This window comes from Arctopsyche grandis, chromosome 3 (assembly GCF_051622035.1).
Source record: "Arctopsyche grandis isolate Sample6627 chromosome 3, ASM5162203v2, whole genome shotgun sequence".
Lineage (NCBI taxonomy): Eukaryota > Metazoa > Arthropoda > Insecta > Trichoptera > Hydropsychidae > Arctopsyche > Arctopsyche grandis.
This window is the reverse complement of record NC_135357.1, coordinates 29,366,670-29,655,027: the sequence shown is the minus strand read 5'-3', so window position 1 is coordinate 29,655,027 and position 288,358 is coordinate 29,366,670. Positions and strand designations below refer to the sequence as shown.

The 288,358-nt window shown below is 34.1% G+C and overlaps 7 protein-coding genes and 1 pseudogene across 7 annotated transcripts; all 8 read left to right on the top strand.

Annotated features, from left to right (window-relative positions):
- Positions 1–22,961: 22,961 nt before the first annotated feature.
- LOC143910107 (U2 spliceosomal RNA) lies at positions 22,962–23,144 on the top strand (annotated as a pseudogene).
- A 116,685-nt stretch (positions 23,145–139,829) lies between these two features.
- On the top strand, positions 139,830–174,598 carry LOC143909192 (uncharacterized). Its single transcript, XM_077427094.1, has 9 exons — positions 139,830–139,869; positions 141,662–141,801; positions 165,474–165,603; positions 165,675–165,779; positions 165,847–166,038; positions 168,100–168,215; positions 173,091–173,298; positions 173,942–174,117; positions 174,191–174,598. Exons 1-9 carry the CDS (start codon positions 139,830–139,832, stop codon positions 174,473–174,475), a joined length of 1,392 nt encoding a protein of 463 aa, XP_077283220.1. The 3' UTR covers positions 174,476–174,598.
- A 3,005-nt stretch (positions 174,599–177,603) lies between these two features.
- Positions 177,604–226,014, top strand: Gmap (Golgi microtubule-associated protein). The gene is made up of 8 exons (XM_077427596.1): positions 177,604–177,946; positions 187,341–187,406; positions 217,550–220,645; positions 220,720–220,904; positions 220,988–221,151; positions 221,227–221,430; positions 224,409–224,795; positions 224,876–226,014. Exons 1-8 carry the CDS (start codon positions 177,620–177,622, stop codon positions 225,223–225,225), a joined length of 4,779 nt encoding a protein of 1,592 aa, XP_077283722.1. The 5' UTR covers positions 177,604–177,619; the 3' UTR covers positions 225,226–226,014.
- A 3,906-nt stretch (positions 226,015–229,920) lies between these two features.
- LOC143909552 (uncharacterized) lies at positions 229,921–237,007 on the top strand. Its single transcript, XM_077427595.1, has 4 exons — positions 229,921–230,404; positions 230,480–233,073; positions 235,357–236,571; positions 236,639–237,007. Exons 1-4 carry the CDS (start codon positions 230,380–230,382, stop codon positions 236,960–236,962), a joined length of 4,158 nt encoding a protein of 1,385 aa, XP_077283721.1. The 5' UTR covers positions 229,921–230,379; the 3' UTR covers positions 236,963–237,007.
- Positions 237,008–238,937: 1,930 nt separating this feature from the next.
- On the top strand, positions 238,938–249,629 carry LOC143909551 (uncharacterized). The gene is made up of 4 exons (XM_077427594.1): positions 238,938–239,116; positions 239,192–241,785; positions 248,005–249,219; positions 249,287–249,629. Exons 1-4 carry the CDS (start codon positions 239,092–239,094, stop codon positions 249,596–249,598), a joined length of 4,146 nt encoding a protein of 1,381 aa, XP_077283720.1. The 5' UTR covers positions 238,938–239,091; the 3' UTR covers positions 249,599–249,629.
- Positions 249,630–253,438: 3,809 nt separating this feature from the next.
- LOC143909857 (uncharacterized) lies at positions 253,439–258,589 on the top strand. Its single transcript, XM_077428094.1, has 4 exons — positions 253,439–253,783; positions 253,852–256,445; positions 256,946–258,172; positions 258,239–258,589. Exons 1-4 carry the CDS (start codon positions 253,696–253,698, stop codon positions 258,548–258,550), a joined length of 4,221 nt encoding a protein of 1,406 aa, XP_077284220.1. The 5' UTR covers positions 253,439–253,695; the 3' UTR covers positions 258,551–258,589.
- A 7,084-nt stretch (positions 258,590–265,673) lies between these two features.
- On the top strand, positions 265,674–278,631 carry LOC143909191 (uncharacterized). The gene is made up of 8 exons (XM_077427093.1): positions 265,674–265,862; positions 265,943–268,545; positions 268,629–269,834; positions 269,909–270,170; positions 273,526–273,585; positions 273,686–276,267; positions 276,380–277,612; positions 277,683–278,631. Exons 1-8 carry the CDS (start codon positions 265,742–265,744, stop codon positions 277,989–277,991), a joined length of 8,376 nt encoding a protein of 2,791 aa, XP_077283219.1. The 5' UTR covers positions 265,674–265,741; the 3' UTR covers positions 277,992–278,631.
- A 1,390-nt stretch (positions 278,632–280,021) lies between these two features.
- LOC143923134 (uncharacterized) lies at positions 280,022–285,352 on the top strand. Its single transcript, XM_077446659.1, has 4 exons — positions 280,022–280,081; positions 280,165–282,764; positions 283,228–284,448; positions 284,530–285,352. The coding sequence occupies exons 1-4, from the start codon at positions 280,063–280,065 to the stop codon at positions 284,830–284,832; spliced, it is 4,143 nt and encodes a 1,380-aa protein (XP_077302785.1). The 5' UTR covers positions 280,022–280,062; the 3' UTR covers positions 284,833–285,352.
- Positions 285,353–288,358: the final 3,006 nt, after the last annotated feature.

Below are 288,358 nucleotides of genomic sequence, written 5' to 3'. Positions count from 1 at the left end.
CCACAAGAGCTTGCCAGCAGCGTATTCGGCCGGAACTTTAACCCACGACCTCTCTCTACTGGTATGCAATAGCTCTAACAGTGCACTGCGCTGCATGTACATACATACATATGTATATATGAATATTTTTATTTTAGATATTTGAATCCCTGCATAAAAAATGATGACACGTTATGTATATTTAGACCCAACCATGTAAATCTAATCCATTTTGGTCAAAAAGTATACCTACATAGCACTTTTTGAACCGTAATTGTTAAGATGATGTCAACAAATTAATAGAATATAATAGTCAATAAAGCAGTTTTCATGCTTTCTTGAAATAGAAAAGAATATAATTTTGTATTTACGAGGGTAATAAGTAAGAATTACGATGTGTATTTGTATTCGTAATTTTATATTCGTCTAAGATATTGCTTATTTTCTATCTATATTTATATCCAATAAAAATCAATATTATGAGGGAGAAAATTTATCTAATTTACGATGAGATTTAATTTGGAATTTTTCGTTGTGATGTATGTAAATCTTTTTCGTTCAACGTCAATCTTTATATGCAAGAATCTCGCGAGAGCTTTTATGTTTGCTTAATATCGTTACGTTACAGTCTTACGAATAAATTTAACCAAAAATTCTAAGAAATCACCAGAGAGGGGCTTCCGCCGTAATTGGCGTATGCTAATTATGGGAAAATTCAATTTTCTTTTGTTGTTTTCGGGCCAGAATCTTGGTGTGCGAGATCTATATTTCACGCGCTTTTCTGTTTTGAACGAAAATAGAATGTTAAAAAAATCGTAAGAAAAGTATAAAGGAAGGCATAAGGTCAAAATTGTTTACGAAATACGCCGCTTCAAGGATGCGATGCGAAAATAAATAACAATTACAAAAGCGGGAGGATAATAATAATATGAAGGATAATTTTCTCCGGGCTGAAAAGTGGACGTTTTGTTTGTAATGGCCGGTGCGAGAATAAATTCCGATGATTTATTCACGACCCCTCCCAGCGTGAAAGTCGGGAGCGATTTCCCGTTTAATTGGAAAATATGACCCTTCGGCTTCTAGAGAAAGGGATCACAATCATCGGAAGAGCAGAGAGAGGATTCTGTGTGAACAACTTAATTCGAAAGATCACATTTGACAGCTGGAGAAACGCGAACAACGGACTTTATACATAAACATATGTACATACGAGAAAATAGCTCTGTTTTTAGTCTAAATCATCGTGGAATCCTTAATCGTTTCCGGGAATTATTTGTTCGATTTGAACAGAATGGAATATGCATTTTGCGGAAAATCCGATCAACGGTGTCGGATTTTCCGAACTGATGGAAAAACGGATAAACGAAAAAACGGAACGATAAAGCTACAACGTCATGACACAATGTCATGTGCTTTGTACTCGCCTAAAAACTACACGTTGATTACTTTTTCGATCAAATGTTTCGATACAGGTAAATAAAAAACAAATATAGCAAATGCATTGGAAATGATTTCAAAAGCCTATTTTAAAATTTTACGCTATTGTTCCATAGATTTTGTCATGCGACTATATGTATATATGTATATACATATGTATATATATATATATATATATATATATATATATATACATATAATGTCTGAAGACATTTGGATTTTATCCATATCTGTTCCCTAGTGCCTTTGTCTTGGGATCTTTGGGTTTCAACTCCCTGGCAAAGAGAAGAGATTTATTTCTTGGGAAACATTTCGTAAAATTACTTAGAGGAGAGATTCACAATCCCGCTATCCTGGAGAGACTAAAATTCTGGGCCCCGGAAAATCATAGAGTTTTACGAAAACTTGATATATTTTTGCCAATTAGGGCTAAATCAAACGTGCTCATGAACTCCGCCCTCTCGAGAGCTGTTCGACTCCTTAACTTACTGGCACATCACTTGGACCTCTTCGATGCCAGTTATGTTGAGTTGGTGGAACACATCCTAAATAGCACGATATAAGTTTTCAATCTTATTTGTATTATAATCACATTGACGCTTTGGGGCAACCTGTCAAGTCTCTGTGGTATTGATTTTTTAAAAATAAAATAAAAATAAAAATATACATATACTAGTGGTTTTACCCGGCTTCGCTCGGTATTTGTAATATAAACCGCTTAAACATGACTAATCTAAAAGTAAAGATCTTATTAAATTTATTTGAATAGTTTTATTTTTCATAAATTTATTTGAATACTAATTTGTTTTTTTTATTAAATTGACTGTCACGAACAAACAAACATATAAAGCCAGCAGCATAGCTCGGACGTTAAGCTTCTGCTTACCGTCAAGAAGGTGCCGGGTTCTATCCCTGAATGAAAATGAATTTTTCAGAGTATGCTGTTGGTCAGACCTGGATTTGTGACTCCAGGTTGATCGTTTCCTATCAGAGTTTGCCAATTTTCTCTGATTTCATTGTTGAAACGGTTCACGGAAAAAAAATTGGCTAAAAATCCTTCCTACAAAAAAATTGGCTAAAATTTGATTGATGTACAATAAAAATTTATGTACAATTCATAGATGTCTCGTTAATTTGCGAGTTTTTTCAGTGTCTCGCAATTCAACGACTTATAATAAAAATGCTGTATTTGTATTTGTAATTGGCCAGGAAGGCGCATTGGGATTTACCTGTAAGGCCTTCCTGGTATATATGTAAAATAATAAAAATAATAAATAATATATAGTATCTTTCGTAAGTATATGTATACCAGAATCCGGCAATCCCCCCAGCGTGTTCGCCCCCGGGGACTAATAAAAAAAAATAGAATCGGACCTATGTATTGAAAAAAAAATCTTATGTATCGTCTACGAACCAACGAACTGTGGTTACATACATACATATATACTTACAAAGTCTCTTTCGAAATTATATTATATATTAGATTAAAATAATTCTGCGGTATGCTCGAAAGGCGCCCACAACTCTCACCTCATTTGGAAAATATGCTTTTATAATTTTCCTGTAACTAATTACTGACATATACGCCTATTCACAAATCTATATCAATGTATCAATAACCTAATACATATTAGTTGATTGACTGGTTTTGATATTCAGACAATGTATGTGCTATCAGTTCAGATGTAATATTATTACCCGGAAGACAATTTGGTCTAATAATATATTGTATTACCTTTGAGGTAGTGACCGATCGGCTCGAACACACGTCAGTCTGAGCTATCGTCAGCTCCGAAGCGTTAAGTATAAATACATATAAAAAGTATTAGGAGTGGCATTACTTGAGTAAGTTGCGTCGATTCTTGGAGCAGCGAGAAACGTAACCAATTTGTTAGTCCAAATCCGGGCAATTTGGCTGCAAAGCCCCATCAGGCTCCGCTGAGCCGAGCCCCCAAGCCCGGAAAAATTACATTTTTACCCCCGAAAGCGCCAATGCTGTGGAAAATTTCCAAACAGACCTTGAAGCCGTCCAGGCGAGGCTCTCGACCTCGGAAAATCTATTGCTTCCGGTTTCTTGTCTTGTTTTTTTTGTTTTTGTTTTTTCGTCTTCGCACAATTTCCTAGGCGATAAATCATCCGCGAGAGACGCAAATTAAAATTCAACGCGAAACGGAATCAACCCTGCTTTAGCTCACGTGCAAAATTGAACCGAAACTCTGGTGTACTTGCGGATTAATTTACAGTTGACGCAGTCACACAATTTTCCCGAGATTTTTTTGTCAATTCGAGTAAAAAGGCGGCTTATGATAATTAAATTGTAGCCCGTTCTGACCTGAGACATTTCATTTCATTTATTTATTATACAATATTCTAACAAATTTTGAGCTAAGCTCCATATCCAATAAACTAACGTCTCCTTCCCTCTGTCAGTTTCTCACAAATTAAAATTTCTAGCATCTCAAAACTTTTGTTTAGTATTAATTTCTCACAAATTCGCTGTGTATCAAATTTGTGGATGCGGAGCATCCGCTCTAAAATCGCCAGACAAATTGAACGACAGATTAACGGACGGCTGCTTTAAATGCAATTCTCGTCTTCTCGAATGATAGATTGCACATCAGATGACGGGTTACCTTTCGATGTGCACAGATGCAGTTATTAAAATGGTAATTATTAAAATTGAGTTGGATCTTTCAGGCGAGTTTAATAATGCAAGATTCAATACGTTCCGAATCTTGCCTTATTAAACTCGCCAGAAAGATCCAACTCAATTTTAATAATTGCATCTGTGCACATTGAAAGGTTACTCGTCATCTGATGTGCAATCTATCATTCGAGAAAACAAGAATTACGTTTAAAGCTGCCGTTCTGTTAATCTGGCGATTTTGGAGCGGATGCACCAAGCCCCAAATTTGTTGGTTATTGATTATCCCAGTTCGTCCATAAATGACTCTATTGTATAGTTGTGCTTACAGTTGTTAGTGCTTACATACCAAAAGCACTATTTTGACCACACTTTCAAAATTTAAATTTAACCCCATATCAAATAAATCAGCGTCTCCCTCCCCCCCCTTTCAGTTTTTCGCAAATTGGAATTTCTATCAAATCAAAACTGTTGATTATTTTAAATATGCTACCTACATACTCTGTTAAATGTGTTCTCACAAATTCACTGTATATCGAATTTATTGGTTGTTGATTATCCCACTTCGTCCGATGTGTAGTAATTTTATCTATTGTATAGTAATTTTTTTAATTGTTAATACTTATATACCGAAATCTGACTATTCTTTCAAAATTTGAGTTAGGCCCATATCCAATAAATTATAAATTTGCTACCTACATACTCTGTTCAAATTAATTCAATATTTTGATTTTATTTATTACAATTTTGCCATGGTGACATTACAGAGTAGATAGTTCCAAGTGATTGTATAAGTACAAAAATCTGACCATTTTATCAAAATTTTAATCAAACCCTTTATTCAATAAATTTTCGTCCCCCTCCCCTCTTCAGTTTCTCGCAAGTTTCTGGAATCTTGAAATTGTTGATTTTTATAAATCTACTACCAACATTCTCTGTACAATGTATTTTTACAAATTCGCTCTATATGTACATATGTAGGTTTTATATCGAATTTGTTATCGGATTGTTGATTTTACCTGTTTATCCATAGATATTGTATTGTGATGCTTAGAATTGTGAGTACTTAAGTACAAAAATCTGACCATAAGTGTCGCCTTGGGCCAAGTTGTCATAGAACTTATGGTAGAAATAAAATAAAAATAAAGCTACTTAATCGTTAGCAAAAGTAAACAGAAGAGCAACTGAATTTTTGGTCAGTGAAATAAGAAACCAACTTTATTGATAAACTGCTCTACACACATACATATATAAAACAATGACTAATCGATATACTGAAGTGTATTTATTGCGTTATTTTAGTTACCGACCACGTATTATAATTAGTAGTCACTTATTAAAACACCCAACAAAACAATTTAAAGTTACTGATCAATTAAATACATACATAAGTCATGTTGGATAAATGGTATATGTTCAGGTACTTAATTACCATATGCATTAATAAGCATTTAGTCTTTTCTCTATAAAAGTGCATATGTATTGATTTTCCAATAATCTATGGAAGAAAAGTGCGTCTTTATAAAATTATGTAACTTAAATTGTGTTTTATACAGTTATTTATATATCTTTCTAAATGAAAAGTATAAGTAAAGTAATCTACTACAAAACCTTTTATAATGAAGCATATAAAGGGAAAATTTCCGGGAAAATCGGATCGCATCTTAATCCTGTATTATGTAGATTTTGCTTATTACAATATTGTAATTATTAAGCTTTGCTAAAACCTAGAAGTCATGTATTTGAAAGGCATCTTTCATTAACCCCTTTTGTATAATAGTAATTACATATATTACATAATATGTCTACAATATCAACACCTGCCTAGCTTTGCCCGGGTCCAATGAAATTGATGGTAGCGAAGTATAATCAAAAAATTAATTAAATATCTGATTATTTAGAAGCACGAATGGTTTGAAAGAAAAGATTGTGATAAAATTAAACGGCTTCCATTGTGATTGTTGATCTTTCTTTTTCGAAAGCAAACAATGTCATTAACGTTGCGAATTATTTCTTTCAGCGGATTACGGACTTAGGGGCGACCTTGCAGGCCGCCAGTTTCCTACCCCTGGACGAAAATTCTTCTTTCTAACCTCCCGTTTCCTCACCCTGTACTTCCGCCTATCTTCGTTTCGTTTCAAAGAAAATTTAAGTAGAAAGAAGGGGTATTTACTTCGCGCGCCGTTCGTTCGAGACAAATAAGTTAATCCTTTAAAGCGGATTAAAAGGACCATATTTCCGAGAGAGTGAGACGAATTAATTCTCGCAAAATTCAAAATCCTACTACCTCTTTCATTCCCCCTCACCACCTCTGCTTGTCTGAAATGCCTTCACTTTCATTTTTCGACACTCTTTCTGACGGCTATATTTGCTGATGTAAATTATACTGGTACAAGGATAGGTATATTATCTGTATTAAAATGTATGTATATAATGAATGAGTGGGTTGAGCGAGCTCGGTGCGGACGTGTGTTTGTGTGTTGTCCCGATAAGTATGTAGAATTTTGTGTTAAATTGGAGCTAAAGAGGAGGTGCTGGGATGAGTATTTAGCTCTTCTGGCGCCTCGCAAGTTAGTACATATTCAGAATCATTACCTATGCTTGATTTCATATTTTTTTTTAAATGGAATTTAAATTTATAATATTTTCATATTTACATAATTACCCACATAATTTCGATCACATTTCTTTTGATAATAATTTATTATTAACGTCAATTGATTTATCAATGATAGTATTGATAATGTTTAACGTTGAATTATTTCATATTTAATATTGAGTGTTGAATGGATTATATTTCAATGTTGAATTATTTCATAATTGATTATTTAATATTGAGTGTGAATTTTATTTAATGTTGATAATTTAATATATTGGATACTTGTACTCAACGTAAACGTCATTGTTTGGTACTAATTTCATAAATATTATGATTGTGAATAAAATGTCAATATATGTAAATATATCATAAATGGAAACACACGTCCGTCCGCACGGAGTAATTACTAAGCTCAGAGCAGAGCTCCATGCAACCGCTCAGGTCCCCAAGTTGCAAATAGGGGAACGACTCTTGTAGTCAACTACCATGGCGACATGGTGGTCCTGGACAAGGAGCGCTGAGATAAGAGTGGTGATGAGTGAATCCGTGGTAAGTTTCACTCTATGAAATGTCACACAACACTATGACGGTCTCAGGTCAGCGGCGAGTAAGTGCCGCCGCTTAACAAAAGCACAACCCGGTTTTGAAAGGTACCGTAACACCTTTCATAGAGAAGGAAACTCCATAAAAAAAAATTCCCTGGCAGTGGGCAGCAGCTCTGTCAGTACCATCCACGGCGGAAGTATATGCAATATACTAAAACGGCAAAAGATGGAAGATTCAAAGCGACGTGGCAGCCACTCAATCGGTTTGAATTCTGCGGAGCAGAAGGTTTGGGGAAAACTACTGTGCTCTCATATCCCTAGTATAACCACCATGAAGAGAAAACCTAAAACCACGGCCCCGAGTCTCCGGCGTCCCTTCAATGGGACAGGGGTGCTAAGAATCCCCGGACTCAAAGTGGTGAACATACGAAAAATTGGTACATGGAACGTTAGGACCATGTATCAAGCAGGTAAAATTGAAAATCTGCAAATAGAAATGAAAAAAAACCAAATACAGATGCTCGGCATAAGCGAAGCTAGATGGCCTGGAGCAGGAAAAACGATGCATTGCAATGGATATACGACTTACTACTCGGGATCGCTTGACGGCACTCATAAGAATGGTGTTGCTGTGATTCTGGAAGACGACATCAGTAAAAGTGTGAGAAACTTTATTCCGTTATCTGAACGAGTCATGATGATACAATTAGCAGGAAAACCTATAAATGTTAACATAATACAAGTGTATGCCCCCACTTTTGATAAAGAAGAAAATGAGATTGAAGAATTTTATCAACAAATCAAAGAATTGATGACATATACGAAAAAACATGATGTTAACATTATAATGGGAGATTTCAACGCCAAAGTTGGAGACGAAGAAACAATGGGTATAACTGGTCGCTTCGGACTTGGAGAAAGAAATGAGAGAGGAGACAGACTAGTTCAGTTTTGCCAGGAAGAGCAGTATGTTATCTTGAATACTTTCTTTAAGCTATGTACCTAAAAGAAGATTATACACATGGAAATCCCCAATGGACTGTCCTGATAATATTGTGCGAAACCAAATTGACTTTATTTTGATAAACAGTAGATTTAAAAATAGTATAAAATCGGTGAAAACCTACCCTGGTGCAGACGTGGCATCCGATCATAATCTACTTTGTGGGAAATTGAAGATAAGACTGAAAAAGATTTTAAGAGCATCAAAACCTAAACCAAGATTGGATTTAGAGCTGCTTAAAAATCTTACGATCCACGAACAATTTACAAAAGATCTCAATAAAAATTTTAAACAAAAATGTATTGAAGAAAATAGTAATGTAAACTTAAAGTGGGAAGGTATGAAATCAGCAATGACCCAATCTGGGAAAAAGTTTCTTGAAACAAATCAAATAATTAATAAAAAACAACCTTGGATGACGGATGAAATTATACATTTAATGGAAGAACGTAGAAAACACAAACATAATAATCCAACACAATATAAAAATATTCACCGCCAAATTCAAAGGAAAATTAAAGAAATCAAAGAAAAATGGATGGAAAATAAATGTAACGAAATTGAAAAATTACAAGAAAAACACGATGAATTTAACGTACATAAAAAACTAAAAGAAGCAACAGGATCATTCAGAAAAAAAGATTTCATACTCCTTAGGAATAAAGATGGAAAAATCATTTTAAATATGGATGAGAAGAAATCAGAATGGACCGAGTACACAAAATTGCTCTTTAAAGACAATAGAGAAACCGGAGGGCATATTGAAGATCCAGAAACGGGACCATATATATTGAAATCCGAAGTGGAACATGCTATAAAACTAGCAAAGAGTCGGAAAGCTACTGGACCGGATCTGATTCCTGCCGAATTTCTCAAGTTATTGGACGACGATAACATAGAAAATCTAACAAAACTCTATAATAAAATATATTTATCAGGCGAAGTACCTAGCGATTGGTTACAATCCATATTTATCCCGTTGCCCAAAAAGAGTAACGCGAGGACGTGTAGCGACTTCAGAATAATTAGCCTAATGAGTCACACATTGAAGATCCTACTAAAGATAATACAGGGCAGAATTTACTCACGGTGTGAAGAGGCGATTAGCAGAGAGCAGTTTGGGTTCAGACAAGGCTTGGGTACCCGAGAGGCCCTTTTCTGTATGAAAACACTACTCCAAAGATGCAGAGAAGTCCGTAAACCTGTGTACATCTGCTTTATAGACTTTGAAAAGGCCTTTGACCGTGTCCAACACGCTCGCCTGATGGAAACATTAAAATATATTGGCCTGGATGACAGAGATGTCAGATTGCTACGAAATATTTATTGGAATCAGACTGCAGTAGTACGTGTCGATGATCAATTCACTGATGAGATTCCTATAGAACGGGGCGTCAGGCAAGGATGCATCCTATCACCTACTCTTTTTAACACCTACACCGAATCCATCTTCCACGATGCTCTCCAAGAGGCGGAGGGCATCAAGGTGGGCGGCGAGACGATCACCAATATAAGATATGCTGATGACACGGCACTAGTCGCTGAAAATTTAGCAGACCTGCAAAGATCTCTAGACCGTGTACATCAAGAAAGCAATCGAAGAGGTCTGCGCATAAATCTAAAGAAAACAAAATTTATGATAGTAGATAGAATGCAAACAGACACCGGGAATCTAACCTTGGATGGAGAGGTGATAGAAAGAGTAAAAAGATTCAAATACCTGGGTACCTGGCTGAATGAAGAGATGGACCCAGATGAAGATCTAAAAATCCGCATCGAGATGGCTAGAACAGCATTTGTAAAAATGAAGGCGGCCCTTACAAACAAGCATCTCAATCTTCATTCGCGGTTGAGATTCGCGAAGAGCTACGTCTGGACAGTATTACTACACGGATGTGAGACGTGGACTCTGAAAACCAAGATGATCAGCCGCATTGAAGCTTTTGAGATGTGGGTCTATAGGCGTATGCTGAAGATTCCGTGGACCAAAAAGATATCAAACGAAGCTGTCCTCGGCATGATGGGGAGAGGCAGGGAACTTGTTTCTGTCATCAAGCGGAGAAAGATGGAGTACCTCGGACACATGATACGGGGTCCAAAATACGAATTTCTCCGTTTGATAACCATGGGGAAAATAGAAGGAAAAAAATGGATTGGCAGGAAAAAGTTATCTTGGCTTCGAAACATGCGCATGTGGACCGATATGAGCGCCGAAGAGCTGTTCCGAGCCGCTGAAGACCGATGCGGATATATTCAAATAATCGACGAGGTGGTCGCCAACGTCCGGATGCGGACAAGGCATTAACAAGAAGAAGAATATAATGAATGAATCATAAGAAACTTAGATATTTCTTGCATTTAATAGTTTATTGATTTAAAATTCAGCACATTTCCAATTAACCCTTTTAAACGGAAAAAATAATGTGGCTAGAACACTATCCCAATAAATATGTTTCAACAGAAAAATCTCAATATAAAATAGTATTAACAGGGGGAAAAAATCCCAAGTGAAAATACGTACTTTTGACTTTTGATTTGAACTGAACCACTCCTTAGAGAGATTTGAAATCTGAAAAGTACTACAAATGAAAGATAAAATACCCGACTATAGATTCCAATATTCATTTTGAACAGGAAATTGACAGATTTTGAGACATCGACCGAACAACACCAAAATATAGAAAAATCGCGCGATTTTAAAAACACATATGTATGTATGTATATCTCCGTATCTCAAGCCAATCAACATTTTTAATTAACAGATTCGTGTTTACTGGGCATAGATCTATAAGAAAAGTCATATCTCGTCTCCGAACCAAAAAAAAAAGTCGTCATTTGTCGAACAGTGCTATTATCTATATACCTACAATATACTCGTATAGTACACTATAATCACTGAATTTTCGTAATTTACTGACCGTTTATCAAAAAATGCTGATCATATACATATAATTTGGTCTAATGAAAAGTACATGGGTATTTTTTTTATTTACTTTTATGATTTTTTTGTATTATATAAAAGATAATTTATAAAATGTAATGATTTAAAACAGCATTATACTTTTATTATTATTATTTTAATTTTCTGAATTGCTTTTGAACATTGCAAACATCAACATAAACTAGCAAAAATTACATATGTGCATACTAAGATGTATCGCAATTAAAATATATAATTTCTGAGATAGTTGTTCCATTATTTATGGCTCACCCTCACCGAAACAAAGTCATCCTCATTTCACTCACAGATATGTGATCAAATGTGTCGTATTATAAGTCCCACCCGCGTCTTACCCCCTCACAGGTGGGCGGTTGACTTAAACAGGTGAATTATGTATGAATTACTTCCCACTGGAACTTCATCCTCGAGATCCGATACAATAGAGACGTTCAACTCGTCCAAATTATATTATCGTATTTAACATCTAAGCTGGCGGGATTAACCGCGTCGAGCTTGAAACGAACTTTACCGTGCGTATCATTTGGATGCGGATGACTCCGTCTGCAGGTGAGGCGAGAATGGTAATGGCATTTTAAGATGCACGTTTACCGAGAAATGTGGAGAATACTTAGGGGTTGGTTAATTTTGAACCGGTATTGTTTGATTTAACCGTATTCGAAAGGTGTGCCGTGCTTTGCATATACAATTGTACATATGTACATATACCTAAACACAAACAAATGTATCTACCTATACTTGAACTCTGTGATTTGTCTTGCTTAATGAGTCTACAGGAGGCGCAAATTTCACTAATGATTGCCGTATTCATGAGACTATAATGCACTATTATACATATAAGCCTAGATTAACTATGCTAAACTTTTGTTATATGAGCCGTTATATTTTAAAGTGGCGGAAGTCCAATTTTTAGTACCAAGAACACTATTTCTGTTTGACTTAATTCACAAATTGTTATCACTTCTATAAATTCTATATATTTATTTTATTTTTACATACATACATATATGCCAGGAAGGCTCGACTGGAAGACCCCAATGCGCCTTCCTGGACAATGAATTACAAACAACAGCGTTTTATTATTACATAAATCACTGTATTTCCAGAAGCTGAAGAACACTAAATAACAATGAATGAATGAATTAATTACAGAATTAATACATTGAGACATCTATGGATTTAGATTTTGTACATAATTTTTACAAATTATTATTAAAATCTTCTGTATTTATTTTTACAATAAATACAGAAGATTTGTGACAACAGAAAAGATGACTTTTTGCCAATTTTGAGGAACCGTTTCAACAATGATGAGAAACGGTCGATTTAGAGTCACAAATACCCCCAAATCTAACCAGCAGTATGGCGGATTGAACCCACTGATCACTTGGTGCTAAAAATATACGCTACCACTGAGCCATACTGCTGGCTATATGTGTAGAATCTCGGAAAAGCAGAATAAACGTATTACAGTCCACCAGTTTTTTTTAAAGTTCGTTTAAATATAGTTGGCGAATCTAATTCAGTCTAGATTAGTTTTACTTTTTTTTTTTACTTAAGGATATTGAATATGCATTGTATATGCAGATATATTTTTTTATTATAATTTAATAATTCCTGTCTATGTATTTTATGGGGTAGTATTAAAAAAACATATTTTCCTTTTCTACGATAGCTACCGTATTCTGATGCATAAAACATGAGCTCAAATGGAGCTTTGTATTGACTTATTAAACGCGACAAACTTGTGGCATATGGTGTTCTATTTTCCCACACTTTTCATATAATATAGGTAACTATATTTAAAATATATAATTAATTCTTTATGTAACATTTTAAAAGTCCACTTTTCATCATTTTTTCGAGAAATATCTCGCAAAACAATAAATATTATGTTTTGCGTTTAACAATATTTTAAAATACTGGTGGTCTGTAATACGTTTATTCTGACTCTCCATGATTCTGGACATATCGAATTAAAAGTCGTGATAACAATTTGCGAATTAATTCAAACGGAAATACATATCTATTGCATATGGAACTGAACATTTATTGTAGAGTTACTGTCTCGTCATTATTCAAATTGACAATAGTTAATTTGAATGATGCCAAAATTCAAATTAACAATAGTTTAAATGGTTAATAGGTCACATTAATAATAGTTAGATGCATTCAAATTAATTTGAATGCAAATAGCAAAATAGCAAATAATTTGAATGATGCCATGACAGTTAATTGTCCGACTATTAAATTAAATTGTGACTTTCATTTGCTTCATTAAGTTTTTGTTTACACTATAAATCTACTACTATTATAGTTTTTATGACAGTTCAATATTACAATATGACAATTTCGAGACTCTTTCAACCAAACTTGAATCTACGTATTCAGACATTCAAAATTTGATCAGTTTGGATTTAATTGAATATTGAATAGTGTTGTATGTATTACACATTATACGTACTGTGTATAGGTATATTCACATTATTGATATGACTATATCGAGGGTAGATGTGTGGATGTATGTGTGTGTTTATAATAAGTTTTCGGTTGTTGTACCGTTGCTATTGACACATGTCAAATGACTTGGCCCGGGGAAAACTTGCACACAAGTTGTCCCCGGGAACAACTTGTGCGAAACACTTCAACTATAACAAATTGAGGCGAGAAACCTTCTGCACGATCAACTTTTTATTGATCATCCATCCCCCATGTATCCAGCTTCCGCCCCTCTATCCTCCCCGATGTATCCGACGGGTTAGTTTCTTGTAAAAACAAAAGGGAAACCGTCTCGGGAGTTGGACTATCATCCGCGGGAAAACTCGCGCGCATTTTCCGAAACCGGGAATCCGATTATTCCACCTGTTCAATAAATAAAGCCCCACTTAAAATCGCGTGCACACTTCTGCCTATCCAGAATTTTATTTCAGTTGGAAAATTTAAATAAAAAAAAGTAGCCAAACCCTCTATTCCCCACCAGTGTTGGAAAACCAAGAAATATGTTTGTTTTAATGCGTCGAGCCTCTTGTTCCTTTTCCCCGATAGATAAAAGAGATTTGCCACGTTGAAATATTCATAAAATCATACTCGAAATCCTCTTCTGCCTCGTATTTCGGGTTCTGCTTGTCTGTTTTTCTTCGTTTTCTATGTGTATCCTTTTTTTTCTCTTTTCGTTCCATCGTTTTTCGCTCTCTTTGTTTGAATAAAGAAATTGACATTTCGTCGCGCACGCGAAATACAAGATGTCCCTTTCGACGCACCCCTGCTGTTTCGATTGCGATTACGATATATGTATGTATATGCATATATACCTTCATATCTTAACATATAAAAGTACATACATATGAGCTTGTATGTACTTTTGTATGTGAGCTTGATATATTCAAAAAAAATCATGCCAAAATATGTTAACATTACATGACATATTCATAAATCTACATAAAAGAAATGAATCCGAATATTGGATAAATAAACATATGTATTCAAAATAATGAAATCTTTTTCATAAACACGTCTCGTAAGAATATGGATATTTGATTTTAATCTTCATACTGAATTTATGTGGAATATTTATATGTATAGGTATAATGTATGCGTGAAATGATTAGCTTTTTGTTAATGGAAAAACTTGTGAACTTCTTCTTTATATATTCAAATCATCACCAACTTTAAATTTACTTCTTCGATGTTCAAATTAAAGTTCTTATATATAATATAATACATACATATACTAACATAGATTAGTTGTATCTATTTTAGAATAGCTTTTAGATGCAAATTTGCAATTTAAAAACAAATATGAAACGTACGAGACCAAATCTTTTTATGATAAATTATTTATTAGTTTATAAAAAAGTTACAACTAGAATAAAAGAAAAATAATCCAATATGATAAAAGTTTAATATTAAAAAAAAAATAATAGAAAAGCTCTGAAAAAATTAGTATCATTTTGACCTTTAAATTACAATAATGTTAAAAATTTGAAATTCGTTTTTATCTCATTCATAAATATGTATGTACATACATATGTACATATGAAATGCAAAAAAATATATAATATCATGCAAAATATATACTCATCGGGCCAAAATTAATAAACATATTCGATATGTTCTCTGTTTTGAATAAAACTGAATTGTTTAATCGGAGTTCAAAGTAAAAAATGTATTTAATTACAATATTATAACCACAGCGTAGCTCACTGATTAAGCCCTTGTTTACCAGTAGAGAAATTGAGGGTCCTGACCGGAATTGAGTAATTATTCGATTTACATATATACGCCGCTAGCAAGATCTGGATGGTTAATAAATCCAGCTTAACCGTCTCCTGCCAGAGTTGGCCGTTTTATCTAACTCAATTGTTGTGACGGATTCAATAAAATCAACATCCTTTTCCATTTCTCGAAAATTTGTGGCAAAACTGAATTTGCTGATTGTTAAATATACCTACATTGTAGAATCTTCTAAGTATTTGTGTACAACTTTGACCATAGGTGTCACTTTGGAGCAACCTGTCATGGCACCTATGGTAATAAAAACGATATAAAGTCGATTAAACAATTTTCATTCTACCTTGAAAAAAATGTAAATTTGAATATGCGATAAATTGAGTCGATCTAAATATTTATTAAAATGATGGTTGCCAATTTTTCCGTAGAATTAAACATTTTTAAATACAAGTTCTATTTGATATTAAAGAAAGTTAATTGAATTTCAGTTATTATTTAAACCATTTTAAAGGTCGAGGAAGTCAACTTATAAAACCCTCAACATGAGGCCACCACTCTCCCTCCCCTAAAAGATTACAGTCTAAACCAGGGCTTTCCAATTACTTTCATGTCATGACCCCCTAAATTTGAAATAATTAATTCCCGGCCCCTACAAAAATTTTTTTTCTAGTTAAAAGGTTTGTTGCGTAGGGGTGGGTGGAGGATCCAAGTAAAAGGCCAACAGTCGTTTCACAGCATTTATTGATGATTAAGGAGATACACGCACTGGCAGTGCTCAGTCCAGAATGACATGATATCGCCTAAGTATCGCCTAATAAGGAATAGATCTCTCAGGACATCTTCGACGTCTAATTTGTTTACCTTTTGTTATGGTCACGTACGGATATGTCTTCCCACGACATTCGCTCCCACGGTACAGGTCAGTTCTGAGAAAGGAACAATACCAACCAACTCGGTCGCCATTTTTTAGCCTACATGCACTTAGCCTGTCGCTAATCCTTAAAACCACTTACACCGGTCACACGGTCTCTCAGGACGCTACCCGGTCTAATCCAATCGCAATTACTCGGCAGCTTTTTTTAGTATACGTAACAGGTTTATTTGGCAGTAATTATTACAATTATAATATACATATTTATTTTCAGTACAAAATTATAGGAACTTGCTTTAAAACATTTTTTTTAAATAAAAACTACATATACACACATGAAACAATTTAATGCGATAGATGAGGTCACATGTTTTTACATAACAAATCGATATCGGGTTCAATGTCAGAAATGCTAACTCGCAAAGCATCTTCCAAAGTCTCCGTGGAAAGGCATGACCTTTGCTTATTTTTTAATATAAGTAATGACGAAAATGCTGTTTCGCATAGATACGTAGTCGCGAAAGGAATAAGAGTTACCGGGGCTTCTTTTCCAATAGTAGGATATTCTTGCTGTCGCCTTAACCAAAACTCTGAAATACATTTTTCATTAAATTCCACTTCAAGTAAATTATCTGATCTGATATCGATCAACTCTTCTTGGGCTGTCCACGTATTATGATCATATTTTAAGGACTTGGCAAATGGTGTTCTTATCCAATTGTTCCTTTCATCCTCATTCGAATTTGGGAAATATTTCCTTAAATATATACATTCCCTAAATGTGGAAAAATATCCATAAATGAATATTTGTACTTTCTATTGAATATTTTCGCGGCACCCACGAGAAATCCTACGGCCCCCCAGGTGGTCGCGACCCCCAATTTGGGAAGCACTGGTCTAAAAGACCCTTTCGTCGGAGAACAAGACGTTTGTCAAGCTAGATTGCACCAGATCAACTGTACATACATCATAGTTATATTTTTAAAAAATCACAATATACCTTTTAATGATAATTTAATTCATTTTCATTTTAAATAAAATTTAATAAATTGAATGAAATTTCAATTTAAAGTTTTCAATTCAAAATCAAAAAATTTTATGTGTTTCAGTTTCACTTTCGATTTTCTGAAAAATATATATATATATGTATATATATATATTTTATTTTTTAAATTGTCATTCTAAGCTGTGACACCGGAGAATTCGACTAGTTTTCATCTTTAATTTTAACATTATTTCTAAAATTAATGCTAAAATAACAAACAAAAGTGAAATTTGCATTAAATTTATAAAATTAATAAACAATTTAGAAGGGTCTTCCTATCCCTTTGCCCATTTATTATGTGAAGAAATTTAGGGGATAAAACAGAGCTTGCAGTTTACCATAGACGGTGTTTTTCCTGTCGAAACCAAACGACTGCTTTTGTCTACTACTGTAAACAAAAGAAGACAGTTGGAGCTGTGTATCCAAAAGGCTGCTCAAAAAATCGTCTAGTTTTAAAACTAGACTAGCACTCAAGACTAAATGAGACAAATCTATTCCTCCAAACATTGAGTAAACTATTCAATCCATCTGTGGCAGGTATGAAATCTAATATCAATGTTAAAGAAACAGTTTTGTTTTATAGAAACCTGCCATTGTTTAATGTATTAACGATCATAACACATTGAATATGTACACGGGTTCTAGTCCGATCACCGAAGTTAAGCAGCATTGGGCGCGGTCAGTATTTGGATGGGTGACCACTTGGGACACCGCGTGCCGTTGGCCTTTAATAAATTAATTTAATTCATTTGTACTGTAATATGACATACATTTACGTAAATACATAAATATAATAAAATACATAAATGGATTTATTTAGATTTTATACAAAAATGTGATAAAATTTTGTGAGATGGAGTCCCACATAGATGTCGTTAAGAGCATTTGCTTTATACTTGCTGACAGTGAAAAAATAAGTGACAGTGACAGTGAAAAACCCACATCCAAGATGGACAGTGAGCGTAGTTCCAGTGAAGTAGCCGCCAACACGCACACTGACGCTATCCCTGATGGTAGGTATGCAAGCCTCATGAAAGAACTTCTGACTCTAAGGGAAGAAAATGCAACCCTTAGAGATGTCCTTAAGCTGCAAACAGCGAGTCACGAAGCAGAGCGAGCAACTGCCCAAGAAGCCTTCGCCGTCAAATTGATGAAACTTACAAAATCGACCACATCTTCTCAGAAAACCACCCGCAAAACAACGAAACGTAAAAAGGTAAGTCCACCAAATCCACCTAAACCACAGTCGCCCAATGCCAACAGATTCGCGCCACTCTTGAACTTAGCCCTCCCCGAAACTTCCGATTCCGACTCAAATGACATCGAGCCAATGGAGGTCACCGTCAAATCCCCACCAGGAACCACACCACAAATCCACTCAAGTCAACCACAACCGAAAGAGAATCCCCGCCCCGTGGGCATCCGTAACTGGAAAAATTTCCGACAATCTCCACTTAATAACTCCCCCACAAGCACACACACGAGACAACCGTCCCAAAAAACGGCCCCCAGCACCCCGTCGGCTGACAAGCCTCATCAAACCCTTCACACATCTCAACCCCTCACCCCATTGGCAACTCGTGCCACCGCCTCAGCAACACAAAACACACGCCCAGCCCACCAGTCCACGAACTCGGGCTCAAATGCTCCCCCAACAACTGGCCCTAAGCCAAAAGTGGCCCCAATTTTCCTCAAGAACCCATCGGATTACAATGTAGTATACAGAAAACTTGGTTACAAGAATCACAAGTTTACATCCGTATATTCCGAGAATAAGGTGAAAATTTCACCTCTCACCATTACCGACTACCGTAACATCACCAAACTGCTCGTAACTGAGAAGTTTGAATTCTACGCTCATCCCCTAACGGAGGATAAGCCATTAAAAATTGTCATAAGGGGCATTAACCCAAACTTTTCCGAAAATGAAGTCCTCGTTGAACTGAACCGTCTTGGCTACAAAGCCACAAAAGCAACGATAATGAAGTCACGACGCAACTCCCAAAAAATGCCCATGTTCACTATTGAGACCACACGCGATGAAGAGGGGAAGAAACTCTTCAACCTCCCAAGCATCTTCGGTCAAATCGTACGCACAGAATCACTTCGCCGCGGTGACACTGTACCACAGTGCCACCGCTGCCAGGGCTTTGGACATGGCTCTTACAACTGCCATGTCGCCCCCATGTGCATCAAATGCACAGGTCCTCATCTGACCACCCAGTGTGACGTAAAAAACCCCACTCCAACTTGTACCAGCTGCAGAGGCCCTCACGTCTCCAGCTACAGAGGCTGCCTTGCAAACCCCAACAACAAAACCAAGAAAAACGCCCGTCAACCCCGAAACCCCACGCTCCCCCCACCTCCAAAACCACAGCAACCACATTACTCATACTCCAAATCCAACTTCCCACCTCTAACTCCCACCACCCTAGACACCCCGCCTAAAATAGTCACCCCCCCTAAACAAATCAACACAACACAGAACCAAAACTCAACCCCCTGGACGACTGAAAGCTTCAATCAAATGCAGTTTATGATGGCGTCCATCCTAGCCCAACTTACACAACTACAAAAATGACTCGATACCTCAAGATCGTTTACTGGAACGCCTGCAGTATACTCTGCAAGCGTGTCGAATTCGAGCAATTTTTGCTCCAACACTCCATTGATATCGCGCTAGTAAACGAAACTTGGCTCAAACCTGGTAACCGATTACACTTCTCAAACTACACTACGTACAGAAACGACAGAATAGGCAAAGCCGCCGGCGGCACAGCCATATTCATCAAACACACAATCCAACATAACTTGGCCCCGCGGCCGATCACCACAGGAATAGAACTGACGTCGGTAGAAGTTTGGACTAACACAGGCACCCCACTCATCCTCCATGCAGTCTACAACCCACCAAAACAACACTTACTCACCGCAGACTTGGACAACATTTTTAACACCAACAAACCCACCATTGCCGCAGGTGACCTTAACGCCAAACACCCCAGATGGAACAGCCGAACCACAAATAAAAATGGGAAAACTCTTTTAAGTTACTCCCAACTCTCAAACCCAAAACTCTCCGTCACGGCCCCAGACGAACCCACAAGAATCCCTACTAACCTCAAGGGCAGACCCGATATTCTAGACATCGTTCTAACCCAAAATTTTCCAGGCGCGCAGTCCTTGACTGTAATAAACGATCTCTCTTCCGACCATCATCCGGTCATACTAGAACTCACCAACACCCCCGTCACTATAAATCCCACCCTCCGCAGCACCATATCTTGGGAAAAATTCTCAACTCTTCTTCATCAAACCGTATCTTACCCCCACTCGATTCACACCACCCAAGACATAGACTCCGCCATTAATACCATCACCGATGAAATACAATCAGCCTTGGACGCCAGTACCACTACCACTCCTCACTCCCCTCTGCACCCGCAAGCTTTACCCCCAGATATTCGCGATCTCATTCGCCTCAAGAACAGAGCCAGGAAGGCATTCCAAAGGAACAAAGACCCTATCCTTAAACAGCGAATGAATAGACTTCAGCAAGACGTTAAAAACGCCCTGTGGCAACTACGTAACGACAACTGGGATACTAAACTCAGAGCGCTAGAAGACGGACATAACGGTTTCTGGAAACTGTCTAAAATATTCAGAAGCAACGGCAATAGAATCGATAGGATCAAAGTTGGTGACAACTTCGTCTACTCCACCACCGAAAAAGCAGAAGCCCTAGCAGACAGTCTCCGGGAACAGTTTTCTCTCTCAAACTCCAACCTACATAGCGACTTTTGCCAAAAGGTGGAAAGCTCCGTCAATAGCTACCTTGAAAATCCAGCCCCCGTACCCATTGTCGCCACTTCGCCGCTTGAAGTCCTAAAAATCATTAAAACTATCTCTGCTAAAAAGGCCCCTGGCCCGGATGGAATCTCCAACAAAGCTCTAAAAGAACTCCCTCAAAAAGCCATCGCTGCACTCACAGCAATACTAAACGCCACCAACAGAATCTGCTATTTTCCAAGTCAATGGAAACTTGCCAACATCATCCTAATCAGAAAACCCTTTTCGAACCCCTCCCTCGCAACAAGCTACAGACCCATCAGCTTGCTCTCCTCACTGAGTAAAATCCTGGAACGGATTTTAATCTCAAACCTCAACAACGAGATCGCTAAAATTGACCTCCTTCCCAAAACACAATTTGGCTTTAGACCTCAACACTCTGCAGTTCACCAGATACACAGAGTCGTTGAAACCGTAATAGACGGCTTCGACCGAAACATGTCCACTGGAGCAATCTTCCTAGATATTTCCAAAGCCTTCGATAAAGTTTGGCACGCAGGCCTCCTTTATAAAATGATTGCCGCTAACATCACCCCCCACTCAATTCGATCCATTGCATCCTTCCTAAGAGAACGGAAATTTCAGGTCAAATTGAAAGACCAAATGTCAACCCAGCGGGACATCTCCGCCGGAGTTCCCCAAGGCTCTATCCTCGGCCCCACACTATTCAACCTATACACACACGACATACCCACTCCCACCCATAGATACACAAACATCGCGCAATACGCCGACGACACTGCCATCTTAGCAAGCTCCATTAGCCCCAAGGGAGTCTCGCTTGCCCTCCAGAAGTACTCGGACCAACTTGTAGCGTGGTACGATAAATGGCTGATGAAAATCAACCCGGATAAAAGTCAGGCAATATTCTTCTCCAGACGTAAAAAACGGCGTAAACCAGGTAAGCCAGTAATCATAAATGACAAACCAGTCAACTGGACCAAGTCTACCCGCTACCTGGGGGTAATAATCGACCAGAAACTAACCTGGAAACCTCACATCACCAATGCGGTGCGTAGAGCTAGGGCAGTTACGTCAAAGCTTTACCCACTATGTAAACACAACAGCAAACTCTCGCTTAAAAACAAGTGTTTGCTGTACAAATCCATCATCCGCCCACAAATCACATATGCGAGCCCCGTCTGGGCTCACACAGCCATCTCCAACAAATCAATACTCAAATTACAGACTGTCCAAAACAAATTCTTGCGTGCCGCGGGAAACTATGACTGGTACACAAGAAACACTATTATTCACAGCGACCTAAACACTGACTACCTTGACAAACACGTACACAAACTTGCCGTGAACTACTTCAAGTCTCTCGGCAAGATAGACAACCCCCTGATCAACTCCCTCAGTGAGACCAAACTCACGTTTAATCAAAGGCCCATCGACATTTTGAAGACGGGCATAGGCTAAAACTAGCATTCAGTTAAATTAAACAAATCACCACCGAACGGTCCCAAACCAGCTAACCACCCACTAACACACTAACCCCGACAATATCCCACAGATGATGCACTAATTTTGCTTAGTGTTCTAGCCTGACAAACGATCAACAAGCGAGCAGCCGCCAGCCCGCACTGCAATATCAACGAGAGATCGATCTTATATAAAACGTTCGATAGATAGGTCAAGGGAGTGTCACTACCCGAGAAAACTATCGTTAAAATGTAGCCACAAAGAAGTTCGAATTATCGCAGAGATCGATCTGATATAATACGATAGATAGATAGGTCAACGGAGTGTCACTACCCGAGAAAACTATCGATAAAACGCAGTCACAATCATCGAATTGTCACTTCTCGGCCTGTTGGCTAAGATCAAAGTGTAGTATCAGCTTAATATCTGATAGTTCCCGCATCGCGGGACCAGTATATTAAACTGATTTTTGGAAAGTGACGGGATGATCGGGGCTTGCTCCACTCCTGTCGCGGGTTGGCCCGGCATTGCAGTGCCGCCGGGATCGGCCCACATTAACTATTCATATGACCTTCTCTTCTTACTGATTGGGAACCACAGCGCCTTCTGATGTTGTTGATTAGACTTAGGCCAAGGATATTTATATAATGCAATATGATTGTTCCATTAGTGATAGTTTTAACAATAGTCCCCTTTTGTGACATTGCACCAATGTCCTTCGGCTTTGGTTGGGTACTCGTCAAATAACAATATACCACTCCATTATAATCTAATATATAATTTGGAAAGAGACTTTGTATATATGTATGTAACCTTCGTTCGTTGGTTCGTAGACGATACATTCGATTTAATTTTTTTTCGATTCATATGCGTCGATTCAAACGATTCGAAATCCCCGGGTGCGAAGCCCTAGGGAACGAAGCCTCCGGGGGATGCCAGATTCTGGTATACATATAATTTCGAAAGAGACTTGGTAACCAAACCACGCAAAATGGCAAAGTTTCAAAACGATCGGAAGAATGTAGGATATCAAATCCAAATGTTGTCATAGAAGAGGCTTGTAAAAAAATCGTAATGTCCAAAAAGACCATCGTATTTTATATATATATATATATATATATATATATATATATATATATATATATATATATATATATATATATATATATATATATATATATATATATATATATATATATCAGCGCGTGCCGACAGGTCCTAATATATATACATATATATATATATATATATATATATATATATATATATATATATATATATATATATATATATATATGTATATGTATATATATATATATATATATATATATATATATATATATATATATATATATCATCATCATCATTTACAGCCATTCGCCATCCACTGCTGGATGAAGGCCTCTCCAACACGCTTCCACTCGTCTCTGTTTTGCGCAACACTCATCCATCTCATTCCGCACATTTTCCTAATTTCGTTCACCCATCTTCCTTGCGGTCTTCCTTTTACTCTTTTGCCTTCTCTCGGGTACCATTCAAGCACTTCTTTTGTCCACCTTTCGTCCATCCTCCTAGCTACGTGACCCGCCCATTGCCATTTCAATCTCTTCACTCTATCCACTATGTCCACTACCCTTGTCATATTTCTCACCCACGTGTTCCGCTTCCTGTCTTTCCTCGTTATGCCAAGCATACAGCGTTCCATACTTCTTTGAGTGCATTGGATTTTATTTTGCATCTTGGCGTTCAGTGTCCAAGTTTCACATCCATACGTCATCACTGGCAAAACGCATTGATCAAAGATCCTTTTCTTCAGGCAGAGTGGCATTTTTGATTTAAAAACAGCATTCATCCGTCCAAATGCACTCCATCCTAATTTCATACGTCTCTTTATCTCTTCATTTTTACTACCAGACATGTCAATTATTTGACCTAAATATAAATAATTATTTACTACTTCTACTGGTTTATCATCTAAGGAGATGCTATCAGGCATGCAATAACTATTGAACATTAGTTTAGTCTTATCTACGTTAATTTTTAATCCTACTTTTCTACTCTCCCTGTCCAGCTGTGTTAGTCTGATAAGTAGGTCAGCTGAATCACGAGCTACTAAAACTATATCGTCTGCGAACCGAAGGTGACTCAAAAAGCGACCATTGATGCTTACTCCGGCTGTATCCCAATCCAAGTTCCTGAAAACTCCCTCAAGCACCGCATTGAATAACTTGGGCGAGATTGTATCTCCTTGTCTTACTCCTTTTCCTATGCTAAATCTATCTGTACCTGAAAAAATTTTAACCGAAGCTGTGGCATTCTTATATATTGCAGCTAACAGTCCCACATAGGGTTCCGGCACTCCCTGTGTTTGTAGAGCGTTAAGTACTGCATTATGACTAACTGTATCGAAGGCTTTCTCATAATCGACGAAACCTAGGCACAATGGCCGTTGATATTCGTTGGCGCGCTCGATTAGTTCGCCAACTACTTGGAGGTGGTCCATTGTGCTGAAATTTGCCCTAAACCCTGCCTGCTCTATAGGTTGGTTCTCGTCGAGGATATTCTTCAGCCTTTCTGTAATAACCTTCGTGAAGAGCTTGTAGACCGCTGAAAGTAAACTAATGGGTCGGTAGTTCTTGATATCGCTTTTGTCGCCTTTTTTGTGTATTAAAATGATAGTTGCGTTATTCCATCCTTCTGGTATAGCTTGGTTCTGGATGCATTTGCTGAAAAGCCTAGCTAAGATATTAATTAGGGGGGGGCCGCCACATTTTAGTAAGTCAATGGGAATATTATCTTCCCCTGGGGTTTTACCGTTCTTTGCAGTTTTTAGCGCGGCCTCTACTTCGCTAGGCAATACTGCAGGAACCCTTTGGCCGTGTGTCGATTCCGGAGCGGGAAATTGACCGTTGTTGTTCTCGTAAAGTTTTGCATAGAACGTATAAACTCTGTCTATGATCTCTTCTCTATTCCTAATTATTACTCCGCTCTCTGATCTGATTGCGATCATTTGGTTTTTGCCTAAGAAAAGATCTTGTTTGCACTTTTTCAGGCTACGGTTATTCTTAATGGTATTTTCTATTAGCTTGCTGTTAAAATCCCTGACATCCCTGACTATTCTCTTCTTAATTTCCTTATTTACTAGATTGTATTCTTGCTTATTATTATCCCTATCTAACTTCCTTTTATGCTTAATTAGATTTTTGGTTTCCTCTGAAATTTTGCTTAGCTTAATCTGTTTTCTGAGTCCAACTAATTTCTTACCTGTTGAGGTTAGAACCGAACTAATTACAGTGTTCAATTCCTCGATGTCTGCTTCTGGGTTTAATTTCCCGTATCGATTTCTAAGTTCGAGTTCAAATTCCTTTTTCCTAGACCTTAGTTGAGCGAAATCTGGAGAGTTACTGCATCCTTTTATTAATTTCCTACGTTCGCAATTTATATTAATGGCCATCCTGGCACGGACTAATCTGTGATCGCTACCTATATCTACTTTACTTAAAACACTAACGTCTTTAACGGAGTGCAGGGCATTTGTTAGGATGAAATCAATTTCGTTTCTGTCTCCTTTAGGACTCTCCCAAGTCCACTTATTGTTGGTGTTTTTCCTGAAAAATGAATTAGTGATAAAGAGCCTGTTGTGTTCTGCGAATTTGACTCAATCCTTGAATGGAATTCTCTCTCAAGTACCGCCTTTTTCTCAAAACATCTTGGATAAATGCGAGAAAAATAATATCCAAACCTCCAACAAGGTAAGAGTGACGATGGATGATAGCTTAGCTAATAGAAATCTGTATGTAGCTACATACAATGTAAGAACGTTATCGAGTGAAGGAAGTGTGCTTGCATTAGAGAATGAATTAGAAAATATCAATTGGGATATAGTAGGACTTAGTGAAGTAAGACGAAAGCAGCAAAGCCAAATAATCCTAAAAAGTGGTAACTGTCTCTACTGGAGAGGGCTACCAAATGGTAGAATAGGAGGAGTAGGGTTTCTTATCAATAAGAGAATAGAAAGAAATATTATAGAAATAAGCGACATATCGGAACGTATATGCTATATAGTATTAAGAATCTCGAGCAGGTACACTTGTCAAATCTTCCAAGTGTACGCCCCCACATCTAGCCACCCAGACGAGGAAATAGAAGACTTCTACGAAAAACTACAGGGCGCATACGATAATAGCCGCCACCACTTTAAAATAATCATGGGCGACTTTAACGCAAAAATAGGACAAAAGGCAAACACAGAAAGAGCAGTAGGCAATTTTGGTACCGGCCAAAGAAACGACAGAGGCGATCGCCTCATAGAATTCGCAGAACACAACAGGCTCTTTATCACTAATTCATTTTTCAGGAAAAACGCAAACAATAAGTGGACTTGGGAGAGTCCTAAAGGAGACAGAAACGAAATCGATTTCATCCTTACAAATGCCCGAACTATGAACACCACGCTATTCGCCTTAACACCACGATATTTAACATTCATTATGTACATACATATATAACCTACAAGTGAAGTAAAAAGATAAAGAAAGCCTATAATGCAAATTTTATAAAATATAGAGTGAAAAAATAAAAAGTTACATATAGGCGTTCAAACAATTAAAATCTGACATAACGAAAATGTAAAAAACGATCAGAACAGTGTGGATAAATACGGCAAATTGACGTCACCGAGAATGATAATAGAGTATTTTTAAACGTGTCTATTACAATTACTTTTCACCATCGTAATGGCGGATTTGATTTCCACATATATTGAAGACCAAACCGAGCAAGATGGCAAAGTTTGAAAACGATCGGAAGAGTGTGGAAAAGAAACCAAATTTCGTCAGACGAAAAAATCAAAAGCGAAGTAAGAAGAGGCTAGTTAAAAAAATGAAATAAATCATACATATATTTCTCCTACATATAATATTGTATCAGAAATGATAGCATTTGACTTTCATCCATATTTAGACAATCAACGTCTCGTTACACGGCGCCAAAACAATTAATTGAAACAATCAGTATTTGCCGGGAAACCACTTTGGAGCTGAGCTCGTCGTCGTTGCGAAGTTTTCATTGTGGGGTGGTGGCTACCCACTTTTGCGGCCTCAACCAACTTCTAAATAGAAATGTTTGTTCACGGTTCGGTTTTGCCAGCGGTCAACTTTGACTCTAACAACTAGCGAATCTACCTGGAGCTCTGCGAAAATTACGCAAGAAATAAATATCAAGCGAACCCTGCTAGTCTTCGGTGTGTTGTAAATGGGCGGTCGAGGTCTAAAACACCCGCTCGTTTAAGCGTTACTGTGTTATGCTCAATGTAGTACATTGACGTAGAATTGCGTACACTTGTGAGGGTACCCATTAGCCGTAGCCGCGACACAAATAAATGTCGCCTTTAAAATTGCTATATTTGTATGTAGTATGTACATTCGGGATTATTATAATAGGAAGATTTATAATAGGCCTGTTGACTAAGTCAATCCGCAGTGTTGCGTCAAACTTATGCTAAAAATGTTTTATATTGTTAGAGTAAATTAGTCTAGTTCTTGGAGGTACATATTATAACATAAGTGATCCAACATCATTATAAGAATACAGTGGTTCTTAACCTTTTCAGTGAGCCGCACCCCTTTGAATCTGAAAATATGTTGCCGCACCCCCTTGAAAAATGAGTTTTGGAATTTTTAATTTAGAAAAATACACAGATATGCCACTTGATAGGACACTTTTAACAATGGCTTTTTAATTGTTGCGCCACATAATTTTATGATTGTACCACTGGCATCAAATCATCCCTTCTTTGACTTCAATATGTTCAGACTATGACCTGCACCTTCACTACCATGCACATTTTTGAAATTTTCTAACAACTTGAAGACACGTGTCGTACAATTTCGGTTAATTGGGTGTGCCACAAATCAATGGTTCTACTTATTAATTTACGTCTGTCATACATCAATGGGTTAGTTGTGAAATTAGGTGTGTCACAAATCAATGGTGTGTCTTATTCCTACTGGTTAGTCAACTAAATTGAAAAGCGAGGTATGTAACACTGGGTTGGGTTAAGTCCGGAACTCCTGTCATTGATAAGGAAGGTACATCACAGGGAGTTCAAATATAAATTCGAACGCCTTGAATACTAACCTTTCCAAGCTCCAAGTAATACAAAATAAATCCCTAAAATAATTTATAATACACCCATAAATACTAACCTGAAAAAACTGCATGCCATATATAATATTCCGTTTGTTACAGACATTACTAACAAACTAACCAGTAGATTCTATGACAGAATCACTAATAACCATACTAACACAATTGTGAAGAGTCTCGGTGATTACAACAAAATGTCTATACCCTTCAGGTATAAACACAGATTACCTAATCACAATCTGCTTTAGGTCATCAACTTTAGAGAGTCTTTAATTAATATTATGTATTAGATGTATTATGAACATTTATAAGGATTGTATATAGGTTTTTGAGCTCTTTTTCCTATAATGCTTTAGATTAACATTAGAATAATATAATACTGTGATTAATAACCAAATTAAATTAAATTGTAAAATAGAAAATGATCAGTAGATCAGTAGCTATTATAATAGATATAAGATGTATTGTGAACATAATTTCGTAATAATAAAAAGCATTTAAAAATCAAAAAAAATATATAAATTCACTGAAACTAAAGTGTTCACTATAATATACTCATACAATGTTTATACCTATAAAATAAAAACCTTGTAATGACCGAGGCTAAAATAATACACGATAGGTGGACAACATAAGTGATAGAATGACACCTGACAGAATGTAACAGTGTGAAAGGAAGGCCACAAGGAAGATGGGTAGACGAAAATAGAGAAACGTGTGAAGTGAGATTTGCGAAATAAACAAAACTATAGACAGTTCTAATGATTTTATTCAATTATATAAGACTAAGAAATATGTATATATAGGTATGTATGTATATTAAATTAATTGTGGTATTTTCATCTTGGCTAGAAAGTATTTTTGAGTGCTCAATGTTGCTGTACTGGATTCGTAATTCGTTGTCGCTTAAGAGTTTCGCTAGTGAAATTTTGCCACTAAAATAAATACAGAGATAATCCATTAGTCGTCGGTCGATTTAGAATTCGGACGTATTGTGTCTGCTGTGAGTTCGCCTCAATTATCCATTCATTTGCGTTTGCTGGCGAAGAGTTTCATCTCTAGTCCTGGACCACCCTCTCAATTACGAGTGCCACTTTGGCACTGAAAGCCGTTCTACTGAAAAACTGCAACCGCTCTCGCTAATGTTGTAGAAGTGTTTTAGTCCGTGACTTTATGATCGCCGTACAGTTTATGTAGTAAAAATAACAATTATTCATTTAATATAATTATGTACAATGCATGTAAGTTTTTACATTGTTTATATAATAAAATAAACAATGTAAAATTACATGGAGGTTTCACGAATGTCATTTTTTTTTTTCAACATTTACATTCAGTGTTTTTCCATACATACGAAAATAAATGAAGATTCTTCAAATAATGTATCAATATATGTATGTATTTAAAGATTCTTATTTATTTTATTTTACGTACATATTTTTACATACATATATACAAATATACCAGGAAGGCTTAACAGGTAAACCCCAAATGCGCCTTCTTGGTCCACATAATTATTACATAGATACATGTAAATCTAAACAATATCTGTCATCTATGGTCAGATATTACAAACATCGTATTAATACGATAAATAATGATGAATAACTTTCATGTAACAATACGAATTTTATATTCGATAAACAACCACAGAGACATCTATGGTGAGCAATATGGCGAAACCTAAGATAAAACAATAACTAAAGGTTCGCAACAGAAAATTGGGAAGGAAACGCCAATTTTACAGGAATCGTTTCAATGAAAATCAGAAAAATTGGCAAATTCTGATAATAAACGATCGACCTTGACAAACGAAGGTCTGGCCAATAGCGAGACTTAGCGGGAATCGAACTCGTAACATCAAGTACGAGATAATTCAACATTCACCACTAGACCACGCTACTGGTTAATAATAATATAACTTATATATTACATATATAGTACGTATTGCACAAAATAAACGGAATTCTTTCCCTCACTTTATTATATTATTTTATTAAAAAGCGTTTTTATTAAATTAATATATTTTTAATTTCAAATTGAAAACATTTTCATTTGAAAAAATAAATAAATGTATTTTGTTTTTTTTTTTCACTTCACGACGAAAAAATTTAATCACACTTGATACGGCTTATAAACGGGTTTTAAGCGAAGTAAGAGTTCATCATTGATATTAAAATTAATCAAAGCTGTATTATTTATTGCTTTTACATTATTTTTCAAAAGTTTGTCAGACTTAATTGAAAAATTATCGTAGGATTGCATAAGTTCATTCCCGATTTTCATATATTTTTAAACAGTAAATAGACACGAACTCATGAAACATCTAATTTTAGAATTTGTCTACATATTTGTAAATGCATACAGTATTATTAAACATTTTTATACAATTAAATAATTATTTATAATCTTTATTCTGCTTTATTTCATATACAAATTAAACACATTAAATAATTAGTACATACGTAATTGTCAATACAAATTCAATGCGAACGTTTTGTTTACACGTTCCATAAATCATCACTATTCAATATATTAAAGTCACGTCACATTCGAAATACACCTACTCAAATAATAGTATTGAATTATCATTAAAACAAATGTAATGATTAATTGGCATTGCTACGCGTTTACAGCATTACGTTTAAGCTGAGGGACGCCTCTTTGGTAAATATATATTTTTACTGTATGTATTATAATCGATGAACCTATTGAACAGCTTTTGTCGGATCAAGGAAACGTTAAATAAATAAAAAATCATTGATTTTTGTCCTGTGACAACAACCAATCGATTTATCTCGACAAAAATTTCTAAAAAAGTAAGTTTTTTTCATATGTCTCTTTTTGAGAGTAGTTTAAATATTAAAAAAAATTATAAATACTCTATATTCACATATTAAAGTTTGTATGGGTCCAATATGATAAGTTTTGATTGATAAACGAGAATTCAAAGTCTCCGTTTCGCTCGAAAGTCCCCATACGAAGCGATGGGTGTTTGTATGCGGGAAGCGTTATTTTCAAAAAAACGTATTTTTTTCATATTCTCGTAATTATTTTAAAAATAAAAGTCGTTAAAAGCTTTCTTGGGAATAAAACCTTTGATTTGAATACAAAAAAATGAGAATTTTATGAAATATAAGGATGCCGAAATGACCTGTTTTGACAGAAGATATGAAATTTTGCGTCGAAATAGGTCATTTCATTTAACGTTTCCTTTAATTTAACGAAAGTTTTCCACTGGGTAAATCGATAAAAATCAAAAATTCACGTTTTTCGCTCCAGCCTTATGTATGCACGTACATATATACGTATAAATAATAGATGAAGTGTTGTGATCATGTAAACATTCGACGTTGAGATTTTGATTGATTTGAACTCAGAATCGGTCACTGATCGTGTTTTCATGGTTTCATTTATTATTATTTTTAATATTTTGTACACGGTATGCGTTTACATACATATATAATTTCAATTTACCGTCGACGCATTCTATCAACCGAATTTCGCCGGCCGACTCTCAATAAGACAGGAATTCGAATTAAATTCGTACCCCATCATTCAAAAGGAGTTTTTCTCTTAATTGGTCGGTTCGAGTGAATTCGGGCTATGCGCGCGTTTCTTTGTGACATTTCTCTTCCCGTTCACTTTCATTTACGGAACAGTCATTTCATCTTCGAGCCGTGACAAATTTTCGCTTTGTATCATTTCCACTGTCAACTTATAAACAGAAATGTTTAAAAAAAAAAGGGAGCATTCGTAACTGCTCGCATTTCACATGTTGCCCTTTGTGCGCTCGGCTCTCTCTATTCTCTGACAAATTTCCGGCTGAAATTATATTATATTACTTTGTAGAATATTTTCGGTCCACATTTTACTCACTCGTATACGCGTCTCTTGAAAATTAACTTTGATTTAATGTTGGCATATTTTTTCATGCTGATATTAACTTTTCCAAGCAAATATCCCCTGTTAGTGCATTGTTCCAATATACAATGTACATGTAATGCAGCGTACAACTAATGCAACTGCCAATATGAAACATTCGTTTACAATTGTTCAAAGGGCTTGAAATTCACAAAATATTCCTTTAAATTGGGATCGTATTTCGTGTCTCAACTCGCATACAATATATGTACTTTTATATATATAATATTATATGTGCATATGAACCGTTATATTTGAAAGAGGTGGAAATCCAATTTTCAGTTCCAAAAACACTATTTCTGTTTCACAAATTGTTATCACTTCTATTAATTCGATATGTCCAGAATTTTGGAAAAGCAGAATAAACGTATTATGGACGGCCAGTATTTTTAAATATCGTTAAACGCAAAACATTATATTTAATGTTTTGCGAAATATTTCTGGAAATGAAGAAAAGTGGACTTATGCCACTTTCAAATATGAGTTTATTCGAGCAGTGTTGATTCCAGTAAGTATGGGAGCGTTTTGGAGAGGTCTTCATCCAGCAGTGGATTGCGAATGGCTGAATGATAATGATGATGATAAAATACATACATACATATATGAACGTTCAGTGAAAATTCTCAATGCAATGGAATGATTCACATGTATGTACACATATGATATTAAAAAAAACCTGTAAACATCCATTTGTTGCTTATTTTATAAATAACTAACTGTATTACCCGGCTTCGCTCGGTATTTGTAATATAAACCGCTTAAACATGACTAATCTAATGGTAAATATTTTATTAAATTTATTTGAATACTCATTTGTTTTTTTTATTAAATTGACTGTCACTAACAAACAAACATATGTATATAGTAAGTCTCTTATAAAAAAAAATTATGTACGCCCCCGGCGTCTGCACCCCCCAGGGGCTCCACCCTCGGCATCTACGCCCCCTAGGGCTTCGCCCTCGGTGCTCCCAAGGGCTCCGACTCCAACGTCTGCGCCCCCTAGGGCTTCGCCCTCGGTGCCTACGCCCCCGGGAACTTCAAATTATTTGTTCGATGACGTCACGAATTTCTACGAACGAAGGTTACATACATACATACATATGTACATATATACAAAGTCTCTTTCCAAATTATATATTAGATATATTTCAAACTCAATTCAGATCCAATGTGTCATTAAATTACAAAATTAGCAAACTTGTTATATATCTATCTTAGGTTCCATTACTTATTTTTTTGTTTTGAAATCAAATAATATTTTTAAAGTTGCAGTCTGTTTTCAACATATTACTTGCATGCGTTGATTCCATTAGTATATATATATACATAGTAGGTACATATGTATGTTTATGCTTCATCTCAGCTTATATGCATATGATATGCTACACTATTACGTTTTGAACTACAAGATTTGAACTTCTTTGAACCCAACTATCTCCAGTAAATTGGATTCATGTGAATTCACATATGGCTTGTGATCTCATCGACCTTTCGTGCAGTTCCGTGTACGTTCATATGTACATACATATGTATGTATGTATGTAGTTCGAGAACTTCAATACTTTGCGCTCTTTAAATCGCATTTACGTACACAAAATCGTATTTGCAAGAGTACGTCCAATTTCGAATGTATAAAATTTGCATGAAATTGTGTTAAAAATACAAACAAAATAGAGTAACGGATGTTACATACATACATACATATATCGCACGCGGACACACTCGAGATAGCTCGGATGTAACTGGATCCATTCTCGTCACGTTCCCTGTAACCGGTCGAGGTATCAATTTGTAGTGAGAGGCATCCAGAGGCACTTGGAAGGTCGGAAGACCAAATCTCATCCCGTGACAGGCTTTTAGCGTTTTCCCGCACTTAGCGACGGGCAAACAATCCGCACTTACGAGGCGACCCTCGCGCTCGTATATCATCTTTCGTGTACCGCGAGATAGTCAGGCGCTTATTAACGTGGCAAAATGCGAATGTATCGCATATTTATTATACACACGTATGTCCTGATATTTGTGTATATACATACATATATACATATATTGATTTAGGAGTCGCATCTCGGAGCTCGGAGCAAACACGCGCCACTGCACAAAGTTGCTAATTTTGAATGATCATTACGAGATGGATAAATGGATGAATGCTTTGAATGTGCATACATATGTATGTATGTACATATGTATGATTGGAGTGGTCTGAAGGCGGTTTTCAAAATGTGTATGCGAGAGTTCTTGAGAGGCTTTCGTGTGTGGACTTTGTTCGCGAGTTTTCTTAGATCATTTTAAGTTTACTTTGGCCTGGTTCGAATGTTGGAACCACATATCCTTGTCGTGTGTATCGAAGTTAAAACTCAATAGATTTATTGCGATAGTTCATATCAAAGAGTTTATTGTAGATGTAGTACAGTATTTTTATTTTTAATGCAGGTTTACCCGTTTTTAGTACCATTATATTTATATACGTATCGATGGCTTGGTGCACTGATATTGTATGTCTATTTTTGAATTTGTATTGAATTCAAATTTAAAAGTTTGTACTGAATTTTAAGATTGTATGTAGATGCTGGAATAATTTAGATTTTTCTTTCAAGGAAATTTTTGTGCAATACATACATAAATTTCCTTGAAAGGAAAAGCCCGAATTTTTTCAGCATCTACAAACTTAAAATTAAAAAATAGACATACATTATCTGTACACTAGTCCATCGGTATGTAAAATATCATAGAGACGTATGTATATATATATATATATATATATATATATATATATATATATATATATATATATATATATATATATATATATATATATATATATATATATATATATATATATATATATATATATATATATATATATATATATATGTATATGGACAAATTCAATATACGGCAAATTTCGCGACAGAAAAAAAAATATTATTATCTTTTAAATTTGATAATTTACTAATTTTTATACTAAATTCATTTTCTTGTTTCATCATCTACAGGCATTCACCATCCACTGCTGAATGAAAGCCTATCTCACACGCTTCCACTCGTATCTGTTTTGCGCAACCCTCATCCATCTCACCCCACACATTTTCTTAATTTTGTCTAACCATCTTCCCTACGGTCTTCCTTTTACCCTTTTGCATTCTCTCATGGGGACTATTCTAGCACTTATTTTGTTCACCTTATTTTGCCACGTGGCTCGCCCATTGCCATCTCAATATCTTTACTTTATCCACTATATCCACTACCCTTGTCATACTTCTTACCCACATATTCCGTTTCCTGTTTTTCCTCGTTATGTCAAGCATACAACGCTCCATACTTCTTTGAGCTCACTGTACTTTGTGTAGCAACTTGGCGCTCAATGTCCAAGTTTCACATCAATGCGTCATCACTGGCAAAATAAATTGATCGAAGATCTTTTTTTTTCAGGCAAAGTGGCATTTTTGATTTAAAAACTGCATTCATTCGTTCTAAATGCACTCCATCCTAATTTCATACATTTCTTCTTCTTAACTACCAGACATGTCTATTATTTGACCTAAAGCAACTACATAATAAGATATACATATTTAGTGAAATATTTTCAGCAAATATTTACCAGCAAAACACATTGATCGAAGATCTCTTTCTTAAGGCACTATCTTGTTTGTTAGAGATAAAATCAGATGGCAATACCTGGACCGTCGCTTGTGAGTTTGCTGATTTTATTGTCTGATTCAGCCGTCATACAAAATTTATCTGTTCCAAATAAAAATTGGCACCGCCAAATATCCAATCCATTCACAATTTAACCGTCCCACTTTGCATTCTGTCTTTTACAGAACGCAATGGGAAATAACTGGTGGAAAATTTAACCCAAGCCAAACATGAAAATTTTAAAAATCGAGTTGAAAATTAGGAAAATATTGAAATTTTTAAATTTAAATAAAATAGCACTCATTGGTCAGTTAAGAGGGCTGGATACCCGAAACCTTAATTTTGTTGCCGTTCCTTTCTTCGATATATATATATATATATATATATATATATATATATATATATATATATATATATATATATATATATATATATATATATATATATATATATATATATATATATATATATATATATATATATATATATATATATATTAATCAATTAAGCAAAATTCCCAGGATGATCTTTTGATATCTGCTACGGAATTAACAATCGCATACAAAACTATTAAGCATCATCAGACATTCAATTCATTAGATTGTACATCGAAGCTTAATTCCGTTATGTATCACGATTCCAAAATTGCGAGGAAACAATCTGTAGCAAGAACGAAAGCAACTGCCCTCATAAAAAACATACTGCATCTCATACTGTGCTAAATTATCAAACAAGATATGCTAAAAATTCCATTTTATGGAATTTCTACAGATTCTAGCAATCACAAGCAAAAAAGGTATGATTGGGCAACAAAGAGCAACGAAGATCAAGTTCAAGAAGTTGGGGAAGAGTGAAGACAAGAGATAATGAGTAAAATTAAATTAAATTAAACATGATTCAATTACAATCTGTTAATATTATAATTAAACATTATTCATTTTATTATAATTAAACTATCAAAAAATATAATAAATTATTTTTATTGGGGGGGGGGGGGTGTCCCCGTCTATGGTCCGACAATTATGGCAACCCTACTCTAGTGCCATAATTGAGGAAGGGAGTAGTGAAATACGTTTGTATGGACAAGGCGCTGGTGTCCAGCCATCTTAATGCAGATTCATATGTAACGTTTAAATAGTAGAAAATTCGCCACAATATAATTTATCTCGCGTAAATAATAACGTAATCCAAAGCTAACGGCCGCGCCTGACGACGGTTGATACGCGAAAATGGCCCATTCGCGTAATGCGCGCTTATTACTTCAACCGTCAAAATGCGCGGCGCGATATACGAGTGCGGATTTTTTTTTACATTTCACTTTTTACTTTATTTAGGATTTATATTTTACGCTCGCAGCTTCCTCTCAACCTCATCTCCGTCTCGCGGCAGTCGATTCTGAATGTGACGTCAAAGAGCGAGGGAGTTCTCAACGAGTTGTGCGACGAAGTTATTCGAGATGTCGAGTGGGGAACCAAGTGCGCCATAGTAGGTAGAGCACCTAAGGACGAAGTTCGCAAAGCACTCTCGTTCGTGGAGATTCGCCCTTCGCGGATGACGCACTCGCGTGCGAGCGACCTGCCAAGTTATGCCGGTTCAACTTTGATCGAGTGCTCGCCTCTCGAACGGCGTACTTAAAAATTATGTATACGTACATTTTTTTCGCCTTCGTATTCGAGTGTGCAGTAGTTGTGGATGAGGTTTTTGTGTTGCACACGACTTGTGTTGTTTGGACTAAATCGGATTTAATGTAAAGAGTTGGATGTTGAGGATGAAATATTCTGGTATTACTATGATTTATGTGGGTTTGCTACAAATCGCTGCAAACGACGCTCATTTCGATTTCAGTGTGTGACATCTCGACGAAATTCGCGACTGTTTGAATTTAAGCATGTACGAAAGACGAAATATTCATTGGGTCGTGCAGGTGACATTTCGATGTGCATTGATGATTGGCAATTATCAAAATTGAGTTGCATTTTTCTGGCATGTTTAAAAAGGTAAAAGTCGAAACAAAAGTATCAGGATCACAAGACGAGTGGAGAGGTATATTGGGAATCTGATATAGAGTTCGCATAAGTGCGAGCAGTACTCGCAGAGACACCCATACGTTCGACATCGATACAAGTTCGAGTGAACATGCGGTCAAACAGTTGCGAATTTCGTTGAGACGAAAAATACCGAAATCGAAATGAACATGCAGCCACGTGTTTTGCAGCGATTTGTAGCGGAGCGAGATTTGCCTAGTTTATAAGCAACGGGCTCTAATATTTCATGGATTGTTGATGTTTTGGCCTATTTCATGTCATATCATGACAATTTTTTTAAACAAAATTATTTTTTAACACATAGTATTCAGTTATTTGTACGTACATATAATATAGTATTTTTTCCAACAAAATTACACTGATGTTATTAAAATCATGACTGATAAAATAAAACACGATGTGCTATGTTGTAATACCAAAAGATGTTCATTATTACAAGGTTTTTACTAGTTTCACTTTGTCGGTTAGTCTAAAAAACTTCCTAAACTTTTCCGATTGTTTTGAAACTTTGCCATTTTGCGAGGTTTGGCCGCCGATAGTGATTTAATTGGGTCCGCTAAATCAATGGTGAGATATTACCGCAATAAACAAGTTTAAGAATCCAAAATTTTTGGAGTAGGTGACAGATCACCCACTGCCAATAGCCTTGTTTGTTTGACTTTCCACCCCCCCCCCCCCCCCACTCGTTTTTTCAAATTTTAATTATTTAAACGCCTATAACTTTATCATTTTCACACTACATCTTATACAATTTGCATTGTCTCACATATACATATATATGTACATATTTTTACTTTATTAATGCAGGTCATACATATAATGAATGATAAAATATGTTTATATAAAATGATATGGCCCTTTGCAGTGTTCGTTCTTTGGCCAAGGCGTTCTCTCTTTTCGATCTTTCTTTGTTTCAACTCTCTGATTTCGATTGATTTCGGATTGTCTTGATTTTGGATTGCCTCTTCAGAACTGTGATATTTTATGAACTTTTTATCATACTAGATTTTACAGACCATTTTCATCACACAGTCGAAGGTTACAGCTGTCAAAACTTTTTTGTTGAAATAGAAAATAGAAAGTGCATCCTCACATTTTATAATAAAACTTACAAGGTATGTACAAAAAAATGATATCCGAACCTGGCCCACATATTGATTTTAGTATCGTGTCATAGATTTCGTTTGACAGTCATGAGCGAATACAAACATAACATCAAATTTGTTAATCGACTTGTTTCTATGGTTTCTAATTGCTTTGATCAATTTCAATTTTCTCCAGCATATTTACATGCTATCTATGTATATACATACATACATATATACTGTATACAAGCTGCATTAATTATACCTACATAAAGTAGTGGAAAGGATTGGAGAGGTTTGCATTCGGATGAGTGGTGAAAGGTTGATGATTTTTTTTTGTGGTTTACATAAATGGATATAATATGTGTGTGTTTGTGTGCGGAGAAGGGTTGTAAGTCTTGCGTGAAATTATGTAGTGTGATTTAGTGGTGAAATTACTACACCGTCGATAGAGAGAAACGGTGTACCTAAGTCGACATAATGGCATAACAACCCTCCAGCCTAATCTTCACCCTTCGCGACTAATCTCTGCCGCAAATTAATACCGGCAAAATAGGTCAAACGAACGCCGTATAGGCTCTACACACTGCTCCTATTCAAATATTTGAATTGTACTATTGTGGGTGGTATTCAGTGAAAATTTAAGTATTGCAGTCAAAATTATTGAGTTGATTTGAATAGTGGCATAATAGGAAATTCAAACACCACCTATGTACATAAGTACATACATATGTGTTTTAAGTACGCCTTTTGTATGAAATATTGAATGTGTCATTTTGTCAAACTTTTTGAAAGCTTGGTTGAAAAGCTGACGGTTATTATACACAGGCTTAAAATATTTTATACATTACGTATTTTGAATGTCGCGTTGAAATTTTCAAATTTGTTTCTTTTTTTTTATTGCTTGTCGATGAGAAATATTCTGTGAATTATATTTTTCTTGGAAATCGTTTTTTGGAAAGTGTGTTTTAGACGTCGTACAATTAAATTTCCAAGAATATATACTAATTATATATACATACATATGTACATACATATATGATAAGAGAAGCTTTAATAAAAATATTTTCATATTAATTTTGAAAGTATCTACTTGAATCAACATTTGAATTTCTATTTTTAAAGAGGAATTTATCTACAGGTGGAGGAGTACATTCGTTGAAAATTTTAATTGTTTACCGAAAATCTAGTGGGTGTTTAATTATATTAAGTGTATTATACTTTACTATTTGATATATATATATATATATATATTTCTGTTTACATCACAGCGTCAATAGTTATGTTAGTCTCGCGCGATGATTTATTTAATCAAATATAAATTGACTTCCCATTAAAATCATCAATGAGCTAAACGGACGGAATATTGACAGAATTTCGCGTACAATGTGTAAGCCAAATCTCATCACAGATTCATAATGGAATAGAGAGCATATCTCATGTATATTTCTACTTCACTACCAGGTTATATAATAAAAGATAAAAATCATCTGGCTTTAATTGCTTAAGCGCCTATAACTATTTATTTCTTTCACTCTATATTTTTGTGTTAAACTAGATGTTTGTATACTGACATGTGTGTTTTTTATTTGATTTCAGGCATAGCGGAAGCTGTGACGAAGAGCTTAGACCTGCCAACGCCTACTATTGCACAACGCAATTTTCCCGAACCAAGAGAAAAAGGAAAAAGTAAAGTGTCGCGAGCGGCCACCCATCCGAATCTAGATACGTCCACAACAGAATCTTATGATTTTATTAGTAAAAACGAAATAATAAAAACGGTAGCGAGACAGGACTCGGTAACGAACCTAGGTGTAATAAAACAACTAAAAAACAGTGTAGATATAACGGTAAATAATAGAAACGACGACGCTTTCGCAACACCGGAAGTCGAACGCGACAACAACAATGGCGACTTGCGTCGCGGCACCACCACGACGAAATCTCAAGGGGACACTTTCATCGACAGCATTTCCGGAAACGGAAGCGTCTCGCAGTCCACCTTCGCGGTCCTGGCCGACAGCGACGTGGAGATTCTGCAGACGGACGACGGCAAGGCGTTGGTCATCATGAGCGAGGACTTCCCGCCCGGGGTCATGATCAACGATTCCTCTCCCTTCTCGGTCAATTCATCGCGAGGTCATCTCGAAGATGATGATCTGTCGGATTACCAGTCGGATTCTGGATTCGAGCGTCTGCCCCCGCTGGAGATAGTGTCGAACGAGGTGCTGTCCGAGCTGAACGTGAAGCAGGTGCTCGAGTGTAACATACCCACCAACGCTACCTACAGTCACTGGTCCAAAAATGGAAAGGTAATTGTAATTAGTATTGCTTTATCAATTTTCATCATTATGTATGTATATATATACTAGTGTCATGCCCGCTGACTTCAACGGGTGATTTCGGAAAGGAATGGATACACGAACTAAAATAAAGTTATATTATTGTATTATATATGTACATATATAAAGACGCTATTCTATATGTGTGTGTGTGTGTGTGTGTGTATCCTAGCGCTATCCGAACATGATGAATCGATAAAAAGTCTAAGCTTGGTATTAATTCATTTCGTCGAGACCCCGTGTCGAACTCGCGACCAAATATCTTCTCATGTATAGCTTACGTACGGGTCTACGTGACGAGCCAGAAAGTTAAATTACAGAAAACACAAATATCGGAAGGCAAAGATCGAAAATCGAAAGATCTTAAGTCGAAAGATCAAAAAAAAGGGTGCATGGTAAACGGTACATACTCACGTACATACTCACCTAATTTGCGCGAGCAGGATACAACAGGAACAAGAGGAACAGGCTTTTCCTCCCGTATTCTGCGCGCGCATATTAATACGGGAGGAAAAGCCTCCTTGTTCCTCTTGTTCCTGTTGTATCCTGCTCGCGCAAATTAAGTGAGTGTGTAACGTTTACCATGCACCCTTTTTTTATCTTTCGACTTAAGATCTTTTGATTTTCGATTTTGCCTTCCGATATTTGCGTTTTCGGTAATTTCACATTCCGGCCCGTCACGGAGACCGCTTACGTACACATGTATGTCGAATCTAAACGACTATCATAGTACGGCGAGTGCGTTATCTCAGACAGACAGACACACATACACACCGAATAGCGTTATTATAATCAAATTATATGTATATAAAGAAGCTATTTTGTGTGTGTGTGTGTCTGTTTTAACGCTAGCCGAACATAATGAATCGATAAAAAGCCTGTATTAATTCATTTCGTCGAGACCGCGTGTCGTACCCGCGACCAAATATCCTCTTATATTACGTACACATGTACATATGTCGAATCTAAACAACTATTAGGGCGAATTCACACAGCGTGGGATATGGGGACGTGTTTTTCTTTAGACAGTTTTAAACGTATAGAAAAATGTGGTGTGCATGGTACCATACATGGTATCATGTCTTTTCACAACGAAATATTCAAGCTGTCTCGTTGAAATTCTATAGTAGTGTTTATCCTTGCTTGACAGTGATCGATAACAGCGAATCCCATATTTGAAGAACTTTTCGATACATCGTTATCAATCACTGTCAAGCAAGGATAAAATTTTACCGAAAATGATCCAAAGGGTCGTTTTGGTATATATCACTAATATAGAATTTCAGCGAAACAGCTCGAATGTTTCGTTTTGAAAAGACGGTACCATGTATGGTACCATGTACACCACCTTTTTCTATATGTTTAAAACTATCCCACGTCCCACATCTCACGTTGTGTGATTTCGCTCTTATAGTATTATCTCGGACAAACAGACACACAGACACACCGAATAGCGATATTATATATATAATATGATATATGATGTGTTACGCCGAATCCGTGAAATTGCCTATTACGTGTAAACTAAGTTAAACATCCTTATTTGACTGTCACTGTGTTAGTCGGATATAATAAAACACTCTGCCGAGTACACGCATTCGACAAAGAATTTGCCGAATGCATGAAATCGGCAACGGGCTTGCATTTTTCACGCTTTTGGCAATTCTCTTGCCGATTACACGTGATAGGCAATTTCACGTATTTGGCGTAACATACAATGTATGTATCATTAGTTAGATTCATCTGAGTGAGTGTTGTCACTGTAAAGGCGCAGACAAACAGAATATTACGGCTCGGTATGCCTAGGAAGACTCCAGCTGTGAATCAGCGTGTCTTCATGTTATTGTTAATTCGTACGATCTTATTATTTTGACAGGTTTATCCTAAATTTCTTCAAATTTGAGAATCACCGCCATCGATCACTGTCAAACCTATGTCAATACAAGGGTAAAATATATCACTGAAAACTCACTTCATGGGGTGAGTTTTGGCCTGGCGTAAATCAAGCATGTTAGCGTTTTTTTACACGTGCAAACCTATAAAAAAAACTTATGCTGCGTACCACACTGTGTGTCTGCGCCTTCAGCCGTATCAGCAGATCTGTGGGATGATTAGTTGGGAAATATGTCGCTGTGATATACATTATATACGTATGGTAAACTTGGTGATAAGTAAATTTTTCAAGAACGCGAAATTTAATTGAAAAAACTTATTACAATCGTTTTTGAATGTGATACAGAGTAAAAACTTTTTCATACTCGAAACAAAAGTTCGTTTTGCGTATCGTTTAGCTATTCGAGATAAATCGGCAGAGCGAGTGAGACAGCACGAGACATGGTGTGCGCTCTGGTTGGATTGTAGCACGAGGCGTGCGCACGGTCGGACGTGTTTTGCGTACTGCTACAAACTATAAGCACCAATTGTCGTTCACCGTGTAACCAGTATATTATGTATGTATGAAATTCGAAATAGCTCATATATTTTTTTATAATTCTTTCTTATAATTTATTTATTTATTTATTATTTATTTGGAAAATTTACAGTTTATTATGTTACATAGATTGATAGTAAAAAAAATATAATTATTTTAAGTAAACCATTAATAATTTTCGCATATAGGTAAAAAAAGACATTTAAAGACTTAAACATTTAAAATAAGAAACAAAAATGATAATAGAGTAAGATAATTAGAGAAAACAATAGAGTAAGATAATTAGAGAAAATAATAGAAATCGTATGACTTTTTATCGGGAAAAAATGTAAAACGTTTTTTTATGTAACGTACAAATGATTAATATAATTAGTATAAATAATTAAAAATGATTTCCAGATAATGCGAACTAAATATGAATACGATATTTAAAGAAAAACAATGTTTTAAAAATCTTACATATAAAACACCAAAGTTTGTTTGTATGTATGTACCTACGTATTTTTCGTCAACAGTGTATTGTTCTGACGTCACCGACCAATTAATTCGCTTTTTTCCGATTCGAAGGATTCGATGTTCCCGGGGGCGTAGGCACCGCGGGCGAAGCCCTATGGGGTTCAGACCCCGGTGGTGTACATATAATTTTTTATAAGAGACTTACTATATATGTTTGTTTGTTCATGACAGTCAATTTAATGAAAAAAACAAATGAGTATTCAAATAAATTTATATAAAATAAAACTATTCAAATAAATTTATATAAAATAAAACTATTCAAATAAATTTATATAAAATAAAACTATTCAAATAAATTTATATAAAATAAAACTATTCAAATAAATTTATATAAAATAAAACTATTCAAATAAATTAAATTAAATGTTTACTATTAGATTAGTCATGTTTAAGCGGTTTAAATTACAAATACCGAGCGAAGCCGGGTAATAAAGCTAGTATTTTATAAAAGAGTTGGTAGTTTTTTGTCGACTTTGAACACTTCAATCTTGCCTGGTATATGTATGTGAAATGCATCGACAAAATTTTAATTATAATTTCCGGCGGTAGAAGTGTTAAATTTCAGCGCCTTCAAACTCGTCTTAAACCGGAACGATTCTCGTGCAGGTGCTTGCAAACAAAGGACCGCAGTCCGACCACCGTTCACGTACATTTTACGCATTTATTATCATTACCCCCTCCCCCCCTTTCCATACGTCCCAGCTTTTGTTAACACATTGAGCGCGCACGCACCCCCTCCCGCTTCAGCCTCCCTCGCTCTTCTCCGATAACTTTTCGCGCGTTTGCGAAATTTAATCAAAACTCTAAAATTCAAGAAGTACCGCCGAACGCGCGTTTACTACCCTAGTTAAGGTCCCGAAACATAAAGTAGGATATGTGCGTGAAATTGGGTAACAGTAGAGAAGGGGGTGTGGGGTGCTCTAGAACTTCATCAGGCTTCGTATTCCGCAAACTCGCTATTAAATTGAATGAAGGATTACTTTAAAACGTTCTAAATTAACGTGCGACTTTGCTTTACACGCCGACAATTAAAGCTCTCGCATAATTTGCGCGGAACGACTCGTAATATTCGCGGAAACTTTTTTTAATGCAAATGTACTGTTAAATTTGACTTTTATTATTCGGATGAATTAAATAAGTTGTTGGAAAGGATTTCAAAGTTCCATGAAAAAAGTGTCACTTTTTTTTCCTAGTTCATTTAAGTTTTCACGAACGATTCACTATTCAACACCTTGCGTTATAAAGCATCCAGGAAAATGTTATCAAAAGTTTTATACCGTCTTTGGTAATGTACAGAAAGTAAATAAAAAAAAAAGGTTTAGACGAGTTTGTTAGTAAAGAGAACATAAAACTTTTGAATTGAAATATCAAAAGTTAAAATACATTATTTTTTATTTTAAAATTATTATCATTATTAATTAATTATTTTTACAGTAATTACAAAATTTATAAACAAAACAAAAAGATAGACCAATTCGTACAGCGAGATGTCAGTCATAAGCTCAAATGTCACAATGACAGTTGAGCTAGAGGTATATGGCCATAACAAGCATATCGAATCACCATTATAATATAAACATTTTAACATTCAATATATAACCTATGAGTGAAGTAAAAATAGATATGAGAGATAATGATAACCTATGTATAATGCAAATTTTATAAGATATAGTTTGAAATAGAAAAGGTTATAGGCGTTTAAACAATTAAAATCTGACAAAACGAGTGGAAGGTGGAAAGTCAAACATATGTATAAGCGTAATATGTAGCTATTAAACGTCACCGATTTCAAAAATTTCGCAAATTTAGAAGTGATTGTTACGATTGTTTTTCACCATCGAACTATAAAAATCGATTGAAATTTCTATCATTTGATCAATGCAACCATGCAAAATGGCAAAGTTTTCAAACGATCGGAAACTTAGACTAGGAAACTTAGCTCAATCGTTTGCGAAGTCAAACGTAGAAAAGCCTTGTGATGTACAAATGTACATATGTATATACATATACGTAAAAATAAAAATGTGATGTACATATGTATATTTTTTAAATATATTATATAAATAGTATAATTATCGCTGCAATTTCAACATACTGACCCAAATAATAAATAAATCAAAATTAATCCGGGGTTGGTATCCACTCGGCGTGTTTATTCAAAATATTAAACAATATTCATAATAAACGTGTATGCATATATGTATGTATGTAAATGAGGTTTCATTCATCGGCGCACAATCGCCGGATTAAAACTGTCTAACGAACGGCAATGGCGAACTGTCACAGCTATGGCGAAATGAAAGCGCTCGTTATGTGAGTTAAAAGCGATATCTCAAATCCGCGGAAACAAAGCGTGACGGGCCCGGCATTAAAGGGTTATTAAAGCTCGCATGCGGTGTGCACGTGACGCTACACTGCATAATCGAAATATTATATTTATGTATATGTAGGTTTAATGTTGTGGTTAAATTTTTTTTGTTTATTTCCGTGAGCGTATTGTTGTTCGATATATCGCCAGCGATTTTTATTTTTATTATTTAACTCCTTTGAAGTTCGCGAGAGCATATCGAGTTGCGTCGATAAACATCAAAGGGCTTCTTTTGACCAATTGCAAAAGTTTCGACTGTGCTCGAACGATATCGAATTATTTTCCAATAAAGTGCATGCTGTTTGATGGTGATATCCAATTTTGAACTTTGCGCTGTTTTGTTGGGAAGTTAAAATTCTATAGAAGTTTTCGTTTTCATTAGCAGAGAGTCAACATCTAAAAAGTTGATACGTTTATATGGATTCTTCAAATATTTAAACCTCCATATATGAAAATTTTCATACAGTCTTACAAGCGTCTTATTACTAGCCTCTTCTTACTTCGCTTTCGATTTTTTCGTTTGACGAAATTTGAGTTCTTATCCGATCGTTGTCAAACTTTGCCATTTTCCTCGGTTTGGTCATCAATATGTGTGAAAATCAAATCCGCCATTACGATGGTGGAAAATAATCGTAATAGACACGTTTGAAAATACTTCATTATCGTTCTCGGTGATGTCTATTTGCCGTATTTATCCACGTTGTCAGATTTGTCCACACTGTTCCAATCGTTTGTTTTTCCATTTCCGCTACTCTCACGCTATGTCAGATTGAGGACTTTGCCATACTCATGATCAAAGTTTACGGAGAGAATTGGTTGGGTTTGGTGCATCCGCTCTAAAATCGCCAGATTAACAGAACGGCAGCTTTAAGCGTAATTCTCGTTTTCTCGAATGATAGATTTTACATCAGATGACGAGTAACCTTTCGATGTGCACAGATGCAATTATTAAAATTGAGTTGGATCTTTCTGGTGAGTTTAATAAGGCAAGATTCGGAACTTATCGAATCTTCCCTTATTAAACTCGCCTGAAAGATCCAACTCAATTTTAATAAATACCATTTTAATAATTGTATCTGTGAACATCGAAAGGTTACCCATCATCTGATGTGCAATCTATCATTCGAGAAGACGAGAATTGCATTTAAAGCAGCCGTCCGTTAATCTGTTGTTCAATTTGTCTGGCGATTTTAGAGCGGATGCACCGCATCCCCTACTGTCACGTTCCAGGTGTTTTTTATATTGTTGTGTATATTGTGTGGTTCAGGATCCAAATGAAAGCCAAAGTCGCTTCACAGCATTTATTCAAAGATTCAGGAGGTCCACACGTAACCACTGTTCACTCCAGAATACTTGATCTACCGTATGTATGTACCTCCTTATAAAGGGCAAGTTGCCCAGCATAGCATCCCCGTTCCGTTGCGTGTCTATTGTCTGGGTACGTTGGTCTGCCTGCACTCGCCCCGTTCTGTGAGAACCCCGGCGTATCTTAGTCCCGTTGGCCTGATTCGGGGTCTCTATTGTTCACTCGCGAATGCACTAAAGCAGTGGATACTCTCTCCCATATTCCCACGTTACATTATCTTACCTACATATGTATGGGGGTCAGCTAATGTTGAAGTCAGCTAACGTCTCCGACGTGAAGCTAGATGAGTTTAATCATTCAAACGAATTCATTCAAATTTACATCGGTATCTTATGTTTAATCGAAACGATGTCAGCTAGCTATTTTATTTTTATTTTATTTTATTAATTGAAAAATCAACAGACAGGATGTACAGAGATAGGTATAAAAAAAACAAAAAGTAAATAAATAATATATGTAACATCCGAGTCCAATAATAGATTTTTACAAAAATGAAAAAGATAAATATAAGGAAAACAAATTAAAAAGTAAAGAATAAAGGCATGACAAAATATGTAGTACATTGCATAATTAAACTATAGTATTAAAATATTTGGAAAAGGTTATAAGATAGAATATAAGAAGAAATTGAAATTTACAAATATAAAAAACAAATGAAAAAGGTAAATACAAAATAAACAAATGAAAAGGAAAAGAATGAAAGCTATAATATGATTAAATAGCACATTACATAACTAAACTAAAGTATAAAAATAATGGAAATATTGGAAAAATAGAATAGGAGAAAAAATGAATCAATCGGTCAAGATTCTCTTGATGTTAGACCTGAATTGATGTAGGGAAATACCAAACAGATCAACTTCATTCAGCTCTCCGTTAAACATACGATAAACGCGCTGCAGATAAAAATATTTTTGGGAATTAGTATTGAAAGGATCAAGTGAAAAGAGTGCAACGCGTCTAGAGTATCGAACTGGGATTCTGAAATTAACCTTATTCAGTAAATCAGAACAATCAAGGAAACCATTTATGAGCTTAAAGAAGAATATAGCATCAGAATGTCGTCGCCTAACAGAAAGATTGTTTAAAGAAAGGATTTTTAAAATGTCGGAAACAGTAGAATGGGTATAGGTAGGAAAAATGTAGCGTAAGGATTTAATAAATTTAAGTTGAACTTTCTCAATACAATTAATATGGGATAAATAAAAAGGTGACCAGATAATTGGATAATTGATAATCCATACTCAACTTTATATCACCCATTTGTAACTCATTTAAACAGTGGTAAAACTACTTTTTCCACTCTCATTTACTGTCATTTTATATGAACTTAATATTACAAAGCGTTATACTTTCTCATATACTATTTTTAATTTATCGGTAGATTATTTCAGTTATCCTGATCTAATTTTTTACTACAATATATGATTTTTTGTATATATTTATACGATTATGGCTAAAATTAGCCTGGTTGCATCCTAATCCTGAACAATGGCAGAACGGGAGCTAAACCCTTCCGCTAAAATGTATTCATTTAGTTTGTTTTTTTTTTTACATAATATCTTAGTTTATAGTTTGGTTTAAATATAATTAAAATTTAAATGACGGTTTACTCATTTAAATAAATCTTTAATAAAATCATAATGTTTCAATTTCGCATTCCATGCTTATAAAAGACAACCGATTTCTGTGTTTAAGTTTATTATTTCCGATAATAAGAAAAAAAAACATTCTTCGTTGATAAGAGGTTAATAAAGTTATTATATTATAATATATATCATATCTTTTTCATATATCGTGTGCTATCGTTGTGTCTGGACGTGTTAAATCGTTCGCATTCTACCATGGAGGATATTGTTACTATAAGCCAGAGAATACTCGCGGACCTTTCAAAAAAAGGATCTGGTGCCAATGTCCTTACCAAGGACAGGGTGCGATACATCAGCGACGAAATTAAAAATATAGTATCCATCGCACGCGTCGCTTTTAATAACCTGGCCTCGCTAAAAATCGCTGTGGAGTCCCTCCAGACTATCCACACTGATGTCGGTGAAATAAAGAGGATGATGTGTCGTCCCTTTCCAGCAGCTCTGGCTCCAGCTGTTTTTGTTGAACCTACAACTCTGCAATCGGGCGAGGTAACATTACGAGAACTCTCCACACTGTCAACTGAATGTAACAATACTACAGTACATAAACAAACACCTGTCAGATGCCCGTATGACGTTATAGCGGCATCCTCTACCGTTTCACCTCCGCCTTATTCAGCTTCAACTTCACTCGCGTCTGCTTTAGCTTCAGCATCTACTCCTGGGTGTGCTACTGTTTCTGCTTCTACTGTTTCTGTTTCTGCTTCTCCTCCTTCTCCTATAAAACCTGCGAAATCTTACAGTCAGGTCGCAGCGCTATCTTCTACTGCTTCACCTCTGCCATCTTCATCTTCAGCTACACTTACATCAGCTTCTGCTTCAACATCTGATTATGTTCCTGTCTCTTGTGCTCCTGCTTCTGCTTCTACTGTAGATCCTTCAAATTCGTTCAGTCAGGTCGCTGGGACTTCTTCTGGGAGACTGCCATACACTTGTGGATCTGGAGCACCTGATAAAACTTTACAGGTGGCCACTATTCCGAAATTGAAGAATGTACACGTTTTTAATTTGGCAAATAACTGCACTTGTGATACTGTGAAACAGTTCATATTAAATAAAATTAAAAATAAAAGAATCAACGTTTCTCAGGTTGCTAAAACTGACATGTGCTCGTCATTTAAAATTAGTGTAGATACTGAAACTTTTAATATAATTATCAATCCTGAATTTTGGCCTATGGGTACTGGCATAAGAGAATGGTTATTTCTCAAAAAAATCTCTTCGAAACCGATTGCCCAAACCCGTGACCCGTAACATTAAACTTTATTATCAAAATGTGCGGGGTTTAAAAACAAAACTCAAGGAATTCTACAACAACGCCGCTTCTAGATCTATTGACGTCCTTGCTATTACTGAAACATGGCTAAACTCATCTGTACATGATGCCGAAGTACTTGACAGCAGTTTCAATATATATCGCCATGATAGATCTGCCAGAGGTGGTGGTGTTCTTCTAGCAGTTAAAAATACAAATATTATTTCGGTTGAAAGACTTAGTCATCTTAAGGACATTCATGAATGTGTATGGCTAAAACTAAGATTTGTTAACATTCCTTTTTTTATATACATATGTACTATTTATTTTCCACCAAGATCTCCACCAAATATTTATAAGCGATTTTTTGATTTAATTATATCTAATTATTCACATTTAAGTAATGGTCGCATTTTTATATCTGGAGATTTTAATCTGAATTCTTCTAACTGTTTTCCTGATGACCTTAATTTTTTTATATCTTTATTCAACTTAAAACAAATTAATACTATTCGAAACTATTTTAATAATTCCATGTTGGATTTTCTATTAACAAATTTAGATTGTCAGAATATTATTATTTCAAATTCAGTTGATTCCTTGGTTCCTGAAGACAGCTATCATCCTGCTCTTGATATTCATTTAAAATTAACTATAACTTATTCCTCACTTCGTTTAATAAATAACTGTCTTAATACCTCTGTCCTAAATGGATGGTTATTTACAAATGTTGATTTCAAATATTTAAATGATATTCTTTGTAATTGTCAATGGGAGCGAGTTTATGAGTGCAAAGATGTTAATTTGGCCCTCTCTAATTTCTATGACATTATATATTCTATTTTTAATGATTGTTTTCGGTTGAAAGGATTAGTGACGAGTAAAAGGATTTATCCGCCTTGGTTTACTAAAGAAATTATTAATCTCTTAAAAAGTAAATATCAAACACATAAACTCTGGAAGAAATCGAGCAATCCTCTTATCTTAAATAATTTCCGTATTTTACGTACGGAAATTAAGAAATTAATTAATAATGCATATAATGTTTATGTAGCTGATTGTGAAAGTTCCATAGTTAAAAACCCTAAGAAATTCTGGAACTTCATCAATTCTAAACGTGTAAATCGTGTAAAGTCGACCATTATGTACAATGATTCTGGATTGTTAGAGGGTGATCAAAACATTGCTAATGGATTTGCCGACTTTTTTAAATCAGTTTTCAATAATCCTACTGATTCCATGGAACCTACCAATGACTCGGAATTTACTTTCCCCACTTTAGCGATTAATCATCTTGACTCTTCCGATCTGAAATATGGCTTTCTAAAGTTAAAAAATATTTATTCTTCCGGTCCTGACTCCATCCCTAATTACATCCTAAAAGGATGTGAGGTTAGTCTCTTAGAACCTTTAAAATTCATTTTTAATTTAATTCTAAGGAACTCTTCATTCCCCAATTTATGGAAATGCTCTAAAGTAACTCCTATTCATAAGAAGGACGATAAATCTTGTGTAAGGAACTACAGACCAATAACTATCTTGTCAGCGCCAGCCAAAATGTTTGAGGTAATATTACACAGATACATTTTTAATCACTTTCAAAGTATGCTCATTGATCAGCAGCATGGCTTTCGTCCGGCCAGATCAGCTATTACCAACTTGTTATGTTTCTCTAATGACATAACCAGCACTTTGGATTGTAATAATCAAATGGATGTAATATATACTGATTTTGAGAAGGCGTTTGATAAAGTTGATCATAAAATTTTGGTTAGTAAATTAAGTTTTATTGGATTTACTTATAATCTTGTTGGTCTTTTTATTTCTTATTTACAGGATCGACGTCAATTCGTTAAGTTTGGGAGTTGCTTTTCTTATGAGTATGTTGCCACTTCTGGGATTCCCCAAGGATCAAATCTTGGCCCTTTGTTATTCCTAATATTTATCAACGATATTCAATCTTCTATTCACCATTCTAAATTTTTATTATATGCGGATGACTTAAAAATCTATAAGAGAATAATTGATTTACCTGACGCTCTTTATTTGCAAGAGGATTTGAATTCTATTTATGAATGGGCTAATGTTAATAAACTTCCCTTCAATATCCTAAAGTGTCGGGTCATTTCTTACTCTCGTTCTCGTTCTCCTATTAAATATCCGTATAAATTTCATGATTCTCTTCTTCAGAGAGAATTATTTATATCTGATCTGGGAATAGTCTTCGAAAATAGTTGGAGTTTCAACATTCACATTGAGAATATCTGTGATAGGGCAACAAAAATCCTTGGATTCGTAATCCGTAATTCGTCTGAACTAGGGCTCACTGCCATTCGTCTCTTATATTGTACATTAGTTCGCAGTGTGCTCGAGTTTGGCTCCATTATATGGTCTCCCTATCAACTTCGTTACTCTCTAATGTTGGAACGAGTCCAAAGGAAATTCCTTAGATTTTTATATCTGAAGACATTTGGATTTTATCCATATCTGTTCCCTAGTGCCTTTGTCTTGGGATCTTTGGGTTTCAACTCCCTGGCAAAGAGAAGAGATTTATTTCTTGGGAAACATTTCGTAAAATTACTTAGAGGAGAGATTCACAATCCCACTATCCTGGAGAAACTAAAATTCTGGGCCCCGGAAAATCGTAGAGTTTTAAGAAAACATGATATATTTTTACCAATTAGGGCTAAATCAAACGTGCTCATGAACTCCCCCCTCTCGAGAGCTGTTCGACTCCTTAACTTACTGGCACAATACTTGGACCTATTCGATGCCAGTTATGTTGAGTTGGTGGAACACATCCTAAATAGCACGATATAAATTTTTCAATCTTATTTCTTTGTTTTTATTTTGTGTACATATTTTTTACTTGATTTTTATTATTTTTTTATGATGTTTTTTTTTATTTATGATTTTTATTATTTTCTTATGTTTTTTTTTTATTTATGATTTTTATTATTTTTTTTATGATGTTTTTTTTGTAATTTTTATGATTTTTATTATTTGTATTAAAATCACATTGACGCTTTGGGGCAACCTGTCAAGTCTCTGTGGTATTGATTTTTTAAAATAAAATAAAATAAAATAAAATATGAAAAAATCTTAACAAATACCATAAATCATTTTTTTGCCCAAAATAAATATCGGAAAACTATCACTAAATATAAACTTGAGCCTAAGAATAGTACAAGCTTTTTCTTTAATATAATGTGGGAAATTGGATACGGACTAGCCAATATCCTTTTCATTCTCTGTATACATATGTATGTATGTACATATTTAATATTATACACCTACAAAAAATATTTTATCTCTCATTTCATTTATAATGTTTTGTATCTGTCTGACGTATGATGATGTCTATATATTATCTGTATATTATATGTACATCTGCATACATACTATTATACATATATGTAAAGAGGGTTTTTTCTCCTAGCGTCAAAATAGGTTTGTACTTTGTAAAAAATACGTTTTTTTTTTGAGATTCACATTGTTTTCGTTTGAATAATTCAAGAGTGAATGCGGTTCGTCGGTACAGATAAAGGGAGGTGGAGGACTAAAAAAAAGAACACCTAATGTAAATGTTCACTGGAAAACTTTGGATCTCATAAAAATTAGATTTGGCCGTTAGGTATATATATATATATGCGACTACTGAGGGGGAGGGGAGAGGAAACTCAAACAGATGTTCCACGAAGTGAATCGAAAAAATAATAAAACCGAGGAAAAAATGGCGGGTTTTAAAGCGAGCCAATCCGCCATCTTGAAAAACGGAAGCTTGTCCTCCGCAAACAAACGCCCCCGAAATAAAGCAATTTCCGGAAACCTCGAGCACAAATTTAATACCGACTAGAACCGGGTTCCGGATGCAATAAACAGAAAAAATAATTATCAACCCTTCCACGACCTTCCCTCGACAACTATTCAAAGACTTCCGCGAACAATTTCATACATTTCGCCTTTTCGATTGATCTATAAAAAATAAATAAAAAAAGCATTTAAAAATCAAAATCAATTGATCTATAATGACATCGCGTATTTTTTTATGGTGCTATCATTGCTTTAATTACATACTTTTCACTTTATAAAATTTAAAAACAATGGTACCATAGAACTAGGTTTATGCATAAATGTATGTATATTTTATATGTTATAAAAAAAACAGTGGGTACTTCATAATTTTTTTTGGTTAAATATTAATTATTGATAAAGATATTAAGGCAAAGGTATGCCATTTTGACTTATTACTAAAAATTATTTCACTCCAATTTTTACAGTTTTGGCCGTTTTAAACACACTTTAATAGCCTTTTACGCCAATTCGATTCCATTTTTCCTAGTGTTTGTTGATTTGACTTTGTATTGCGGTCTTTAAATTTTTCAGTGTTTGTGACTTTCTTTCATACACGTGTGTTTTAAGATAAAATGACATAAAGGAATTGAACAACTATCACCACAAATTCTTCCTCACTCCAGACGCCGAGATTACTCATTACAAAAACGTCCGTTTTTCGTGGACCATTCTGTATAGTGTACATAAATCTGTATGTACATACATATGTATGTTCTGAATAGGTTAGGATTCCTTGTAGAAATGAAAATAACATCATTAGCTTCATCAATATCTTGTATATTTGGTTTTTGTTCATCATTAGAATTGACATTAGTTTTGTTTATACAAAATTTCATATACATATTTCTCACACAACTTTGACACAATACTGCGAACTGACTATAAATCACAAGGTCTACTAATTCCATGCTTATATTATACAAAACATCAAACATACTCATTCCATTCAAAGATTTTATTATTAGTGGTATGTTAAAGTTAATCTTCTATTTAAAGCTATATTAAAAACACAATTTTATCGTAGCGCTAAAAGGACAGTCTAAATATATAAGAACGTGGCTTTAAATCTAAGTATATTAAATGTTATTAAATAAGTCAGTCCGGCTCATAACGTATTCTAACGTGTTTAAATGGATCTTTTAAAGACAGTTTTATACATGGTATTATGAATCTAAGTGCAAAGCCTTAAAGGATTGATAGCTTATATCATTTAGAACATTTTGAACCACATATACCTCAGTGAAAAGTCCGGGTTTTTTTTAATTCCATTTCTAAAGATTAGTAAACACACCAAAATCTCACAGTTGATTGCTAATACTGCCCAAGTTAAAAGTGGTATGTTAGTCACTTATTTTTTTTTTGTATTTCTAATGTTTATTTAATCAAATAAAAACAAATACAGCCATCTGTGTCAACAGAAAAATTAAATTATGAGAGGTGCAATAAGTATTCAAAAATTTGTCAAGTAGGAAAAGTGTGATGTCTTTTTGGTATTTAAAAAAATAACTAAATTTTCTTTAAGAGGTAAAATCTTATTAAAAATATGCATTAGGCTTTGCACTTAGCTTCATAGCACCCAATATATGTTAACCTAATCACATGTATGCATTGAAATTGTGCTATTAATATTATTAATAATCGTGGACGGTCAGTGTTTGCGGTGTAACGGTTTGGGAGCACGCCGAGAACGAGCTCAGATTAAACCCCAAAGTTGGCTTAAATGCGGGAATTCTCGGGAAGTTTCTCGGGAAGATTACGAGGGACGAATTTCGACACCTCGAAACTTTGTTTACGACGTCACGTAGACGTCATCGTTATTCTATTGAAAAATCTCATAACCATCCCTCCCTCGCAGCCTCGCTTTCGCTCAGGTAACGAAAACACCTATACAACTTCGCCAACGACGAAGTCATAAACATAATTCATAACACCCCGACGTACCCGCCTCGCTTAACCCATTACCGTCGACCGAAGTTCAACAATTGGCGGTCGCTATTTAATAATAATTAAACGTTGCGAAAATGCGATGTCTGCTCGCGATCCATAATCGCTAATAAATTCACCGCGTGCCTTCGAATTTATTCCATGTTTATTAATATTTGTGTGGGTGTGTGTGTGTGTGTACGGTATTGAACAGTGGATGTTGGAAAATTCGCACCGAGCGAGCGAGCGGGAAAAGCCGTCAGATGAAAAGCGACCTTTCAATCGTTTCATGTCAATAGCTCGTGTTGACGTTTAATATCGAAGTAGGATTTTACCTTTTGAATGGGAAAAATCGAATTTGTATAAGTGCGTACCTACAGCAAGAATTCTTAACCTTTTTTGTTCCACTGAACCCTTTGACAGTCAAATGCAATGCACCTCTCATCAGAATAATGTATTTGAAAACATAAAATAAAATTGCAAGAAAAACCAAGTGTGTTTAATATCTGGGAGAAATGCCAAAATAAAGATTATTGTTTTGTTTTCTATTTTGAATAAAAATATTATAATGTACTGTGGTATTTGACAAGGTAGCACGCATGTCATGTTGGACATCTAGGTATTTTTATTCTTACAAGTTTTGTCAAACCCAATTTGTATATATTAATAAGTTATGACAAACGAAATTGAAACTTTTATAGTACGCTTTATATATTTTTCTGCTATATTTAAAATCTGTTTACTTAAAACATTAAGGATTACATTTGGATCAGTTAATCTGTGTACTTGTTGGATTTTTGTGTGATTTGTTCCAATTCCAAATTGATAGTCCGGGACTATTTTTTTGCTTTGTAGAATAGATCTTTTCAGTAGTAGCTTTTCATAAACTTTTGAAAGGATCGGTAGGTGACTAATTGGTCTATATGATGTTACTTCGCTCAGATCTTTCTCTGGTTTTGGCGTCATAATTATGTGTGCTATTTTCCGTTGGTTTGGAAAGTAATTTAGACTCAATACAGCGTTATATAATACAAAAATCAATCTAATTATTTTTACTGGGAGTTATTTCAGAATTTTTCCTGTTATCAAGTCATATTCAGGTGCCTTCTTTACATTTATTTATTTTTGTATATTTCGACTTTGAAGTTCTGAAGTGGTAGTTCCATTTGGAAAGGTGCTTGTACGTAATTCATAATTTCTTTTTCTTAATTTTCTGATAATTCTTGTTGATATGGTTGAAAAACATTCTCCATGGTCCGTGAATGTTTTATTTTTTTCTTTGTCGTCTTTAGCCGGTTTTTCATTTGTGACTTGGTTGTGTGGTGCAAATTGTTGCGGTTGTTTAATTTTTCCCGTAGTCTTCCATAATGAGTAGTCTGTTGTTTCTTTTGATGATAATTTTTTTAGATAATGTTCAATATATTTGTTCTTTTCTTCATTTATTATCTTCTTAAGTTATTTCATTGCCTTATTCAACGTGGTTTTGTAAAATGGTGAATTCTAAGATGGATGTCATTCTCACACCGACTGTTTTTTTTTGTACTGAATTTCCCCTCCCCTTTGCTTCTGAGGCATGTGTACAAGAGTTTCCCTCAAAAATACATAGTTAATGGTGTTGATATTGATGAATTTTTTTAGTTCATTAAGACATAATTTGAATCTGCAAACTACTGGTTAAGAACCTCTGGCGTAGAGTGAATAATTTAAATACGAATTTCAGCCTGTTTGCAGCAAACATTTCGTCCTGAATTAGTCTACTGGAGCACGCCGTTCGATCTGTTGCATTCCCTCCGAATTCAAATTGACTTTTCAATGCGTCATTTGCACGGAAATGTCTTGGGAAATGCTTTTGTGAACGTTTCTGGTTAGTTAGTGGTGTTGAATCGTGCTGTACTGTATTTTAAATTGCAACGATGTCGTAAGCTGATTGCGATTTGTTTGTATTCTAGATACGAGATTCAAAGCTATATTTATTACTCGTAATATCAGTAAAAATAGCAAATAAAATAATTATATTTATACAATATCATAGAGACATATATGAACAAATTATGTAAATATATATGTATGTACATATGAACATATGTATGTATGTGGGTAGTATATTTATAATAATCAACAAATCTGAGATGCTATAAACTTTAATGCCGTTAACGAAATCCAATAAATTGACAAAATCTGATAGGAAACGATTGACCTGTAGTCACATACATATATCGAAGGTCTGGCCAGCAACACCAGGCCAGGCAATGAACCCATGAACCCTTGAACGTTAATTGTTACGAACCGTTGAACCCCCACCCTTCTGTTTTGTTAAGCTAGAATGGGATGTTGCGAATTTCACTTTTGTTTATACATATGTCATAATATACATTATTGTTTAGTATGTACACATATTATATATCAGTGCAAACCATATTCTGCTTCATAAAAAAATAGTAAAATTCTCAACATCATACATATAAAGAGATAGTATTTATTAATGATTACACTGTTCGACAAATGACGACTTTTTTTTGTTTCAGAGACGAGATATGACTTTTCTTATAGAATTATGGCCAGTAAATACGAATCTGGTAATAAAAAATGTTGATTGGCTCGAGATTCGGAGATATACATATTGATAACTGGCTTACCTCGATAAAATAAATGAATTTTTGTTATTAATCCACAAGAATAGTAGTAATATGATTTTTCTAAGTGGAATTTTATTTAATTCTCATATAAAGATAATTTAATATATTATCCCTATTAATTCAATTCAGATTCGTGTAAATACGAGTAAACACTAGTACGAGCTTTTTGCTCGCAATTTTACCGATTTAAAGTTCAGCACACTTCCAATTTTAATAACCCTTTTAAACGAAAAAAAAAATAGTGTGGTCAGAACACTATCTCAATAAACATGTTTCAATAGAAAATACTCGATATAAAATAGTAATAACAGTGGGAAAAAATCCCAAGTGAAAATACGTACTTTTGACTTTTGATTTGAACTGGATGACTACTTAGAGAGATTTGAAAGCTAAAAAGTACTACAAATGGAATATAAAATACCCTACTATAGATTCCAATATTCATTTTGAACAGAAAATTGACAAATTTTGAGACATCTACCGAACAACACCAAGATATAGAAAAATCGCGCGATTTAAAAAACACATATATCTGAATCTCAAGCCAATCAACATTTTCTATTATCAGATTCGTGTTTACTGGGCATAGATCTGTAAGAAAAGTCATATTTTGTCTCTGAACCATTTTTCGTGTCGAACAGTGTTATCTTTGAATGAATATTCAAGTGTAGGGTTTATAAGGATAGGGTTGGAATTTTACCTTTGGCTGAAAGGACGCTTGGTCGAACGGACATCAGGCTGACGGACTTTTGGCCGAACGGACATTTGGCTGATTGTGTAGCAAAATTACTTAAAGCTCACTGAAAACCGACACATTATTCATAAATCACCTCGAACTCATTAAATTTTGATATTTTTAATAAAACAATTAAAAATTTCATTCGACCAAATGTCTGTCGGCTTAGTGTCCGTTCTGCCAAGTGTACGTTGGCCAAATGTCCAGCGGCCTAATATCCGTTCGGCCAAGCGTCCCTCAGCCTACGGTCCGTCGCTCAAGTGTCCATTCGGCCAATTGTCCGTCATCCGGATTTGATATATTTTTCTTCTCAATGCCCTGTCCACATCCGGACGTTGGCGACCACTTCCTCTATCCGCATCGGTCTTTAGCGGCTCGGAACAGGTCTTCGGCGCTCATATCGTTCCACATGCGCATGTTTTGAAGCCAAGACAACTTCTTCCTGCCAATCGATTTTTTACCTTTTATTTTCCCCATCGTTATCAAACAGAGAAATTCGTATTTTGGATCCTGTATCGTGTGTCCGAGGTACTCCATCTTTCTCCGCTTGATTTTATATACTTCTGTTGTATTTTCCGACCGGAAAACTTTCTCCTTTTAAGAGTAGGTACCTATTGTGTGCTATTTGGAAGATTATTCAGCATAGTTGAGAGTATAATACGTATGTATGTAGAGGTACATTGCCCGGATTGAGTTGGCGAGAAATTAAAACGCACATCAATCAATGATCGAGCTGTTTGCAAAAGGCGACGATAAACTACATCGGAGTAATTTTGAATTTTGGTGAAGATTTTCCGACATTGCGTCAATTTTCGAATATTAATTTCCCCTCACTAACTCCATTTGCGTTTATCGCACAACGGGTTTGCCATTATAATCCGTCCGTGACGTACGTACAATCAATAATAATTATATTATTCGGTTCGGGACAACTAGTATACGTGTATATTCTATTAAGCAGTACGTGTATGTGGTTAACTAATATTATTTGTACGTATGTACATATGTATGTATGTACGTTGATATGATGTAGAGATGGTATATGCATATGTATGTATGTACATACGAGTATGAACGTTCGAACGTTATGGTGCGTGAATATTAATTATGCAATTTATGTACGTATAATAGAAGTTCGCAGAATAGGAAACTCGATTCACAGAACAAAACTCTGTCGATGCCTGCAATTTCGGTAAACAATATAATAACTTTTGCTTGAGGGTTTTGTTTGTTTACGAAGTACATTCGTTACATGTATGTATGTACATATGTAGGTTTTAGAAAATCATCACATAAGTCAAAATTTTGTACTTATTTTAGCAAAAAAAAATCTAATATAATAGTAAACATTTTATTAAATTTATTGTTGTGGTTTTATTTTATTTAAATTTATTCGAATATTCATTTGTATTTTTATTAAATTTATCGTCACGGATTCTTCAACCCAAACATTACATATGTAGTTACATACATACAAAGTCTCTTTCAAAATTATATATTAGATGCATGTTTGACTTTCCCCCCCCCCCCTCCCGCCCACTCGTTTTGTCAGATTTTAATTGTTTAAGAGCATTTGTTTATCATTTTCACACTATATCTTAGAAAATTTGCATTATAGGTTATCATTATCTCTCATACATAGTTTTACTTCACTAATACATACATAGGTTATATGTATAATTTGACATGTCGTTAAAACCATATAAAATTCATTTATTTAAGAAATATTTTATAAAGTTGAACAATATATCTATTAACTAGAAAAAATGTTACAATGAAAATAAATTTATTTAATATATGTAAGCTTCTTACGAATACTAAGATATTAAATGAGAATCCGAAAGCTTTAGATTCTACATATATTTAGCACAAATATTTCCGGAAATGGAAAAAACTATTTCAGTTTCGGTTGAAGTTGGCTTTATATTTAAAAGGAACGAAAAAATTTTCTTAAATTATTCTTTTCAAAAGTCGAGGCTATTTGTTTATTTTCGTTATTTTGTAGGTTTGTCATAATTCTTCATTCATCGAAATTGTCTCATCTTCGCCAGAATCTAAAAAGGTTTCTTCCATTGTGTAATCGTCAATATAAGAAGTATGTATATGTACATTCACTTTATAATAGTTTCATTGTAGGATATACATATGTATGTGTATTCGCCTTTATTAAAACATTTAATTAAATCGGCTGATAACTAAAAATAATTGTATGTGATGTATGTATGTAAGCTTATTGTAAAAAACTAAATGTATGTAAGCTTATACAACGCGTTTTTAAAACGCGTTTTTAAAAATCATATTAACAATTAGATACAACATAACTTATTATTGAATACTTATCTCGCAGATAAAACCCAGTGAAGAGATATACTTTTAGCCGTGAAATGTCAAATCTGACATATTTGGCCAAAAATCAATATATATCGTGTATTACCCTACAAGAAGCTACACGCCAAATTTGAAATTTATATATACATATGAGAGTTAAAACTATAAATATTTATATATTAGAGATAACGAGAACCAATAAAGCAAATTTCATAAAATATAGAGTGAATTATAGGCATTTAAGCAATTAAAATCTGATAATGCCGAGTCATGGCGAACAGTTTACGCCTTGTTAAACAACGCTTGTTAAACGTCAGGAAGATTTACTTTCCCCGTTTTAAAAACGCATTGTATACGATATTTTATATTATTGTGTATTGATGACCAAAATGAGCAATATGGCAAAGTATGAAAACGATCGGATAAGAGATAAAAATGACCACTGTCACGAAAGCCATGTTAAACGTAAAGGAGGTATGTAAAAAACGTTCTGATTGAAACATTTTTACTGGTATTTGAGATAAGAATTCCCAAGATACGGGAGATCAAAAATTTCTGTCCCGGGTCGACCCGGGCCGAAACCCTAATCTCTATGTTACTGTATTTTCGCACGAATGTATGTTTATATTTGGTTGTACCGTTACTACATAGTTTCATTCTGCTATTTTTTTTGTCCCTCAAACAACTGCATTATCAAAAGTAAATTCGCGTGAAACGAATGTCGCGTGAATTGAGCTAGCAATAAATCATCGCGGTAGGTGTGTGTGCGATGAAAGTACGAAGTTCTAGTAGAACAATAGGGACAATGCAACGTAGTATACCTAATGTTTTTGCACCGGGTTTCTAATAATAAATGTTGCCTGTGTACGACGTCATAAATACACGACACAACCACCGCGGAGACGTTTTATCTTCGAGGCGAAGGGGTTGAACGTTTTTGTCGTTTCGTATTTTTCAGCGACTGTCGCTTTCGAGTTTTACACGATCGTCTGGAAACCCCTCGCGAAATTGTTAGATCATATCGATTACGATCAAATAATATTCTCAAAAGAAAAATAAAGCAATTTGAATACTTTTTCCATCTAGAATGAGAAATGTACATACATATATACATACATGTGATAATATTTTCATATTAAAAGTATTTCATAAAGGTGAAAATGCAATATTTGAATCCGATCTATACGTATATAAATGTATATATGGAAATCAGTTGGATTCCTTCCACCAACTGAATTATTTTTATATTTTCATTTGTATCGTGTCAGGTTGCCCGACAATTGACACTTGCGATCAAACTTGTCCACGTGTTTTATAAATATGTCATCATCATCTACAGGCATTCAGCATCCACTGCTGGATGAAAGCCTCTTCTTCACGCTTCCACTTGTCTCTGTTTTGCGCAACTCTCATCCATCTCACCACACATTTTTTCTATTTCGTCTACGCATCTTCTCTGCGGTCTTCCTTTTACCCTTTTGCATTCTCTCGGGTACCATTCTAGTACTTTTTTGTCCATCTTTCATCGATTCTTCTAGCCACATGACTCGCCCAACTTTCCTCTATCCACTATGTCCACTAAACTTGTCATATATAATTCTCACCCACGTGTTCCGCTTCCCGTCTTTCCTCGTTATGCCGAGCATACAGCGTTCCATACTTTTTTGAGTGCATTGTACTTTGTGTAGCATCTTGGCGTTCAATTATATCTATTTTGTAAGAAGATTTAATTAAGGAAAGAAAATATATTATATCTACTTTGTAATTTTGTGTTTTATTAAAACCATTTATCGAACCGCATCGAGAAACGGGAACGGGAACGGGAATTGCATGCGTTATTGTACTATGGAACGATGGAACTTACAAGATTTATTGTATGCATGTCTGGGAAGCTTACTGTGAAAAAAAATCGGCTAAAAACAGGAACGGAAACGGGAATAACGGGAATGAGTGGCATTGCAACGCAATAATTAAAAATGTTTTCGTTTCGCGACATGCGTTTTTAGGGTAAAATAAACAAATAATCGAATAATTTCAAATGTGTTCGCTGCCTGTGTTTTTCCGACAAATGGGAACGGAAACGGGAACGGGAACGAGAACGGGAATTGCATGCGTTATTGTGGCAATGCAACGCATACCGGGTTCGGTAGTATGTACATATATAAAAATAAATAAATGTATGCTTCTTTATATACTGGACCTACCCATACATTTTGTATAATGTATAATTATAATCAAAATAAATTTATGGTTGTTATAATAAGTTTGATTAGGATATTTTGTAAAATTAACTCTCTCTTGAATTGCTTGTATAGGAAATCAACGCAATATGAAATATGCCATGTACATATGCCATGTTTGTACGTATGTATGTGTATGTATGTACATGTTTTTATTGTGTACTCCGTCTACCCACTTACCGCAAAAGTTAAAACTTAGCCGATACTTTGTGAAACTTCAATAAAGTACATACATTGGTGAACTTCAAGGTTAATTTGTAAAGTGTTACAAAGTCACCGCACGTCTTTTGACCCCGCCCTGCGTGTTCTTGTATATAAATAAACGGGAATTGGAACTGACAACAGCCGCGTTTACGGTCCATTAGGCAGGACTGCTGGATTAAGTTGCAAGAGACGCGACTTTCGCGGATTTAATGCGTCTAATTGTGCGTTCGGCTAAAGCGCGGATTTCTACTTCCTTCATCCATCCCTTCGCTCCCCCCACCCACCCCCCTGTTCCTTGCAAATTCATCCCTCAACCCTCCTCCAATCCCACGGGGGGATTAACGAGCAGAAATCCCGCGTGCAATCAAACGAAACAACCCTCGCTCGCTTTACGCTAATTCCATCTTCGCTCTTTCTCTCTCTATCGCTCTCTCCTGTTTGTTCGTCTTGAAGTTTTCCGAAGTGACTTTGCTGAAGTGGATCGTTTTGTTGTTGTTGTTGCAGAAGATGGATATGGTGTTGGACGGGCCCGGAGTGAGATCTAGGCTTCTGCTGACTAAATCCGGCCATGCTGTCATCAGTAAGGTCATCAAGGAGGACGACGGGGCTTGGGTTTGCCATGGATTCGACAGGAATGGTGCTAGTTATGCTGCGGAAGCCATCAAGGTGATAGTTCTAGGTATGTTTATTTCAATATCATGTTACTTAAACATTTTCGTACCATTTTATAAATCAGCGAATTTGAGATACTGAAAACTTGAATTTTGGTAAAAGGTTGCCTTTTGTTGGAATCGTTTCAATGAAATCATATAAATTGACAAACTCTGATCTGTGACTCAAGTTCGATAGTTTCCTATCAGAGTTTGTCAATTTGGGATGTGGGAAGTGGGTTTTTTTTAGATAGCTTTAAACACATAGAAAAAATATGTCGTTCATGATATCATACTTGATACCGTCTTTTCAAACCGAAACATTTGAGCTGTTTCGTTGAAATTCTATAGTAGTATTTACCCTGTAGTGTTTAGCAAGGATACCATGAACGCCATATTTTTTCTATATGTTTAAAACTATTTAAAAAAAACCCACATCCCATATCCCACGCTGTGTGATTTCGCTCTTATAGCATTTCGTACAGATAATAGAACATTGTATGTGCGAAATGCTATTGGTCGAGATTATATGTATGTATGTAAGGGACAGCATTTGCATTTTACCTATGTAAGTGTCTTTCTATAGAAGATGGACTGTAGTTTTAATTAAAAAGAGATATTTTTTAACTTTCAATGTACTGTTGGTATATCTCCTATTGGAAAGGAAATATAATTATTATTATATGAAGTGTGTTTTTGTATATGAGCTTCTCTCTTTTGTATTTAAGTCTCTCCTGGCACAATGTGTTCGGCACATGCAATACTACATTGTGTGTCTAATAACAGTAAGTTCAATAATAAAAACTCGAATCGCCGAGCGTTGTATAGAAACTTTTTTAATACAGTGTACAAAAATAAAGTACGCATTCGCAGAGGAGTGGATAAAAACTATTTTTCCGCATTGCCGACAATGGGGCAAGTCTGCGTAGAGAATGACACCTAGATTTTCATTGTGGTCGTTTCTTATACGGAGGAAACTCGCAGGAAAACGACCCACTTGAAAAGATTTTTTCCATTAGGGCCCTCCCCCGCATATCTATATATCTCTGACGTATTTTCCGAGCGGTACTATCCTTTTCCGTTTTCCGCAGAGATGCCGTACAATTCGACCCTGGACGTGGATGGCGTGAGGGTTAAAAGCAACGGAGACGCCGTGCACGTGAAGGAGGACGTGTACATGAGCGCCACGTGCAAAGTCAGGGGTGGCAGACCCAAGCCGAAGATGTCCTGGGTCCTCAAGAGACCAGATCGTCAATATCCTCGCGCGGGTCAACAAGTCAGCGAAGTTCTCGACGTCGACGTCGAAGAAACCGCCCACGGTGAGTGTAAACAATTTCAAAAAATTATAAAACCAATGGTGTCATCCAATGGGTCTCCAAAAAATAATCTTTCAACATCACCTGCTGTTACAAAAACCATGTATTATAATTTTTCAACCACTTCATAGTAATGATAGTATATAGTATGCCTGCTGTATAGCTTGATGTTTGCGTTTATGATAGCCTCTGAGAGGTTTCCGAGTTCAAACCCTGGGTTGATCTTGATTACAAATAACTCATTCCGAGTATTATCTGTAGTGCTGTTGATCAGGTTAGGATTTTTTACTCCAAGTCGATCATTTTCTATCAGAGTTTGCCAATTTATCTGATTTCATTATTGAATCGGTTCCTCGTCAAACCGGCAAAAACCATCGTATTCAACAACCAACCATTTATAATCTATAAATGTACATACATGTGTATAAGTTTAATAACATATGTATGTGTCACTCAGTGCAAACCGATATGGCATTATGGACAAATATATTGTTTTAAATAATAAAAATAATGGTGGAGAGAGGGTGGTTTATTTTAAATTATTCTTCCTATTCTTCAGTTGACGTGGCTTTCATCTTACACCATGCTTGTGCCCATGCAATTTGGCTATACAACTTGCTGCTCCCACGTGTATGTACTTGCAAGCAGGTTCCAATACTGCGTGGCATCTAAAAGTCACCAAAGAAAGATAATTTGATCTCTTAAATGAATTTTTCCAAGGTCAACTAGACTCATATCATTGTGATTTTTAGTCCAGAATTACATAAATGAGTAAAAAAATGGCAAAATCATCAAAGTAATAAATATATAAGGAAGCTTTAGATTACGCGGTAAAGTGAAAAATAAGTGAAGAATCAGCTCATAATATTACGAAAAAAAGTAATATTATGAAAGTATATTTTTGACTATTTAAATTCGCTAAATAATTAATTATAAGTATTTCAAAGCAATACAAAATTTAAATCAACTGCAACAGCATCTAGCTATTTATTCTAATACTCACTTTTGGCACCGCAATACTAGATTTTGAGTTAAAGACTGCAAAAGCCAGAAATCTGTAAAAATTGTCCATTTATTTTTAAACGTTCATATCAAGCCAACAAAAATTAGGTGGGTTAAACATGTGTAATGTGCACATATATATGTATATCGTTAACGTGTGAAAAATTATTTATGAAGACATGTAACAGCAGGTTTCTAGAAGTTTTTAAATTTGAACAAAGGGTTTCCGGAAACGCTTGAAAACCCACTGGATGACAGCGCTGGATAAAACCCCATGGAAATTGTACGCATTCACCTTTATGTATATGTATATTCACATATTGTTTAGTGAGATTTGGGTCTATCGTTCGCCGTCGCCTCTTTAGGCGACAATCCTTTTTTTTTCTTCCTTTTTTCTCTTTCTCTGTGAGAAGATATGTCAATAGCGATACCTAATCTTGTTATTTACGTTCCCAAGTTTTCGGCGTTCGATTCACTTTTCTTCTTTGTACACGTGGATGTCGAGAAAATTTACAATGACAGTCCTCTCGCGGGAATGCTCCTTAAATATTTCAAACGAAGACAATTTTGGTGGCGACATCCTCGTTATTGAAAAATTGGAATTCGCGGCGTAGAATGATTTTTTAAAAGCGGCAAGCGTGAAAATGCGTCAAACTCGATTTTCTTTTAGAAATTGATATCGAAAGCGGTGTGAATTTGCAATAAAAATCAATTTTACATATCTCGGTCAGGTTTGTGTTGTCTTTTGGATATAATAAAAATGGAATCAATGTTTGAAAAATATAAATATTAGTTTGTTTTTATTTACTTTGATTACTGTACAAGTATTCGAATACGTCTAAATATATATATTATAAGATTAACCCTCGTTTTGATTTCATTTCATAAATGATTTCATTGATATTCTAATAAAAACAATAGCAATAGTTTGAGGTTTAATTTTTAATGTTCATTATCTTCATAGGAACAAATATACCAAAAGATTTATTCTATAGAACAAAGACCCCCTGACGTAACGATTTGTCGTTACAATCAGTTGTGCAATTTATCGTAGCTACAATCGCGACGATTTATCGTGGTGGTAAACTAGTAGGTCAAAATCGTATTTTGTTAAACAATACACCGGATGGTTTATCTTTATGGTGGTAAGTTATAACTCTTTCGCTAGTTGCTATCTAGTTTTTTCACTATTATGTCAAAATTACATTAAAAAAAAGTCGCCGATATGAATTAAAAATTGGTGGCATTGAATACAAATATCTATAGAATGTATGTAAGTAAGATCTCTACAACAGAAAAATCGCTTAGTTAATATGTAATAATAATGACGTATGTATTTGTAGCAATGAATAAATAGTATTACATTTATTATCCTTAGATTCTAATCTCAGGCAAATCTGATCCCTTTATTTCCCCTACGACCCCAAGCACTCCATGATTCACTCTACTTTCATCTCGTATCAAAGTATGAACCTTTCAGCTCAATTGACATATCGTGCTGTTTACTGTTGCAGAATTGATTTCGACCGTCAAACTGTCTACTCGACCGATGTACCACAACTCGACCATAACGTGCGTGACGTCACATCCGTCCCTCACCAGGTCGATGCAGTCCAGCTTCCGGCTCATCATAGAATGTAAGTGCGATTTTTCAACTGCATCATTTTTCACCGGTCGGATTATGCGCGGCGACACTCTCGCAGATCGCTTTTTGCTCGTCAAATCGACCAGAACCACCCCCCATCTCACCCTCATCTCCGATAAGAAAGGTCTGTGGGGTTAAGGATCTTAACATGAAGGTAGCTTAGCATAGATTATCTGCTGAAATCGCGCACCGGAGTAATCTCACATGATTTATCGCGCGCCGTGCAAAACTTTAGACGGGGGGGGGGGGGGTGGTGAAGCGGAAGCGAGAGGAGACAGGGTATGAATTGTACTAGCGCGGTAGCAATTGAAATTTGAATTAAACGTTCTATGTAGAACAAAATTGCACTGTATGTACTATGTATGAATGTAACCGTGTTGAAGCGCTTCGAATTTATCAACTCGAGTTTAATGCACGGTCGTTGTTGAGTTTAAACCGCTAAACTGCAAAATTATAATTTGCACGTTGGGAAATTGCGCTCGATATTAAAATGTTAGTGTTGAATTTTATTGCCGTTCGTAGTTACAGTAATATTGTTTTTATTGTTTAGTAAATTGAATTGGATTTTTGGGCTCCTTTGTCGGATGAAAATTTATATTAAATGTTTTAATGTTTTAATGCTACTTTTCGTATTGGTATGGATTTGGATAAAAATATTTTGTAATGAAGGATTACGCAATTTTAACAAAAATAGTAGTTTTGTATTTAAATTAAAGGTCCAAGAAAGCTCTCAACGATTTTTATTTGACAAAAAAATACGGGAAAATGTAAAAAATGACGATTTTCTGAAAAGTACAAATGGCCGGTGTGTCCGCGAGTTGTATAGGAGTTTCTAGAAAAAAGGTGACTGAATTCTCGCTAATCATTAAAAATTTACCACGATTGACCTTATTAAACTTCAATATGTGAATATTTCGTATATATTCTTTTAAATAGTAAAAAACTCGAAAGTATACTTAAATAAAAAGACCCTTAACCCACTCCTACGCAACAATAATGTACATATTATGTACTAGTTTTATGCCCATTGAAATTTCAACGGGCTTTCGGATTGATACATGATTTAAAATAAAGTTACAATATTTTATTAAATGAATAGTAATCATTAATCGGAATCGGAACTGAAACAGAAATTGGGAATCGGTCATGCCAATTAAATTATGCATGAAAAAAAAAAAAAAATTATAAAATCCGAATTAAAAATCGAAGTCGTAATCGAAATCGGGAATCGTATAATATGAAAAAAGAATTGTTCAAAACCTCGTAAGGAAAAAGGTGTATGCTTAGTTTACAAAACCTAATACCTACAATTATGTATAAACAAACCCTGGTCATTGACCTCGCAACCTTGAATATTATAAATTACATATATATTAAATTTAGAACGTTTCCTTTGTCCGCTTTCGTAGAGCATTGGTCTATGTACATAGTGGGGTCGACTGGATCTGGATTAATCTCCCCAATCTGGAATTAATTTTATTATTCAAATAAAAAGTATAAATCAATTTCAATTAAAAATATATATTATATTTAATTGTTTAATATGAAAACAAAATAAATGGTTCAAAACATCGCAAAATAAAATCATTATAATTACGTATTTTTATATGGCGAGAACGAAAAATTTTCAAATAATGTTTAAAAAAGGACGATAGCGTAATCGGCTAGCTCACCAAACTCAGATATACCTATAAGAGGATATTTGTGTTCGAGTTCACCAGTTCAACACCACTGCAAGTCTCAACGAATGAATTTATACAAAGCTTAGGTTTTTCATTGATTCATTAATTATGTTCGGCCAGCGTTAAGACACACACACACACACACACACACACACACACACACACACACACACACACACACACAGATTACAGTCTTTATATACATATATTAATATGTACGTATTTAGAAGCATATTAAATTGATTTTAAAAGCATTTGTGTATGCCTCAAATTTAGGGTGAGAAATTCGGAAAATATTACATAAATACTTTTCAATAGACAAATCACCCCATTATAATATGTACTCATATATTATTATACGTTTATACGAATAGCGTTTGAGTGTTTACTAGTTTTAATTAAACTACACAAAATATCAATGGAATCAAATTAACGCAAATTTGTAAACGGCGAAAGGAAGACTCACAGCCAGTGTGAGATAATTGGAAGAGCACATCTGAGAGGACTTGGTTCGCTTCGGCACGAAATGAAGCCTTTCGGGAGAGATACCGATGTTTGCACAAACCGCAACGGTACACCCAAGGTACACACATTAATGGTATACACCGAAGAAACAAGAGTAGAGCTCCACCCTTACAGTGTACACTAAATCAGTTGCTGCCAAGGTACGATTTGTCTCACTTGCCACCGTCACCGCTCCTTTATCTTTCTCTAAATACTGAAACACATCTTTCGTGGGTTTGTGTGTTTACAAAAAAAATACAAGCCTTATCGCGTTTCAAAGGCTCGCAATTAATATAATACGCCTGATGAATATCCACTTATCCTCGCCATCTTTGCCCTCGCTCTGAAGGAAAATGGGTTGAAATTAATTTAGAACACGTACATATGTATATATGTATGTATAATTGGTTTTATTATATGTAGTTTCAGTCGATTTTTGTACATATGTATTTCGGAAAATCTAGCTCGTCATACATATAATGTAGTACTAAAATAATAAGTCAAGGTAAAGAAATCTCAAAATCCAGCCGTGCATGGGCGTGCCTTATTTCACACTGTTCGATGTTACAGTGGGAAAAAAATCCCAAGTGAAAATACGTACTTTTGATTTGATCTGGACGACTACTTAGAAAGATTTGAAAGCTAAAAAATACTAAAAATGAAAGATAATATAGCCGACTATAAATTCCAATATTCATTTTGAACAGGAAATTGACAGATTTTGAGAAATCGACCGAACAACACGAAGATATAGAAAATCGCGCGATTTCAAAAACACATATACATATCTCCGAATCTCGAGCCAATCAACATTTTTTATTACTAGATTCGTGTTTACTGGGCATAGATCTATAATAAAAGTCATATCTCGTCTCTGAACCAAAAATAATTCGTCATTTTGTCGAACAGTGTCATTGTTAATAAAAAAGATCTTATTATTTTGACGTGTTTCTCCTACATTTTTTCAAATATCGGAATTGCCATTATTGATCACTTTCAAATCTATGTCAATACAAGGGGAATATATCACCGAAAATACCCCGTGGGTGAGTTTACACCTAGCATAGATCAGACGTGTTAGGGTTTTTTTACATGTGCCAAACTATCTTAAAAAAATAAGGGCCGCGTACCACTCTGTGTGTCTGCGCCCTTATGCGCAGGGAAAGTGATTATAAAAGTTCAAAATGTTTTTTTTTGCAACGTATCTATTGATTGTAGCAAATTAAGTACAGGTCAAAGCTAGGGTTTTTGTATTATATTCATATAATATAATATATATGTAGAGTGTACATATACATATGTTAAAATATTTCCATTTTTCCCATGACCCATTCCATTCCCATAACATTTACGTGAGGTTTTATCGAATTTAATATGGCGTCGTTAAAAGGGTCGATTATTGTCGTGTCGCGATCGCGTCATCGATCAATTTTGACGTTTGTCACGCGTGAGTTCTTTCAATCTTTTTCAAACTCAATTTACCGAAATATTTTCTATGAAAAAAAGTCGTGTTCGACATCGTAAACGTTTCGCAAGCTCTCAAATGTGGCACTTTAACGATCTCCCTATAAACGTAATAAACGCAATAACGACGTATTATGTGCGTAGTTCCATACGACGCATTATTGAGTCGTCCGCACTTAAAGGCGCGTGTTATGTTTTTATCGGTTTTAAATGGAGCGTTTTATTGACGTGAAATTTGCACGAATTTATTTTCGGTTGTTTATTGATTATTCAGACGTTCACCGATAAACATGGCTCGTTTGATGTTTATATGTATTATGTATGTTGAAAGTTGTGGCATTATTATTAAATGTTTTTATACGAAGTGGTTAGACCGTCATATGATGGTTTAGTGCTTGGGATTTTCATCTCTATTTAAAGGTATACTTTTCCATTTTTATGCATAACATCCTACATTTTTATGCTGCATAGCTTAAGACATATCTATGTATGTATAGCTGCCATACACATATATGAGGCGTTTAAATTGAAAAGTCTACTTTTCTTCATTTCGAGAAATATTTCACGATACATTAAATATAATATTTTGGGTTTAACAATATTTAAAAATACTGGTGGCCTGTAATAGATTTATTCTGCTTTTCCGAAATTCTGAACATAGCGAATTGAAATATGTAAGGTTTAAAAAATTGTGAATTAAGTCAAACAGGAATAGCTTTTTGGAACTGAAAATTGGACTTCCGCCACATTCAAAAATAACGAATCAAATAGTGATAATATGCAAAGTCTCTTTCGAAATTATATATTAGATTATATTTAATCCAAATATAAAATTTTTACCATTCCTTTTTAAAATAAGCACTAACGTGTAAAACTAAAAATAAGATGAATACTTTTTCAATTGAAATATATACCAATGTATTTGGATAAGCAGTATAAATTTAAGCCAATAATAAGTTTATTCAAGTGCAATAAGTTTATTCTGACTCTCCGAGATTCTGGACATATCGAATTAAAAGTTGCGATAGCAATTTGTGAATTAAGTCAAACTGAAATATTGTTTTTGGAACTGAAAATTGGACTTCAACCATTTTCAAATATGTATAACGACTCATATAAACATAATATAAATACATTTTGAACATTTATACATTCAATGCGGGACGAGTATTAATACCCTTTACGCCAGTGCTACTCAAACTCTCACGGACCAGCATCATATTTTTAAATAAAAAAGATATATATGAATATGAGTGAAAATTCGTTCATATAAAAAATAAAAATAATATAAAACATAAGTAGTAAAATTTATTTTTTTGAATTCAAAGAAGTACAATATCTACATATATATCATATATGTACTTAGACAAAGATGAAAAATGAAAATGAAAAAAAAAACTAATGAGACATGAGCTTGTTTGCTATTAGATAACTTATCCAGTCGTGGTTTTATCGAAGACAATTAATTCCACACGTAATGGATCATGAATATTTATACTAATACGATATTTTGTCTTTATTAAACTAATGGTTGAGAAACCAGTCTCGTAAAGGTAAAATAGTTTCAGTGCATATTCTTAAATATCTGGGAAGAATTCTGCTTTCAATTTTATCTAAAAGTACGCAAGTGAAGTTGTGGTTTCAAAACATTTTTTTAATTCTTCATTTCGTAGTCAGATCAATTAGTTTATCTTCAAAATTAATTAATATATACGTTATAATAAGCTATTTTTTTATTTACTTATTTGTGCACGAACCGGCTACCGCCGGTACACGGACCAGTACTGGGCCGCGGACCATAGTTTGAGTAGCACTGCTTTACGCCGACTGAAGGGTATTTTACCGATTACGTAGTCTGGTGGTTATCGTCGGGTAAAATATAAATACTCTTTTTTTCTTTATTTTGATAAGTTAATTGGATCTTGATGTTCAGCTGCTCCGGGATTTGGTGAGTTTGATATTGAAAAAAATATATATTAAAATATGTTAAATACTTTGAAAGTTATGATATTTTATGTAATTTGTAAATAATTGCGGGATTACGCTAATATGTAATTGCCCGCGGTAGGTCACAAGCAATTAGTCACAGCTCCCCGCATACAATGTGTTAAGACTGTAGTGTTATTCAAAAATATATATGGATGTAAAAAAATATATAACTAGGCACGTGTATTCGTAGGATAAAATAGGGTGTTATATCGTGACCCAACTTGCATATGTACTTAAAAAGTATTGAGAAATAAATTATAGCATTGTCTACGCGTCTACGCCTCTACGCGACGCGTGACCCCTTTATTGCCGATCACGTATGGATGGTATTTTTTACCCAGTTACAAAAATGAACCAAATGCGTCGCCTCTTCAACCCTTATACTACCCGCGTCGAGCACGTTCCGATTTCATAAATCAGATTGCCGTCGAAAACTCCCGGCGCACCTGTTATGGTTATCTTCGAGCCGTTTCCGTCATCCGCGAAAGCAGACCCGCGCGCCAGGGGTTAAGGAAAATGCAATTTGTATGGAAAATCGAAATCGCTCACCATCTCCGTTCCATTTGTGTGCAAATCCACTTACGACGCGAGAGCGCTCTGGCGGATACCAGATGGAAGCTGCTGCGTAACTCCTGTGCGTATCATCGTGTGTGTGTGTGTTTCTTCTTTATCACATAAAAATCGATCGGCTCTTGTAAATAACTGTTTCTCATTATCGAGACGGAAGATATGTATGGTACATTCGGTAGATATGTCGTTTCATTACACTGGATTCGAGCTCTAGGGTATTTGTCAGTTGCGGGCGTTGTCTGCACGTTGAAATTTATCGCACGTCATTATTTTGGCGATTCATATTCATTCCAATGGTGTTTTAAACTGGGTGTTTAGCTTTTCATCGCTCTCCATTTGTCGACATACATACATATGTGAACCTACTATATACTCGACTAAACGACTTTTGTACTCGGTTTATGAGCTTATTTCAATATCCATAGCCAACAACTGCTGGTTACAGATCTTCCTTAATCTTATCCAACAACCATATATATTCATTACTGCGAACGTCCATTTCAATTGAGACTTTCATTGTATATTTTAACTCACTTGGTATCATTTGAGAACTTCTCGTGCTTAAATTTCGTCCATAATTCTAGCTGTACGACCTTACTCGTTACAATATGTTAGCTACTCTCGTCATAGCTATTTACATATTTATTTTACATACTGTCACGTTCCAATGAAAGATTAAATAATTTTTCTTTTTGAAAACTACTTGGTTAACTAACCAAGATATTTGTATTATTATTAAAGCGTTACAGTTAAATTAACTGTATCACTTTAACTTTGTTCTGCTGCTGATGTGTTGACTGTTACTCTCGGAGTCTCGATGCTGATGACTACCACTCTCGGAGTCTTGATGGTGGTGATTACCACTCTCGGAGTCTTGATGGTAATGACTAACATAAATTCTAACAGTAATTAGTTTATAAACAATGAAGTGTTGAAGACACGTATCGTAGAATTTTGGTTAGTCAGTGTTTAAGGTGTGCTATAAATCAATGGTGCTACTTATTAAATTAGGTTTGCCACAAATCAATGGTGTGTCTTATCCCTACTGGTTAGTCGACTATGTTGATAAGCGAGGTACATAAGAATACATACAAATGAGGAAGGCCTAACAGGTATGCGCCCAAACCCCAATGCGCCTGCCTGGCCACTTACAAGCAACGCAGAATTTTTATTACATACATAAGTCGCTGAATTAAGAAACATTAACAAGAAATCTATGAATTTAAACTTGTACAATAATTTCTATTGTACATAAATCATACTCAAATAGTAGTGACATAGTAAGTAGGATGATTTTTAGTCAATTTAATGGAGGAAATCAGATAAATTGGCAAACTTTGATAGGAAACAATTTACCTAATATCCAAGTCTAACCAGCAGCACTACATATACTCAAAATAAATTCCTTTCAATCGAGGTCAACTCACGGGATTGAACCCGGCGACCTCTCGACGCTAGGCAAAAGCCCAATCACCGATCCATGCTGCTGATTGTTTCGTTCTCTACCTCTCTTTGCAATACTGAAAACACAAGGTTCCATAATTTTTTTTGGCGTTTTGACCTGTTGTGTAACATTTTTAACATTGAATGCTCAAGATTCTTTATTTATAACACTTTCTTGACTCACATTTTCAATCAAGATCAAAATTAATTCAGAGAACCTTCTATAATATAATCCTGGAAGTGTATTTTTTTTTAATTATGATATACATACCTCGTGAGGACGGGTGCTCTCTCATTATCTGAAAGTTGTACACGAATTAATTTATCTCGGATGTGTTTGTTTCACTGTTTGTACGAAAATTCGTCTGGTCTGAGCATTGGTATTCCCCGTATTTTATACGGAGTGGAGACATGGACGATTCGAGCTCGAGAAAGGTAGAGATTAGACGCTTTTGAGATGTGGTGCTGGAGATGGATGCTTAGATGGATGGAATCCCATGGATATCGAGAACAACCAATGCCTGCATCCTCCAAGAGCTGAGGTTTGGCGATATGCCAACATCCATATGTCTAAAGTGTATCCTCCAGTTCTTTGGGCATATAACGAGGTGAGATTTTGAAAAATTAGTCGTTCTGAGAAGTCGAAGAAAAGGAAAATCTCTAACAAAATGGGTTGAGTCACTGCAAGCTGTGGGATGTCGACCATAACGAGTTGCATTATAGAACACGGAAAAGTCACGACTCTCAGACATGAAGAAAACGACGGAAAAAGAGAATAACTCCTTGTCGTGGAGTATTTTTTATGCTTTATCTAGAACTGTTGTTCAACATTTTCTTGAGATTCATTTAATTACGTTTCTTCCTTTCAATCTTATAGCCACGTATCATTTCTACGTCTTCACTCGTTCTACTATTTTTGCTATGTTTATTATACTTCTCATCCATGTATTTTACTTGTTTTTTCATAATATATAATACAATGTATGCTTAAGAGGGCTGGACATCAGAGCCTTGTCCATACAAACTTATTAGACTTCTCCCTTCCTCAATTATGGTACTAGAGAAATTATTTTTTAATATGCTATGGATATCTACCATTGGGTTGCATCTTTTGTTTTATTTTTTTGATTAGTTATTTTTTATAAGAGCTAGGAGCCGCCAAACATCAATAAAATCGCCTCTTTTTTACACCCATGAAAAGAGTACAGCGTGCTTATTTAACGGTCGATTTAAAAAAAAATACGCACATACTTGCACAGAAAATATCTTTCTCATATCGATGATGAATTTTTTTTAAAAATTGGTCCAGTTTCGGAGGAGAAAATAGGAGAATACGAAACCTCGATTTTGTCAATTTAAAATACGTTTTATCTGGTCGAAGCGCAACTGTTGCATTCACTCAATATATATATTGATATATATTGTCGCATTCACTCAATATATACATTCACTCAATATATATATATATCGAAGAAAGGAACGGCAACAAAATTAAGGTTTCTGGTGTACAGCCCTCTTAATAGACTCCATACATTTTTCTAGTATATATTCAGAAAAAATGTCTCCGCAAATATAGCACGGTGCTTTAAATATAAAATGCTAATTCTAATGTAATATATATATATGTATGTATATTTAAGTGCCTAAATTGAGAAATCAGCAATAAGCGGAGATGAGAGAGAGATGTAGTAGCTTTCGCAACGTTCATATAATATTCCATAGAATCTTGCTCAATTTATAAAGAGTTTAGCTTTCGCATATAACGAATTTCCACCTTCATAAATTTTAGGCACGCATGTGCCACGTGTATTATGGGGCTATATGCCGACTTATATATATATATATATATATATATATATATATATATATATATATATATATATATATATATATATATATATATATATATATATATACATATATGTATATAATCTCATAATGACATTACTAACTTTTAACAGTATTAGGCTGACATCTGCCTTCATCTCTCCACGGTTCATCCCTTCGGATTTATTTTACCGAACCGTGGATGGCGAAATTGGATTAGTCCTCGCCGTGTGCCCATTCCGTGTATCGCCAGATGATGACGAAACAACTTTCGCAGAAACATTCGCCGCTTTCTAAATTAATATATTAATATCTTTTACGTTATTCTCCTCCCTTTTATTATAAGTAAGTAATTAAATTCACATACTGTAAGTACAAAGTGGTATTAGCGCCGGTTTGTGCGATGTCTTTACCCATGTATAATATAACTACGAAGCTTTATGATGCAAGGCAGGCTGCGAGTGGTCGAGTGACTCCAGGTCGATCGTTTCCTATCAGAGTTTGCCAATTTATCTGATTTTCATTGAAACGGTTCCACCAATTGGCAACCTTACCCTTTTTCTCCCAAAATCTCGAGTTTTCAGCAATCTCGAATTTCGCTGAATTGTTTAAAATGCTGCAAATTTACAAATTTGACCATAGATGTCTCTGTGGATATTAATTGATATGTATTTATGTATTTTGTATAATACTAATAATATTTGTATCAAATGTACAATATTTCTGACCTGGAAGGCGTATTTGGGTATAAATTAAAGATAAAATAAAATAAAAATAAATAAAATATGTACGTTGTAACAGATATCCATCTCTCTATATGGGTTAGTGGATCATTTGAATTTGTTTCTTCTACAGGTTGATCCTTTTATTATGCGCTGTATTGTATGTCAAATCTGGCCATTCATCTCTGAGACGTTTTGCATACATCCAAGAATCTCTCATTCTCTTTTTTTCGTTATTCGTGATTCGATTCACGCGCTCATCGTTTATTATGAAGGGCACGTGAAACTCGAATAGCTCACGCTCTTTTTTATATTTTTTTGTTGCCCGACAAACACATTTCGCGGGTCAAACGGTTGCCGAGACCTGTCTCGAGAGCTCAAAAGGAAAGTTGGGGTTGGGAAAATTCAACTGTTGATATATTATATATTGTGTAACTAAGACGGAACGTGCTTAGAAAGAAGCGTCGCATAAGTGGAAAACTTCCGGACGAACGCGAAAAATAAAGAGAAAGGATTTTGTTTGCTAATAAGTATTTTCGCAGAATACTAATTCACGTAGACGATTCTCGTTCTCGTAAGAATGACCAACCTTTGAATGCAAAAATATACATTGAACTGAATTAATTGTGTTCATTAATGTATAAGCATATAAAATAATAATTTGTCTATTTATTTTTACTTCTTTCATAATATTGTATACAAATAGTAATATTGAATATGAAATGATTTTTACATACCTCCTTTACGTTTCATTTATGATTACAATTCAGGAAAGTTTGCCTCTTATCCGATCGTTTTCATACTATGCCATATTGCTCATTTTGGTCATCAATATAAGTAAATGGATAAATATCGTGTAAGACGCGTTTGAAATTTAAATTTCTGAAAATTGACTGACGTCTATCCAGTTCTTAGTTTTAAACATAGTAGATGGCGGTAGTAAAATAAAATTATTGGTATTTTTATTCAAAATAATAATTTTATTATTTCTCTCAGCACATTATTAATCATATATCATAATATATACATATATATATAATATCGCTATTATGTATGTGTGTCTGTCTGAGATAACACTCGCCGTACTAAAATAGTCGTTTCGATTCGACATTTAAATACATCATAGTGAAATCACTGTCAAAACGTCTATACGAATACAATGACAAAAGAAAAAACTTATATACATATACACTATTTGCTACCAATGTTTCCTTTTGGCAGAGAATTTATCTATTGAAAATGTATTTTATTAATTATTTTTTCTATTGGTGTTTTTTATTAATTATTTTTTACATGTAGGTATGTATGTAGTTAGTTTTTCTTATTAAACAATTAAAAATAAATATTACATTAAATATATTTAAAATGCATTTGAAAAAAATTCGAGCGCGTGCGGATTGAATCGACACATTTCTTTTATTTTTTTTCTATGTAATAACTTATGCCAACACGCATGTGATAACATGTCATCGAGTACAACACTAGTACAAAATAAATACAAACATCAACATGTACTTTTAAAAATTATATAATTTCCATCTACTCTCTAACTGTGCCAAAAGTTTATTTAAAATTAAAATTAAATTACTTTACTCCATTTAATATGTAAATGGTACATAATCAGTATATGTATAATACGTACATAAAATTCAGATACTTCTCAAGGGATTTGTATAAGTAGAAAAGCGTCTGAATATATTTTGGTACCGGAAAATATCTTACAAATATTAATGTATCAGAATTTTCATCTATATTTACACATTTTACCTAAACTCCCTATAATTACTTTTCTTTCTCTTTTGAATCCAGTATACAAAAGAAAATCTTTGTAAGGCATTTGCAAGTTGTTTTTAAAAGCTTCCAAATGTAAATTCTTAATTAATTAAAACATGCAAAATTGTTTAATAAAATATATTAATTACGATGAAATGTATATTCATACTGGCACAGCACTGCAAAGCAACAGCACGGCAAACGGAAAATACTACTTAGATTCATACTATACAGCAGCGCACGTTCAAACAAGGTTTGGCCGAGTGCGAGGCAAAATCGACTTAATATTGCTTAATACCATACGGTGCAATATTGCTTGTGTCATATCGTCGAGTACAATATTGCCATAATATGACGTTTCTGAAAATATTCATATGCACGTGCGCACTTTCGTTAGTACGCGTGCACTCGCTACTATGACGCCACGTCGTGCGTAAATCTTTCCGCAGTAACCAAATAAAATTGCTTGATACGTTACGGTGACATGTACAGTTGTATAATATAAATATTTTTTTCGGCTGCTGCTGTAATGTCTACACCACGTACACATTACGTAAAATATGAATGTGTTTATAAATAATGTTCCAAATAATGCCCTTCGCACTTCTGCCAGTCTATCCTGTGCCATCAATGTGCATGGCGATGAATTAAATATTTTACTGTGTATATGTTACAGTTGAAGTCTTCCAGTTGTAATATACATACATACATATTTTGATGAGTTGGAATATATTCCATCTAACCTGATACCAACTACCGTTGTAGTTTAAGTGTATTTTCAGTTGTAATATATTCCGTTGATTCATATGACGAATTACATTCCAACTGATTAAAATCTATTACAACTGAAAATAAATGGAGAGGTTAGGTTTTCGTCAAAACGTCACTCGGCTAGTAAATTGAGTTAGAAAGTCACATTATGTTTTGAACACATTCTTATCGTTATACGGTACTCATTGCCATTATTCGCAATACCTAGCAAATATTAACGCATTATTGAATTCTAAAGCATTCGTAAAAACATCAGAGCTGTCAAAACTCAACTGTTATATTACAACTGGTGCACATTGTTGAAAGTGTATTTGCACTTGTAGAGCTATAATTGACTAGTTGAATTGTGTTCGAGTATGAATGACCAAAAACTCCAGTTGGAATATATTACAACTGAAAATACACTTCGACTGTAAAATATATACGTATTAAAAATGAAAATCACTATTGTTTCATGACGCATGCTTTAATTGCTGTGAGGATGAAATACAATATACATAATTTCACCGAAAAGCGTTGTAAAACTCAATCGAACAATACAATATAGCGTGCGAATGGTTCAATTATTTTCAACTTTATCGCTCGCTTCGTCGCGAAAGCTACTGAAATTCGATTTTATTGCAAAAAAATCCATTATTTCGCAACATCCTATACATGCACGTGTACACACACGTACATATTATATACCGTTACTATTGTATTTTATGTCGCTCGAGGCTTTTTCGCGTGCGTATTGCGATACGGGGGTATGACGCAATTCCGAGAACTAACCCTTTCGTCCTTTTGTCCATCCTCGGTGTGCTCACTTACCCGCTCCTGTCTGTACACAAATCCTTCCCCTTACCTTCTCGGACAACTTATTGGCCATTCTGTGCGAGATTTACAACCATATGCCAACATCGCATACTCGACCGATGGATGTTATTAACTTTCTGTTTGCTTGCGCGATAGCCGTTCACTTTTTAATATCCGAGCTTTAGCCGTGCTTGCGAATTGAAGTTTATCCTTACACACATGTTGTATGTATGTGTGTCAAGGACGTTTAAGGGATAAAACGGATCGTGTCCCATCTAAAATCAATATATTCCCATTCCGGAAACGCATTTATTTACATATATTGCCAAATGTATTGGAATTTATTGTCGATTTTGGTCTACGTTTTAACTGTTGTCGTTAGTTAATTGGAGCGTGTTTATGTATGTGGAATCAGTTCAATGCACTTCGTCAACCTGTCATTTGCCTGCCTTGTGTGTTCAATTAGGCTGCATTGATTTAAGCACATCAACGTAATCATGAGCGTTTCAAGTTTGGCGATTGATGATTGAGGATTGTCATTGCTACTGTTAATTTGCAAATACATATACATATATAATATTCATCTTATTAAAAATAGTGTTTACATACATACGTATCTGCATACATAAATCGTATTACGATTTTAGAAGGAATGTTGAAATTTTCCGTACCTGAACTATAGATATATGTTGTACTTTTTACAAGCTTTTTATCAACTGATATTTGTGATCTGATTTTGGACCACTTCCACTATTTTGATCGCTTTCATATTTTACTGAAATACAGGGGGTTAGCTTACATTGAAGTAAGCTATTGTCTCCAACATAAAGAGAGATAAATTTAATCATTAACTTTCTCGAAGAGAAGAGATCTATCGATTTACCTATGCAAACGCGGCTTTCTACCACCCCTTCACAACTCAATTAAACAATAGTAAAAGTATTTTTTTACTCTCTAGGTAAATCTGCATGTCACCCCAATATACATACATATACAGAATTCTTGCAGTTGCTGGATACAACTCACCAGCTGAGGCGTTTTAAGAAAAAAACTTATTTTTTTTAGTTATCTATCTTTATTAGACTTAAATTTCAAATAATAAACAATTTCTATGAATTTAAACAAAATGTATGTACATACATACAATTTAAAGGTAAAACAATTAAAAAATAACAAAAAATGTTTTGTAATTAAAATATAAGATGAAAAATACAAAGACAAAAACATGAATATAAAAATAAAATATCAAAACTAACGTATCCACAAATGTTTCTTTAAGATCAGTTACAAATAGATTATATTTACTGAAATATCTTTCAGCATCCACACTATTAACTGGACACCAAATTGATCTTAGAACAAGCAGCAAAACCAAACTCTTCATTTTGAAATTTTGTTGCAATCAATAGACAAAATCTATCGTTTCATATTTATAATATGGTGACTTTTATCTAAAAAAAAAAAAACATTTTTACATTTATTTGTGATCTAATATCTATTCGCATATTTTACGAAGTTCGCATTTATTAGCATTTATTGCGAATTTTATCATCTATTTAGCACCTATTGCAAAATGCTAAAACTACGTGTTTCTGGTGATGATTTATCGGAGATTGATAAGATGGCACCAAAGAATAGATGAAAAAAATTGCTTTCATCTCATAAAAACTTAGTATTACAAGCTTTTATACTTTCTCATATACATTTTTTTTTATACATTTTCCATTTATATGATGATTCTTTGTAAAAATATTTTCACACGTGTGTAAATTTGCTGGGTAAATCTGCATGATATGTGTATCTTTCACGTACATGTGTGTCATGACATCTTTCGTCCGCCTTTCTGCACTGATCATCCTCTTAACGTCAAAAAGCTTATACTATAGAGCTTAAAATTATGGGATTTTTAAACAGTTCAGAGTAGAAATTGTATCCATAGACGAAGTAATTTTTCAGCCAATATCTCTTTCTTATATATTCAAGTATAGTTATTTCTTGACATTGGTATGTCAACAACACATAATCCAAATTCATGATTTTTTTTTGTATATCTCGTTCAATAACAAATTCATAATATTAATAGTAAACAACGTTTTTTTGTTCTTTCTGTTGCCCGCTATTATTAAATTTAGTAAGTTTGCTTTTATATTGTACGAAAAATATTTACAATTCAGGTTTGTTGGTTTTATTACATACGTTGTCTGATTTAAATAATAATATGCTACTAACGTTCATATGTACATAGAAGAACGTGAGGGTTGACTATTAAATAAATAAATAAAATTATTTTTTGATTTTTAGTATTGAAATATTCTTAATAAGATCAGCCAAAGTTTCATCATAACAATCTAAAAAAAGTTTTTTAAAAACATACCTCTTCTATAATTTGTATATAAAATTATTATTTTGAATAAAAACACCAATATTTTTTTTTTACTATCGCCATCTATGTTTAAAACTAACAAACAAACGTCAACCGTAAACGTCAAATAGAATGTCGGCGGGCAAATTACAAACGCGTCTTACACGATATATTTGCACCATCGTAATGGCGGAGGCTCCATTTACTTATATTGATGACCAAAATGAGCAATATGGCAAAGTATGAAAACGATCGGATAAGAGATAAAAATGACCACTAACACGAAAGCCATGTGAAACGTAAAGGAGGTATGTAAAAAATAATTTAATTGATTTCATCTACGGTCCGGTAATGACAACCTTAATTTACAAAATAAACTGTATTTAACTTCATAGAAAATAAAAATGAGCGAATCCTTTTGATCATATGAGTGATTCATAGCTATTTGTCTGGTTGCCTGCACTCATAATTATTTCAATAATTGGATGTGACGTATGAATGGAATTTTAATCTTCTCTCTTCCATTTGGGTCTCGCAGGGATGGTATTTGCGGCTGGTTGTTATGCATTGATGCTGGCTGTAGATGCAAGACATCCCCTACTATGTATTTTGTTATTTGAAGTTTTTACTTTTTCTGCTTTAGTTTTTGATGATTATGAATTAGGGACTCCTGTAATGCTACATTGGTCCAAACTTAAAAGAATAAATAAATATGTATTATAAATATAACAAATCATTTCAACCCATAAGAATCCGGATTGCTTTCTGCAAAGATTCCTGAAATGAAATATAATATATACCCGATTCAATGGCAATCATTCACGCAGCACTTTCACAAGGAAAGCCGACATGTATTTTCAAAATTTGTGATATTTCACGTACATATTGAATGACGCCCATTCAAAGGTATCGAATAACAAAGACAAATGTTCCGACGTCTCGGTACAGCAATGGCGGCATTAAGCGTCGTAAAAATGATAAGTTGTCACATATAATCACTGTTGAGAGCAGAGTTGTCATCCCCGAGATGCTGAAAAGAGGGGAGGGGGGTTCGCGAAATCTTCATCTCACCACCGCCACCATCGGCAAATGTCTTGGCATCAACCTAACCCCATCCCCATCCCATCTGCAACTCACCTAGTACCTTGGCGAGAGGGTGCCTACTCTCCCCCCTACCCGTCCCATACACCATTTCCATACAGAAGACATGCTTTACATACATTATCGTCGGCGGCCTGACAAATGGGCCAGTGGCAACAATATCCGCTTGTTAACATTCACGCGAAATTCTCCGGAACGAATCATCATCATCTTCCTCGTCGTCGGTGCGGTATTAGCGGCGGGTGTAAGAGAGGAGTGATGATACCGCGTTTCCTGGAGGGAAGGATTTCGCATTTTTCACAGGATGTGTGTGTGTGTGTTTGTGTGAACGAGGCCTTGCATCGTGGCGATCGAAAATTTGTTCGTATGGGAGAAAAAGCGTGATGAATGCGTTGGTGGGTTTGTGGGAAGTTATCTAATTTTTTACATACCTCCTTTATTATTATTAAATTAATTGGCAAGTTCCTAAGCGCATTTGTTTCACTACTGATTATATTCGAGTGATACATTTGCATACTGTTGAATCAAAAAAATTTAGGAAGTCATTTTCTGTAGACATGAATTATAAAGAAGAAAAATTTGTTTTTTAAAAATATACCTCTTCTATAATTTGTATATAAAATTTTTATTTTGAATAAAAATACCAATAATTTTATTTTATTACCGCCATCTATGTTTAAAACTAAAAACCGGATAAACGTCAGGCAGTTTTCAGATATTCAATTTTCAATCGCGTCTAAAACGATTTTTTTTCTCCATCGTAATGGCGGAAGATACATTTACTATATACAGAAGAATCAATTTTTTAATGAAATAAAATACATATAATGTTTAATTTTGATATTTTTTTTGTTAATAGTAAAATATAATCCAAATAAACATATTTTTTTTATTTTTAATCAACCGCAGCACCCCCAAATATCTTATCCATGAGCCGCCACTGCGTATAACTATAATTTGTATATAAAATTATTATTTTGAATAAAAATACCAATAATTTTATTTTACTACCGCCATCTATGTTTAAAACTTAAAACATATTTTTACACCATTGTAATGTTGGAGGATCCATTTACTTATATTGATGACCAGAATGAGCAATATGGCAAAGTATGGAAACGATCGTATAAGATGCAAATTTTTTCCTGAATTGTAATCGTAAGTGAAGCTAAAAGGTGGTATGTAAAAATACTGTTGTAATGAAAACATTCTGTATTGTATATACACATGTTCATGTACCTCGACTTGACTCCACTTACCTCTGAATACTGTTCATTGGTGTCAGAAGTGGGATCAGCATGCTCAAGACAAGAAAATAATCAGGTAGAAAACAATTTTATTTTTTGTTATAAGTTTTGTTGGGTAATTAATGTGTTTGGTTGCCTATTTAGTCACTAACAAAGATTTGCTTCTTCCTCTTGCTGCTTCAAGCCAACAGCCACGAAGAGCCGCTTAAGACCTCCTCACACGACACGCTTAGAGTTTGAGAATTCCAAACTAATTAAGTGAGTTTAGAGAGTGCTCTTCACAGTTTATAAAGATTCGCATATTTATTGAGAGAAACAAAATTTTAGTCAGATTATGTTTCATTTTTAGTGCAAAAACTCAATTTGATTATGTCTTTAACACTAATATCGAGCTCTTCTTGTATCTAATTAAAATAAGCTTTCTACGTAAGAATATTTTTATCCATTTCAAGATGTACGCTTTAATACATAGTTCATTGAGTATTTGGAACACGTCCAATGAATAGTAGGATTTTTTCGTATAAATTTACGATAAAATTTCATGTGATCTTGTTCATATTTTTTTAATGGAAATTTGCATTAATGAATTTCCGGAACTTGATTAGAAGTTGCATCACTAAAAATTCTTCCTACCCATCAATTTTTCGACCTTTTTACGCTATTATTTATTCCCCCCCAAGAAGTCAATGAAGAATTTCATTCCCTAGTCACATTAAATTACACATGCGTATAGTATTATGCGAGGCATATTTTATAGGCAAGCAATATCCTTGTTTATAAGAATATCGTTTCAAATTAACCACCTACATATTTACTGTGCATACACATTTAGCGTAACATATGCACGGAATTACTCGTAGACGTAACATGCTGTATTAACTAGTGAAACTATTAGACAGCTTACATACGAAACAAAATATTATACTTCCTTGGAAAAAACATAATCTAAATAAAATTTTCAGTGCAGAATTTTTTTTATAACTAAAAACTAACGATCTATATAGTGAATGAAATTCTACTGAAAACAGCTGTCAACTGCCAAAGGTACATACTTTCAAAGCATCAACATGCGTTGTTAATAAAATGTATTATGCATGGTCATATGTAACATATAATATGTTTGTTAACGTTGTGATTACAACATTGGAATAATTATCGCATACAATATAATCCCTTAATTTAATTCGACCGCTCGTACAAAGCGATCCAACACAAATACCCAAGTGGAAACTGAGCGACTGATTCAATACAAGTGAACACGATTGTCGAACAATATACAATGTAATAAAATTTAATATTATTACAATATAAAGTCTTATGCATACACGCGAGTACTATTTCGAGCTGGGTCACTTCACACGTAATTTAAAATGAAACAAATGTACGTATGTGCATACATATATCAATGGCGTGCCATCATTGGACGAGAGACAAGGCCAGACCCATAAAATTTAAAATATCAACAATTCAATTCGATAAATTTAAAGCGTTGTTCAAATTAATATTGTTCAATCGGGTGAGTGAAGTTTGGAAACCGGAATTCGCCCCGCCTGAGGTAGTGGTAGTGGATTGTTATGGTATTGTCCGCCGCGTAGTTCGCTTGTACGGACTCGTATTCAGTTCCCTTCGTCGTACTGTTGAATTTTTATATATATGTATATTAGCCAGCAGCATGACTCGGTGGTTGGGCTTTTTGCTTAGCACTGAGAGACGCCGGGTTCGATCCCGTGAGTTGACCTCGATTGAAAATAATTTATTCCCAGTTATTATCTGTAATGCTGCTGGTCAGACTTGGATATATGTATGTATGTAACTCCAGGCCGATCGTTTTCTATAAGAGTTTGCCAATTTTTCTGATTTCATTGTTGAAACGGTTCCTGCATTAAATTGGTTAAAAACCATCCTACCTACTATGTCACCACTATTTGAGTATGATTTATGTACAGTAAAATGTATTTAAAAGTTGGTATATATGCATATATATGTATATATAAAAAATAAAAAAAATACAGGCATTCCATTGAAGACAAACTTTTTTTTACTCGCCTTTTCAAGCATTTATAGAATTTTCACTAAGAATATTCTGATTTGTGTCTATCAAACTTAATTGAGCTATTTTTTGTTTAAATACCACAAATATATTTACAAAGAACTTTTTGAGCACATATGTATATGGCAAGGGACTCGCAAAACGATTCCCTCGGAAATAAATAACGAGGCCTTGGAATGTTGCATTCTCGATCGATTGCCCGACAAATAATTCAGAAGATTAAGCTTTGAAGACAAATAAAATGTTACTCAGAAAGGTAGGCTCCTTAAGATATTTCTGTTAGCACAAAAATGAAAAATTTTACTCATCACTTCAAGATTATTATAGTTGAAAATTAAAAATATATTTTTTTGTCCATATCTAGTCTCCTGTTTTAAACATCACGGCGCGCCACTGATACATACATATGTATGTATGTATATGTACCTCCAAACAGAATTATAATAATATTTTTAAAAATAGAGTGAAAATTATGAAGAAAAAAAAATTGTATGCAAAACTTGTATGCTTCCTTCCGTACATTCGTATTCCAAAAAATAAAACGAATTTTGTACGGTTGCAGTGGCGGCACGTCAAATGCACGTCGCGCACGTAAAGCGTGCAAATAAAAGGACAAACGAACGACTACGTGAAAAATAAGTCAGTGTGTGTGTGTGTGTGTGTGTGTGTGTACATCTACGTGTACGTGTACGTCTGTACGTGCATATCTCAATTTCCGTTTTAGAATTTTTCGAGGGAACACATCGGGAAAAAATTGAGGGATTTCCGGAGGAACGTTAGTGCCCTATACATAAAATATAGGAGTCCCTATAAAATCTGATACGCGTAGACTCTAGATAAATCACTCATAGACCCATTACACGGGATAAGGTGGCGCATTTTTATTTTTTCCCGGGAAAAAGACTCTCTCTCTCTCTCTCCCTCTCTTCGACGTCTGCTGAAAAATCGCCGAGCGCGTTTTTAACAACGGAGAACGCTTCGACAAATTCATCCATCGCAATAAATTTTCGCGGCGTTAAAATGAGAAAATAAAATAAAAATAAAATACTGGCTGGGGCACGGTAGGGAAAATGGCTGATGGCGTGTGTTGTTCCTACGGGAGTGTGTTTATATCGATCTTTTTATATCCGGTGTGCTTAAGTGAGATATTGAAACGTCGCCGTGGAATGTGTTTGTTCGATTATATTAAAGTAGGATGATAATATGCGTTCGCGGAAGTGTGTCGTGTGTTCAATTTTCTGAAGTAATAAGTTGAAAATTTTGCTCTATTTGTTTTTCCGTTTTCGTGTCGCGGTTAGTGTGCGTGAGTGCTATCGATTTTCCGCGAGAGAAATTTTCAATCAAATTCTCTTTGAATGACTGAGCTTTATACAAGTAAACGTAATGGCGACGTAATTGAAATCAATTTATAAGTAAATATTTGAATTGTTTTATTAGCCTTTTATTAAATTTTGAATACGAAAATGCTATTTAACAATTTTAATTAAAAATAATAATAATAAGTTTATTATATTTTAAATAATAATAATAATAATAAGGCGATGGGCGAGTCTTACAGCTTGAATAATTAATAAAATACGAAAGAGAAGTACTCGAATGGCATTCGATATGGATTAAAAGTATACAAGAAAGGCCATAAGTGGATGAATGTTACTCGGAATAGAAATGAATGGAACATGTCCTAGAAGCCCTGTAATAAATGACGAAATTGCATGCACATTAGGTTGGTGCTAAAAACTTGAATTTTGGATTTTTATCAATTAACCAGGTGGAAAAGTTGCATCATATCAAAGGAGCGTTAAGAAAAAAATCTTCGTTGATTTTAAAAATTGCCTCGTGCCTCTAACCAATGAAAAATATCTCTTTTAACAAGGTTTTTACATACCTCCTTTGCATTTCACATGGTATTCGTGTTAGTGGTAATTTTTTATATCTCTTATTTCTTATCCGATCGTTTTCATACTTTGCCATATTGCTCATTTTGGTCATCAATATACGTTATTATTAGTTTCTCCTTATGCGTTTGCAAGTCATTCCTTCCGATAACTTTGAAACTTTGCCATTTGGCAAGATCTGGCCCCCGATAAAGATTTCAATTCGTATCCGCTTATTCGATGATGAAATATAATCGCCATTAACATGTTTGAACATTCCAAAACTGAGACGATGACAGTTGTGGACAGACGTGGACGTTCGCTTTTATATCACCTGCACTGCAAACGATTGCAAAAGAAATATGAATATGTCAAAAACCCTCTTTTTGCACACATGTACATATATGTATTTTTCAAATTAATTATTTAACAAACTTAAATAATAGGTGGATTTATTCATATTAATTGTACAGCGTATTTAATGTCTTAGTTTGGAAATTAATTTTGGTTTTTATGCATAACATATTTTTTTCAGCATTGTTATTAATTAATGTGGGTAATTTCAAAGGCAATGATTAACCAAAAAATAGCCAAAAAATTACGTTAAAAAAAAGTTTTTGAACTTCGGATTAAACTTTTTAATGGAATTTGTTTCAAACTACCGGTAAGTCCATTTTCGATACAAAAATATTTATTTAGGTACGCTGTACGAATATTACTTCAGTTAGATTAAAATGAAAAAAGGAAACTTTCAATTTCATTTTGCGACACAATGATTACTTTTTTATATTCCACAGAAAAAAATCCCATTAACACAGTAACAAAGAGAGGGGTTTTTTCCGCTTCCGATGAACCAATATAATAATAAGGTGCTATTGTTGAGATTTCTCTCCGTACTGCGTATTTGATTCACACACACATACACTTTTTGTAGGTACATTGAGATTTCTTTCAACGATTGCCTTTTGTTGCGCAATCAAAAACACAAAAGACCTCCTGGGAAAAAAATAAGACAAAGCCCCGAAAATCGATCTGTTTACCGCTCGGTTAATGGGTTGATCCCGTCAACCCTACCGCCCATTACAGTCCGAGATTTCGTACCGAGAAAAAAAAGCCCAATCGTCAAAAGTAATTCGAGCCAAATTGACGTGATCGGAGAACCACTCCGAAGGGTTGAAAGCAGATGAGACGAAAAATTTATACGTAATAGAATTAAACGTTCAAGTGTGGTCCTAGAAGCACACGTCGAGAGCGAGTGTCGTATGTAACTTTGTGCACGTGTGTTTTCAACCCTCCCCAAATATCGAACCGCGTATAGGGTGGGTTTTAATGGGGTGTTCTCAAATAGTCTGTCGGACACCCTCTCGGTCGCTTTGTATGCGCTGTAGCCGGGTAATCCGATATTTCAATTTGCTGATTGCGCGGTTCAAGCCCGAGCTCTCTCTCTCTCTCGTCGTGGAAATGGCATTCGAGGGTTTTTCCGTGCGATGTTTTCCCCCCGCGCAGAAAATATCGCAGTTTTCCCGGTGACTCGTCCAATGTGTCGGTGAATGAAAATTGTTCGAAAACTATACGGAAAGCGACCAAAGCGTCCGTTTTTCCCGATGGAAAACATCCACTCGCTATTGAGGATTTAAATCCCATTGTTCGTGTACGTTGAAGATATATCTATTACATATGTACGTACCATGTAAAGTATATGTAAATAGGTTTTTGAGCTCTTTTTTCTATTATGCTGTACATTAAGATCAGAATAATATAATACTATGATTACTAACAAAATTAAATTAAAATCGTAAAATAGAAAATGATCAGTAGATCAGTAGCTATTAAAATAGATATAGGATGTATTGTTAACTTAACTTAGTAATAATAATGATAACTAATAACTAAAAATAAAACTATCACTGTTTGATCTGTGTACATATATTAAGCCTGTATTGGTTAGAAAGTTTGTTTTGATTTGAGGTTATGGGTTAAACGTCATTCTGTCACACTCTTCGAACAGTGTTGCCACCCTGCATAAAGGCCGGTGTGGCAACACCCAAGACCGTTGGCTCAGCAAGCCTCCACAAAACTATAAATATTTATATATTAGAGATAACGAGAACCTATAAAGCAAATTTTATAAAATGTAGAGTGAAGAAAGAAAAAGTTATAGGCGTTAAAATAATTAAAATTTGACAGCGAGATGGCAGGGCGAAAAGTAATGAAACTACCGATGTGAATGATGAATGTGACAGATAAACGTCACCGTGTAATACGATGCAGTATTTTCAAGCGTGTCGAATACGATATTTTTTCACCATCGTAATTGCGGATGATACTTATATTGATGACCAAAATGAGCAATATGGCAAAGTATGAAAACGATCAGATAAGAGATAAGAGATATAAAAAATGACCGCTTAAACGAAAACCATGTGAAACGTATAAGAGGTTAGTAAAAAGAATTTAAAAATCAAAATCAAATATAAAGTATATTATTTTCCATATATAAAATAACAATATTTTTAAGAAGTGAATACTGATTGGGAATATTGAAATATTTTGAATTAATTAATTGAATTTTTTCCGCTCAGTCAACGTTTACAATATGTAAAGAGTAGAATTTAAAAACTCCATGAAAACATCATTGAAACCTTTCAAATTATCATATTCATACATTTGCAGATGCTATTGACACTCATCATTGTTGTGAATATAATTAAATAATTATTTTTAGCTAATCAAATGAAAGTTGAGGTTCAAGTATTTCACCATATTTAAAAATGATGTCCCTTTTGAATCTTTATTTATTAAGGACACTTTGACATGTATAGCTATAAGTACATCCTTATAAAATTACGTCTTTTCGCGATTCGCGAAGAAAATTTTATATTTCGTTCTCTTTTCACTTCTCCAGCTAGCTCTCTGATTGTCCGTTTTTGAGATTTTGAAAGTCACGGTGGTTTAAATTAAATCTAAACACTGTGTTCATTTTCTTATTCTTCCCGTTCTTGATCGATTTTTTATAATAAGCCAATATTACTTTATCCATTTAATGTCATTTGGACTGCACATCAAGATAGATTAAGTTGTATGAATTTTTTTTCTATCCCGACCCTTGAAATATGAATTGTTTCAAATAGTCTGAGCCCTGCTCTCTTCACTCGATTCCCATTTTTCAATAAAATATCCATTTCTTTAAATAAATAAAACAACGAAAAAAAATACAGGAGCAGAAATAATCAATTTTATCATTTCTATTTATCTCGAAATACCGTTTCAAATAATAGAAGGATTCCTAGTAATATGCGATGCAGGTTGTTGCTGTTTCCAATACCCGAGTATTTTCAGCTAAAACCATTTTTATTTACCATATGTGACGGCTGTATATTTGCATATATCGAAAATAATTAATGTATCATTATATTATCGAAATGTTCTTATAATATAACAAAATATTATCCGTTTGATTTATTTTTATATTTATGTATCTGTATATTTCTATATACAATATCCAAAATTTATAAAATACCTACCCATATCGAGTTTTATATATCAACATATATAATTTTATATACAAAGCCGTCAACACAGCGTTTGTGTTTTTTTATATCCTCCAAATTTCATATAAAAAATATTATATTAAATATTTAGTTTCTAACTTCCATTCATACATATAATCTGTACTCAAAATATTGATATATAATATGTTTATATATTTCAATGGCTTAAGGCTTTGGTTTAAACTTTTTTTCAAAGGAATTTAAATTCTAAATATTCTAAAATAATAATATATTCAGAAAAATCCCCAAATCTTAAATTAACAAGTTTTGTCGTATATTAGTATTTTTTTTTCAAATTTTTCATTTAAATGAAGAAGTCAATGATTTATAAGAAAGTTTGTTTATTAAGTGAAAATATATTGAAACTGGAAAGTGAATTCCAATTTTAAATTATCTTATTTTTCCTTATGACCGTCCGTTCAGTGAAATAGATGGCCGTATACGAAATGCCGGGAGCTACACGTCAGTAAACGAGATATCGGTGAACGAACGGTCAGTGAAAGAGATGGCCGTATAAGTAATGCCGGGAGCGTGTCCTCGGTTAACGGAAATTCTGTGAACGTGTTGTCGTGTCACCTATAGGAACGCTTACGTGATAGACAAACAAAGAATATATAGATATAATACCTATTTACTTATACCTAACTTGAGTACAAAATTTGTATTTCTTTATAAATTAATGTTTATTGAATTTATATTTGGTTCCGTTGTTATATATATATATAGGTTTATACCCGTGGTGAAGATGTTAATTTTCCGGAAAAATAAATTAGAGGCGATCTAATTCGTGCAAACAATATAATTCGCGTTATCGCAGTTGAATGCCGCCTACGTATACTAAAGCCGTCGACATTTGCGAACAGTCCTTCTTTGTGGAAACCGAACGCACAGTCAGAAACAGTCCCGTGGCGGGTCGTTAATCGAAAACCGGAAGCTATTTACGATTTCCGTTTGCAATTTAACCCGGGACCACTGTTTAAGTCTCCGAATTCGATCGGATTAACCCCCCCCACAACCAAATTGACAAAATTCAAGAGCGTCCCCAATAGACTTCCCAATTTCCGGACCCCTACACACGTATACACTTAATTTGTATATTTATCAATTAACCATCGGATCCTTTTTGAAGTACTCTTTTTAATTACGTTTGCTACAAAAAAGATTTTAAATTTAAAATCTCTATTACTCGCAAACGATACCCTTACCACTTAAAGCATCAAGTTTCAAGTGATTACATTTAGATGCCTTTCAAACGCACAAACAGTCCCAATACTCAGTCACTCGAAAGATTAGTGAAGTAAAAAAATATAAATATATATATGTATATATATAATGAGAGCCGATAATGCAAATTTTTTAAGATATTGTGTGAAAATGATAAATTTATAGGCGTTTAAACAATTAAAATCTAAAACGAGAAGGGGGCGGAAAGTCAAACATATAACTGTTCGACAAATGACGACTTTTTTTTTTGGTTCAGAGACGAGATATGACTTTTCTTATAGATCTATGACCAGTGGACACGAATCTGGTAATAAAAAATGTTGATTGGCTCGAGATTCGTAGGTATATGTATGTGTTTTTTAAATCGCGCGATTTTTCTATATCTTGGTGTTGATCTTTCGATGTCTCAAAATCTGTCAATTTCCTGTTCAAAATGAATATTGTAATCTATAGTCGAGTATTTTATCTTTCATTTGTAGTACTTTTCAGCTTTCAAATCTCTCCAAGTAGTAGTCCAGTTCAAATCAAAAGTCAAAAGTACGTATTTTCACTTGGGATTTTTTCCCACTGTTAATACTATTTTATATTAAGTATTTTCTATTGAAACATGTTTATGGGGATAGTGTTGATATTGATAAAATTTTTAATTTTTAATAAAGTTATAAAATTATGAATTTTAATGAACCAAATAATGATTTTTTATAACGTTATAAAATTAAACGACATTTACCTTGTTTTTCGTTGGTGGTTTTGTCTCTCGCGGCTTTTTCTCCCGTGGTTTTGACACATCGCGGTTATTTCGGGGCGATTTTATATCGATCGCTTTCGACTGGACACCAAAATCTTTATTACGGTGGTGTGGTTTTGACGTCTAGAGACGTCTAGTGGTAAAAATTGAAACTAAATGCTCCCTCTTTTAAGTGGTACTTCACTCATGGGCGGTTCCTAGTTACATCTTTTTAAACACCCTCAATGTAATCTGGGGAAAATCCTATTGAAAAATGTCTGGAAATTTAAATTAGCCGTAGACGTAATCCGCCTCTTCATTGCAAGGCTTATAGTAGTAATGCGAGGATTATTATCTTCTGAGGATTATGGTATAGTTGATCACTGAAACAGATGGGGATGAAAAGCCAACCGAGGATCTTTGGTCTTGTTTGTCTTAAATATTTAGCATAGTGGTTAGTTTGCCCGTCAGTGTTGAAAGCATACCGTACGACATTGTGTTCGAACATTGTGATATAATCGACTATAGAACATAAATTAGAAAGTGGGCTAATAATATCAAATTGCATTAAGTGAACCGTCGAGATGCATTACGAATAATTGGAATTTGTGGAATATGTTAATCGTTGTTACGATCAAATATTTGCGCGCTTACAGTCATGTCATTAACGTTTGATTATAGCTAGATTGAGTCATAAAAATGAATGTAGAAATTGTTATTTGTTTCCTGTATGCAGCGCAGTTGATTGGTTTTCAAATCTGCAACATTGTCGAATTTGGCGCATTTTGTGAATTCAAATATATTAAATATTTCGTAAGGCAATTTTCAATTTCAACATCGCATATATTTACTCTAGACACTATTGGCTTTCCAATTATTTGGGATAATTCTGGTGATCTGTATATGTATGCTTTGTTAGAATTATTATAAATACAAATCCATATTGTTTTTGCAAATATTTACATATGTACGTAATCGAAAAGAAATTTCTTTTCAAGCAATAATGTTTATAAATGTATTGACAACTAGTGTTGTGCCCGATGAAATATCATCACATGGGTGTTGGCATATTAAGTTATTAAATTTAAAAAAATATGTCGGTTCTGTGTTAGATATGGACGCGGTCGAATTTTTTTCAAATCTTTTTTAAATGTATTAAATTAAAAAAAATATATTTAATTTAAAAAAATGGTAAAAACTGCCTACCTACCAACATGTAAAAAATATAAAACACCAATAAATGAATTAATTAAATAAATTTTCAATAGATGGCTGTAAACGCTCAGACACTTAGCGCCGTCTATTTGCCGAGAGGATACATTGGCAACTAACAGTATATATAGAAGTTTTTTCTTTTCTTATTATATTCGTATACGTTTTGGCAGTGGTTTAGCTTTGAAGTATATATGTATGTACATATGTTGAATCCAAACGACTAACGGTGAGCGTTATTTCAGACAGACACACAGAATAGCGATATTATATGTAAGTATACATATGATATTATATGTAGGTATGTACATATGTATATGATATGATGCTGTCTTATCCGTATATATTTTAGTCTCACATACTCTATTTTTAACATATTTTAGTATCATAAACTCTATTTTGACATATTTTAGTCTCACGTACTCTAGCGTATAATAGACATGATACATTATAAATCGATATTAAGTAAATATGCAAAATTTAGTCCCATAAAATCAAAATGTGAAAATTTATAATGTACTGTGACAATTTATAAGAAACAAACTGTATATTTGAGCGTATATTTACCATTTTCAGATGATTCATATCAGCAATACAATACGAAAATGCTTCGAAGTAAACAGAATTAAAGTTGAAAATTTATTGATAGGCTAATGTGAATTTAATTCGAAATATGTACATATGTATGTATGCAGTCGTACATATATATTATGATATAAACAGCAGACCGTTTATTTTGCACGTTTATATTTTATTATATATATATACACATTTATGTGTACCTACATATGTATTTATATATAATAAATTAAATTAATTAAAATATTATGCATGTTATATATGTACGTATATATAAATTTATATGTATTATATGTATATGTGAAACTTGACAGTTGCTACCACGTTATGTCAGATGCACTGCATGCATATATGTATGTACATATGTAATACGTAATTTGCGCATAAATGAAAATGCAAGGTTAGCTTTCAGTTATATGCATTCATAAATATGTATGTATGTAAACACAATGCTTTCACATGAACTTACATATATATAAGAAACGAAATTAACATAGGAATTGATATTTAATATATCATTATTGCTAGCTTATGAGGTTCTATTTAAAGCAGTGAACTCCAAAGAAAACGTGGAAGCCTGACAAAGTATGACAGATTTTGACGTCTTAACTATTTTTTAATAATTATATTGGTTGGACTAATTTATTGTTGAAATTATAGTCTACTAGTTGTTTTACCCGGTTTCGCTCAGTATTTATAATATAAACAGCTTAAACATGGCGAATCTAATAGTAAATATTCATTTGTTGTTTATTAAATTTATTTGAATTGAAAAAAATATAATATTTAACCAATTGAATTGTCTTTATAGAAACTTTGTTTTGTTTACGAAGTTCCCAACCAACATAACAAATTTTCTAACATACTTACATACAAAGTCTCTTTCGAAATTATATATTAGATCTCTAAATTGCTATCTCTAAATTTATTTATTTATACATAATTTGGGAAAGGCAGTTTAGCCGATTGACCCAATTTTATATTTTCTTATGATGCCATTAATGACTTTACCCCTGAACGACACCTATGGTGTTAAACTTGTTCATATATAAATATATATGTAGATTATACATTTGAAATCATATTCAAATAGTTGTGTCAAATATGTATAAGAGGTAGGATGGTTTTACCAATGAAATCAGATAAACTGGCAAACTTTGATAGGAAACGATCGACTTAGAGTCACAAATATCCAAATCTGACCAGCAGCATTACAGATAATACTCGAGGTCAACCCACGGAATTGAAACCAGCAACCTGTCGGTGGTTGAAATTTATTTATTTATTTAAATTTTGGACCATTGTAGCATTACAGGAATTCCAAATGCGCCACAATGGTCAAAAATATAACAGAAAAGAAAAGAAAAAAAATAATAACTAAAGAAATTAGAGATAACAAAAACAAAACATATATTATATATACACAAACAACTAATAATAAATACAAATTATAATAAAAAACTACCAAATATTAATACAACTACCAAGCTAGCATAGCTGGCTAAATGATCCATTTTATGATAGATATCTTTCTGATCAACGACAATCGTATACTTTTCTACCTGTAATCTGCTTAAATGGATCGGAATAAATTTGACACATTTAGTATGCAATTTTAAGGGAAAGCTTCCTATGCGTTTGAACGTGTTTGGAAACATTGCACCCCCACTTTTTTCCTCTTACATAAGAATTGCATCACTAACCCAGCCTGTGCATCTTTTTTCAGTAAATATTGCCTCCACGTGTCAAAATAAAATTAGTCAAATTTTGGAGTATGTGTCAACCCTGGTCTAATTGCAGCGTCACAGACAGGCGTGACACTACCACGTTGGCTCATTGGTATTGGCAACGCGTTCAGACCACTTTGTCAGGGGTTCGAGTACCAGCCCTGCTAGGGGTCCACCCCTAGTGCCTACTCTCCCCTCGGGACCACACGTAAATCTTCCCCGGGGAGGAGAAGACCTCTCCAGGATTTGAATACGTGCCAGCTATACGGTCTGCTTATCGATTTTAATTAGCCGGCCCCGCGGTTTACAGCGCCTGATTCAATCGGATTTCCGATATTTAACACTTTCACGTTCGATTTAAATGTGTGGGTGTGTATGAATTTAGGTATGTGGGTGCTTTTTGCGGGGGTTTCATTATGCGACTTGTGTGTGAAAGTTTTGGGACGCTTTCAGGATACTTTTTTGACGTATTTCGTGTCGGTGGAAAAGTTTGGAATAAGTATCGGAAATATTCCCTTTTGAAATGTAAAGTGTGCAGCGCACTATGGAGTTAAATTTTCGGTTGTACGATAATATTATTTTAATTAAGTCGAATATTTTTTATGTGATCTTGAATTTCATATATACATATGTGTATTGTGAATATGCATTATTTATATTCACACCGGAATATCAAATTTAATATATTTAATCTATGTATAATTATAATAAAAGTATTTATACGGATACTTTTGAGTAATGATATATGTACATATATTGTATACTAGTTGTTTTATCCGGATTCGCTCAGTATTTGTAATATAAACAGCGTAAACATGGCGAATCTAATAGTAAATATTAATTTGATTTTCTATTAAATTTATTTGAATCGAAAAAAATATAAAATTGAACCAATTGAATAGTTGCCATAAAAACTTTGTATTGTTTAAGAAGTTCCCAACCAATGATACTTACATACAAAGTCTCTTTCGAAATTATATATTAGATTATATATTATATAAGACGCTTAATTCCAAGCTGTTAATTTTACTTAAAATTTGTTGGACAATGCTTTTTTTCTATCGCCTCTGGAGTACGAATAATTTTCCCAGATTCTGGTATTTAATATCACCAATCGATAAAAATACGTACATTATATTTTCAACACAAATCACTTGAAATTGATTGCTAATGATTTAAAATTTTAGTTAATTGAACACAATTATATTTCGAATTGTGGCTTTTTCAATAAAAGTCTTCTATTTTTTTATAAACAAATTCGTTGATTATTATATTTTACTCTATAAAATTTAGTAAATTTGATTAAAATAAAAATTTCGAACTATAAAATACACTATTAAGATTTTTAAAGCAAATTATATGTACCTATACATTACATTATCGTCATGATCATTTACTGCCATTCACCACCCATTTCTGGCAACCTCTCCTACATGCTTCCATTCATTTCTGCTTTGGGAAAATCTCATCCATTTCATCTCACACTTTTTTTACAATTTTAGTCATATATCTGTATTGCAACCTTTCTTGCACTCTTTTACATTCTCTCGGGTAAATTCTGGCACTTCTTTCGTGCATTTTTTCGCATGAAAGAAGTGGCTAGTGTGCTAGTGGTTAGTGGTTAATGTGGTAATCCGTGCATTACCATTTTCTTCACTGTGTTCACCATATCAACTTCCCTTGTCGTAATTCTCATCCAAGTATTCCGTTTCCTATATTTTCTCGTCGTGTTGAGATTACAGCGTACTATACGTATTTGAGTGCATTAGACTTCGTGTAGCATCTTGGCGTTCAGTGTCCAAGTTCTACATCCATACGTTATCACTGGAAAAAAAAATTGATCGAAGTTTTATTTCTTCAGGCAAAGTGGCATTTTGGATAAGAAAATTGATATAAAAGAAAAAATTACTATAAAAAGTATTTTTGAGTTGAAACATTCAATACATAAAAGTTAGACAAAATTGACAATTATAGAATAAGTTTCTAATCATCCAACAACAATGAAAGCAAAGAGCTAAAAATTTTAATGGCATTACTTTTAAAAGCTATTTTTGTAAAAAGAAACGATATCAAATAATTGTTATAATATTTCTTTGAATTTGCAATTCATCGGTACCACTGTGCGACGTTTCGGCGACCTTCCCAGAATACTGTGAATCGCTACGGCTAAAATATGTAGTTGGGTTATTATAAGTTCCGTTCGGAAAAGTTTCCAATTTCAATTTAGAATCCCCCCCTCCCCCCTATCCTATACCCTTTCGTCGTTGCAGTAATTAATCTTCCCCGACGAGCGCAAATTGAAGGGGTCGCTCGTCAAAACTTGACTTAACAGCTCGTCTACCATCATCGGATGTGTTCTTTTTATTACTATTATTATTATTGTAACCCAATTTCACTAGCAAACCTTATCCCGTTACTTCCACACTGTCTAGCGAAGTTGGATTAGACGAGAAAGCGCCGTGGAAGCTGTAAAATAGTTTCAGTTTGGTAGTAGTAAAACTACGCGAGAAAAACTTTCAACTGCGGTCGAAGGGTTACTTCGATCCGCAGCCGCACACTCAATTAAATCTAAATTGGCTAAGTTTTTTTAACTTTCCGTGCTGCCGCTTCATGTCTGACACATTTTCTATTCGAATATTTACTCTAAATTGGAATAATAATATGTAAATGTATTCCACTTACCAAAATTTATGTTGATATCCCAACGTTCATAATTTATTACTAACCTCTTTTTACTTTGCTTTCAATTTTTACTAACCTCTTCTTAGTTCAGAATCGATTTTGTCGTCTGAAGTTTGGGTTCTTATCCGATCGTTTTCAAACTTTGCCATTTTGCTCGGGTTGTTCATCAATATAAGTGGAAATGACGTCCGCCATTACCATAGTGAAAAATAATCGTACGTACGTACGTAATAGATACGTTTGAACATACTGCATCTTCCTTCACGGTGAAGTGTGTCGTCCACACTGTCCCACATGTCCACACTGTTCTATTCGTTTTTTCCTTTTTCGCCCCCCTCTCGCTATGTCAGATTGAGCACTTTGCCATACTCATGATCAAAGTTTACGGAGAGAATTGGAGATTTCTTAATTAGGTTTTTTTAGATATTGTCTTAATTTTATAATTTATTTATAAATTTTATAAATTTTAATTACTATATATACTAATTACGTCTGATTTCATTTGACAAAATTTGGGTTCTTATCCGATCGTTTTCAAACTTTGCCATTTTGCTCGGTTTGGTCGTCAATGCACGTGTAATTCAAATCCGCCATTACGACGGTGAAAGATAATCTTAATAGACACGTTTGAAAATACTCCATTATCATTCTTGGTGACGTCTATTTGCCGGATTTATCCACGTTGCCGTATTTGTCCACACTCTTTCGGTCGTTTTTTCCCTTTTCGCCACCCTCTCGCAATGTCAGATTTTATATTTGTTGATTTTTGAAGTGAAAACTCCTTTACGCAGGGTAGAGCTATTTATTTATCAGGATTTATGAGCAGATTGTGTTACGAAACGTTGCGACCCCCATTTTACGTAATTAAACTGAGAAGGGAACGATAAGAGGACTTCCACTCCTTCTTGATATTTATGTATGTAGGTTTTGGTATGTACATTTTATTTTATTTTTATTCAATCTATGTATGTATGTACACTCGCCATTACAGATGTGACGAGTGTACTTTACAGATCAAGAAACACACCAAATTCTATATATAATTATTACATGACTCGAAATTATACATGAAATATATGGTCAAACAAAGCAAAGTACATTGCAAACATCGTAACAAATATTTATACGACAATACGAATTATTATACAATAATCATCCACAGAGATATATGGAGAGAAACCCGGCAAACCTTGAGATATAACTTAAGATATTGCAAGAGAAATGGGGAGGGAAAGCTAATTTTTGTAGGAGTCGTTTCAATCTAAATCTGAAAAATTGACAAATTCTGATTGGAAACGACCAGCCTAATCACAAACCAGGACTCAAATTAGTACTCACACTGACCATAACAAGATATGCTAACTACTAGTCCATGCTGTTGGTTGATTGAAAACACAATTGATTTTAAGGTATAAAAATCGATACGAATAATCGAATAAGTTGTCGGTACTTGAATGTAAACTAACCCGTTTTCCCCACCCGTATACAAAACTGGGTCGATGTCTATACAAAAAATAAAAGTTTCGTCGAATTTTTCCCAAAAAAAAAAAAAAAACAGATTGAAATAAATCCAAATCGATCCATCTTCCCATATCGGCCTCTTATAACTCGTGCAAAGTTATAATAATAATTTTTTTTAATATAACTCTCGCGTTTTCCGGCTACGATGATGTATGCGCGCTAGTGGGTGGGAGACGGGTCGGAAACGACCCGAAAATTTCCAAATCTACCCCCTCGTCCTTTCCTACATCCCTTCACCTCCCTCCCCTTCCGTCTAGTATCGACAATTTTCCTTTTAAAGGAGAGGTCCTGGACAAAGGCCGTTTGTCGAGCGCGTCAAAACCGAAACGAGTGTAATTATGCGTCACGCGTAGTATTTGCTACCAATCCCAAAATATCCCGCTTCATTCCCGATATTTTTTTTATAACATACTGAACATTTTATCAAAATTTATTCAATTGACGTAGAGCTGCGTCTATTCGTGGTAGCCACTACATGAAAATACATCTCTTAAAAATCCTACTATCACGTTTCAGGTGTTGTTTATATTGTTGTGTCGAGGTGGGTTCAGGATCCAAATGAAAGGCCAAAGTCGCTTCACATAATATATTCAACGATTCAGGAGGTCCACACGTAACCACCTCTCACTCCAGAATACCCTGATCTTCCGTGTGTACCTCCTTATAAAGGACAAGTTGCACACTATAGCTTCCCCGATACATTTAAGTATTTATTGTATAGGCACGTAAAGTTCTACCGTGGTGAGCCGCACGCACTAGCGCGGGTCTGAGAACTCCAGCGTATCCTTTGTTCGGGCACTTACTGAATCCCGTTAGCTTAATCCGGGGTATCTAGTAATCTCTAGTCTCTAGTGAAACTGTTCCTGTTAATTGCCATCTCCTTTCCTACCTTTCTTATGTCTTGCAAATCTCAAGTTATTTACATATGTATGTCGACTATTTACAGTACGGTGAGCGTTATCTTACACAGACACACAGAATAGCGATATTATATATATGCTAATAGTATGTATGTACCTATGTATATAATATATATATAGATACTGATTTTATTTAATACTAGTGGTTTTACCCGGCTTCGCTCGGTATTTGTAATATAAATCGCTTAAACATGAATAATCTAATAGTAAACATTTTATTAAATTTATTTAAATAGTTTTATTTTATATAAATTTATTTGAATACTCATTAGTTTTTTTTATAAAATTGACTGTCACGAACAAACAAACATATTTATATACTGTCTCTTTCGAAATTATATGTATACCAGAATCCGCCCCTAGGGTTTTGCCCCCTAAGGCTTCGCCCTCGGAGGCTTTGCCCCCTAGGGCTTCACCCCCCGGAGGCTTCGAATCCTTTGAATCGAATCAGTGCCTATGAATCGAAAAAAAAAATCGAATATGTCCACCCCAACCAACCAAGCAACCAATGTTAAATATGTATATGCAAAGTATCTTTCGAAATTATATATAAGATTCCAGAAATATGATAAAGCTATCATAATTATAATCCCAATCACATAAAATCAACTTTAATTTGTGCACATTTTAATATTCGCCACTTCATTCAGCGCGTCTGTTAAGGTTATGTTATTTTACGAAAAAAATGAAATTATAAGCTGAAATTTTAATGAAAGCTTTCACATGTGACGAGAGCGTATTGTACCCAGTGATAATATTTTGACGTGTGCGATATAAAAGTAATGTTTATATTTTTTTCATATCTTGTCATCCGACATTATTCTGATCCATTTGTCTCGTAAAGATCCACGGGTCGTATCCGTAACAATATTACGGGATGATACAATTTTTACATATAAATTGTCGTATGAAGATACACACGCCCGTAACATGCTTTGTTCGACCGTTGTTCTTTATTTTCGCTTTTTTTTTTCCCGCGGATAAGGAGTCGTAAACTGTGAGAGCTCGTAGCTTAAAAGGGGCCCCGTTTACGGGTTTTCTTTTGTCGGACGAAAGGAAACTGCTGGTGGAAAGGAACATATGAAATTCCCGAGTTTGATAATTCCGGGAGCGTCGTATCTTTCGGCTTCATTAACGTGAAAATTTCGCATCGATTCACCGCTCGGGAATTTAAATTGCCCAATAAAAAGGTTCTCTCGATTCGGTCGGGGATACTTAATCTTTTGGTTTTTATTGACTTGCCCCATACTATCTATTTGTGTTTAGCTACTTATATGTGTGTGTGTATTTGTCGAACGTTGTTCTTTTGTGCGAACAGGGTTGGAGTATTATATTTTAAGTTGGATATTATCTACCGACATTTTTTCAACAAAGTTTCCTACATTCAAAGAAAAATCAATTGTATATATAAAATTGAATGTCTGTGTGTGTCTCGAATAGGCTCCTAAAATACTGAACCGATTACGATGGAACTTTCAGGATTTGTTGTATACATATCCGGGAAGATTACTGTGAAAAAAAAACTGGAAAAAACCTCTTGATAATAATATTTGTAATTACAATTTTACTGACGCGAAAGTAAAACTATCCCACCTTCAACGCATCACGCCGCGAGTGTGACAATAATCGCGCCACGCCTACCTCGCTCTCGAATATACTGACCATTCAGGGCTGTACCACAAACACACAGCGGATGGCCCACGTCAGCAAATATGTACATATATCTATACCTATATATAAAATTGAATGTCTATGGAACGAGAACGGGAACGGGAACGGGAACGGGAACGAGAACGGGAACGGGAATTGCACGTGTTATTGTGGCATTGCAACGCCGGGTTCAGCTAGTATTATAATAAACAAATATGAACTTTGTTTTTTAAAACGGTTTTTTAACTACAACATTTTTTTTTAATTTAATACTAAAAATACTTTAATACAAAAACTAATTTCTGGGCCCACTCAGCATGAAAATATGCTGGAGAAAATTAAAACTGATCAAATCAATGAGAAACTGTAGAAACTGTTGCGTTAATGATTACCACCGAGAGGCTGCCAGGTTGGATCTCGCGTGTTGATTTGGATTGAGAAGAATTTATTCCGAGTATTCTCTGTTTACCGTTTAGACTTGGATAATTGTGACTCCAATTTGATCGTTTCCAATTTATCATCAAATTAGTAAAAAGAATTCTACCCACTGTCATGACTATTTGAATATGATTTCAAAATTTAAGATCTTTAATTTACAAGTTTAATAACATAAATGTCGCTCAGGGGCAACCCGATAACTTGGAAAAATATAAATTTGGGTCCAACGGGTATGCCGTTGTTAAAATAAATGTGTTTAAATATAAAATTAGTCATAGTTTCAAAATGGGAAATAAATCTTATCCTATGTATGTACACGTATCCACAGCTATGTAAGTCCAATGTATCATTACCAATTGAAAGAATAATATAAATATATGATTTAATGTGGAAAAAGTAACTGATATAACTGTTCAATATGTGAAGTTAAGTATTGACGGTAGAAAGGCGTATTTGGATAGCCAGTTGTCATCACGTCGATCTGACAGATGATTTGGATGTAATTTTTAACGATTTCGTTAATGATGTAACTCCTCTAGCTTCGTATCAGAGGCATCATATCGATATTTTTTAGCGAATTTAAAAGTCAAGCTTTCGGCTATAAATATGTATTTTAGGATTTATTCAATGATCAAATATGTCAATTGATACCTGAAGTATTTTTTTAACCTTTGAAGGACGGAGCATCGAGATCGAACGAATGTCCCGAACGGGGGTCGAGTAAGACCCCAGTATTTTTAATCAAAATACAGCTTTTCTCAATACAAATGGGTTCAATATATATATATATATATATATATATATATATATATATATATATATATATATATATATATATATATATATATATATATATATATATATATATATATATATATATATATATATATATATATATATATATCCTTTTAATCATTTTATACATCAACATAAAAAGTTTTAGTCCTATAGCATGTTTTTGACTATTTTTGTATTAAAAAATAACGACAAGCATCAACACGCAATAGCACATAAGTAAGGTCAACAGGCGACTGCATGACTCAATACCACGCGCCAAAAGCGACGAAAGCGATATCTCTTTCTCTCGCATTGATTCATCGATCAACAAGAATATGCAAGCAAAAAGCAGTCAAAAACATGACTTATCGCTACCGCCTTTAAATCATACTTTGGAACGTAGAAATGTATAAATGTATTTTTTTACGATGTACCCCTTTTCTTAATCATACAAAATCTATTAAAATAAATTTCTTGAAGTTCATTCTATAAATACAAGAAATGTAGGGTGTATAGCTTTTAAAACCACATAGTTATTACGAACAACGTAAAAATTGGGGCACTTGCATACCCCACTTCGGTGAGGGAGGGTTAAATAGTGAATCACGCCTGAAATATTTTGTTTACACAGTGAGTCACATCATTCTCGCTACCGGCATTTTACGCATGACTTATATAGCGGTCATTTGCGGGCAAATGGTTAGTGAGATGTATGAGAGTGAAAATGGTACAAAAGTAGCTCTCAAATTTCCTATATTCATCGCAATCATTCTATTCAATACATCGCAAAATATACTCCACATCTCTGCATATAACGAAACTTTAATTAATGTCACAGTAATTAAACCCCAATCACTTTCGTATTTCTGTATAATATTATATCACACACGTATGTATGTATATGTAGGTGCAAACGTTTCCCAGCATTTACTTTATATAGTATGTAAGTCCATTTAAAAAAGCATTTTGACGAATATATACGTTTCGCTTGAGGGTCTCCAGGGTGCTCTCGTAATTAACTACGTTAGAGCCGACGCACACAACCGCACTCGAGACCGCTCACCGTTGTGTACGAACGTGTACGGGGGCCATGTAAGTGTATGGGATCTGGTCGAGTCGTAACGTCGGAATTGCCTAGTGAAATATACGAGTCCGTATCATCCTTGCAACTTAGTAGCTCTTATAATTTCGCCAAATATCAAGTTGTACTCGGGTACTTGGGCCTCTTTGTTTCGCACGGCAGTCTAGCCGTCGACTCTTCGGGTATTATTTAAACGCGAGATATGGTCTCGGTAACTATGTATATATGTACCTACATATATAGCCGCAATTGTTCCGGATGCTGAGCTGTTAACTTTAATTCAAGTCGGCGCTAAGGATCTTGAATGCAGATTGAGAATTAACTGCACTTCGTATTGTTGAAATTCATTGCAGGTCTGTTCATTTGTGCCGTATATATATGTTTGCCGTTTTCGTTTAAATTATATATATATATATATATATATATATATATATATATATAAAGGATCTGTGTGTGTATCCTAGCGCTAGCCGAACATAATGAATTAATTGATAATAAAAAGCCTACACTTTGCATAAATTCTCATTCGGATTCGAACCGGCGAACTCTCACACGAATAGTTCATGAACTATAGTTCGAATTATGTACACGAATAGTTCATGAACTATAGAACTAATATTTCACAGATATAGTCAGGGTTGTAGAATAGCCGGTACGGCGGCCCGCCACCTTTTATCGTTACCGGTACGCGACCCGGCATAAAAATTTCAAAAATAAAACTTTAATTTTTTCGAAAAGTTTTCCAACTTTTGCAATATTTTTCACATGACAATTTTTTTTTATGCATGACAAGGAGCGCTGTCATGCATAAAAATGCTGTCAGGATCAAGGATACCACCAGGCTTTATGTGAGGCACCATATGTGTCTTGAGCACATTTAAATATTGGTCCCCATTCATGGACCCATTAACGAAATAAATGGGCCTTGGACCATTTTTGCGCTTATGACGGCTCAAACCATTGTCTAGGGTGGATATTTAATTGTGCTATCGATACATGAGAGTAGGTAGCGTTCTCAGGAGCTGCGACGAACAAATAAACGACTTTGTGTCATGAACTGAAGGATACATTCATCGCTCGAAGAATTTCTTGCATAATGCAAAAAAGTTCATGTTAAACAATTAAATATATATTTTTAATTGAAAATAATTTATATTTTAACGATATTAGAAAAATTAAATTAATTTCAGTACGTACTGATCATATTATCCGATTCGGATTTCAACGTTTATTTATTATTATTATTTATTTCCCGATTTCTGTTTCAGTTCCGATTCCGGTTAATTATTACTATTCATATTGTAGCTTGTATCAATCCAAAAGCACCCATTGAAATTTCAACGGGCATAAAACTAGTATTATTAGTATAACTAGTATCTTGGTTTCAGTCTCACAATGTAGTCATAATTTTTTTGTTTTAAAGAAGATACTTTGAGTGGTTTTGAGCGCAGCTAGTTCATTATAATAAAAAGTTTTACGGCTTACTATGAAATGAAATGTCGTTGAAAGGATTTCACTTTATCGGATTTTGAACGGGGGAGAAAGAATGGAAGAATCGCTGGTGATGCAAATTTTATTTATTTTTATTCTATTTTATTTTTAACATATTAGCCACAGTGACCTTACAGAGAGCTCCAACGCGTTACTATGACCAGTCATTCAATCAGAACAACATAATAATAATATAATATCATAATAATATAACATAAGACCATAACATCATCACAATAATAACACATTCAATGCGGGACAGGTATTAATACCCTTTACGCCATCGATGTATAATACACATATGTAGATGGCCCCTGACGTGTGATTTTGGTCGGAGATCTTGTCTTCACTAACTGAGGGGTGCGGGGGGTTTAACTAGCGGGGAAGTTGGGAAAAAAATGTTTTTTTCCCTACGACGCAGCGGTACCTACTGTGCAGGTAGAAACTGTGCATGCGCCATGTATTTTGCATGCGCCAAAAGGGAGACCAGTATAAGACGTGAGGGCGGATCTAGTGTATTATACATCAATGCCTTTACGCCGACTGATAGTTACTTGTGGGAAGGGTATTTTTACCGATTACATAGTCTGGTGGTTATCGTCGGGCTAAGTATAAATACTCTTTTTAAAGTTAATTGGATCTTGATGTTTGGCTGCTCCGAGATTTGGTAAGTTTGATATTGAAATAATATCAAAATATGTTAAATACTTTGAAAGCCATGATATTTTATGTAATTTGCAAATAATTGCAGGATTACGCTAATACATATGTATGTATTGCCTATATATGTATATAAAAATGAATGTCTGTGTGTGTGTCTCGAATAGGCTCCTAAACCACTGAACCGATTAAGATGGAACTTTCAGGATTTTTTGTATGCATGTCCGGAAAAATTACTGTGAAAAAAAATCCCCCTAAAACGGGAACAGAAACGGGAAAAATGGGAATGAGTGGCATTGCAACGCAATAATTTCAAATGTTTTCGCGTCATGACCTGCGTTGTTAGGGTAAAATAAACAAACAATTAAATAATTTCAAATATGTTCGATACCTGCATTTTCCCGACAAATGGGAACGGGAACGAGAACGGGAACTGGAATTGCATGCGTTATTCTGGCATTGCAACGCATGCCGGGTACAGCTAGTTTTTAAATAAAACGAACATCCCTACTGACAGCTAAATAATGTCTTGCTCATAAAAAAAAGTATTTGTACATGGAGTAGAGAGAGAGAGAGAGTCACAGTGTTTGCATAAAAAATTGTCTTAATGAATGAGCATGGCAGGTACTAAAATTCCGTAAGTATTCATTATTAAAGCCCGGACCCAGAGGATGCCGCGTATTGTTCAAATGTTGTAAATGCATTCTTAAAGGTTTGCCGAACCTTTTTTACAAAGGATTTACAACAATGGAACAATGAGCGGCACCTTTGCTATCCTACCTCTATTCATTATAGTTATTTTTTTCCATATTGCGAGAACAATATCAGTTTCTTGACTGACATTCGTCCTTCATTAGTCGAAAAAAAAAGGTTCACGCTCAAAATATAAACTACCCCTGAATCAACTCACTTGGCGAACACTGGTGTACATGTACATATGTATATCTTAAAACGACGTACACATTATTATGTATGTTTGGATAGTAATTTCCAGGACAATTTGGCTAAGATAGGTATGCCTACAATATTACGTTATCGACTAACTCTAACTACATAAGTTTTCTAGACAAGTGTTTGGCACATTCTCACAGGTGAAGGAATGATTGACACACATAAAACCTTTTGGCCCGACTGCTCCACCCCACTGCGATGTAAATCGAGTGCCATTCTCCTTTACCCTGGATCATCGCCAAACAATTTCAATAGTTCGTATTTGTTTTGGCCAATCTGATCGAGAAACTGCACGAGACGACACACAAAAAGCCGGCGAAAGCCTAACTCTGATGTCCAATCAGGCTCGAACTGAATGTAACGGGACCATTACTTTTTCGCTTTTGTCTAGAGTGAGCTGCGAGCTGAACGTTCGGAAAAAGTTATTTTGTGTATTTATTTGGACGTGTGCAAAAGCTCTGCAGTGCTAAAACCGGAGTTCGAAACTTTTGTTGGATGAATATTTTTTCTGTTTTTGGTGGTCGTAACTATTTTTGTTTTTCTCTCGTAATATCGATTACGTCATAAAAAAAAGCGTCGTAAAATATATTATATATACATGTATGAAATACTTCATAAGAATTCACTTTTCAATTCGGATTGAGGCTGATGATTGATTGAACCAGCAGCATAGATCAGTGGTTATCGTGTAATGCGTTCAATTTTGTGGTCACGGGTTTAATTCCTATTTGTGCCACTGGCTAGACCTTGGATATGTGACTCCAAGGCTGATCGTTTTCTATAAGAGCTTACCAATTTATCTGATTTCATTGAAAGGGTTCCAACAAATTGGAAATCCTGTCCAATTTCTAGCAAAATTCGAGTTTACAGCATGTCGAATTTGCTGATTTATAAAATGTTGCAAATTTGTCCATAAATATTTCGCAAATTCAAAGTTTTCAAGCATTTTGAAATTCGGCAAATAATAAACATAAAATCAAATTATGTTAAAATCTATCCATAGATGTCGCCTAGGAAAAAGTATAATTAATCCTTTGTTAATCATCAATTTAAAAAAAGAAGCTTTAATGTGGACATAGAAGTATATATTCTTGTACTTTGACGAGGAATTATGAAAAAATATGAACCTATTTTTACCAACTTCTTTTAAGATTTCATGGAAATATACACATACATATATTGAAAGAGATTGTTTGTTTTACAAATTAATTAAAAATAATATTAGTTTAAAGAATATAAGCCTTGTAATCACCTAGTAGGGTGGATTTATTATTTGCTGTCGGCTTTTAATTAGTTTTTTTTTTTATATATTTTTATTACGATTTTTTCCAGAATCAAGTAGCGTGGGCCTCGAGAATTTATCCCCTTCGTTCCATCTCGTCAGCCCTGCATGTAATTGAAGCCAATTGACAGAAATTAATATAAAACTATCAATTAGTAGTGAATAGTAGAACCATTGATGGCACAAAGGGTACTCAGACATATCATATGATACTTATTTTTAAGTGGTCAACAGTTTCAACAAATGTAATGTTTCCCCTACATACATATATATATATATATATATATATATATATATATATATATATATATATATATATATATATATATATATATATATATATATATATATATATATATATATATATATATATAATATGTAATAAAAGGTTCGGCAAACCTTTAACAATGCATTTACAACATGTGAACAATGAACAGCGCGCTCTGGGTCCGCTCTTTAGTGATTACAACAAAATGTCTATACCCTCCAAGTATAAACACAGATTACCTAAACACAATCTGCTTTAGATCGTCGACTTCAGATAGTCTTTAATTAATATTATGTATTAGATGTATTATGCTCTTTTTCCTATTATGCTGTACATTAACATTAGAATAATATAATACTATGATTACTAATAAAATTAAATTGAAATTGTAAAATAGAAAATGATCAGTAGATCAGTAGCTATTAGGGATCCCAATCGAATATTCTAATAATCGAGTATTCGAATTATTCGTCTGATTTTTCAGCCATTCGTTATTCGAATATTTCATCAACTATTCGAATATTACTCGTGTATATATTTTTTTATAAACTAAATACACAAAATCAACATGAAAAGAGTGATGAGGAAGAAGAGGACGATTATGAAGAAAATGAAATACATATAATTGTGATAAAAATGAAGATAATGAAGAAGATTTTTATTAATTACATAAATACGGAAATGTTTGAAGAAAATCACTTTTAGATCGATAATAATCTCTACGAAATTTTAGAAAACATCAGAAAAATAATACGAATATTTAAGAAGTCACCGGCGAAATATACATTTTTACAAGAAATCATAATGAAAAAAGAAAATAAAAAAATTAAATTATTATTGGCTTTAAAAACTAATTGGAATTCAATGGCAACTATGATAAGATTCATTCAAATTTATGCTTGGTTTATATGTAATTATCTTTTTTTTTAATTTTCGAATATATTCGAATATTCGAATAGCTCTTGATTTACTATTCGATATTCGAATAGTTGAAGTCGACGAATATTTGGGATCCCTAGTAGCTATTAAAAAATATATAAAATTCATTGTGGATATAATTTAGTAAAAATAAAAATCATTTAAAAATCAAAATCAAATATACACACATAGTACATATATCAACTTGTCAAAAAAGTCATATTATTCCTCCACTATCTACGCCCCATCAAAGCATGACTCAATTGCCCTACTAGGTAAAGAGCCGGCAGGGATTTGATCCTTCGCCGAATGTTAATCCTAACCCAAACACACACACACACATACACAGTATGAGTCATATTTATGTGTGTGTTTCGAGGCAATTCCCACGTGTAGTGGTCGCTCGCCCCCTGGAGCAGTTTTAACAATGCTGTCCTGCGAGTAGCTGTTCATATGGTTATTCTGTCCCATAAATTCCGGCCGTTTAGTTTTATATATCGGAGAGGACGCGCGCGAGCTCTTCCCCCTTATCCCGAGGATTTGATTGTGAAGCGATAGTGGGATTTTTATGTTAGGACCCAGCCTCCCCCTTTCTCTCTCTCTCTCTCTCTTTCTCACCCTCTATCCGAAACCCACCCTTATGTCTGGTGCCGTCGCCGCCGGGTCAACCCTTATCCTCCGGCGTGCGCCGCGGCCATCTTTCTCTCGGTTAACCTTCTGCTCCAGCGATCGGCAAACTTTCAGGATACGCTTATATTTTTACGACACAGAAGGGTGTCCTACCCATTTGCATAAATATATTGCACTACAGCCTGTTCCGCAACTAATTTCTTCGTTTGATGTTCCATCGAAATGACGCTAGTAATATAATTAAATCGTACATTTTTAAAAAGATCTATCAATGACTCAAAATTCTAATTAAAAAAGTTCTATTTATAAATTAGTCAAAACTTGGCTCACTAGTGAAGCATATTTTTACCATTAGTAACGTTATGGGTTCAAATACTGGCCGGAATTGAAAGTACTCAATGCTACGAGTATTCAAGGTTTTTTTCTTAGTAAAAATGATCACTTTGATCACTTTGAAACTTTGCCATTTTGCGGGGTTTGGCCCCTGAGAGAGATTTCAAATGTGAAATAGAATACTAATTAACATGTTTCAAAATTCAAAAAAATCTCGAAGCGATGACAGTTTTCGACTACGTTCGTTTTGTCAGATTTTATTTGTTTAAACGCCTAATATTTTTTTATAATTAGTTTTTATATATTAGTATTATTATATATACTTGTTTATATAATTTAATAATTAAGGTCTATTCAAACTAGAACAGCACGTACCAGCAAGTACAGAAAGTATTCTTTGGTACAGTAAAAATCAGTCAGTCTAAGTATAGTCAAAGCTAATTTTTATAAATGAAGCTATTGCTACAAACCTGTAAGTTTTTTCTCTTATATGACAAAATTATGATATTAATTTAAAAATGTTTATGAAATGATAGTGTTTTATACCTGGAATTTTTCAATTGAATAATAGTACTGGAAATGAATATATTATGTATGTATGTTTGAAATCCCATTAAGACCGTAATATTCATCCAGGCATCCTTTCTATGAGCTTATTCTTGCGACGTTTTTCGTTCTATTCCCTTTTTTATTACAATATCCATTGCGAATTACATACATATATGTATATACCTTCACATATATTTTCTATTATACATATGTACATTATTATAAAGTAAATTACTTTTTGCTTGGGGGACTTGGCGTGGGCTGTGATGTTACAATTTTCCTATAAATACATACAAACAAATTATCATACCTGGAAAAGATTTCAGGTTTGTGTATTTTTTTCTCTTATATAATCCTCTCTTTCATACTGAAGTCGAATAACATCACGTAAAATTGGCTCAGTATTTTTATATACAGTTATATGTAGTATAGTGACAATTTGTAAAGGAAAAACCCTGAACGACAAATAAAAAAATAAAAATACGATTTTGACCACTTTTTTTGAACTTTGTGAGACGATTAAAAAAAAACACAAATGAAATTTCATTTCCTGATTATATTCTCCATTTATTTCAAATCAAATATTTGCGGCTTTCAATTGTATATTTATGATACTCAATGACGTCTTATTCAGCGCATATTGAAATCTTAAAGTTATCATCTGAATAAGATAACATCGAATAATCTATTTAATCTCTCTCTCTCTACTCCATGCTCAAAGCAGTCGAGTTCGTATAATTGCATATTTAAATATTATATATTATCTACCATAAAAATACGCACCATTAAAATCAAAATATAGAATTGACCCAGATATTGTATTCAATGTTGCGTCACAGAATTCCTGTTGAAATTTTTACGTTGCGTTTGAAATTATCTTGTCGTTTTTCGATAGACGCTTATTTATAGGCACGGCTTTGAACAGTCAAAGGGGTCTTTTGTGACCGTTTTTTTTTTTGCGGTATCGTTGTATATTTTGTTTTCGCTTTTTGTATACATCGATGTAAATTTAAATTGAATTAATGATATCGTCTCGATCGAAACGGAACGAGCGTTTTCCCCCGACGTCCGACAAAAGGGCCGGGTAGCGTTTTTCTTCCACTCGCTGCTTTTCTTCTCCGACATACATACGTGAGAAAATAAAGACGGAGACGGCGGAAAAAATACTTAAAAGAAGAAGAAAGGATGCCGAAAAGAAAGGCATATAATAAAGGCGCGTTGAAAGGAAAATATTTTGCGAGTAAATAAAATGAAAACTTTCCGTCCCTCCGCTTAATTTTCTTCGCACAATTAAGCGAATGAGGAAATTCTTACTAATGAGAAAGTTGTCAAAAACATCACGAGAGTTTTACAACAACGGAAGTGTATGAGAGAGAGGGAGAGAAAAAACTTTTCAACATTCGCACAAAAGAAGCCTATTTTTGTTAATGCACGATACTGCAGAGGAGATGATATAAAACAGTACGAGATAATAATAAAATAAAATAAAAAAAAAAACAAATAAAAATAGTAAACATTTGCGAACAGTCGACGCATGCAAATCCAGGCCGATAACATCTATATATCCGAACGATCTAAATTTGCATGCGGATTTGATTTGACCGCAAAAAAAGTTGGCATCCCCTGATCGTGTACACCCCCAGCGTATGAATCATTTAATACGAAGTAATTTCGTTACGAAAGCAATTATTTTTCAGTCTCCCTTTTTATTTTTTGCAAAATGCATACACACAGCCAGGCAAGAAGACACCCTAACATCCCCTAACTGTACGTAATCCCCTAAATCCGGCAATCAAACATTGTATCATCGCTTCCTCTCACCGCATATTCTACTGTGATGGATCTTTTATAAATAGACTGCATCCGACGAGAAATGAATAGAGAAACTAATACATTAATACATACATGCATTGGTAACTATATTTAGTATTATACTTTGATTATAAATTTTGCTATATTTAGATACTAGATTGGTTTACATCATAAATAAACTAACTATCGAAAGTTCTTTAATATTTACATATCATCATCATCATCATTTACAGCCATTCGCCAACCACTCCTGGATAAAGGCCTCTCCAACACACTTCCACTCGTCTCTGTTTTGCGCAACTCTCGTCCCCGCACATTTTCCTAATTTCGCCCACCCATTTTCCCTGCGATCTTCATGGGTACCATTCAAGCACTTCTTTTGTCCACCTTTCGTCCATTCTTCTAGCCACGTGACCCACCCATTGCCATTTCAATCTCTTTACTCTATCCACTATGTCCACTACCCTTTTCATACTTCTCACCCACGTATTCCGCTTCCTGTCTTTCCTCGTTATGCCAAGCATGCAGCGTTCCATACTTCTTTTTGTGCATTGGATTTTGTGTAGCATTTTGGCGTTCCGTTTCCAAGTTTCACCGTCTAAATGCACTCCATCCTAATTTCATACGTCTTTTTGTCTCTTCATTTTTCACCCGACGTGTCAATTTATCATCTAATGGGAAGCTATTAGGCATGTAATAACTATTGAACATTAGCTTAGTCTTATCTATGTACGTTAATTTTCAATCCTACTTTTCTACATTCCCTGTCCACCTGTGATAGTCTGTTAAGTAGGTCAGCTGGATCACGAGCTATTAAAACTATATCGTCTGCGAACCGAATATATAATAGAACATCACTGTTTTGCTTGTTAAATAGTTATTTTTCAAAATATTATTGCTTTCATATTCGAATGAAATATTTATATATATATATATATATATATATATATATATATATATATATATATATATATATATATATATATATATATATATATATATATATATATATATATATATATATATTAAATATTTACTTACATACATATGGACATATGTTATACAAGTATGCGCGTCGCGTTGAAAATTTAATTTTACAAACATTCCTTCCAACAAAGTTCAGACTTTGTATTTATCGTATTTAAAAGAGGTCCTTACGATCAATTTTCGATCATCCCGTCACTTTCATCGGGATTACGAAACGAGCGAAACACCTGAGAGACTCCCCCTTGGGACTGATCGCCGGATTATGCAAATGAGCAGAAATTTTCGCTCGATTGCGTCGAATTAGGTGATTATTTAACATAATTAAAAATATAATTTGATTAGATAGGTCTAAATTATCCTGTTCATAGACTATAAATACACACATGTATTAAAAAAGTTATTTTTTTCCGTTTTACTTTCTTGAAGTAAATCTTTTCTTTACAAACGGTATATTGAATTACTTCTACATACATATACATATACTTGAATGCAAACATTTGCAACGCTGAAACAATGTATAAAATTGTATTAAGAAAATGAGAAGTAAGCAGCTTCCTCTACCTTCTAATAGCCCTAGCATCCCTTTCAGTCTTCCTTGATAATAACCTCACAAACCTAATCCGTTTCTTAACAAGTGTGTATGTATGTATGTAAATTTTGCATAAGGATTTTACTATTGTAGTGTGTTGAGTGAAAAATACAATGTTGATTTTATTATTTTGTTTTAAATTCAATTCTTGATACGTTCAGGAGTGTGGACAGAATAGTGGAAACAACACTTTTGAACTTTCTAAGAGGAAAAAATCCCACTTCTGGTTTACTCAATTTAGTGATTTTTTTTTTATTCTCATCATATTAATACAATTATTATACTTGAATTTTTTCGTGAAGAGCACACATGTTTATGGGGTCGAAAAAAATAGTGGAAGAAAAATCGAACAAGAGTAAACTGCCACTTCTGGTTGACGGATGCTTATCAAATTTTACATATAATTAATAATATTAAACTTAAACTTCTAGATACGAAATTTCAGTTGAATAAACCAAAAGGTTTCTGAGAAAAACATAAAAAACATCGATTATCTAGAGTAAAAGTACTACTTCCGGCTCAGGTAGAAATATTAGGTTATAAATATTATAATTTCTATTATATGTAAAAAAAAATTTAGTCCGATTCAGTTAGCGGTTTGGGAGATAATTGAATTCAAAAACTTTTGAAAAAAAAGGACACCTACATACATATAAGAGGAGGTACCATTTTCAGTCAACTTAAAAGTTTACGTCGTATCGATAAAAACTTAAGAAAAACTACTAACGGTGTTCAAAAAATCTCCAAAATACACAGACACACACACACACGTTTTTTTCAGATCATGAAAACGTGATCACTAATCGATTCTGAATTCGAATCAGTCAAAATCTTGAGTTCACAAAATGAACTTAAGAATGATCACAAAACTTCATCTACGGTTACTAAGTACAAAGATAAACTTAAAATTGTACATGTCGTATTTTTTATACCTACACATATAAAAACATGTTTCAATTTCGTGTTTTTTTTTACCTCGTTTCAAAATAAATACGGAAAAAGGAATAATTATATTTATGTATCCCATATAAATTTATTTTCAATTTATCGTCCCACATATTCCTAATAGACATAATATTGGCGGACTTTTTTTTATTTATTTTCTTTTTCGTACGGAATGCGCGTTAGGGTCGTTCGATAAGTTCGGCGTTATGATAAAATTATTTTTTTATGACCTGAGACCGGTCGGGCGAGAATTATGGCGAATTCTCGCCGTAACATTACGAGAAGATGGCGTTTTTGGAAGGGGGGGAGGAGACGTGGGGTGAAAATTAAATTTCGCACGGGAAATGGAAATATTTTCTTTTTGGAAAATAACAGCCTGCGGCCTCGAGAGAGAGACTATCGAAACGCGTCCGATGATATTCGATTTTCCACCAGTGCTTTTTACAATGATTTATGCAAACTTCGGATCGAACGAAGAGAGGAAATTCTCAGATAAATCTCAAAGTGGACCGCGACTTAATGCGAACGATTCCTTTTTCTATTATTTTTCAGTTAACCGACGACTCTAGATTAACCTATTCAACATCTTAAAATTTAAATTAGATACGTCTATATTTAGAACACGCTTTCTTCATTCATACATGGTATATGGAAAAATAAAACATAGATAATATAGGTATGGGCTTAAGCTCGTTCAAAAAGTTGTACATCTTCTTTTTTTATAGTGGCAATTTATCACGCGTCGTAATACTTTTCTTTTCCTCGTGTGGCTTTTTACCAGAAGGTCAAAATACCTTATTTGGCAAAGTGACTTACATTTTTATTTATTATGAAAAGTTTTCCCCGGGCGACGGGGAAAACTCGAGTCTGGCGCGCGATACGCGTGTTTTAATAAAAACCTAAACGCGACATTTGTTTCAATAACGTGCTGTCCTGTGTATATAAGGGTTAAATTTGCGTCGACTGAAAAAAAAATGCAAAATAAAAAATACGAGTTAATTCGGCGTACATTTGCACGAGTGCCGTGACAATTTTCATACACAAATTGTTTTATTTGCATATTTTCGTAATGAACTGTAGTCGAAGAGCTTTGATGTGAATTTTAAAACGGCAATTTTTTCAATTTTTAAACACGACGATTAATGCGAATTTTAATTTTAAATCAAAGATGAAAATGTTGCACGAATAATATTCCGAAAATGGCGCATCGATGGAAAAATACTCTTATTTGAATTGAATTTTCAACCAACTTTTTCAGTGCTTTTTTAGATCAACATAATCTTCTTTTGGGAACGAATATTACAATACTTTTCAATATTTTTATATTTATTGTTACAAATCAATATACACTCGCCATTACAGATTTGCTCCAATGCGACGGGTGTACGTTAACGAAATACAGAATACATAAACAATCAGAAATAAGAAATACAGTAATACATACATATACAATCAGAATATATAGCATATAACAATTAATCAGAAATAATAATCATAGAGACATCTATGGATTATTTTTAGATTTTTTTTGTATACAATTTTTATACATATAATAAATACAAAATTATAGAGATGTCTATAGAGATATCTATAGATTTCAGATTACTGTGTATAATTATTACAAATTATACACAGGCAGATTTTGTGACAACAGGATTAGATATAATACCAATTTTCAAGAACCGTTTCATCAATGATCAGATAAAATTGGCAAACTCTGATAGAGAAACGATCGATTTGGAGTCACAAAGCCCCCAAATCTAACCAGCAGATGGCGAGGACTCAAACCTTTGACCTCAGTGGTGCTAAATACATATATACGCTACCACTAAGCCAAACTGCTGGCTATATATATAAAATACTTCTCAATAATAATAATTTCTAATAATCAATGCACTGCAAATTATTTTTGATTCAAATACTTAAGTAGTGTTTTATTTTATGAAGGCATTATATTCTTCTTGATCGTATCCTTTTATGTATGTATATGCAGTCAGAATTAATTGTCACAAAATACGATCTTATATTTTTGTAATATGTACTGTACGTATAAAATGGGACCTAATCCGTTTTTTATCAAGACGTTTTATTTGTTTGTATAGATGACTTGTTTTCGTCTTTCGTTATATATAGCCGTCGTAAAATATTATATTACGTATTAAATACAGAGCTATGTTGTCATTATTTTGATTTTATATCTGCACCCTTTCATCGAATAGTAATACGGTCAACATAAGTAACTACTTTATATTTAAGATTGCAAATCGACGTGTTATTGTTTTGTTTGTCGTTTCTAAATATCAATAGAGGATGTTTTCATTTCCTCTAAAGGTATCTAAGATTGTGTTATTTTTTCCTCGTTTCTAATATGTTCTATGTGGTGAATACGCTTCGTTATTCCGCTTCCCCTCTTTCATACGAAAGCTGTCACAAAAATGTATACAAAAACGGATATACAATATTATTACGCTATCTTTCTGCGATTTTTCTCAGACTCCAACCGTGGAGCAATTACTTTTTCGACTCTAGTCACTGAAATAATCCACCATTATTTTGTTATAACGTATCTTATTAATAATAAATCTATCGGAATTACATCTACGCTTGTATACATATGCGCCAAAGCTTCTTTCAAATACATTAAATTGAATTAAATGAAATTAAATGGATTAAAATCTTCAAATGATAATAATAGGGTGGTTCAAAAGATAATAAGTTGTCTATGTCGTTGCCTTACATTTATGCAAGCTATGAAATATATAATACAATATCATTATTAGTTAATGTAATTTTTTAAGCATATAATGCAAAGTTGTTAAAATACCCAGCGTTGCTTGGGTGCGTAAAAATTTATAAAAACTTTTTTATAAAATTTTGTAGCTTTTGGTCTGTGTTATTATATTATTAGATAGTACATATATTAAATTTGATGGGTTGAATTGAAGATTGCAAATTTGAATATGAAAGAAAATTAGCAAATACCTTACGAATAAACAAAAACACATTCATATTTATGTATATCGTTGTCATATTATTCAGTAGTCAAAAATAAAATCCGATTCAGAATTCAATTGTATGCCTGAAATACACTTTCAAACAAAATGATTCCATACAATTTTCCAGCTTTAGATCTAAGTATACAAGTACATACATGTCGATAAAATACCCGTAGTGTTTTGTTTGTCTCTCGATCTATATCTAAGATTAGACAAACGAGAGGAGAAGCACTCTCGAGCTTTTCCAGAGTCGACGTACACTTATTTTTATATCCTCAAAGTAGCAATTGGATCCAGCACTGGACGTTTTCCTGAATTAAAGACGGACATAAAAATAAAAAAAATAAAATCGGAAAGGAAAACTATCGCCAGGACACACACACGACCTTTTCCCTGCGACTTTCGCGACGCTTTGGCTTTTCGCAACACAATAGGGCCGGGCCGTTCGCCTCATAAATGCCATATTAAGGTTACGATACAATATTCCACGACGTCGTAATACCGTCGAGATCGTAAATAAAATAGATATAATGGCTGCTGTCGTCACTTGGGTATGTAAAAGGGAGAAAAATGATGCGTGCTTATGTATGTATATGTAGAAAAACGAGCAGCGAAAAAACCTTAACAAAGGTTCGCAGTGTGTGAAGTGTGACGGTCTTTAAGTCTTAAGGGATCTCTACAAGTAAAGCCCCTTATCTGAAGGTCAAGACCCAATTTGCGAGAGGCAAACACTTTTATCTGCGCCATTTGTCGGCCAAAGCGTGTTTTCTTTAACGTACTGTATAGTTGGGGGTGTTTTTACAGCAAAGTGTTCGAAAGTTTGGTGCCCGCTGACCGCTTCCGGTCGGTTCAGAGGTTTTTTTTTAATTTTTATTTTTTTAAGGGCTTGTCAGTGTGTGTGGGGTTGCAATTTCAGAAGGGTTAAACGGTTGGGAATTCGCGTTGATAATGTTTTGATATGTTTCATTAAAATTTACGCGGGCGAGTACCACACGCTTAGGCTATATGGGTCTGGCCAATTTCAAACGACGAGGCAGGTGTTGTTAACTATAAAATTTTCGCGTACGATTATTTTCGTAAATTATTCAAAGCATTCTGATCTTTGGATGGGTTTTTCATGCCTAATTTAATCATGAATTACATAGGAATTTTAGTACAAGCAAGGCTGGGTATTAAAAAACACCCATTTTTATACAAAAATTAAGCGCCTATTGAAAATTAGCATATTCAATACATATTCATTTGCTACATAAAATAAAACTACATAGGATAGCATTTTGATATTATAAACTCATATGAGATCCGCCAGGCATCAATTTTAACACGTTGTTAGACAAAATCCATCATTTTCCTCAGCATATGTGGACTTTGAAGGCAATTTTGAAATAGTTTGATGACTGATCATAAAATTCTAGACAAGCTTTCAATGAATGTTTCAACGATAGTTCGTCTCGTTTGGGAGATGTTCCTTGACCCCTGTTCCTCGACCTAATTTGTCATCATCCGATTTCTACCTGAGGCTATTTAAAGGATAAAGTTCTTCAACTCAGAACTATCCAGAAGTTGAAGGATAAGATCTTATTGGAAATTCAACGAATTTCATATAATATATGATGCATCATATTATGATGCTTAGAAAATGTTTAGACAACGTACTAAGCTCATCTGACTTTGTGACAAAATGCTACATACATATGTATGTATGTTGTATGGCTTTATTTATACTTAGAAAAGGCGACATAGCCAATATACCCAATTATATTTTCCCGTGATGTCACTTTTCGAGTTGCCTTTAAGCGACATCTATGTAATTAAACTTTCATTAATCATATTCAAATAGTGGTGACAGTTGTAGGATAGTTTTTATATACTTATTTGATGAATAATCATTTCAAAAATAAAATCAAATAAATTAGCAAACTTTGATAGTAAACAATCTACTTGGAGTCACAAATATCCAGCAGCACTACAGATAATACTCGGAATAAATTGTTTTCAATCGAGGTCAGCACCAACCAACTTCTCGGTGGTTATCATTATTGCAACTGTGTATGCTATATACATACATATGTCTGTATGTATGTATGCTGCTGACTTTTTTTATATTATAAATACTTATTTTCTTACATTTCACCCTGTACACATACGTAGAACTTTGTTTCACCAATTAGCTTTGGTTCACTTTGTTCTGCTACTATGCTGACCGTCACTGGAGGGGTCGATATTAATGACTGCCACTCTCAGAGTCTCGATGGTGATGACTTATGTGATCGAATCGTGATCTATATAAATGATTTTTATCTTTTGTGTTGGGCACAGTCCGGCATTCCTGTCTTATCTGACTATCCCTTTACTGGACTGTTACTCACGTATATGAATGTGAGAAAGTGAATTTGATTATTGTGGGAACTACATATGTACATTGATAAGCGAGGTACATAACACTGCATACATATGTTATTCTATATATTGATTATATTTATTTTCTATTGGAAAGAATAAAAATACTTTTCACTATCGTCCTTCAGATATTTTTTTACACTCTCAACACATAATAAATATAATATTTCCAACACTTTTTTCCACCAAAGAATAAAAGCAAACATATTTTCAAGACAATACTAAACTTCCAAAGATATTTCATCCGCAGACAAACACCAGCTTTCTACCGAATATACATACATACATACGTATACATATAGAAGCAAAAGATGTAGTATGCAAATGAGGGTGCGCGTAATTTTTTTTTAAATTTTAGGCATTATAGCCGTTAGGCTCACAACGACCGCTAATGGCGAAACAATTATAGAGATCGTTAGAAAAAAATATATTTATATATGTAATACATATATACGTGCGTACACTACGGAAGAGACGACCCTCAAATCCGACCCGTTTATCGCCATTTTACGACGACCCATAAAAATCGAGAGACGCCCGTCTAATTCAATTTACGCGAAATTAAAAGCACACTTCCCCCACCCCCCTTGCCCCCGTCCTCCGCGAATTGTGACCGTTAATTCGCTATTTCGCACGCGCGACCCCCAGATTGAGCGCGGCTGGTGAGTCCTTCTCGTCCTTAATAAGTTAAACCGGGCGAGACTTTATTAAAGGTATTAACGGGTCGGTTATGCCGCGTATCCTCTACCCTCCCCGTCCACAACCTCCTCCAGTTCACCCTTCACTTATAAGCCCGTCCGTATCCACCGTCTACGGAGACACCTGCTACGGCGTAGAGCCTGCTTTAAGCTTCTATTAATTATACGCTTTCGCGTGTGAGCGTTACGGGATAGTGATTATAAATAAGGCAGTTTTATCCAAATTTTCACTAGGGGAGAGATTTTCAGTTCCAAATTTCGAGACTTTCGCTAAAATCGAGTTTCAAAAATTAGATTATTCGAATATTAAGATTTCATTTTATTTTTATTTTACAGAGATATATAACAGGAAGACTTGACAGAAAGACCCCAGTGCGTTTCCAATCAGAATTTGTTTCTGATAAGCTTTTGTCCAGCGAAATCTTTTTCACAAATTAAATCTACATAGCACAAACCTAGGGCTTCCAAGCCGGCTTAAACCGAAACCGAAAAGCCGGCTTTTTGACCGTTTTCAAAAAACCGAAAACCGGCTTTTTGGTTCGATCAACCGGCTTTTTAAGGTTTTCTTTGATAAATGCTTTTTTCCTCAAAATTAACAATTATGAATTTCAAATTTCTATGAAAGATCAATATAAATGTATATAAACTCTCTTAGGTAAAAGGCGTATATTTCTTTGAACATCAAAAAAAAAGGTACTTAGCGGTTTCTTTGAGATTTGTAATGGATGAAGATAAAATATTATTGAAAGTATGTAGTTTCAATGACCTACCCAACTTCAGGTAGAAAACATTATTATTGTGTTTGGGATATTACAATGAATTTGTTTCGGAAATTTGCAACGGTTTGTAAAGCTTTTGGATTTTTAAGCTAAAACAGATGCGTAAAAACAACGAAAGATGGAAATATTTCAACGTTGAACGAACCTCAGAGCGAATCTCAGCAGTTCTTAATATCTATTCACGATTCCACAATTAAAGTTTTTCTGCGAGGTTATAGGGCGGTTTCAGACTAGCGTTTTTTTCTGCGCGTATACGGTCGTTTCGGCATACGCGCTTACACGCGCGCTACTTTTCGCGCTTCAAAAAACCGGACGCGCGTACACGGGCTTATTCCGACGTTTTCGCTCGAACCGGTAGTGGTGATTTAGTATCAACATGGATAATACGAGCTTATAAGCGCGTCTACGCTCGTACGAGTTGCGCGTATGGAAAACGACGCGCCTATACGCGCCTACATGCACTTCAAAAAACGAGATTATACGCGCGTATAAAACGCTAGTCTGAAACCGCCCATACAGTCTTAATTTTCTAAAACCGGTGAAAGCCGGCCAACCGGCTTTTTATTTATAAAAAAACCGAAAACCGGCTTTTTCTTTCGGATGGTTTTTTGGAACCCCTAGCACAAACCAATCTAATTGTGTTACAACTAACAACCGAGAAGTTGATGAGATGACCTCGATTTGAAATAATTTATTCCAAGTATTATCTGTAGTGCTGCTGGTTAGATGTGGATATTTGTGACTCCAAGTAAATTTTTTCCTATCAGAGTTTGCCAATTTATCTGATTTCATCTCGAAACGGTTCCTCCATTAAATTGACTAAAAACCATCCTACCCACTGTGTATGTCACCACTATTTGAGTATGAATTATGTACAATAAAATTTATGTACAAGATTAAATTGATAGTTGTCCTATTAATTTCGAGTTTTGCAGAGTCTCTTAATTCATCGACTTGTTTAATAAAAATACTGCATTGGCCAGAATGGCGCATTGGGGTGTACCTGTTATATGCGTTCTTGGTATATTTTATTTTTATTTTATTTTACATAGATATATACGAGAAAGGCTTGACAGGAATACCCCAATGTGCCTTTTATTATTACATATAACAATGCAGCATTTTATTATTACATAAATGATGAAGAACACGAAATAACAATTAATTAATTATTTAATTAAATAATTAATCCATTGAGACATCTATGGATTTAGATTTGTACATAATTTTTACAAATTGTACGTACAATAAAAACAAAAGATTTTGTGACAACAGGAAATATGAATTTTTGCCAATTTTGAGGAACCTTTTCAACAATGATCAGATAAAATTGGAAAATTCTGATAAGAAACGATCGATTTTGAGTCAAAAATACCCACAAATCTAACTAGCAGTATAGCGGATCGAACCCACTGATCACTTGGTTCTGAACATACACGCTACCATTGAGCCATACTGCTGGCTAAAATGTATGTACTTTGGTTATGAATGTTCCGAAACTTTTGCATTTGTTAAATTTATTGATTCCGTTTGATTTCCAAAATGCAACACAAACAAAACCTGTTTCATATGCAACTTACATGCTCTTGCTATTGAAAGCTTTGAGTGGTAAATTTCAAACGAAACTTGATAATACATACATATGTACATGCATGCATATGTAATTTCAACTCAACGGGTGAATTTAAGCAAATTTCAACAATACTGAATAACTTAAATTTTGAATTGATTGAATTTAAACGACCTGTTATACAAATATTAACATAAAGCAAGATATTTACATATATGTAAATACTTCAGCGTAAAATTACGTCAAAGTATTTATTAATCGTTATTAAGTATTTATTATTCGTCGAAGTATTTATTATTTATTATTATTTATCGATTCGTGAAAGTATACTGTATTAGTAATAAAAGTCAGGAATATATATAGCTCGGTGGTTGTGTTAATGCTAACCACAGAGAGGCTGCCAAGTTCGAGTCCTGGGTTGACCTCGATTGAAAAAAACTTATTCCGAATACTTCTGCAGTACTGCTGGTCAGATTTGAATATTTGTGACTCCAATTCGACCCTTTCCTATCAGAGTTTGGCAATTTGTCTGATTTCATTGTTAAAACTATTCCTCGTCAAATTTGCAAAAAAATATCCTACCTCATATTTATCACCACTATTTGGATATGAAAAAAATTTTGTATAGAATTGAATAGAACTAGATTAAATCTTTCTGCAGAATTGTGGTAAATGTGTGTTTTTTTCAAAAAGTTTATAAAATTTAGCATAAAGGTCCATAATTTAAAAAAAACTATTGCTAATTCCAATAATGTTCACATAGAAAATATGCACTAGAAAAATTAAGTTAATGATTTTTTGTAAGACATGAACTTTGTTATTTTTTATTGGAAGGCTTATATGAGCTTTCGTTCGTCCGTTAGTATGGAGAAACTTCCTACAATATTCCGATTTTTTTGAGAGGTTTGGCCGCCGATGGAGATTTCAATTGAGTCCGCTAAGTCGATGGTGAAATAAAATCATAATAAACATGTTTAAGAATTCAAACATTTTGGAGACGGTGACAACTAACTCGTTGCCAACAGCCATTAGCCTAGTTTGTTTTACTTTCCACCCCCTCACTCGTTTTGTCAGATTTTAATTATTTTAACGCCTATAACTATATTATTTTCACACTATATCTTATAAAATTTGCATTATAGGCTCACATTATCTCTCATATATATTTTTACTCCACTAGGTCACAATAAGTACAATATGAATGTTCATATCCAAACATATTATACAATGTAGGTATAGTACATGTATAATAACCAGCAACGTGGTCACTAGACCACGCTGCTGGTTATTATACTGGACCACGCTGCTGGTCACCACTAGGTGAATGTTGAATTATTTCGTACTTGATGTTACGAGTTCGATTCCCCGCTAAGTCTCGCTGTTGGCCAGACCTTGATTTGTCTAGGTCGATCGTTTCTTATCAGAATTTGCCAATTTTTCTGATTTTCATTGAAACTATTCCTGTAAAATTGGCGTTTCCTCCCCAATTTTCTGTTGCGAACCTTTAGTTATTGTTATATCTTAGGTTTCGCCATATTGTTCACCATAGATGTCTCTGTGTTTGTTTATCGAATATAAAAATTTGTATTGTTACATGAAAGTTATTCATCGTTATTTATCGTATTAATACGATGTTTGTAATATATGTATACTGACCATAGATGTCAGATATTATTTAGATTTACATGTATCTATGTAATAATTATGTTGACCAGGAAGGCGCATTTGGGGTTTACCTGTTAAGCCTTCCTGGTATATTCGTAAAATAAAATAATAATAAATAAAATAAAATAATATTAATTACAATCTGCAAGCATGTACAAAAAATTCACCTCTCTAGAGAGTACTGAGTTGATTGGATCCATTATAACAATAAAGCTAGATGGGTTGGCAAACTGGATTAAATAACCATCCAGATCTTGCCTGCAGCAATAGAAGTACTCGTAATACCGAACAAATTATTTGATCCTTGTCGATATTTGAGCCCTTGACTCTCTAACTGGTAAACAAGTATTTTTTTTAATCATTTGCAACAACTGATGCGATTTCCGTAAATGGTGAATAGAGAGGGGGGGGGGTGAGGGTCGGCGTATTTCTAAAGTCGTATACACACCGCGCGCGTATTGTGGAGAGTGAAGTAATGCGACCGTAAATAAGCCAGAATGGCTGCTGTAACTCCTGCTCTTTGGTGACACCTTTAATATATTGCTCGTGCCAAATAATTCACACACAAATACAGAGGCGGACGCGGCCAAAAAGGTATAAACACGCGCGTGTAAACCGATCAACAAGCAAATGGCGGACGAAAAGTGAAGTTATGTTGCGGCGATCGAGGCGACTCCTAGCGGTCAAGTTTGCGATGTACTAAATTCATTATTTTAATTGTAATTTATTTTAAATTGTTTGGCATATTATATTTCATGAAAGTGAAGAGTACTGTTAAGGTTATATTATATGCATATACATATATTATATTAAGTGTATTTATTCTACCAAGATTTTTTTGAAAGCAATTTTCTATATACATATGTATAAAAGTCTTATTTCGTCACGCCGAATGTTAATCACATACACTGACAGCGCTTACCTACATCTTATTAGCGTTTACCTACATCTCTTAAGAGATGAAATAAGAAGAAGCAGAGGCAACAATCAATATTCAATAATTAACTTGGGGTTAGTGATCTTTTCACTTCATGAACTACAAAAATTGCACAAGTAAATAATAATTAACATCTATATATATATATATATATATATATATATATATATATATATATATATATATATATATATATATATACATATATATATATATAAAATTGAATGTATGTTTGTCTGTCTGTCTTCGTATACATAGGCTCCTAAGCCACTCAACCGATTACGATGGAACTTTCAGGATTTGTTGTGTGCATGTCCCGGAAGATTACTGTGAAAAAAACCTCTTAATAATAATATTCGTAATTACGTATGAAGCGCCATTGTGAAGTCAAGGAAATATGTTTGTTGGTAACCACGTTAACAGGTTGGTTTATGATGACACGGCGTTGAAGAGACTAAGAGAAATTAACGAGACATGTATGAATTTTAGCCTGTACATAAATTTGATTGTACATTTATCATACTCAAACGGTGGTGACATATAGTAGGTAGGAAGGTTTTTAGCTCATTTTAATCGAGGAACCGTTTCAACAATGAAATCAGAAAAATTGGCAAATTCTAATATGAAAATATCCAAGTCTGACCAGCAGCATTACAGATATACTCAGAATAAATTATTTTCAATCGAGGTTAACTCACGGGATCGAACCCAGTGCCTCTCGGTGCTAGGAAAAGTCAAACTACCGAGTCTGCTGTAATGCTGCTGGCATATAGCATCATCATCATTATCTACATCCGCTCACCACCCACTACTGGATGAAGGCCTCTCCAACAAGCTTCCACTCGTCTCTTTTTTGCGCAACTCTAATCCAATTTCACCCCACACATTTTTCTAATTTCGTCTACCCATCTTCCATACGGTCTTCCTATTACCCTTTTGCATTCTCTCAGGTACCATTCTAGCACTTCTTTTTTCCACTTCACTTTTTTCCATTGCCATTTCAATCTCTTTACTCTATCCACTATGTCCACTATATTTGTCTTACTTCTGACTCACTTGTTCCGCTTCCTGTCTTTCCTCGTTATGCCAAACATACAGAATTTCGTACTCCTTTGAGTGCAATGGACTTTGTGTATCATCTTGGCGTTCCGTTTCCAAGTTTCACCGTCTAAATGCACTCCATCCTAATTTCATACGTCTTTTTGTCTCTTCATTTTTCACCGGACGTGTCAATTTATCATCTAATGGGAAGCTATTAGGCATGCAATAACTATTGAATGTCCAAGTTTCACATCCATTATGTAGTTTAATACCACAGGTGTCGCTCAGAGGCCATCTGTAATGTCATAATGGGAAAATATAATTAAAAAAATATAACATTTGTATGTAATGACTGTCACAAATGTATATATAGGTATGTATGTATATAATTATATCCATATATTGACACATTGTATGAACTAGGTACATTTTTCAGTAAATGATTAATTTAACAAAAGGGTACAAAATATATAGTACTTGCCGAGTGCATATTTTGTACAATTTTAAAGAATATATTTTAAGTTATTTAACTAATTTTTCATTTTCTGTTTCAACGGTAAGCTGTATTTAATTTTCTTGTACAAATTTGCGTCATATTTTCAAAACAAATTATGAACGTTTACTCACTGAAGCCTTTGACTTCATTTTCCTGTTCTATATATAGTATAATATGTATGTATTTATGTATATATTTCAGAAGTCAGAAAATGAGCTTTATATAATTAAACGCATATTTTTAAATGAAGCACCACTTTAAAACAGCTATTTTATATTAATATTGCAATGACCATATATTTATCCATAGAGTCTTTTGACTGTATCGTGCTTTATAGTAGACGTAGTAGCATATATTATACGAGAATATGTATGTATGTATAATCTCATTTTATTGACAAACAAACTTACATGAACCTTACAATTTAAATAATCAAATAATCGTATCAAAATAGTAATATATAATGTCATTCCAACAGCGTCTCTAAATCAATCGAGAAAGTTTTCCATAGTTTGGTCTATTAACCCATTTATGCTATTGAACTTAAGCACCCTTCATTCGATTATTAATAGGCGAACTTTTTGCAATATAGCTTGGAGTGTAGCAACGAAGTATAGGGGAGATTTTCAGTATAAAAAAAACATGCACAAAATTCAAGTCTAAATTGGAAAAAAACCGGCAAGTTAGATGGTTAAGGTACACGATGGAAACTTCAAGGAAATATCGACGTAGAATGCGGTGAGCTTTAAGTCATCATTATCCAGGTTGTCAGGGGAGATTAGGGTAGTAAGGAAACAGGGAAGGAAGGGATGGGGGGGAGGGTTTGCTTAATATTCATAAGGATAAAGCGAAAAACAGGTCGTCGACAACAACTACTTGTCGTTTGGTACAGCGATTTATTATGCGACAAGTCGCCGCTCCTCGCCATATAATAAATAAAGCCATTTGCGGTGGCGGAAACTTGCTACGGATTTTCCCTTTGCGTTTTTCACATTTTCGGCATTTCCACTCCTGCTTCTTGTGTTTCTTTTCTTTCTTCTTCTTTCACTTTCTGCGCCGCTCCGTCGCGCAAAGAGAGCGAAAGTAAAAAATCTCACATTCAAATGAGTGTAATGGAAGCAGATTAAATTTGAGCGAAATGCCTCCTCGCCGCGTGCCAGAAAGGGAAATGAGAGGGCGAAGGGAATAAAGACGCGCAAAAGTAAAATAAAGTAAAAGAAAAAACATTAAAGTGAAAATACTGCCTTTTTGCCACACTTTTCAAAGTCGCGCACGTCAATCGCATCAACTCCAGTAAATGAATCAATATTGTGAGAAAAAAAATTATATACAATGTCATTTCCTTTTCCTTTTCCTTCACATTGCACAGTAGAATATAATAACTTTTTGACTCGTCACAAAAAAATCAAATAAAAATCGATTTATTATCTCTTAGGTGCTTCTGAGATGGGAAAATATAATATATATTTTATTTTTATTTCTAAATAACCTATTAGTGAAGTAAAAATGTCTTTAAGAGATAATGGGGGTCTATAATGCAAATTTGATAAGATAAAGTGTGAAAAAGATAAAGTTATAGGCGCTTAAACAATTAAAATCTGACAAAACGAGTGGTAAATCTGGCAAATATGTCTCGACTTCAATACAATGGAATGGGGAACACCAGGGATTGCACTCATTCTCGTTTTTCCCGTTTCCGTTCCCGTTATTGGGCGATTTTTGGGCATGCATACAAGAAATCCTGAAAGTTCCATCGTAATCGGTTCAGTGGTTTAAGAGCCCATTCGAGACAACGCACACAGACAGACATTCATTTATATATGTACATATATATAGATTAACCTCGACTATAGGTGCTGCTATAGGTTATTCAAGGCAATACTTTTTGTACATTAGTACCAAATAACAGCATTATATACATAGGTACATAATGATAATATACAAAAAACCAGTTGAAAGCACTTTACGACAACCCCTGCCACCAAACGTTTCCACTGTGAAAGTCTCTATAGCAGTTCCGTCAGAATATGTAGATGTTCCTCTTCCTAAAACTAAAGAATTGAACCAGGGAGCTAGACTTGGGGATGAAAATGGCATTACATCGTCATTTTCATCCCCAAGTCTAGCTAATATTCCATCGATGGCAGCAAACTGCACTCTACAGTCGTTCTTGCAAAAAATTTATGATTTTTAATACAAATTAACAATTGAAAAACATTAAAGATTTTATTCAATGTGTTGAATAAACCTTTCATATATAATTATAACTGACAACGCTTAATCGTTGGTGTTGGACACAAATTTAAATTCATCACAATTGAACATGTCTGATTTTTTATCACAAATAAAAGCACGCTAATAATATTTTAAATTGGCGAAACAAATCTACGAATAATGTTAAATTTAGCACGAATAAGGGACGACCGAACTTCGACTTGTAAGTTTCTAGGTAACCAAGCAACTATACAATGATTAGCCTTACAGCAAATAATTACCTTCATATGATTTAAATATTTACATTATGACTAAATCTGTCAATTAATGTGTCAAAAAGACGTTCCTAAGCCTTGCGTTTGGCTAATGGTTGTCAAATTCATACAAAACCATCTCAAGAATTTTCACACAAACAAATCCAATAGTAATGATAGACAGCCAATTTAATTTAACGTCATAATTTCAACCATGCCAAAGCTTGAAGCAACATTTGAAATCTTTAAAAAAATAAAATATTTTATATTTGATTTTACATATTTCAAACGCATTCAAAACTATTCAAAAAACAAATATAGTACGTATACAATTATTATATTTGATGTTTAAATCGACTTTTTAACAACGTATTTCACGTGTCAACAGCACGTCATACGCAATACAGCATTGAATTGCAATATTTACGAAATATTAAAATCGTTGACGCGTAGATTCATACGATTTATTTTCAATTTGAAAAATAAATTGTGTATTTTCAATATAAACGTTGAAATGTGACATATTTTTAATATGACAGACTTATCGCCTACATAGATAGCGCATGATGATAATGTACACGATTTGCCAAAATTGAGTTATTGGTTAAGTTTTACTTGATTTATTATAATCTTCAAACGCAGCCCTAATCAATTAATCTTTATATACTCATCATCATTGCGCATCTTCAAGGACGCAATATATGCTTTAAAAATTTAAAATAAATTAAATTACAATGACGAACAAAAAACCAGGTTTTTGAATTACACTAAATTCGAATGTGATAATGATTTTTGTAGTTTCATTCTTGTTTATGAGATATTATATTTATTTATTTAAAGTTTGGACCATTGTAGCATTACAGGAATTCCTAATGCGCCACAATGGTCAAAAATATAACAGAAAAGAAAAGAAACAAAATAATAACTAAAGAAATTAGACATAACAAAAACAAAACATATGTATATACACAAACAACTTATATATGTAAGCATTAATAAAGGAGGTTTGTAAAAAAATGCACACTTTTTTACTTTTGCGATCTTTTATTCAAAATTGTATTTATGTATGTATGTATGTGCTCAAAATAAGTACCTATTGGAATCAATAGAAAAATATTTTTTATATTGATTGTAATTTTTTATTACTTTAAAATACTTTTAATCAATTATATAACGAATTTTAAAAGTCAAAAATACCTATACATATATTGTTTTACACATTTTTCCCGTGATATTATGCATTTGGCTGCTTTTATATTTCTCTACGTTTATAAAGATTGGTTTTATATCTTAAATTGTTTTCTTTCTAACCGTAATAGTTTGAGTGGTAAATGATTTATTCCGCTAATATCATGGAAAAGAAAGTATTTTTTTGACGTTTAAAATTTGCTAGATAATTAATTAATATGTATTTTAAAACAAATAATAAATTATAATAAACAAACATCTGACTATTGATTTTAATAGTCATTTATAGCATAGCAATGATCGATTTTGAGTAAAAGACCAGAAAAGCCAAAAAGCTATAAAAAATTTTTACAAGGTTCTGTTAGCCATAGTGACGACTTGGAGGTTATCTGTAAAGTCACTATGGCAAATTTGTAAATAAATAAATTAATTAAATTACTAGCCTCTTCTTACTTCGCTTTCGATTTTTTCATCTGATTTCGTCTGACGAAATTTGGGTTCTTATCCGATTGTTTTCAAACTTCGCCATTTTGCTCGGTTTGGTCATCAATATATGTGGAAATCAAATCCGCCATTACGATGTTGAAAAATAGTCGTAATAGACACGTTTGAAAATACTCCATTATTGTTCACGGTGACGGGTATTTGCCGGATTTGTCCACACTGTTCCGATCGTTTTTTTTTCCTTTTTGCCACCCTCTCGCTATGGCAGATTGAGCACTTTGCATATTTATGATCAAAGTTTACGGAGAGAATTGGTGATTTCTCAATTTAGAGAACTCTTTGTACTAACCCAAACAATAAACAAATTATTAAGTTTTACTTCGCCTTTTGGTATGACACCATTTCCTACATTCTTCCAATTGGTCTGAAACTTCACCATTTTGCGCGGTTTGGTCACTGATAGAAATTTATCGGGTTTGGTGCATCCGCTCTAAAATCGCCAGATTAACAGGATGCAGTGCATCCGCTCTAAAATCGCCAGACAAATTGAACGACAGATTAACGGACGGCAGCTTTAAACGTTATTCTCATTTTCTCGAATGATAGATTGCACATCAGATGACGAGTAACCTTTCGATGTGCACAGATGCAATTATTAAAATGGTAATTATTAAAATTGAGTTGGATCTTTCTGGCGAGTTTAATAAGGCAAGATTCGGAACTTATCGAATCTTGCCTTCAATTTGCCGAATCTTGGATCAAGCTTAGTAAAGATTGATTAATTTCCGCTCCGGTAGTTTATTTTGTTGCTCCGTGCTATCAATATTAAACACATTGAATCAAAATATGTAAGCATTTCGGCCACTAAATTGTATAAATCGGATCACTGCGTACTATAATAGCAACCGCTTTATCACACAGAGAGGTAAAAACCGTGGAAGAAGACGTCGAGAGTTCAACCGTGTGGATGACAAGTCCAAAAAATACAACACTCTCACCAAGTGGACTTAAGGGTTAAATCAATGACCAAAGTTCCGCAACTGTTGTACCTGCGTGCCATGTCACCGACAGTGATACTAAAATAGTGTCGAGTGGAACTTAACACCTTACTTTCCCCACTCGTGTGTGTGTGTGTGTCTGTGTGTACTACAGTTTCAGAAGTCCTCTAACTTTTCTATCGTGACTGCTATAATATACATACGTACATATACATATGTAGGTGTACTATTGTAAAACTGTGGGTTCACTGAAGCGTAGACAAGTCAGGTCCAGCAATAACAAGTGTCTCGGTTGTGCATGCGACAGCTTTGTATTCATTGTTTGTTGTTGCTGCTTCTGCTTGTGACGTCATCTATTCAGTACCATATTCACTGAGCCTAAATCTACAAAATTATGCCACGTTGCTACCCTGGCAGACTTAAGTGGTATTTGATGCATATAATAATCAAGCATGTGAATATTAATACTGTATGTATTTATCATAGAAAGTTCGTCAAATATAATAGTAGCATATGCATAGTCACATGAGGTTAAGAGACAATTATTTATGTCCTTTTGTACTGGCCTTTATACTGGAGAATTATGGACCAGATACAAGTGGGAGACGATAAGGAAGATAAAGGTACAATACAACAATTGCTACCGTGCTCTCTTCAGGCTACCTAGGGGTTGCAGCGCGTTGCAAATGTTTGTGGAAGGACATGTGCCTCACTTTGAGGCCATTCTCAGGATGAGAACGGCCTCTCTACGTCTTCGTATATTTTTGTCTTCTAATTGTCTTCTCGCTGCTGTATCTTCTCATTTGCATTCTTCACTATACATATGTTCGATGGATTTTGCATTTGCATTCTTCACTATACATTTGCATTCTTCACTATACTATTCTACCAACCGCCTTAAATGGACATTCAATTGATTGATTGTTCTTATTATTATTATTCACTAGTGGTTTTATTCGGCTTCGCTCGGTATTTTTTAATATAAACTGCTTAAACATGACTAATCTAATTTCTAAGCCCGCTTTAAAGGTCAAGGAATTGACCCTTAAAGCCTTCAACATGAGGCCACCACCCCCCCCCCCAACGAATACAGTCTAAGAGACCCTTTCGTCGGAGAACGAGACGGTTGTTCATGAATATCGCACAAGAACAACCGCACATCACTGTTCTAATAAAAAAAACCTTATTTAGTTATTTGATTATTAAGCCTCTCTAGGTGGGAGACATAAACTTACTTCAATGTTAGCTAACCTCATGTATATCGGTAATATATCAAAGCCATTTAAGGAGTGGAAGTGGTTCAAAATCAGATGACAATTTTTTGGCGGGCAGGAATGTCACTAAATACTAATAGAGTGAAGCTGATAAAAAGCTTGTAAAAATCTTAGCTCATCAGCAGAGCATAATTAGTGTAAGGAATATTAAGCCCCTGATGAAATTGTGCCGTAGTTTTTCCGGCAATTATGAGAAGAGTTGTCGGTCTTTTAATTTGTTAGGTTCTAAAGCACGAGGACTGATGGATAATAACGGGTTTTCAAATCAAAAACTGAAAATTTGAATTTGAAATCTGAAAATTGATCTTCAAAATTATAAATAAGAAATCTAAAATATTCGTATGATGTGTAAGTACGATAAAATAGATCGAAAGTAGAAGAACTTATGTATGTATTTATTCAAGAAGACGGTCGACAAACAACAAGTCATGCAGATAGGGTTGACGCAAGGATGAGGAGGATTATATTATAGTATAACTTGTATCTGAAGTTTTCCCTTAAAATTTAAGAATACATATTCCAAATAGTATGCTCATTATCAACATAGCCAGCAGCATAGCTCGGTCGTTAAGCTTCTGCTTAGCGTCGAGGGCGCCGGGTTCGATCCCATGAGCTGACCTCGATTGAAAATAATGTTTCTGAGTATATCTGTAGTGCTGCTGGTCAGAGCTGGATATTTGTGACTCCAGGTTGTTGATCGTTTCCTATCAGAGTTTGCCAATTTCTCTGATTTCATTGTTGAAATGGTTCCCGGTAAAATTGGCTAAATATCCTTCCTACCTACTATGTCACCACTATTTGAGTATGATTAATGTACAATAAAATTTATGTACAATTCATAGATGTCTCGTTAATTTGCGAGTTTTTCAGTGTCTCGTAATTCAGCGATTTGTATAATAAACAAAAAATTAATGCAATGTTTGTAATTGGCCAGGAAGGCGCATTGGGGTTACCTCTAAGGCCTTCCTGGTATATATGTAAAAAAAAAATAAAAATGTAATATGTATGTACATAAGTAATGTAGCATCTTCTGGTGGATGAATTCTTATCAATGATATTTTTAATATATGTATGTATATGATTAATCATGTTTTTATTTTCTTGTCCAATATTGATGGATTTTTTTTGTTGCTTGTTTCAGATTCACCTCGATTCGCCATCACCAGATATCCCGGATTTGGATTTCCACTGACAGAGGGTATGGAAGTGTCTTTGAGGTGTGAAGTGGAATGTTTTCCTCCAGCAGAGCCTAAATGGTTGAAAGACGACCGCGCACCACCGGTGAGTTATCGCTGAATCCCTCAGAAAAAAAAACGTATAAACATAATGGAAAATTTTTCGTGTTGTTTCGGCGGTGAGGGGGAGGATTGGTCCTCAATAGACGCTTAAACCCTACTTTAGTTGTTTTCATCGAAGTTTCGTCGTGCACAAAAGAAAGAACGGAGAATATATCCCTTATACAAGTTTTACGTCTTCGTCGAAGTTTCATTTGCTACACTTCTTCTTTTTATTTTGGAGTTATGAAATGGTAATAGTAAGAATGTTTTGTGCGTACTCTACCCTCTTCTCCTTTCACTTTTTCAATAAATATAGTACTCTTACATATATATGTACATATGTAAATACCTATACATTTCAGCAGCATAAAGAAAATGTCGTAATAGTTTCGCATAATGTAATTTATTGATGACGCTCAATATGCGCTTGTACGATTCGAATGTTTCCCAGAACATTTAAAATGGCGGAACTTTCTTGTATAGAGTACTTTTTCTTTGTAAGTGGAATCGATCTGAAAATAGTTCTAGGACGTTTCCTGAAGCTCATTGATAAAAGTCTAACAGTTTGACGTCAACAACTACTCCCATAAATTAGATTATAACGCGAGGGCTATCGACCGGAAAGCACTGGGTACAATTCCCAAACGTGAAAATTTTCCTTAATGGTTTTTAAAATTTCTAAAAATTAGATCGCATATATCTACATAATATATATGTTATTAATTTGAAGAAATCTACATACATATTATGTTATTCTTTCATTATACATGCACACTCGTCTAACAGATTGCTTCAACGCGACGAGTGTGCAATAAAGATTATGAATTATTTAGCACGACATCTATGGTCCAGGTATATCTACGCTCATTTATTAAACACGACATCTATGATCGATTAACAGCCATAGAGACATCTATGGACACATTTTTGCAGCATTTTCTAATCGGGAAAAATCGAGTTGCTGAATAGCTCGAATTTTTACAGGTAGCCAAGTTGTTGGTACCATTTCAATGAAATCAAATAAATTAGCAAACTCTGATAGTCAAATATCCATGGTCTGGCCAGCGATATTCTATAGATAGAACCCATGACCACACAATTGAAAGCATTGCATACTAACCATTGATCTCGTTAATGTAGACATAATGTACGAGTAACATGCATCCAAACCCGAAGATTTATTTGTCCTAGTAATAAAGAAATCCTGCATTGAAGTAACATTTCAACTTACATACTAACCATTTCAAAAATAAACTTGAAAAATTGGTATGAAAACTAAACTGATGTTTATATACATATATCTGATATTTATCTGTTTGTCTGTTTGTCTGTCTGTCTCGTATAGGCCGCTAAACCACTCAACTGATTACGATGTAACTTTCAGGATATGTTATATGCATGTCCAGGAACCTTTCTGTAGAAAAAAAATCGTCCAAAAACGGGAAAAACGGGAATGAATGGCATTGCAACGCAATAATTTCAAATATTTTCACGTCACGACCTGCGTTGTTGGAGTAAAATAAATAAACACTTGAATAATTTCAAATGTGTTCGCTGCCTGAACGGGAACGAGAACGTGAACGGGAACGCAACGGGAACGGGAATAGCATGCGTTATTGTGGCATCGCAACGTATGCCGAGTTCAGCTAGTATTTAATATTTGATTCAATGTCTCATACTATTCAGTACTGAAACCGCAAAGCAATTGAAAAAATATCTCAAAAATGCATCAAAGAATTCTTCTCCCAAATGTGCCATATTTTTATTTAAAAATCAACTAATCTTTCGTCAACATTTAGTTGACTGTAAGAATTTATGTTGCTGACTCGCTCCATTTTTTTATGTGGAACGATTCATCTGACGTGTTCATCTGCACCATACTAAAAATATGTCAACACCACATATGTACATACATCCATACATACATGTGTATATAGAGCAACAGTGCCTTTTATCGCAGACGTATAACAAAAGGTATGATCGATCGTAGCTTCGAACGAGTCGTATCGAGTTTTTATCGTTCATTTATGCCGCCATTCGTCATTTCCCGGGAAAACTCGGGTACGGCGGAGGATGTGGGGAGAGCGGGGTGAAATACACGGTTGTACGGATAATCAGTCAATATGTATGTAACGCCAGGGTTGAAATATTCCCGAACCCTTCGCACGACGGAACTTTCATATTCGCGCTAAGGCAGACAGTTTCTATTTATTTTCTTCTCCCTTGCTTCGAGCGCTTCCTGAGAGTAACTTTCCAAACGTGAAACTTCCAGCATCCACACCCAACGTTTCGTTAATGAAATCTCCGGATCCCTTTCACCATCCACATCCATCCAACGGGTCCCTATACGGTTTCGGTTTTTTTTTTTCCCTCCACTGATTGATTTATCTATTCTGGCATGGCGAGTGCGTTAAACTCTCTCTCTATCTCTCCGTGGGTACAAATACCCCAAAATAATAGACGTTGGGTTGTATATAGTGGGGTGGGTTTGTGGTTAGGCTGTGGATAACGAGAGGTAGGGACTGTATGGAAATCAGGCCTCAAAGAGAAAGAAGATTAACCGATGAAATATTAAGGATACAAGCGTCTTCGGCGAGGATAAAGTGTCACAATGTGGGATTATGTGACAAAAGGATCCTACGATCCGCCATCATTACGACGTTCGAATATAAAGTGATAAGTATAACTACGAATTATACTAATGATGGAGAAACAATGCATCTTAATGCATTCTTGAATCAATTTATAAATCTTGAATCAATTTTTCTATATCGTTTTAAAATTAGAATCTAATATAATACTATTTAGCACGTTCTCAATACATCCAAAGCTATTATGTGGTCCATTTGTCTCGATCATATTATTTATTATTATTTATTTATTTACATATATACCAGGAAGGCCTTACAGGTAAATCCCAATGCGCCTTCCTGGCCAATTACAAATACAAATGCAACATTTTTATTACAAGTCGTTGAATTGCGAGACACTGTAAAACTCGCAAATTAACAAGACATCTATGAATTGCACATAATTTTTTATTGTACATCAATCAAACTTCAAATAGTGGTGACATATGTAGTAGGTAGGAAGGATTTTTAGGCAATTTTATTTTTCCGGGAACCGTTTCAACAATGAAATCAGAGAAAATTGGCAAACTCTGATAGGAAACGATCAACCTGGAGTCACAAATCCAGGTCTGACCAACAGCATACTCTGAAAAATTCATTTTCATTCAGGGATTGAACCCGGCACCTTCTTGACGCTAAGCAGAAGCTTAACGACCGAGCAATGCTGCTGGATATGTACAGCTTATATGTACATATGTTTATGATAGTTATATTATCAATTTAAATTCCATATCAAAACTTGTATGCGCATATGAGCTTCAGTAACACAAGTTGCAATTAATAATATTTGACAATGAAAGTAAAAAAAAAATCAAAATTTAATTTAATGTTATCAGTTTTTGTCCTCATTTTAACATCAGCATGTTGATTAATATCAGTGAAGTCAAGACGGTGCATCCACGCACCATCTACATTCTTGCACACAAGAAGTGATTTTCAAGCACATGTCAAAAAACATTTGTTTGGATGTAAACGTCTGTATGCACCTTCAAATTTCAATTTCAACTTCACCAACAACAACAGCTCTGTGCTTAGCGTGTAACGTTTTCAACTGTGGGGTCATGTGTTGTATCCATGGTTCAGTATTGCCGGCCAGACCTTGGATATATGTGACCCCAGCTCGATTGTTTCGAATCAGAGTTTCCCAATTTATCTGATTTTATTGTTGGGACTTATTGTCTTTAATAATTATGTACATGGTAGACATCATCATTTGATGGCTTACATTCTGCTCGCACATTTCTTTATCGAATGACTTCTATACCAAGAACTATCCGACTTCTCAATCGTTGCTGCTGTAATATTTTCCACCTCAGTGAGCGTATGTTATCGGAGATTATTTTTTTACCTATTTGTCTAGTATTCTGCGCTCATAATTATTTTCATAATTAAATGTGATGAATGAATGGAATTTTGATCTTCTCTTTTCCACTTGGGCCTCGCAGGGATGTTTTGTATTTGCGGCTAGTTTTGTTTTACTACATATACATATACCAGGAAGGCCTGACTGGTAGACCCTAAGCCTTCCTAGACAATTAATTACAAACATTTTATTATATAAATCACTGTATTTCGAGAGGCTGAAGAACATGCAATTAAAAATGAATTAATTAATTGTTAATTGTTGATTTTTCCTACTTGACTAATTTTTGAAAAACTTATGGTACCTCTATTATTTTTTCCTGTTGACACAGATGGTTGTATTTGTTTTTATTTAATTGAATAAACAAACAAAAAAATAATATCTGACTAACATACCACTTTTAACATGGGCAGTATTAGCAATTGCCTGTGAGATTTTGGTGTTTTTACTAAAAATCTTTAAAATGAAATTAAAAAAAACCGTAAGACTTTGGACTTAGGTATTTGTAGCTCAAAATGTTGTAAATTATGTAAGCTATCAACCCTTTAAGGCTTTGCATCGAGCTACCAAACACCCTGTATATATTGGTGTTGGCTATTGGTACAAGATTTTTTGAATATATTTTTATTTTTCTCATCTCTCTGTATTTTTTTGACCATTATGGTGTATTAAGAGGGCTATACACCCGAAACCTTAATTTTTTTACCGTTCTTTTCTTCGATATATATATATATATATATATATATATATATATATATATATATATATATATATATATATATATATATATATATATATATATATATATATATATATATATATATATATATATATATATATATATATATATATATATATATATATATATAAATATATATTGAGTGTATGTATGTATTGATTGAATGCGACAATATATATATATCAATATATATATTGAGTGAATGCGACAGTTGCGCTTCGACCAGATAAAACGTATTTTAAATTGACAAAATTGAGGTTTCGTATTCTCCTATTTTCTCCTCCAAAATTGGACCAATTTTTAAAAAAATTTCATCATCGGTATGAGAAAGATACTTTCTGTGCATCTATCGGCGTATTTTTTTTTAAATCGACCGTTAAATAAGCACGCTGGACTCGTTTCGTGGGTGTAAAAAAGAGGCGACTTTATAGATGTTTGGCGGCTCCTAGCTTATATAAAAAATAATTAATCAAAAAAATAAAACAATAGATGCACCCCAATGGTGGATATCCATAACATATTAAAAAATAATTTCTCTAGTGCCATAATTGAGGAAGGGAGAAGTATAGTACGTTTGTATGGACAAGGCGCTGCTATCCAGCCCTCTTAAGGACTCTTGTAATGCCACTATGGTCGAACTTAAAATAAATTAATATCAATAAATTTATATTGCATCGCGAAGTTTCGATTTGCCTTAACTTACATAGATATTTCCATGTATATATGGGGGTTGTCAAAAATACTTTACGCACCCCTTCTCACCCCACAGGCATTATCTCGTGTGTCGCTTCGCGTATTTTCTTAATTTTACCCTCCAATGACGCGAACAACACTTTTCGCCTTATCGTACGCAAGTTATCGATTGTCGCGCACATACTACACACATTTATAAACATCCTTTAAATTTTTCACGAAAGGCGTCTCCATCACGAATAAAAGATTTTTTCGTTTCGATTTGTCAATGTTTATTCTGCAGCGTGTTACCTTGTCACGTGCACACATGTATTTTCGCAGACTTGCGGTTTCTTTCTTACATTCGAGTGACATGTCGAGTTTCCTCTAGTGACAGCATTGTCTGGCCGGCAAACAAATCAATATGGTGCACACTTCGGACTACAAAACCCCCTTCTTAGACAGTCTACGTGTATGTATGTATGCATAGATACGCACTATTCCTCTATCCTCCGTCTTCTTTCGTCGTTGCTCTTTTTATATTTTTATCCGGAAGTGTCAGAATGTATGTGTGTGTGTGTGTGTGTGTGTGTACATGCTGTACGCAGACATCCGGAAACTTCGAATTGCGAAACGAGACCGATTTTAATCCGCTTCCGGGATTTTTGCCAATAAGTCTGGTGAACTGTCTGCTGCATAGTTGAACTGCAACAAAATCAAAAAGTTCTGGGTGCTGCCACCCCTCCCAGCATCCTGATCTTCTGTCGCTGTGCAATCGTGTGGAACTGTCGGTCGGACAGCTTCTGAAAAGTCGAAAAGCGTATAGCTGTCCGTTACTAGGTTCGCGTGTGACATAAGATGCAACTGCACTTTTCGCGTTTATCTAGGCCAGAGATCTAATATTCATGTGATTCCTGAAATCTTACGATGATATTTGTCAGGTAAAGTTGTGAGGCTGTATATAAACATTTAATGTTTTGAGGAAAATCGGTTCAACGTTTGATACGATATATAAATTCCTATACAACTGATTCAATTCAAATATTATTCAATTCGAAGTCAAGACATTCGGGAATAATTTAGAAGAAAATTTTTGAAGACATCGCTTTCTCACACATGTGTTTCATTTTGCTGTTCACATTTCGTAAATCAAATCATGAATACTTCGTCTAAAATTATAAGTAACAGTAAGAAAATGCTATTTATCTGCCATCGAGATCACTGTATACGATATTGGAAACTAGGGATTCCAATACCGGTACTACCAAAACCGGTTCTACCGGTTATTGATCATACTTTACCGGTTCCATTACCGGTAAAGTATGATCAAGGTTTACCGGTTCCATTACCATTCCAATTCCGGTAGTACAAAATAGCCTACCGGTAGTACCCCAATATAATTTTATGTTAAGCCGGCTACTTCGTATGGATTGGTTGAAAAATGAACGAAGACTCAATATATTTTTTGACCGTAATCATAAATTTAAAATTAAAGATATACTGATACAAATTATACATTTTTCTTATTTAATAAAGTATCTAATTGATTAAAACAAGTAATGATTAACCGAGCCCATTCTCAGGATGATGGCGGCTGCCCTACGTCGTCGTGTATTTTTGTTGTCTAATTGCCCTCTTGCTGTTGCGTCTTCTCATTTGCGCTCTTCACTGTATATTCGGTGGATGTGGATACTTCACCGACTTCCATAAATTGAATTTCAACCGATTGATTAATTAATTATTATTATGATTATTTATTTTTTGATGTATTTTTATTGCATTTCAAAATATCAGTTAACAATTACTTACTATTCAATTGATATGATACATCGTATCGTCACAATTTCACTGCTATAAATAGACCAAATGATTAATCGATAAGCCTTTTAAAGGCTTTAGAACAGCGGTTCCCGAATGGTGTTCCGCGGAACCTTGGGGTTCCGTAAGAGGCTATCAGGGGTTCCATTCAAGATTTCCCATTTGTGTCAACTCACATGCGAGGTTGGGTTTTCAGCTTACGCCTAAACGAAAAATAAGTTTAGGAGTAAGTTGAATGCTGCACCAAACCTCCGCATCCAATTGTCAGACGTAAAACCTGACTTCAATGTTATTTTAAGGAAAACTATGAAAATATTTCATTCATCATATTAAATAAATATCTTTTTGTTCCAACTAAATAAATATTTTTATCTTAAAAAGTCTTTCTTTTAAAGTCAAACTATACTTAGAAGATGCGGACACCAATCCAAAAAACCTCAGTATGGTGTGATTTCACGTAAAAAAACAATGTTACAGTTAGTTTACTTCTTACTTAAGCTAGGGTTCCGCCCAAAAATGGTAAACCAAAAAGGGTTCCGTAGCCAAAAGAATTCGGGAACCGCTGCTTTATAAAATGCATTTATATATGTACATATATCATTGCGTTAAGTTGGCTCATTTATTTCGTGATCATTGATCTTGTATGGTACTTATGTATGTATGTATGTAGTTTAAAATGTCAGTTAAACACCGGTGTAACATTTGAAATGCATGTGTAGTTTAGCTTGACAGATGAATATGTATGTACTTAGATTCACTACTTCTATTCATAAAATGGCAAACACCACTTTTCAGTTATATGTATAAGATAAATCAAGGAAATACCAAAATATCACTTCATTAGTCGCACGTCAACCGTGACAGATGTGTCACGGATGACGCAACGTAGGGTGACACTAGCGCCAACGATTCTCTATAATCTCTATATCGCCTTCAAAATCATACGTAAATAATTAAGTATCATAATTATTCGAATGAATTCGGAGCGTTGTGAAAATTGTCGCCATTAAAATTTCACGGCAATAAAGCGCGAGCTCGATTTACATTTAACGCTCGTTGCGGTGTTTAGTGGATAATGTCTATTAAAATTGCGGCGATTTATTAATACGGCCGAATAATAGTGAGCACCTGAAAATTATTACGCTGAAAGTGTGTACCTATTCGATAAAACAATTGGCAACGGTGTTAATGTTAATGTTGCGCCAATTTCCAACGTGGGGGGAGGGGGTGTTGTTTGACAAAGCGTAATCAATTCCCCTAGTTGCCGAAATGCAGAAATATAATTTTATTATTGTGTTACGGATTTTTAAATTTAATTCACCACGGTGTCACTACAAGTTACGCTAAAGTGGCATCTATGGTTTTAAGGCACAAACACACTGGATCGTACGGCATGCACGTGCTCGTGATTTCCAGCTGGGAAGGGCGATTCTTCCAGTCATTGTTAATCCAACAAGTTTCCCCTACATTTCTTCAAATATGGGAGACACTATACAAATATGGGAAACATCGTGAAATATCGTGACGGTACAGACTATGTACGCTAGTTTATTTTTAACATGTGCAAAATATCTATAAATAAAATAATCGTCCGCGTAAATTTTTAAATTAAATTCGAATAGTGGTGATAAATAGTAGGTTGTCAATTTGGTGAAAAGCCTTTTCTTGGCGAGTTCTGGTAGGAAACGATCGAATTTAAGTAACTTTGAGAAATAAATTCTTTTCAATCAATGTCAAACTAAGGCTTGAGTCTGGGACCTTTCCGTGGTTAGCATTAACACAAACACCGATTTATACTGCTGTTTGCTAGATTTATTAATACTTTGGAAAAGTTGCTGATGGAACCAATTTGTATATTTTTCCAAAAATTGTATATACGGGTTGCTCATGAGTGTCATCTATAGTTTTAAACTTGTACGTACATATTTTATTTATTATTTTATAAAAATAATAACAATAAAGTGACCAGTGTGACCTGAGAGGTTGCCCCAAAGCGTCACACTAATCTTGTTATAATTGTATGTAGGTATATAATTGTATAATTTTATATGTATGTATATAATTGTTTTAAATCATATTCAAACAGTGGTGACATAGTGAGTAGGATAGTTTTGCCAATTTGATGAAGGAACCATTTCAACAATGAAATCACATAAATTTGCAAACTTTGATAGGAAACAATCGACTTGGAGTCACAAATATCCACATCTAACCAGCAGCATTACAGATAATACTCGGAATAGATTATTTTTAATCGATGTCATACCAGAGCTCGAACCCAGAAACTTTCGGTAGTAAGCATTAACACAACCACCGAGTTATACTGCTGACTGCTAGGTTTATTTATACTTTATAAACTGCCACTTCCGGTTGAGGGATGCTAACCAAATTTTATACATATATACTTGTTATTACGCTTAAACTTTTAGATATGAAATCTCAGTTCAATAAACCAAAAGGTTTCTGAGAAAAACATAAAAAACCTCGATTCTCTAGAGTAAAAGTACTACTTTCGGTTCAGATAAAAATATTTAAAAAATATAAGGTTATAAAGATTATTATTTCTATTACATTCCGATTCAGTTAGCGGTTTGGGAGATAATTGAATTCAAAAACTTAAAAAAAGAGGACACCTACAAGGGAAGGTACCATTTCAGGTCAATTTAAAAATTTGAAAATAATTAACATCATTTCGATAAAATTTTCAGTCACCAGAGTCAAAATTTAAGTTTCAGTTCGATAGGACTAACGGTGTTCAAAAAACAATTAAAATTGCTGAACGAGTATTATTTACTGTACCGTCCATTACTCCTGCATTACTGTACTGTCCATGACTCATGACTAATGCCCGGACCCAGAAGGTGCCGCGTATTGTTCAAACGTTGTAAATGCATTGTTAAAGGTTTGCCGAACCTTTTTTACAAAGGATTTACAACAATGGAACAATGAGCGGCCCCTTGGCTATCCTACCTCTACTCATGACTACCAGATTCTACCATTGTACAAGTCATATTCAAATAGTGATGACATAGTGTGTAGAATTTGATTAGGAACCGTTTCGATAATGAAATCAGATAAATTTGCAAACTCTGGTAGGAAAAAATCTACTTGCAGTTACAAATGGTGACACGACAACTCGTTCACAGATATTCCGTAAACCGATAATGCGCTCCAGGCATTACGTATACGGCCATCTCTTTCTCACCCCGTCTGTTCACCATGATCTCGTTTACTCTGCCATTACGTATGCAGCCATCTCTTTCACAGACCATTTTTTCACCAATAACAGACGGTCTGTGAAAGAGATGGCTGCATACGTAATGGCATAGTAAACAAGATCATGGTGAACAGACGGGGTGAGAAAGAGATGGCCGTATACGTAATGCCTGGAGCGCATCATCGGTTTAAGGAAAATCTGTGAATGAGTTGTCAGGTAACCGTCACAAATATATACGTCTGATCAGCAACACTACAGATATTACTCGGAATAAATTATTTCAAATCGAGGTCATCTCGTCAACTTCTCGGTGGTTAGTTTTAACACAACTAGATTGATTTGTGAAAAAGATTTCGCTCGACCAAAGCTAATCAGAAACAAATTCAGATAATTTGCTTATCGCTTGTTACGAAAAATTTCGTAGCAAGTACATACATATGTAGCTTATCGCCCAACCTGAATAGCGAAGTTTTACGACTTCCACCGAAACTTTTCAGTCGTTCCCTGACAGATTTTGTGATGATAATAGCCCGAAACTAATCAAAATAAATTTGATATTCACACTACGTAATCGAATCGCGATTACTCTTCATTAATTGGCCATTTTGAAGGAATCGCGCGCTCACAAAATGGCCGCGGGGAAGTACGGCGGTTGTGATCACGACACTCGGCCGAGTCATATCTCCATCATCATCGGCCATTAATTTGCAGCCCGGCTCGAAAGTGTCTTATGAATGCGGAATGAAGAATAGCGCGTGCGAATTACGGTGGCGGCAAGGTGGCCATAATTAATGGCGAAACGCCTCGTGTGTCAGACGAGATTTATTGAATCTCATCAGATGCCATCGAATTAACAAATTCCTCGAGTAATGGTAATTGATGACGGGGAATAATCCTCTTATCGAGCACTCTTCTCCTTCAAAGGAGAGCCTTCACATCTGGCGGGCGAAATCTGGGATGGTTTGGGGGTGCCGAGGTGGCGAGAGACTGAAGATCAAGGGGTCACTGGAATCTGCGGAACCATCAAACTTGCCGTGGAGGGATACGATCGTTTGTAATATGACGTGTGTGGGTATACGTGATGGTATATATATATATATATATATGTATATACATATATATGTATTGGAACAAAGGGAACCGAAACCCATTGTGTAATCATGCGAATGAACCGTTTCCTCATAATGAGCCAAAGGAAAAATGTGAAACGTACACGAGTTCTTTATAACGCCACGAAAGATACGAGCACTTATTAAACGTGTATTTTGAGATATGTGTATAATATATACCGGAACGTAGTATCTAGCAATATTAGGAATGTACATACATAGACAGAGAACATTCTGGAGAATTTTTCGAAATGTTATCTTATGTAAACGAAATGAAAATATGTATACTGAATTTGGAAATGTATGTACATATGTATTTAGTGAATAAATTTGCCAGTTTCAAAGTCGTATTTTACATCGAATGTCAAATGTGAGTAGTGTAATTTGCGAAATAGCTGGAACGTTTTACTCGCTGGCAAATTTTAAGATACTTAAAAGTGTTTTAACGTATGGAATGTATAATTAATTTGAGTGATGAAAGTCCTGGATACGCACTTGAATTTTGTATTTTCAGAAGATTTATGTTTGGTGCTTTATATAAATGTATCCTTTACCAATTTTAGTATTTATCAGGGATGGGGAGTCGGAGCTTTCAAGTGGAGTCGGAGTCGTAAAACATCAACCGACTCCGACTCCTTTTTACTAACCTCTTCTTAGAAGTTTGGGTTCTTATTCGATCGTTTTCAGACTTTGCCATTTTGCTCGGTTCGGTCATCAATATAAGTGTAAATGACGTCCACCATTATGATGGTGAAAAAAAATCGTAATTGACACGTTTGAAAATATTAAAATATTGCATCTTCGTTCACGGTGACGTCTATCGTCCACACTGTCGCATTTGTCCACACTGTTCTGATCTTTTTTTTCCTTTTAGCCTCCCTCTCGCTATGGCATGATCAAAGTTTACGGAGAGAATTGATGATTTCTCAATTAGGTTTTTTTTTTATATATTGTCTTAATTTTATAAACAAAATATAAAAGAGGCTAGTTTTTAAAAAACATTTTTTTATTATTATTTTTAATTTATAGTATTACGGTATGCGCCAACTATAGTCTCTAATTTAATTAAAATAAATCGATTGATAAATTGAAATTTGATCATTTCTATATAAAAATCATGAATTTTAATTACATTACAAACAAAATCGTTGAATTGCACATATTTTGATGTGTTCTGGCCAAATACGATGTTTCCTTTGCAACATTTTTTTTATTAAATTGATTTGTTTGTGTATGATATTCATATACATATACTATGGAATTGCTTGATTTTTCATTTATACCTATTTCATTACCAATAATTCAATAAATTGAATTAAATTTAAAAAAAATTTTAAATTCTATATTTGGAAAATCGTTATTATTTTTATTAATAATAAATTTATACGTTGGCAAGAAAATTCTGTCTCACCAAAATCATTCAAGTTGGAGTCGAAGTTTGGAGTCGGAGTCGGTAAATCCGACTTCACAGTTGTGATATTTATGTACAAAATGTAAAAAATATTTTTTAATACTTTTTACATAGTATTTATAGTTTTACAATAGAAATCATGTTTCTCATTTAATTTATAACAAATAAAGGATATTTGAGTAACAATGAAACTAAGAAAAATCTAAATTAAATCAAACCAAGTACAAATAATTCTGATTTTGACCGGGGCAATATCCTTATGGGTTGAGGCAAGTTGCCAATAGGGTTGCCAATTGAATAATATCTGTAGACTATTATATAACAAACGACGTTCTCTTCCTCCACTATCAACCTTAACATATCCTTGGCACATGCATTATTTTTTCCAATTAGTCATAGGGAGAATTTTGGTCCTCATGATACATTTTTCTATTTAATTTTAAAATGCTTTTTATTATTACTAAATCAATTCATCCTCATAATTTTTATAACCGCTGATCTACTGATCATTTTCTAATTTACAATTTTATTTTATTGTTAGTAATTATAGCATTATCTTATTTTAATGTACAGTATAATGGAAAAAATAGCTCAAAAACCTATGTACAACTCTTATAAATGCTCATAATACATAATATTAAGTAAAGATTATCTGTACATAAATATTTAAATAAATTAAAGTGCTCACGGTGTATTTATCGTTGATCGTAGTAAACTACATACATATAACGGTGTAGCCCATATTCGTTATCGATCACTGTCAAGCAAGGATAAAATTTTACCGAAAATGGTCCAAGGGTCGTTTTGGTATAGATCAAGCAAGGATAAATACTACCATACAATTTCAACGACATAGGTTGAATGTGTCGTTTTGAAAGGACTATCCCATGCACGCGTGCCAAGAATGTCACATTTTTTCTATATGTTTAAAATTATTTAAAAAAAACCACGTGCCATATTCACCGCTGTCTGATTTCGCCCTTAGAGGTGTTAGTAATAGTGGTGCTTTCTTGAGGGGTGTTAATGAATACCTCTGTGGAAGATGATGTACATAATTATACATGTAAGTTTAATAAAATGCAATGTTTGGAATATTATACTAGTGGTTTTACCCAGCTTCGCTCGGTATTTGTAATATAAACTGCTTAAACATGACTAATCTTATAGTAAACATTTTATTAAATTTATTTGAATATTCATTTGTTTTTTTTATTAAATTGACTGTCACGAACAAACAAATATGTACTTAAGTCTCTTTTGAAATTATATGTATACCAGAATCCGGCGAATTTATTTCTCGTCATGGAAACTTTGACTTGTTTTCGTTTCCCACCCAACACAGTTACAAAGTCTCTTTCGAAATTATATATTAGATTATTTTAGGATTACTAATTATAGTTTTGTTAATTTTGTTGACTATGTTGTATTATAGTTATTAGTTTAAGTTTAAATTTGTTAATTGTTAAATGATTCATTAGCAATTTCCAATAAATAAATATACTGACTTGAATATGATCAAACATGAATAATGGAACATTCCAAATACGGTTCAGTGATTACTAGTCAAATGTGAACCGGTCACAGGACAACCGGTCGATCTAGATCGGTTACACGTGATCACCCGTCACACTAAAACTGGTCACGAGAAAACTGGTCACACCCAAAAATTAAAAATTGGTTGAATCTAGAGCGACCAGTTGTCCTGTAACCGGTTCACATTTGACTAATAGTCCGTTTACCTCCAAATACTGGCTGAAAACACGTCAAAACATTTTTATTTTTAAATGCTTTTTATTATTTCGAAATTATATTCACAATACATATTATACATATTATATCTAGTTTAATAGCTACTGATCTACTGATCATTTTCTATTTTACAATTTAATTTAATTTGGTTAGTAATCATAGTATTATATTATTCTAATGTTAATGTACAGCATAATAGGAAAAAGAGCTCAAAAACCTATAACGTCAAAACATAACATGAATGTTAATGCTCTAAATTTTATCAATTCATTTCACAATTTTCCACAGCAGAGTTAGACAACTTTTGCTATTTAGAATAACCTGTAATACACTTCCAAGGCTATGTTGTTGGTTTAGTTTCGCATATCATACACAAGACACCAGTCGCATCATATTATACATACATACGTGCGTCAAACGATACGAAATGGCGAAATTGGAGCTACTCTCAGCTCAGACGAGAGCGAGGCTGGAGCTGAAATCTGGAACTGGAACTGCGCCTAAGGGCGACAACTTATCTAGCGACTCGCGACCATATTTCTAGGCTTTTGCCGCCTATTGTTCGTCGCCTTTTGTACTCTCCGTCCAACTGGGAAACACTCAAACACTTAGCGGTAGAGATGGGGACCGAGAGAGAGAGAGACGCTGGGAAGGGCTCTAAAAACAAACCGAGCATTGTTTGCATACTACGTACGTATTCGACCGTGTGTTTATTGCGAAGCGATCGCTGTACTGAACGCGTATCCATAAAGTCGATCGTTATTGATCGACACCCCTATTTTTAATATACCCTTTGACTGTCGGGAACAAATTCCGCATAGACACTAGCTATGGTTCTGTGATGAAAAATGGGTACACTAGTATCATAATGGATGGCATTTTTATATCGATATAGCCATCGTTACTACAGATAGGGGCGGAAATAGACGATTAGATGTATGTTATTTGAAAATAGATACTTTAATTAAATATTAAATATTCACTAGATGTTTTTATTTTTATTTTTACATATACGAGCCCATTTTTCTTCATTTCGAGAAATATTTTGCAAAACATTAAATATAATGATTTGCGTATAACCAATGGCTGCTCGTCCATATGCACTGCGGTACTGCTGCACCCCCAAGGAAATTGAGAAAAATTTAATATTATTATATATGTACATAAATGTATGTATATTATATAAAAATATCAATATTTTTTAGCGTGTATTAAGCTCGCCCGTACACCGATACATCCAATAATGATCATACATCGCGGTACTAATATCAGAAAGTGAGGCATCATTTATGATTTTGTGCAGTACGGTTTTCGATGGAATATGCCGAGTGGGCGAAGGAGGGGCGCGGGGGCAGCTAGAAGCTTGGTCCGTACTGCACTCTCAACAGTACCCATTTCTTTTTGCGTTCGTGTGCGCGCCACGCGCTCGACACGCTCCTCAATTTTCCTCATTTCTTCTGCACCTTTTGTCTTTCCTTCAACACCTCTTACACTTTCCACGTTTCTACACTTCCTTCTACACGTCACTATTTAAGATGGTATCAAAATCAAGAGAAGCTGCAATCTAGTAATATCGATGGATTTTCAATTAAAGAAAACTTAAAAAGTTAAAAACTACCTCTAAGCCAGGTGTTTTTCATCAATAAATAGAATAAAGACATACATATATGTATAAGAAACACAATGGTTCAAGAAAGATTGACGGATTTGTCTATGCTGTCAATTGAAAAAAAAAATGATTATGAACAGTGAAAAATTTAACGAAAAAGTGATAGACCTTTTTTCAAGGAAAAAAGACAGAAGAATCAATTTTTTAATGAAATAAAATACATATAATGTTTAATTTTGTTGTTAATAGTAAAATATAATCCAAATAAACATTTTTTTATTTTTAATCAACCACAGCACCCTCAGATATCTTATCCATGAGCCGCCACTGCGTATAACTATAATTTGTACATATATAAAATTATTATTTTGAATAAAAATACCAATAATTTAATTTTACTACCGCCATCTATGTTTAAATCTAATAACATATTTTTACACCATTGTAATGTTGGAGGATCCATTTACTTATATTGATGACCAAAATGAGCAATATGGCAAAGTATGAAAATGATCGGATTAGAGGCAATTTTTTTCCAAAATTTGCAAAAAATTGTAATCGTAAGTGAAACGTAAAGGAGGTATGTAAAAATACTGATGGCTTGTAATACGTTTATTCTTCTTTTCCGAGATTCTGTACATATCGAATTAAAATAAGTAATAACAATTTGTGAATTAAGTCAAACAGAAATAGTGTTTTTGGAACTGAAAATTGGACTATCAAATATAACGGCTCATACATATGTTTATAAAGGTGTCAAAATACATACATATATTTTTACAGGGTATTTAGGAAGGCAGCTTATGAGTAGAGGTAGGATAGTCACAGTGCTATCCATTGTTCGGCAAACCTTTAACAATGCATTTACAACCTTTGAACAATACAAATACAGCCCCCTCAGGCTCCGGTGACTACTTATGAGCAACAAAAAATTACGTTTTCTTCTTACCGGAGCGGAGGCTAATCAATCTTTACTAAGTTTGACCCACTTAATTCGAACATGACAATGAATTTTGTTTTCTTACTCTCGATTAAGCGATATGAAATTTTTGCATATTTTTGGCTTTTGCAGTCACTAATTCAAAATCATCTAGTATTGCTGTTCCAAAATCGAGTATTGGAATCAATAGTCACATGTTTTTTCTATTGATTGTGATTTTTTATTGCTATTTATCAGATTTCATTGCAATTTATCTGATTTCAAAAGACATGAAATCAGATAAATTGGCCAGCTCTGATCTGGAGTCGCATATTTCCAAGATCTAGCCAGCAACATCGGTGAATTCAGGTGAATTATATGTACACTAACCACTTATATACATATAGGCTATATGCCATAAAAAAAACTACAAGCTTTTTATTAGCTTCATTTTGTTTGTTCAATGACATTCTTGCCCGTCAAAGATTTATGATCTGATGTTGAACCACTTCCACTATTTAGATCGCTTTGATATTTTACCGACAAACGGCGGTTGGCTAACATTGAAGAAAGCTAATGTCTCAAACATAGAGCTAAAGGAATTTAATCAGATTTAAGACAGATGATGACAGATATCTATTCAAATCTACCACCCCTTTACAACTCACAAGTAAAAAACTAATTCAGTGGTAAAAGCTTATTTTTTATTTATCTCATTTGAAGATTATATAATTTGCATGAGCTATGCTAGACATCAGGCAAACCTCAGCATGTTTTCAGACATTGTGTGTTGACTATTTTTTTCGATTATCTGAAATTGTCTGATTTCAACAGGATGTAAATATATTAGTACAGCTGGGTACCCACACATTCCACAAAATTTCATCAAGTATACGAAAAGTTCCTGCTAAATATCAAACTTCATTTCAGAGATATTGCCTTATCTCAATTCTCGTCTGATTTATTAGCGTGCGATTTCTTTCGAATTCCGATTCCAAAAAGATGAGTTACGACTGGAAGGATGCACATTGTACAAGATTCTATATGTAGAATAAATTTTAGAAAAATATATTTGAGAGATGTAGCTTGCCTCCATGTTCGTCTGATTTATCCATCACGAAATTTCTTATTGAGCAATTTGAAGGGTATAGTTCTTCGACCTCAAACTATGCAAAAGTTATGGGAAATGATCCAAGCAGATTTTCAGATATAAATTCTTAGGAAAGTGATGAAGTGAAAGCTCATGCAAGTAGCATTATCATCAAAAATAGTTTCTAATAAACTAATAAACTTTTCAACTCAAGTGTTCATTTCCAAGTTAGCAGTCGTTGAATCGTTCCTGTGATATATGTATATATATATATGTATGTATTACATATATCTATAAATAAATGCGAAACACATGGACACCACTTCTTCAAACGTTCGAGTAGCTGATGATGATGATAACGGGCGCAAATGTGCCAGTTTGCACTATCAAAGTCTTGAAATCGCGACATGCAAATGTCTTATTAATGAGACGACTTCGCTGCGGTTTAACCCCTTCGCAAATCTATATAAGATCGCGTTCGCAAAGAAGCTATCAAATTCGCGTCTGCGAAGTTCGCAAGAAGTGGCATCACTTTCGCCCAGGCCTTTGTGTATACGGGTGTCATTTGATTTGTGGCCGGGGGTCGGTTGTGGCCTGGTGTTTTGCCGCCTTGTGCAGAAGACAAATAGGCCGTCCCTGTTTAATTAAAAAGGCATCCGTGCATTTTACGGGTTGACCATCCCCTCGTCCACCCCATCCTCCTCTACTGTCCGACGGCTTCAACCCCTTCGTGCTTCGGTTTTGTGTGTGTCTGAGTTGCGGATTATGGTTGAATGTGTAAAGTTGTGCGACGTTATTCACTGTAAAACATTTTCCCATAGAGGATACGAGTCTGGATTTGATTTTTATATAAATGTATTTCGTTTGAGAAATATGTAGATGTAATTTTTATTCGCTACCAGGCGCGTCTAGACCAATGCTACTCAAACTTTTTCAGCTGGCGGACTAGTATATATTTTTCAGTAATTCTCACGGACCGGCATCATATTTTAAAATAAAAGGCTTATATATGTATATGGTTAAAAATTTGTAAACAAATAAAAATAAAATAAAATCTAAGTAGTAAAATTTATTTTATTGAATTCAAAGAAGTACAATATGTACATACATATATACTTTGACAAAGATAAAAAATGAAAATAAAAAAAACTAATGAGACATATGTACATATGAGCTTGTTTGTTATTAGATAACTTATCCAGTCGTGATTTAATCGAAGACAATGCCACACGCAATGGATCATAAATATCCACACTATTACCATGTTTTGTTTTAATTATACTCATTGTTGAGAAACCAGTCTCGCAAAGGTAAGTTGATGCAAATGGTAAAAGAGTTTTCACTGCAAGTTCATAAATATATGGGAATTCTACTTTTAATTTGATCCAAAAGCCTGCAAGTGAAGTTGTGGTTTCAAAACATATTTTTTAATTCTTGATTTGCAGTCAGATCAATTAGGTGATATATCATAATTCCATGGCAAAAATGGATTTCGTATCCATCCTTTTCCCTTTCGTGGATCGTCATCTGGTGGAAAATAGAAATCGAATCGCTCTGATATATTTGTCAAATGACAACTGATTATATCGCGTCATATTAAGACGTCATATTAAGCTCCTCTCCTCCTTCGTAAATAATATCAGCCAAATTGTGAAACATGTCATAGCAATCTTTTGAAACACGAATCTTCCATGTTTTTAATTTTCGTTTCAACCCATCTATATTGTCTGACATTGTAAAACAAGATGACATTCTTCCTTGCATGGATAAGTTAAGGTCATTCAAAATGCAAAAAATATCTGTCAAATAAGTTAGCTTGGCTATCCAGTCTTAATTTTGAAATAGTTCTGATATAAGCTATTGTTTTATTTTTTTAATTACGTCTTTCTCCGCGGACCAGTAATGGGCCGCGGACCGTAGTTGGAGTAGCAATGGTCTAGACGGCATTTCATACAAGTACCTAAGTAAATTCTCGAGATTGAATTGGATTTGAAAAAAATTATTCAAATTGTGATGGAATTGAGTTTAATACAATGCAATGTTCGTGGAAAATTTTATTTTTTCTGTATTTAATGTCATTGGTCTGAACTTCTAGCTGTTGAATTATAAGAAGAGTCTCTTGAAAACGGTTTAATTTAATAATAATTTCAGTTTTCAATCTTTTGATACGGAAAAATCGAAATTTTCCACGGAACATACTTTTTAGATAGGTGAATATTAATACTAATGTAAAAAGTATAAAACTTCTTGATTTACAATTTTTTAATTTTTTAATTCAAATATTAAGAATCTACAATGTCAATTTCCTTTGTATTTTAATTAATATAAAATATAGCAAAATTAATACTGTAATATAATTTTAGTTAGACTTGTCTTAATTTTAAAATATAAATTTTATTTGTAAAACATGATAAATAATTTAAATCAATTATTTCATATATTTTAAATTTTTGAAAAACTGAAAGTGATACGATTTTAATTCCCGTTACATTATCATTAATCATGAAATTTAATTAAATTTATTTTTACCATGGTGTCATTACGGGATTACCCCAATGTGATTACCTATGATCAATTTTGAACATACTATATTATATACAAATTTATAATATTATTATAAAAATTTAAACTAAATTATAATAGTGGTGACAAATGAGTTTGACAAATGACAAATGGTTTCTTACCAAATGGCCAATTTGGTAAGGAACGTTTAAACAATGAAATTATATAAATTGGAAGACTCCGACAGGAAACGAATTCAGTATCAGGCCTCGATCCCCTGACCCTTCAGTTAATGGAATTATTCGCTAACCACTGAGCTATTTTGCTGGCAATGTATATATTATGTTAGTATGTGAATAAATTGGCAATGTATGTACATATTACAATTACATAGTTATTTAGAATTAGAGTTGCTAATTAAATTTGTAAACTCACTTTTATATTCAAAATACTGTTTAAATTTAATTGAATTCCTGTCTTAAGGACAAATATTAAGAAATGAATATTTTAATTAGTAATAATTCAATTATATTATTTAAATTCAATAAAATTGTTTCAGTAGTTGAATTTAACATAAAAAATAAAAGGGTTTGTCCACTTTTTTTTAAATAAAAAAACGCAACAGACAAAAGCAATACGCTTACGTGCACATTGCGGCTATATAATCCAATCAAAATAATTTCGGACCGGTTTAGACATTCGCCCGAAAATAAAATATCACAAGTGCTATTATACATACTAGTAGGTTTTTGAAGAGAGAACCCAAATATTTTAGGGAAAGTTCATCCCTTCACCCTTCTTTCTCTCTTTCGTCCCTAAGCAAGGGAACGGTCGAGGCTATGGAGATACTATGAACATCCCTTCTTTTACTTTAGTGGTGTGTTTTGGGTCTGAAAGTTGCTCTGAATTATCGCTGCAGCCGTTCTCGACCAGAATACGCGCACATACACAACATACACATGCAAATTTTCTCGAACACATTCATTCGGGAAAATCGAAATTTCACACACACATGCCGTTTGCTGTTCCGGTTCCAGTTAACCCCGGTTCGTTTCACCCAATGTATAATATACAAAGTTGAACGGGTTCGTTGAGAATCACTCATCGCGCCCGAAACAAACAAACCGTTGATCTATTCAAGCGGCAGCCATCTTAGCGGCACAACTCGATTAATCGCGTATAAATGCCGAGTCACGCGATGTGTCGTTCCGTCTCTGTACGGATGTGTGCTATTAATCTCGTCAGATGTGTGTCTGCGTGTCTGTTATGTCTGTTGTGTCTGCCTGTGAGAGTTCACATTTCAAATCACATTAATAACTTTCGCGGGCGCCCTTGTATAAAATGGTGGTTTCGAAATTTGAATGTGTACACAAATCGTAGCGGAATACGTACAAGGGAAAGCTATACAATTTAAATTGGGATATCAGATGTTTTAAATGTTTTTTTAGTTACTACTAACAACGATGTATATGATTATTACAGTGAACTATGCAATATATTATGATATTTAATTAAATAATAAGTAAAATACAATACATACGTGACTTTTACGAACTTCAACGATCGCCTGTAGTAAAAACAAAAGAATATTGTTTTAATTATTTTTTCACTGTGCGTACAGGCACCCGTTGACATTTTCACAAGTCATTTTCGTTTAATTAAATTATAATAATTAAATTTTAAAACAAATATTAAATATTAAAGTATTTTTTAATAATTTTTCAATACATCTATATGTTACAATCGAAATGAATTATATTCCAACTGGCGTTTTAGGTCATTCATATTCGAATACAATTCAACTAATAAATTATATCTCTACAAGCCCAAATACACTTTTGTGCACCAGTTGTAATATAACAGTTGAATTTTGACAGCTCTGAAGTTATTACGAATGGTTTAGAATTAAATAATGCGTTAACATTTGCTAGGTTATACATACAAATAAAGGTACCATATTGTGATAAGTCTAAGAATGTGTTCAAAACAAAAATGTGACTCTAAAAATTAAATTTACTAGTCGAGTGACGTTTTCACTAAAACCTAACCTTTCTATCTAACCTGGTACCAATTTATAATTCAACTGTATATTCAGTTGTAATATATTTTGACCAGTTGGAATGTAATTCAGCATATGAATCAACTTCCGTAGGTTAGACGGAATATATTCCAACTAGTCAACATATTATATATGTATTACAACTGCAAGATACATTTCAACTATAACATTTGCAACAATTGGTCATTTTCTTTTGTACAAAGGGCATATTTTTTTCCCTTCCAAAGAATACTACATCAACTTAGCCGTCTAAAACATTCCGGGTTGATAGAAGTTGAAATAAAAGCTTTTAAAAAAGGTACTATGAGAAATATACAATATTTGTTCTTATAATGGTCAAACAAACAAACATTCGTTTCAATGCAGTAAACACACTTGAAATCTAATAAAATGATTTTTCAAATGTATATAATTTTATATAAATATATAATTTCTAAAGAGACTTTGTATGTAAGGTTTGTTGGGAACATCGAAAACAAGTCAAAGTTTCTATGACGACGATTCGATTGGTTGAATATTATTTTTTTTCGATTCAAATAAATTTAATAAAAAAACAAAGGAATATTTACTATCAGATTCGCCATGTTTACGCTGTCTATATTGCAAATACTGAGCGAAGCCGGGTAAAACAGCTAGTGTATAATATGTATAAGTTTACTGCCATAGGTATCGCTCAGGAGTAATGGCATAATGGCATAATATAAAATTAAAATAAATTTGTACTTGTACATATTTACATGAATTTACATTTGGAATAGTTATAAAACCTTTTTTTTTTAAATATTCCAGGTAATACAAACAAAGGGTGGCTTTCTGAATTTTACATCACTGAAAAGAGAGCACTCAGGCTGGTACAAGTGCACTGCGAACTACACTACTGGAGTTTTCTCGTCAATCGGATATTTTCTCAACGTCAGACGTAAGGCACACTCTGTTTATAAAATACATATTCTTTCGACGTTACAACTTAGAGTGGTGCTTCAATTCTAGACAATCCTATGGAGGCTACAGAAGAACCAAACGACAGGGAAAAGCCTGTGTCGGGTCGTGTAGAAGTCGCCTTGGGTGGAGTGGTACAACTTCAATGTCCAGCAGGTATGTTTTCGGAATTATGTCAAATCCTCTGTACCGATATTTTATACAAGGTTGAGTTTGTTTGCAGGCAGCATAGGATGTTGGGGTAGAAAAACGGACGAGGGTGTCTGGAACGGAGCAGGTTCTACTGCTCCTCACGGTGCACTCTCGATCAGCGGTCTTCTGTACCAAGAGGCTGGAGAATACAGATGTGAAGGCATGTCCGCAGCCACTCAAGGACAACTTCAAGTTCTCAAAGAAGCCACCATTGTCGTAACTGGTAAATATTTAATTAAATAAAGTATACAGATTATTGAAAAAGTTCGAGTATTGATGCGTGTTTTTTCATTTTATTCAAATACTATTCAAAATTGAGCCGATACATTCAATACAATAGCAATCCTAGATTGTACGGTCTTGGATCTAGGAATCCTAGACTAGGATAAGATATTTTTATTTTGATTTTTTCATATTCAATATTTTTTGTTTTGATTACATTGAGCAACAAAAAAAGACTATTCAATCTTCACTAAAATTTGACCCACTGAATTCGAATATGACATTGATTTTTATTGCTTTATTCTCGTTCATGATATATGAGCGTTTAAAAAAGTATTGCTGTACCAAAAGTGAGTTTTGAAATTAGTAGTCACGAGTTTTTTCTTTTGATTCTGATGGTGAACGCTCCAACACGCTTCCACTCCTCTCTGTTTTGCGCAACTCTCATCCATCTCGCCGCACACATTTTCCTAATTTCGTCTACCCATCTTCCCTGCGTTCTTCTTTATACCCTTTTGCATTCTCTCCGGTACCATTCTAGCACTTCTTTTGTCCACCTTTCGTCCATTCTTCTAGCCACATGGCCCACCCATTGCCATTTAAATCTCTTTACTCTATCCACTATGATAGCTACCCTTGTCATACTTCTCACCCACGTGTTCCACTTCCTGTCTTTCCTCGTTATGCCAACGTCCAAGTTTCACATCCATACGTCATCACTGGCAAAACGCATTGATCTAAGAACTTTTTCTTCAGGCAGAATGACATTTTTGATTTAAAATCAACATTCACCCGTCCAAATTCTGTCAAAGACTACCAATCACCTAATCTCAACGTCACATTGTTATTAGATAGTATGGCAAATTCGGACAAAGTAGTGGTCAAACAAACAACTCGTATACATATTTTATTTTATATTATTCTATTCAATCAATACAATCAAGTACACTCGTCATTACAGATCGGAATGCGACGAGTGTACTATACACATCATGAAATTATATATATTTTAATACATAATTCGAAACCATACACGACATCTATGGTCAGACATTCCAAGCATCGTATATAATACGATCAATAAACATTTTTATACAACAATATGAATTTATACAATAAATAATGGGTGGAGGATCTAAGTAAAAGACCAAAGTCGCATCACAGCATTTAATGGTGATTAAGGAGATACACGCACAGCTAGTGCTCCGTCCAGAATGCCTCAATATCGCCCGTTTATAAAGGACAGGTCGCTCCCTGCATCTTCGACGTCCGGTTTGTTTACCTATTGTTATAGTCACGTACCAGCTATGCTCAGTCCCACGCTGTCTGTTCTGAGAAAGGACCGGGTGCCGTTACTACGCCAATTCGGTGGTCATTGTTTAGCCTACTTGCACTTAGCCTGGAGATAATCCTCAAAACCAATTATAACGGTCACACAGTCTCTGGGATGCTGCTCGGCCTAATCCAACTGCACTTAATCGGTGGCGTACGTTACACTGTCATTACTGTAATAACGGGAACGGGAATTGCATTCGTTATTGTGGCATTACAACGCATGCCGGGTTCAGCTAGTTTCTAATATAAAATACCGCATTAGGTTTTTTTTTTACTCGGGATGAATTAAGTATAAAATTACATTTCGGTAAATGGATTTCTCCAATAGTTCGATTTTGATGCGTCGAGAAATTTTCGCTGATACCAGTCAATTTTAGTGATAGGTTCATCGTTTATGCTCGTTCAAGATGTTCTCCCTTTGAACCTTCGAATTCGCCAGCTGTCGACGTTTCGCGACCATAATTTCTGGTACATTATGCTAGAGGTTCTTTTTTTTCGACGGGGGAGAGTATGCTTTCAAAGCATTTTTTCTTCGGGGTTCTCTCTTTTGAAGCGGGAGGTGGGTTGGTAGAGATGTGAAAATTTGTCACTTCCATAAATCAAGTTTTGTTCGGCGTCGCGTTTGATTGATTCGCCACCGTCGTAGACGACTGACAATCCTCGTCAAATTCGCGCGCAATCGCAGAAAATAATTTGACACTGACAAAACTTGACAAATTGTCAAAAGAAACACATTTGGCGCGAATCCGCAACGTAATCGTTCCAGTGCCGACGACGCGCATATGCGTCAATTCATTCAACACATTACCGAGCACCGCTAAGCTCTCCGTACACGAAGTGCTGGTACTTTCCTCGGCGTTTAAATTTTTTTTGCCAGAAGAAAAAAGGATAGTGAAAAAATTATATATTTTATTTTTATTTTATTATACATCAATTAATCAAGCACACTCGTCTAACAGATTGCTCCAAAGCGATGATTGTGCTTAAAAGATTAAGAAAGGAAAAAAGTACATGAAATACAAGCAAAAATACATGAATAGAAGAAAAGAAAAATAAATAAACATGACATAAAAATTCTTAACTGATCAAACTAACTCAACAGTTATAATTGGTCACGACCTCCATAACCTAGGAAGTGGTGCAGAAAATGACGAGAGATGTGACAAATGTCAATGGCACCATCCAGTGAATTTAAGAAACGGAAGCCACGAGGAATGGGAGAATTGCTATATGCCACAGTTCTAGCCAGATGAGTGTAAAAAAAGAGTTTTTTAAAAACAAACCCTCTTTTTTAGTTTTGTATATAATATTAATTTTATTTTACTACCGCCATCTATGTATAAAACTAAAGTCTACATAGACGTCACCCAGATTTAAAATTTACAAACTTCAAACGCATCTTAAACGACATTTTATCTCTATCGTAATGGCGGAAGATCCATTTACTTACATATATTGATGACCAAAATGAGCAATATGGCAAAATATGAAAACAATCGGATCAGAGGCAATTTTTTTCCTGAATTGTAATCGTAAGTGAAGCTAAAAGGAGGTATGTAATAAAAAGGAGACGATGGCGGGTCCATATCAAACTCAGCCAGGATAGACGGACAGGAGATAAAACCTCTAAATATGGAAAACAAGAACTTGATGAGGGCAACACTCCGCCTGTATTCAAAAGAAGTGTAGCCGACCATACCCATGAACGAATTGTGAAGGAAATAAATATTGTTATATCCCATATTGCTCCTTATAAAGCAGCCAAAGAAAGCGTCTTTGGATAAGTTAGAGTTTGATAGATAGAGATTTGGTTGAAGGACTTCAGATCATAGAGGCGTATTCCAAGATACTCCTAACTAGAGCATTGTACAGCAGCCTCAGAATAGTGGGATTATGGAAGTGTCAAGAATTACGAAAAACAAACCCAAGCATTCTTGAGGCAGAGCAACACACAGAGTCAATATTTATTTTTATTTTTTTTTTATTTTTATTTTATTTCATACCAGGAAGGCATTACAGGTAAACCCCAATGCGCCTTCCTGGCCAAATTACAAACAATACAGCATTTTTTATTATATACATAAGTCGCTAAATTACGAGACACTGACTTAAACTCGACAATTAACGAGACATCTATGAATTGTACATACATTTTTATTGTAATATTTACATTAATCATACTCAAATAGTGGTGACATAGTGGGTAGGAAGGATTTTTAGCCAATTTTTAATCGGGAATCGTTTCAACAATGAAATCAGAGAAAATTGGCAAACTCTGATAGGAAACGATCAACCAGGAGTCACAAATCCTGGTCTGACCAGCAGCATTACAGATATACTCAGAAAAATTCTTTTCAATCGAGGTCAGCTCAAGGGATCGAACTCGGCGCCTCTCAGTGTTAAGCAGAAGCTTAACGACCGAGCCACGCTGCTGGCTATGATCAGAGAACTTTAGGTCACTCTGAAATGCAACCCCAAGATCAACAGTAGAATCGACCCAGTTCTGTAAATATTTATATATGTATGTAGGTACACACGATGAATCATAAAAATTACAATATCCAAACGAAGCCACTTATAAACTCCATCGCTTAGAGTAGATAGCATAGATAAGGTGACCTATTTATGTAGGTAGTGAACACCTTCTGAATATGGTAGTGCATTTAATTATAACTTCGCTTTACCTGATTCGCTCTGTATTAAATAAATTTTAAGATGCTGTTAGTAAAACAGCTCAATTAACAAATCAAAACATTTTTATAATTTTTTTGAAAGTGGAATAAGCTTTTGAACGAATTCCATATTGACTTATCCAAGATTCAAAAGGCATGATAAAAATACTCATAAAAGTATCCATATTGTATTCTATGTACTGTTACGTTTGAAAAATTGTAATAAAATAATCTAGCTATCTGTTTCACCTTGGGGTAATTCCAGTCATGTCATATATAATATACATGTGTATGTAATAAAAATAAAATTAAAATAAATAATCCAGTATTGCTCGAGTGGATAATACGGTTCGGTACATATTGAATAGAACAATTTCAATATTCGTTACAGCTCTGTTTACCATGTCTCAAAGGAGAAAGCAAACATTTAACTGCGTCCTTGAGACATACACATATGTAGGTACATTTTTATTTGAGAAAAGTTCTTGTAATCAAAAATGAATACATATATAGGGGATGGGAAAGCTCAAAGCTCTACGTAGACTATAAATGCATGCAAAATCCAATATAATCCACTTCTCGGCAGCATTATTCGTACATTGTCCATTTGCAATGCATACATACATACATACATAGGGTATGTGGTATATGAATGTTATATCTGAAAATTGGATCTGAGTACTTTCGCACGAGCATAATATTATAATCTGAGCGGTGGCTGCGCAGTACGGCCGCGATAATCCCCTACGCGACGTTTTCATTTTAATTATTTGCCGTTTTGCATTTTAATCTAGATCGAAAAGCGTAATTTATTAGGGTAACTATGCGACACTTCGGGACACTTGCGACACTATACTGGGCCGTATATACCGGGTAACGGGAACCCGAAATTTTTACGTTATCTGAAGGCTCTGGCGTGCGTTGAATACTAACTCGCGTTTAGCCGAGCAACGCAACGGACGTCAACTCGTTATTTATAATTTCCGTTGCGGTTTTATCCTTTCGAGATATGAAAAATGCTCGTTCAATAAGGTCGGATTTTCCCGACAGTGCTCTTTTTTTCGCTTAATCCATTTACCAAATGAAATAGATAAAGTATAATAAAAGTATACAGTATAAGATACGTATAATAGATAATGCATGAGAGTGTACTGAGTGCTCTTACAACAGGGTCACAGATGTTCATCATAATATGAAATAATATATGTATATATACTGGGATCGTGGCTGAATATATTTTTTATTAAATATGTATGTTTTGAATGATGGGAAGAAGTGGAAGAGGAGTATTGCTTAAATGCCAACTAAAAAGATATATATTTCAAACGCATGATACCTATCTATGTATACACGTCTGTTACTGAGCGTTGGCGCGAACAAATGTGCTTGTGTTATGTCGGTGAATAGGTGTATAGCATGCTGTCACATTGCATTCAACATTAACAAAAAATCACGTTTTTGAGTTACCAGAGCGGAGACTAGCCAATCTTTACTAAGTTTAGCCCACTGAATTCGAATATGATATTGATTTTTGTTGGTGGGTGATCGTTTACGAGATATGAGCGTTTAAAAAAATCCGCGATTTTTACAGTTTTTTGGCTTTTGCGGTCTTTAACTGAAAATTTAGGATTGTTACGCTCAAAGTGAGTATTAGAATCAATAGTCAGATATTTTTCCTATTAATTGTTATATTTTATTGCTTTAAAATACTTCTAATTAATTGTCTAGCGAATTTTAAAAGTCAAAAATATATTTTTTTTTACGGATTTTTTTTCCGTGCTATTTTTCATTTACTTGGCAAATTTTTTATTTCACCACGTTTATGAGGATTGGTTTTCTATCTCAATATTTTTTTTTTTATCTAAACGTACTAACTCAAGCGGTAGTTGCAATTTAAATGCTTTCGTTGTGTATATGGTTGTAGCGCGTAATATTTGGGTGCAAGCGAGATGGCATGTAATCCACCTCACAGAGTACAGCGGTCGGACTACATGCCATCTCGCTTGCACCCAAATATTACATACCTCTTCTATAATTTGTATATAAAATTATTTCTTTGAATAAAAATACCAATAATTTTATTTTACTACTGCCATATATGTTTAAAACTAAGAACTGGATAGACGTCAGTCACTTTTCAGAAATTCAAATTTCAAACGCGTCTTACACGATATTTTTGCACCATCGTAATGGTGGAGGATCCATTTACTTATATTGATGACCAAAATGAGGAATATGGCAAAATATGAAAACGATCGGATAAGAGGCAAACTTTTTCCTGAATTGTAATCGTAAGTGAAACGTAAAGGAGGTATGTAATATGTAATAAAAAGACGCCCTGTCTCTTTCGCGCGAGAGCGCGCCAACTCTTAGTAACAGATCTGTACATACAGCCAGAGCATAGTGCACTGGTAAAGCTATTGCATACCAGTAGAAAGGTTGTGGGTTCAAGTCCCGGCCAAATAAACTGCTGGCGAGATCTTGTGGTTATTAAAAAATACAGATCGACCGTCTCCTATACGTGCCGAATAGCTCTCTGTGTGTTTGCAGCTCTCGTAGCTTACATGGTTGAGTAAATAAAAATATCAAAATAGAAATCGGTCGGTGCTGTAGTTAGAAGAATATATGAAAAGTGGATAAAAGCAGTGTTTGAAAGGTACCCGAAATAGTGTAAAAGGATATATGGAAACTCGCAAGTGAGATAAGTATGTAGATGAATTAAGGAAAATGTGTGTGTTGCTAAGTGAAGCGTATTAGATATACCTTCATCCAGCAGTGGACAGTTGACAGTTAGCAAATTATTATCAATATTTAGATAATATTAGTTTGAAATACGATCTGGATTTCAATGCTCTACGGGCTTCAATTCAAGCTGTCATACTAAAGTAGAATTTCAAATGTTCCTTAATTTGATTCTAATATGTATATATATCCGTGAAAGATAGTAAGATAATTTCTTCATGTAGGAAATATACATAAGAAATGTAAGTAAAGTATTTCTTTTGGATTTTATTTGTATAAATGTGAAAGACATATCTTAATCAAGATAGACAATGCTCGAGGGAATGAATTTCAAGATACGGTTAAGCTGAATTTATGTGAATTTAATTTGGCTTTCAAGGCGCCTTACCTTTTATCTTACTTAATCATTTTTAAAGTTTACATTAATTGCACGAATAATTTTGAATTACAACGATTTTGTTACTTCGTACAAAACAGCTACAGCTACGAGCCTTCTGCTGAAACTGTCACAAGTTGATAAATTTACAGTCTCGCACTCTGAAAGGTTTCGTTAAGTATTGATTTTCTATTTGCGTGTCCGAAATAAAAATCACAGAACGGCACGTCAATTGGAAAAGTGCTATTGAATGAATAATGAACGCGAACATGACCGTTGATTTTCTATTCTGGTTCGATCTAAGCATTATTTATCGTACTATAGATTATGCATTTCAACATCGACGTGTAATGTACAATGTACTGTTTCACAAATGTGTTCATTTATAATGCAAAATAGAACCTCAAACTTTATATACCTTTGAGTTTTATAAAACATTTATGTACACAATCTTTAGATCCATTTATTTTTAGCCGACAATTTTCATTATATTTTATTTTATCATACTTCGTACCTTAATGCATACATCAACAAGAATGTGTGTTTTATGTGGGTACATATTCAAATCACCATATTCATATTCTTATGGAAAATACATTCGACGGAGAGATATATATTGTGTATGCACACAGATCAATCACAAATGACATATTCACTATAAAAGTATTTGAATCTAATATAAAAATATGTGTAGAACATGCAACATAAATCAGAACAACATAAATCATGTATGAAAATTGTTCATATTATAACATGAAACTTTTGTTTGTGTTCTATAGGTGGTCCTACAGTATTTCCAACAAACAGAACAGTTCTTGTATCAGAAGGTCAGAGTGCCACATTTTCTGCCGAGTTCTGTGCCAATCCTGCACCAACGAGAGTCGTTTGGATATCATCGGAGAGACTGATCCGTCTCGGTGAACACTCCGGTCAAATTGTGGCACACAATGCAACGGTACATAGCATTACTAATCATTACATTCATCAATTTGTGAATTGTTATTGTATTAATTGTGTTTCGGTTTCAGAATGCATCATCACCGGGATGCAGTATTGCTCAGTTGACGATAGAGCCGGCTGGTCTGCAGCACAACGGAGAGTTTTCCCTCTTGGTCAGGAATCCACAAGGATCCAAAGAAGCTGTATTTCAATTGGCCGTCACCGCTACAAGGAAGGTTTCCAAAACTGAGAGTATTTTCAACGATTGGCTCGGTATAAGTGCGGCGATGAAATCCAGAACAGACTTTATGCAAATATATTATTGTGTGTTGATTGTGACAATTATCAAAATATTCACTAGCCAGTGTGAATGATAGATTAGTGATATATATATACAATGTTTGAATATACATACAGTTTATTAAAGTCGAAAAATGTTACCATTTGTAACAAGAATGATACGATTCTTAATAAGAGAGGTGGAGCTCAACATTTACAAAAAAAAAAATCTTCGACATGTATAATTTTGAAGAATGCCATTATTATAAATAAAAGTATTCTCAATGTTTTAATGTCTATTGGTGTTTTATTGACGTTGTGAAATAATTTTATCTACATAAATAATTTGTAATTCAATACTAACAAACCACAACGTTGATGTTTTGTAATGTTTTTTACAAAATACATTCAACATATGTATGTACTTTTGACGACAAAAGCTCGTTAAATTTGATATTTACTGAAATGTATATGAAAATCATTCAGATCTATTGTATTTGAGTTGACAGACTAAATGTTAATACTTAATATATATAGAAAAAACATGTATGTATTTGTGTATTCGAGGAAACTAACACCAATTTATCACTTAAATCTTTATCACGATTAGTTATTCAATTCTACATACTTCACTATCCATTATGTCAACTTCATGCGAAACTAATATATTCTTAATAGGTACTTTACAACAAAAATCCATTGTGCCATACAAAATTTCTTCATCCGATTAATTATTTTATTGGTTGCTTGTATACCTACACAATTTCCAAATATGTTTGACCCATCAAAAGAAAAATTTAAATTTGAATCGAATTGAATGAAAAGGCACCGCTGACACACTAACCTATTCTTACCTTACTGGTTAATCATACATACTTGTAATTACTATTAATAGTTTCTATCACATATAGAACTATTTAAAACTAAAACATTGATAGAGAGGAAAAAGATCAAGAGAGCAATAATTTTTTTTTTGTATAAATTCAAGTTTAATTGTTAAAGAACCTATAAATAAAACTTGGGTTGAAAATAATGTCCAGTGTAGTCAACGAAAAGCTTTTTAAAAATCTTATTGAAATCCATTAGATGTGTGTGATAATACATAAATGTATTAAAAATAAATATTATATATATTATACATACTATATAAAGATGTCAAAATATAACCTAACCTTATCTATCCTTATCTAGTGTGTCTATATTATTATTGGTATATTTGCTATTTAATCTATGATGTTTTTAATTATAAATTATGTGTTGTAAAGAAAACGTGTAATCCTTAGGCATTTATCTCGTGTATTATTTAAATAACTCCCGTTCATTGTAAAAGCTTAATTTTAATAATTAATGGTAAACATTGATATTCTACTTCCTATAAATTTATTTATAAAAACTTAAAAACTAAGCATTTTCCCATTTGCGTTCGATGATTCCATCAGTTGTGAAATCACTAAGAGTTTTCTTTTGACTATAAAGTTTACGAATACATAGTCATAATAAGATGTTAGACATACTCGTTGTGTTTTAAAAATGATGATTGAATATTATATAAAAAAAAATATTTAAAAATGACCGTCCGTCAAAAGTGTTGAATATTGTATTAATTGTACGTCAAATTGTTAGTTGATCGGCAATATACATACATAAATGACAAAATTATTTTATTTCTGTTTACTTTTATTATATGGGGGCATATCTTGAATTTATATACCCTATCTTTGCCTTTGTTTTATATAATTCTTTTAACAAATACGTAAATCAAATGGTTTTAAATAAAATTATAACCAAAATCAGTGTGCATTTATGATACTAAAAAAATATTTCATGTTGATTATGGACGGGCAAGTCCATAAGAAGACAAGCTGTTCTTTTTTTAATTTCGTTAATATGAAAGTGTGAGAAAGACTATCGAACATATTTTTAGCGATGTGTATTATAAAGTGTATTTTTAAATTGTAAAATTTAATTTTTTATGGATATAATAAAGATATAATAAATATTATAGTGGTGTTCAGGCGTTTCCATATTTTTTTTTTTTTACAAATGACCATTTCATAAAAATTGATCAATTTTATTTTGTTTTTCAGCATCGAATTGATAAGAATTATTCCAAATACACCATGACCATTTCATTTCAATATATAAAATAAACGTATTCACCGTATATGTAACCACCAATATTGTTATAATTATACTATGTTGTTACTGTAAAATAAATATGAGAAAATTATACAATGCAGTGATTTTACAACAATGTTATTGATTTAGAAATAAAATCATACCCCATCCTAGTTCCAAATTCAATTTTACATATGTACATATATGTATTATTATTTAAAAAAAATTTACCATAATATAAAGGAGAGAACAATCTGTAATCAAGCAATTTGTAAATATTTTCAAGTTCAAAATTATAAATATGTGATGAAAAACTAATGTGTTCATAATGATACTACATATCATGAATTTTTCAACTTGGGCTTATTTTTTAAAATGGACTATAGATTGGCTTATTACTACAATTTGTCTCCCATTATTGATCAAGATTTAAGCATATATACATTTTTCAGATTTTATTAAATGTAGGAATAAATTTATACATTTTTATTACAAGGTTTTTCTATATTTCACTTCGCTAACGATTCATAATCAATTTCTACAGTCTTCCGATCGTTTTGAAACTTATTTAAATTAGCTATTAACTATCTTTCCTACTCCTCTTCCTATATTTTTGTAAAATTTGGTTCTATTTTTTTTATTATTTTATCTATCCATTGACAAAATAAATATTATCTTCCATTTATTGTTGGATTCGTATTTCTTTGTTTTATTATTTAATTATTGCATTAAGGGGAAACGCTACAATTATTGTTCACTAGGATTTTAATGCCGAAAATATAAACATTACTGAGAATCTCATTTATCTGTGATAGTGCTCCTGTTCACTGAGAGCATATATACATATTATTTAAGTATTTTTTAGCTTAAACAACCAATAACTACACAGTGGCCAACAATTCTTGATAATTTTGATTATTAAATAAAGGGTTTGAAATTAAACAAAAATTTTGCAAAAAATAATTACTCAAAAATTATCTAAAATAGTATATATTGCGTATAAAAATGTTTTAATAATTTTATAAAGCTGTAAAAAGCTAATAAAGTTATTTGCACATTACAAATGACATTTGACAGGCGCATGGGTGCTGTCTATGACACACATTGGAGAGTGTGAGTCTATGGCTCAGCAGCTGACAGATCGTAACTGTTTGCCAACAGGGCATCCGCTGTCAGCCACTGTCAACTTTTGCCGCTCAGCTGATGCCGTTTCAGCTTCAGCACCAGGTGATATCACTCAGCCACCATCACCAGACATGTCTTCGTGGCTCAACTTCAACCAAAGTCTCTCGTCGCTGAAGGGTCAGCTGACAAGTCTCGCCAGCGAAGTACTGGCGGACGATTCGACCGCGCCCCCATCGGGGCAGAGCACCGACTCTGACGATCAAAACGATACCCTCAATCGGCTGACGCAGCTCCAGGAGCTGTGCGACGCCCAACAGAACGAGGTGAGACCACATGACAGCACTGTCATTCACAAAATCACATCACACACCCAACTGTCAAATCGATAGAGGTTATGTACACAACTAATAAAATCGACTTTATTACATGGATATATTTTACTTTTTATATACATAAACTTGCTGTAAACCTTTCAGAAACCTAATTGAATGACTGATTTATAGATATACAAAAGTAATATGTATGAATTAATAGTATTGACTTTAAACTATGCACTGTAATTGATGTGCACACTAACATTGAGAAGTTTATGTACAATTTCTAATTTTACTATAATTCATTTTCTGTCTGTAGTAGCTCTATATTTTTTAATAATATATTTATTACATATATTAAATTGCAATTCATACATAATGTTTTTTCATATACATTTGAATGGAATGAATCGTCATAGCAACGATATATTTCATAGTTCTATGGAATTTTAAATTACTTTAGTTTACGATACAGATACATATATTAATACTATTTATAGATTTATTCATTTTAAAATGTATATATGTATGTACATATTTACATGATTGAATTACTATTTTGTGTTATTTGTAGATAGAGGCAATCTTAAGCAGTATATTTTTACCATTTATAATGTAAACAAACGCTAATTGATAACATAAATACGGATTTAAGATATCAATTAATTTATAAATTTGTTCACATAGTTGAAGCGATTATATATATATATTAAAACATAGATCAAATTTGTAGTAGGTTTTTTTAACACGAATGATTTGTGCAATGTAAATTTGCATGCATATTTTTTATCACCATGATTTCGTATACATACATATATGTATGTATGATTAAATTCTAAATGTATTCAAAACATTTGTTGCGTTGCAACACAAGTGTTAATCTTTTTTTATAAAAACATTTTATTATATGATCCGTGTAAAGATATTGCATCAGTGTACAACATTTACATACCTGTTGTCAGTTTATTGCATCTTTGCATTTCAATCCACCAATGATTTTCTAAAATTAGAATTTCGTTCGAACATGTTTCACTCAAGATTCTCGCTTACAGAGATCGCCGTTGAGGATTGATCGAGCTCGGCGCTTATTCGATTGATTAAATCGCATTCGATGCATCCGCCCGAGTGCACAAATTCAAATGTGCATCTTGAACGTCCGCGAGCGCATATAATTGACTCTATTCATCGTTTCGCAAATTATGCACATAAATCCTGTTCCATTTCGAATGCGGAGATCGGCGTTTTTGCGGAAGTTGATCCCTTTTTTTTATTTTTGTATTTATTTTTGCTCGCATTATGCAAGGGTCGACCTAGTTATTTCGAATGCAGCTGTGTGATTTGAAATTTTATAATGTTTAGTGTATGCAACGTATGTACATAAACAATGATAGCAATTACGTAGGAGTGGCCAAGGGTATTATCGGTAGTAAGCGTGAGAATTTATATTTTGAAATGTGTTTATATTATATTTTTAAAATAATCTAATATATCCGTGAAGGACATTCATATTTGCGAAGGGCAAATATATATATATATATACCAGGGCTGTAAAGTCAGAGTCGGAGCATTAGAAGCGGAATCGGAGTCAGAGTCGTAAAATCTCAACCAACTCTAATTATTTTCTTTAGTTAATAGTATTATGGTATGCGTCAACTAAAGTCTCCAATTTTATTGAAGTAAATTCATTATTAAATTTAAATATAATAATAATCATATATATGTATAACCAGTATCATATATTAACCAGTAGCGTGGTCTAGTGGTGAATGTTGAATTATCTCGTATTTGATGTTACGAGTTCGATTCCCGCTAAGTCTCGCTATTGGCCAGACCTTGGTTTGTCAAGGTCGATCGTTTCTTATCGGAATTTGCCAATTTTTCTGGTTTTCATTGAAACGATTCCTGTAAAATTGGCGTTTCCTTCCCAATTTTCTGTTGCGAACCTTTAGTTATTGTTATATCTTAGGTTTCGCCATATTGCTCACCATAGATGTCTCTGTGGTTGTTTATCGAATATAAAATTCGTATTGTTACATGAAAGTTATTTATCGTATTAATACGATCTTTGTAATATCTGACCATAGATGTCAGATATTGTTTAGATTTACATGTATCTATGTAATAATTATGTGGATCAGGAAGGCGCATTTGGGGTTTACCTGTTAAGCCTCCCTGGTATATTTGTATATATGTATGTAAAAAATAAAATAAATATAATTTCGCTATTCTGTGTGTCTGTCTGTCTGAGATAACGCTCGCTGTACTATATAATAGTCGTTTCGATTCGACATATGTATGTAAAAACACTGCCAACAAATATTACGAATATAATACGAACATAATAACAGAGCGAAAAAAACTTATATATATACTGTTTGCTACCAATGTTTCCTTTAGGACAATAAGTCTCTGAGCATTTAGCGCCATCTATTGAAAATTTGTTTAATTAATTAATTTTTCTATTGGTGTTTTATATCGTTGACATGTAGGTAGGTACATAGGTAGTTTTTATCATTTTTTTTCATATTAAACAATTAAATATAAATATTAAATTAAATATATTTAAAAACGTATTTGAAAAATCGAACAAAGGACCGACGCATTTCTTTTAATTTTTTTTTTATTTAATAACTTAATGTGCCCAATGATATTTCATCGGGCACAGCACTAGTTTCTTTATAAAAATCATGAATGAATTTTTATAACATTATAAATAAAATTGTTGAATTGCAAGTATTTTGATGTGTCGTGGCCAAAACTGTTTCCTCCGTCTAATCCAATTTTTTGATTAAATTGTCATTTTTCTCTTTGAAATTCATACAAATACACCATGAATATACTTACTTCTTATTTATACCTATTTTATTACCTATAATTCAATAAATTGGGTTAAATGTCAGTTTTTAGTGATTTTTTTAATTCCTTTAATTTTTTATATCTTGAAAATTGCTTTTATTTTTACTACTAACAATTTAATACGTTGGCTAGTCGATAATACTAAAATCGTTCAAGCTTGAGTTGGAGTTCGAAGTCGGAGTTGGAATCATAAGATAAATTCATAGTCGGAGTCAGTAAACTTTGAAGCTACTCCACAGTCCTAGTATATATAATATGTCAAGTATTCTTTAAGTCTAAGGCGGCACCCAAAGAAGTTCGGCATAACAAGGAGAGATAAAAAAAAACAGAATATGTAATTTTGATTTTTAAATGCTTTTTATTATTACGAAATTATGTTCACAATACATATGTATCTATTTTAATAGCTACTGATCTACTGATCATTTTTTATTTCACAATTTAATTTAATTTGGTTAGTAATCATAGTATTATATTATTCTAATGTTAATGTACAGCATAATAGGAAAAAGAGCTCAAAAACCCATTAAACAGAATATGTGAGTGAGAAGTATGACAGGCAGTTGATATAATAGAAAGGGTTATGAGATTGAAATGGCAATGAACTGGTCACTTAGCTAGAAGAATAGACAAAAACAGTGCCCGAAAGAATGTACATGGGTGTAGGGAAGGCTCCAAAGGAGATGGGTTGATGAAATTCGAATAATTTGTGAGGTGAGATGGATGAGAATTGCCAAAAAAAGAGACGAAGACTGTTGAGGAGGCTTCGGATGTCTGTAAATGATGATGATATCTCTTACAGTTGAAAATTTTGATCAATCACATATGTATACTTTGCAAATCTGTAACAAAATATTTTTCTGATTTCAAGTGATCAATTTGAACGTTCATATTTGTTATGAAGATGCTTTTAATTTGATTACTAAGCTAGAAAGTACATATCATCATCAGCCTATATCTCAATTGTATCTCCGGTTGTTTCTATATTGAAAAATTTGCATCAAAGTAATTTTTGAAATTTTATATATTTCTCTGTTCAAGTTTGTTTCATTGGATATTTCATATTAAGTCATTTAATCAAACTATTTCATTACAAATTTAAATATCATCAAATTAATGCATCTCCGCCGGACCAAAATATATTGTACTTTTTAACTAAAGTAACTTTTGTCTACTCTTAAATACTTGAATGGACATCTATTATTCTTAAGTCACTTGATTTATCATTCGGAGAAATAACAATACATATCATTATGTATAATTCTAGAACTAATCATGTCTCCGCTAGATATTGTATGAAAAGTTTTATGACTTGAGATTTCATATATGAAATTTAATACTTTTTTGTTATAATAATGTTTCTTCTCACATTATAATTATAATGTTTTTGAAGCTAACAAATCTTTGATTGGTTTTATATTGAAAAATTTGCATCAAAGTCACATTTTGGTTCTCATATATGACATTATTTTCTTTTGGCTGCTCGAGAGAATATATTTCACTAAATATATCTTATTGTGTGGTTGCTTTAGTAGAAGTAGTAAATACTTTTTTTATATTAAGGTCAAATAATAGACATGTCTGATAATAAAGAAGACGAAATAAAGAGACGTATGAAATTAGGATAGAGTGCATTTGGACGAATGAATGCAGTTTTTAAATCAAAAATGCCACTTTGCCTGAAGAAAAAGATCTTCGATCAATGTATTTTGCCAATGATGACGCATTGATGTGAAACTTGGACATTGAATTCCAAGTTGCTATACAAAGTCCAATGCACTCAAAGAAGTATGGAACGTTGTATGCTTGGCATTACGAGAAAGGACAGGAAACGGATTACGTGGGTGAGAAGTATGACAGTGGTAGTGGATAGAGTGAAGAGATTGAAATGGCAATGGGTGGGCCACGTGGTTAGAAATGGACGAAAGGTGGACAAAAGAAGTACTAGAATGGTACCCGAGAGAATACAAAAGGGTAAAAAGAAGACCGCATGTAAAATGGATAGACGAAATTAGAAAAATGTGTGGGGTGATATGGATGAGATTTGCGCAAAACAGAGACGAGTGGAAGTGTGTTGAAGAGGCCTTCATGGTGAATGGCTGTAGATGACGATGATGATGATGTAGTTGCTTTATCTAAAATCAAATGAGCAATTCGTTTTCGTAATGTTTTTAAAATATAACAAAACATTTGCATCCAAATGACTGTCAATCTAAAACGGTATTTTGTCCGAACACATTGGCGAATGTAATATATATATGCAGGCGCGGCTCATGCATAGGAACTGCAGCGCTGCAGCACCCCCAGAAAAATTACAAAAAAATCGCATTTACAACTTGTATTTAGATATATTTGACATACTCATTAATAATGATTATGTCAAATATTTAATCACTCTTATTAAATTATATTCACAAGTTGTAAATGTATACAAATGTGATTTTTTGTATTTTTCCTGGGGGGAGCTGCTGCGCCACAGTTCTAGGCACGTGCCGCGCCTGTATATATTTAAGTATTGAAATCATTGACAAACATGTCAAAATCAAGATTGAAATGTTCTATTTTCACTTCATTCACAATCGTAAATATGCGTCGAACAATACCCCAAGATTTGACAAATATACATATGCATTCAGGTCACAATGATCCGCTTGTTACAAAAGGTGACTGACAACAAAACATCAGGTCATCTATACATCAGGTCATCTATTACCCACTGGAAGGTGAAAACGACATATCTGATCCATATTCAATAGCCGCTGGGACATTGGACTCTGAAGATGAAGTATTCAAAGCAACGGCTGGAAACTTCCATGCGGCGGGAATTCATTATACGTTTATTTCGATGCTCGCGTTCGGTGACCGTTGGATTACATATATTGTTCTGGAAATTTCGGCTAATTTTATTGTGTTATCAGTTCGATTCCACGTGTATGGCGGTTCGTATATTCCCCCACGGTTATAATAATGAAACTCGGGACCGTTGTGTACACTGCACTCGAAAACGTTAAGCGATCACACATAGATTAGCCGAAATAGGTATAACACGTATTGATCGAATGTTGCGATACAGCCAAATAAAATATTCGTATACTATTTTATTGCCGAGAGATTAAAAGTCACTCCGAGATGAGATTCGACTGTTTAACGGCTGTTTTGCTGTATATTATGCAATTTTTTAATTTACATACTATTTTACTTTTTCTCAGTTATTGTTTTGTATTAGAATCTTATATGTGCAATACAATAATCATTTACATAGTACTAATAATATAATACTAGTGTTGTACCCGATGAAATATCATCGAATGAGTGTTGGTATATTAAGTTATTGAATAAAATAAAATTAAAAGAAATAATTCGGTCATGTGTTCGATCCGCGTGCTTTCGAATTTTGTTCAAATACCTTTTAAATATATCTAATTTAATTGTTTAATATGAAAAAAAGGTAAAAACTACTTACCTACATGTAAACAATATAAAACACCAATAGAAAAATTAATTGATTAATTAAAACATTTTAAATAGATGGCGGTAAATGCTCAGAGACTTAGCGCCGTCTATTTGCCTGGAGGAAAAATTAGTAGCAAACAGTATATATAGAAGTTTTTTTCTTTTGTTATTATATTCGTATACGTTTTATTGGCAGTGGTTTAGCTGTGACGTACATATGTATGTCGAATCAAAATGAACATTATCTCAGATACACAGACAGAGAGACAGACAAACACACAGAGTAGCGATATTATAAATATGATATATTAATATAAAAACGGAAGGTATGTCCGTACATACCTGATTAGCTCTGTAGTTGCGTTAATGCTAACCACTGAGAGGTTCCCGGGCTCAAGCCCTAGGTTGACTTTAATTGGAGAGAATTTATTTAGAGTATTTCTGCAGTGCTGCTGGTCAGACTTGAATATTTGTGGCGCAAAAGTAGTCGTTTCCTACCAGAGCTCGCCAATTTATCTGAATTCATTGTTGATAGGGTTCCTCATCAACCATCCTACCTACAATTTCAATATAATTTCAAATTTATAATCTATAAATTTGTGTATGCACAAGTTTAATTACCATAGGTGTCGCTTGGGGGTAAAATTCGTAATAGCATCGTGGTAAAATACTATTTTTTTCTAAATATTGTTGCGTAAGGGTGGGTTGACGATCCAAATGAAAGCCCAAAGTCGCTTCACAGCATTTATTGAATGATTCAGGAGGTTCACGCGTAGCCAGCGCTCGTTCCAGAATGATCTGATATTTATTTTATTTTATTTTATTGTTACAAATCAATATACACTCGCCATTACAGATTTGCTCCAATGCGACGGGTGTACGTTAATGAAATACAGAATACATAAACAATCAGAAATCAGAAATGGCCTTAGTACCTCCTTATAAAGGGCAAGTCGCTCACTACAGCTTCCCCGATCCGTTTTTTTCTCCATTGTCTAGGCACGTACAGTTTTACGTGAGTCTCACGCTCTCAGGGTTCTAAGAATTCTACCGACCACGTAGTCCCGCTAGGCCAATTCTGGGGTCTCCATTGTTAGCCCCCCGAATGCACTTTAGGCGGCGGATAATCCCCATAGTGATCCCACGTTACATTATGTATGTCTTTTGCATGGACAAATATGGGGATTTCAAAAAATATATTATATACTTTATAATCATAAACTGCTCAATCAAAACTGCCATTTCTTGTCTCAAAGAAAGTAACGCGCCAAATTGGGAGACCGAAAATTGGTAATTTATTACCAAAATGCACGAGGTCTCAGGACAAAGCTGGCTGCGTTTAATTGATCCGTTTCTACTACATATTTGTGATGATATGGTAGCACTAACGGAAACATGGTTGACTTCATCATTTTTTGATGCTGAACTTTTTGATTCTTCCTGGAGGCTGCATCGTCGCGATAGAGTAGATCGACGTGGTGGTGGTGTATTATTTGCTTGTCGTGATTGGTTTCGGTCAGTCCGGATGACAAATTTTGAAACTCTATCTGGTGAGGACTTATGGAATTCATAACTTGAAAATCATAATCGAGAAAGAATATTACGAAATACAAAAACCTTGTAAACATTCATGACGATAAACGATATATAATAATAATTATTATTATTTTTAGTTGTTTGTGTATATATATGTTTTGTTTTTGTTATGTCTAATTTATTATTTTGTTTCTTGTCTTTTCTGTTATATTTTTGACCATTGTGGCGCATTAGGAATTCCTGTAATGCTACAACGGTCCAAACTTTAAATAAATAAATAAAATAAAATAATTATCAGAAGCTCATGTAGGAGATCGCGGCATGAACACTGAAGAAAAAAACACGTATACACGAAGTTATATTTTCTCATTTGTACGTGGATGGCAGGTAGCATTCAACATGAATCGTGTAATCCGTGTCAATGTTTATAAAGACTGGTTTACACCGGAATTTCTGAATTTATAACCATAGCAGAATTTCTCCCTAACTGCTGAGTATATGTATTATAAAATATTATATATTATTAAATCCCTAACTGCTGAGTATATTAGATTGTAGCTTGGCATTTAGATTGTGAGCATTACATTTTAACAACAATGAAGAAGATGGAACTAGTTTTGGAAAAATACATTTATTAATAGACTTCTTTTGTTTATTGTTGCAAGATATATTAGAGAGTCTACATAAACACACCTTTACAATACTCAAAATCTTCGGCGGTATTGATCTAGGGTTTGTTTGGATTAGCTACAATTTTTATACCTGCTTTCTATTGGATTTGTAAATAATTCTAGTTGGAAATGTTGGCGAAATTTTCAGCGTGGCGGGCTTTCAACAGAAAAGACGTCAGCATTCAAAGGGTTAATGCATCGAATAGTATGGACTAATGATATTTTTAAATTGAATTTATCAAAATTATTTATTGAATGATGACGTATTTCGACTTAGCCAAAATGTTTTATTGGAGTATTTATTTGCCTTTTAATAACCCCGCATTGTTTATAGAAGTGATACCGATCCGATATAACTTTTCCATATTTGTACTGCACATATGAACAAATAATCCCCGTGGGGTTTTATTGGAGTTCGCTCTTCAGGGGTATCTCACACCCCCGTTCATTTTCAAGTCCACAGATACACACCCACACAGAGCGTGTTATAATAATAATAATTCGACACCCATAAGTTAAGTCTCCGGTTAAGTTTACAATAGGTGTGCTTTCCCGCGCGTCGCTTTATCGCTCCGCGTTATCGTTCGGCAAATATGCAGATAAGAACCGGAATACCGGGTGTTCGGGCGACAAAAACCGTGTTTTATTTTATCGCTCAAGTCGTCCGGTGATTAATTTTTTCAAATGAAAGAGTCGGAGTTGAAGGGGTTAAGCGGTTGCGGGGCGATGTTTGGTACATTATTGCATGTGCATTGTGTTGGCGTATTGATGGTAAGCAACCTTGGGTGCGTCATTACTCGGATGGGTGACTCTTTGCGTATTCCCCCCGCCCTCCCTTTTGTAATTATTTGTATGTGATATATTGTAAAAAAATCTTTTGTTTGCAGATTAAAACTTTGAGGAAAGAAAATGCCGAATACTATTTGCAGAAGACCAATCAGTCGACGCCTAAGGTGAGATTTTATTTCTTTTAACGTTTTTTTCCTTTTAAAAACTAACTTAAACTTCGGGCTCATCTAGGTAATAATACGATTGCAGGCTAAATGCAAGAAATTTTCAACGATAAACGAAAATTGGCGTCTTAAAATCTCACGCTAGCAGTATTTATTTATTTTTTAACCTAAATTAAATAAATACATTAATTTTTTTTTTACATATATACCAGGAAGGCCTTAGAGGTAACCCCAACGCACCTTCCTGGTCAATTACAAACATTGCAGCATTTTTTTTTAATTATACAAGTCGCTGAATTACGAGACACTGAAAAACTCGCAAATTAACGAGACATCTATGAATTGTACATAAATTTTATTGTACATTAATCAATCTCAAATAGTGGTGACATAGTAGGTAGGAAGGATATTTAGCCAATTTTACCGGGAACCGTTTCAACAATGAAATCAGGGAAAATTGGCAAACTCTGATAGGAAACGATCGACCTGGAGTCACAAATATACAGGTCTGACCAGCAGCACTACAGATATACTCGGAAAAATTCTTTTCAATCGAGGTCAGCTCATGGGATCGAACCCGGCGCCTCTCGACGCTAAGCAGAAGCTTAACGACCGAGCTATGCTGCTATTTAACATGCAGCAATTTGTTGGCCAACCGTTTAGGCAATTTATCGTAACGAAAGTCACGACGATTCGTCGTAACCACAAATCAGTGCGTACAGGCTATTGAATTAGTCAAAATCAAAGTCAACCATGATCAAATTATAAATATTTTATCAATTGCAGCTTGATATAAATCTCGGAATTAGATCTTATTTAAAATATTTCTTAATCGCATGATAATATTCGAAATGAATTTTCCAAATAAAGTTCGGTGATTTTGATACAAATTTCTACGACGGAAAAATCACCCCGTCCGTTAGTGTCATTTATAATTTGAAGTGCACCTCCATGTGCGTTTTTCAGTGGATAGTCAACTATTATAGCAAATATTGTTGTTGATAGCAATTTGTTGCTGATACACTTTTGTTGCTAATGCAATTTTTTTTCTGATACAATTTTATTGCTGAAGCAACTTTGTTTCCAATAAAAATTTGTTGTTGATGCAACTTTGTAGTTAATAGACTTTAGTTGCTAATACTACTTTTTCAATGGTACAACTTAATTACTCATACAACTTTAGGTAGCAGCATAGCTTGGTGGTTGCTTTGATGCTAACCACCGATAGGTTCCCGTGGGTTGACCTCGATTGAAAATAATTTATTTCGAGTATTTCAATGATTCCAAATTTATATGTACAAGTTTAATACCCAAATATGTCACTCAAGAGCAACCCGATAATCTGAGGAAAATATAAAATTTTGTCTATCGGCTATGCCGCCTTTCCCAATTATAAATAAATATATAAAAACTTCGTTGATGATACAAAATTATTGCTGACACAACTTTGTTGCTGATACAATTTTGTTGTTATACTTGATTCGATGTAGAGTGAGATTTACGAGAACCGAGCATACTGTCGCATTCGTGCAATGTGTTGTAACATTGAAAGGACGTAAAATAATTTCTTTTTTTCTTAAGTTATTTCTTATTTAACTATATAATATTATTACAATATAATTCAATGCAAGGTATTTAACAACATTACTATAAGTTTCGCTGTCCATAACATGACGTTGACAATTACTTTTATCGTCTAAAAATATAAATTTCCATTAATAGAAAATATATACGCATTCCATAAATAAATTAATAATAGCAACAACTTACGTATTTTATATTAAAATTTTATTAATGTAAATATTTCAAAATACGAAACACGAACTAAAAAATAAAACTCAAATTCTAATCGACCTACGCACGAATAATGTTGTATTTTTTGACGAAAAAGGAATACGAAACTGAAACGAAATGTAATTGGCCATCACAGGTTGAGTGGGGGGCGAATGCGACGGCATTTAGGTACAATTTTGTTGCTGGTATAACTTAATTACTGATACAACTTTATTGCTTATACAACTCTATTGCTGTCACAACTTTGTTGCTGATACACTTTTTTTGCTAATACAAGTTTATTTCTGAGACAACTCCGTTACTGATACCACTTTGTTGCCAATTAAATCTTATTTCTGATACAACTTTGTTTCTGATACACGCTATTGCATTGAATTAGCTAGTGCGTATGTTCATACATATGTACATACATACGTATATATTTACAACGTAAACAATTATAGAAAAATTTACTATTGTATAATTGCTAAGTAAGCCATGAATTGCGTGTTTCCGACATGCGTACATACATATGTAGTTTGTGACTCGTCTGTAGTTGTCGCATTCAAACGCACATGTCCCTCTGTGGTTTTGTGCAATGTCATCGAAGTGTGCCGTTTTGTGAGCAATTTTCGCATATTATTTTCAGTATATTGACCGTAAAACGTTCGTGAAAGCTGTCGCCCCCATAGCGCTAGCAAACATACACACACTTGCGATAAGAGAGCCTTATCGTATAACACACAGGAAAATGTCGGGTGAAAAAAAAAACCGTTACGCTCGATTATCTCGGTCGTTTTTACCCAACCGTTCGTTCAAAAATGTAGAGACAGATTAAGAAGCAGCAATCCTGCACATGCAACGAATTTGTCACTAATTGTTACATTTCTTACAAATCGGACCAGCCTGCTGACCTAACGCTCAAATCTGTTGATTCAAATGATCGTTTTTTTATATTTGAAAATGTTGACGCTCTCTGATAAGTTTGCGCCATTTTTCCGTTATCTCCATTCTAAATAGGGGAAAACTAAATAAAATATCGGGAACACCTGGATACTGAAGTCTTATCAATTTTCAAATTCGTTGTCACAAATTGTGGCAATTTATTAAAAAAATATACACATAATATGGTGCACCGACATCTCAGCGCAAACCAACTTAGCGCCGACCTTTCGGCGCAGAAAACTCAGCGCAAAATCAATTTTTTCAATAAGTTTTAACTTAGTTGAAATACAAGATATGGTCACCCATTGAAATGCACGATAATTTAAATCAATGGTCGATAAATACGTCAATACATACATACATATACGCGTACATTTTAGTTATGAATAGCAGAACCCATCTAGACGAGCTCGCGAACTTTGGTCTAGAATCCGTTAATACGTAAGATTTTTTTCTGTGTATCCTGGTGTGGAAAGTCTTTTTAAGAAATATTTTTTGCGGAACTCAGTTGAGAAACCCTGATTTTAAAACATAATTTTTAGGGAAAAAATCGAAAACCAAAGATCCCGACAATTTCAATATAGTAATTATTTTCGAAAACGCATTTAGAACTAATTGAAAAAAATGATTTTGCGCTGAATTGTCGTTGCGCTGATTAGTACATGCGCTGAATTGTCGTTGCGCTGAGTTGTCTGCGCCGAAAGGTCGGCCCTATGTTTAGTATGCGCTGATTTGTCGTGCCACCACATAATATACATATGTATGTATATAAAAATATAAATAAATAAGCTAGATTTCGATTCAAATATAATCATTGAAATTGGCAATAAAAATTATATTTAGTTTCAATCATGGTGTTGTTTAATGCTATAAATATATTTATAAAATTATTACGAAAATTTTGTAACTATAATAATAGTATAATGGTAAAGTCACATACTCGCATAGTTATTTATATGGTATGGTATTAAACTTGTACATACACATACATAAATTTATCTTATATACAAAACCGAAACGAAGTCTGTAATTTGTTTCTGATTGGCTGTCGTCAAAGTCGTTTCTGATTGGCTGGATTGGTCAAAGACATTTGTGATTGGTCGGTCGTTAAATATATATTTTTTTCGATTCAAATACCTATATATGTAAATAAATCTAATACAAAAACTTTATTTTATGAGTAGATTATTTTAATGGTACGACTTTTTAGAAGTACGGGTAGCCGTGGTGAGCGGACGGAAAAGCGGCGGTCTCTGCTCCTATTGCCGAATAATACCGAGCGAAGCCGGGTAGCACCAATAATAGACAATAAATTTGAAGTCATATTCAAATAGTATGTAGGGTGGTTTTGCCAATTTCATTAGGAACCGTTCAACAATCAAGTCGGATAAATTGCCAAACTCTAATAGAAAACGATCGACTTGGAGTCACAAATATTTAAGTCTGGCCAGCAGCACTACAGATAATACTCGGAATAAATTTTGAACCCACGGGAACTTTTCGGTGGTTAGAATTAACGCAACCATCGAGCTATGCTGCTGGATTTTTATTTGGTTGAATATATCTCATCATCATCAACTACAGCCATTAGCAATCCACTCGAACACGCTTATTTTGTTCAAATCTCATCGCACACATTTTCCTGATTTCATCCACGCATCTCTCTTGTGGCCTTCCTGCAGCCTTTTACATTCTCTCGGGTATCATTCTAGCACTTCTTTCGTACATCTATCGCCGTTGCGCATATGTACATGCATATAACTTAAATGTATAGATTTATACTTAATAAAGAATTGCTAAGTTTTCTTATTGCTCTTAATAAATAAAATCAATACGTTACACTTTTTTCGTTACAACAGAATCGAACAAATTTTGTTATCTCATTCGTTGAAAGGCTGATCAAACACTGCAGCGATCGTCAACATTTTCGGTAGAGATTCGAATACACATCTCAATCAAACACAGACACACATAGATTATTTCGTTGAAAAAAACTTTTCAAACCGTTATTTTTTGCACGTGTGCGCAAACAGTACAAAAAGTTACACACAACGAAGACGTTTATCAAAATTTTCAGTTGAAAAATTTAAATCGGCAGATAAAACATCTATCTATATTGCCTATGTACCTATTTAAAAAAAAATGTTTTAGCCGTTTTAGCGTGTTCGTATAATAATGCCATTAAATGAAGTATGCGAGACAATTCTCACATAATTTACAATATTTCAGGTAGCATCCCCCGCAGTCAATCTAATCTACGTGATTGATGCTTGGCAACGCAATCTCTCATCAGATAAAACTATTGATCCTGAATATATTATATTGTTGTTTGTTCTAATCACGACTATATAAAAGGCTGTCGACGTGTACCATTTCTGCTTTTTTCCATAACGCTTCGGCCGGAAGTGGCGCTTTGCATAATTATTCAAAGTTCGACAATTTCTCCACGTTAATTCTACAAAAAAAAAAAAAATAGACGGACGAAGAGAAAGAGCGTTCCCGCATCCCATTCGAGGGAAAGAATGGGTCAATTTTAAATTTAAATTTTGTCGGGTTTTTTTTCGTGCGTTTCAAGATTTTTCTACGGGTCGATCGATATCTGTCAGCCGAAGTCGAGGTAAGCTTTGTCACTATTTTATAAACACTTCTCAAACTGTATAATGCAATAATTCCACGAAACCCACACCCCGATTTATTTTTATCTAAACTTAGATACATACATACATATGTATATACCCTTTTTTTAGTAATGTAAACTGAATTTTACAGACCGCTTTTATTTGTTGACTGTCACGTAATATCTCGAGAAAATTTTCCACTACATACATACATTCTAAAAATATAATATATAATTGAGTATATCTATACAACCCTTTTTTCACAAAAAAAAACTACATATGCAATGTATTAAACATGTTCTCTAGTACGAATATTATATTCATGATTTCATTGCATAATATTTTTGAAATGAAAATTGCAAAACTATTGTTGAAATGATAATTCAAATCTATAGTCGGATGTTTTGTCATCGTAAAACATCCGTGATTGTAATATTTACAATTTGAAAATAGTTTTTAGTTAGCACATTAGTTAGTCAGAGATAACCAATGTAATATTATCACTCGTACGTAATGTACCCTAGTTGATAGATTCGTTTCTATTTTTGACCTGTTAGAGGCGCAGACTCACTGAATCGTACGGCACGCTATGTCTAAATAGACTCTAGCTGTGATGGGCGTATGCTTATGTCATTCTTAATTTTACGATGTTATAAGTTTCTTCAAAATATGGGATACAATATCAAATATCAATACAAAAACATAGAATATCACCGAAAACACTCTAGGTGGTGAAACGAATTTTTACGAATTAAATAGTCAAGTATCCAGAAATGTATTCAAATCGTCTCACAAGATGACTATGTTTGGTTTTAGTATACGTAAGGCTTGCTTTTTTGCCAGTTTGTATATGACTTGAATTATATTCAATTAATATTAATCCTTTCGTACCTAGCAAATTTTTAATATATTGCCCAAAATACTACGATTCATTAATTAATTACTATTATTTATTATTCTATGTATGTAGATATATTTATTTTTAATTTATACCAGGAAGGCCTAACAGGTAACCTCAATGCTCTTTCCTATCCAGAATCATTGTACATTTGATACAAGTATTATTAGTATTATATATCAATTAACATCCACATAAACATATATGGTCAAATTTGTGAATTGGCACCATTTTTTTTTTTTTGAACAATTTAGCGAAATTCAGAAAATACATATCAATTAAAATCCATAGAGATATTAAATGGTGAAATTTGTAAATTTGCAGCTTTTTATACGATTCAGCGAAATTTGATATTGCTGAAAACTCGAGATTTGCGTAAAAATTGATAAGGTTGCTAATTTGTTGGAACCGTTTCAATGACAATCATATAAATTAGCAATCTCTGATCGACCTGGAGTCACAAATACAAGGTCGGGCCAGCAGAAACCAGTGGGATTTGAACCCGTGACCACTTTGTCAAAGCATTGTATGCTAACTAATAGTCTTATTCTGCTGGTTAATATATTAGTATTATATCACTATATTACATTTATTTATTTTATCATTCTTTTCTATCATCTATATATTATTTATAATATATGGACGATGGGGATCGCACTATTCTCCCTATTGTCTGGAATAAAAAGATATTATGTATTATTATTAAAAAATACTCTTAAAATATTTTTAAACATTTTATTGTATGACTTTCCTGTTAATTATATATGTTTCCAAAAATAATTTTAAATATGAATTTATGAAGTCGTGTGTATGTCGGGGCTATTTTTTTTACAAACCTCCTTTACGTTTCACTTACGATTACAATTCATGAAAAAAATTGTCTCTTATCCGATCGTTTTCATACTTTGCCATATTGCTCATTTTGGTCATCAATATAAGTAAATGGATCCTCCGCCATTACGATAGTGATAAAATATCGTTTAAGAAGCGTTCCAAGTTTGCAAATTTGAAATCTGGGTGACGTCTATGTAGTCTTTAGTTTTATACATAGATGGCGGTAGTAAAATAAAATTATTGGTATTTTTATTCAAAATAATAATTTATATATCTTAATATTATAAAAAAAACTAAAAGAGCGGTTTGTTTTTAAAAAACTTTTTTATAGTTGTTTGAAATTCGATTTATCTTCTCTGGGGAGCTGAAAGGGCTTATGCTGTTTTTTGTAAATAATTGGATAATTCATGACGATCGATTTTGTATAAAAACATAAAACATAGGTTTGTATAAATGAAATTCGCTGAACGAGTCCCTTTGTATACTTACGATTGTATAAACGACATGCATATGAACTAAGCACCATTTCCGATACGCACACTCGTATACTTTAGCATGTTCCAAGTTAAACAATACCGTCATTAAAAGCCGTAAATAATTACTAAGCACGGAAACAAAGAAAATGTATAGATAAATAATTATAGCGGCGATTGTGCGTCAAAAGTTAACGGCGAACCCTCTCTAGGGGGGGAAAAAACGCTAAATGACCTTTTATTTTTACATAAGGATGGACCAATTAACCCGCTCGGGAAATGAAAAAAAAATACACACAAAGCAAGATATCGCCATTGAAAAGGTAGGCTCTTTATTGCGTAGGTACGTCGAAAATATGTACATATATGTATTTGGAAGTCGACTCATTTGACAATCCTTTATGGATGTTTATTATGCAAAGTCTATTTGGGTTCTTTGAGCGGAAATGACTGCAACGACCCCGGCTCGGACCTCTAACCTTTTCGCATCCGGTGAAATATTTTTGTCCAAAATATGCATATCACATTTTGAAATCACGCTGTAGCTGAAGTGAACGCGTCGTGTGTACGTACAATCGTTTTCCGGATAATCTTCAAGGGCTTTTGCCGCAATTGAACCGTTGAATCATCGTTGTGACGATCGGTATGTGTGTTTGTAAATGAATACGTATTCCGATATCTTTCATATTTCGAGTCGACTTTCACATTTGTCGATTTGTCGTTCGTTGTATGTGTTTTTCCTTTTTTGTTTTGTATTATTACTATTTTTTTTACATACATTCGCTGTTTGCTTTGTAAATTCCGTGTGTTTTGAGCGACAGGATGTTTGAAAATGCCTCATCAACCTCGTCTACTCGGAAATTTCTCAATGACTCGGTATTTTTGTAATACATATTTACATATATATTACACTTTCATTATTAATTATATTTATTTTAAATTAAATTGGCACACATACAGAATCTAATATATAATTTCGAAAGAGACTTTGTAAGTATGTACGTATGTATTGTTGGTTCGTAACACCGAAAACAAATCAATTTCTATGACGATTCAATATATATATTTTTTTCGATTCGAATAAATTCGCCCCCGGAGCTGGGGGGTGCCGGGGGCGAAAGCGCCGGGGGGGGGGCTGCCAGATTCTGGTATAATATATAATACATCTAATATATAATTTCGAAAAAGACTTTGTATCTTTGATTGGGAACTTCGTAAACAAAACAGTTTCTGTAACAATTCGATGTTTTTTTTTCGATTCAAATAAATTTAATAAAAAAACAAATTAATATTTACTATTAGATTCGCCATGTTTACGCTGTTTATATTACACAAACTGGGCGAAGCCGGGTAAAACAACTAGTAAAATATAAAAAAATGAAGCAGTACAGTGAGACAAAAAATATACAAATATAAATGAAAATATTATATTCCATGTACAATCGTACAGTGAGTACCACGTGGTAATATGAATAATATGTTGCTAAAAAATTGCCCGTTGATAGTTATAACGGGATCTTTTAATATCGGAATTAATCATTTCATATACATAGCTAGAATTATGGATGATAGGTGGGTGAAAGAAGTGCTCGAATGGTACCCGAGAGAATGTAAAAGAGTTGCAAATAATGTTGCAGGGGAGATTAATGGATGAAATAATAAGTGAAACGTAAAGGAGGTTTGTAAAAAAAAATGTGTGGGATGAAATGGTTGAGAGTTACCCAAAAAAAAGAGACGAATGGAAGCATGTTGGAGAGGCCTTCATCTAGCAGTGGATGGAGAATGGCTGTAAATGATGATGACATGAAGTAAAGAAAACCTGGAACGATTCGACATAGTCAGTGACATTAACATATAGGTACTTCATCGATATTTATTTATTTTACATATATACCAGGAAGGCCTAACAGGTAAACCCCAATGCTCCTTCCTAGCCAATTACAAACATCGATATACGATTTTTAGATTAATTTTAACAAAGCATCACAGAGATATCTATGGATAAATTTTGAAATTACATTTTCGGAGCATTTTTTATATAAATCTTCAAATTTATGGAGACATTTGTGGACAAATTTGCAGCATTTTTATACGAATCAGCAAAATTCGAGAATCTGAAAACTCGAAAATTGCGATATATGGGTAAAGGTTGCCAATTTGTTGGAACCGTTTCAATGAAAATCAAATAAATTGGCAAACTCTGATGGGAAACGATCGACCTGGAGTCGCAAACCAAGGTTTGTGGGTCTCGAACCTTTAACCATTATATTCGAAAGCATACATGCTAACCACTAGTCCACGCTGCTGGTTATATAAAGACCGTGTACCAGACTAGTACAAGTGAGATTTTATGTGCTAAAATAATAGCATTTCACCAGATTTTTTTAAAAATGTCACTTGTACCAGTCTGGTTTTCAGCCCGTCATATTTCGTATTTATTGTCTAAAAATAATATTTTTAGTAATTTGTAGTGTTTTTCATTAATTCGGCGAGTAATTATAACCCGTTATGACTGTTCAATAATCCAACAGTTGTTGGATTAGCGTTCTTTTTAATATTGATTCTTTATCGCTTTATATCTCGACGGAATGTCAATAAAAATAATATTTGTTTATTTTCTTAATCCCCGAATTGCATATGGTGTGTCACGCTTATGGTTATATTGTAATGAATATTGCGTACATATATATATACGTATGTTTGTTCAGGTATTTCGAAATAATGTACTTCGCCCCTATGAAATCACAAAACGTAATAATTTCCAACATCGATATCGTGGTTAAAAAAACTATTTTCTTTTTTGCGACATTTTTTCGATTCATTTTATAATGCGACTCGATTATCATACAATCGTTCTTTTTTGCTCCCATATTTCGCAAACCATTTCCATTTCATTCGTTCACGTTTAATTATATTATGTTTGGGAATTACTTTTAGTCTTCTTGTGAATATACGTTTGTACATATACATACGAATTGATTCGAGTGAAAACGTCAAAATTTTTATTGAATTATATTAAGTGTGTACATTGAAAATTTTAGAGCGCTTAGCTAAGTTCGATTTGAAAAGATTTTACATGATTAAATTTTAAAATATATGAGAATTGCTCAAAATAAGCATTTGCTTATCTTTTTCTTTTCTTAAATCTCAGTTAATTAATTTATTATTTTCACCTGCGGCATATTTGGTAAATGTTTATATGGTATAAGAAATATGTACATGTATATGCTAGTTCAAATTAGTACATAGGTACTATCAATGTAAATTTATTATTATATTTTATTGGCTCATTGCATATTTATTATTTCGGAACAATAAATGGACTATTAATCTTCAAAATGATTTAAATATCAAAATTATTTAACTAAAATTTTAAAATTGACAAAAATACATTCCAAATATACAAGTCTCCAAGTAGATATATGCAAGTTCCAATTTATTTATTGTAGATTAATAGGTTCATCCTTTTTTTCATCATTTAAAGTGTGCCAATATGTTGTCTTTCTCACATTTGGAGTGAATCCTATTTTATAGTAAACCAGTTGTTTTACCCGGCTTCGCTCAGTATTTGTAATATAAACAGCTTAAACATGGCGAATCTAACAGTAAATATTCATTTGTTTTTTTATTAAATTTATTGAATCCAAAAAAAAATGATATATTCAGTCAATCGAATCGATGTCGTCGTCATAGAAACTTTGATTTGTTTTCGATGCTCCCAACCAAATATATTTACATACTAGTGTTTTTAGTGTTTTTACCCGGCTTCGCTCGGTATTTGTATTATAAACAGCTTTAAACATGGCAAAACAATCTAATAGTAAACATTCATTTTTTTATTGAATTTATTTGAATCGAAAAAATATAATATTTATCGATGTCGATGTCGTCGTCATAGAAACTTTGATTTTTTTCGACACACACCTTAAATACTTAGTTACATAGTCTCTTTCGAAATTATATATTAGATTTATCTATTTAAAGTTTGCACCATTGTAGCATTACAGGAATTCTTAATGCGCCACAATGGTCAAAAATACAACAGAAATGAAACAAAATAATAATTAAAGAAATTAGACATGACAAAAACAAAACATTTATATACACAATCATAAAAATAATAAGTTGTATAATAGCGGATATTAATAATAATTACAAATAATAAAAAAAACAACAAATAATGTCTAATAAAAGAAAAAAAATGTACACAGACAAAAATACATTTATAATCATAAAAAAACAATAGCAATTAATAATAGAAGAATAATCACCGAACCATTATAGCCAGCAGCGTGGCTCGTTGGTTGGGCTTTTGCCTAGCACCATGAGTTGGCCTCGATTGAAAATAATGTATTCCGAGTATATCTGTAATGATGCTGGTCAGACCTGGATATTTGTGACTCCAGGTCGATCGTTTCCTATCAGAGTTTGCCAATTTTTCTGATTTCATTGTTTAAGCGGTTCCCGATTAAAATTGGCTAAAAAAACCTTCCTACCTGCTATTTGAGTATGATTAATGTACAATAAAATTTATGTACAATTCATAGATGTCTCGTTAATTTGCGAGTTTTCAGTGTCTCGTAATTCAACGACTTATATATTAGACTAGATGTTTTACCCGGCTTCGCTCAGTATTTGTAATATAAACAACTTAAACATGGCGAATCTAAGGGCCGGGCCGCACCGCTCAACTCGCGAACAACTTGGTTGAGGGTAGGGTTGCCAGATGGTATCCAAAAGGAGGACATGTCCTCCTTTGCCATGTTTTTTTCTCCCGTCCTCCCTTACCTACTGTAAGTCCTCCTTTTTGCTAAACATCGGGCGGGACTTATTTATGATGATTTAGTTTCATGCATTGAGTTCTTGAGCATCAGAGGTGTAGAGATTGACGATGTTAAGCTACACGATCAATTTTGTAATTTGATTTCATTTCTTAAATCAAAATCAGATGAAGATGAAGCATATTATGATTTGAAGTTGCACGAGCGGTGGACAATCTACTTCAAAAGTGTTAAAAACATTGAATGTTTCTCAGAACTGCTCAAGATCTGCGAGTTTTATTTTTGTATAAGCGCACATAACGCAAATGTTTTTCACTGATTAATACTCAGTGGAGCAAAGAGAGGAATAGACTAAGTGTGCAGTCACTTAAATCTTTAATTCTTACTCAATACAACTTCAAAAACATGACATGTGAAGATTTTTATAATTATTTATTAAAAAACCAAGAACTTCTTTCCAAAATTGGCAGCTCAGCTAAATATGATTAAAATAAAGTAAAATAATATAAAAAAAGTCGTTTAATTTCTGAATGTTTTTACAGAAAATCCTCCTTTGTAGACCCATCTGCCCTCCTTTATCAAATTATCATCTGGCAACCCTAGTTGAGGGCGACCAGACCAATGCATGCAGGTAGATGGTACATGCCGCACTCGTCAACTTGTTTGTCGCACACATTTCCATACATTTTTTCGTGTCGCGCAACAAGTCGGCCGACAAAGTTGCACGGTGCGGCCCGGCCCTAATTGTTAATATTAATTAATTTTTTTATTAAATTTATTTGAATTGAACAAAATATATATCGAATCGTTATAGAAACTTCGATTTGTTTTCGATGTTACCAACCAACATTACATATTTATATACTTACATACTTACATACAAAGTCTCTTTCGAAATTATATACTATATTAGATATTTGGGAAAGTCGTTCGGATGCAATCAACCGTTGCACATTTCCACCGAGCAATCGGCACAAATCTGCAGAGCGGTCCACGTGGTCCAAACTCGGCAAGTTTGAGAAGCGCTGCGCTGTCGAGGGGAAATGAGCGCGAAGCTTGGCTTTTCCTCGAGGCTGTCGCAGTCGCGTTTGGCTCCTCGGCGACATCACTAGTCGTCAGCCATTCACTGTACTTGTGTGTTTCAACATGTTGCAATAACTGTCGTGTTGTGTGTATGTACTATGAACGCGCTAATTGAACACATATACCTCAACCGACTTGGGTACGTACTCTTTTTTACTATAGATATTTATAATTGATTTTTATTTCGACTTAATTCATTTTCATGGCGAAAATATACCACGACGACTCTACGATTTTTTTTTTCAATTTCATATAAAATATGTTTGAAAAAAAATCAGCGTCACACTTGAGCATACTTACAATGCTTGAAAATTGAAATAAAAGTTCGCCTTTAAGTGTTCTTATCTTATCGTAGCATTATGAATGTATGCCTGTTATTGTTTGTGTTTGGGTTTATTAGTCAACTGAAAAAAATAACACTGCCGGCGAATATAAAAGAGGCCTAATTCATAAATCCATAAAAATAAATCATCACCAGTTGAAAAATGCACAAGTATTATTTCAATGTGAATTAAAATAAAAGACAAATATATTTGATCCACTTTAATATAATCATATATATATCATCGCTATTCTGTCTATGTATAATATGTATAATAGTCGTTTAGATTCGACATACATATATATGACACAGGTAAACCAATACCAAAACTTATATACGAATATAATAACAAAAAAAAACTTCTATATATATATATATACTGATTGTTACCAATGTTTCCTCTAAGCAAATAGACGGTGCTAAAGTCTCTGAGCGCTTACAGCCATCTATTGAAAATTTATTTAATTAATTTTTCTATTGTTTACATGTAGGTAGGTAGGTAGTTTTTACCATTTTTTTTTTAATTGAATATGAATATTAAATTAAATATATAATATTTAAAAGGTATTTGAAAAAAATTTGACCGCGTGTGGATCGAACATAGAACCGACACATTTCTTTTGATTTAATAACTTAATATGCCAACACCCTTGCGATGATATTTCATCGGGTACAACACTAGTATAATACATATAATCATTGATATGTAATTATAACTGCAATGCATTAATCAATACGCTTCGATAAGGCAAATATTAAATTGAATCGAAACATATTTCATTATTTAACATTACTGACTCACAGTGGTGTTTAAATTATTGTTTAATCACAATTCATCCGTTATGTGTGTCATAAAATAAATGAGCATGCGATTATATTTTCGCACTCGTTAACCCTTTGTCCTCCTCCGTCCGTCTATTTATTTATTTATTTCCGAAGGTTGAAGGGTTATTAAATACGTTCGTTACTCGTCGGTGGTCCACCGCGTTCACTTTACGACACACACACACACACATACAGTATTGTGTTCCTAATTGTACGGCGAACTCGTTTAGAAGAGTTTCGTTAAACGCTTCTTTTAAACAGACACACACGTAGACACACACAGATACACGCGAGTTTGTGCATACGCGCAATGCTGCGTTGCACAAGCGAGAGAACGTCCTAAACAAACAAACATAGACCTCTGTTTGGTTTCCCATTCGTAAAAAACTCGTCTTTGTGCCGTCCGGTCGAAAATGCTCTCCTGTAATCTGTTATATGCTTGGAAAAAAATAAATATCGCGCGTGCGGGCGAAAAGTAGCGCTTTGACTCACCCATCCTAGGGTTGGCTGGGCGTGATGCTGCTTAACTTCTTTGCTTTGGGTTTGTAAAGTTCTTTGATTTTATTGTCTCTTTCTCTTTCAGTCTCTTCTTGGCTCAAAGTGTCGACTTCAGTTATTTTTACTTTATGTATATGCAGTGGTGTAGTGCTAAATAAAAAAGTACCAGGTCGGTGTTGAATTTTTACGACCCCCCCCCCCCCGCTTTTTTCGTTACATAAAAAATATGTATCCTAATATTGGTAGTACAAATATTTATAACAAATTAAATGATAATTAACTTGAAAAGTCAATCAAAGTGGTCTGAATAAGGCTTATTATTTTTTGCAATATAATATAATATGCAGTTCTGAAAATTTTGTTAGATGATTCGATGTCGGCATCATTCAAAGTGTTTATAATTTTTTCAAAGGGTTGTTGTTGGGCTGTTTTTAAAATATTTTCTGCACTCAAATGAGCATTACGGCTGAAGTCACCAAATGTTAAAACAAGAACGGTCACAATATTTGGAATACAAAATTTTATATGGAATATAAGCAAAAATATTTTTTAATCTTACTCGAAAAACAATTTTTATATCAAAGTACCGGGGCGGCGACCTGGCCCGACTACACCACTGTGTATATGCATACTTAGTAACAATATATAAAGTATTCTAATAATGATAAAATTCGATTTTGAGATTTTAACTGACGTTTTTGTAAAAAAAAGAGATTGAATTTCGCCCTAGCTTATGATTTATTACAGAATTTCCGTATTACAAACATTCATGTACTTCATCGTTTTCAGAATTATCTTGTACATTCGCTTCGTAAACAGCATTAGAATTAGAAACAGTTTGTTTAATACGATCATTTACAGAATACCATACAAAATTTCAGTAATTATATATGAGCCGTTATATTTCAAAGTGGCGGAAGTCCAATTTTCAGTTCCAAAACCACAATTTCTGTTTGACTCAATTCACAAATTGTGATAACTTCGTTTAATTCGATATGTCCAGATTCTTGCAAAAGCAGAATAAACGTATTACAGGCCACCAGTATTTTTAAATATTGTTTTGCGAGATATTTCTTGAAATTAAGCAAGGTAGACTTATGCCACTTTCAAATATAACGACTCATATGTCCATTTAGAGCGAATCATAGACCTGTCCGGTGGTAGAGGAAATAAAGAGACAGTAAATTGAATTAACCCCGTTTTTAAAAAAGATTTTCGATGAATGTGTATAAATGTGACTTGGACATTGTACGCCAAAATGTTACACAAAGTACAATGCACCCAAAGAAGTATGAAACGCTCTATGCTCGGCATAATTAAGAGAGATGGAAACCAGGATACGTGTTTGAAAAGTATGACAAGAATAGTTGATAAATGGCAATGGGCGCGTCACATAGTTAGAAGAATGGATGACAAGTTGACTAAAGAAATGCTAGAATGGTACCCGAGTAAATGTCAAGGGCTCAATAAAGACTAAAAGACAGATGGGTGGATGAAATTAGAAAAATATTTGGAATTATATGGATGAGAGTTGCCTAAAATTGATACGAATAGAAGCATTTTAGAGAGGTTTTCGCATAGCTCTGTAGCCTGATTTTTACTCACCCAGCCAATCATAACTATTGCCAGAAGTGATTTAAAATTCAAAAAACTGTCAATGCACTTTACATAAGATTTTGTTTAAATAAAATGATGCTTTATACTCGATGTACATGTAAATTGTTAATTTATAATGAATGAATCACAATCTTGATACTATCTTTTTGTTATTTATAGTATTTAATTTCCGAGTGCATCGTACAGTAGAGTAGTTCGATTTGTACAGCTTGAGAGTGTCTGATTTACATGCAGAGTAATTGTATGAATTATTTTATAGATTTTTCTAACATTTTCAATCTACCGTTTATCTCGATTTTGCTATAAAGTGTGTGCGATTTATGTTTTTGACATGTGTGTGTGCGTGTTTTATGAATATGCGGTCGCGTATCCTCTGCGCCACAGATTAGATCCGTTAAATACGCCACCGCAAAACGGATGTGTAAGTGTGCACACGTATATGTATGTGTATACGTGTGTAGTTACATACAGCGAGTGTGTATTAATATAACAATATGTAAATTTATATACATATGTGTATTTACGTATGAAAACGTCGACATTTCGTAATAATGCGAAACAGCTGTAACTGGCTCATTTCCCGCGCTGCGCTGTGTTGTTTTATCATCACACGCGGCGTAGACTACAAAGGGTTGTAAATATAATTTTCAATTACAGATATTTAAATTTAACTGTTCGTAACTAAATTTAATTATTATGATTGAAAGTAATTAATCTCAATATATAAAATGTTAGTGTTTAGCATATAATGCTTTGAATAAAGTGGTCACGCGTCCAAATCCCACTGGTTTCTGCTGGCCACACCTCGGTTTTGTGACTCCATGTAGATCGTTTTATTTCAAAGTTTGCCAATTTATCTGATTTTCGTTGAAACGGTTTCAACAAATTGGCAACCTTACCCATCTCGAGTTTTAAGCAGTCTCGAATTTCACTGAATTGTATAAAATGCTGGAAATTTACAAATTTTACCGTAAATGTCTCTGTGGGTGTTAATTGATATGTATGTATTTACTGAATTTCGATGAATTGTTTAAAAATGCTGCGAATATACAAATTTGACCAAAGATGTATTTGTGGATGTTAATTAGTGTGTATTTTTACATACCTCCTTAACGTTACAATTCAGGAAAAAGTTTGCCTCTTATCCGATCGTTTTTATACTTTGCTATATTAGTCATTTTGGTCATCAATATATGTAAGTAAATGGATCCTCCGCCTTTACGATGGTGCAAAAATATCGTGTAAGACGCGTTTGAAATTTGAATTTCTGAAAAGTGCCTGACGTCTATCCAGTTCTTAGTTTTAAACATAGATGGCGGTAGTAAAATAAAATTATTGGTATTTTTATTCAAAATAATAATTTGTATAATACTACTAATAATAATAAGAGGTAGGACCGGAAGCGTGCTTTTTCTAGGAAACAGGGCGTTTTGGGTCTATTTTCCAGGAACAGGGCAAACTACAAAGCTAGAGAGAATAAAAAATGGTTCATCATAAAAATGAACAATGAACAATGAACGGCGCAAAGTTGGTCCACTCTTTATTAATAATAATGTACAATGTTTCTGGCAAGAAAGGCACGTTGGGGTTACCTGTTATGCCTTCCTGGTATAAATTAAAAATAAATAAATAGATTTCCATTTATATATTATACATATATGCGGTAAATATAGTGTGTTTTTAAGTGTTGGTTTTAACGAGTTGGCAAATCATGGTAATAAATATTTTCAATACTTTAGATGGTTCGTAAATTAGTCATTACTTAGACAGTATGGTGTGGTAAGAGTTGCTTATTTATGTAAATGTGAAGAGTTAAAAGGTAAAGATTGCCTTTAAGTTTCTGGAACCTGCAAAAACTGTCTATAGGTATAATTGCAAGGCATTAATTGTTCCTTCATAATGGATAGCCAGTTTATCCTCTTTATAAATGTGAACCTCACATCTTTTCGATTCAATATGTTCACTCGTGTATATTTATGTATACTTAAATTTTATAATACCAAATATTCTTATACATAAATGTACGTAGAATATTGAAGACGAATCATTTCTAGTCATTGTTTCATTTTTCGTCGACAATTCATATGGACTTTGCACCCAATCAATTGATGCATTGACACCTCTGTAATAGAATCACGCCATAATGCATGTGAATAATTTTCATATGCATTATGATTATTTTGATTCTTTTTTTTATTCTTTACCGCTGATTTGATTAATTAAAATCGCTACTTTTTACAGAATACGGAAATACTAAAGTTTCTGCCTCACAAATATTCATCAATTTGTAAACATAATTTGAATAAACCATGTCTAATTTAATTTATGGGACATGATTTCATACATACTATAATATGTACATATTAAGGCTTCCAATCCCGGGATCCCGGTGTTTTCTGGTACCGTGAATCCCGGTGCTGAAACTAGTCTGAATACCGGGATTACGGTGCTGGCAGAAATTTCTTTAAAAATATTTGTGACCCCAATTCGATTTCATTGTTGTAACGATTCCTCATTAGTAAAACCATCCTAACTGCTATGTCACCACTATTTGAATATGATTTCAAAATTTATAATAAAATAACTACAAATCTTCCTAAAATATATTCTCGGTTTGCCATTGCAAAAAATATGTGGAACTAAAAATTTTCATTTCTTCTTTTGTTAAGTAATATATTTTTCACCAGAACGTACATTCCTTTTAAATAAGAAAATAAAACAAGATAAAAAAATAAATAAAATATTACATTGTATTTTACAGTTATTTAAAAATAATTATGATGAAATTAATAACCCAAAGCGATTTTTTTAGTAACATGTGAAATGAATCGTGTAACAAAATATTTAAATGTACTTTGAAATGAATATATTTTATGTAAATTTATATTTATATAATTATATTTGTTTTTCGGGAAAAAATTGATTTGGAATAAATCAAACAATTTTACGAAAACGACGGAACGAACATAAAGCACGATCAAAACTTTATCTGGTCATCGGGTTTGGTGCATCCGCTCTAAAATCGCCAGACAAACGAACGACAGATTAACAGAACGGCAGCTTTAAATGATAGATTGCACATCAGATGACGAGTAACCTTTCGATGTGCACAGATGCAATTATTAAAATTGAGTTGGATCTTTCTGGCGAGTTTAATAAGGCAAGATTCGGAACTTATCGAATCTTGCCTTATTAAACTCGCCTGAAAGATCCAACTCAATTTTAATAATTACCATTTTAACAATTGCATCTGTGCACATCGAAAGGTTACCCGTCATCTGATGTGCAATCTATCATTCGAGAAGACGAGAATTGCATTTAAAGCAGCCGTCCGTTAATCTGTCGTTCAATTTGTCTGGCGATTTTATAGCGGATGCACCGCATCCCTGGTCATCAATCAGGAAGGCATAACAGGTAAACCCCAATGCGCCTTCTAGGCCAATTATAAAGATCGATGTATATTTTACAGAGCATCATAGGATAAATTTGAGATGCTGAAAACTCAATTTGCAAAAATAATAGGACACGGTTGCCAATTTGTCGGAACCGTTTCAATGAAAATCAGAATAATTGCACAAACTCTGATAGGAAACGATCGACCTGTAGTCACATATCCAAGGACTGGCCAGCAGCGCCGGTCAGGGATTGAACCCGTGACCACTCGGTTTGAAAGCTTCACATGCTAACCACTGATCTATGCTATCTGCTACGGCATTTGCTATACGTACATTTGGCGTTTATCCGAATTGCACAAATGCATTCTGTTGCGTTGTCACCGTCGTATGTCATCAGAGTCGAGTGCATTCTGTTGTCGCAGTCTTTCTTCCGTCCTCATAGGCGCAAATCGCGCGTGTCGTTGCGCAATGTTCGCTTTTGGTGTTAAGGTCGCGTGCACTGTGCGACTCTCGTTGACGCGTCCCACTTTTTCATTATTATTATAATATGTATGTAATAATAACGATGAAAATTGCCGCCAACGGACGAAAAAAATAATAATAGTTGTAGCAAAGCGCATTTTCCGATTGCATCGTTGATCGGTAATCGCGCTGGTCGTCATGCACCCGCGCATCTGTGATATTGTGCAGCGTTTAATGCTCAAAGCCTAACCTCAAATCGGTCGTCATAGTTCGCCGGATCACAAAACCCGCCTGGCTAAAACCTATTGTGCTTCACTAACTGTCTATCTATTAAAAATGACAATAAATCGTTCATATACATATAAATACACACACGTAATTCTGCAAAAAGGATCAGTGGCGTGACTAGGAATTTTGGGCCCATAAGCAAAAAATCATCAAGAAGAACCCCCCCCTTGATTTTTAAATCGAAATACAGTATACTCTCGATTATCCGAGCTAATGCTGGGAGGAGAGTCACGGGTAATTGAAAAACACGGATAATCCAAATCGTCAAATTTTGACTTGGTTTCGAATATAATATCATATTTACAACACAATTTTTTGTTTCATAATTTTAATACTCATTATTTATTAAGAAAAACGCTCATAGTTAAGCAGATAAGTGGTCGTTAGTAGTAGTTATATAGTACTAGTGTTGTACCGTTTTATGACTAACGTAACCACTGGTGTCTTCTTCACTTGTAGTGTCACTCTCATTTTCTTCCTCTTGAGAAACAAAAGAAGCGATATCTGCATCATCCATGCGTTTAAAATCTGGATCACTTAAATCATGATCGAGCCACTTCTCGATGTTATCCACGTTTTCAAAGCATTTAAAATTTTTCAATAATTCATATATCCCTGTCCATCCATTCCCCTTTCTGACTATATTAGTCGACGGGAAGAATTTTCATTTCAGTTCCATCAAAAGATTGAGGTTTCTTTGCTTTCTCAATCATTAAAATTTTCATGAGTTCCTGATGCGTTTCCGCAACAAATGACGGTTATTCTTTCTTTGGACGATTTATGTCCAGGAGCTGACTTTTCTCTCATTGAAGTCAGCGTTTTTGTCGGCAAGCACTTCCAGTACAGGCCTGTTTCATCTGCATTATAGATTTGATCGGGTCTGCAAATTTTTTCTTTGCAAACATTCTCGAAATTCGATGCAGAATTCATCAGCAATTGAAAATAGATGAAAATAATTAAACATACATATGTTACGAAAAAAACTGCTCTGAATACACGCACTTGTTACTTCTTCGCTGATCAAAAGCCACTGAAAGAATTAACGAAATAGTAAAAGACATTTAAAAAGGGAACGAAAAACATTTCTGTGTGACATAATTTGTTTCAAATAACACGCGTGTTTATGGTCGCAATCAATCGGTGCGTCTCATAATCATATAAAAAAATAATTTATATTTTTCAAGTACGGATAATCTGCAAACCGGATAATCCGCACCCGGATAATCGAGAGTATACTTTACCAAATTTTTGTTTCGCAACGCAGTATTAATATAAATATAATTATTGTTAATATGTAGGTACATAATATAATTTTCTTAATTTAACTCGCCTATTTTAAAATTTCTTCTTTCTGTTTGCAAAATCATGAATTAATTATGTATGCTAATACATATATATATAATGCTTTGAACAAAGTGGTCACGGGTTCAAAACCCGCTGGTTTCTGCTGGCCAGACCTTAGATTTGTGACTCCAGGTCGATCATTTCCTATCAGAGTTTGCCAATTTATCTGATATTCATTGAAGTGGTTCCGAAAAATTTGCAACCTTACCAATTTTCTAGCAAATCTCTAGTTTTCAGCAATCTCGAATTTCGCTGAATTGTATAAAATGGTGCAAAGGTACCTGTGTTTTTTTATCTCGCACTAGTAAAAGTTGTATATCCCATTGACAAAATCCTCCATTGATGTCAGCAAAATATAAATTGATATACATACAATATTTAAAAAAAGCCCAGTGGACTTTGTGAAATAAAACAACTTTTTCTTTTATGTATCAATAGTTCGAGTTGTATAAATGTTTTTTCGTAAATACAAAGCGATTGGCGAAACAACACAATACATGATTTAATTTATTGAAGTGTTACCTGTAGGTACCTATCATACAGAATGTTGAGGCTAAAAATTTATTTATTTATTTGACACTTGTTTATTTATTCAAGACATTACAGGATATCGTTTGCAATTCATCTCAATGGGAATTAATAATTGAATGAATGAATATTTAAGAACATCCAATGGCCTTAGTTCCGTACCAGCATCCAACTATTGTACATTGTATGTATCTGCATGGCAATATGTCAATGAGTCAATGCAAAAACAAGTATCGGTATGTACTTACATAAATGTTTAATTTTTCAATTTACGTTGTATGAAAATTCCCTATAAAGAACATTTTATGTTAAATTTTTAAGTTTTTTTTATCATTTCTAGTGTAAATGCTAATTCTTTTTACATTTAAGTCGTATTTTTATACAAATGATTAGATTCGTTTAACATTGGTATCCATCGGCGATTTTGCAATGTGTGCAGTGATTGAAATAACATGATTTCACATTTATTCAATTGAACTGTCAATCCATAATATGCATTGCAAGGTTATGGTAATTTGTCGCATAATAAATATTTGCATAACACAATGACTAATAAATTCCACATTTAATTAAATACTGTTTTCGTTGTCGATTTGCTCTTAAGTAATGTATTTGACGCGTGCTTGCAATGCGTATTCATATTTTAAAATCTTTCTCGCAAATAAGATCGTTAATTTAGTGTGTTTGTTGCTTTAACTGAATACTTGTATTTTGATATTATCGCTTGTACATTAAAACCTTGTGGTTTATTTGCAATGCTCGTTATTTTCAATATATCTAAAGTGATTATATGCAATCGTATTTATTATAAATTTGTTATTGTCAGATTTAATTTTCATGCAGTGTAATTACTGCATGGTCGTTAACGCGTTAAGAGCGATAACAGCGTTTCGCAAACTTTCTTATTTTTTTTTGTTATTATTATTATTTATTATTATTTGAGTTAATTTATTTGTTATTTGTTTTATTTCTCGCGTAGACCATTGGTGGAGTAACTTTTATAATAAATCAAAGAAATCGTACAATTGTTTTTTTTTTCTCCCCTTTCGTTTTTGGAGCGTTCGTTCTAACTTTGGAAACGTTTGCGCAAATCACACTTTTCGTAATTATTCTAAGTATATTTACGTTTTTATGTAGATGTGAGACGTACAAATAAGGCAACAAACAACGCATCTTACAACATATCGACGAGCGAACGACACACATTTGCGTTTGCACATCGATGTCAACCCTTTATGCAACGTCGACTTAAGTCGAAGTGTTAAAACAAATTCGATTCGTTCATACGTTATAAATTAATTTTGGATTAATTCTATTATCTTTATTGTCTCTGTATTGTATTACAGCGCTCTAACGTGCCGTTCTTATTTCGTTTGGAATTTGTTTAGTCTACTTTGACTGAAATTAGTATAGTTAATCTTTAATACGATGCGTCTGTTTACATTGGTGTTACTCGATTTTCGTCATGTTTCAAAAGTGTTTGTCTTGCGACCGCAGAATTCCTCTCGTCACACTCACGCTGATACGTACATATGTATAGTGAAATATCTCCGTCCCGGCGTGCATCTATCCGAAATGACCTATTTCGAGTCATTGAATCATTTTCGAATGGTCAATTCCGTCCGTTTGTTAATTTGACTCATTTGAATGCCGAACTAAACTGTTAAAACTCTTATCGTCGTTTTGCCTCTCTTATCGTTCGAGCCTGTTAATTCTTATCGCTTCGTGCTTTTTCATTGTATCGTGTCGGGCTTAAATTTTAAACTAACAATTAAACTGGGAGACATTTTGAATCTGTACAAATAGACAGGTAAGTAAATGTGTAACTTTGTAAGAAGTCACTTACGACCTTGCATCATTGAGAGCGGCGGTCGTTAAATAACGCGGTTGCATGTGCATCGTAAATTGTATACAATCATTACAAACGTGATTCACGTGCTTATTATATTGTATCGATGTATATTTTCGAACGTTTCTATTTTCATATTTGATTTCAATTAGTCATCTCTTTGTTTTCACATTTTCTTAAAAAAAAAAAACAACAACTACCGTGTACGTTTTCTCAGCATACATACATGCATACATATGTAGTTGGCAAGAATCATGTAACTGAATACGTTTATATTGTTCTCGTCGATCGAGTTTTACTATTTCGTCATCGGTGAACATTGTTCGTAGTACATACATACGTGCCGATTAACGTGTCAGTACTAATGAATGTGCAGTGCGATTTTCAGCTTTCATTAGTCATTCAGAATCATTTTACGCTGATGTCGTCGCGTATGTGTAGTTATTTATATGTAATCGTAACAAATTTGTAGTTGCGTGATGCCTCTCGAACTGCGGTCAATTTCACAATTTTCGCACACGATGCTTTATAAATAATTGCGAAAGTGAAAACTTGCATATTATCGTTGAAAAGCGACAATATGCACGGCGCACCCCATGAACAATACAAGCCACGCCGTATTGTCGTTTTATTGTTTGTTCGACAATAAATGCATTCTGCGGTATTGCGTTGCACAATTGTTTTCTTAAAAAATCTACCGGGACGCATTGTATACGCAGGCTCCCGTTCCCGTGCCGTATACTTTTATTATTTTCAATGATTTGATTGCATCGGTTCAACGTTCGTTCGGAAATTCAATCGTATTTACACCATTGCAGTTCTAAATCAATTTTCCTTGTGTTTATTTGTAGATTTTCACTAAAGTGTGCAAATGAAATTTCGATGTGCATTTTTTTGTCTCTTTAGAACATATCGATGGTATGAATACATGTGATAAAACGTGTAAACACTACTATTTTTTGTGCCCGTTTCATGAAAAGGAAACGCCGATACCTAACACATTTTCATGGCATTCTTAGAAACTCTATCATACCTAAAAGCTGCTTATCAACCAACGTCTGCGTTAATATTTAACTTACATACCTACGATATCTATTATATGTTTGTCTACTTGGAAATTTTGTTATTTTTTTGTAATGTAAACACACTGAAATATGGGTTTGAATCAATCTTGTTTCCGATATTTCACTATAGTTACGTACATATATGTACATACGTATAACATCGGTGTATTATGTATATTCATTTCAAACAGTATAGCTCAGTGATTGACTGATAGGTTCCAGGTTCGATCCCTGGTTAGACCTTGATTGAAAAGAATCATACTATGTATGATTTTAAGTATTTATGCGGGTCAGACTTCGATATTTGTGACTGCAAGTCAATCGTTTCCTATCAGAGATTACCAATTTATCTGATTTCATGGTTGAAAATTGCATACCTACCCTCTATTCACCCACTATCTGTCTACACATTTAGGCATAGGTGTCGATTTCGAGTGACCTGTAATGTCACCTATGTATAATAGTAAAAATGAAACATAACACATTCGAGTGTGAATGGTACTTACTTAAGCGCTTTAGAAGTTTACTGCTGTGCGATATATGAAGTATTTTTATTTCATTTAGTTTTCTATGTATTTTTTATTCAAATATTAATATCTAATTTTTGGTTACTATAAGAATCGTCTAAGCAAGCAGTAAGGAAAATAACCAAATTACGTTATACATTAAAACTTTTCCTATAAGGAAACTATTCAAAAGTTTGTTTATAATATCAATTACATTTTTAAATGACATTTGAATCACGACTTTATACCATCTGTTAAAATTTAGCACACAAATAGAGTGCGTAAATTTCATATAGATATATGTATATATAGATGACTGGTAAGAAATAAAGAGACGTGTGAAATTAGGATGGAGTACATTTGGACGAATGAATGTTTTTTTTAAATAAAAAAAAGCGAAAGCAACTTGATATGAGGCTTGTAAAAATGCCACTCTGTCTGAATAAAAAGAACGCGTTTTGTCTGTGATGACTAAAGCCCGGACCCTAAGGGGGCTGTATATTGTTCAAATATTTAAATGCATTGTTAAAGGTTTGCCAAACCCTTTTTACAAAGGATTTACAACAATTGAACAATAAACGGCACGCTTCCGGTCCTACCTCTAGTGATGACGTATGAATATGAAACTTGGACATTGAACGCCAAGATGCTACACAAAGTTCACTGCACCCAAAGAAATATGGAAAGCTGTATGCTCGGCATAACGAGGAAAGACAGTTAGCGGAATACGTGGGTGAGATGTATGACAAGGGTTGTGGACGTAGTGGAAAGAGTAAAGATATTGAAATGGCGATGAGCGAGCACGTCGCTAGAAGAATAGACGAAAGGTGAATAAAAGCTAGAATGGTACCAGATAGAATGAAAAAAAGTAAAAGGAAGATCGCAGGGAAGATGGGTAAACGAAATTAGGAAAATGTGTGGGGTGAGATGGATGATAGTTGCGCAAAATAGAGACGAGTGGATGGTGAGTGGCTGTAGATGATGATGATGATGATGATATAGATTTAGTTAAAATAAATGGCTTAATGTTTGACCGACACAAGAATTTAAATTTGTTATAAAGACTGTTGAAGAGATTTTTATATTGCGACATTAAAAAGTGTCATGGTCAAAGCTCAAAATCGAACGCGAATCACATATGTATCTAACAAAAATAAAAATTTAAAACACAATAAAATGTTTGACAATGTGTGCTTATCCAATTTTTTTTATACTCATCCTCTTATAAAGAAAAACATTGTTCAAATTAATCAACCAATCACGTGTTGAGTAAGGCGCTTGGACACGCCCTCAAGATAATCCGCTAATTTGATTGGCCCGCGTGCATTTTCGAAAATAAAACTAGTGAATCTTTTCATTTCTTCACACACGCACTATTGCGTATCTTCCGTTTCCTTCACACCTCGATTAATAATTGTTCATTTTTATATACCGTCCATCTTGTGTGTAACACATTAACTCTCTTCGACCCTTTTAATTATTTTTTAGTATTGATTTTTTTTTTACGTAAGGGCTCTTTACAGTGAGCTGTTTTACGACACACCGGTGTGTCAACGCCCGCATTGATGACTATTTATTATTGAGTAGACGACACGTTGTCTCAGTTTGTAAATTAGCCGCAATATACGGGTCAAATGCGCGCCATCGTTCAGCCCCCACAGCTTTGTAATTCAATTTCGTATAATTCAACGACGTCTTTATATCGCGATTCGAAAAGTCCACAATAATATGTACGATTCGACGTGTCCGTGTGTCGAGCGAAACACCTTTCGACCGATTGTGCGTCGTATGTACACGTGAGTCCTTGCTCGACAAAATGAAAAAAAAAATTACCACATAATAGGGGTCATGCGATTTGCATATTGTTCCCGACTACGTGACCGTGTTCAATCGAATTCGCGTCACGTGTGAATTTGCCACGTGGTCGAACGTTGAAGACCACCCAAAAAATATGACGGCTGTACTTTTGACCGTGTCGATAATTCGTCACAACGTTCGTTGAACTTTCTCAATCGGAGGAAAAATGCTAAAATCCGTTTGATATTTTACATTTGCCGCGATCTCGGCGATATATCGCGGTGTGGCGATGGTTGTTTACGTCTTTCGATCGCATTCTCCATACATGACATTCAAATGTAATCGATTTCTTTACATTCGTTTATTCGAAGCCCTGGTGTTGTATTATACATTTAAATTTTTACACGTGCCTGCAACGTTTCAGGTGTTGTTACGTATTTTATTTACGATTTCAGCGGGGCGAGAGCACGATCACGTGTCGGAAAACGTTCATCCATTTTTGTTAGCTAAACGTAGGCTTGGTAAGGGCTCTTTATTCACGTGGAGTGTAAATGTGATGTTTGAAAATAAATAAAAGACTGAGTTTTTCAAATCTTTCTTTATTATTTAGATATTTTTACACAAATTAAGACAACCCGTCTCATAATATCTTACATCAGATTGATGTAACATTCAATATATTTATCGTAAACTTTGAACAGCTCTAAAAAACTTTTAAATGCGAAATATGTATTGTGGAGATGACTAATTATGGATTATATTTTAATAATGTACATACAAATTGGCAAACAACATCCTACCCACTATGTCATAAATTTCTGAATTTGATTTATGTACAATATGTAAAAGTTTATGTAGAAGTCTAATTCCATAGATGTCTGTGTGGGTTAATGTATTAATTAATTAATTGTTAATTTCGTGTTCTTCAGCTTCTTAATGTAATTAAAAATGCTTCAATGTTTGTAATTAATTGTCTAGGAAGGTGCATTGGGGTTTAGCTGTTAGGCCTTCCTGGTATATATCTATGTAAAAATAAAATAAAATACATATTGACATGTTTACAACCCTAAACGTATATAGGTTAGTAAAAAAAAATATCAATATAGTATGATCTTATGTTTAAGAAACTAACAAGAACCCTGAAATCAATATCAGATACTTCATTAATTTTCGACTGCAAGCTAAAAATAGTTGATTCGTTCAATCTATATAATAATAACTTTTATATAATAGTTTTTATGTGAAGGTGTTAAAATGTAACAAATTATTGTTATAAATTTTGGTTGCGAATAGAAGATCACCCTTTGAAAAGTTTTTTTTTCAATGAAATAAATTTCCACGTTTCCTGTTTGTGTGTTTACGCGCTTTATCGCACTTCCCAAGAACACGTTTCGTATTTATTTGTGCAAATGCCGATTTTTTATCTATCTTAAATGTAATTAAATTGATACAATGTTTCAAACGTAATGAGCATTTTGTATAAACGTAGTTCATACTATATAACCTGTCTAAATCATTATTGACAATACTTTCTAAATAGAGACCGGTACAAAAAATCATATAAATATGTGAAAAGCTTTTGAAAGACTTATTTTTATATGTATGTAGGTAAATACTCAAAGTTCACTTAAACAGAATCGATACATACATATGTACCTATGTACCTAGTAGTAAAATTCAAGACGCATATATATTTATATTAAAGATACAATACTAAGATATTTATTATCTACATATATTATATTTCCAATGATCCATCAAAATTTACGACTTGGGTTTTAATATATTTAAATGTTTAGTGTAGGTTTGTGGTTCAAGGTTCAAATCGCTTCCCACCATTAGATTTCGCAATTTTCAATAACGATGCCGCAACTTCGATGTAAAAATGAAATGTTGCAACGTTCAAAGTATTATATATGTATTATCGAGTGTACATAAATGCAATGCATACGACTTGAAGATGATGACTTCCTGCAGATGTCACCTTTCGGTCTAAACGTGACCTGTTTCAAACATGTCGCACCGTTTCCGTTTCCTTATCTAAAGAGTTTCTTGACTAAAAATAAATCGACAAAAAAGTACAACAAAAGAAACACAAAGGAGAGGCTTTATTTAATTTACAAATAGATATGCTTTTCGTCGAAATTACAACAAACGATAAGACAAAAGCGATAAGGTCATCGGTACGCTATGTAAAATACATGTACATGTGTTTTAAAGTACTTCTTTTTTTTCATTTTCAGGTTCAATCAATTCCCAGCAACAGTAATTCGCGACAAGATGAAGATTCCTCGTGGTTCTGGGATCCGCAAGAGGACGATGCTAAAACCCAAGATCAATCGTCACTCAAAAAAGAAAATGACGAACTGCACGCCAAAGTCAAATCCTTGCAGTGTGAAATATCCAACATGAAGTCGAATATTCAAGAAGTGAGCAATCTCAAGAGGCAACTCGATTTGTCCGTGGAAGAAAATGCCAATCTCGCGCTGAGTTTGGATGATTTGGATACGCAAAATCAGTTGGCAGTGGATAAAATTTTGAAAATCAAAAATGAACTGCAAACAAATTACGAAACGCTTCAAAAGGAGTTCACCAGGCTTCAAAGTGAAAAGTCAACGTCTGCAAATCAAGATCATGAGCTGAAATTGCAAGAATCTAATGAGAAGCTTCACAAGAACGTAGAAACGTTACGTCACAAGTATGATAATTTGGAAAAAGTTCATCGCCTTTTAACTGAAAATACAGAAAAGTTTCAAGAAGAAAATTTGTACTTGTCTGAAGACAATGCGAAACTATTAACAGAGCTAGAAGAAATTAATGATAGGTTTGATAATTTGGAAAAAGCGAGTAAATCATTTTCGGGAAATATTGAAAAACTTCAAGAAGAGAATCACGAATTAAATGAAGAAAATTTCAAACTACAAGAAGAAGTAACTAGGCTTCAGAACGATCTCGAAGAAATGTCCAAAAGTAAGCATTCAACTTCTGATAAACATAACAGTCGCGTAACCGATGAAAAGTATAGGGAATTAGAAGAAAAATTTTTACAGTTAGAAATGCAATTTTCTGAGAATGTACCTTCGAAAACTATGAACGTGATTTCATCTTCAATTCGAGATGCAAACGCGCAAGACATCATCGAAAAACTTAAATTCGAAATAGTAGAACTTCAAAACAAGCTGAACACGAATGAAGAAATAAAGCGTCTGAATCTTGAAAACGATCACTTGAGGAAAGAAATAGAATCGTTGACGAATTCGGAGAACGGCAGAAAGACCGTTTCACTCGATGTACTCAAAAGTATTTTCGACAAGCATTTATCGTTCGACTTAATGGGAATCGACAAGTCATTAAAACATTCTCAATCACCAGAAGATATCGTTAAATTCGTAGACGGAGTTTTAAAGGCGTTCGCAGAATTCAAAAGCAGAAACGAGACGTTAGAAATTAGAGTGGCGGAAAATTCAAAAGTCATAAATAACTTAGAATCCAAAATGGATGAGCTCAACGCGGAAGTTTACTTTGTAAAGAGTGATCTGTCTGTACGCGAAAGAGAATTGTCCGAGATGAAAAACAACAACGACTTCCTCATAGCTGAAATAGGTGCTCTGAAGAGTCCGTCCAAGCTGGAGCCCATCCTAGAGCAAAACGAAGATAACGTGGTAATGCTGCAGAATGAATTAGACGACTGCAGTAATCGCAGTAAGAGTTTCGAAGCCGACCTAGAAACTTCCCTACACGAAGTCACACTAATAAAATCTGAAAGGGATGAGTTGAAGCGACTTCTAGATGAGACCAATTCTCAAATTGTGCAGCTAAAAAATCGAGATGAATCAATTCATAACAATGAAACGTCCCAGTTGCTACAGAAGTTATCAGAATCACGTAGCGAAATCGAGAAGTCGAAAAGTCAAATTTGTTCACTGGCAGCTGAAAATGAAAAACTGAAGATTGACTTTAGCATCATTGATAATGAAAAGATCATACTGATGGAAGAAATATCTGAATTGAAAGCGGATATTACGAGTAAGGCAATTATATGCGAACACGCAAAAAAAGTTGAAAATGAAAAGACGGCTCTTGAATTAAAGCTTGTTGAATATAATACTGTTCGGGAGAAGTTGGAGGGGGCTTTGATTGAAAAAGATACTTTGTTAGGCAGATTAAATGAAGCCACTGTTGAATATTCGTCTATTAAAGAAATCGCTTCTGCAAAGGAAATAGAATTAATTAAAAAGGAGGAGGAGTTGACTAAAATGCAATTGCGTATTGCTAATTTACAATCACAATCGGATAATAATAATCAGAGTTTGTCCGATGCGAATGATCAAATTAATGATTTAAATCAAAAATTGAACGAAGCAGATGCATTGAAAGTTATGTATAAACAATCAGTTGAAGAATTGAAACATTCGAAGGAACTGATGGAAAACTATGAAAAGCAAAATGTAGAGCTGCAGAAATTTGTACAAGAGAATATTATTAAAAACGATGAATTAGTTGAAATCAACAAATTAACTGAAATGGAAAGTAATCACAATGAAATAAAACAAAGATTAGAAGGACAAATTGGTGAGTTGACAAATGCACAAGTCAGCTTACAGAATTCGTTGACAGAATTAGCAAATCTAAAAGATGCTGAAATCAGCGCGCTAAATGTTCAAATGAGTAAAAAGTCTGACGAACTCGCACAATTGAAAATCGAGAATGAAAATATAATCAGTTACACGTCTATAAGCAAAGACTACGAAGATACAATGACCAAACTAGCTGAAGTTGAATCCTTGAATGCTACACTAGAAGAAACCATCAAGACACTCGAAAATGAAAAGATGAGTCTCCAAACTCACTTGGGCGATTACGATCACAGTATAAAAGACGATCAGGTTAGAATAGCTGAATTTGGACTGCTGAAAGTTGAAATGGAGAACCAATTGGAGCACCTGACGACGGAGAAGAACGAGCTGATTGCGCTTGTGACGCAGAAGCACAACGAAAACATCAACTATCACGCCGAAATTCAACGATTGAATGAGGTACTGTGCTCTGAGAATACAAAGTACAAAGAATTGACTGCCATTTGTCTCGATCTGCAGAATAAGCAAAGCGAGAACTGTGCAAACTGCCACAGCTTAATGGAGCACTTCAATGCCAAAGAACGACAGTGTGTTGAAGTGATGAAGGCCTTGGAAGAGACTCAAAAAACAGGAGTACCCAGGGAAGAAATAGAAAAATTACAAGAGAAGAATATATTCTTGGCTGAAAAGTGCGAAATACTCGGAAAGAATTTACTACAAGAGCAAACTAACACCAAGCAAATCATACAAGATAAAAATCAAGTATTTACTTTTACACTGTAATTTTAGATTCGAATTTAAACTGGTACTAAATTATAACTGTTGTTTCATTTCAGATCATAGAAAAAGAACAGACTTTGGAAAAAGAAGTCGAACGGTTGCGCAGACATCTCTTGGAAGTCGAAGAAGCTCACACTCACGAGCTGGTCGGTGCCGAGCAACGGTGTCAAGAGTTGCAGACTTGCTTAGCAGTCGCCGAAGAAAAGGCCAAACATTCCAATACACTCTATACGTCCAATAAGTATAATAATTTAATAAAAAAACTGTATCAAATACAAAGTAAAAAAAACGATTTTGATGAATCAAATTTTTGTCGCATTTCAGCATTAGAGCAAATCAAGAAGTAGAAACCTTACGTAACCAATTACGATTAGTAGAAAAGCAAAGAGACGATATACAAGGTCAGTTGAATCAATCCGAAGATAGGAACAATAAGAATGTAGCGGCTCTCACTAATTTGCAGTGCGTTTTGGAGCAATTCCAAATGGGTAATTAAGATTTTCATACAAAGTTTAAATAATTGAATATTGTTGAATAGTATTCATATTCCGGTATGGTTTCAGATAAAAGTCGCGACAATGACGCAACGGCGGGCAGACTCAAGAGAGATTTGGATCAGTCGGGTCATGAGAACCAACGCTTATTAGACGAAATGGCCGGTCTGCAAGACAAGCTTAGAGATTCTAACAACGGTCTGAAAGCTGCGGCTCGACTCTCGTCTCAATTAGAAGCCCGTGTCGCACAATTGAACGACATGAAACACGCAGGTACACACATACGTACATTTCGGTAGATTAATATTGTATGAGAACAATACGGTGTGTAACCTTATATGCGAGGAATGTGAAGTGGTTTCAAAAAATGCATCATCGTGCGCTTGCCGATGATGCAACTCGAAACCTATATATTTTATATCGCATGTTTTATTACTCTTTTTTCCTCTTCGATAAGCATGTAGTATTTTTGTCACACTTATTATACTAATGATTTTTTTTTCTTCACTAATTTACATCACGCTATTCTCTAACGTGGTGGACTTGAAACTATTATATAATATTCACCCGTAAACTAACATTGTTTAATTAACACACGTGTCGGTGAACAGATTGGTGATTTGGCTAAATATCAGCTGGTAATTCTGGGTGTTCACTCGATACACTACCCAGAATTCCGTCTGGTATGTAAGTCAAGCCACCAAAGGTTTTCAATCACAGCATTTTTTATCCATCGGGGAGTGTTCTCTTTATATATATATATGCATCGTAATGATTTATACTTTTATACTATATATATATATATATATATATATATATATATATATATATATATATATATATTATTTTTTACTAACATTATTTATTGGATGCAACATCGCTTGCGTGTCATCTCAACGAGCGAGTGAATTGAATTGATATCTCGTACTATACTCGCATTGATTATAGTTGATGATGCGTCAAGTTGATTTTGTGTATTGGTATGTAATTCGTTTTGATACGATTGGTTTGATTTTATGTATAATATATTGATCATTTTGTATGGTTTAACACTTTTAATGGAATTTTTTTGTTGTTGTACGGTATTTGGGGAGTTTTGGTTAAATGTTGTATCGACGTGTGTCGCACCATGACTAAAACCATCACATCATTTGGTTGAATCAATCCTGGATAGCACTCTGACTAATGTTTTGTGTGTCACTTGTTAACAATCACATGTATGTACTAGTGTTCATTTTGCACTTTTTTTATTTGTTTTATTTTTTGTAGGCATTTTTTTTTTTTTTTTTTTTTTATCATACATAATTTGGTTTAATGATATTGAATTTGTAATTATTTGAGGGTAGTACGGGTTGTGGTTTTAATGAAATTATATAATTTTGATATAAAATTGTATAGAGGTACATGTTATGTTTTTAATTTGGTTTTTTTTTTTTTATTAATTTTTGTATTCTGGAATTTGCTTTATTCGAATAGATAGTGTAAAAATGTGTATGTGGATTTGTGCCACAGACGGTCTAATCTCATTTGGTAACTGTGAGGTGTTGTTTGTGTGACAACCATTAATGGTTATCAGCTCATTTTACCATGTGGGGTTGCACAGTCTTATGGTCTTTGTCGTCCCGTGTCATCGTTTTGGCGTTCATTTATTTATTTATTTTTATTAATATATATATTTGTTTCAACTTAGATGTTGTTCTGTTTTATTTTCTTTATGTATTAAAATATCGTTTGTAATGCAGCTTTGACACAGCAGTGCCGTACTGAATATAACCTAACTTTTCCTGTATGAAACATTTGCTTAACCTAAATATGCACAAGATTTTTTATTTCAATCAAATAAATTACTTTAAACACATTAAAACAAACATGAAAATGTAAAAAATCTAAATAAAACATCCGTAGATCTGCTGAATAGCGCCATCCCACATGTAAATCAATAGTCATTGAGGTGTTGACTTAAATTTTCATTTTCACATTTATAGAAATTTTGTTTATCAGCGATTAATTTTTCTATTGATAGTACATACATAACATTGCTTCAATCTTATCAAAATCCATGTCTGTCGTCCTACACTGAAGAAGTGGATTGTAACTGGGTGGCAAACTAATGCACTTGCACCGTCATTGAATGAGTCAATTTGATCAATAGTTTGATTTGCTTCGTGTTTTATATCCCACAATTAGTCATAACAGATTCGCAGTATTCAATACTAGAACTATAGACATCATAGTTTTGAACAGTACTGTACAGTCTCATCTTTATTAGACAGATTTGCTATATACGATTGTCAGTTGTCGTTATTTTTTTTCAATCACTATCTATAAACTAGTGATTCACTGTTATTATATTCATAAAAACGACACACATATATTGAATATAAACATTGAAATATTCTGTAGAATACGTTCTGGCCGATAAGTTCCCTGCATTAGTCATATTATACATACATTTCGACCTAAATCAGATTCAATTTTTTTACATCATGTTATCATATGTAGAAGCTTATTATGTATTTCTGTTTCAAAATAAGACTACTAACTCTTCATTTATTTCTTTCATCATTATTTTTATAACAAATATACATATTGAAGCTTTTGTTATGTCATATGATAATGAGTATATACGCCGCCTTGAAAGCGAAAGTATAAAATACGCCTTTGTGGTATCACTACTGTGCAAAGTTATGTTGTTTTGATTATTTTTATTTTGTTTATTTTTGTTTTCTTAGCATTGTTAGTGCATGACGTTTGCGGTCGTCGTCGTTGTCCACATCGATTTAGCCGCCTAGGTTCTGAGTATTACTTCAGGTACTGGTTTTTCTGCCCTCAGTAAAGGATAGAATGCGTTGTAATCGCTATCCAGTATTGTAATCCAGATCGCTAATATGCTGTGGGAAAAATATCGAAATTGAACCTAGTATGATGAGACGGCGAACGTTTCTAAGATCTCGTGTTGGCGATGACGCGGCCGACACTTAAAGGTCGTGTACGCATTCTGCTTTTATGCAGCCAGTGCTTGTTTAATACTTAGAATCTGGGATTTGGCAAATGGCTTCTGGATGCTGATATCAACCGCCGTATAGCAATTTTATTTTTATATACATATACATTTTTTTTGAAATTTAAAACATTCAATGAATTTTTTTTATTATTATATAATACATATATATGCTGAAAAAAATTCTAATTAATTACTGTTATGTTATAATTGAATGCATATTATGAAAGTGTTATTGTTATTATTTTAGTTGCTAAGCTTGAAGCGGAGTCGTTGCAATGGAAGGAAAAGTATCAGAATACAATATCGAACCAACAAGACAAAGTCGACAAATCTTTGATTAAAAATCTCCTCATCGGACTGATACAAGCCTCGAATCAAAAGAAAGAGAATAAACTTCAAGTTTTAAGACTCCTGAGCACCGTACTAGATTTCGATCAGAGGGAATGCGAGAAAGTCGGACTGGGATCGAAAGCGCCGGACTACACCGGTGAATCTTTAGCTCAAGAGTTCGTTAAGTTCTTAGAAAAAGAGTCGAGGCCGGCTCTGAACACAGTCTTGCCCAATCTGCTGAACCTCGGACAGACGAGCAACGTCCACGATGGTAAACCACCAGTCAGAAAGATATCCGGTTTAGGTAAAGCATTTGAACGTATCATTGTATGTACTCGTATGATGCAGCTTCATATATTTTTATATTATTCTATTACGTTGCAGTTTCTTTGCCGATTGGATACCATCAGTCGTCCGAGGCCAACTCTCGAGGCAGCGGCAGCTCTGGCAATTCGCCGCATCATCGCATGTCACCCGCTTCAAACGTTCTATTAAACAATTACCCCACGGTCATTGTGCCAATCACTATTGAGAATGCCATTTTGTCTAACGCGAGCGCTAGTCCCGTATCAGTGTCTGGAGGACATGCCGACGGGAATTTATCCCGAGCGGAGCCTGTGCTGACCGCTTCTGGATTTAGTTTATTCACGCCGATAGCCAGTCCTGACGTGGGTGTCAATCAGACCAGAAATACCGAAGGTGCTATATTAAAGAACGTCTTAAAAGACACGTAAATATATGTTTGTATAAGTAAATAAAATATAAATCAAAGGTTTTCAGTTTTATTCTTTTCATTATTCAAAAATATTCTTTTGTTTTACTATACATATTCACATTCAAAGTGCTTTTTTTTTTTCAAATCTGATGACTTTCTTCCTAAACCTTGAAATAACAAACTGTGTATTAGAATTAAAGTGTGACATAATTTTAAGGTTTTTTTTTTTCGATACAGTATTATACCAGTGTTAGATTTTAAAAGTTTCCGTAAATTTTTCCAACATTTAAATATTATATCTACATATGTATTTGACTGTATTTTAAAAACTTATTTTTTTATTTAGATTAAAAAGCTTTTGCATTGATTCCATATAAGACGGCAACTTGAACAATTTCTCTTGTAACATTTAAATGCATTTAAAAATAAACTACTTCGAATAGATAAATACATGTTTTGTTTCGACATTACTGTTGCTGCTTAATTTTCATAGAATCGCTTCATATTTTTTTAATATAAAATTAAATAGTGATATGATTTGAATTTATCTGACTTGTGTGTAAAAAATGTATATAATTTTTAATATATTATATTATTTGTACAGCAATAATTTCAGCTAGCACATATATTGAATAATAATATCCATTTGATAATGTTTTATATTATATATGTATGTATTATATGCGTAAATAAATATTTTCATGTAAATAATATTTTAATCCTAATATATGCATTGTTGATTATATACCTGATAATTTGCTTGTTAATATAAAATTTATAAATAAATCTGAAATTGCTTTGTCAAAAATCAATTTTTACTGTCTTTAATTAATTCAATATTAAATATGTATTTTATATAATTAAATTTGTTCGAGAACAGACCATTAATAATGGCAAAGGATCAAACTGATCGGAAAAATAAAGCGAAGTAAAGCATAAGCCTTGTAAGTATTGGTTACAAAATGTAACTGAAAGAGCGAAAGAAATCATTTTTTATTATGATTATGTCGTTTTAAAAGTGTAAAAGGCTATCGCCTTTTGATTTTCAGACTGAAAGCTTACATTGTATGCATTTCTCTGCATACAGTAGCGTAATATGATACGCAAATAAAATTAAAATATATTTACTTAAAATTTATCATCCAAATAATTGGTGTAACGCAACGTTTCCCCCATCGTCCCATAGGGCAACACTCGCCTTTTATTTCGAGTGGCAACCCAGAAAAAGCCTCATAGGCGCGCGCGCATGTAGAGCGCGCTCTCTCACCCGCGATCGCCCGTCGAAGAAAGATCTCTCCTGTGCACGTCTCCAGGGGGAGACGGGGCCCAGAGATCCACCATCAGTGCTGAAGAACCGCTTTGAGGTCGAGTGTAGCATCACTCCCTCCCCTGAGTTCCAGCACAACGTCCCCTGCATTCCTCACGCCGTTTCAGGAGAAACCTCAGCCGTGAGAGGACCCGACCAGAGGACCGCAGAGCCTCCTCTCTCTACAGCCAGCCGCCATCCGGGAAAGACCTACCTCCAGCATCTCCGCCGAGCGTCTTCAGAGACGCCCAGAGATCGCCATCTTGTGTCCACACGAGGCAGTACGGAGTTTGTCTTCTGCCTCCCCCCTCCCGCTGCTGTGACCCGACCAGCGGTGCTTCAACGAAGACGACTTGCAGTCAGGAACCTCCCCGACTATATACATATATATAACTATCCCAAGGTTAGTCCACGTTTCTACATAACTCGACTCTTGGAAGAATAACGACGTATAACGCCCTCTGCATAACGCGTGTAAATCCGTTCGTTACATTGGCGCCCAAGGAGTGGGCCTGATTAGCAAGTCGCTCTACCATTCACGAAGTCATCACGAAGATGGCAACTCCAGTAAACGGCGCGTTGCTGATGGAGATGATGAAGCTGATGATGGAGCACCTGGTAGCTTCCTACACCGCATCTGTTCCCCCCCCCCCCCCCGTCATTCTACCTGCCCCGGTCGCGGCGGGAAATTTCGCGAGTTGTAAATCTCGGTTTGCTGGCGACTCATCCGAATCAGTAGAAGCTTTTATTGATGCCATTGAGATGTATAAACACTGTTGCCACATCCCAGACGAGGACGCGCTTCGAGGTTTGCCGATGCTACTCGATAGAGACGCAGCGATTTGGTGGATTGGTATGAAACCTTCCATCCCCACCTGGTCCATGGCGATAGAGGCACTACGAAGCAGTTACGGCGAACGTAGACCAGCTTAAAGACTGTTCCTCGAAATTAGCGCTACGAGACAACAGGAAGGAGAATCGATGGACCTCTTCATTAACCAAAAACGCGCGTTGTTCGCAAAAATGCCGTACAGCATTCCAGAAGAAATGCAAATCGACATAGTATACGGCTTATTGTCCTTTTTTTTACGCCAGAGAATATCCCGAGAGCAGGTAGACAACTTCCGAGAATTAAGTCACCGCGCAGGCATCATAGAAGAAATGCAAGCCGAAGATACCCGAGCGACGAAGGCACCAGCTCCCGCGAAGACACCTATCCTCGACTGGAGAAAACGCCCGGACCAGAGAAAACGCGCGGATCAAGTCCGAAGAGCGGTGAACTGTCGCACCTGTAACCCCCCGGTGACCCACCTATCGTCCGTCCTGAAGGCCACGAAGGTACCAGCTCCCACGAAGACACCGATCCTCGATTGGAGGAAGCGCCCGGACCAGAGTAGACGATACGCGGACCAAGACCGAAGAGCCCACACCAGATACCGAGCCGCTGATCTGGTGCTGCTGCCGCCATACATCAACTCCGCTGAAGAGGGGCGGAGCGCTACGTTCGCCCCCGTACGAGAGGGGCCCTTTTGGATCAGGGAGACCCTAAGTCCCACCACCTTCCTCATGTCCGCTGTCAACACGCCTGTCGATCAGCGGATGTCACACCTGGTCGGCGTTCCAGCACCGAGCGTGCCGAGGCGAAGAAAAGGAAGGCCGCGAAGACCATCAACATTCGTCAAGACAGCTGTCAATACGCTGGCCGATGAGCGGATGCCACACCTGGTTGGCGTTCCAACACCGGGCGTGCCGAGACGAAGAAGAGATAATCGGTCCAACGCGCCGATTGCACAATTGTAATCGGCGATCACTATCCGAGTTCAGAGACCGGACGTTTGCCCTCTGAACTCGAGGGGGAGGATCATTAGATTATAATGATATTGGACGGGTTTCGTAGATTCAAGAGCGGACAAGAAGTGATTGAATGGTAAAACGATCCGAGGATGGCTAGGAGTAAACAAAGACAAAACGAATATAAGTGTGTTGGTAAAGTCTTCATTCAGCAATTAATTGTTAATGATTTATATGGTGATGTTGACTCATATAGACACATACATACATATATAGTTTAATGAAGTTTATGCTTTATGCCTATGTTTTTGTTGATATCAATATTAAGAACGAATGAGTAAATATTTATAGTTCAGTGGTTAATTTTTATATAAAAAATATTTACATACATTCATTTTATACACATAACAAATAAAAAAATGTAAAAGGATGTGGCGAACCCATGACTTTATCTATGTATATGAGGAATATAAAAAGTTCAAAAAACAAAATTCGATAATTAAACATACATACACGTTCACACATGTCGGTTATGGGAGCGTTTTCGATACAAATTGAGCGCAACTTACACAAGACAAAAATTCTACTTCCGGTTGTAGGATTTTTTTCGAATTTTTTTATTACTTAAAATCACTATCAGTATTATACACATTAAATATCAAGAAGATTAAAATAATTTCAAAGGTCAAAATAAAATAATGAAATATTAAAAAAAAAATACTACTTCCGGTTTACGAATTCTGACCAAAACCTTATCAGCTCTAAGTTAGTACATAAAGAGTACAAATGTAAATTTTCAGCTTGATACGTTCAGGGGTGTGGACAGAATAGTGGCCACAACATTTTTGACCTTTCTGAGAGGAAAAAATCCCACTTCCGGTTTATTGAATTTAGTGATTTTTTTATTATTTTCATCACATCGATACAAGAATTATACTTGATTTTTTTCTTGAAGAGCACACATGTTTAAGGGGTCGAAAAAAATAGTGGAAGAAAAATCGAACAAGAGTAAACTGTTCAGGTAAAAATATTCAGAAAATATTAGGTTATAAAATTTATAATTTCTATTACAATTAAAATAATTTCAGTCCAATTTAGTTTAGGTTTGGGAGATAATTGAATTCAAAAACGTAAAAAAAAAGAGAACACCTATAAGAGGAGGTAAACATAGATAAAGTAAAAATAGTTTGTAATTTTCAGTTTACATATATTGTTGATTTATTTATACTGAAATTTAAAAATTGTTTAAAAAAAAGAAAAGAACACATTTTCCTAATTTTGTCAAATCACTGGTGGCCGTCTAACTCACAATTCTAGTCGACATTTCATTCCTTCTTCTTTCCAATTACCATTTCTATCTCTTCACTCGCTCCTCTATGTCTACTATAACTTATTTCTCCTATTTGAATGCTCCTGTAATTGTATCAAACTGCATACATATGTATATAGTACATGCATTCAATATTGTTTCATGTCCACACCTTTTATAAATTTTAAAGAAAAAAATGATTACTTTTCAATATGATTATTTATTTAAATTAAAATTAGTTTATTTTCATTGCATACATATTGAAAGTTAGACAAATGATTTTTTAAATAAAATTTATATTTTTCCAGGGATGCCATTACGTGTTTCCCCCGAGCGACACATATATTTTTAAACTTAAACATATGTATATAAATTTATAGATCATAAATTTGAAATCATATTCAAATAGTAGTGACATATACGGTAGTATGTTTTTGGCAATTTGACTTCTAAATAAACTCTTTTCAATCAATGTCAACGCAGGAATCTCTCGGTATTAATGATCTTTAAGCCAACAAGAGTGATAATTAAAATGAAGCACTGTCTCATTTCATCGGAAGCTAAGTTTAAGATAAACAGTGACCTTATTTTAATTTAATCAAATATTTTTTCAGATGCAACTAATATTTTACAATAAAAAAAAAATCATTGAATCTATTAAAAATTTAAATCACCCGAAACGATAACCTCTCACATTAACAAAAATATATAAATTCGTACAATTATTATCAAACGTTGCTTTCGTCGCACGGCTGCTAACGAAGAGCATGATCATCATGGTCTTCAAAATAAGTTCGTATTTAATTTTTATTAAGTTTACTTAAATTATTGTATAATTTCTAAATATATTTCAAATTGTATTTTCAGCTACGCTTTTTGCGTTATTGACTATAGCTGGGACTTCACTGGTACCGTTCTCAGATAAGTTCAAATATGTGTACGACTACACGGGACAGATCGCTATATCCCCAAGTTCACCAGCTTCACGTTCAAGCTACATAATATGCGCTGAATTGCATATCTCGCCATTCATAGACGGATTGTGGATAGCATTGAAGAAAGTCACGTACGAATTATATTCAGGAGCTGATGATAACAACGAATCTGAAAAAGTGGCGATACCTGAAGATTCAGAAAGCATCAACATTCCATTCATCTACCACAGATACAAAAACGAGAGTCAATATGGAATAACCGTGCACAAAGACGACAAGTCATGGTCTAAAAACATGAAGCAGGGAATCGCCAACCTTATCTTTTTGAATTCGTGGGCATTCAATGCGGACGAACCAACTGAATTCGTAGATAACAAGCAATTCTCTTATTACGTGATTCCTGGAGAGAATAGTATACTTGTGAAAAAGTTTAAGACCCATGAATATTACGATATGGCGTTGGAGCCGAAGTTCAAGCATCACAAAGAACAACTACGAGTTTTGCCGATGGTTAAAAAACAGACGTATAATTTCAACGTTGAAAAAGATAGATTGGTATTGTTGTCTACGACGCTCATGACCACTTTCGACTTCTTTCCTTTCAATGGTAAAAGTGAAAAGTTTTTCACTACAATTCTCCAAGACATCGAAAACGGAAACTTAACGCCAGCTAGCGAACAAAAATTCAACAGAGACAACATGGAGTACATCGAAATCGATTTTGAGCCAAAGATGTTCATGACGGGAAATGGCGTATACGATTTTACCATGGGAAAAGAACCTGTCGACTTAGATGCTCTTACTGAAAGTATCAAAAGCGATCTCGAAGAACTGGTGAAACACTTCCAAGAGAGTCAGATCACCCTCTCCATGTTATACCTTGAAAATAAACATTCCGTCGACTTATTATTACAACGCTTGAGGAATTTAGACACTGCTCATTTGTCGAAATTATACTCGAGTGTATCAAACTTGAGCGACGACAAGATGGCGAACGTGCTGCTGCAAGCGATGTCACTTACGGGCACTCCCAATCCATATTTTTTCATAATGGACCTCAGTTCAGAATCGAAACTCAGTGAAGATGTAACCGTCAAGCTTTTAGAAAACATGTCTAAGCATGTGACGGACTACTATCCAAAACTGGTTAAACGGATGTGGAATTTGATTGAGGATAAATCAACTAGCAAAAACGTTCACAATACAGCTGTACTCTCAATGTCTTCGATACTTTATTGGGCTAAATGCGAGGATAATTTCATAGAAACTTTAATTGAAAGATTAACAAAAGCCAAAGATGACGAAGACAGAGTTTTGTTTATAAACGCATTGCGCAACATTCATTGTGCAACATCCGATATGGCACTGCTGAATATTGCGAAAGATAAATCTATGATTCCTCATGTAAGAGCCGTGGCTATGATGAGCTTAAAAACGGATGCACATTATGGCTTTCTATGGATGACGCTGTATAATAGAATAGAGAATTTCGAAGTCAGAGTTATGGCTTTACATCTGTTGACTGATCCTCGATACCCAGATCACTACGACAAAGTATTCTCGTATTTGCTGTCGGAAGAAGACCAGGAATTGAGACATTTGTTTATGAAAAAATGCGAAAGCCTTTTTACGACAACCATTAAAAGCTACCAGGAAACAAGAACTCGCACCATAGAATTTGCATCGAATATAAAATGGCATATGAAAAGTATGTTCATGAGTTCAAGCTACCTCTTCGACTACGTGGACTCTACTTACGGATTCGGAGCAGCCGCTTTGATTACGTTCTATGGAGATTTATCTATTAACAACTTCACATCGGTTCATGTCCAGATTCTAGAGAAGTCGGTCAATCCGATTTGGAGTCAAGACGAATACTATTTGCATGTACGTTGTACATCCGACAAACCCAAAAAAATTGGAACGATTCACAACATTTACCTTGGCGATTTTGAAGGATGTGTCTTCGACAGCTTATCGGTTAGAGACCACGATGTAGCTTCGTACACTTCCTTCAAAGGCCATAAAGACATAAAGATAACCGACTTTTTCCAACGCTCTATAAAACCAGAAATTTCTAGCTTCAATATCGATCAATCTCTCAATACCGAAATAGTTATACCGACGGATATGGGATTTCCTTTAATTTTCTTCGATCAGAAATCTCAAATTTCAAAAATTGATGTTGATATTCAAATGTATTCGAATATAACAGTCAATGTGAACTATCGTGGAAACGAAATATATGGCTTCTCGACTTACAATCCAATATCAAACACGTGGCATGGACTCAGACGCGTCCACACTTCTGATGCTTATATCCCCATTGACATTGATGTCGGACGTAATGGTAAATTACTCAAATTTAAAATCAATCATGGAAACGATGCCTTCGGATTACAATCTTACGTATACAACCATGTGTTCATGCACAGCGCTAATGACGATAAGTCATCTATTAAAGCTTCTTGTCCCAGATGTGATCCATACTTTATCACTACCGAAGGTGCTGAGAATATAGAAAATGTGAGTAGATTTTTATTATTATTTGTTTATACACGCCCATTTTTTAATTTTATTATATGATAAGTGACCATTTGTCCGAACACTCTAACAAATGATCACTAATCCTGATAAAGTGATAAAAGACAATTTTTCTGAGAACTTGATTGTTCGGACTGTGGACGTGCAAAAAAAGACTGTGCACGTGCATTTTATTGTGTTCGTGCGGACTGTGCACGTGCATGTAATTTTTCTAAAAAAACTTTTAGAAAAGTTTTTGTTCGATTTTTGCCAAATTCGACATTTGGGTTTAACTATGTACCTGGAAACTAGCACTTGTGGTTGTTTTGTACTGTATATAATCAGATACGTAAAAGAACCGCATTGCAACATGTGCTCATTCTTGCTTTTCAAATTATACCATTTCTAAAGTTGACGGTGATCAGCAAGTTGATGTAGCCTACTTTGACTTTCGTAAACCCTTTGATCTTTTCAATAATGACGCTTTTCTGATCAGTTTAGCTGAAGTGGGCTTTTCTCCACGTATTCTTAAACTCTTTGCTTCTTATCTTAGTGATAGGAAGGAATTGATATTTTTTAATCTCCTTCATTTTTTACGCGATCTGGTGTAACTCGGGGGTCCACTTTAGATCCCTTAAAAGGCCAACAGTCGTCTCATAGCATTTATTGATGATTAAGGAGATACACGCACTGGCAGTGCTCAGTCCAGAATGACCTGATATCGCCTACGTACTGCCTTATAAAGGGTAGATCTCTCAGGACGTCTAATCTGTTTACCTGTTGTATAGTCACGTATTCGGATATGTATTCCCACGACATTGGGTCTCCCCGTACCGATTCTGAGAAAGGACTAATAACGGTCATTGTATAGCCTAAATGCACTTAGATTCCAGATATAATCCTGGAAGTAAGTGCAAGCACTTAGTTAATCCGTTAACAGAGATCCATTAGTCTAAGTGCAAGCACTTAGTTAATCCGTTAACAGATAACCCTTGAGCGGTCACATAGTCTCTGGGATTCTATTCGCTTAATCCGCGGCATACTTAAAACTATTTACAATAGTTATTAATAACCTCCCTAGAGTATTACGCAATGCTTCATGTCTCTTATTTGCAGACGACGTTAAATTATTCTTTGCTGTTAAGGATGAGAGGCAAGCCTTACGTACGCATTCGCTCTATTGTCACATATATTCCATTGGATCCGTGTTGTTGGATCGTGTGGTGTGGAATCTATGGTCGACTTGGGTATCACTTTTAATCATCAATTCACCTTTTACAACCACATCAAGACAGTCGCTGTCGTTTCCTTTCGTCGACTTAGATTTGTCTTGAGATATGCTCGGTTATTCTCCAACCCCTTTTCTTCTCGCTTGCTTTTCAACTCGCTTGTTAGAAGTAAGTTTGAGTATAATGCGATTGTGTGGAATCCACATGAAGCAAAATACTCTCTTATGATTGAAAAAGTGCAAAAAGCATTTCTTCGTTTTCTCTATAAGAAAGAGTATGGGTACTAACCAGTGTCGTAGCTAGAAATTTTGGGCCCCGATGCAAATATTACGCAAGGGCCCCTTAATTTTTTTTTTTAAATACGAAATGAAATAAGTTTATGTACATATTTTACATAATAAATATTCATATAATAGAGTAAATAATAAAATATTTTAGAAATAATCTCACCAATTTTAATTTTTCTTTCTTGCTTTCATTATCACTAATCAAATTTTTAACTTCTAATTTGGCTGCTTATTTATGTTCAATGGCCAAAATGCAAGATAATTTTGTCTTGATTGTCCGATTATTCACTGTTTAATCGGATGCTAACTCATCAGAATGACGTTAATGATATTTTGTTAATGACGTTTGTTTTCAATATCATCATTTGAGCCCCACTTCCTGCTTCTGATTTTATTTCTTCGTATTGATAATACGTAATTTACTAACATTCTCATATATACGATTTGACACCAAAGTGGCTTCGTCTAAAGTAAGATATCGTTTCTGCAATATTTTCGTACTCGAACGGCTACACGCCTCATTTGTAATTGACCATATAACTTAATGTGTCATACGCAGCTTAGCTTATACATACATATATGGCATCAAATATGATTATATTGCTTAGCTTATACATAATATTTTATATATTGATTTTTGTTCAATGTATTAATTTTTTATTTTTTGTTTTCTCCCTCTTATTTTATATGTAGGCCATTGTGGCGCATTAGGTTATTCCTGTAATGCCACAATGGTCCAAAATGTTAAATAAATAAATAATCATTTTCAGCATATTCTGTGGGAAAGCGACGATGAAGATACCGGTTTGGATTACAAATTGGCGATATTTGATTGTGAACAGACAATCACAGCGTCTCACTCGATGCAATTGATTCCAAGGATCCAGACCATGATTGATGACTATAACAAAAACTACGAGTCCTTCCCGGCCGTGAAGTCGATTTTAGCATTACATCATCTCTGGAAATCGATGGTTCTATCACCTTCGACTGGAATGTGCGGATTTGGTTTTATGATGAATAAGAGTAGAAATAATCCGGTCACTCACATAGACTTGACCGTTGGAATCGAGGAAAACACAAAAAACAGTCATAATTATGTGTCTAAATTAAAGGAGATGGATATGAAGTTCGCGTACTATTTGAAGAATGATGACACTTTGGTTAAATCTTGGGATGTCAACATTTTACGTACCGTAGACAACAATACGGAATATATAGTTAAAGTCAACGCCAAATCATCGAAACCGGGTAAGCCTGATTACAGATTTTGCTTGGACGTCGTAGATAGGTGGGGTCACAATCAAATGACGTCAGACTGGACCGTTTTAATGGGTAGTGATAATGCCGGGAAATGCCCTAAAGATGACTCCAAAGTGAAGATTTTGATGATGGCCGGAATGAACGAAGAATCGGAAAACCCTGGATCAAAATTCGACATTTGCGATAATAACCAAGAGTTATTAATTAGTGATTGCATTAGAGATATAACTTCATATCTTTCGTACGATATCGACATAGAATATGAAAAATTAGACAAAGAGACCATGCACTGGTTGTTTCAAGTTTCAGACTTTGTCAAGTTAACTTATCCATACGAGTTCGTCCGTGCGGTACATAAACAAGATTCCGGAAAACCAGGACACGTGGAAATCGCAGTTAATCTTCCATCTGACTCCTACAATCTCAACGTTTCTGTGGAAACTCCGATAGAAACATACCGCTACGACAATATAGATTACACCTTGGTCGGGTGGTTTAAACAATTTCCTTACAGCGCTTTTTTTAAGTACAACAACTATATTTTAATGTATTGCGAAGCAGGCAAAGATTACGTGAAAGATGTTGAGGGAGGCCATAAATACAACTTGAATTACGGAGATGACGGTTGGTCAGAATTGGCCAAGTCTTGTCCCAACGAGAATGAGCAATGTTCATGGAAAATCAATATGAAAAACAGCCCCGACGAAGATTCGAACAATTTGGTACGTTTGAAATGCATTATCGTTTAATTATTTAAATCAATGAATTGATTTCATCGTTTTTATTTAGATGCTCCACGTGCAAGTTAACGACGAGGTCCTCGAATTGAGCTACGCTGAAATCGACCTGGAAATTCTCATGAATGGTGAAAAAATGCCTCTTGTATCCGAAGACAGATATCATTATGGGGAATGGATCGACTACATGGTATTACGGGACGGTGACAAGTCTCGCATCTTGATCAATTTGAGGAATATAGATGTGAACATATATTTTAATTACGACACAGTTAAGATGATTTGGCCATATCAATTGCGTGATGCGCCTTACAATATGGGACAATGCAAGATCGATGATTCAAAAATAAAAACACCATACTTTAAATCTGGTTAAAAAAAGAAGTAATTAAACAGATGAAATTAAAATGAGTTGTTATTTATTTAGAATTTATTTCCTGCAATTTGAACCACATTTTATCGATTTCAATGTCATTTTTTAAGCAAAATCACCGAAAACACATTGATTATATGAAATACACCGTATATTGGAAATTTAATACTAGCTGACTATGGGCCGTAAATACATTCGTTGTGTTTTAATAACACTTCATCTACATATAAAAAAAATATTTTTATATGATTTAAAGACACATGTATAAATATATTTGGCCTTATACTCATAGGTTTTTTTGGACACTAAGCAAAATGGTATAACTGTTTTCGAGTAACGGATTTTACCTACTTATGGCATAATAAAATTTAGGGAAAGATCTGTTCTGTTGTTCAGAATGGTCAGTTCCGTCGTCACAATATCCAAAACAAATTCGAAAAACAACCCTTGGCCGATTCAAGTAGGTAACAAGCAGACAGTTAAAAGTACGAGATTAGTACTCTATTACATCGATAATAAAGATAAAAATCTTTCACATGTACCTATTTGCAAATTTGCTATGAAACTTTAAATTGCAAATGCAAAAGAAGGTCACAAAACAAAATCCGATAATTAAACATACATACACGTTCACACTTGTAGTTTTTCTTTGTTGTTCAGTGCTATCGAAGGTAATTCAAAAGTTTGGATGTGACTTTATCTATGCATTTGAGGAAAATAAGGCTAAAAAACAATATTTGACAATCAAACATATGTTTCCGGCTATGACAGATTTAGTTAGCGGTTTGGGAGATAGTTGAATTTAAAAACTTAAAAAAGGACACCTATAAGAGGAGGAACCATTTCCGGTCAAATTGAAAATTTAAAAAATTTAACGCCGTATCGATAAGAATTTCAGTAAACAATACTAAGTTTAAGTTCGATAGGACTAACGGTGATAACCATAAAATAATAACCATAAAAATCTGATCAGTGATTGATTCTGAGTCAAATTTTCACATGATCACAAACATTCATCTATTTTCACTATGTATGTACATAGATAAAGTAAAAATAGTTTGTAATTTTCAGTTTATATTGTTGATTTATTTATACAAAATTTTAAAATCGTCTAAAAAAAAAATTACACATTTTCCTAATTTTGTCAAATCACTGGTGGCCGTCTAACTCACAATTCTAGTCGACATTTCATTCCATCTTCTTTCCAATTACCATTTCTATCTCTTCACTCGCTCCTCTATGTCTACTATAACTTATTTCTCCTATTTGAATGCTCCTGTAATTGTATTAAACTGCATACATATGTATATAATACATTCAATATTGTTTCATATCCACACCTTTTATAAATTTTAAAGAAAAAAATTATTACTTTTCAATATGCTTATTTATTTAAATTAAAATTAGTTTATTTTCATTGCATACATATTGAAAGTTAGACAAATGATTTTTTTAATAAAATTTATATTTTTCCAGGGATGCCATTACGTGTTTCCCCCGAGCGACTCATATATTTTTAAACTTAAACATATGTATATAAATTTATAGATCATAAATTTGAAATCATATTCAAATAGTAGTGACATATACGGTAGTATGTTTTTGGCAATTTGACGAGGAACCGTTTCGACAATGAAATCACATAATTTGGCAAACAAAGGATAGAAAACAATCGACTTGAAGTCACAATTATCCAAGTTTGGCCAGAAGCACTACAGAAAAACTTCTAAATAAACTCTTTTCAATCAATGTCAACGCAGGAACCTCTCGGTATTGTATTTTGTATATCCAATTGAATTTTGTGTATCCAAATTGAAAGTGGTGCATTCCAAATCTTGAAATGGATTTTTGTGCGTGATGTCAATGATCTTTAAGCCAACAAGAGAGATAATTAAACTAAAGCACTGTCACATTTCATCGCAATCTAAGTTTAAGAGAAACGATGACCTTATTTTAATTTAATCACATATTTTTTCAGGTGCATATAATGTTTTACAATAACAAAAAAAGTCATTGAATATATTAAAAATTTGAATCACCCGAAACGATAACCTCTCACATTAACAAAAATATATAAATTCGTACAATTATTATCAAACGTTGCTTTCGTCGCAAGGCTGCTAACGAAGAGCATGATCATCATGATCTTCAAAATAAGTTCGTATTTAATTTTTATTAAGTTTACTTAAATTATTGTATAATTTCTAAATATATTCAAAATTGTATTTTCAGCTACGCTTTTTGGGCTATTGACTATAGCCGGGACTTCACTGGTACCGTTCTCAGATAAGTTCAAATATGTGTACGACTACACGGGACAGATCGCTATATCCCCAAGTTCACCAGCTTCACGTTCAAGCTACATAATATGCGCTGAATTGCATATCTCGCCATTCATAGACGGATTGTGGATAGCATTGAAGAAAGTCACGTACGAATTATATTCAGGAGCTGATGATAACAACGAATCTGAAAAAGTGGCGATACCTGAAGATTCAGAAAGCATCAACATTCCATTCATCTACCACAGATACAAAAACGAGAGTCAATATGGAATAACCGTGCACAAAGACGACAAGTCATGGTCTAAAAACATGAAGCAGGGAATCGCCAACCTTATCTTTTTGAATTCGTGGGCATTTAATGCGGACGAACCAACTGAATTCGTAGATAACAAGCAATTCTCTTATTACGTGATTCCTGGAGAGAATAGTATACTTGTGAAAAAGTTTAAGACCCATGAATATTACGATATGGCGTTGGAGCCCAAGTTCAAGCATCACAAAGAACAACAACGAGTTTTGCCAATGGTTAAAAAACAGACGTATAATTTCAACGTTGAAAAAGATAGATTGGTATTGTTGTCTACGACGCTCATGACCACTTTCGACTTCTTTCCTTTCAATGGTAAAAGTGAAAAGTTTTTCACTACAATTCTCCAAGACATTGAAAACGGAAACTTAACGCCAGCTAGCGAACAAAAATTCAACAGAGACAACATGGAGTACATCGAAATCGATTTTGAGCCAAAGATGTTCATGACGGGAAATGGCGTATACGATTTTACCATGGGAAAAGAACCTGTCGACTTAGATGCTCTTACTGAAAGTATCAAAAGCGATCTCGAAGAACTGGTGAAACACTTCCAAGAGAGTCAGATCACCCTCTCCATGTTCTACCTTGAAAATAAACATTCCGTCGACTTATTAATACAACGCTTGAGGAATTTAGACACTGCTCATTTGTCGAAATTATACTCGAGTGTATCAAACTTGAGCGACGACAAGATGGCGAACGTGCTGCTGCAAGCGATGTCACTTACGGGCACTCCCAATCCATATTTTTTCATAATGGACCTCATATCAGAATCGAAACTCAGTGAAGATGTAACCGTCAAGCTTTTAGAAAACATGTCTAAGCATGTGATGGACTACTATCCAAAACTGGTTAAAAGGATGTGGAATTTGATTGAGGATAAATCAACTAGCAAAAACGTTTACAATACAGCTGTACTCTCAATGTCTTCGATACTTTATTGGGCTAAATGCGAGGATAATTTCATCGAAACTTTAATTGAAAGATTAACAAAAGCCAAAGACGACGAAGAGAGAATTTTGTTTATAAACGCATTGCGCAACATTCATTGTACAACAACCGATGTGGCACTGCTGAATATTACGAAAGATAAATCTATGATTCCTCATGTAAGAGCCGTGGCTATGATGAGCTTAAAAACGGATGCACATTATGGCTTTCTATGGATGACGCTGTATAATAGAATAGAGAATTTCGAAGTCAGAGTTATGGCTTTACATCTGTTGACTGATCCTCGATACCCAGATCACTACGACAAAGTATTCTCGTATTTGCTGTCGGAAGAAGACCAGGAATTGAGACATTTGTTTATGAAAAAATGCGAAAGCCTTTCCACGACAACCATTGAAAGCTACCAGGAAACAAGAACTCGAACCATAGAATTTGCATCGAATATAAAATGGCATGTGAAAGGTGTGTTCATGAGTTCAAGCTACCTTTTCGACTACGTGGACTCTACTTACGGATTCGGAGCAGCCGCTTTGATTACGTACTATGGAGATTTATCTATGCATAACTTCACATCGGTTCATGTCCAACTTTTAGAGAAGTCGGTCAATCCGTTTTGGAGTCAAGACGAATACTACTTGCACATACATTGTACATTAGACAAACCCAAAAAATTTGGAACGATTCAGGACATTTCCCGTGGCGATTTCGAAGGATGTGTCTTCGACAGCTTATCGGTTAGAGACCACGATGCAGTTTCGTTAACTTCCTTCAAAGGCTATAAACACATAAAGATAACCGACTTTTTCCAACGCTCTATAAAACCAGAAATTTCTAGCTTCAATATCGATCAATCTCTCAATACCGAAATAGTTATACCGACGGATATGGGATTTCCTTTAATTTTCTTCGATCAAAAATCTCAAATTTCAAAAATTGATGTTGATATTCAAATGTATTCGAATATAACAGTCAATGTGAACTATCGTGGAAACGAAATATATGGCTTCTCGACTTACAATCCAATATCAAACACGTGGCATGGACTCAGACGCGTCCACACTTCTGATGCTTATATCCCCATTGACATTGATGTCGGACGCAATGGTAAATTTCTCAAATTGAAAATCAATCATGGAAACGATGCCTTCGGATTACAATCTTACGTATACAACCATGTGTTCATGCACAGCGCTAATGACGATAAGTCATCTATTAAAGCTTCTTGTCCCAGATGTGATCCATACTTTATCACTACCGAAGGTGCTGAAAATATAGAAAATGTGAGTAGATTTTTTATTATTTATTTATACGGGTTACGCCCATTTTTTTTTAATTTTTTTATACACGACATCTAAATAATAATTCAAACATTGTAAATAATAATATTCAAGGCCAATTACAAATATCGATTAACATTCATAAAAACATCGTTAACATCGTTGATATCACTTATCCTGATACAGTGATAAAAGACAATCTGTCTGAGAACTTGAATGTTCGGACTATGCACGTGCAAATAAAGAACTATATGTATATGCAATTTTTCTAAAAAATATATATAGTTCATTTTTTTCCAAATTGAAATTCCTTCAAAAGAAACTTTGCACTCTTATTGTAATTTCTCTTCACCACTAGTCTACTCTAGGATGGAAAACTAACGAACTAAATTATAAGTTTTACATTTCTTTTATAATTTATGACAGCAATTTTGTGTAATAAATGAGTTTTATTACTAGAATCTTTTAAAATATGCCTGTAGAAATGTTTTCATACCTAACCTATAGTTAGGCAGTTTGGGTCCAAGGATGCAAAGCTATTGTCTTATTACTCATTGTATTTTAATGCGTACCCATCAGTGGCGGCTTGTGATAATTTTTAGTGGCGGGGCTGCACTGAAAAGATGTCTAAAAAATGTCACCATAATTATTCTATCATGTCATAACAGGACAAAATAAGCACAATTTTTGGCGTACGACCACTTACATGTGGATTTAAGTATTATTGAAAAAAAAGCTAGCAAAATTCACCACCCATTAAAGGGGTTCGTCCAAACGCGATGAAGATTTCGAAAAATACGCTGGTACTCCAGTAAGATTGCTAAAAAAAATTCGTTCTTCCTGGTTTCGCGACGCGGATTTAAAAAAACCCCAAAACCTTTCAAAAACTTAACCCCCTAATTCGTAACGAAAAACATTAACCTGTTGACAATGCATCGATACATCAGTTGTTTCATCTGCCATAACAGCTAGATAAGTTGCTTTTTTATTTCAGCACTTATTTGTTCCCTACACACGTTCAAAATACAATCTAAAAGTTCATTTTGAATAGTTTTTGATGTCCCTTTAAAAACCGAAGAAGTTTGAAAATGTTTTTTAAATAATCGTCGAAATTTTGTGAATATTTGCCCCCGAAAAACTCCTGGATTTTTTGAATTATCTGTTTCATCGTGTCCCCTCATTGCCATTTCAAATTTACCGCAAAATTTAACGCAATCAATAATTTTAAATAAAACAGCTTATCTATTTCCCGCCGACAAGCTTCCCAAAATCGTGAGATTACACACATTTTTTAAGTGTTCGACACTTCCCTCGTGTTTTTAAATTTATCGTTTAAATGTTTTAAGTCAATAACTCCTGTTTTCGTCCAAGATGCTTCGCCTGGCGACTCGCCTCCAAACAAAAGACACGGATAACAAAATAACACGTTTTTTTCTGTACATCTCGTTAACCAATTGTATTTTTTATAAATGTCTGGATTAAATTTTCGCGAGTAACTAAAACATCTACTAGTTGCAGGTTGTGAAATAATTAAATTGGGCGTGAGGCAGCCTAATGCTTTTATAGCGACTTTTTCGGTAAGTTCTAGTCGCGAAAAGTGCAAGTTTTGTAAATATTTTACTGAATTCTTTTGTTCTTCCATTTTTAAAAGAAAAAAAATCTTAATATATTTAAATAAAATTACGAGAAAAAGTTAAACAGATTTGAAAAAAGTTTGCTGTTATCAAAATGAAAACGACTCACCGAAGATTTGATGAGGGCTCGTACACAACCAATTAAGAGTAACGAAAACGAATAAAGCTGTGATCGTGCGATTCAACTAATCAAATGTAAGATCAAGCTCGCGAAATCTTAAGCAAACTGACAGATGAATGTCGTTTAACAGGCGAAGGCTGCCGACTGTCCAGCCCAAAACGGCAGAGTGAGTGAAAGAGAAAGAGCTATCTGCAGTTGCAAATAGCTCTTTCTCTTTCTCGTTCCGAAACTCCGGGCTGCGCAGCGTTCAGCGCGGTGCTGTAACACTTTACAGCCAGTACAGCAACATTTTAATTCATCTGTCACCATACAAGTTAGTGGGGTCTTCGAAACGGTCAACATTACTTACAATATCACCCTTTTGGATATGGGTGATATTGTAAGTAGTATTTACTCTGTCGAAGGCCCCAATAGTTCGTCCATCCAACTAATAAAAAAAATATCATTAATAAATAAAATATTAAATGTTTTATTAAACATATATCTTAGAATTTTATAGGAGGGGCTGCAGCCCGGCAGCCCATTAGGACGAGCCGCCACTGGTACCCATCCTCATAATGTGTCTATTGGTTAGTTTTTAAACTGTTAGTGAAAATCACATTTTCTATTTGTTACATACTTGTAGGACACATCGAAAAAAGAAGCTGGATCATCCCAGAAGGCGGTCAAAGACGAAAAGATTAGATTTAACAGATACACGGTGTTTTTGATCACATTTTTTTTACACTTTTCAAAAAAATCTTGCCTTTGAAGTTCACGACGGACTCATCGACCACTATGTCTCTGCATGGTATAATTAATTGTCTGCATTTAGCATCTAAATGATTCACAAAGAAGCCATTGTGTTCTACATTATTATTATTATCCGAAATATTTGTAGAAAACGGTCTCTTTTCGTAACGATCTTTTTTCAAAACACTCATATTTAAGATTAGGATGTGGTTTCACTTCCATATTTAAGACAAACTCGTCGACGCCCGATTGAAAAATTAAAAAAATTTGGTTGAAAATATGATTACTTAAAATCGATCAATTATCACTGTCTGTATCTCTGTTATCATCTTCACTATCGCTTTCAATATCAACATAGCGCCTTTTTTACTTGGTTGGGGTTGAATGCCACTTCCACTGTCTGAATCGCTACAATTTAACACTGAATTCTTTGCAAAATTTTCTACATTATCAAATACAAAATAGTCATCATCACTATCATAATCATTTTGGAAGTCTTCTAGGTATTGGAAGTCTTCTAGTAGGTAATTAATAGAAAATGTGATTTTAACTAACAGTTTAAAAACTGAAATTTCAATGTTGCCAACACTTTTATTAATTATTTCACCATATGCACTAACTAGTATTACCGAGTACGTCATTATCACTACATATGTACATATATTCCGTAGAACTTTTATTAAATTGATTCACGGTGCAAAATATATTTCGCGTTTTTATCAATATGTAAAATTATGGTCACCCTACCGAAAATAGCTGTCCGACTGTTCAAATTAAACGGCGCACTCAAATGTAAGAAGCAGGTAAAGAATGCAAATTTTCTTAAAAACAATATGGACGCTAACCCTTTACTGCAGGTCTGGGCAAACTTCGGCCCGCGGACCGCATGTGGCCCGCCGAGTATTTTGGTGCAGTCCGCGAGCAAAACTCAAAAAAGTTTACTTTTTTCTGATCTAAAAATTCTAAAAATAGAATTCGAATTTGAGCCAAACTAGAATACAAATAAGCAATTCTCATCAATATTAGAATCGATCACATGATACTCGATAGCTCTCGACGAAAGTAATGATCGAAAAGATACCGCACAGTTATTAATTTTCATACGCGGATGTAACTCAATTTGAAATCATTGAAGGGCTTTTGTCATTGGAATCACTTAAAGATCAAACAACAGCAGCTGATATTTTTGAAAAAGTTGTTAATTTCTTAAAAAAAAACAACTGATGGTACACCAAGTTTGAACGGTAAAAATATTGGATCATTAAAGAAATTGTGCAAAAATGTATTGTGCAAAAGTATATGCAAGTATTGTGCAAAAATGTTGAATATGTGACATCTTGTATTATTAAACTTGTAAATTTAATACGATCGAGTGGCTTGAAACACAGACAATTCATTGCTTTTCTTCAAGTTATTAAATCTGACTTCACAGATATTATTTATCATAATCATATTCGATGGCTTAGCCTAGGAAAAATACTTCGGCGAGTATGAGATACAAAAGAAGAAATCGTTCTATTTTTAGAAATGAAAAATATTATCGACTTTCACAAATTAACTGATAATGACTGGGTGTATGATTTTGGTTTTACTTTGGACATCGTGACACATTTAAATACTTTCATCACAGTCTTCCAAGGGGAAAATTTATATGTCCATGATATGGTGAAAAGTTTGAATGCATTTAAATTAAAACTACGACTGTTTTTTTCACCATTTATTGATTAAACGGGTAGACCACTTTTCAACCATGAAATTGCTGAAGATACCAGAAAATAAATTTGAAGACTATGGTGAAATTATTAACGATTATATCACCACTTATAATATAATCTCCACTTCCAATTATCAACGAAGTGGTGATTATATATTTACAGTGGGATGCGGATATATTTACAGTGGGATGGGATGGGACGGAATTACATACACCGTTATGAAGAAATTTGCAAATTTTACAACGCCCTTAAAAAATACGGAAAAATTCGACAAACTTTGTTGACAAGAGATTTTGCTCAAAAAATGTTGGTGGTTTTTTGATCAACCTAAATATGTAAACGAACATTTTCAATCATTAATATCAATAAAAATTCTTTACAATCAAGCATCACAGATGAAAATTTAACTACAAAATTTTTTCCTGAAATTAAAAAAAACTGTTAAAAATGTAAAACAGTTTCATTCGTCAAATTAAATTGTTGTTTTGTATGAAATTTAAAAAAAAATATGTTTTAATTCCTTTCACGGTAATGAATAATGTATATCTAAAAATAGTATTTTACTTGCGGCCCGCCGCTCATTTTTAATTTCTAATGTGGCCCTTCATCCAAAAAGTTTGCCCAGGCCTGCTTTACTGTAATTAACCTATTTATACATTTTCAAGCATCTCGTATCCTTTAAGTGCACTATTGTAAAATAAAATATGTGCGTGGTAGACATCATCATTTAATGGTTGTACCTGCTGCTCGCACAGTTCTTTTTCGAATGGCTCCTATTCCAAGAGCTATTCGACTTCTCAATGAAATCGTTGCTGCTGTCCCTGAATGTGATATTTTCCACCTTGGGGAGCGTAGATTGTCGGATATTATCTTAACATATTTATCTGGTAACCTGCGCTCATCATTACTTTCTTAATTTGAATGTGATGAATGAGTGGAATCTTAATCTACTCTCTTCCATTTGGGCCTCGCTGTGATTTTATTTTTTATTCATATTTTGTTTTATTTTATTTTATTTTTTCTTTCTCTTTTGTACATTTTTATATACTATTTTAATTTTGATCAGTGTAAACAAAGAATGGGATTTATGGATTTTATTTTTAATTTTTACACTTTTGTTATTTTTTTTTTTCTCTCTGAATGATGTATTATTTTCCTTTTGTTACTTTTTTTTATTATTTTATTTTACCATGTTTTCTGCTTTTGCTTTTTTCCTTTATTTACAGTTTACTTGTTTTTATATCATGTTTTTATATCTTTTTCAAATGTAGGCCATTGTGGCGCATTAGGTTCTTCCTGTAATGCCACAATGGTCCAAAACTATTAAATAAATAAATAAATAAATAATATGTTATTATGGCACATATGTGTGTATGTAATAAAATAAAAATAAATAAAATATGTACATTAATAAAATAAAACCTTCAAAAATTTGCCAATGAATATTAAAAACAAAGCTTCAAAGTAGCCGCTTAACAAAGCCACTATACTGGCTTTCCGAGCTGACAGCCAAATATCCGAAAGCCACTATAGTGGCTTTCAGAGTTCAAGACGTTAACTATGTACCTGGAAACATTAAAGCCATACTTATGGATAATATTAAGTATTATTTAATAAATTAATTTAATTAATAATAAATATTGAAATTTATTATTTATTCAAATATTTAATATAATTGGTTAAACAAATAATTGATAAATTAATATAATAATTTATTAATACAAACAATTTATTACACGCATTTTCAACGTGATAGCTGTGTAAAAACATACTGACAAAAGCAACACATTTGCACTTGAAATATACGGGTGTTTTTGCTTTCTCCAAAATTGCCATTTTATCACTTATGGTTCAATCAGTCGATATATCCAAGGTTTGGTCAACAGCATTTTTTGGTCAAGCCAAGGATAAAACCCATGTTCACACAATTGGGAGCATTACTCGCTAACCATTGCTCTATGCTGCTGGTTAGACCTAATTTCCCATACAATTTTGATACAATGTTTTATAATAATTTCAGCATATTCTATGGGAAAGCGACGGTGAAGATACCGGTTTGGATTACAAATTGGCGATATTTGATTGTGAACAGACAATCACAGCGTCTCACTCGATGCAATTGATTCCAAGGATCCAGACCATGATTGATGACTATAACAAAAACTCCGAGTCCTTCCCGGCCGTGAAGTCGATTTTAGCATTACATCATCTCTGGAAATCGATGGTTCTATCACCTTCGACTGGAATGTGCGGATTTGGTTTTATGATGAACAAGAGTAGAAATAATCCGGTCACTCACATAGATTTGACCGTCGGAATCGAGGAAAACACAAAATTCAGTCATAATAATGTGTCTAAATTAAAGGAGATGGATATGAAGTTCGCATATTATTTGAAGAATGATGAGACTTTGGTTAAATCTTGGGATTTCAACTTTTTAAGTACCGTAGACAACAATACGGAATATATAGTTAAAGTCAACGCCAAATCATCGAAACCCGGTAAGCCTGATTACAGATTTTGCTTGGACGTCGTAGATAAGTGGGGTCACAATCAAATGACGTCAGACTGGACCGTTTTAATGGGTAATGATAATGCCGGAAAATGCCCTAAAGATGACTCCAAAGTGAAGGTTTCGATGACGGCCGGAATGAACGAAGAATCGGAAAACCCTGGATCAAAATTCGACATTTGCGATAATAACCAAGAGTTATTAATTAGTGATTGCATTAGAGATATAACTTCATATCTTTCGTACGATATCAACATAGAATATGAAAAATTGGACAAAGAGACCATGCACTGGTTGATTCAAGTTTCAGACTTTATCAAGTTAACTTATGCATACGAGTTCGTCCGTGCGGTACAAAAAGAAGATTCCGGAAAACCAGGACACGTGGAAATCGCAGTTAATCTTCCATCTGACTCTTACAATCTCAACGTTTCTGTGGAAACTCCGATAGAAACCTACCGCTACGACAATATGGGTTACAGCTTGGTCAGGTGTTTTAAACATTTTCCTTACAGCGCTTTTATCAAATACAACAACGATATTTTAATGTATTGCGAAGCAGGCAAAGATTACGTGAAAGATGTAGAGGGAGGCCATAAACACAAATTGAATTACGGAGATGACGGTTGGTCAGAATTGGCCAAATCTTGTCCCAACGAGAACGAGCAATGTTCATGGAAAATCAATATGAAAAACAGCCCCGACAAGGATTCGAACAATTTGGTACGTTTGAAATGCATTATCGTTTAATTATTTAAATCAATGGATTGATTTTATCCTTTTTATTTAGATGCTGTACGTGCAAGTTAACGACGAGGTTCTCGAATTGAGCTACGCTGAAAATGACCTGGAAATTCTTATGAATGGTGAAAAAATGCCCCTCGTATCCGAAGACAGATATCATTATGGGGAATGGATCGACTACATGGTATTACGGGACGGTGACAAGTCTCGCATCTTGATCAATTTGAGGAATATAGATGTGAACATATATTTCAATTACGACACGGTTAAGATGATTTGGCCATATCAATTGCTTGATGCGGCCTACAATATGGGACAATGCGAGATCGAATATGCAAACAAAAACATCATACTTTAAATCTGGCTGAATAATTAAACAGATTAACTTAAAATGAGTTTTTATTTATTTAGAATTTATTTCCTGCAATTCATATTTGTCATATTTATGTACAAACTTACACAATCAAACATATGTACATACACTTTCACACATAATTTAACAGAAACCGACAATCGGAAGTAGACCTTTTGTCTTGTGTAAATTTCCCTACATTTGCGCTCAATTTGTATCGAAAATGCCAACATAGCCGGTATGTGTGAACGTGTATGTACATATGTTTAATTGTTGAATTTTGTTTTTTATCCTTATTTTCCTCAAATACATAGATAAAGTCGTGGGTTAGTCACATCCAAACTTTTTAATTACCTTCGATAATACTGAGCAACAAAGAAAAATTACCGGAGAGGAAAGTAAACAAACTATACTTACTAAGTTTGATCCACCTAATTTGAATTGATTAAGTGACAAATTAGCGAAACGTGTGCAGATATAAAATTTACTTTTGTCAAAAGGATCATAATATCTTCCAGTGACTTGAAACCGTAATTTGCTCATAAAGCTACATGTAAATATACATACATACATACATACATTCAATGCAAAAGCCAAATAACATATCTAACATGATCTAACAAATTACATATCTAAAGTGAATATCTAACATGATCAGTAAGTAAACTGATATAAACATTTTCCTCTCCGGTCATACTGCGAGCACAATCAGTAGTTACTAACACGATTCTGGAAATATTTACTCACGGTGTGAAGAGGCGATTAGCAGAGAGCAGTTTAGGTTCAGACAAGGCTTGGGTACCCGAGAGGCCCTTTTCTGTATGAAAACACTACTCCAAAGATGCAGAGAAGTCCGTAAACCTGTGTACATCTGCTTTATAGACTTTGAAAATGCCTTTGACCGTGTCCAACACGCTCGCCTGATGGAAACATTAAAAAATATTGGCCTGGATGACAGAAATGTCAGATTGCTACGAAATATTTATTGGAATCAGACTGCAGTAGTACGTGTCGATGATCAATTCACTGATGAGATTCCTATAGAACGGGGCGTCAGGCAAGGATGCATCCTATCACCTACTCTTTTTAACACCTACACCGAATCCATCTTCCACGATGCTCTCCAAGAGGCGGAGGGCATCAAGGTGGGCGGCGAGACGATCACCAATATAAGATATGCTGATCACACGGCACTAGTCGCTGAAAATTTAGCAGACCTGCAAAGATCTCTAGACCGTGTACATCAAGAAAGCAATCGAAGAGGTCTGCGCATAAATCTAAAGAAGACAAAATTTATGATAGAAGATAGAATGCAAACAGACACCGGGAATCTAACTTTGGATGGATAGGTGATAGAAAGAGTAAAAAGATTCAAATACCTGGGTGCCTGGCTGAATGAAGAGATGGACCCAGATGAAGATCTAAGAATCCACATCGAGATGGCTAGAACAGCATTTGTAAAAATGAAGGCGGCGCTTACAAACAAGCATCTCAGTCTTCATACGCGGTTGAGATTCGCGAAGAGCTACGTCTGGACAGTATTACTACACGGATGTGAGACGTGGACTCTGAAAACCAAGATGATCACCCGCATTGAGGCTTTTGAGATGTGGGTCTATAGGCGTATGCCGAAGATTCCGTGGACCAAAAAGATATCAAACGAAGCTGTCCTCGGCATGATGGGGAGAGGCAGGGAACTTGTTTCTGTCATCAAGCGGAGAAAGATGGAGTACCTCGGACAGTTGATACGGTGTCCAAAATACGAATTTCTCCGTTTGATAACCATGAGGAAAATATAAGGAGAAATGGATTGGCAGGAAAAAGTTATCTTGGCTTCGAAACATGCGCATGTGGACCGATATGAGCGCCGAAGAACTGTTCCGAGCCGCTGAAGACCGGTGCGGATATATTCAAATAATCGACGAGGTGGTCGCCAACGTCCGGATGCGGACAAGGCATTAACAAGAAGAAGAATATGTAGTACATATTATGTTTTAATTATGTAGTTTGTTTGAGGGAGCATTATGCATGTTTTACTCTTAATACTACTTAAGAATTCTAAAAAATTGACCAATTTTTTTTTTTTATCTTTGGAATCTCATACTTGATCAATTGAATAAGGTTAATATTGCACATTATATGAAGACATAACAGGTTATTTGTAGATCATCGTTATTAATTAAGGGCTCGTTAATGATCTTAAGAATTCTCGAGAAAATAATTTCGAGATGAAATTTTTGTAATAATTACTGAACATTGCATTAAATTGAATATAAACCCGAATCAAAATAAGAGAAAATCTAAACATAAAAAGATGTCACATAAATTGGCCGAAGACGAATCACTAACTTTAATTTTAGTAAAGAATTCATGTTAAAATATCGTTGATAATATTATAATGCAATTACAAGAAAGATTTCAATGTATTCAACAAGGGTTCGGTGATTACTTGTCCAGTGTGAATCGCTAACAGGATAACCGCTCGCATTTAAATCGCTCACGCGGATCTCCCGTCGCACAAAAATTGGTGGCACAGGAAAGTTGGTACGATCGAGTCTTTCTGCCATTGTAGAATCGAAAATTACATGTCTAGTCTATAATCAAAAAAATCAACTTTCCAGTGCGACCAATTTTCATGTGACGAGAGATCCGCGTGAGCGATATTCATGCGAGCGTTTATCCTGTTAGCGATTCACATTTGACAAGTAACTCACATTTGACAAGTAACCTTAACAAGTGGCAAAATAATTTTTTAACTGGTAAAGGCTTACTGACTTTATCTGAACAAAATTTAGAAAAATGAGGGATAACACTTTCTCAAAAATACTTGGAAATAGATTGGGATCATCAATTACAAACTTTTTGCGAAGATATAGATCCCAGGAAAATGTAACACATTGATATATTTTTTTAAATATACTGGGTAGATGGGATTTCCAAGAATCCTATTCCAATATCCTATCCAATATCCAATATCGAATTAGCAATACGTATACATATTTATCACAATGCCCTCCGACGCGACAGTGGCTTCGACAGAAAGGAGTTTTTGTAAACTAAAAATACTTAAAAAATATTTGAGGTCGACCAACGGTCAAGAACGATTACCATATCTAAGTATATTATCAATAGAAATTGAATTAGCAAGTAATATAAATTTTGATACTAGAATAACAGACTTTGGTAACGTCAAATTCGTTTTAGTTTGTCTTTCTGTGATAATCAATAATTAAGTTGTTAATATTGTAATAGTTTACCGGTCTAGACAGATTTATGGTTTTAGATAAATAAAAATTCATTTGAAACAAGCATTAATAAAAAATAAAATAAATGATAAATAAACGACAAAACATATAAATCACGAAATTTTAATTGTGTTTTAAGTGCACTGATACCTCTTATGATATGATATTTATTGCGAAATTATCAATGTGAGACATTTAAAATATAGTTTTTTTGTTATTTTATTTTAAAATGTTTAATTTATATTTCAATAAATACATATTATTTAAATGAAATAATTTTTTTTATCAAATGGAAAAATAACAAAAGGGCGACAAATTTGATGTTTGCCAAAAACAACATACTTTGAATTCCCTCTCGTGTAACAACATTATTGTACGTACATACATAATACTATGTTTATACGTCTGTTGTTACACAAACAATTTTCTGTAAGTTAATATTCATTTCTTCAAATGTATTATTAAATTCTTTAAAAAGGTCAAGACCGGTACACTATTAGTATTTTTTTTAATTTTCAAGCGTCAACAGGTGGGTCATTCAAAAAGCTTTCTTGGATCAGTGTTTGACCCCCGGGTCATAGATTCGCTATTACTGTTGTAGGTTATCGAAACCAAGGGTCTCATATCTGGTGGCATCAACCCTAACGACTTCACTGAACTCCAAAGAACTTCGCTATTAGTATTCCCCTATTCAGAACAATAGTTCTGAGTAGACGATATATGTATGTATGCATTAAAAATAAGTATTACCGACAAGTGCTTTAATCGAAACATTGACTGTTTCTATAACAAATGCATACAATATTTTACATTTACAATAAAAATCACCCGAAACGATAACCTCTCACATCAACAAAAATGTATAAATTCGCACAATTATTATCAAACGTTGGATTCATCGCACGGCTGCTAACGAAGAGCATGATCATCATGATCGTCAAAATAAGTCCGTATTCATTTTTTATTAAGTTTACTTAAATTATTGTATAATTTCTAAATATATTGTATTTTCAGCTACGCTTTTTGCGTTATTGACTATAGCCGGGACTTCTCCGGTACCGTTCTCAGATAATTTCGAATGTGTGTACGCCTACACGGGCAAGATGACTTTATCCCCAAATTCACTACCTTTCCGTTCAATCTACATAATACGCGCTGAATTGCATATCTCGCCATTCATAGACGGATTGTGGATAACATTGAAGAACGTCACGTACGAATTATATTCAGGAGCTGATGATAACAACGAATCTGAAAAAGTGGCGATACCTGAAGATTCCGGAAGCATCAACATTCCATTCATCTACCACAGATACAAAAACGAGAGTCAATATGGAATAACCGTGCACAAAGAGGACAAGTCATGGTCTAAGAACATGAAGCAGGGCATCGCTAACTTTATCTTTTTGAATTCGTGGGCATTCAATGCGACCGAACCAGCTGAATTCGTAGATGGCAACCAATTCTCTTATTACGTAATGCCTGAAGAGAATGGTATACTCGTGGAAAAGTTTAAGACCCATGAATATTACGGTACGGCGTTGGAGCCGAAGTTTAAGCTTCACAAAGAACAAGGACATGTTTTGCCAATGCTCAAAAGACAGACATATGATTTCAACGTTGATGAAGATAGTACATTATTGATGAATTCGAGGCTCACCACGACTTTAGATTTCTTTCCTTTGAATGGTAATAGTGAGAAATATTACACTACAGTTGACCAACACATCGTAATTAGAGACGTAATACCACCTAGTGAACACAAATTCAACAGACATAACATGGAGTACATCGAAATCGATTTTGAGCCGAAGATGTTCAGGACGGGAAATGGCGTATACGATTTTAGCATGGAAAAAAATCCCGTCGACTTAGATGCTCTTACTGGAAGCATCAAAAGCGATCTCGAACAACTGGTGAAACACTCTCAAGAGAGTCAGATCACCCTCTCGAAGTTCTACCTTGAAAATAAACATTCCGTCGACTTATTAATACAACGCTTGAGGAATTTAGACACTGCTCATTTGTCGAAATTATACTCAAGTATATCAAACTTGAGCGACGACAAGATGGTGAACGTGCTGCTGCAAGCGATGTCACTTACGGGCACTCCCAATACATATATTTTCATAATGGACCTCATATCAGAATCAAAACTCAGTGAAGATGTAACCGTTAAGCTTTTAGAAAACATGCCTAAGCACGTGACGCAGTACTACCCAAAACTGGTTAAAAGGATGTGGAATTTGATTGAGGATAAATCAACTAGCAAAAACGTTCATAATACAGCTGTACTCTCAATGTCTTTGATACTATATTGGGCTAAATGCGAGGATAAAATCACCGAAACTTTAATTGAAAGATTAACAAAAGCCAAAGATGACGAAGAGAGAATTTTGTTTATAAACGCATTGCGCAACATTCATTGTGCAACATCCGATATGGCACTGCTGAATATTACGAAAGATAAATCAACGATTCCTTATGTAAGGGCCGTGGCTATGATGAGCTTAAAAACGGATGCACATTATGGCTTCCTTTGGATGACGCTGTTCAATAAAACAGAGAATTTCGAAGTCAGAGTCATGGCTTTACATCTGTTGACTGATCCTCGATACCCATCTCATTACGACAAAATATACTCGTATTTGCTGTCGGAAAGAGACCAGGAATTGAGACATTTCTTTATGAAAAAATGCGAAAGCCTTTCCACGACAACCATTGAAAGCTATCAGGAAACGAAAGCTCGCACCAAAACATATTTACCGAATATAAAATGGCATAAGAAAGGTGTGTTCATGAGTTCAAGCTACCTCTTCGACTACGTAGATTCGGATTACGGATTTGGAGCAGCCGCTTTGATTACGTACTACGGAGATTTATCTACGCATAACTTCACATCGGTTCACGTCCAACTTCTAGAAAAGTCGATCAATCCGATTTGGAGTCAAGACGAATACTACTTGCATATACGTTGGACATCCGACAAACCCAAAAAATTTGGAACGATTCGCGACATTTTCCGTGGTGATTTCGAAGGATGTGTCTTCGACAGCTTATCGATTAGAGACCACGATGTCACTTCGTACACTTCCTTCAAAGGCCATAAAGACATAAAGATAACCGACTTTTTCCAAAGGTCTATAAAATCAGAAGTCTCTAGCTTCAATATCGATCAATCTCTCAATACCGAAATAGTTATACCGACGGATATGGGATTTCCTTTAATTTTCTTCGATCAAAAATCTCAAATTTCAAAAATTGATGTTGATATTCAAATTGATTCAAATATAACTGTCAATGTGAACCATCGTGGAAACGAAATATATGGCTTCTCGACTTACAATCCAATATCAAACACGTGGCATGGACTCAGACGCGTCCACACTTCTGATGCTTATATCCCCATTGACATTGATGTCGGACGTAATGGTAAATTACTCAAATTGAAAATCAATCATGGAAACGATGCCTTCGGATTACAATCTTACGTATACAACCATGTGTTCATGCACAGCGATAATGACGATAAGTCATATATCGAAGCTACTTGTCCCAAATGTGAGCCATACACTGTCACTACCGAAGGAGATGAGTCTATAGAAAATGTGAGTAGGTTTTTTTTATTATTTATTTATACATTAGCGCTTACTTACACCCATTTTTTAATTTTATTATACACGACATCTATGGTCAAACATCGTAAGTAATATTCAAGGAAAATTACAAATATCATATTCAAATAAGATTTCAGAAATTAAATTGAGTAATATTTAAAGACAAAACAATTTATTAAGATTAAATATAAAATTTATTTATTTATTAAGTATTCAGTATTATTTAAAAATTAATTTATTAAATATTTAAATTATTATTTATTCAAATATTTAAAAAAAAACTATTAAAAAAATAATTTTCAAACAATTTTTTTAAAAAATATATTAAACGCATTTTCGACGTGGTCGAAAATGCAATACATTTGCAGTTGTGGTTGTTTTGTACTGTATATAATCAAATACATACATACCTAAATGCAAATGGACTAACTAGCACCGAATTTTAATTACATACTCACAATTTTGATACTCTGTCTTATAATGATTCTCAGCATATTCTATGGGAAAGCGACGATGAAGATACCGGTTTAGATTACAAACTGGCGATATTTGATTGTGAACAGAGAATAACAGCGTCTCACTCGATGCAATTGATGCCAACGATCCAGACCATGCTTGATGACTATAACAAAAACTACGACTCGTTCCCGGCCGTGAAGTCAATTTTAGCATTACATCATCTCTGGACATCAACGATTTTATCACCTTCGGCTGGAATGTGCGGATTTGGTTTGATGGTGAATAAGAGTAGAAATAATCCGGTCACTCACATAGATTTGACCGTCGGAATCGAGGGAAACACAAAATTCAGTCATAATAATGTGTCTAAATTAAAGGAGGCGGATATGAAGTTTGCGTATTATTTGAAGAATGATGACACTTTGGTTAAATCTTGGGATATCAACTATTTGAGTACCATAGACAACAATACGGAATATATAGTTAAAGTCAACGCCAAATCATCGAAACCGGGTAAGCCTGATTACAGAATTTGCTTGGACATCGTAGATAGGTGGGGTCATAATAACATGACGTCAGACCGGACCATTTTAATGGGTAATGATCATGACGGAAAATGCCCTAAAGACGACTCTAAAATTAAAGTTTCGATGACGGCTGGAATGAACGAAGAATTGAAGAATATGTCGGATATACTAGGATCAAAATTGAACATTTGCGATAATGACCAAAAGTTATTAATTAGTGATTGCATTAGAGATTTAACTTCATATCTTTCGTACGATATCAACATAGAATATGAAAAATTGGACAAAGAGACCATGCACTGGTTGATTCAAATTTCAGACTTTATCAAGTTAACTTATCCATATGAGTTCGTTCGTGCGGTACACAAAAAAGATTCCGCAAAACCAGGACACGTGGAAATTGCAGTCAACCTTCCATATGACTACTACAATCTCAACGTTTCTGTGGAAACTCCAATAGAAACCTACCGCTACGACAATATAGAATACGGCTTCCTTAGATGGTTACAACAAATGCCTTACAGCGCTTTTATCAAGTACAACAACGATATTTTAATGTATTGCGAAGCAGGCAAAGGTTACGTGAAAGATGTAGAGGGAGGCCATAAATACAAATTGATTTACGGAGATGACGGTTGGTCAGAATTGGCCAAGTCTTGTCCTAACGAGAATGGCCCATGTTCGTGGAAAATCAATATGAAAAGCAGCACCGACAAGTATTCGTACAATGTGGTACGTTTGAAATGCATTATCATTTAATTATTTAAGTCAATGAATTGAATTTATCCTTTTTTATAGACGCTCCATGTGCAAGTTAACGACGAGGTCCTCGAATTGAGCTACGCTGAAAACGACCTGGAAATTCTCATGAACGGTGAAAAAATGCCCCTTGTATCCGAAGACAGATATCATTATGGGGAATGGATCGACTATATGGTATTACGGGACGGTGACAAGTCTCGCATCTTGATCAATTTGAGGAATATAGATGTGAACATATATTTCAATTACGACACGGTTAAAATGATTTGGCCATATCAATTGCTTGATGCGCCTTACAATATGGGACAATGCAAGATCGATTATGCAAACAAAAACACCATACTTTAAATCTGGCTAAATAATGAAATAAATAAACAGATGAACTTAAAATGAGTTTTTATTTATTTATAATTTTTTCCTGCAATTTGAATAATATTCCGTGATTGCGAAATTGCGAGAAGGATATATATTTCAATTGAAGAAGTTGAGTATTCAACGATTGGGGTTTCAATCAGAATTATGATCCCGGCTTAAACTAATGTAATTAAATATATTACTAAGAGGTTTGGGCCGCATGTGATGATATAAAAACGTATATGTATATATATATATATATATATATATATATATATATATATATATATATATATATATATATATATATATATATATAATAGACCGGTGTGACGTTTTGGGGCAACCTGTCAGGTCACACTGGTCATTTTATTGTTGTTATTATTTTAAAATAATAAATTAAATAAATATATATATATATATATATATATATATATATATATATATATATATATATATATATATATATATATATATATGTATATCATCATTTGGATGAAGGCCTCTCCAACCCGCTTCCACTCGTCTCTGTTTTGCGAAACACTCATCCATCTCACTCCGCACATTTTCCTAATTTTGTTCACCCATCTTCCTTGCGGTCTTCCTTTTACCCTTTTGCATTCTCTCGGGTACCATTCAAGCACTTATTTTGTCCACCTTTCGTCCTCCTAGCTACGTGACCCGCCCATTGCCATTTCAATCTCTTCACTTTATCCACTATGTCCACTACCCTTGTCATACTTCTCACCCACGTGTTCCGCTTTCTGTCTTTCCTCGTTATGCCAAGCATACAGCGTTCCATACTTCTTTGAGTGCATTGGATTTTATGTAGCATCTTGGCGTCCAGTGTCCAAGTTTCACGTCCATACGACATCACTGGCAAAACGCATTGATCAAAGATCTTTTTCTTCAGGCAGAGTGGCATTTTATATTTAAAAACAGCATTCATCCGTCCAAATGCACGACATCCTAATTTCATACATCTCTTTATCTCTTCATGTTTACTACCAGACATGTCAATTATTTGACCTAAATATAAATAATTATTTACTACTTCTACTGGTTTATCATCTAATGGGATGCAATCAGGCATGCAATAACTATTGAACATTAGTTTGGTCTTATCTACGTTAATTTTTCATCCTACTTTTCTACTTTCCCTGTTCAGCTGTGTTAGTCTGTTAAGTAAGTCAGCTGAATCACGAGCTATTAAAACTATATCGTCTGCGAACCGAAAGTGACTCAAGAAGCGACCGTTGATGCTTTCTCCGGCTGTGTCCCACTCCAAGTTCCTGAAAACTCCCTCAAGCACCGCATTGAATAACTTGGGTGAGATTGTATCTCCTTGTCTTACTCCTTTTCCTATGCTAAATCTATCTGTATCTGAAAAAAATTTAACCGAAGCTGTGGCATTCTTATATATTGCACCTAACAGTCTCACATAGGGTTCCGGCACTCCCTGTGTTTGTAGAGCGTTAAGTACTGCATTATAGCTAACTGTATCGAAGGCTTTCTCATAATCGAAGAAACCTAGGCACAATGGCCGTTGATATTCGTTGGCGCGCTCGATTAGTTCGCCAACTACTTGGAGGTGGTCCATTGTGCTGAAATTTGCCCTAAGCCCTGCCTTTTCTATAGGTTGGTTCTCGTCGAGGATATTCTTCATCCTTCCTGTAATAACCTTTGTGAAGAGCTTGTAGACCGTGTCACGACATAAGGTCCAAAGCTATAAGATCCAACGACAATGGCACCACGAAAGAAGATCCACCCGTTAGAATGCTCACCTGAAAAAATTTAAACCCGGTTGACCACACCTGACTCCTAATTCGATTCATTCGCCGAGTATGCTATCGAATATTATTGTTTGCTGTATTGGGAAAATAATTTGAACCTTAATGTTTTATTATCAAATGCAAAGTTTCATAATGACGATTTGCGAACCTTAGTTCAGAAGCTCTGCATACGTAAAAGTTTGGATTGCTAAAAAAAACTATTTGAAAAAAAAAATTGCTGCCCGGTTTAGAAACCCTGCTTAAAAATAAATGTTTGCGGTCCTGACTCGATGTCAGGCGCTGCAATGATTTAATCTAACATTATTATTATATTCGGAAATTAATTTTAAAAAATTTAAACCCGTCGAGTATTCAATCGAGTATCGAGTCAAATTGACTCGATATCCGATTTATGTAAATATGGAGCGTTTTATTAAACATTATTACTTTATCTATGTTTTATATTATGTTTTCGGACTTTTTGTGGTTGGACCTTTAAAAGGGTGGATGTTTTTCGGCTGGACGTTTTATTATCTGGGCTTTTTACTGTCTGGATCACTTAGCAGGTGGGCATTCTAACGCGTGGATCTTCTTTCGTGGTGCCCTTGTCGTTGGATCTTATAGCTTTGGACCTTATGTCGTGGAACCATTTTTTAAATGTCTTTAATTTTTTTATATTTTGAATATCGCTATTATTTTCACTATCAATAATTTTATACGTTGGTAAGAAAAGTCAGATAACTCGGATGGTCCATAATGAGTTAATATACAAATTGAATATTTCAAAATTGGAATAGTAACTACATAAATATATTACCAAAAAAATGAAGACTTAGAAATATTAACATAAATATAATTAAACAATATGTAGCACACCTTTGAACTACATACATACATACATATTTACATACATAAATCGGCGAAATCGAATTCCCAGTCAGATTCTTCAAAATAATCATAATTCAAAATAATCGGTAGCTTTTAATGAATTAGTGAAAAACAAAGCTATTATCAATAAAAAACATTGATAAACTAGAAAGTAAGGTGAACTGTGATAACTTATCACTGAAAAGTATTATTCTGTAACTTGGTGTTCCGGGTATAATTAATATGTCAACACAGCCTTGACCCATCCTCGCTAAAAATCAACAAAACTTTCAAAATATTTAAATAAGCATAGCATTTAATAGTGAATAAACACTTAAATGTATTTCATTGATATTTCAGGGTGACAGTGGAGGTCCTTTAGTGATGAGAGGCGATTCCGTCGATATGAAAGTTATAGGTAAGTAAATATTCGTTTTAGACATTCAAGTTTTTAAGAGATATTTAGCCTACCTACTTATCAGATCAGATTCACATTCATCTAGTAATGCTTTAAATTTGCATCTTTGCAAAGTGCTTCCAGAAAAACCATTTTAAATACGACATTCATCACATCATCTGAATTTAATATTTTTGAGCATACTCGTAAATCCTGCTAATGGATAATACAATGGTAGCTTGTACTTACGAGTTCACATTTCAAGCAATTTCTTATGGAGAATGGACCCAACTATAATGAAGTAATTTATATGAAAGGGTAACAAAATGGATACACTTTTGTGAATTGACAGCGATATACTTTATATGAGTGAAAATTTGTTCATATAACAAATAAAAATAGTATTAAATATAAGTAGTAAAATTATTATTGAATTCAAAGAAGTACAATATGTGCATATGTATATATCATATATGTATGTACTTGGACAAAGATGAAAAATGAAAAAAAACTTATGTAGAGGTAGGATAGCCAAGGTGCCGCTCATTGTTCCATTGTTGTAAATCCTTTGTAAAAAAGGTTCGGCAAACCTTTAACAATGCATTTAATGCAACCTTTGAACAATACGCTGCACCTTCTGGGTCCGGTGACTAGTAATCACTAGACATAGGATAGACACAGTGCTTTTTCCAGGAATTAGGGCGGTTTAGCTCTATTTACAAAGCTAGAGTAAAAAAAAAACGTTCGGCGAACCTTTAACAATGCAATGAACAATACGCAGCACCCTATGGGTCCGTTTTTTTTCAAGACGGCACCTTGGTTATCCTACCTCTACTAATCACTAGAGCGCGTATAGAGACCGTGCTTTTTCCAGGAATCGGGGCGTTTTGGCTCTATTTACAAAGCTAGAGTACAAAAAAAAGGTTCGGCGAACCTTTAACAATGCATTTACAACAATTGAACAATGAACGGCACGCTCTGGGTCCGCTCTTTAGACTAATCACTCACTATGTTCCCTCTCTCTTTCTCCCCTTGGAATCGTGGAAAGAAACGTGGCATATAATAATAATATTTAAAATTTAATTAATTTTTTTGAAAAAAAATCGTATTTTTAATTTATTATTTTTTTCATAACGGCCGATCACACGGAGTGCATGAGTATGTGCACCCATGCCACTATTATTTTAATACAATAATATTTCTTCAAAAATATGTATTTTTTAAATTTGGTGTGCATGTGTTGTATATAAAAATAAAAATAAAAAATTATCATTGAAAGTCTAAAAAGTGTGGATGCGATTGATAAAAAGGTTTGGTTGACGGGGCAACAAAAATGTAGATTAAGTAAAGTTATCATAAATATTATACATATGTACATACATACATATGTATGAACAGCATGATAACCGTGATGTAATGTACTAGTGCAGTGCTACTCAAACTATGGTCCGGTTCGTGGGCAAAGAAGTAAAAAAAAATATATGAAACAATAGCTTATGATAACGTTGCACCATCTCATCCATTTCATATAATAAATTACATATATAAAGACATGCCCTACAAACTCGAGATTATTCGGGATACTATGCCAAGATATAGGCGTGGATTATAAACGACTATTATCGCATGCTGCCAAACGTTAGTTGTCAAGGGATAGCATAGGCGGATCCAGAAAATGGTCAAGGAGGGGGCCATTTTGAAATTGAACATAAAAAATTTAAAAATTATGTGATTTTAGATTTGTTTAGATAGCATTACAATATATGTAAATAATAGAAGATATGATACTTACATTGTAGTTATTTTTTTTAAAGAAAACTACTATGGTGTAAAACCCCATTCAGGAAAAAGGTGTTAATAAATTAAAAGAATGTGAAAGAAATGTTTTTCAATTAATATTTGAAATTAAATTGGTCCCAATGGGGGAGGGGGGGGGGCATGGCACCCCCCTTGAATCCACTTATGAGGAGTAAAGTGCTGAAGAGAGTATTTAAGCTCAGGGATGAGATCGCTATAACTATTTCAAAATCTAAACTGAATATCCAAGCTAGCTTATTTGACACATACTTTTTGCATTTTGAATGACCTTAACCTTTCTATGCAAGGAAGAATGTCATCTTGTTTTACAATAGCAGAATATTGTATGGGTTGAAACGAAAACTAAAAAGATTCGTGTTTCAAAAGATTGCAAATGTTTCACAATTTGGCTGATATTATTATTTACGAAGGAGGCTTTTCGTTTTCCATTCTTCACATGTTTTATTTTCGATAAATGACTTCATATACATAATGTCCTCATAAATTGAATACGCCAACAAATTAAATACCTCTTTCGCTTAAATATGCAATAGTTTATTAAACATGTTCCCATTCGTGTACTTATAAAAAAACATTATATTTCTATTTCCCACCAGATGACGATCCACGAAAGGGAAAAAGATGGATACGAAATCCATTTTTGCCATGGAATGATATATTAGTTAATTTAGAAGATAAAATAATTGATCTATGTACATATTGAAGAATTAAAAAATAATTCTATGAATGAAGAATTAAAAAAGTGTTTTGAAACCACAACTTCACTTGCGTCCTTTTTGATCAAATTGAAAGCACAACTCTTCCCAGATCTTTAATACCATTTCTCAACCATGGGTTTCATTAAGACAAAATGACGGGCTGAAAACCAGACTGGTAAAAGTGACATTAAAAAAAAAACTGGTTTTAGTGCTAAAATAATAGCATTTCATATATTCCTTATTGTGCCAAAGAGATCGAAGTGAATTATCGATAATAACGCCATTTATGAGCGAATGTGTCAAGTGACGTTATATGAAGCTAACAAATGTTGTATGAACCATACTGAAGTGTTGAAAAGGGCGGTCGATAGTCGACAGGGGTGACATTGTGTCATGTTGAGATTTATTTTAGTAATTTTATAATAAAAATCGTTAAAAATACACACAAATATTTGATTATCTCCCTTTCATCTTTTTGTCGCTTGTACCAGTCTGGTTTTCAGGCCGTCAAATATCGTAATAGTGTGAATATTCATGATCCATTATATGTGGAATTGTCTTCGATAAAGCCACGACTGGATAAGTTGTCTAATGACAAACAAGCTCATGTCTCATTACTAGAGGTCGGAATCTGAAAGAGCCGGAAACGTGCCGCCTATTGTTCCATTGTTGTAAATCCTTTGTAAAAAAGGTTCGGCAAACCTTTAACAATGCATTTACAATCTTTGAACAATAAACAGCCCCTTCGGATTCCGGGCTCTACTCATTACTGTAGTCACCGGAGCCTGAGGGGGCCGTGTATTGTTCAAATGTTGTAAATGCATTGTTAAAGGTTTGCCGAACCTTTTTTACAAAGGATTTACAACAATGGAACAATGGATAGCACTGTGACTATCCTACCCCTAGTGATTACTTTAAAGCAATAAAAATAGCAAAGGGGCTGGGCCATTGTAATATGTCCAAGGGACCATGGGGCAAGACAAATTCAAAATATTATTGGAAACTGTTTTTTGCCATATTTTAATGAAAAGGGGTTACATGAGGGTGGGTACATATTTATGCATAATGTCATACTGCTAGATCTGTGAAGAAATACCTGGAAATAATGAACATTGAATTTTTACCTTAACCAGGTAATTCACCAGATCTAAACCTACTTTAAAAGTGTAGGGAGCTTCTAAAATCAATTGTTTATAGCGGTCCTAATACTTATTTAAATGAATTGAAAAAATATATTAACAATTTATTGATAAATGAAAAAATAAATGAAATGATAAAAATAAATTACGGCTGATATATGCCAAAAGGGTGTGAGTTAAGTTATTAAGATTATTTTTGTGAATTCTATTTCTAATAAATATTTGAATTGTTTTTCTACCATAAATATGTAATTTCATTTCAATTGCCATTTGTTTTATTACTAAAAATATGAAATTTCGTGAAAAAAGTTCTGTGGTCTATCCATTTTGTCACATCTCTGTACATACATATGTACATATGTATGTATAGGTTTAATGTTTGAGTAGGAAGATATACATATATTTCAACAAAATAATTATATTTTTACTATATCTATTTTTTTATCAACTGCATTAAACATTCAAATTACAAATAAAAAATAAAATTTTAACACATGAAAAGCGATAACCTTTTATATCGCCGAAAATATATATATATAAACTCGCACAATTTAAACTTTATTTTAATCACTCGGTTCCATCCGAGGAGCAGGTTCAACATGCTCTTCAAAATAGGTGAGTAATTAAAATAAATTTACACATACATAGGTAAAATATTATGTCATTAATAAGAACATATTAAATTGTATTTTCAGTTACACTTTTTACGCTATTATCTCTATCTGTGGCATCAAGGGCACCTTTCACAAGAATCGGTGATGAATATGTATACAAATACGAAGGTGTAATCAAAACAACTCTGATGGGCCCTGGATTTACTTCGCAATTCAGAACACATGCTGATTTGCATATCTCACCGCTCGAAGATGGATTGTGGATGACGTTGAAAAATGTCAAATACGAAGTCAATTCAGGAGAAAACGATTCCAAAAAATCTGAAAGGGTGGCAATACCTAAAGATTCCGAAAGCATCAATATTCCGTTCATCTACCACAGATACCAAAATGAGAGTCAACACGGCATAACCGTGCATAAAGACGACATGCCTTGGTCGAAAAATATGAAACAAGCCATGGCTAATCTTATCTTTATGGATCCACGGGTATTCAATATGGACAAACCTACCGAATTCGTACACGACGATCAACACACCTATTACGTGTTGCCTGAAGAGAACACCATAGTCGTGGAAAAGTTTAAAACTCAAGAATGTTATGACATGGCGTTGGAGCCGAAGTTCAAGCACCACATAGAGGAACATCACATTTTACCAATGGTTAAAAAGCAAAAATATAACTTCAATATAATAGAAAGTGGAATAGAGTATTTATCCATGTCACAATTGACAAATTACGACTTTTATCCTTTCAATGGGAACAGTGAGAAATTTTTTGCTCAAGTTGTACAAGATATCACAAAAGAATCCATCTCGCCTGCTAAAGGACCTCAAAAATTCAATAGAGATAATATGGCATATGTTGAAATCGAATTTGAACCACAAATGTTCTTGACGGGAAATGGCGCATACGATTATACCATGGGAAGACAACCCGTCGACCTAGATGCGCTTACCACAAGCATCAAAAACGATCTAGAGGACTTGCTGAAACACTCCCAAAAGAGCCACATCACACTATCAGAATCCCACCTTGAAAATAAACATTCTGTCGACTTTTTGATACACCGTCTGAGAAATTTGGATACGGCCCATTTGTCGAAATTGTACTCGAGTATATCAAACTTGAGCGACGACAAGTTGGTGAACGTGCTGCTGCAAGCGATGTCACTTACGGGCACTCCCAATCCATATTTTTTCATAATGGACCTCATATCAGAATCGAAACTCAGTGATGCTGTATCCGTCAATCTTTTAGAAAACATGCCTAAGCACGTGACGCAATACTACCCAAAACTGGTTAAAAGGATGTGGAATTTGATTGAAGATACATCGACTAGCAAAAATGTTAAAAGTGCAGCTCTACTTTCAATGTCTTCGATACTTTATTGGGCTAAATGCGAGGATAAAATCACAGAAACTTTAATTGAAAGATTAACAAAAGCCAAAGATGACGAAGAAAAAATTTTGTTGATGAACGTATTGCGCAACATCAATTGTGCAACATCCGATATGGCACTGCTAAATATCGCGAAGGATAAATCTATGATTCCTCATGTAAGAGCCGTAGCTATGATGGGCTTGAAAAGTGGTAAACATCATGACTTCCTTTGGTTGAATCTATTCAATACAACGGAGCATTTTGAAGTCAGAGTTATGGCTTTACATTTGTTGACCGATCCTCAATACCCTGATCACTACGATAAGGTGTTCTGGTTTGTGTCAGGTGAAGACAAAGATTTGTCATATTTCTTTAAGAAAAAATGCGAAAGCATGTCCACGACAACAATCAATCGATATGCGGAAACGAGCGCTCGCGCCAAAGAACTATTACCGAACATGGATTCGGAATCCAAAATTGCATTCCAAAGTTCAAACTACTTCTTTGATTATGTGGACTCTTATTTTGGATTTGGAACAGCAGCCTTGGTCACATACTACGGAGATCCTTTGAAGTATGGCTTTATGTCAGTTCATGTACAACTTCTAGAGCAATCAACCAGTCCGATATGGAGCCAAGACGAATACTACTTCCATGTACGTTGGACATCCGAAGAACCAAGAAAATTCCAAACTATCTACGACTATTTCAATGGCAACTACACAGGATGCATCATTGATCACTCTGTGGTTCAAGAAAATGCTGTAATGTCGTATTCTTCCATAGATTTAGATGAAGATATTTCGGCATTCGACATTTTGAAAGAATTTTTGAGTTTTGACGAATCTGACCTCGACATCGATCAGTTGCTCCACACCGAAATAGTTATACCAACAGACATGGGGCTTCCGTTGGTTTTCTTCAACCAAAGATCCGAAATTACGAAATTTGATCTGAAATTTAAAATGGAACCGAACGTAAATGTAACTTACAATTCGAATTATCATGGAAATGAAGTATATGGTTTCTCAGCTTACAATCCCATATCTAATACGTGGAATGGAATTAGACGCGTCCACACATATGATTCTTACATCCCTATCGATATTAACGTCGCGAGCATTGGTAAATCATTGAAGTTCAGAATCAATCGTGGTGAAGATCCATTTGGATTCCAATCTTACGTGTATAGCCACGTATTCCTGCGCAGCGAAAACGATGACTGGTCAAATATCAAAGCTACATGTCCTGAATGCGAATCATTCAACTTAATCACTGCAGGAGAAGACGATGTTGAAAATGTGAGTAGATTTCCTATATCAGATCTATTCATTATTTGTGTGTTTCTAATATTCAATTCTCAAAAATAATATTTGGTTTCTAGCACGTCCTTTGGCATTTAGATAGTGAAAATACCGGTTTCGACTACAAATATGTAGTATTTAATTGTGAAGAGCACATCACGGCATCTCACTCGAAACAATTAATGTTTACGTTGGAGACCATTTTTGAAGATGATGACAAAAATTTTGAATCTTTCCCGGCAGTGAAGCCAATTCTGGGCTTGCACCATCTTTGGAAATCGATGACTCTATCACCCTCGACTGGAATGTGTGGAATGGGTCTGATGATAAAAAAGAGTACAAACTATCCTGTCACTCACATAGATTTTACCGTTGGATACGATCAAAACCAAAAATCCAAAGAGACGGATATGAAGTTCGCTTACTATATGAAGAATGACGACACCTTGATTAAATCTTGGGATGTTAACTTCGTTTATACAAAAGAGAACAATACGGAATATGATGTTAAAATCAACGCTAAATCATCGAAGCCGGGCAAGCCTGATTACAGATTTTGCTTGGACGTTGTCGATAGGTGGGGTTACAATCAAATGACGTCAGACTGGACCGTTTTAATGGGTAATGATCATGACGGAAAATGCCCTGTAGACGAGTCTAGAGTGAAGATTTCAATGAGAGGTGGAATGAACGACGAATTGAAAAAAATTCATAAAACTGTCGAAAAAGATTTCCCCGATTGCGCTAAAAGCGAGTCGATACCTTTCAAAGATTGCATTCAAGGTGTGTCTTCATACCGATCATATGATATCGATGTTGAGTATGAAAAGTTATCCAAAGAGTGCATGCAGTGGTGGGTGAAAGTTTCAGACTACTTTAAATATACTTTGGCTAATGAATTCGTCCGCATGGAACATGAAGAAGATTCCGTGAAACCAGGTCACCTGAAATTCGCAATAAATTATCCGTATTATTACAGTACTGTCAATGTATCTGTGACGACTCCAATGGAAAGCTATCGCTATGACGATCTGGTATACCTTCACTATAAATGGCTACGCTATGTTGAACCTTACAGCGCATTTACGAAATACAATGACGATATGCTCAAGTATTGCCATGTCGGCAAAAATTACGTGACAGATGCAGAAGGAGGCTCTCAATATAATTTGCATTACGGAGACGACGATTGGTCAGAATTAGCCCACTCTTGCCCCAACGAGAGTGGCCCATGTTTATGGAAAATCAAAAGTAAGAGGACCCCCAAAGGGTCCTTGAGTGATATAGTAAGTTTGAAATTCCTCATCATGTTTTTATTTATTTATTAAATTTGTTCCAATCGTTTTACATTTTATTATAGATGCTCCACGTTCAATATGAGGATGAAGTACTCGAATTGACCCACGATGAAGACCTCATAATTCACTTAAACGGTGAAAAAATGCCCCTCGTATCTGAAGAGAGATACCACTCCGGAAAAAGGATCGACTATATGGTATTAACTAATAGTGTCGAATCGCATATTTTGGTTAATTTGAAGAATGTAGATTTGACCCTATATTACAATTTGAACGAAGTTAAAATGATCATGCCATATCAAAAGGGTCAAAAGTCCTATGGAGGTGAATGCAACATAGACATAAAAAACACAACCCTGCTTACTGAATTATAAAACGGTTGACCGTTTGAACATGTAATAAGTCATTTTTCAGTAGCTTCAGTAATTTATATAATCTAAAAAAAATACAAATCCGACATTGTACCATTTTACTATCAAAAGTAAAGATAGTAGTGCTGCTAAGCAGCACTACTATCTTTACTTTCTCCATAATTTATTTGCTTGTCATTTAATTTAATGTTAAAAAACATTGCCAGAATCTAGTTATGTAAATAAAATATCTTGTATTTAAATAAAAGTGATTGCCTTTATATTTGTGTTTTCCTTTTGATCTTAATATTTACAGTGTAAATAATTACTTAATTAGTTTATTTATGTAAACAAAGTACTTCATATCTAAACTGAGACGCGTCATATATTTTTATGACTGTAAAAAAAATATAAAATAGATTTTATACGAGTTTGAAATATCTACGGGTGTATAAAAGTTTCTCAAAAACAAACAAAAATCGCAATTCATCTTAAAATATGGAATGCGCTATCGTGTTTTAAAATCAAACAAAAACAATGAGTAAAATTAGTCCATTTAATCACATAGATTTGACCAGTTAATCCATAGAGTGAATGAAACACAAAATTTAACACAAATCCATCTCATTAAATTTAATGTAACTAAATTTAATGAGATGGATTTGAAGTTATTTTTTGAAGAATGACTATGTATACCCTGCTCAAATCTTGGGATCAGGGCCGCCCTTAGGAGTTCGCCCGCCTGTGTGCAAACTTAAATCGGGCTCTCTTTAATTTTATCAGCATTTGTATAAATCAAAAAAAAAAAAAAAAAAAAAAGAAATTAAAACAATTAAGTGCATGCGAGTAGTGCAAAAATCTTACCTTGGGATAAATATTGAGTGAGAAATATAGTGTTATAAAAATTAAATTAAAAAAACAAAACCTTTAGTTCTGAATAGGACGAGACGACAAGAGAGACTGAACTTTTTCAAGTTCATTCATGAAAATATAGTTTTCTACCCCAATTCCACATCTAGGATATCATACTTTCGATGACCAGCCGATACTGAACATCCTTGAGTTGAACCTTAATGCGCTTTTAAAAAGAACAACGATTATATTTCCACAAATTGTGAAGCTTATTTTGATAAAGTTGTAAAAATGTGCTATACATAAATATAATATATGTATGTAAACACTTTTTCTACATACATAGATGCTTCACGAGCAAGTTGACGATGAAGTATTTGAATTGAAGTATGATTGAAGCAGCCTCGAAATTCAAAAACTATGTGGCATCTTCTAATCGAGGAAGAAAATACAAAAAGCATGCTTGAGAGATAACAATGAATATATGTAAATATAGAATATAATTATATAAAACATTAATGTATTAAAATGGTTGCCGTTTTGACTTTGTATTGCGAAATGAAAAAACTAGATAGCAACGTTTCTAATGAGGAAACTGCGTATGAAACTACTATTGCAGTACATTGCAGTTTGATTTATGTACGTAGTTCACTATAAAATTATTTTATTGAAAACGATTAAAAAGGGAGGAAGATCATAGTGCCGTGCAAGGGTCATCAACGAGCATCCCCATCTCTGGACTATGGGGAATGTCTCTATTGTTGACCGTCCTTCACTGTTTACAAACTATAATACATGTTTTGCCTCATATAATATAATAATGATAATGATATTTGACAACGAAGCAGAGAGCTATCCATATAGTGCCGCTTTATAAAAAATAAGTAAACAAATTATTGTGTGGTAATGTCGTATAGATATATGTATAACTCTTTATAATATCAATTACATACTTACAAATATCATTGTTGCGAATTAAAATAATATATGTCGCTATAGTTACACAGAAAAAATATCATTACAGAATTATCCATTAAGATATGCACGAAAACAAAATTAATGTAAATATTCTTATCTTAAGGTAAACATTACATAAATATTCAGAGCCAATTAAATGAATCATAAAAGATGAGTGGGCTATCAACAGGTCAGTTTAATTATTAAATTAATAATATTGTTAGATTTTTTATATTTAAAAATGATAGGAAATTATTATCAGTCTGTTAATTTCTTCTAAGTTAAATATTCGCATTTGAATTATCGTGCAAAATAAGAAAATTTCTTAAATGAATTCTGTTTTCATAAAAAAAAACGATAATATTTGTCAAAAGTACAAAAATATTTACATATTAAATATTTGCTATAGATTTATGCAATAATCATTATTTATGCCCAATATAATTTTATGTCGATAAATTCATTATGATTAATTTATGTATATTTATGAAATCGTTTAATGAATTGAAAAGTAAACATGCATTTACTGAATAATACGAGCACCCACTGTAATTCTTCAATAATTATATTACATACATACATGCATATATATGAAGAAAATAAGATTTCAATTCATTATTATTTTGACATAATAGATTTAAAATTTTTCAATTACAACTACTAGAGATAGTTACAATGACTCTCAAAATTATTTAAATAAAAACTGTAGGCACTACATGGTTGCGATTGATTTTCTTCTAACAAGCTTTTTATTTTACCAATTTTTTTAGACAACTACTAATATGTTACAAACTTCTTGATCTTAAAATTAAATACATACAAAGTGTACAAAGCGAAGAGCTCACTGCATCACACGTGAATTATGCTTAAACAATCTAGAACAGTCCAATCTTTGGCCCACCGAAGACGAGTTTCTCTCATTTTCCTCATGAAAAAAGGTTTCTTTGCAGGGTGCCACGATAATAAGCTTAGCATATTTATATGGACCATTCTAAGACTTATAGCTTTTTATGACTTTTCGATATACTTTATTCTAATTTGAAATGCAGTTTTGAATCGATTTTGCTCATCTTGAAAAGTTCCATATTTCCTCGATTGGCAGGTACTAGGTCCTTTTTTTTAATCTACTTATTGTAGAATAGTTACATCCTATTTGTCGGGAAATTTCTCTGAAGGAATGGTTTTCCTGCCACAGAGCTACGATTTTAAATTTTTTGGCGATCGACAAAAGCTCCCATCTTGTTAACGCAAGCAAGATTTTGGGAATTAAAGGTTCGGTTGAAAAAAGTTAGTGAAAAAAAGAACACAATCGGGAGAACATTAGAGTTTCGGTCAAGTTGATAACTGATTAGCAAGAGGTTATGTGCATCAAAATATAGGTACATCGCGTACCTTTTTTTTTTTTACTGGTTACATCTAATGGTATTCGAATTAATTAAAAGGCTAATCAATTAAACTATTCACAATTATGACCTTTGACATCGTCGAAAAACGATATAAGGTCGCAAAATTTGTATCAGGCTTAAATTTTATCATCCGGTTCCGAACGAAGAGCATGTCCAAAATGCTCTTCAAAATATGTGAGTATTTTATTACCATAAATTTAAATTTTCGACTGTTTACATTGATGACAATTTTTGATTTGAATTTGTTTATTCAATAAATTAATTGTATTTTCAGTTACGTTTTTCGCGCTCCTGTCATTATCTTCTGCTTTGCGAGTGCCATTTGCACACAACGATGATTATGTATACGACTACTGGGGAAAGATCGTGACGACCAATAATGAACCTGATTTTAATTCGTACTGCACAGTATGGGCTCAATTGCACATCTCACCACTCGAAGATGGATTGTGGATGGCATTAGAAAATGTCAACTATGAAGTATATTCGGGAGATACTAACAAAGACACCGCTGAAAGGGCACCGTTTCCCGAACATTCAGAGAGCATCAATATTCCGTTTATCTACCACAGATACGAAAACGAGAGTCAACACGGCATAACCGTGCACAAGGACGATAAGCTCTGGTCTAGGAACATGAAGCAGGGCATCGCTAATCTTATATTTTTGAATTCACGGTCATTCACAGAGAAAGAACCTGCCGAGTTCATACATGAAGATAACCACACCTATTACGTGCTCCCTGGAGAGAACAACATAGTCGTGAAAATATTTAAAGCCCAAGAATATTATGAGCCGAAGTTTAAGACATTGGAGCCAAAATTTAAGCACCACATAGAGGAACATCACATTCTGCCATTGTTCAAAAGGCAAACATCTAACATCGGTGTGAAAGGAGATCGGTTGGAGTTGATATCCACGTATTACGAGGAAACCATCGAATTCTATCCATTTAACGGCGAAAGTGAGAGGTTTTCCAGTATTGTTCAACAAACCCTTAAACAAACTTCCGTAACACCGGTTAAGGAACTTCAAAAAATCAATAGAGATAATATGGAGTACGTCGAAATCAATTTTCAACCAAAAAAGAAAAACTTGGATAGTGGCACATACGATTTCACTATGGGAAGGCAACCCATCGACTTAGACGCACTTACTACAAGTATCAAAAGCGATTTGGAAAGCTTGTTGCAGTTCTTCCAAGAAAGTCATATCACACTTTCAAAATTGTATCTTGAAAGAAAGCACTCTATCGGCTTTTTGATACATCGTCTCAGAACTTTGGATTCAGCTCATTTGTCGAAATTGTACTCGAGTATATCAAACTTGAGCGATGGCAAGATGGCGAACGTGCTGCTGCAAGCGATGTCACTTACGGGCACTCCCGATCCATATTTTTTCATAATTGACCTTATTTCAGAGTCGAAACTCAATGAAGACGTGTCCGTTCAACTTTTGGAAAACATGTCTAAGCACGTGACTCAATACTACCCAAAACTGGTTAAAAAGATGTGGAATTTGATTGAGGATAAATCGACTAGCAAAAAGGTTTATAATTCAGCTGTACTCTCAATGTCTTTGATACTTTATTGGTCCGAATGCGAGGATAGAATGACCGAAACTCTAATTGAAAAATTGACCAAAGCCGAAAACGACGATCAAAGAATTTTGTTTATAAACGCATTGCGCAATATCCGCTGTGAGAAATACGATATGGCTATTTTGAATGTCGCCGAGGACAATTCCATGGTCCCTCATATAAGAGCTATGGCTATGATGGGCTTGAAAAGTGGTAAACATCACGGCTTCCTTTGGTTGAATCTATTCAATACAACGGAGCATTTTGAAGTCAGAGTTGTGGCCTTACATTTGTTGTCTGATCCTCGATACCCGGATCACTTCGATAAGATATTCTGGTTTTTGTCGTCATCTGAAGACAATGGTTTGAAACATTTCTTTATGAAAAAATGCGAAAGCCTTGCTACCACAACTATCAAGCACTATTCAGAAGCGAGCGCTCGCGCCAAAGATCTAATACCACAAATGCAATGGGGCTCGAAATCCAAACTAACGAATTCAAATTATCTATTTGACTACATGGACTCGTCTTACGAATTCGGAGCAGCAGCTTTAATCACATCCTACGGAGATTTAACGAAGCACGGCTTCATATCTGTTCACGTCCAACTTCTACAGCAATCGATCATTCCGGTGTGGAGTCAAAGCGAATACTATTTCCATATACGTTGTCCAATCGGCACAATGAAAAATATAGAAACGATATTAGATATTATGGATGAAGATTTTAACGAATGCGTCTTCGATCGCTTAACGATTCGAAACGAAGATGTAATCCAGATTGCCAAACTGCCGATCGAGATTATGGAACAGCTTTTGAACTGGGATATATCTGATCTCGATATTGATCAGCCCCTCAACACCGAAATCGTTATCCCGAACGCCATGGGACTTCCTATAATATTCTTTAACCAGAAATCACAAATCAAGAAGACAAATGCGAAAGTGGATATGACAAAATGCGATGTGAATATGAAATATCATGGAAATGAAATATACGGCTTCTCAACTTACAATCCGATATCGAACACGTGGCATGGAATTAGACGCGTCCACATTTCGGAAGCATACATCCCTATCGATATTAATTATGTGCCCAATGATAAATCAGTCAAGATTCAAATTAAGCGTGGAGAAGATGCCTTTGGATTCCAGTCTTACGTATACAACCATGTGTTCATGCATAGCGCCAATGATGATGAGTCAATTATCAAAGCATCTTGTCCCAACTGCGAACCATACACCATCATCACCAAAGGAGACGAATCTATTGAAAGTGTGAGCATATTTCTGATACTTTTATTTTTAACGTAGAAAAAAAACTAAAAAATATGTGAAATTCACATTTTACTATCTCACATTAATATATATTTTTTTTATTTATTTTCAGCATGTCCTGTGGGAAAACGACGGTGAAGATACCGGCTTAGATTGCAAATTGGCAATATTTGATTGCGAAGACAATATCACAGTATCACATAACAAACAAATAAAGCAAACGATCCAGACCATGTTGGATTATAGTAATAAAAACTTTGAGCGCTTCCCGGCCGTGAAGCCGATTCTAGCCTTACACAATCTCTGGTCATCGATGATTCTCTCACCGAAGACTGGAATGTGCGGAACTGGTCTGATGATAAAGAAGAGTAAAAATAATCCTGTCACTCACATCGATTTGACCGTCGGAATCCAAACAAACACATCTAGTCCTAAATTTGAAGAATCGGATATAAAGCTCGCTTACTATTTGAAGAATGACGAAACATTGATAAAATCATGGGATGTTAGCTTCGTTTCCACGGAAGAGAACAATACGGAATATGATATTAAAATCAACGCCAAATCATCAAAACCGGGTAAGCCTAATTACAGATTTTGCTTGGACGTCGTCGATAAGTGGGGCTACAATCATATGACGTCACATTGGACCGCTTTAATGGGTAATGATGCTGACGGACAATGCCCTAAAGACGAAACCAAAATTAAGATATCGATGAAAGCCGAAATGAATAAAGACTTGAAGGAAATACAGAATAGCCTTGGACAATATTTCACACTTTGCGATGATAGAAACGACAAGTCTCTAGGTGATTGTATTCAATATTTATCTTCATATCGCTCATACGATATCGATGTTGAATATGAAAAATTGTCTAAAAGTAGCAAGCGATGGTGGACAACGATTTCAGACTTTTTCAAATTAACTTTTTCTGATGAATTTGTTCGTATGGAACATCAAGAAGATTCCACAAAACCAGGACACGTGAAAATCACAGTCAACTATCCGTTTTTCTATGACTCTATCAACGTTTCTGTAGTAACCCCAATGGAAAGCTACCGCTATGACGACGTAGGATACGACTCATTGAAGTGGTTACCATATGTTCTACCTTACAGCGCTTTCGTGAAATACGGCGATGAAATGCTCATATATTGCGAAGCAGGCGAAGATTACGTGAAAGATTCACAAGGAGGCTATAAATTTAAATTGAATTACGGAGACGACGGTTGGTCACAGTTAGCTCACACTTGCCCCACCGGGGATGGTCCATGTACGAATAAATGGAATATAAAAATTAAGAGAGACTGGAATGTCACAGATAAGAGCACCGAGAATGATATAGTAAGAACGAATTATTGTTTGAACATTAAAAATTAATCAAATAATTAAATCATTTTTTTATTTTGTTTAGATGGTCCACGTACAAGCCGGTGATGAAGTACTTGAATTGAGCTACGCCAAAAATGACCTCGAAATTCATATGAATGGTAAAAAAATGCCTCTCGTATCCAAAGAAAGGTACCATTACGGGGAAGAGATTGACTACATGGTATTATCGGATACGGAAAAGTCGAATATATTGGTTCATTTGAGGATCGTAGGTTTGACTCTGTTTTACGATTCTCTGAAGGTAAAAATGGTGCTGCCATTCCAAGAAGGTCATACATCATATATGGGACAATGCAAAATCAATCATAAAACAAAAACGCCAAATTTTTAAAACCGCATGAATAAATTAAAGAACCTTTATTGAATCATTAGACAGTACATAGTAAGAAGTTTCAGAATCAATAAATTTGTCATTCAATCTATGAATTTTCATGTAGGTATACATATGTATGTTACAAATAGCATTGTCGTTCTATTTATGTATTAATCAAATTATAAAATCAATAAATATGTTATTTATTTAAAAGAAAAATATCGATTTTTCAATGACTTTTAAATATCAAATTGAACCTTTTTTCAGTCGTAATTTAAATTTTCGATGTTATGTGAAAAAAATATCTGAAATTGGTATCAAAAAAATTAAATTGATTGCTTCTCAGTTTGTCTATTTATTTTAGTCAAAATTGTTTCCATTAGTAACTACCTAAGCTTGCCTTTAAAATTTTACACAATTCATATATTTTTGCAAATTATGTTTCTTATTTTAAAGAAGCCGTGCCTACGGACTTACATAGATATAATACATACATCATACATACATATATCTGCATATTCGAAAATTAATCTTTTCTAGCGGTCATACTAATCATAAAACTGACATTATAATTAAAAGTACGCCTACTATCTTACCATCGGTATCTAATTTCTAAATAAAAAAGTTACTTTCGATTTGATTAAACGATTATCATTTCAAATGATCGCAATTTTTGGTCGTTTGCACAAATTACAACCAGATAACTTCCTATTCAAAACATTTTGCAGAACATGTATATCTATATTAAAAAGCATACATATATGTACATATGTGTATAATGTGTGATTTTATTCTAATATATTATACATATGTATATGTAGGTTTTGTTTTAGTAACTACGTATGTACAAATGTGTGCGTGTGTTTTGTATTTATGTGTTCATTTATAGGTATATTTTAATTTTTTGTGGATACTCGATATGAAACTAAAATTAAAATTATCAATTTCAAAGAAAACATCACCATAAATTCATAATATACCTATTAAGCGACAATAATAATAAAGTTTATCAAGCAGAGTCTACGTACATATGTATGTATGTAGATATGTATGTGTACTATGTGAAATTCAGATAAATCTATACATGTATACAAAAATATTTCAAACAACTTTTGATCAATAACACTGAGCAACATCAATAAATTCTTGTGGTTTAATAACAAAAATTCTATTGATAACTGGCTTACGTCGATAAAATGAACGAATCCACAAGAATAGTCGAAATATGATTTTTCTAAGTGGAATTTTATTTAATTTTCATATAAAGACAATTTAATATATTATCCCTATTAATTCAATTCAGATTCGTGTAAATACGAGTAAATAATAGTACGAGTTTTTAGTTGGAAATTTTACCGATTTAAAATTCAGCACACTTCCAATTAACCCTTTTAAACGAAAAATTAGTATGGTCAGAACACTATCCCAATAAACATGTTTCAATAGAAAATACTCAATATATATGTAATAGTATTAACAATGGAATATCCCAAGTGAAAATACGTACTATTGACGTTTGATTTGAACTGGACGACTACTTAGAGAGATTTGAAATCTGAAAAGTACTACAAATGAAATATAAAATACCCGACTATAGATTCCAATATTCATTTTGAACAGGAAATTGACAGATTTTGAGTCATCGACCGAACAACACCAAGATATAGAAAAATCGCGCGATTTAAAAAGCACATATCTCCGAATCTCGAGCCAATCAACATTTGTTATTACAAGATTCGTGTTCACTGGGCATAGATCTATAAGAAAAGTCATATCTCGTCTCTGAACCAAAAAAAAGTCATCATTTGTCGAACAGTGTTATCTGATATTCAGTTGAGCCCACTTTTGATTTATGAGCCCGTTTTTCATCGGCCAATACAATTATTGATTGTGTTTATTTAAATTACAGTTTGAATAAATGCAATAGTTTCTATAAAACGTACATTGCCAAGAACGATAACCTTTCATGTTCACAACAAATATATACCTACATACTCGTATACGTACATATGCATATATAAATTTGTAAAACCTTGATCGATATTACTGTCATCGTGTAGTTTACAACGAGAGCATTCAGAGAGTCAACATGCTCTTTAAAATTTTAGGTCAGTCTTATTTTCTCAACGCATTCTTTTATACTCAAATATAATATTATCATAATTAAAAATATTAAAAAATCTATTTTTAGTGACATTTTTTCCACTGCTGTCTCTATCCAGAGCTTTCGCTGCATATAAACCAGAAGAGTATGAATTGACGTATACGTATTCGTATACGGGAAGAATCGCAACAAGCATCAATGACCCAAGTTTTTCTTCCTATTTTGAAATATCCACCGACTTGCAAGTCAAGCCATTCAATGATGAAATGTGGTTGACTCTTAATAACGTCACTTATAAAGTATATTCAGGATCCTCTGAGACAGACGAAGCTGTAGCAGTGCCCTTGCCCGAAGATTCACAAAGCATTACCCTCCCATTCATCTATCACAGATACAAGGACAATAGCCGACGCGGCATCACTGTGCACAAGGATGATAAACCTTGGTCGAGGAACATTAAGCAAGGTATCGCTAATAATTTATTCTTAGATACGATTGTGTTCAATGTCGATGAACCTACCGAATTACAGCACGAAGGTTACACCTACTACTCATTTCCATCTCCGGATGAGCGCATTGTGGAGAAGTTCATGACCCTTGATTACTACGATCAGATGTTGCAGCCGAAGTTCAAACAATATAAAGAGGCTTACAGCACATTGCCGATGGTCAAAAAGCAAAAATTCATATTCAGTAGAACACCCTATGAATTGCCGTTGGTATCAATGGAGTACACATGCAGTTTCGACTTCCATCCGTTCAACGGTGCAAGTGAGAAGTTTAATGCACTGGTCAGTCAAAGCTTAAATTTAAGTAGCAAAATTTACTCCTCGGATATTGCACCTGTCAACATGAATGATATGGAGTATGTTCAAATTGACTTTGAACCGAAAATGTTCATGTCGGCGACTGGCGAGTACGACTTTACTTCAGGAAGGCAATCCATTGACATGGACGCTGTTGCAATCAGCGTGAAAAACGATTTAGAAAGCTTGTTTAAACACTTGCAAGAAAGTCACATCACTCTTACTAAATCTTATCTAGAGAATAAAAACCACGTCGACTTTTTGATACAACGTCTGAGAAGCTTAGATACGGCGCATCTTAAGGAATTGTATCTGACAATTGTGAATTCAGGCAATCAAGTGATGGTGACATTATTACTACAAGCGATGTCACTGACAGGTACTTCGGATCCTTGCTTTATCATAATTGATCTCATTTCGGAATCGGCACTCTCTGAAGATGCTTCCGTACAACTTTTGGAAAATATGCCAAAGCATATGACACAATACTATCCAAAACTGGTGAAGAGAATGTGGACTTTGATCGAAGAGAAGTCAACACCTGAAGTAGTCAAAAATTCAGCAGTAATTTCGATGTCTTCAATACTCTATTGGTCGAAATGCAAAGATAAAATCATCGAAACTCTTATTGACAGGTTATCAAACGCTAAGGACGATGAAGAGAAAGTTTTGTTTATTCATGTATTGCGAAATATAAGGTGTCAAGAATGTGATCATGCATTGTTGAAAATTGCCAAGAATAAATCGATTATTCCTCATGTAAGAGCAATGGCCATGATGAGTTTAAAAAGTGATGAACATCACAGCTTCCTATGGTTGATTTTATTCAATAAGGCAGAACATTTTGAAGTCAGAGCCATGGCACTGCATTTGTTGACTGATCCTCAATACTCAAAACATTACGATAAAATATTTTGGTACTTGTCATCAGATAAAAATGATGATTTGAAACATCTCTTTTTGACAAAATGTAAAAGCCTCTCCACGACAACTATAAATCGATACGCAGAAACGAGTGCGCGTGCTGAAGCACTCCTTCCAAACATGAAATGGCATTCCAGAAAACTTTTCAAAGGCTCAAACTATCTATTCGACTACTTGGATTCCACATTTGGATTCGGAGCAGCTGCTTTGATTACATACTATGGAGATTTCGTTAAGTATAACTTCACATCGGTTCATATTCAGTTTCTAGAACAATCAACGAGTCCAATTTGGAGCCAAAGCGAATATTACTTCCACATTCGTTGGACTTCCGACGAACCTAGAAAGTTTGAAACGTTCTGGAATTCAGGAAACCATTTTATGGATTGTATCTTCGAACGTATGTCGATAAGAAATGATGATGTCGTTTCATTCACATCGTTTCAAGACAGTGACCATTTCTCATTTGACCGTTGGATGGATGATTTGACTGGAACGAATGTGTTGCGTAGCAATCTAAATCAAGATTTTCACACTAAGATAATAATCCCGACAGATATAGGGGTGCCTTTGATATTCTTCAATGAAAAATCGCAAATAAAGCGAACTCAGGTAAAGTTGGAGGAGCATTTTATGTTCAACTTGAATTATCTTGGAAATGAAGTATACGGTTTTACAACTTACAATCCAATAACAAATACATGGAACGGAATCAGACGCGTTCATACAACAGACGTTTACATCCCCATTGATATAAATACGGATTATAGGAAGCGAGGACTCAGCATCACGATTGATCGAGGAGAAGAGACTTCGGGACTCCAGTCTTATGTATATAACCAAGTATTCTTATGTAGCGGTAACTATGATGACAGTTCTTCGTCCATCATCAAAGCATCTTGTCCCAATTGTGAATTATCCAGCGTTATTACTGAGGGAGATGAATTTATTCAAAATGTGAGTATAAAAGTATAAGATATATTATACTACTAAGTAAGTCGTTTCCCATCAGAGTTTGCCAATTTTTCTGATTTTCATTGAAACGATTCCTGCAAAATTGGCTTTCCCTCCCCATTTCTCTCTTGAGTTATTATGTCATATCTTAAGGTTCGCCGGGTTTCTCTCCATAGATGTCTCTGTAGATGATTATTCTATAAAAAAATCATATTGTTGTATAAAATATTTATTGATCGTATTATATACGATATTTGCATTGCACTTTGCAATGTTTGACCATAGATGTCATGTATAATTTAAAATGATGTAATAATTATGTATTAATATATAATTTGGTGTGTTTCTTGATCCGTATAGTACACCCTTCGCATTTGAGCGATCTGCAATGACGAGTGTACATTGATTACTTATGTGTACATAAGGTGTATAAGTCGGATATCTAATGATCAATTAAACGTTTTAGCACGTCCTATGGGAAAGTGATGGGAAAAATACTGGCTTAGATTACAAATTGGCAATATTCGATTGTGAAGATCACATCACAGCATCTCACTCGAAACAATTGAGGCAAACCATTCAAACCATGCTTAGTAATGATGATAAAAACTTCGAATCCTTACCAGCCGTAAAGCCGATTCTAGCCCTTCACCGTCTCTGGAAATCTATAACATTATCACCGTCAACTGGAATGTGTGGAATGGGCCTAATTATGAAGAAGAGCAAAACAAATCCAGCTACCCGTTTACATATAGACATGGACTTAAAATATACACACGGCAATACCAATGTATCAGACATACATGAATACGATTGGAAGATCGTTTATCATATGAAAAACGAAGATATTATGCTTAAATCTTGGGATGTAGAGTTTTTATATACAAAAAACAAATCGACTGAATATGACCTTAAACTTAATGCCAAATCATCAATGAAAAACGAACCCGACTACAGATTTTGCTTGGACGTCGTAGATAGGTGGGGTCACAATCAAATGACTTCGGATTGGACCGTTGTAATGGGTAATGATGTTGATGGAAATTGTCCCAAAAACGACTCCAGATTGAAGATATCGATGACAGCCGGAATGAACGAAGATTTGAAGAAAATTCAGAATAAAATAGGAACCGTTTTCACCGCGTGTGCAAATAACAAACAGGTAAAACTGAGAGATTGCATCTTAGACGTAACTTCTTACCGTTCTTACAATATCGATATTGAATATGAGAACTTAACCAAAAAAATCATAAAACTGTGGAGCAAAATTTCCAACTTTTTCAAGTTAACATTTATTGATGAGTTGACCCCCATGGAACATGAGGAGGAGTCCGCAAAACCAGGAAATATAAAAATAGCAGTCAACTATCCATATTTGTACAATTCTCTAAACGTTTCTGTAGTAACCCCAACAGAGAGCTACCGCTACGATAATGTTGGATACGAATACTTGAAACGGTTACCATATATTCAACCTTACAGCACTTTTAGCAAGTACAACAATTTCCTTCTGGAGTATTGTGAAGCAGGCAAAGATTACGTGAGAGATATGGAAGAGGGTGATAAATACAAGTTGAATTATGGAGATGATGGCTGGTCGGAACTAATTTACAATTGCAAAGAAGAAGACGTATGTCAATGGAAAATCAAAATGAAAAAGAGCCCCGAGAAAGACTCGAGTGATGTGGTAATTCTAAATTAACATTATCTTTCCAACATTCTATCACTTGAACAAATCGGTTTGCTTAACTTTGTTTATTTTCTACAGATGCTCCATATACAGGTCTATAAAGAAGTAATGGAATTGAACTACGTTGGAAACGATCTCGAAATTCATTTGAACGGAGAAAAAATTTCACTCGCAACTGATGAAATATACCACTATGGAGAATGGATCGACTATATGGTGCTAAGAGATCGTGAAAAGTCAAGAGCCTTAGTTTATTTAAAGGATGCTGAAATCAATTTATATTACGATATCGACATTGTTAAAATGATTATGCCTGTATATAGGATAGTCGGTCAATGTCGAATTAATATTTATGATGAAAATACCGAGATTTTGCAATGAAATCACTTACACTAAAAATAAACGAATAAATTAAAGCTGCCCTAATATTTTCCCGCTAAAGAAAACTTAGAAGTTTTTTCATTGATACATAGTTATGTACCTACTTAGAAACTAGTATCAGGTAAAATGATATAAAAATTAAAAACATTCCATATATTTAACAATTAATTGATAAAAATTAAATGCTTATCAAAGACCTTCGCCTAAGATATGTATATAATTTTATAAAAACGTTATTCTTACTCAGGTACCTACTGACCTCTAGATTTAATTTGATAATACTATTTCTGTGCGTTACAACTTCATAATAACATTTTTATCAGTTATAATATAATAACAATTTTATCTAAACTAAATTCGTATTTTTTTATGTCTGAACTTGAAAATGTTTTTAAATTGATATCTACTACTCTATTACGTGAAAAAATAAAAACAAAGTTACAATATGGCAAATAGCGACATCTAAACTACACTTATTTAAATGCGATGTGCTAAATCTAGATGTCGCTCATTTCCAGTCAATTATGAATTTCAATTTTATATTCAAATAAATAATCATTTTAATATAAAACACACTCAAAGAAATTTTGCGTGGAAATTGAATTTTTCATAAATAACCATATAATTATATAAAACCGTTAATTCAACAAATTAAGTTAAAATTTTAAATTTTTAAATTCTAATTTTTCAAGTAAATTTATAGTAGATTCATTACAAATTTTGTCATATTTTTCTACGCCAATTTGATTCAAATATAGTATCAGATAACTTTGCACGTTATTTAAAATCATTTTATCAACAAATAAATATCATTTTTATTACATTTCAAGGTCTAATTTGTAATATAAATTGGCAACAAATTAAAAGTTCTGAATTTAAATAAACTTTTGGTCAGAATAATTAAATCGAATCTTAGTCAAAATTGTATTATTCAGGGTCTTAATAAACAAAATAGCATATGGTGAGAATGGTCATAAATTATGACTCATAATAATAAGCGGTCAGAATGGTTGTAATAAATGATCAAAATGGTCAAAAATAATAAGCAGTCAATATAAATTCTGACCATATAATATTTATTATGGCCATTTACATATATTATGACTAATGTACATCACAGTAAAATTATATTTCAACTGAAAATTTGATTTCACTGAAATCGTAACCAGTTACATTTTCAGGGTTGGTTTTATTCATTTAAGATTAGATTATTAGGGTTGATAATATTTAAGGGTTAGGATAAGTTAGGTTAAGTAAGAGTTGGCCGTATTTATTTAAGATTGGGTAAAAGTCGGAATTCTCGACAGCGAGGCGAGGCTCGGTCGACCCGCTTCTTCCTGTGATTGGCTTCTCTTTGCGATGCCAATAGTATTGCCGTGCCCTGAATTAACTCGACTTTTACGTGCTGAAATACTCCGACATATACTGCCTGGTTCGCATATAATTTCGGACGGTTGGGCAGCTTACGGAAATATTTCACATATTGCGAATGGAATATAAACGCATTCGTTTGTGGTTCAATAGAAATGCATCTAAATATGAATCAAAACGGGCACGCGTTGCACCACATTGACGCTTCATCTTTCTTTTCACACGCATCCACATATTTTCCACATTTTGCGTATGTGTTTCACTATCATTTGGATCCATGAAATTATCCTGGTGAATCACTTTTACCGGAATTCTAATTTTTCGGCAAAAGAAACAGTGTATCTATTTAATTCCGGTCTCCGTGACGAGACAGAATGTTAAATGACAGAAAACGCAAATATCGGAAGGCAAAGATCGAAAATCGAAAGATCTTAAGTCGAAAGATCAAAAAAAAATGGTGCATGGTGAACGATACATACTCACGTACATACTCACTTAATTTGCGCTAGCAGGATACAACAGGAACAAGAGGAACAGGCTTTTCCTCCCGTATTAATGTGCGCGCGCCGATATTTGCGTTTTCTGTCATTTAACATTCTGTCTCGTCACGTAGACCCATTTAATTCATACATACAAAATTACAAAATATATGCACACATTTTTATCAAAATTCAAATAGTGTAAGTACCCCTCTAGCAAAACCGTTCTACTTTCAATGTAGAGCTTCGTTCTGATTGGTCGGGCTTGCGTAGCGGAGGCGTGGCTTACACAGCATCCAGCATCCGACTGGTCCAGATTGCGGACCAATCACGACCGAGCGTTCGCGCACGAACTATAATCGACACTGCCATGCGTTCTCAATGCTCAATATACAAATAATAATTAAATTCTTACATTGCAGAAAAATATCAATTCAGCTAGGTTTCATTACATATCTACATATATGAAATAGCCTGTAAAAAATGCAATCCATTTTGATTTATAATATTGATCGATCATTTAACAACTCACCCACATTGCTATGGATAAAGTTAGTGTAAGAAGATGATAATGATACAGACATATCTGCATCAAATGTCTCTTTGGTCCTTTTTTTATCCTGTGATGAAGTTCAACGACCGCTTTTGATGATTCCACGTGTAGCGGTCACAATGAAGATAATGTGTCGAGAACATGAAACGTGCACGGATTGTGCGCGAGGATCACGACCGAGAAATCTACGACGTGCTACACACAAACACAGATACGCACAATCGCCATTATTTTTAATTGTAAGTAATTACATAATTCTTGAATTAAAAAAAAATAAAACGTCACTTTGAAAATCATTATTGAAAAAAAGGATCGATTTCAATATGGATTGGAAATTTTAACGTTCTAATTGAATTTTATCTCACAATTAAGTATGATTTATGATTTTAATAGTAAAATACATATGAGCCATTATATTTGAAAGTGGCAGAAGTTCAATTTTCAGTTCCAAAAACGCTATATCTGTTTGAATTAATTCACAAATTGTTATCACTTCTTTTAATTCGGTATTATGTCCAGAATCTCGGAAAAGAAGAATAAACGTATTACAAGCCACCAGTATTTTTAAGTATTGTTAAACGCAAATCATTATATTTCACGTTTTGCGTAATATTTCTCCAATTGAAAAAAAGTGAACTTATGCCACTTTCAAATATAATGGCTCATATATCTATCTATTTTTAAAAAAAGGTTTTTTAATTAAAAAACAACCTACATACGTATATCTTCTTAATGTATGAAATTTTGATTCTAATTGATATTGATTATTATTAAATATTGATTATTATTAGATATTGATTAGCATTAAATATTGATTCTAAAATTTAGCGTTCTATATATTAAGTATCTATGATTTATAATATTAAATAGTTAGAAATATTAAAAAAAAAATTGTAAAAAAAATCTATGTTCCTACAAAGATATCTCTTTATGTATGAAATTTGAACGCTTTCATATACTTTTATTATGTGTTGTTAATGAACATTTTCCCCCTCATACCTACTCGTAAGTTTAGTGATTAGCCTTGAACAGACATTATTAAGTCCGACTTCTCATAAACCGGTTTTTTTTTTAATGAAACAAGGATGCATTTGCAAGTCTGGCTAAATCATATGGCAGACTA

Bases quoted from the DNA above. Each gene is read 5' to 3' on its own strand.
- LOC143909552 (XM_077427595.1), top strand. From the start codon at position 230,380: ATGATCATCATGGTCTTCAAAATAA. The intron at 230,405-230,479 runs GTTCGTATTTAA...TTGTATTTTCAG, and splicing joins CATCATGGTCTTCAAAATAA to CTACGCTTTTTGCGTTATTG. The intron at 233,074-235,356 runs GTGAGTAGATTT...AATCATTTTCAG, and splicing joins GTGCTGAGAATATAGAAAAT to CATATTCTGTGGGAAAGCGA.
- LOC143909192 (XM_077427094.1), top strand. From the start codon at position 139,830: ATGGACCAGATACAAGTGGGAGACGATAAGGAAGATAAAG. The intron at 166,039-168,099 runs GTAAATATTTAA...AATTGTCAAAAG, and splicing joins AGCCACCATTGTCGTAACTG to AAACACATTTGGCGCGAATC. The intron at 168,216-173,090 runs GTACTTTCCTCG...ATCTTAATCAAG, and splicing joins TCTCCGTACACGAAGTGCTG to ATAGACAATGCTCGAGGGAA.
- Gmap (XM_077427596.1), top strand. From the start codon at position 177,620: ATGGCTCAGCAGCTGACAGATCGTAACTGTTTGCCAACAGGGCATCCG. The intron at 221,152-221,226 runs GTAATTAAGATT...GTATGGTTTCAG, and splicing joins TTTGGAGCAATTCCAAATGG to ATAAAAGTCGCGACAATGAC. The intron at 221,431-224,408 runs GTACACACATAC...TTATTATTTTAG, and splicing joins GAACGACATGAAACACGCAG to TTGCTAAGCTTGAAGCGGAG.
- LOC143909857 (XM_077428094.1), top strand. From the start codon at position 253,696: ATGTATAAATTCGCACAATTATTATCAAACGTTGGATTCATCGCACGG. The intron at 253,784-253,851 runs GTCCGTATTCAT...TTGTATTTTCAG, and splicing joins CATCATGATCGTCAAAATAA to CTACGCTTTTTGCGTTATTG. The intron at 256,446-256,945 runs GTGAGTAGGTTT...AATGATTCTCAG, and splicing joins GAGATGAGTCTATAGAAAAT to CATATTCTATGGGAAAGCGA.
- LOC143923134 (XM_077446659.1), top strand. The intron at 282,765-283,227 runs GTGAGTATAAAA...TAAACGTTTTAG, and splicing joins GAGATGAATTTATTCAAAAT to CACGTCCTATGGGAAAGTGA. The intron at 284,449-284,529 runs GTAATTCTAAAT...TATTTTCTACAG, and splicing joins AGAAAGACTCGAGTGATGTG to ATGCTCCATATACAGGTCTA.
- LOC143909551 (XM_077427594.1), top strand. From the start codon at position 239,092: ATGATCATCATGATCTTCAAAATAA. The intron at 239,117-239,191 runs GTTCGTATTTAA...TTGTATTTTCAG, and splicing joins CATCATGATCTTCAAAATAA to CTACGCTTTTTGGGCTATTG. The intron at 249,220-249,286 runs GTACGTTTGAAA...CTTTTTATTTAG, and splicing joins ACAAGGATTCGAACAATTTG to ATGCTGTACGTGCAAGTTAA.
- LOC143909191 (XM_077427093.1), top strand. From the start codon at position 265,742: ATGAAAAGCGATAACCTTTTATATCGCCGAAAATATATATATATAAAC. The intron at 268,546-268,628 runs GTGAGTAGATTT...TTTGGTTTCTAG, and splicing joins GAGAAGACGATGTTGAAAAT to CACGTCCTTTGGCATTTAGA. The intron at 277,613-277,682 runs GTAAGAACGAAT...TATTTTGTTTAG, and splicing joins AGAGCACCGAGAATGATATA to ATGGTCCACGTACAAGCCGG.